We start from the raw sequence: 266,937 nt of genomic DNA, 5'->3' as shown, positions 1-266,937 counted from the left end.
GGAGAGTAAAGTGATAGGAGAGGACAGCTGTAGCTCAGCCATAGCCCAGAGTCTGAGGAGATCAAGCTTTCACTTCACTTGAAAGAAAGAGAAGGAAGGAACCAAGGGCTTAGCAGGGTAAGTCACTTCCCCATCAACTTGTCTTCTTGCTTAGTTTATAGTCAAGTGAAGTGTTTATCCCCCAGGAGAGTGTTAATCACTGATTAAGGAGTCGAATGTGACCATTTGAGCACACCCAAATGGATAAATGTCTCTGCTATCTCCTCTCTTTTTTTTTTCCCCTTTTCATGAAGTCCCCTCAACATCCCCACTCTCTCTTATCCTTCCTCTCTCAAGGTGGGGAAAACAAATTTTTAATTGCTGGTGGGTGACTCAGAAAATAAGAATTCAAATAAGAGCAGACAGATGGGCCCTTGTGTGTTACAGGAGCCTGAGAAAAAAAGACTGATTTAACCTGCAGGAGAAAGGTAAGGGTTTCATGTAGGAACTTTAAATCTGAGCTGGGGCTGCTTGGAACCAGGGTTCTGGGTTGAGGGAGAAATAGTATCATCTCCATCGGAGATTGACCCTACTTAGAGACTAGAGAGTGGTCGAATCTAACTCACTGGAAATGAACGTTTTCTAGAGGCTGATGTGATGATCCTGCTTGGGTCTGGGATGGGATGAGTGAAGATTCTGTGAGAGCTCAGTGACAGCTCTCAGAGACTCGGTTTCTACCTTTTCTGTCTCCTTGCGTGTTCTTGTCCTAGTCCTCCCTTTATCAAGCTTCAGGGAGCCCAGGACTGTTAGCAAGAATGTTGTCAGGGAACATGAATTTGGATCTCAGGCACAGACATGAGGACAGTGATCAATAGATAAATGGATGTAAACGCATAGACCTGGTTCCGCATCTCCATTCCTTACTCTTAACCCCCTGCCAAGAAATCACTTCTGTCTTCTCTGCATTGTGCATATGCTCCAGACACTAGACTCAACAGTGTGTCTCCCACTGCTTATTAGGCTGGGACTGACCCCATGAGACAAACCCCTAGGAAGTCCATGTGTTAACCTGTCCTGTGGGGAGAGAAGAGACAGATATATGGGGCTGATAGTAATTTCCTTATTATTCCTAGCCTTAATTGGCTTCCATTTCTAGAGGAGAGCTCAAGGTTAGCCATTGGGATGACTTCTAACTTGAATTATAAGGTCTTGCTGTGAGTAACTGAACTAACTAGTCTCCTTCCCCGTATACATCAGAATTCCTGCATTCTTCATGTTACTAGGGGTTTCAGGACAGATGGCATAATGGAAGCAGACAGCCCAGGGTTAACTGTTCTGTAGTCTCTGGACCTGGCCACTCGTCAGTGTAACCAGGAGGATCGAAGGCTGGGAAGGAAGGTAGGTGGTGAACTTACTGTGAACCTGGAAGTTGGAAAGTTTTGATACCAAGGTCAGAACTCTTATCTGCAGTAGTAAGTGGTTTATTAAATATCATGTCCCTGACATAACTACTGATCATCATTTCTCTTCTACTTGTGGTTATTTCAAAGTAGTCCCCCTGTCTTTGCATCAACAAACCCCTTGATTCCTCTGACATTCCTTTTCTGCCTTAAAATGTATCCAGGCCTCCCTACTATTTCTAACTGCCACATTCTCTCTTGCCATGGCTGTATCACTGGCCTAGTTGTTTCTAACTCTCCTTTGGTCCAACCAAGCTAATGTTTGCTATCCTTAAGTCTAACATGATTGTTCCTGCCTCTGCCTTTACAAACAACATTTTCTGTCTCATAAAAAGCTTCATCTCTACCAATCCCTGTTTACCCAATGAAAAATTTATTTCTTCTAGGCAAACTTTGCCTAGCCCCACCTCACTGAAGATGTCTTCACCAAACATAATCTTCAAGTGCTCAGTTTACATAATATCAATTTATACTTGTCTTTTATAAATTTTACAATGTCTTCACAAGTTTGTTTCTTCTCTCTACCATTGGATTGTTAGCTCTCTAGCTAAATGGTTAAATCAGAAACTACCTTCTCGTGATATTCAAAATTTCCTATTATGGGGCTATAAGTGCAATGGACACTGAATAAACATTTGTTGACATCAGAACAGTGCCCTCTCCTGAGAAACTTGAATAAGCTGTGATAGGTCAGCTCTGGCAGGCGTATTCCACAGGTATCCAACCTTCAAAAGGCTGTTCCACATCTAGGCCACAGACTCCAGCTGATATGGCTCCTCGGCGAAGGCGCAGGAAACACTCAGCACCGGTGGTTTCCCCTCCAGTGGCCCTGGCCCCTCCAGTCTCAGGTCCCAGCATTGATGCACTTGGCTTTCTCTCTTTGGAGAGTAATGTCCCTGGCCTATCCCAGGTTATCCTTCAGAAGCTGAAGCTGAAGAGCTATGAGGAATACAAGTGAGAGCTTCACCTCAGAGAGAGGAAGGCTTTGTGTGTTGGGTGAAGGGAGGATAATTAGGAGGTATTAATAAAGTATTTGAAATAATCCCTCAGACCCCCTCCCTCAAGGACTTGCCTGTGTTAGTCTTGAAAGAATTAGAAATGGATGGGGGAGATTTAAGGAAATGCAAAGATTAGAAAGTAGGAGGGAATGTGAAGGATTGTGAAGGATGAGAGTTTCGGGGGCAGGGATTCTGCAACATTGTTTCTGCAGGGCAGTGTTGAATGGGGGAACACCTGGGTCAGGCTTTGGGATCCGTAGTCTCAGTGATATGTTCCAGCGCCTGGAAGACACCTTCCAATTCTGTGCCCAGTGCAGAGTGCTTCCTGACCAACTCCCTGACTCTAAGAGCCTGAGACGCTGTAAGAGGTAAGATCACTGCAAGGGAGGTGCCCTGGGAAAGAATCCTGTTTGTTCTATGTGCAGACTCCTGTGGCCCTTTCTTCACCAGGTGCAGAAATGTCTATTACTGTAGTCCTGAATGCCAGAGAGTGGACTGGCCAGTACACAAGAAGGTCTGTTGGGAACTTCAGCTCGTGGCTATAGACCGGCTATTGGAGTGGCTAGTGGTCACAGGTGGGAAGGGGGAATTTGGGGTAGGGGACCCAGAAGGGGTCGTGGGAGAAGCTATTGCAGGTTATAGGGTGGGGTGCGGAGTAGGAGCCAAGATCCTGGTGGTAGAGGAGGATAGGGATGATGGGGCTCAGGGGGAAAGAAGCTCACATGCCTAGACAGAACACATTTGGAAAATTGTCTTCTCCATTACCAGACACAAGAACTTTTCTATCCTTTGTCTCATTCTGGTTTTCCTTTTGTCCCCCCCAGGTGACTTTTCCCTGCCTTCAGGGCCTTGGCCATGGCCACCAGGGGCTGTTCGGGACTGGGATACCTGGTTTTCAATGTGGGGAACACAGCTGGATACCATGTTGGAATCTGTACTGGGTAGCCATGCAATGTCTACCTTGTGGGACAATGTGGGGCGGCCACGGCCAGACCCAGATAGTCTACGGGGTTCCCTGCGCCGACTTCTGACAGATACCTTTTCTCAGCCCCTGACATTGGGATTAGGGCTACGGACATTGGTGGGGAATACAGGGAAGCCAGGGGGGATCACAGTGCATGTAGTGGGTGCCTCCCATGTAGAGACTTTCTTTACTAGCCACGGAGCCTATGAGGAGCTTAAACATATGTTTCCTGAATACGGTGGCCTCCACGTAGTCATGGTTGGTGTGGACTTGCCTGTGGAGTCCCTCCCACAGCTCACCTCAGTCTTACCCTCAACTCGTGCTATGATTCAGCTCAGCAGCTACAGGGGCCTCTATCATGACTTCTGGGAAGAACAGATAGAGACGGGCCAGGCAGTCTGGCCAGACCTTGTAGCAGGGTTTCATCCAGGTAAGGCTTTGGGACCCCTATGTGGGCTGGGATCTCCAGAGGAAATATTAGTGTTCTGTTCTCTCTTAAGGAAGCCACCATCCTGTAGCCTCTTCCCTCCTATCTTTGGAACTCAGTTACTTGGTCTGGTCCATCAGTAACACTATTGACCTTGGCTGATCCCTAGCCGTTTCTGCTACAATTGGACCTAGACTGACCCTGAAAAGAACCTTAAGAGATGAAAGTGAGGATGTTGGAGTAGCTAAGATGTTTCACCCCCTCCCATCTTGCCTTCCCTTGCTTCCTGTTAGGTTTCCATGCCAGCCAAGACTTGATGGCTGGCTGGTTGCCCACCCTACTGCTACTTCGTGATAATGAGATCCCCACAATCTTCACGGTGTATAGGTGAGATCTTTTGCCCAAACCTCCCCACTTGAATCCCTCCTACATACCCCACGCCTCATTTCATATAGATAAGCTCCTCCTGCCCGTTCTCCCCATCTTCATCGTCTAGGGGCTTCTGCTATCCCCAGGGAGCTTGACTCTGTTCTGTATTTGGAGGGATGAAGTAAGACACAGGCTATCTATAGAGGGAAGAGCAGAGTCCCTATTCTGGATCTGCCTAGTCAGTGGTTTGGGGCAGTGGTGGGATTCAAATAAATTAACAATCAGTTCTCCACGGAACTGAGTCAAGGAGGTGCTGCTGCTGACATGGAGGGTGCAGGCCCTGCCCCCACTAACAACCAGTTCCCTGAACTCAACCTAAAATTAGGTACCAGTTCTGCCCAACCAGTGTGAACCGGCTGAATCCCACCACTGGTTTGGGGGCACTGGTCCTGAACAATAATTTCTCTACCATCTTCAGTCAACAGGAGCTGACAGCCTCTCTGCAGATCCTCGTGGAACTGGAGACTCGAATCATTGCTTATGGAGAGAACCCTTTCGCTTCCCTTAAGCCTGAGCAAGCCTATACCAACCCCAACAAGCAGCCTGTGTACTGCAGTGCCTACTACATTATGTTTCGGGGGACTTCCCACAGACTGGATGGAGAGGAAGCAGTGGGGGAAATGGATAATAGAATTTAAACAGCCGGTCTGTGGTCTGTCTGGACAGTTGGGGACACTTCACAAACATCACCTTATTTGAGTCTCACAACCACTCTTGGAGGGGCTTTTATTATCCCCATTTTACACTTGAAGAAACTGAGGCAGACAGCAGTTAAGTGATTGGCCCAAGGTCACACAGCTAATCAGTTTTCTGAGGGCAGATCTGAACTTGGGTCTTAACTCCAGGTTGAACTCTGTATCCACTGTGCCAGCTAGTGGTCCCTGGATCAGTGCCCTTTGAGAGTTGTCCTAGGTATCACATTTTCTGCTGCTGTTGGGATCCTTCCTGAGGATTGTCCTCACACTTTTGTCCTGGGAAGTGCCTCTCTACTCTGGTGTTAGTGCTCCAGGTCTTTGGGGTATCATGAGGTTTCTAAATTTCTTCAGCCTGGTTGCTTGCTTTTGGATCAGATTTGTGATTTTATTGGCATAGGGATCTCCCGAAGAAGAAACTCCTGCCACATAGTTTTGCAAGCCAGTCTTAGATAACTGCCTGAAGCATTGCCAGTTAAGGTCCTTGCTCAGATTCACACAGCCAGCCAGTATGTGTGTTGGGTGGGGGATTTGAGCCCAGTTCTTTCTGATCCCAAAGCTATCCCTGTCCATGACATACTGCTCCTCACCTTCTCTTAAGCTGGAAAAAAAAAATACTTCAAATAGGACCTCAGGACTGGGTTTCTCTGCTTTGCCAGATGAATGATTAACAGTGCCTTTTCAAGCCTGTCCCTCAACTTGGCCTCTCTTGTCTCCGCTCTTCTTGTCTTTCTTGAGTTCAGGATGTACCTAGGCCTGCCTTCCTGCAGCCTTAGCAGGGCTTGATCACCCTCTCCCCACTCCCTCCCGATATATACATTTCAAGTCCTTTGTGACCAGATTGGGTGAATGTAATGCTACTACTTACCTAATAAAATATCAGTTGAGCTACGGTGGTATGCTCAGAATGCAGTGAAACGTGCGGAGATGAACAAAACACGATCCCAGCCCTTGGAGAAGCTCACAATTTTTAAGATGCAAATATTGTGATACTGTGATACATGCAAATAAAATGAAACCACTTTGGGGGGAAGGGGTTTTATGGAGCAGGTAACATTTAAATTGGGCCTTGAAGGATGGGTAGAATTTGGTAAGGCATAGAGAATGGTGAGGGTGTCCCAAGTGGAGAGAATGATACGAGCAAAGTTATGGAAGTGGGACAGGCTAGGCCATGGTTGTGGAACAGGGAATAATCATAGACCATGGGGCAATCAGAGTTGGAAGATATCTTAGAGACCATTTAGACCATGGTTTCTTAACCTTTTTTGTTTCATAGATTCCTTTGGCAGTTTGGTAAAGCCTATGGATGCCTCATAATAATTTTTAAAAATTGAAAAAGATACTAAATTTTGGTTAGAAGTTAGTGAAAATAAGGCTATCTTTTTTTTTTTCCTCATCCAAGTTCATAGATTCTCTGAAATCTATTCATGGACTCTTTGGGGCAGGGTTAGGGGCATCTGTGAACGTCAAGTTAAGAACCCCTGATGTAGATCTTTCATTTTATAGATGAGGGAACTGAGACCCCCATTAAATAAAGCATTTATTAAGACTCACTAGTACCTGGCACTTGTATAAGCATTGGGAATACAAATTCAAGCAAAAAGACAATCCTTGCCTTCGAGGAACTTACATTCATTCTAATGGGGGAAAAATACATAAAGGGAAGCTGAAAGGGGGAGAAGGGCTACTTTCAGGGGGCAAGGTGGAAAAATTATTGAAGAACTGAGCCTGTTTAGAGGTGAGTATAGCTGGCATGGGTATGCCAAATGAACTCTCTCAAATGCAGGTTCCTTGGAAGAACCTAACCAATTGCAGAAAGAAGCCAGAGGGTTGAAAGTGGAAAAGCACTCCAGAGTCAGGAGAGTTTAGAGGTCATTGGAGTCCAGGGTCCTGGAGATTGGAGTGTACACTCCAGTGGAGGAGGAGAAGAAAGGGATACTGGCCGTGTGTTGAATTCAGCTGATGCCCAAAAGGCATTTGGAACTGTGAGACTGGAGCTCCAGAGAGGGTCTGGGAATGGAGATAGAAATTTAAGAGTATACTGAATAGAGGTGATAGATGAAGCTTGGTAGAGAGATGATGTTAGAAAAAGAGAGACAGAGAGAAATGATAGAACATTTATTAAGTGGTTAACATGTGCTATGGCACTGTGTTAAGCATTGGGGATAAAATTACAAGCAAGACAGACTCTGCCAATGAGGACCTTGCATTCTTATCAGGGAGGACAACACAGGAAAGCAGCGAAGGTATGGCATGTTAATGGCCTGGAAATGCTGTGGTGGCCTGGATCTGGGCAAGAGAAAGGCCCAAGCTGACAATGGTCAGTCGGGTGGTTTCAGGGGTAAGGTCCACAATTCTGTGTAATGGTAATCAGAGTGGGGCTTTTTTTTTTTTTTTTTACTGTTTTCTCTTTTAGAATGCTGAGGTAATCAAGTACCTTTGATGAGTCTTGCCTTTCAAATGTAATGGCAAGCAAAGTAGGACTTTTTGCTGTTTTTTGTTTGAGTGTTTCTAAGCCATGAGGTAATCAAGTGCCCCAGGGCCCTGGTTATATAAGATCTGAGGTTAGTGTTTTGTTTTGGGGGCACACTCATTGGAAGAGTGTTGGCGATTTGGCCAAAGGAGACTCTGGGTAGCCATTGGACCCCCAGCTTTGAAAACCCAGATGTTGGTGCCTCGCTCTCATAACTATGTATGTTTTGTGATTTGGTCAGACAGATAAAAGCCTGTCCGTTGATCTGTTTGTATTTGCTCTGAAGTTCAGGGTGCTGACTTTTTCCCCTGAACTAAGTGAATGATAAATGTATGTTTAATTAAAGTGAGATTGTTAACCCCTTAAAATTGCTTTCCTTAGAAAGGCAGATCAAAGGATCTGCGCTAGCAGCCTTCCTGTGTGCTCTTGTTGTCGGTCTTGTGTTGGTCTTTCACCTCCACAGCAGTTGCTAGCAATATTGTTGTTACATTCTGCTGGGAAGAGGAGTTGGAGATGATGATCTGAGTGCAAATGGCAAAGTTGAGAATTATAAAAATGGGGCTAGAGACAACACAATTTAGAGAATAGTGGCCAGTGCACTAGCAGCAACTGCTGTTTGCCTGATTCATCCATTTCATATTGATACAGATTTAGAGCTGGAGGGAACCGCAGCCCAGCCTCCTCATTTGAGATGAGGGAGATACAGGCCTAGGGAGCAATAATGGGATTCAAACCTAGGTCCTCCAACTCCACCTACTTTCCACCCTGCAAATTAAACATTTCTCAGTGGCTGTGTACATTTCCCAGCCCTTAAGTAGCTTTTACCCTCATAGAAGCCATAAAACTTGCCCATGAAAATATAAAAAATACAGTAAACGTTTGTAAGTTAAAAGCAGAGTGCAGGGAGATGACTTAGATAAGCAGAATATCCTCTGCCTGGGATGGGAAGGGAGAATATCTCAAGCATGGGAAATGGCCTGAGCAAAGTTGTTTATAAGAATGGGTGACTGAAAACCTAGTTTCAGTTACCTTTACCAAATGCAAATATTCAGACAGGGCTAATTTGGCCCTTATCTAGCATTTTTTCCCCCTCTAAAGCTGGAAGGGACTTCAGATGCCTTCTAGTCAAATTCTGTCATTTTACACATGAGGAAATTGAGGCCCCAAAAGGTGGTGACATATCCAAGGTCACACATGTATTTAAGTGGCAGATAGGATTCCGTCCCACACCTAAAAGTCTGGTTGTGTGTGTGTGTGTGTGTGTGTGTGTGTGTGTGTGTGCGCGCGCGCGCGCGTGCGTGCGTGTGTAAGCCTCTTGAATGATCTAGTGTAGGTGCAACAACAGAAACAAGGTTGGGGGTGCCGAAACGCATTAGGCGCCCTAATGTGACCCATCTAAAGGCTTAGGGGATGGGGATTCAGCGTTCCGAGGGCGGCGGCCCTGGCTGGCCAGCCTGGAAGCTGCGCCTCGAGCCTCAGACCCCAGACCGCAGAGGCGGAGGGGGTACAGGAGGATTGTTGGGGGTCCTGGAGGGCGCAGGAGGTGTGGAGCGTAGCTGGGGCCCGAGGACAGGAGCAGGTGGGACATTCCTAGGGACAGGGACGCGGGAGGGGATAGGGCTCTGCGGCCACCGCCCCCCGCCCCCGGGCCAAGGCGGGAGAGGGGGGCCGCACCCCAAGCTCCGTCTCCCGGGCCAGGCCCCGCCCCGCCCCCTCTCCCGGCCCCGCCCCCGGCTCCATCTTGCGGGCCGGGCCGGCTAGGGCAGTGGTGCGGCTGGGCTACTCGGAGGGCAGGTGAGGAGCCGCGGCCGCCCCTTCCCCTCGCCGGCCCGGCGCGGACCCGGCCTGGGTCGCTCCCCTCGGGCGTGGGGGGGAATGGGGGCGGAGGTGTGCGCAGAGGCAGCGGTGGGGATGCGGGGAGGTGGGAGCGGGACCCTATCCCCTCCCTTCCTGTTTTCTTCCCTCCTGCCCCCTCCCAAGCCCCCCTCTGTTCTTTCCCCTCCTGCCCCCTCTTCCGCATCCTCCCTCTCCCCTCTCCCCAGTCCTTTCCTGGAGCCTGCCCACGGTCCAGCCCCCGGCCCTGGAAGGGGGTGGTGGACCCAGCCGCCGCAGGCGGGCGGGGTCCGGAATCTGCTGCGTCACTCCCTCTTCCCTAGTTCCAGTTGGTGTTTGGCTCCCCCCCCCTCCTGATAAGGAGCACCCCCCAGGGCTGCCCAAGCGAATGCCCTCTCGAGCCTCCCCCTCCTTCTGCCTAGATCGGGAGTCGCGGTGGCCAAAAGAACTCTCCGTCTGCAGCTTGTGATGGATGGGTTGTTCCTCTGCCAGCTTATCCAAGGCAGTCCTTAGCACCCCCTCCCTTCCCCCCACCGCTGACCAGCGTCTCTGAAATTAGCCAAGGCTGGTCCCGCAGTGGGAAACTGCCCCAGGCTTTCTGAAAGCTTGGGGAGAACCTGGCAGAGCTTGTCCTCTATCGACCTAGCTGGGGTCACCTCCACACTCCAGGGGATTTGAGTGGAGGTCCCCAAACCTACCTTTCTTAAAAACGTATCAAATCTATCCGTGTGGGCAGTAGAGACGATACCATCCTCAAGGATTATTATAAACCACCCTACCCCATCCCATCCCCCCCCCCCCCCCCCCGCCTTTCCAGAGGGAACTCCCCAACTTCCACATTGTGCGCACTGTTTAGTTGGGCTGGAGATGTATTTGGAAGACAAAGGAAAACCTAGTAGAATGGAATCCCACTTATGTGGACTCTATCCTGTTCAGGTAGTAACAGGGGTAGGTTCTGTTCGGAAGAACAGATTTTTCCAGGGAAGCAGCAAATCTGAGCACCACTAGGCTGCTGAGACAAAATTCTCGTTTTGTAAATCCTGCAAACTAAATGGGTGACTTCGAGGGGAATTCCAGATGTTTTTGGTTCTTTGAGCAGCAGCAGGAAATAATGACGGCTTTGCACCCCTAGGGGACAAATCCCGTTATAGGGTGTTAGTGTCCCCCGGAAAGAGCTGGAGGTGAGCATGAAGTCTGAATTGTTTATAATTGCTGGTAAGGGCCTCGCTGACAGGTATCAAATTAGTATCTAATCTGTACTAATTTGATAATGGCTGTTAATGACTTACACCCACCGCTAATGTTTTTCCTTCTCAAAGAAAGACTAATGCTGAGAATTTCAGGTAGGTTAGTAAAGGAGATACTTGGAGGGCCGGCAGGCCTTTGGCTCCCCAAATCATATGAACAGTATACTTTGTCTATTCTTCGAGGTAGCCATAGTTCCACTTGATTGCTTTATCCAAGCATCTGGACTCATTAATTTTAATGTTTCTTCTTAACTGAGTTTTGGAAAACAGCCTCTATGGGGAGAGGGGTTTTAGGTTGTCTTGTTTCACCCTTTCTGTTGAACATGGATTCATTTGTTTGATAAATTTGCGACAGCTGCCTCATTACTGGGCATCATGCCACATAGGGGAAGCTCTATGAGAAATCCACTCCCTTGTGCGACTGACTCATGGGGTGGAGATGATTTGGGGGAACGGGCATTTTCCCCTCTCTTTTGTGAAAGTGGGCGTTGCCCACTGTGTTGTTGGCCTGCTTGATCTAAGTGAAGTCTAATAACTCCTTGGGGCCTCCCTGGAGCCTAGTTCAGTGATTCCCTTAGTCACTCAGAAGGAGTTTATGTTTGCTCAAACCACTTGAGAAGTATACATGGCAACTTCTGGGCTATCGTCTCAAATCTACTTTCTCAAAAGTGCACAAAATTTTTTTTTAAAGATTGCCAGGTGTCTGTGCATTTTTCTACTGCTTTAAAATTATTAAAAGGGCAATACATGTAGATCCTTTAAAGCAGAAGGGGAGGGGGCTCTTGACCTTTTTTGTGTCATAAATCTCTTTGGCAGTGTCTAGTGAAGCCCATGGACCCCTTCTAAGAATAATATTTTAAAATTCATAAAATAAACCATATAGGATTACAAAGGAAACTGATTACATTGAAATACAATATCAAAGTATTTTTAGAAACAGGTTCATGAACCCCAGACTAAGAGCTTACCCTGCTTTAAAGCTAGAGATAACCTTGTAAATAAAGAGCAGAGAGTAAAGGTCCTCATAGTGGAAAAGAAGTCCTGGGGCCTGAAAATTGTATTCTTCAACGTTCCAGTCGATCAGTGTGTGTTCTCCCTTCAGCAAGGCAGATAGCAGTCCATTCAGCAAGTACTAATTGAGCTCCTCTTCTGTGTTTAGCATTGTGAAGAATACAAGGTGTATAAAGAGGTGCCTGCCTTCAAGGAGTTTACCTTCTGCTAGGGTTAACAAGATTAATGCAGACATACACAAATAATTAGCCAAAAATATGACAAATGATGAGCCAGAGTAAGTGGTACAGAAGCTAAGTGGACAAGAATAGCTGGGGAAGACTAGACAGGGGATGTGGGATTTGAATGGGCCTTCCTTAAAAAGATATATAGGATTTGAACAGCAGAGAAGAAAGGGAACCGTTGTAGTTGGATGATAACAGCATGAAGATGGTTTCAGGAACAGCAATAAGCATTCTATGTTCCCAGAATCACTCAAGCAGAGGGTTCGTGTTGGTCATTTAGGGAGCAATAAAATTGTTTAGGCCAGGCCGAGCCAATTCTGGAGGGACTTGAATGCCTGGGGGGAGAGGAGTGTGCATTTGAGCCCTTAGGCTATTAATAGGGTTCAAGGCTTTCAAGCTGGAGAGTGACATGATGAAAACACTGTCTTAAGATGATTAATCTAGTGGCCAAGGCCAAGATGAATTGGAAAGATGAAAACGTAGACCCAGGCCGATAAGTTTTCTGTTGCCATCTGTACCTGAGGTGATGAGGGCCTGCATTTAGTGAAGTAGCAATGGGAATGGAAAGGATGGAAGGAATAGCAATGTTTTTGAAGGAAGAATGGATGACCAGGTGCCTGTAATAGGGAATAAAGGAGTGAGATGGATCAAAGATGACTAAAACTTAGATTACTAGTCATTTCATTGATGGAATTGGGAATTTGTGAGAGCTTAAAGGGGAGGAATAGTCATGAATGGAATTCTTTGGACTAGTATGAACTAATAACTTGGGCCTTTTGCCTCTCCAATTTTTTCATTTGTTCATTAAGCAGTCATCTTTTAAACCACCTAATATTGCCAGATGTGCTAGGTGGAGGGAGGGGGAGACATACAAATACAAAAAGGAAATATTGCCAGCCTTCAAGGAAAATCAAGTTTTCTCTGTGGTGAATGAATGAAAGAAAGGCATTTATTAAGTGATTACTACCTTCCAGACACCAAAGATACAAATAGGAAAGTGAAAAAACCCTTTCCCTCAAGGGATTTATATCCTAGTGAAAGAGACAACACCTATGAGGAAACGAGGGTAGGAGCAGAGTGTTTTGTTGGGAGGAGGTGAGGGTATGGCGAGTGGAGCCACAGGGCCATCTCCTGACACTCCTTTTCCAGAAGCAATGGTAACTTTTCTTTGGCATGAAGGATCACATAGTGGTAATTCACACGTCAATCTAAGACTGGCTATCCCTGCCTCCACCAACCAGAAAATTTCCTTCAGTCATCATTTGGGATGTGAGAAGGAAATTCTCAAAGTCATTCTAGTATTACTCTCAATCAAGGATAATTAGGGAAGCAAATCTACTGTCAAAATAAATATTCTCTGATATTTGCAAAGTGAAATAGTGCACAAATAATTTCAGAGATGAAAAGTAGCAAGTGGAATTGATAAAGGGCAAGTACTGACTTCCAGGAGTCCTGGGTTTGAGTTCTTCCTCTGATACATCTTGGCTGTGTGATCCTGGGCAAATCACTTAATCTTTAGACCCTTTTTCTTTTTTAGCTAGGTAGAGTCCATTCTCTGCGCACGCGCTCTCTCTCTCTCTCTCTCTCTCTCTCTCTCTCTCTCTCTCTCCCTTCCTTTCAGTCTATCTGCTGGTGTTCTGCCCAAAGGAATGCAGATTTGGATCTCTGAAACCTTTTTTTTCCTGGCTTTCATTGATTAGTCAACAGTAGGTCCCAGGCCAACCCCACTTGGTCATTGTTTGCACCCTGATTGGCTCAGAGTGAAAGCAAATAGCAATTTCTCTGTTTTGGCCAGATTTTTTTTGGACTAAGTAAGAGGCCATTCTCTGTTTCATTTCTTCGCCTTAGTCACTGAATGAGCATCACCCCAGTCAAACTGAGGCCTGGGAAAGACCCTAGCTTACAAAGGCCAAGGTCTCCCACTGCATCTGAGCCATCTCGAATAGTCCTGATCTGTATCTTGACGCTGGACCCAGATGGCTCCAGAGGAGAAAGTGAGGCTGGTGACTTTGCACAGCCCTCCCCCACTTAAATCTAATTCACTTTCGTGTCATGGCATCATCTGACATCACTGTCCTCTTTGAGAATGAAGGACAGACAACAAGAATAACCTCTGCAAAGTAGTTGCTGATCTGCATTGGCAGAGGGAATTTCCTCCCCACAGAGGAACTCCCATTTCCCACTTGTGAGATCACAGGTCTAGACAAAAAAAAAAAATTTATTTTGTTGTTTTGGATTTCTGCTCTCATACCCCTCCATTAATATAAACAATGGAGAATGGGGCTATAGAATAAGTTATCTGCATGCCTAATTTTCATGTTGGAAACTGAGGTTCAGATGTTCCCCCAAAGTTACGCAGCTTAACTTGAATGCCTAGAGTTTTGAAAGAAAAATGTGTTACTTAAAAAGCAAACAACCCCCCCCCCCACCCCCTCACCTTCCCACCCCCAGCCCAGCCTAAGCCATATGTGTTTCTAGAGACCTTACCTTTCATGAGAAACCACTGAGAAAAGTTCTTCTTCTACAGAATGTCTTACCCAGGATACCCCCCGACAGGCTACCCAGCATTCCCTGGATATCCTGTAAGTATCACTACCAGAGCGTGGGGAGGGAGTGATGGGGAAGAGGGGCAAATAGATGAAATTTTAGAAACCTTTTGTGTAAACCCTGCCACATCATTTCTTCCACTTAATTTCTTTTTCATTAATGAACATGAGAGGAACTTGACCACAAATCCCTTCATGTCATGGGGAATCAAAGGGGTCCCTCCCTGGTGGTTCCATCCTAGTTGAGGGTTTGTGATCCCTTTTAGAAACATGCTTGTTGGTTCCCACTTTGTGGGATGTTGTTAAGAGCTGTGCTTGTATTCCTGAGGGGATGGATAGGATTGGTCTTCTAGTCTTGTGCATTTTAACTTCATACCAGTGGTAGACTTGCCAACCACCAGGAGGAAGAAGAGAAGCCACAATCGAGTTATGATTCAGCAACCTGTTGGAAAACATATTTGTAACCCTGAATGTATCAGAGTAGAGATGACAATCACAATTGTGTCCATGGTTGACAACGCTGTGGCAACTATTCTCGCCAAATCGTAGAATCTTAGAGCTGAAAGGGACCTTAGAAATTGACTAGTTCACCTTCCTCAGTTTGCACAGCTTAGGAAAGTGTAATGATTTATCTAAGGTCCCAGAGCGAGAAGTAGAACCTCAGGCCTCTTGACTTCTACTGCAGTGTTCTTTCCTTTCTTTTTTTAAAAAAAATTTATTATTTAATTTTAAAAACTAGTACAGTTTTCTCCTTCACACTCCCCTTATCCACAAAATAGGAAAGAAGGAAGGAAGGGAAGGACAGAAGGAGGCTCCTTCCTCAGTGCCTAGTCAAGAAAGTCCTAGAATTCTTTCTTTATTACATGGTAGAGGGAATCCTAATATTGTATCCTCAAATTTTGGGGGCAGGAAAACTATTTTTTTTTCCAGGACTGTACTCGAAGGAAAGAAAGAAACAAGCATTTATTAAATGTTTATTATGTGCAAATCTCCATGCTAAGCACTGGGGATACAAATACAAGCAAAAAAGAAAGATGGCCCCTTGCCCTCAAGAAACTTACATTCTAATGGAGGAAGAAAACACGCAAAAGGAAGCTGAAAAATAGGATAGAGAGAGAAGGAGAGGAGGAGGAAGGGGGGAGCAGGGGAAGGTACCTGGTAAGAGGGCATGGTGTGGAAGTTCAGAAAATCAGGAACAGAGCTAGGAAGAAGATGAAGAAAGGCTGGCATGGGCCCTTCCACAAAATGGAGGTTCTAGGACAGGGGTGGGAACCTGTGGCCTTGAGGCCACATATGGCCTTCTAGGTCCCTGTGCAGCCTTTTGACTGCGGCCAAGTTTTACAGAACAAATTCTTTTATTCAGGGGGTTCTGTGAAGTTTGGATTCAGTCAAAGGGCTGCACTTGAGGACCTAGAGGGCCACATGTGGCCTCGAGGCCGCAGGTTCCTCACCCCTGTTCTAGGAGGAACTCAGCAGTGGAAGAAGAGGGGCGGGACATTCCAGGGTACAGAGGTGATAGGCTGTTCCAGAGTGAGGAGGACCTTGAGGAGTCACGGAGAGAAATTCTAGGATGAGCCATCAGTAGAGGGAATATGATATTGAAATCCAGAAAGTCAGACACAATGCTGGGAAAAGAATGCCCTAAACCCTAGCAGAGAACCCTGACTCTTGTACCTCTGATGGAAAAACTGAGGCCCAGGTGAAATGAATTCCTTGCTGGTCCCAAGCTGATTGTGTTTGAATTAGTCTTGATGGATCAGAATCCAAGGAGCATGGCTCTAGGAGGTTTCTGTCGTTCATTAAGTTGCAGATTTTTACAATATTTCTCTTACTCTTAAAAGATACTGGCTTTATTTAAGCACAGATTCACTTGGTGATTTTCTGATTCTCAGCCTGCAGGTCAGGAGTCATCCTTTCCGCCTCCTGCCGGTCAGTATCCTTATCCTACTGGCTTTCCACCAATGGGAGGAGGAGCATATCCTCCAGCACCAACTGGTGGTTTCCCAGGCACTGGAGGCTACCCACCCCCTGGAGGCTACCCTGCCCCAGGAGGGTATCCTGGTGCCCCACCACCAGGAGGGGCCCCATCCTATCCTGGAGGTAAGTTATAATTCTTGGCAGTGGTGATTTGTGTTGAGAATACTAGATTCCTAACTTTCCCTACTCCCTTTTTTCTTGTTTGTGGTCACGTGATCACTTTAGTTCAGTCACTGAGGATATAAAGTAGAAAAACAACACAGTCCCTTCCTTCCAGTTTACTACAGCCTGATGAGAAAATAATGGCATTTGGTGAATTATTAGTTCATGAGGTAAAATGCAATAGGGGCAGAAGAGAGAGCCAACGTGCTCTAAAAAAAAAACCAGAAGGAGAGCTTATGTTTTAGCTCAAGGGATCAAGAAAGGCTCCATGGACAGTTAGCACCTGAGCAGGACCCTGGGGAGAGTAAATATGTGCTCCAGGTGGGATAGGTATTTCTGCAGTCAGAATTGGGAGCTGATTAAGCATTTTCGTGAACAAAATTGTCTTAATTTTCATGGTAGAAAAGATTTCTTTTCTTTCTTTCCTCATAATTTTAATGGGTCTTAAAAAACTTCAATTTCTAGTAAAACAGACCTGATCTTTAGAATAAAATCCATAGGTAGAAGCTTCAGGACACTTTTGTCTAAAGCAGGGGTTCCTAAATCCTATTTGAGTGTCATATATACTCCCTTTGGTAGTCTCTGAGCCCTATGGACCCCTCCTCAGAATCATATTCTTAAATGCATAAAATAAAGGACAGAGGATTACAAAGAAAACCAATTATATTGAAATATAATATCAAAAAAAATTTTAATCCCCAGAACTCAGTTAATCAACAAAGCATTTATTAAGTACCTGTTATGTGCCAGGCACTGTACTAAGCATTGGAGATACCAAGAAAACCAAAAACAGACCCTGCCTTTAAGGAGCTCATAGTCTAATGGGGGAGAAAGTTAAGAATCCCTGTTTTGAAGGTTTAGAGTCAATTAGCAAGGAAAGTGTTTAAAACAAACATGTAAATATAGATATACACATATATATGCATGTGTCTCTGTATATGGTACTGGATTTAAACATGAAGCTTGACTGTGGTAATTAAATTGATGAATTAGCATGTTTAAGCACATTTGACTGATAGAGTGAATCTTGATTATGTATAGTCCTTGCTTAGAATGCACTATGGTCATTTATTTTTCAGTTTCCTCTGAAATTATGACATTTATTGTAATAATTATGAAACTCATCTCTCTGCAGCTTCTCCAGGCCAAGGATTTGGAATGCCACCAGGTGGAGCTGGTTTTTCTGGCTACCCACAACCACCAACCCAGGCCTATGGTGGTGGTCCAGGCCAGATCCAGATCCCAGGTGGGTATCTACTGTAACCAAACAAAAAGCTATACCATATTATTTTGAATTGTAGCCTAAATAAGTGTTTTTAACTTGAAAAAAGAAAAATGTCAGGTTTAGAATATCTTCAGTAAAACAAATGGCCCTTTGAAACTTTGTTTTAGCATAGTATGTAGGAAGATAAACGATCCTAAAATTTAAATTTTGGATTTTTAACAAATGAGAGGCAAATCCATTTTCTATTAAAAAACAAGCAAAACATTTCCAAATTTGGAAACAGAAAGTCTCTCAACTTTAATACAAACTGCCCAATTGCCTTTTCCTTCTATACCCATTCCCCTCCATCCTTTGGCCAAAAGAAAATTGTAACCTAGAGCGTTCCTCAGATAAAATCAGAATTTCCTCAGGAGTTTGGAGAAAAGTATTAACTCTTGAGGACATAGCTATGAAATGGAGCATTGAGAAACAAATGCACATGGTTCAGTGACACATGGGAAAAGGGTTTCAATTGGCATATTCTAAAACAAACAAATGAACAAAAGCCAACCTTACTCTGATGTGTAATTGTAATGCTAATCTTTACCAATATACAATATACGTAATGACCAGTGTACTTTTTTTTTCAAGATTATCTAATCCAGGGGTTCTTTTTTTTAATTCAGTATTCCATTTTTTTTCCAATTACATGTAAAAACAGATCAAAGAGTGACCCATTTTTAAAGAGCTGTTACATGTTTTTTTTTTTTTTAAATTTGTAGGTGGGTTCCCTGGAGGACAGATTCCTTCCCAGTATCCTAGTGGCCAAGCTCCTGCTCCTTACCCTAATCAGGTATTTTGGGACCCGCCTTTTTCAGCAAAAGGGTATCTGGGTAATACCAAAGGAAAATGATATTGTTCTGCTGCCATTGGCAGTTTTACGATATGGAAGAAATGAGGTGTCTGTATATCCTTGATTGTGAACATATTCATGCAGGCCAGATCACACCTTGCCTAGACCAACTAGATAAGGCAAACAACGTTGAGAGGACAGGATACATTTATTATTATACCTCATGTCAGGTAATGAAGAGAGCAAGCATTGTGTAGTGGATAGAGAGCCAGCCTTAGAGCCAGGAAGAACTGGGTTCAAGTCCTACCTTTGATGTATACTGGCTGTGTGACCTTAGTCAGATTCCTTAACGTCTCTGAGCCTTAGACACCTCTCTGTAAGTTGGCAAGAAGGCACAAACTTGTATTGGGAGAGGGAGATTCCTTATTTGGGAATTCTCTATAGCAGTGAAATCATAGGCTCAGTGCCATTCTCTGTCATGGCTAATAATTCCCAAAAATAGGATAGATCTCTACTGAAAGATTCTGTTTGAGACTTAATGCTCTTAGGTGAGACAGCATGGCATAATAGAAAGAGCACTGGGCTTGGCTTTGAATTCCAATCCCACCACATATTCACTGTGTGACCATGGGCATGATATTTAACCTCTTGGGGCCTCAATCTCTTCATCTGTCATTTGGGGGTAGTAATTCACTATCCACCCAGAGCTATAACTAGGACAGTTTCTCTTGGAGGGGGAGGGCAGAGAAATATCTAAGGTGTGACCACGCTTTTGTATGATTAAGACAGGTTGGAGGCAGAAGTCATGGGAGTTGAGGCATTTGAGGAACTGGGAGGCCAGATGGGGAAAAAAACAAACTGTGAGCCAGGTCCTGAACATATCGGGCAGGGAGAAGGGTTGTTGGAGGTATGTAGAGGACAGCAACAAGAATCTGGTCAGGAAGTGATTGTGAAAGGGTGGGACGTAAGTTCCTGAGTGATGGTGACAGAGGTAGATTGTGCCAGTGGGGAGAAAGGGTCACTCCTCCTGTCCCACAGGCCAGAGCATGTGAGAGAAGAAGCAGCCAGTCACAAAGAAGGTAGAAGGGGAGGGAAGAAGCATTTATCGACAGCCTCCTGTGTGCCAGACACTGTGCCAAGCGCTTTACAAATAGCATCTCATTTGAGCCCAAAACAACCCTGAGAGATAGGTGCTGCTATTGTCCACTTTATGGTTGAGGAAATGGAAGCAAACAGAGGTTAAGTGACATGCCCAGAGTCATGCAGCAACTAAGTGGTCAAGGCTGGATTGGAGCTTGGGTCTTCCTGACTCCAGGCCAAGCCTCACAGCAACCTCTCTAGTATCTGAAGGAGAAAGTGAGGCTTCAGTGAGCATCAGAAGACAAAAGGAACTGGGAAGGAAGAAATTTTGAACCGATCTGAGGATCCCAGACTCAGAGCTGGGAGGGATTGTCTGTGCATTGTTTAGTCCAAGCCAGTTCTCATTTTACAAATCAGAAAACAGACTCAGAGAGATGAAAAGACTTTCCCAGTGTAACACAGACAGTCAGTAATGGCCAAGTTGCAGATACAGATTCTCTGACCCCACATTCAGGGAAGTCCTCTAAGAAGGCCCTCAGAACACCAGTGAATACAGGAAGAGGAGAGCCACTTTGGGGAGAATCAGCATGGAGTTTACTGGGGGAAGGGGGAGGCACTCTGCCCCACTCCCTAGCTAATCATTCAGTGGCTTCCAGGGCCTGTTGACTCATCTGAGGCAGAACTGGGGAGGGGATGAGTACAGTCTGCCATCTGCTCCATTGGGAGGGTGTTCTCCATTGGGAGAGGGTTGTAATGGCCACAGAACCTGGAGTGCAGGGGTGATATGGCAGCCCCCAGGCTGGATGAGATAGCCAGCTTATCAGCCTGCTAGACCTAGCAGGGGGTGGAGGGTGGGAACTGTACCCTGCAGGATGTCAGCGTATGGGGCACAGCTCTGGTCCCCCTGTGGTAGTTGTGCCCTGTACCTACCTCACAGGAGTTGTGAGCCAGGTACTTGCCAATCTTAAAGTGCTACAGAATTTAAATGTTTACTCATTAATAATAGAACCTTGAAATTTGGACAGCTGGGCTGTTTGTGGAAATTTAGAGTCTTCTGGGACTATTCCCGGAAGGATAATTGTGTGCTTCCATTCTGCCTTATAAACTTCATCTGTTTTTTCAGATCAATACCGAGTTCTTTCCTTCCTGTCCTGTTTTCTCTCCTATTTCTTTGGATTGTAGCAGTGAAGTGAGTAAGGCTTTTTCTATGCACTAAAGGCTTCTTGAAGTGTTATACTCCAGCATTATTCTTCTTTCCTACGTACCTTTATGCTTTCCTTTCTATCTCTGCAAAAGATCATTGGTTTCTCTTTCATTTCAAAAGGTAATTTGCATGACTATATCAATGATTTAATAGATGCAAAATAAAATTAGTATATCTTTTGACTACACTTAGCTTATCGATGGCATATTGTCAATAAGTTGATGGTGGTAAATGGAGAAGAGTTGCTAATACAAAAACTGATGAATTGGATGACAGAATTTGAATCGACAGAGACCTCTACAGCCTGAAACAGCAGGCCAAATCTAATTCAATAGAGGCAAGTGTATAGTCCTACCCTTGGCTTTAGAATGTGTAGGACAGGGGAGACGTGGCTAGACAACAGATCAGTCTGTGGGAGAGACACTGGGGTTTTATTAAATGATAAACTCAATTGAGTTGTGTGTCATGGCAACCAAAACCAAACCAAAGGAACAACCTGAAGCAAATCTCATTACTTCAAAAGAGCTGTAATTTTATCAGAACAGGTACTCTCTACCAACCCCACTGGCAGCCTTTCCCCATCTGAATAGATGAGTTTCATGAGTTGCGGTTGGCCCCAAATTGACCTGCCCTCTCATGGAGGAGCCTTTCCAAACATGGCTACACTAGATCAGATTCATGTTGGAAGTCTTTTCTGCTTGGTAGACACAGGCAGATACAAAATCTAAACAACCCCTAAAGGAGCTTATACATAGGTACGAGTGCTCGCGTGCGCGCACGTGTGTGTGTGTGTGTGTGTGTGTGTGTGTGTGTGTGTGTGTGTAAACAACTATATGCAAATGAGATACATAGAGGATAAATTGGAAGTATTCTCAGAGGGAAGCCACCAGCATTGAGGAAGACTAGGAAAGGCTTCTTGCAGAAGGTAGGACTTTAGCTGGTACTTGAAGGAAGTCAGGAGGCAGAAATGAGAAAGGAGAACATTGTAGACATTGGGAACAACCTGTGAAAATGCTTGGAGTTGAGAGATGTAGTGTCCTGTGTTAGGAAAAGCAAGGACACCAGTGTCGCTGTGTTGCAGAGTAAGAGTGTGTGTTTGTAGGGGGCAATATAAGGTTATCAGAAGACTGAAAAGTAAGGAAGAGGCCAGGTTATGAAGGTCTTTAAGAGGCAAACAGAGGATTTTGTATTCGATCCTGGGAGCTGCTGAAATTTACTGAATAAGATGGGGTGACATGATCAGAACTGTGCTTAAGGAATAGCTGAGTAGAGGATGGACTGAAGTAGGGAGAGACTTAAGGCAGGGAAATCAGTCATTTAATAAACATTTATTAAGTACCTGCTACATGCCAGGCCATGTGCTAAGAACTGAGGATACAAGGAAAGACCCAAGACAAAGTCAGTCCTTGGTCTCAAGGAAGTCACAGCCTAATGAGGGAGATGACATGATACAAAGCAAGCTCTATACGGGGTAAATTGGAAATAATCAATGGAGGGAAAGCACCAGGCTCAGGAAGGGGTTTCTGCAGAAGGTGGGATTTTAACTGGAACTTGAAAGAATCCAGGGAAAGATGAAGAATGAGAGCATTCCAGACATTTGGGACAGCCAGTGAAAATGTCCAGATTCAGGAAGTGGAGGATTTAGTTTGAGGAACAGCAAGGAGGCCGGTGTCACTGGATTACAAAACATGTGAAAGGAGAGTGTGTGTGGCTGAAAAGGTAGGGGTGTAGATGAAGTTAATGAAGGGCTTTGAATACCAAACTGGGTGTTTTCTACTTGATCTGGAGGTGAGGAGTCACTGGAGTTTGTCGAATAGTAGGGGGAGTGACAGTGACATAGATCTGTGTTTTGGGGAGATCACTGTGTCCAGTTGGTAGAAATTGTAGGGACCCAGATTTTGGTGCAATGTAAAGAGCTTCCTGATGATTATAGGCTCACAAGATTTGAAACTGGAAGGTTCCTGAAGGTCACATAATTTTTTAGCTGAGGATACTGAGACTCCAAGAGGTGAAATAGTAACTTGCTCAGGATCCATCAAGTGTTAAATTCCAAAGCTGGAATTTGAATCCAGATCTTATGGCTCCAGATTCGTGGCTTTTTCTACTGTGGGCTGCCTTGTGAAGTAATGAGCATCCCATTACTGAAAATTTTGAGACCTAGAGCTTGGTTGTGACTATCATTCGAATGGAGGGTTGGATTAGATGATGTCTCAGCCTCTTTCCATCTCCAGCATTCTGAGAGTCTATTTTATATATCACTCCAGTGTAGACAGAGCATGGGGCTTCTAATAGTAAAGGTATAGCATAGCATATTGCTGCAGACATCTAGGTGATAAAGTAAATAGAGTGCCAGGCCCAGAGTCAGGAAGACTCGTCTTCCTGAGTGCAAATCTGGCCTCTGACACTTAATAGGTGTATGACCCTGGGCGAATCATTTAACTTTGCCTCCATTTCCTTATCTGTAAAATGGGCTGGTGAAGGAAAGAGCAAACCACTCCAGTATCTTCACCAAATCCCCAAAATGGATTACGAAGAGTTGGACGTGACTGAAACTACACAACAATGACAAAAAGCATAGAATAATCTGAGCGAAGGAAGAGAGGTGAGAATGATAGTTTCTCTTGCAGTATCACGAGAGAATCTGTGGATATTTGAGAGGAAGGTAAAGCTTGCTGTACACATAGCAGTCCTCTCCCTTGTTCTGCATCATATAATCTGACCGAGTCACTCCCCTGCTCAGGAACCTTCAGTGACTCCTAATTGCCTCTAGGACAATGACTTTTTTAACCTACTTTGTTTTGGGGACCCGTGAGGCCAAGTGTGGTAAAGCACTTCTCAGAATAATGTTTTTAAATGCACTAAGATAAAATACATAGAATTACCAAGGAAACACACATGTCTGTGCGTATATGTGTTTGAGTGTGTGTGTATATATGGATGCAGTTATCAAAACATTTTAAAAAATAAGTTCATGAATCCTAGGTTAAGAACTCCTGCTCTAGGGTCAAGTGAAAACTCCTTTATTTGGCTTTTAAAGCCCTGCATGATCTGGGCCCAGATGACCATTCCAGCCTTATTATATACACCGCTCCCCTTCCTATACTCTATACAATGCAGCCAAACTGATCTTCTGGCTGTTTCTTACATGCAGTGCTCCATCTCCCACCTCCACTCCTTTACACTGGTTTTCTTCCATGCCTAGAATGTTCTCCCTTCTAACCTCCACTTAACTAGAATCCCTTGTTTCCTTCCAGACTTTTTTCAAGTGCCACTTTCTCCATGGAGGCTTTGCTGATCCTCTCTTCCCTGTTCCAGTTATGAGTGCTTCCTCACTCCAAATTACTTTGTGTCTGTTTTGTATGTATTTAAATATGTCTATGTCTCCCTCAAGAGATATAAGAGGACTGTTTGACTTTTCACTTTGTATCTCCAGAACCTGGCACATAGTAGGCTCTTAATAAATTATGTTTTAGATGAGCAAACTCTTTATGCTTTCAATCTGGTGGCCAGCCCTCTGGGGATGGGAGGATAACAGTCCTTCCTTCAACACTTCTGACGTCTGTGATTTTGTCAGTTTGTATAGGCCCTCTACTGATAGACCTCGCAAGTCCAGATTTACTGTGGCCAAAAAAAAATCCATTACATTGCCTCCCTGCACTTGGCACTTGATGAGGCTGGCCCTGGGACAGTCTTCAATGAGCTTGTACCCTAGGCCTTTCCACCTTAGTGAAGAGTGTGAGCTGTCAGAGCTTACTCTCTCTGGGCCTGGTGCAGAACCCAGAGTTCAACCATGTCATGGTGAGGACTTTAGTAGTATGTTGTTATTTTCATCTGAGCCTGTAATTTAATGAGTGTGAAGAGTTCCTGGTGAGGGGAGATGTGCAGATCAGCATATGGTCTTAGAGAGCTGCCTGGTTATGCTGAAAAGCTGTAACTTGCCCCAAGATCACACAACCAATAAGTGTTAGAGTTAGGACTTGAATTCAGCTCTTCCAACTGAGGCCCCCAATATGTGCACCACTCCCAGCTGCCTCTCATATATTCTATTGCTTACCATTACAGTATCAATTTACAGGTAAGTATCCCGGATTAATTCTAGGATATCAAGCTTACCTATGACACATCTCTATTTGCCGATAATTACTTCTTCAGAAGGGTCTTTCCTGCTTTATTCACAGGGTTGAATCAAATATGATAACATGTAAAGGATGTTTTCCAATTCTGAAGTGCTAGCTGTTGGTACTATTATCCATTGGTACTATAAGAGCAAAGTGTTAGGAGGCTGATTTTGTACATCAGTGCTTGATCTGGAATGGTTTCTGTTCAGTCTTTTAACCATTCTACTTTCAATGGTGTTTCATACTCTGCTTCCTTTCCTGGTTTGGTAATAATGGACGAGAAGGCTATTAGAAGTTCCTATAAGAAGAGTGTCAGGAATTTTGGACAATAGTTATTTTTTCTTTAATAATTTCCCAAATTTGGCCTCCCTTCTACTTGTCCTCATTAATCTCCACCCCTCTTGGTGGTGACATAAGTGCTTCTTTATAATCCTGTTGATATTTTTAGGCCCTAAAAATGTAAATAATCCTATGCTATCTTTTTTTTTTGAGGGAGGAAGGCAGGGCAGTTGCAGTTAAGTGACTTGCCCAAGGTCACACAGCTAGTAAGGGTGTCAAGTGTCTGAGGCCGGACTGGAACTCAGGTCCTCCTGACTCCAGGGCTGGTGCTGTATTCACTGTGCCACCTTGCTGCCCCCTATGCTGTCCTTACATCCTTACCCCCGTGAAACAGTGACTTTGATATCTTAAGAGGAGCACCAGACAGACTTGGGAAGAGAAGCTAGATTAGAACAAACATCCACAGAAAAGGTCCATGCTGGAAGAGATTTCCAGTGTAGGGTCCAAATGTGAGAGAGGGCCTCCTTATAGAAGGTGAGGTGCTTCAGATGTTCCTGTCTACAGCTGTTATTATGACTGTTGCCCCAAGCTCCAACACATTTCCAAACCTCCCAAGTGAGATCTGTAATCACACAAAAGCATCTACACCAGAAAAAGCCTTTTGTCCTGACTGACATACAATTGATAGCCCATAGAGCTGATATGTGGGTATATTAAATTTGGAGATTTACTGGTATTACTGACTCAGAGAGGTTTTATTCCTGCTGTAAGAGAGGACAACAAACTGGGTCCAAAGTTGAATGAAAGGAAGAGAGTTGAATTTGCCTTTAGTAACTGCATGGTGATTTTAATGCCCCCGTGCTTCTCCCTAAAACAAAGGTTCATCTTTTTAATGTCAATATTATTCTGATGATGGTGAATGGCTGTGAATCTTTCACAGTTGGTGAGAAATTAATCTAATGGGGTACACAAAGAACAACCCAGAGGCATGCAGTGGGGGTGAATAGCCTGCAACATATTGCTGATGAGAAATTTCACAAAAGTGATGTAGAGGATGTAATCAGAGAGAGGCATGACCGGAAAGGGAAGTGGGCCAATGATGAGGAGGGGTGAGGAGTAAGCAGGGCACGGCCTCTGGGGCTGGATGTTTTCTATGCTATGCCAAGACCTAGAGAGAGGTGCCCCAGGGTATCAGAAGGACCCTGTGGAATAGATTGATGAGAAGAGGGAACATGTATTAAAGGCATACCCACATCACACTTTTAAACTTCAAATCTATAAAACCATTCAAGTCTTGAATTAATTCATAATTTTTCAAAGACTGCCTGTTCAGCTTCTTCCTTGCATTGTTATTCTTATTTTGAGCTTTTCTCATAATTGAAATATTGGGTTCAGTAGTCAGAGTCCCATACAAAGAACTGAACATTACATTAACAAAGTTATAACGTTTCTCATCTGAAGGCTGACATACGCTTGTTACGTTGTGTTTCCTCTTGCCCTTTCCTTAACAGGTTAGGAGATTTTTATTTTATTATTCTTTTTTTTATGTTGAGAGATTTATGCTCTACTGCACTGAAATCTATTTTTTAAACTGTGTCCTGGAAGTGTCTCGTTTTGCCCTAGCCAGTAGCAAGAAATCCCTCTTTTCTGCCCCTGCCGTTTCTACCAACATGGAATCCAAGGCACAGGGAGACCAAATAATTTATACAGGCAAGTGGGACAACCTTGAACAGAAAAGCAAGCCCTGCATAATAGAGATTCAGTTTCATTTGCCATCTTTTTCTTCTGTTCTACTCTGCATATAGAAATGCTTGTTTTATTTGGTGTTCTTCAAGTTCAGAATACAAAATAATTAAAAAGTTAAATGGTTTACCTAGCTACGATCAAAACCTCATCACCCCATACCCAGAATCTGCAGGGCATCTCTATGGAAGAGTAGAACCCACTAGGAAGAGGCGAATTTTGTTTCCTGAATGTTTCTAATGCCAGCATCTAGAATCACTAAAAATAATGGACCCAGAACTCCAGAGCTAATCCCCTGACCCTGAATCCTAAATCATAACTACTGTTAAAGTTGAATCGTTCTTTACCCTTCCTCCCACCTCCTTACCTGTTAGTGGTGATAGGGAAGTCTGACAGTATAGACTCCTGAGTAACCTGGTAAAGTGATTGAGCTTCCTTGCCCAATTTGATATTTGTACTTCTCCTTCTCAGCCAGCAGCCATGATTCAAGGTACTCAGGGGACAATCCGACCTGCTGCTAACTTCGATGCTGTAAAGGATGCGGAAGTTCTCCGAAAGGCCATGAAAGGGTTTGGTAAAGAACAAATGGGATTTTTTTTTGTCTTCAATAAATTAAAGCAATAATAATAATAGTTAACATTTACATGATGCTTACTACGTGCCAGGCACCGTGCTAAGCCATTAGTAATTATTATGTCATTTGATTTGCACAAATATCCTGGGAGGTTTACAGATGAAGAAACTGAGGCAGACAGAAATGAAATGATTTGCTTAGTGTCACACAGCTAGTATAGTGTCGGAGGTCAGATTTGAACTCAGGTCTTCCTAACTCCAGGCCTGGTGCTTTATCCACTGTGCCATCTAGCTGCCCCAAATTGACCTAAAGCTATTTAAGGTAGGATAAGAATAGCTTTCAGAAGCCCATTGTTGGTGCGTAGGCCTTAGTTCGGTCTGACTCGTGGGCACTTTGCAAGCACACTACGATATGAACGAGTGCTGAGAAGTATGCAGGAGAGACTCCTCCTTGACATCTTTGTGTGCCATTCTTCCAGGGACTGATGAGCAAGCAATTGTGGATGTTGTTGCCAATCGCTCCAATGATCAAAGACAAAAAATTAAGGCTGCTTTTAAGACCATGTATGGAAAGGTATGTGTTTATTTTTTCTCCTTTTTTTTTTTTTTTTTTGCTTTTTGGCAGGGCAATTGGGGTTAAGTGACTTGCCCAAGGTCACACAGCTAGTACATGTGTCAAGTGTCTGAGGCCGCATTTGAACTCGGGTCCGATGTGTTTATTTTTTAAATTCAATGAGGAAATAGACACAGTATCCCAACAGGCATGTGAGGAAAAATGTTTTATTAGTCTGCAGAAAACAGTGCTATGGTGATCTGAGATTTTAAAGGGAATATATTTATTTTTCTTGGGATCTGTGGCCTTGAAATGGATGCATATTGCAATCCATCCACATCTTCAATATAATTCACGTTTGACCATAAATCCTCTATTGAGGATCCATCAAATATACTGGAGACCTTCTCCTAATTCTCTTAATATTTTGCAGATACTAGTGCAGTGCTCAGACCACCTGACTCTTCCCTTCATACATGACGGGCCCATCCCCTTTTCTGGTCAAACATCTACTTGATGGTGCCATATATGACCTGTTGCATGCACGTCATCATTGGTAATCTGCTGCAGCCTTCCTCAAGTCAGGTCAACAAGTATTTATCATGTGCTTACTATGTGCCATGCACTGTGCTACAAAAACCCACCATACACTTTCCATCATTCCCTGGGTCACTTGTAATTTTTATTCTCTTGAGATAGTGTGGTCCATGATTTTAAAAACTCTTAATATCTATCAACAGAAAAGAAAGTCGAAGCAAACATAAAGTAAAGAATCAAATCTGACATAAATCTCCTTAGCATTTAACAAAGGAAAACCAAGCAAACAGCCAACCAACAAATGGAAAGTGTTTGTGTCGGCTTCCCTTCCAAGTCAAACTGAAGTCCTGTCACCGTTTGTCTTTTAAAGTTTTAAAGAATATATTTCTAGTCAATGTCTGTGCTGCTCTGGTTTTACTCATCTCACATTTAGGGACAGGGAGAAGGACTAGACCTCTGATTTTTATTGATCTGAGGATTTCTTGGATGAGGAAATCTACTCTACCAATGCAGAGGGGCATGATTTCTGCAACTTAGAGTCCGTGAAAGTGTGCCAGGGCACGGAGAGTTAAAGTGCCTTGTCTAGAGTTATGTAGCCAGTACGTGGCAGAACAGGCAATGAACCCAAGACCTGCTGGCTCTGAGACCAGCTCTCTAGTCATAGGACACTGTACCTCTCAGTCTCACTCTGTATTCTTTTCTTGTCTTTGTCTTTTCTTGTCTTCCTAGCCACGATTCAGTCTTCATTTCTTATAAAGTTCTTGTAGACCTTGAATATGCTCTTTTCTCTAGGCCTTTTAAGAGATGCGAAAACTATTATCATATTTTTGGCCCCGGTTGTTGTTATAACAAAGTATTACCACAGCCTCCTAACTCATCTCCCTACCCACTTGAAAACAACCTAGTAAGGTTTCCTGGTCAGCAGATACCACTGGTTTCTTATTATCGGGGAGCTGTTTTCCTCTTTGTCCTACGGAAAGGTTTCTATCTGCTATTTCCTGGATCTGAAAGGGAGAATAAGGGATAATCCATGCCTCTGAAAACCCCTGATTTCCTATTGCCTGCCTATCCTATCGAATCTCGATTTGTCAGTTGGGAATTCAGGGTCTGAATTCAGGTTGGCTATTTCCCCCTAAGCATAGACACACTGATCAAGTTGGATTGTCTTACTTTACATCATGTAACCTCTTTTGTTCTAAGGCTGAGAGCTGAGACCTGATTTTTCTGTCAGTCCTCCCAAAACCCAACCCCATTTCTCTTCCTGGGAACTTCCACAGCGCCTGTATGTAGCCTGTACCATGGTATCTCAAATAGTCTTAGAGTGCAGATGCAAGTCAGTGTTCTTACCCTGAAACCAACTGACTTCCTGACTTAATAAGAACATTCATGTAGCATTTTAGGTTTTTAAAAACGTTTTCCTCACAGCAACCATACAATATAGGCAGTGCAGGTATTACCATCCCCATTTTACTGATGAGAAAACAGACATTTAGTGACTAGCTTTATTTGTCAGTACTATATCATCTCCCAGCCATGCAGGCTTGAAATCGTACTCATCACGGACTTTTCCTGGGTCACTGAGTCTATGGTTTTCTTTCCTCATAATAACTCTTACATCTGTCTCTTCTTTTCCATCCCCACTGCAATCATAGTATTCCCTCACGCCTAAAGCATCACAATGGTTGCTATAACTGGTCTCCTGACCTCCCATCTCTTCCCACTCTCCCCCAGCCCTCCTATCCCCACCAGTCCCCCTAACCCTGCATTCAACTTTTTCCTAAAACCTTCAGTGGTTTCCATAGACTATTACTGGGGACCTTCCTCACAATCTGTGTCTCTCCCTTTGTAACTGGGCTTCGCTTTACTTCTCTAAATCTCTTCTAGTAACACTGGCCTGGTCATTCTTCCTCAGCACAACCCACTTTTTACTCATGGTGTTTCCCCCTTTTGGAATGCTTTCTGCTTTCTTCTTGACTGATGAATTCCTGTTCACCTTTCAGTGCCCACCTTGAGTCTCACTCCATAAAGGCTGTTTTGACTAATCCTCACTGGTCTTTGGTAATATTTTATTTACTGGATGACTCTTTGGAGACCTTGCACTTCCTCGTATTATCTATCTTTTAATATTTTCATGTTCCCCCACCCAACCTAGATTTTAAGTGTCTTGATGTCAAGAGTCATGTCTTAAGCTTAGTTGTATCCACAGAAGTGAGTAGTGTCTTCCACATGGCAGGTGCTCATATATTTGTTTTTTGACTGAATTGTTCTCCAGTTGTTGTGTGTATCAGTCTCTTATGCCTGTATGTGTCTTATCGCTGCATGTTCTATTTTAGAAAGTAGGTGTATTTTTTAATAATCTTCCATCTTGTTGGATCAGCTACTTAATAAATACTTATTGATCGACTGAATGAAATATTTATCTGTGAAATGAATTACATTTGTGTTTATACATAATTGGGTCTTAAATTCAGGTTTTCATACATTCCATTATTAAATAATTCCCATAAAAACTGATTACATTTTTTAAACCTTGGATTTGTAATTAAATAGGATTTAATCAAAGATCTCAAGTCCGAGCTATCTGGAAATATGGAAGAACTGATCCTCGCCTTGTTCATGCCACCTACATATTATGATGCTTGGAGTTTACGGAATGCAATGAAGGTACTGTGTAACATCCTGAAAATTTCATTTTAATTCAGGTATCAAACTTGACTCTATCTTTGTAAATTTAGAAACAAGTGTTAGTCAACACTTTCTTACCTTTAGAGAACTTTTTGGATTGAACAATGAGATATAATTTTTTTTTTGGTATTTTGGGTCCCCCACCACCAATAGTTTCCCTTTCTCATTTTTGTAAAGGGAGCAGGAACTCAAGAAAGAGTATTGATTGAGATTCTGTGCACGAGAACAAATCAGGAAATTCGAGATATTGTCAATTGTTACCGATCAGAATTTGGACGAGATATTGAAAAAGACATTCGATCAGATACCTCAGGACACTTTGAACGATTGCTCGTATCCATGTGTCAGGTGAGTAGAAGACTTCAAAGATACATTGGTGGGTGTCTGTGGGAGAAGGCCTTTGTTTCAGACAGTCTCTGACTCTTTAAGCACCCTTGGCTGACCGGTGTCCTTCATTCTTTTCAGTACCCGGGGAGTAGATCTTCCTTAGCAGTTCAGTGCCCTTAACAGTGAGACCCTAGCATTTACCTTTTTCATTCAGGCATAGCCACCAGCTAACTATGTTTATTCAGATATGGCTGCACCTGGAAGTCAGAAATGATTAGCCCATCTTAAATTGTGAAGCACTGCCCAAATGAAAATTGTTTAGGATAGAATGAGAATGTATTTTTTGAAGCCATGTAATGGAATTGGGACTTAGACCTCAGTGCAAATGTCAGCCTAATGCAAACTCAAATAATATAATATTGCATTAAGAGACAAGGATTAGGTGGATGAAGCTAAAGAGTTAGGGAAGTAGGGGATTCACCAATCTAATAGCAAAATACAAAACCTCAGAGCTAGCAGAGACCTTTGTGGTCTTTTAATCCAGCCCTTCATTCATTTTCTTGTCCCGATTCCAGGGATGTGTTGGCCAGATACTTGAGGCTATAACTTAATTTTTGTGGTGCTGACTGACCATCACTCAGGGTTGATTGAACAGCACAAGAAGGCCTGGCTGGATTTCAGTAACCTCATTTCTTCCTCAAAGACCCAACTCTTTAATGCCAGTATTCTTCCAGGGATGAGTTTATGGCTGTGAGTTATTGGAGTCTTCAAAGAACTGAAATTGAGAACCATTCAGAGGGCAGGGGAAAGATGCATGGTGGGCATGAGCAAAATGCAAAACAGTGCAAATAAGGAATTATGGAAAAGGGAAAAAGACAGGGGCTGGTTATGTGGAGAAAATAAGGCTGATGGATACAGTCCATGTGCTCCACTAGTATTTTCTGTCTTTTCTTTTTCCTTTCTTTTTTTTGGCGGGGGGTGGGGAGTGCATTTTATAAACATTTCATTTGAGACTTCAGAAACTGCAAGAGGCGGGTATTACAGGTATTATCTTATTTTATAAATGAAGAAGCTGAGGTTCAGAGAGGTTAACTGACTTTTTTGAGGGTCGCATAGCTAGTAACAGTTAGAGGTTGAATTCATACCCATCCACCAGCATTTTCTTGTTCTCAAGAAAACTCATGTAAGGCTTCCAGCACATTGGATAGACCTCAAGTGAGAAATTAACGGGAGGATATGACTAACAATCACACAAGATGGACAGGCATAGGTGGGTTGTAATCATGTCTGTTGGAAGGCATTATATAAATGAGATAACATCTATTGGAGTGTCAAATTTGATTCAGTTACCATTTTGTTCTAATGCCCTTATGGTGTCATGGAGTTATACAAGAACTACAACCCAAGAATTATACCTCTAATACAATTTCTTTAGAAATGAAAGTTATGTTGGAGAACTCAATGAATTAGCTTTTAATATTTTTTTCTTAAATCCAGAATTTACTGTATTTTAGTACCCTGTGCTGACTAGATACATTCATGTTAGCCAACTTCAACTGGGCCCCCATTGCAGCAAGGCAATCCTTTTATTCCTCCCTAATTGATTCATTATTTCATTTCCCCTCAAAAGTTTATCCAAACCTTCTTTTCCCTCAAGCTTCCTACATCTGCCCTCCCTTCTCCCTCTCTGCTGAAGACCTTGCCTCTTACTATACTGAGAAAATTGAAGCCACTTGACATAAACCCACCTTCTCCCCTGCTCGTCTCCCCTTGACAACATCCACTATTCTTTCTTTCTTTCCTCCAGTCTCTGACACAGAGGTGGCTTTTCTCCTTACCAAGGCTAACTATTTCACATGTGCCCTTGATTCTGTCTTCTTCCCCATCTTCTCGAGAAGATTGCAACCTCAATTATCCCATCCTTCTAGTCTTTGATAGACCTCTCTCTCTGTCTCTTTTTGGTTCCTTCTCTGCAGCCTTTAAGCATTCTTATGATTCCTCTGTCCTGAAAAAAACCTTACTAGACCCTGCCATCCCCTCAAGCATCACCCTTTACCTTGCCTCTTTTTCTCACCCAAACTCCTTGCTTCCCTTCTGCTCACCCTCTACCCTTTGCATTTTGTCTTCCATCCTTATCACTCATTGGAAACTCTTCAGTATGATTAATCATTTCTTAGTTTGCCAAATCTGATGGTCTTTTCTCCAACCTTATCCTTCTTTACTAATCTGCTTCATCTGATACTATTAGCCACTTTTGCTCCTGGATAACTCTTGCCTCTCTGGGTTTTTTTGACACTGTTCTTACCTGGTTTACCCCCTACGTGTCTGACTGCTCCTTTTCAGTCTTTTCTCCTTGTTCATGATCCACCTCACGTTGTCTAACTGGCTTTTCCCCAAAGCTCTCTTCTAGGCTCCCTGGTCTTTTCTCTCTACACCCTTGTTGACCTCATCAAATCCCATGGATTTAGTTGTCATCTCTGTGTGGCTGACTCTCAGATCTACACACCTGGTCCTAAACTATCCCCAGGGTTTAATCCCATATCACCAGTTGCCTTTTGGACATTTCAAGCTAGATGTCTCGTAGGCATCTCGAGCTCAATACTGTCCAAAGCAAAACTCAATCTTTCCTCCCCCAAATTTTCCTATTTTTGTGAAAGGCATCACTGTCGAGATGGGCATAACTTGTGCATCCCATAAATCCCCTCAAGCCTCAATGGGGGCCGGTTCAGGCAAACTCAGATTCCTCCCTCCCAAGCCTTGATGGGGGCTGATCAAGGCGCACAGCATCCCAGCTTGTGCATTCAACCACCAAGGTTCCCCAACTCACTGACCACTGACCACCTGTTTTATAGGGCATCAAAGAAGACATACTGCCAGAACTAGCCTCACAAGTTTACATCACTTTGTCCCTACAGTTTCAGCACACATGTTTATATTATTTATCCTCATACAATGCTGCACAAGTGTGGTGGAGATGTTTTGAACCGTGAACTTGGGAACTCATATCTAATACCTGGGAAACAGAGATTATAGTTATGGCCATGGATCCTGGGAAACTGAACTCTAAGAAATAATAACAAAAATCCACTTTACACACACTAAAATCCACCTTTCTTACAACCTGTCACATAGTAGCAGCTTAATAAATATTGATGGATTGTCCTCTTTAAAAATACAATCTTTGTGTCTCTTGTCTTTCTTTTTCCTTGCCAGGGTAATCGCGATGAAAATCAGAATGTGAATCATCAAATGGCTCAGGAAGATGCTCAGCGTCTTTATCAAGCCGGTGAAGGGAAACTGGGGACAGATGAGTCCTCCTTTAACATGATTCTTGCCACAAGAAGCTTCCCTCAGCTAAGAGCTACCATGGAGGCCTACTCCAGAGTATGAGTCTTTTTTTTCTTTTAAGACTTGGGTTATGTTCGAAATGTGAAAATATTTTAATCACTCTAACTCTTATTTGCAGATTGCTAATCGAGATTTGTTAAGCAGCATTGGCCGAGAGTTTTCTGGAAATGTAGAAAATGGTTTGAAGACAATCTGTAAGAATTTGTGTTTTTGCTTTTTGGTTTTTGTTTCTTTGAGAATCAGGCTTATACCTCTTTGTTGTTCTCATCAGTAGATGGGAATTTATCAGGAGAGCTTTTTTGGAAAGTCCCTGGGCAGAGGTCATGGCCAGCCTTGTGTTTTGTATACAGCTCCTGGTGAATTGTTGTTGACACTTGATCTCGAAGTCACTGGCTGTATTTGGCCTTGATGGTGGACTTTCACTCTGACTCATAGAGGTAGTTTCTGAGGGCTGCAATTTTTAGTGTAAAAGAAGTTCTTGCTCCTGGGGGGGGACTACAAGTTCCTAACATAGAAACCTTCATTAAGCCAAGGCCACTTACTAAATCCACAGGCTTTTTGGGGGGCCTTTTTGCTTTGAAAAATAGCTTTAGTCAGAAAACAGTTTCTGATGTTCAGGGCCTCTCTGCAAGACAGGAATAGAATTTTTCTGCTCAATAGAACGGAATTGAGGGAGGTAATATTACTAAATATAGCCTCAGTACTTGGAAAAGAGATAGCTTTATAAATATCTCTACGTGGCCATAGCTAATGCTCTGCACAGGTGACGTATTCCTTCCGCCAGAATGGAAATAGGAGGTAAGTTGTCCTGTCTTCTGAGCAACATCCTCCCTTTTTGGAAATACTCTCTCTGTTAGCCTCAAGGTGGTCCTTCTACAATAGTTGCTGCTGCTGACAAGTATTCTTTTCTAGGAAGAGCTCTAATATTCAGGCTATGTTGACTTGTCTGTTTTGCTTTATAAAACTGTGGGGTACATTGCCTTCATTCCCTTCTCTTCCTAGTGTATTCCAATTTCAGTTTCTAGAATTACCATTGCCTCATCTGGTAACACTGCAGACACCTGTTTAGGAAAGAAAATTGGTCTTGTCCCTATCTAATCCAAAGAAGGCTTTACTGGATTCACAGTTAGGTCCGTGGTTTGCCAGTCTGCAAGACCACACACAGACACTTTCCTGGCAAGGAGAGAGCTCAGAGTCCGTCCTGATTCTGAGCCCAGGGCTTGGCTCTCTGAAATTGCTGAGGAGAAAGCCTCAGGTGGGAGTGTAAGATGTGGCTCCCTGAGTTCTGAGGAGTGACCACAAACACAGGAGATTATGTGTCTGGAAGGTTTATTCCAAGAGTTGATAGCCCTTTCTCTCTCACTTGAACATGTTGGAAAACCAATTTTTTAAAAAGCTGGGAGACCAATCCAGATTTCTTAATGTTCAGTTTACTATTCTCCCTTTTAGACCCCAGGGTGTACCTTATACCTCTAACTCTCAGTCATAGAAGGCAGTGTTTTTTTAATATCTCAGTAGCTTTTAGAACCAGTGTTTCTGTTGCTTTTGAGTAAGGTGTTAACTTGCAGTGGCTACAGATTTCCTGCTTTGATTGAGATATAGAATTGGAGTTTCCTTCCAGAACAGTGAGGAACTGGGATATATTTGCCAAAGGGAACTTTCATGGAAGGAGGAGAACTGTGAAATATATGCAGAATGGGGTGGTGAATATTGAGTAAAAGAAGAGAGGACATTTCCACAGGCCTTCAGATCCCATGTTATGATAGAGGAAGTAGCTGGGGTAGGAGTAGGGGAGAAGGACCGAAGATTTCAGGTCAGCCCTCCAGGTTAGACTCGTGTGCATAGCCATGGGAGATCTCTCTAACTCTTTGTATTGTTGTTGCCTGACAGTGCAGTGTGCCTTGAACCGTCCTGCCTTTTTTGCTGAGAGGCTCTACTACTCCATGAAAGGGGCTGGCACAGATGACTCCACCCTCGTGAGGATCATCGTCACCCGAAGTGAAGTAAGCCTTTCCCTTTCCACCTAGACTTAGTTATGTCATACCCGAGTTTGTTGGATTCCTCATTTGGTGCTCTTCAGTTGAAAGTTGCCAGTTGAGATTCTTACAGAGCCAGGTCACGGAGAGTTACCAAATAAAACATTGGGAAAATCTCTGTGACTGTTAGCTGGTCACTGGTCAAGGATGTCAGTTCACCTTCCCTGTCCTGAGAGAGTTTTAATCTGTTATGCAGGGAGACGGAGCACTGTGATTCATACATAGAGGATACCACTGTGGGAAAAATACTTAGGGATAGTCATACTTTTGAGAGGCTATGGGAGTAGGGGTGTGCATTGATTTGTGGGAAAGTGGAGCAGGGCCATCTCCAGTTGTCCTGATCTATATATCTCACCACTGGACCCAGATGGCTCTGGAGGAGAAAGTGTGGCTGGTGACTTTGCATAAGCCCTCCCTTACTTAAATCCAATTCACTTTAGTGTCATGGCATCACCTTCCTGATGTCTTGGTCCTCTTTGAGAATCAAGGACAAACAACAACAACAAGGAGAGGTGGGAGATACTGGTGCACCACCTGTTATTTTGCTAATGTAAAGACTTGTGCAAAAGGTCTGCTTCAGCCAAGCCTTTCTAAATCCAAGGGCTTTTAAAGGAAAAATGGAATAACTTTTTTTGAGGTGCTCTTCACAATACCTGTAATCAGTGTTCTTCTAAGTCACACCTTCATTGTTTAGTACTAGCCCGAGAAAGAGAACAAGTGTAAAAATGTCTGAGCTTTTTTTTTAAATCCGCTTCAGCTGAAATTAGAGCCCTTTCCTTGGTCAAGAGGATGAACAACTTTTATTTATAACAGTTTTGTCCTCACATCAGATCTTTCAATCTTTTGTGCAGATTGATCTTGTGCAAGTGAAACAGGTGTTTGCACAGATGTATCAGAAGGCACTGGGGACCATGATCTCCAGTGACACCAGTGGAGACTATCGCCGTCTGCTCCTGGCCATCGTGGGTCAGTAGGAGGTTTTTTTTTTTTTTTTAAGAAACTGAACTATTCCAGTCTCATTCTCTTGAAGACAACTATCCTGCATGCAGCAAAATCAACTGTAGCCTAACCAAATGTGCTTTTTATTAAGGACACTGTCAGGGTTAATGTGCTTAGTTTGCACATGCTATTCTTGCCTTAATTCTAATGTTATTTGTATTCTTTACAAAATCAGTGTCAAGCCATGATGTGACAATGATGTAATACTAATGTATTGTATGGGGGAAACCTAACTTTCACCATTGCTGTCTTATTCAAATGAAGATTATGGAACAAATAAAGATTATTACAGTCTAGCCCTGCATAATCATACCTAACTATAAAAGCATCGCTGAAAGTTAATGTAGTCTTTAAAGCCCCTTTGGACTGCTGCCATCAGTTAAAAGGTTAAAGTTGGGACAACTTTATAACTGCTTTTTAAAAAATGCAAATATTTTTAAACATCAGAATAGTAATTTGCATCTTACTTTGTGTAAAATGGCAGTTTGTTTACAAGGAGCTCACTTTCCACCTACAGAATAAATGTCACCTACTAATTCTTTTCAGAACCAAAATTCTAGCGCACAATTAATTATATGGCAAACCTTAAAATCCCTCACAGTTTAATCATAACCTGGGAAAGCGAAGAAGTGTGAAATGAGGCAGAATGCAGCCTGTTGAGGAGGCATGTTCCCTGGGAAGCAGCAGGATCCGTTCAGAGCAGAGCTGCTGCCTTTGTATCTTTGGAGTTGACTGAGTGCCCATCTTCTGTGGGTGGCCAGTCCAGGAGCTTGAGGGAGGACGTAAATGATGTAAATGAAGAACACGGTTCCAGTGTTTCAGTGGGCAATGCAAAAATAAAGCAATGGCTAGGCAGAGAGGAGGCCCCTCCACCCCCGGAAAAAATGAGTGGGGTGCCAATAGGGAACGGAAATGCATGCTGTAGAAAGCAGCTTTTGACCCGGGTTTTGGGGACCTGAAGGGGATGGGGATGCAGGAGGAGCGAGACGGGGTGTTGCAGGCGGAGGACGGTGCACTTGTGCAGGCTGGGCCATCGAGGCAGGAGCAGGCAGCTGTGTGCGCTGTAGCAAGGGCATCGGGTAAGTCTGAAGTGTCAGAGTTCAGAAAGGGGTTTGTGTGGAGGCGGCCGCTAGGCGGCGCCCGCGGGCCTGGAGTCTGGGAGACCTGGCTTCAAACCCTACTGACGTCACCTTACTAGGTGACCTTGTCACATTCCTTAACTTCTGTGGGACTCAGTTTTCTCATCTGTAAAATGAGGCTGGAGTCGATGGCCTAAATCTAGGGTTTCCACCTCCAGCACTTTGGGGGCCACGCGAAAGGGGATAATTTAAATGGTTCAGCATCGCCCCAGGAGTCCGTCTGAGGGGGTCAGTGGGGCTCGAGGTTGTGCCTCGCCCGCCCGGGCAGTTCAGTCAGTAGCCAGAATCCTCCGCAGGGCCGCGCTAGTTCACATACACGCATGCGCGGAAAGAATTACCGCCCACTTGGGACCCCGTCTAGCTTCGCGAGAACAGCGAAGTCTCGCGAGAGCTGCCGCTGGTTGCTATGACAGCAAAGAACGCTAAGGTTTTAGTTACTCCAGGTAAGAGCGGTTCCTTTTCTACCTTTTGTTCACGTTCCCCCTCTGTTGGCCTTCCACCCACTATTCCTGACACGCAGAATGCCCGCGTGATGTCACGAGAGTCACCTCGTCGCCATCGCTTCCCCTTCTTCCCCTCCAGACCCGCCCCTTCCCCGCGCGGCTCCCGAGCCAGGCTGCCGGTCCGGGGCGCTGAGCCGTGGGATGGCCAGGGGTGCCGGGGCCTTCCACCGCCCCCTTCCTCCGCCCAGTGTTCAGAGGTGAACGAGGGAGAGCCCGCGGGGCAGGGCTCTGGGCCTGGGGTCACACAGGCCCGAGTTCAGACTCGGCTTCAGGGAACCCTGGGCGAGTCACTGAACCCCTCTGTGCCTCCGCTTCTTCGCCTGTAAAATGGGAGTAATAGCCCCTCCTCCCAGAACTGTGGGGGTCAAATGAGATAGTAATTGTAAAGCGCTTAGTACAGCGTCTGGCCCCTAGTAAGTTAGCCATCATCGTCATCATCATTATCAATACGAGGTGGTGGAGTGAAGGCTCGATTCAAATTCTGAGAAGCCGAGGGGACAGAGAAGCATAGGTTCTGTAATAGGGAACAGCGAGTAGGCCACTTTGGAGTATAGGGGTACGTGGAAAGAAATCGTGGGAGGAAATGCTAGAAAGTGCGTTGTGGCTGAATGTGACTGACACATTGAGGAATTTGGATTTAGCAGGCAATGAAGAACAAACAGAGTTGTGCTTTTATTTTGGCATTGGTGAACAGGACAGGGTGAATAGGGAAAGTCAGGTCGACCACTTGCAAGGATCTAGTGGAGAGGCCACCAGGTTCCAAACTAAAGTAGTTGCCTGTGGAAGGCAAAAGAAAAGGAGTTGACAGTGATTGAGATCTTGAGCCCGGATAAAAGCAGCAGATACCATGAACAGAAGCAGATCAACCAGTTCTGTGTGATTCTGCCCAAGTTGGCATTCGTTCTTTCATTCACCAAACATTTATTAAGCACATGCTTTGTGCAGAGCCAGTGTACTAGGTCCAGTCAGGGGATAAGATTCGAGCACTTGTAACTCCAAAACACAGTATTACATCATAAATGCATTCAAGAACTACAGAAGAAAGTACTATTTGAGGTCCAAAGTAGAAGGCGATTGGGAAAGGCTGTCGGGAATAAGTGGCATTTGATTTAAGCTTTAAAAACGAGTGGGAATGCAGCAGTTAAAAGAGGAGGGATGACATTCTAGGCATAGGGAATGATATGAGCAGGGCCACAGAGCACAGAGTAGCTCTGTTTGGCTGGAGCTTTGGAAGGAGTAGTATGAGATAAGGCTGGATAGGTCAGATAGTGTCAAACTGTGAAAAGTCTTGAATGCCAGGCAAAGGAACTTGAATTTTACTTGGTAAGCAATGGCCACTGAAGATTTTTTAACAAAGAAGTAGTTTGACCAAATCTATGCATAAGGAAGATGAGGCAGGCAGAGATACAAAGAATGATTTGGAGGAGGGAAGAGAATAGAGGTGGGAGGACCTGTTAGGAGTTTATTACCATAGTCCAGGTAATGACAGCTTGTACTAGAGTTGGTGGCAAAGAGAGTAGAGAGGAAAGGACAGATCAGAGAGATAGTACAGAGATGCATTTAACAGGAACTACTAATTGATTTGAAATGAGAAGTGATGTAATAAAGAGATTCAAAGATAATACTTAGGTTTTATAAAGGAAAAATAAGATCACCAGGTGCAGGCTAGATTACCTTGTACAGTCCCCACTCCAACATTTTTGCTTTGGTAAAAATGAATATCAATATTTAAGTGGAAAAATCATGAAAGAGTAGCTAAAGATTGTATGTGAAAGCAGAAGGATAGTTTTTCTATTTGTCTTGTTGGGGGTGAGGGTTTTATAAGCTAATTCTACATATAAGCCCCTTAAGTCTTTGTTAACACAAGCTGGTAGAGTCATTTCCTTTTCCATTGTTTCATTTCCTGAGCACTACCAGTCTGCCAGAAAAAGTAGGATAGGAGTAAAGGATTGTAAAACAAGCATGAGTAGATATAATTCCAAGTATCCTTGAGACAACACTGACATAAGAACCGGTTAATATGTAACATGAGTCCCTTCATAGCTTTCCTGTATGAGGAGACACATTTATTCCTTCTCTTTGTAGGAACAACAAAAACACTGTGTTCAGGTTAATCAGAGTAACTCTGCCCAGCTCTCACTATGGACACCTCAGCTGCAGCTGGCAAGCCAGTACAGATCACTGTGATGGATGGATATGACTTGGTAAAGTTACTTTTGATAATTTCATGTTTCTCATCTGAGCAACTCATACATTCCCATGGCTGATAAATCCCATCAGAAGACAGAGCTACTGGAACCCTTCAGCTCAGTCTCTTATCCTCCCTGCCAACCACTTCTACTTGTAGAACATTCAGAGGAGGGTCACTGGGATAGCAAAAGGGAGCAAGTTCATGCCATATGAATGAATGAAAAAGCACTAAGTACAGGCATACCTTAAAGATATTGTAGATTCAGTCCAGACCACTGCAATAAAGCAAATATCACAATAAAGTGAGTCACAGATTTTTTTTGTTTCCCATCATATATAAAAGTTATGCTTATACTGTAGTTTATTAAGTGTATAATAATATTACATCTTAAAAATGTATATACCTTAATTAAAAATACTTTATTGCTAAAAATTGCTAACCATCATTTGACTCTTCATTGAGTCATAACCTTTTTGCTGGAGGGTCTTGCCTCTTTGTTGATGGCTGCTGACTTGATCCATCAGGGTGGGGGTTGCTGAAGGTTGACGTAGGCTCAGCAGTTTCTTGAAATAAGACAGTGATGAGGTTTGCTGCATAACATTGACTCTGCCTTTCACTTGAACATTTAAGAGACCATTGTAGGGTCATTAGTTGGCCTAATTTCAATATTGTGTCTCAGGGCATAGGGAGGTGAAAGGAGAGGGAGAGAGAAAGGGGAATGGCCACCTGGTAAAGCAGTCAGAGCACACACACACAGCACTTACTGATTAAGTTCGTGGATATATGGGTGGGGTTCATATCTCCCCAAAACAATCCCTGTAGTGGGACTAATCACTGATAGTGAATCACCGATCACCATAATAGATGTAATAATGATGAAAATGTTTGAAATATCGAGAGAATTACCAAAATGTGACAGAGACACAACACAAGCACATGCTGTTAGAGCAATGGCACGAGTAGACTTGCTTGTGGCCACAAACCTTCAATTTGTAAAAAGTGCAATATCTTTGAAGTTCAATAAAAGGAGGTATGCCTTTACTTACTTTGGAAAAAGCCCCATGTTTTGAGGATTTATTCAGTGAAAAAAAGAGAACAAGCATTTGTTAAGTACCTACTATGTGCCAGGCACTGTTAATGCTTTATGACTATTATCTCATCTGATCCTAACAACAACCCTGGGAGGTGAGTGCTACCATTATCTCCATTTTACAATTGAGAAAACTGAGGCAAGCAGAGGTTGAGTGACTTGTCTGGGGTCACACAGCTCTTGGGTGCTTGAGTCTGGATTTGAACTCAGGTCTTCCTGACTCTGGACCTAGTGCTCCATCCACTGTGCAATTAGCCACCTTTTACTAGTGTAAGTAATAGCTGTCCTTATGTATTTGAAAAGTTATCTTGTGGGAGACAGACTTGTCCCGCTTAACCCCAGTCAGTAGAGCAAGGGGCAGTAGGTGGAACTTGCAAAGAAGCAAATTTAGGCTGCAGGTAAAGAAAAACTTCCTATCAATTAGAACTATCCATGAATGGCATAGGCAGCCTCAAGAAGGAGGTGGCTCCCCATCAATGAAGATCTTCTAGCACAGGCTAAATGCCCATTGTCAAGGCTGTCGAGAATGGTTATTCTTTTTCAGGAGTGGGTTGGGTTAAATGGATGCTGAAGTCCTTGCCAAGCCTAAAGTTTTGTGGTTCGGTTACTCACGTCTCCCTGTTCTGTGCCTTGGCTGCTTGATCAGTCGAGTAAAAAGAGGATGTTCATTTCAGAGGAGAAAATGAGCAGGAAAGTCAGAGCTATCTTCAAGCATCTGGAAGATTGCCATGTGGGAGAGGGAATGGACCAGTTTGAGTGGACCTCAGAGGACAGACAGCCTAGGAACAGTGGCTGGGCAGAGGAGGCCACGTTAAGCTTCTAATAAAGAATCAGCTTCTCACAATGAGAGCTCTCCCAAAGTGGAAGGTGCTGCCTTGGGAGGGGGTGAATTCCACTTTGCTGGAGAGACCTCTACTTGTCAGGCATGTTGTAGAGGGTGGCCTCTGAGATGCCTACCCTCTTGGAGTCTGCCAGCACGTAGGAAGCACTTAGAAAGTGCTCTTCTCCACTCCATTCCATTCCACTGGTAAAATTAGGATGTTGGAGTACATGACCTCTAATGTCCCTGCTAGTGCTAAAATTTATAATCCTATCAATTTCTAGTTCCTTTGGATAATAGTTTATATTACCTAATTATTCCCCTAAAAAGGAGCATCATTTCCTCATTTATCACCATGTGTTTGCTTACCTGTAATGATTCCAAAGCTTTCAGAAGAGCATTGGATTTGCAGTCAGAGGAACTGGGTTCAAATCCTAGCTCTGCTATTTACTACCTATGTGACCTTGGTTAAGTCACTTTACCTCCAAGGCCTCAGTTTTTCATCTCTAAATGAGGGTACTAAACCCTTAGATTAGCACTAATGTTTCTTTCACCTCTCCATCCATGATCCTTTGAATTATAGCTTGAGGTAATAGAAGTGCCACAATCATATTTTTGGTGACTTTTTCTTATGTAAATAGTATGTGTTTATCGTGTCTGTATGAATGCTGAACACACATACTCATGTGGAGCTGGCAGAAAAAGGGAAGATGAGGTAGTGAATTGCCATGTGCTATTTGAGTGTAATTGTAAAATAACAAGTTTATGTTTCTATCCAATAGAAAGGTACTAAAGGAGATACTCCAGTTACTTTTGTTCGTGCAGAATTTAATAATGTGGTCTTGGGAGACTCTTCAAAAATCACCGTTTCTCCTGAAGGAACAGCAAAATACAACTTTACCAGCAGTTTTGACTTCACTTCTGAAGGAACCAATACTTTAGATGACCTTGCCCACAAGCCTGTGTTCTGTAAGTCTTTATGGTTCTAAATAGTTTCCTTATGTCTAAATATAAAGACAGCTTGGACCATATATACCAGTAATAATATTTTATCTCAGATCTGGGCCATGGTGTTTCCAAAGGAGGCTACAGTTGCCATCTCTCAGCCACCTATAGGGTTGCAAGCACTGGAAATCAAGTCATGTTGGGGGACTGCTGGTTTCCCCTACTTGCTTAAAACTCCAAGGGTTCTTGGTAGCCATTCAAAAGTTTATGCTTGTGTGCTCTCCAGCAATGTAGAGTAAGTTTCTTTTCCACTTATGCAAATACAGAGCATCATGGCTCAGCATTCTCTCATCGAATCAGGAGCCGTATTACACACATACAATCACAAGACTGTGCTGGGCCCTGCCCACCAAGTGTGTGTGGATACTACACTTACTTATTATGACTATGTTACTTTTGACTGTGATGGGGATCTGAAGGTATACATAACTGGGAAAGCCAGACATCCTTCCCTGTTGATCTATAAACAGTTTGTACACATTTGAGCTATGTCTGTTTCTGACAGAAGTTAGAGCATTCCACTGATTACTAATCTCAAGGACGCTTTGACATCTGATTGATTTTTGTAGCACTCAAGTACAGAACTTCACATATGTGCATATACCCCCTCACTCCACCCAATATTATCCATTGTTCCTTTACCATTATAATAATAACCTATGTTTTTTTCCTTCCCGCCAAAATAACTTCTAGCTTCTGGGCTTATTGCCCCAAACTCAGGATATGGTTTTCCCTCCATTGCTTCTTTCAATCCAATCTAGTCTCAGAATCACAATACAGACTCTCAGAAAATAGAAAGGACCTCAGAGATGGATAGGATGCCAGAGCCTAACTAGGCCAACCTCTCTCATTGAACAAGACTTTCATCAGCATACCCAGCAAGTGGTCATAGAGCTCTTGCTGGAAGACCTCCAGTGAAGTGAAGTCCTTTACCTTCCAGGACAGCTCATTCCACTTTTAGAATTGTTAAGAAGATTTTCCTTAATCCTAAATTTGCTTCTTTATGACTTGCACTCTGTGTTGCCAGAGACTGACTCTTTGTTGATAATTTTATAATTATTTTATTACGGAACTATTTTCTACTACCCCTCTAAATCTTTACTTCTGGATCATTTCAGATCTTTTACACACTTGGTTTATAATCAAACTGTTGGACTCAGTCTATGCCCTACTTCCATTCTGGGGGATGGCCAAAATCACTGGGTGTTTTCAAATACAGCTCCCACAAATATACCCTTCCATACGCTTTATCAAGTCTATATCTCTTTTTCAATAAAAACAAGGTTCAAATGAAAGTTAAAAAAATTTAAAAGCAATGCTAATGGCAAATTTGCTCCAACTGATAGCCAATGCAATGCAACTATTGTTGAGTCAGCCCATGTGGAATCTTTGCCACCACCATCGTCAGGCAGTATAGGCACCTGACAAAGATGAACAATGCTCTCACTCTCTGTGCTATCTTTGAACATGAAATCTATAAACTCAAAGTTTAAAAATACTTGGGTGAAAGTTAAAAGTCCTCTGTTATCTTTCTCAATATAATCATTTGTTATGTTCAATATACTCTTCTGACTCCCCTAAAAAAAACCCCAACAATCCTGTGTCTTTGAAAATCTAAATAAAACTCAGGAGTGGTATAGCTTGTTTTGTGAAAAGTGTGGGAAGAGTACAGTATGACAATTTGTATTCGTAAAAAGTGGCACACCATCACTGCATAAAGTTCAGAAATCTCTGCTCTGAGAAGACTGCTCTAGTGAAAGGTGAATAAGGGCTAACTCCTGGAGAGGCCTCATATTGTTCAGTAGGAGCAAATAGTCAGTGATACTAGGTTCTCTCATTCATTTCTAAGATAGCTTTCCTTTGTCTTAGACACTTCTGTTATTTTCTTACTGCCCTTCTGTTACTTCATGGTAGACCCGGAACCTTGTTCATATTTAATGTTTTTCTATCCTAGTGACTGTGTTTGAAGTTTTACCAAAGGAAAAGAAACAGAAAGAGGAGAAGACTGTTATTCTGGGTCAAGCTGTTGTGGACCTTCTTCCTTTACTAGAAGGTCAAGTATAAGATGTATCAAAGCTACATACAATAAAATGAATTCATTTTAAATTTATGAAAAAGCAAAATTCAAACATGACACATTTCTGCCCATAAATATGTTAACTTGATACTTCCTTTTCTGGGTTTAATAGGTCTTCTTTTTTTTCACAGGAGAATGCACATTTGAAATAATGACCCCTTTGCATCCTATTGCTGGCTCACCCTTAGAGAATCTTCGACCAGGAGCTAAAGTAAGCGGGTATTTTAAAAAATAATATTTTATTTTTTCCCAATTACATGTAAAAACATTTTTAACATTCATTTTTCTAAAAATTTGAAATCCAAATTCTTTCCCTCCTTCCCTCCCCAACTAAGGTAAGCAACTTGATATAGGTTATACATGTGCAGTCATGCAAAACATAATTCCATATTAGTCATGCTGTGAAAGAAGAAACAGACCAAAGCAAACCAAACCAAAAACAAACCACAAAATAGTAAAAATAATATCCTTTCATCTGCGCTCAGACTCCATTGGTCCTTTCTCTGGAGGTGGATAGCATTCTTTATCATGAGTCCTTTGCTGAGAATAGCTAAGCCATTCAAAGCTGATTATTGTACAATACTGCTGTTACTACGTACAGTGTTCTGGTTCTTCTCAATTCACTTTGCATCAGTTTGTGTAAGTCTTTCTAGGTTTTTTTGAAATCTTCCTGCTCATCATTTCTTAGAACACAATAGTAGTAAGTGGGGTTTTAATACTTTTAAGTTTACTTGTTGCTAGTTACTAGTCGCCTAGACTAGGAGGCAATGCCACACACTACCATGTCTCCCCTGTTTCCTCTGAGCACCCACCAAGATCTCCTCAATGAGTTCCCAAACCTACAGTTTCTTTACCTTTAATCTTTCCTCCTATTTTTTGGTTTCAAGAAGGTGGGTGAGGGAGAGAAGACAGATCAATCCTTCACAGCCGTTTTATTGTACCTTGTTATTCAAAAGTCTGTTTACAGAGTTTTTTTGTTTTTGTTTTTTGCTGTGCTACCATTTTATAGTTACCCTACTGTGTTTCAATAAATTATATTAATGGCCATTAAAACATAAGTGATCAAAGAATTATGAATGAGAACAGTTGTGAATGTGGAGAGATGCCGTGTGTCAAGATTTTATCTTATTCTGGTTCCCCTGACCACCACAGTCCCCTTCTAGTCAGTAGAGTAAACAAGTTTATAAGTAGCCAGTATAAAATAATAATAGCAGGAAGTAAGATTGCAAAGGGGAACCTAGAGGTCAACCATCCCAAAGATCAGGGGAGCATAATTTGTGAATTATATCATATATTAGCATAAAAATCAAATCCTGCTAACCATACCAGATATTAAACTGTACTATAAAGTAGCAGCCATCAAACCTACCTGGTACTGGCTAAGAAACAGAATCGTGGATCAGTGGAATAGGATAGGTACACAAGATGGAGAAGTCAATGACTATAGCAATCTACTCTTTGATAAACCCAAAGAATCCAGCTTCTGGGCTAAGAATTCACTATTTCACAAAAACTGCTGGGAAAATTGGAAAATATTAGGGCAGAAACTGTGCATAGACCAATATCTTACACCATATACCAAAATAAGGTCAAAATGGGTTCATGATTTAGGAATAAAGGCTGATACTATAAGCAATTTGGGAAAGCAAGGAATAGTTTACCTATCAGATTTATGGAAAAGAAAAGAATTCATGACACCACAAGAGATAGAGAGCATTACAAAATGCAAAATGGATAATTCTGATTGTGTTAAATTGAAACGTTTTGTATAAAAAAAGCCAAAGCAACAAAGATTAGGAGGGAAGCAGAAAATTGGGAGAAAATCTTAACAACCAGTGTCTCTGATAAAGGCCTCATCTCTAAAATATACAGGGAACTGAGCCAAATTTATAGGAATACAAGTCATTCCCCGATTGAGAAATGGTCAAAGGATATGAACAGGCAGTTTTCAGAGGAAGAAATTAAAGATGTCTATAGGCATATGAAAAAATGCTCCAGATCACTACTGATTAGAGAAATGCAAATCAAAACAACTCTTAGGTACCACATCTCTCCTGTCAGATTGGCTAAAATGATGAAATGGGAAAATGATAAATGCTGGAGAGGATGTGGGAAAATTGGAATATTGTTACATTGTTGGTGGAGTTGTGGACTTATCCAGCCATTCTGGAGAGCAGTTTGGAACTATGCCCAAAGTGCTATAAAAATGTTCATAACCTTTGACCCAGCAATACCACTTCTAGGGTTGTATCCCAAAGAGATCACACAAGTGGGAAAAGGACCCATGTGTACAAAAATATTCATAGCGGCTCTTTTTGTAGTAGCAAAGAATTGGAAATCAAGGGGATGCCCATCAACTGGGGAATGGCTGAACATGTTGTGGCCTATGAAGGTAATGGAATACTATTGTGCTATAAGAAATGGGGATGATACGGACTTCATAACAACCTGGAAAAACCTACACAATATAATGCTGAGTGAGCGAAGCAGAGCCAGGAGAACATTATATACAACCACAGATATATGGATTCTGTGACAATCAAGCCTGATAGACTTTGCTCTTCTCAGCAACACAAAGTGCAAAGACAACTCCAAAGGACTCACGATGGAGAATGCTGTCTACATCCAGAGAAAGAACTATGATTGAATCACATTTGAGATGTGTGATTGAGGCACACTTCATTCTTGCCTTTTATTTTCCCTTTTTTTTTTTCTCTTTTGTTTTTGTTTTTGGGTTTTTTTTATGGTTCTATTTCCTCTTTCTCATGATTCATTCCATTGGTCATAATTCTTCACAACTTGACTAGTATGTTATACATAGAAGATATATCGGATTCCATGCCATCTTGGGAAGGGAGGTGTGGAGGGGGGGTAAAGAAAACCTGGAACTCAAAATTATGTAGAACTGAGTGTTGTAAACTAAAAATAAAAACTCTCAAAAAAAAGAAAAAGAAAGAAAAAAAATAAATAGGGATGTTTGGCACATAGTAAAAAAAAAAAATCACATCCTGGTAATATGTGCTGAATCTGGGGAAGGCCTCTAGGCCTTGGTGCTGTGGGCTTTTCGTCCTACGATAAATAAATCTCAGACAAGTTCCAGACCAGCAGAACACCAAATGTTATCAGCCTCTGAGATGATGTGGACTTGTTCACTTGGAAGTTTTACTGATGACTTTGAGATGCCATGGCTATGTTACTGAGCTAACTCTGAGGCGGCACAGATAAGACTTAGTCTGCTTCCCACCTGAACTATAAAAATGAGGCCCCAGATCCTGCCCCCAAGCTCTCCTCCATCTCCATCAGTTCCATGTTGCTAAGAGCTCCCAACTCTAATCTATGGTTGTGGGAGTGCCTCTGTGCCTCTCCCTCTACCATTTCTCTGCCCCATCACCACCTGCCTCCTCTTCATGCCCATGCCCTCTGCCACTATACCCCCTGCTCTTTCATCGCTTATCTCTGTACTTTCTGTGCTATTCTCCCCTGTACCATTTGGGCCTCATTAGTGTCATTGAAGCCTCCCTCCCCACTGTCACCATGGTCTTACCTGGTGAGTACCCAAAGTACACTCAGTGTTGGTACACCAGTTCCCGTTTCATAATTACATAAATTAATTAACAATTCATCTTAAAAATGAGAAGGGGTTTGAGGAATAGAGATGAGGCTTTCTCTTTTTTGAGTGATTTTTAGCACGTCCAATGTCATACTTCTGGTTCTACATAGTCAAATTTTTAATCTGACAATTTAATCTGTCTACATGATCTTTGATCATTCCTTCAAAAGCCATTTATTAAGCATCTGCTGTATTCAAAACAGTGTTAGGTTCTGGGATGATACAGAGACCCTTTAAACTCATTCCTTATCTTGATTGAACTTGCTTTCTAACTGGATAGGGTGTGTTGGGGAATTCTCTTGACTAAGAGAAATGGGACCTCTTAGGAACCGTGTCCAGTGACTGCAGATCAAAGAGAAGCAAAGAAATGTATTACTATGGTAAGGAAGACAGTCCTTGCTGCTAGCAGCTTCCTAGCATACAGATTTAGTTTCTGTATAATTTCTTAGACCCATAGAGAATACACATCCAATCAGCATTCTGTGGTAACTTAGGATAAATCAATAAAACATTTCATAAGTGAGGGAGGGAAAGAGAAAGGGAGTATCAGCAAAAAAGAAAAAGGAGGCTTCCTGGGGGAATATTTGTCCTGTAGCTGTCACATTTATTATCTGAATGAGAAAATATTCCTTGTTCAAGGGCAAAAAGAAGTGACCAAATGCTTTTTGTTTTATTATTAAAGAAATCCTTTTTAATAAAATGGAAAGACTGTGATTATTTTTAGACAAGATGGCAGTTGTCTCCTATCCAAGGGCAACAAACAGTTGTTCCAACATTGGAATAGACCATCTGTTTTACTGTGCATTTGCCTAGTTTGTTATATTTTATTTTTCCTTCAGTAGTGATTGGGGACTTTATATTATTAGGCCATTTCAGGGTTGGGGGAGTTAATCCCTTGAAATGTTGCAAAATGATTATGGTTCCTATTCCCGCCACCCCACCAAGTGTAATATACATGATTTCCTTAGGTTTGCAGGTAAAACACATATATTAAAACATGCTATCCAAGTTCCTTCCATTTTATTGGGCATCTTGTTGATTGTATAGATCAGGGCTGTCCAGCTCTAGGTTTTCATTGAAACAATAAACAATATATTTTGTTTTGCCATTTTAGTGAGAGCTCTGTGGTAGCTCAGCTTCACTTACTAAAGCACTTACGTAAATTTCTATGCTCAAAGGTGGGCCTCATAAATTGCACTGGGAGCCGCATGAGGCTGGTGGCCTGCATTTTGGACAGCCCTGGTATAGATATTTAGTATTGAAGCAGCAATGCCGATTATACCAAAGATAATCTAAATCCTCAGAGAAGTGTAGTAACTCAGCTCCATCCTTCTGATTGACCTGCCCAATGGAGGATTTTCCTACCTATCTTTAGAGTATGTATGATTCGTGCCCTGCAAATCTGAAAGGGAAAAATCTTGTTAAATTTGATTGTTGGATAGATACTCTCTAGAATGTCTGCATTTACCATTTGCTGTTTTTAAAGCTGTTTGTTTTCAGCATATTAGTTTGGTAGCTAACTTTTTTTTTAAAATAATAGCTACAAAGTAACAAATCTCATGGTATAGTGCAAAGACCAAGGCACCAGAGGGCAAAGTAAGTGGGTTTTTGTCCTGTCTCTGCCGCTAACCTGCTCTATGACTATGTCCTTCATTGTCCTCATTGTAATGTAATGTAAATATTTATCTTCCTCTCTCATAAGGTAGTTGTGAGAATCCAGTGAGATAATGACCATGAAAACTATACAAATCTAAAGCATTATTATGATTCCTTCCATTTTTCCTTCTTTTTCTGCAGTGTTGTCTTGAGGTAACAGTATCTGTCTCAGAGGCATTACTGACTACAGCCCAGATCTTGGGTGGGAACCTTTTAAAAGTGACTTTAGAGGCTGCCTACTCTGTGCCAGAAAATTTTGTGACTACAGGACCTCAGCAAAATTACATGGTTGGCTTGCAAGTTCCATCAGTTGGAGAGGTAAGTAAATGGCACTATATTTCATTTAGATACAAATGTCTTCATTTGTATTGTGTTTCTGTGCATAGTTATTACTTTATAAGCCCAGGAAGAAATGCCTTTTTCTAATAAAGGGCCTTGGCTCTAGGTTCAAGTTCACCGGGGTTATGACTTGGGGAAGCCTGACCCTAAACAGAGGGATCAGGCTCCTTTTCAATCTCTGGATGGTTATTTCCCTGGAACCCTGGGAAAATCTCTTAAAGCTTAGGCTTTAAAGAACTTAGGTTCTCCCCAGAAAGGATTAACACAGTCCTTTTAGAAAGGTCCATGCACAAAGTTTATCTGGTAAAGGAGAGTATAAATTTCCTTCACTACAAAAGACATATTCACTCATCAGCCACACTTGAAACATGAAACATAACTCCTCACTCCGTCATACTCTCTTTAGAAGTCAGTACATAAGATATTAAAACATGAAATTCTTTGTGGGTCTGTTGACCAGGTATTTTATTTTCCCTTCAGATTTGCATTGTCAAAGCCTCTCACTAACTTCTGGCCCTCCTGGCCATCCAAAGCATGGCTTAAGCAATTTCTCTTCGTGCTGGACCTCATCTGCTTTTAGAGGGTGGTGCAGGAATCATCTTTTACTAGGCCATTCAGAACCAGATCTCTCAAACTCATTAGGTGACTGCCAAGACTAGAGAGACCCATTTTGGGATGACGGTTCAAACACCTGTAATCAGAGAAAGAAACACAAAGCAGAAGAATCTGACAGGGCTTTTATGGTCAGTCTCAGGCTCTTCTAGACAATCACATGTACTTGTTGTGTGCTCCCTGATACCATCACTGCCAGAGGGGAGGGGATGGGAAAAGAGAGAAGGGGAAGTCTGAGGGAGAGCTCAAAGAATCCCAACACATTCCATAGATGGAAGGGGAGAGAGGGCAAGACTTTTTTGGAAGTTTGTCCATTGTGTATGTCAAAAGAAAATAAGTTTTAAATTTTTCCCCCTCCCTTCATTCTCCCTTCACAAGATGGCATGCAATCCGGAATAGGCTTTACATATACATTCCTATTAAACATATTTTCACATTAGTCATGTTGTATAGAAGAATTAGAATGAATGGGAGGAACCATGAGAAAGAATAAAACAAAACAAAAAGAGAGCAAATAGATGCTTCTATCTGTATTCAGACTCCATATTTCTTTCTCTGGATGTGGATGGCATTTTCCATCATCCAACTCTTTTAAAGTTGTTTTAGGTCCTTGCATTGCTGAAAAGAGCTAGGTCTATCAAAGTCAGTCATGGCACAATGTGGCTGTTACTGTGTACAATGTTCTCTTGGTTCTGCTCACTTCACTCAGCATCAGTTCGTATAAGTCTTTCCAGGTTTTTCTGAAGTCCTCCTGATCATCATTTCTTATAGCACAATAATATTCCATTGCATACATATACCACAACTTGTTCAGCCATTCCCCAATTGATGGGCATCCCCTCAATTTCCGGTTCTTGGCCACCACAAAAAGAGCTGCTATAAATACTTTTGCATATGTGGGTTATTTTCCCATTTGTATGATATCTTTGGGATATAGACCTAGAAATGGGTCAAAGGGTATGCACATTTTTATAACCCTTTAGGCATAGTTCCAAATTGCTCTCCAGAATGGTTGGATCAGTTCACAACTCCACCAACAATGCATTAGTGTGCCAATTTTCCTACATCTTCTGCAGCATTTATCATTTTCCTGTCTTGTCATGTTAGCCAATCTTATAGGTGTGATGTGGTACCTAAGAGTTGTTTTGATTTACATTTCTCTAATCAATACTGATTTAGAGCATTTTTTCATATGACTATAGATAGTTTTAATTTCTTCCTTTGAAAACTGCCTGTTCAAATCCTTTGACCATTTCTCAATTGGGGAATAACTTGTATTCTTATAAATTTGATTCAATTCTCTACATATTTTAGAAATGAGGCCTTTATCAGAGATAAGAAGGATTTTAAAAAGCAAATTAGAGAAGTAGAAGAAAAAAAGGGAAAAGAAATGAGAGTAATACAAGAGAATCCTAAAAAAAAAGAGTCAGTAGCATGGGAAAAGATATACAGAAATTTACTGAAAAATAAATAGAATTGGCCAAATGGAAAAGGAAGTTCAAAAGCTCACTGAAAAAAATAATTCCTTAAAAATTAGAATTGAACAAGTGGAAAGTAATGACTCTATGAGACATCAAGATGTGATAAAAACAAAATCTAAAGAGTAAAAGAAATGGAAGAAAATGTGAAATTTCTCTTTGGAAAAGCAACTGACCTAGAAAATAGATCCAGGAGAGATAATATAAGAATTATTGGACTACCTGAAAGCCATGATAAAAAAAAGCCTGGTCAACATCTTTCAAGAAATTATGAGAGAAAACTGCCCTGACATATTAAAAGCAGAGGGCAAAATAGAAATTGAAAGAATCCACCAATAACCACTTTAAAGAGATCCCAAACTGAAAACTCCTAGAAACATCATAGCCAAATTCTAGAGCTCACAGATCAAAGAGAAAGTTTTTCAAGCAGCCAAAAAAAACCCAATTCAAATATCGTGGAGCTACAGGCAGGTTTACACAGGATTTGGCAGCTTCCACACTAAAGAACTGGAAGACTTGGAAGATGATATACTAGAAGGGAAAAGAATTAGAATTACAACCAAGAATCACCTACCCAGCAAAACCGAATATAATCTTTCAAGGGGAAAAATGGATATTTAACAAAATAAAGGACTTTCAAGCATTCCTAGTTAAAAGACCAGAGCTGAATAAAAAAAATTTGACCTCCAAATGCAAGACTTGAGGGAAACATAAAAATGTAAAAAAGAAACAAGAAAGAAAATATAAGAAATTCAATAAGGTTAAACTGTTTATTTTTCGATATGGCAAGATAATATTTGTAACTCTTGTTTGTGTGTGATTTTGTTATTTATTTAATATTTTAGTTTTCAACTCTGATTTCCACGAGATTTTGAGTTACAAATTTTTCCCCGTTTCTCCCCTCCCCCCACCCTAAGATGTCATAAATTCTTATTGCCCCTTTCCCCAGTCTGCTTTTCCTTCTATCACCCCACTCTCCCCCTTATCCCCTTTCCCCTTGCTTTCTTATAGGGCAAGATAGATTTTCATACCCCATTGCCTGTATATCTTGTTTCCCAGTTGCATATAAAAGCAACTTCTTTTAAAACATTTGTTTTTAGAACTTTGAGTTCCAAATTCTCTCCCTTCCTCCCTCCCCACCCACCCTCCTTGAGAGGGCAAGCAATTCAACACAGGCCACACATGTATCATTATGCAAAACACTTCCATAATAGTCATGTTGTGAAAGACTAACTATATTTCCCTCCATCCTATCCTGTCCCTCTTTATTGACTTTTCTCCCTTGACCCTGTCCCTTTTCATAAGTGTTTGCTTTTGACTACCTGCTCCCCAATCTGCCCTCTCTTCTATCATCTCCCCCTCTTATCCCCTTTCCCCTTATTTTCCTGTATGGTAAGATACCCAATTGATTGTGTATGTTATTCCCTCCTTAAGCCATATCTGATGAGATGAAGATTTACTCATTCCCTTTCACCTACCCACTCTTCCCTTCCATTACAACAGCTTTTTCATGCCACTTTAATATGAGATAATTTACCCCATTCTATCTCTGCCTTTCTCCTTCTCCCAATATATTTCTCTCTCACCCCTTAATTTTATTTTTTAGATATCATCCTTTTATATTCAACTCACCCTGCGCCCTCTGTCTATATATACGTATATTCCCTTCAACTACTCTAATACTGAAAAAGGTCTCATGAGTTACAAATATCATCTTTCCATGTAGGAATGTAAACAAAACAGTTCAACTTTAGTAAGTGCCTTATGATTTCTCTTTCTTGTTTACCTTTTCATGCTTCTCTTGATTCCTGTATTTGAAAGTCAAATTTTCCATTCAACTCTGTTCTTTTCATCGAGAATGCTTGAAAGTCCTCTATTTTATTGAAAATCCATATTTTGGCCTGGAACATTATACTCAGTTTTGCTGGGTAGGTGATTCTTGGTTTTAGTCCTAGTTCCTTTGACCTCTGGAATGTCCTATTCCAAGCCCTTCAATCCATTAATGCAGAAGCTGCTAGGTTTTGTGTTATCTTGATTGTGTTTCCACAATACTTGAATTTTTTCTTTCTGGCTGCTTTCAATATTTTCTCCTTTACCTGGGAACTCTGGAACTTGGTGACAATATTCCTAGGAGTTTTCTTTTGGGGATCTTTTTCAGGAGCCGATTGGTGGATTCATTCAATTTCTATTTTACCCTCTGGTTCTGGAATATCAGGGCAGTTTTCCTTGATAATTTCTTGAAAGATGATGTCTAGGCTCTTTTTTTGATCATGGCTTTCAGGTAGTCCAAAAATTTTAAAATTATCTCTCCTGGATCTATCCTGCCCCCCTTTATTGACTTTTCTCCCTTGACCCTGTTCCTTTTCATAAGTGTTTGCCTTTGACTATCCCCCTCTTATCCCTTCTCCCCTACTTTCCTGTAGGTTAAGGTACCCAATAGGTTTTTCCAATGAGATATTTCACATTGTCTTCCATTTTTTCATTCTTTTGGTTCTGTTTTTTTTTTTTTTTTGCAGGGGGGAAGGCAGGGCAATTGGGGTTAAGTGACTTGCCCAAGGTCACACAGCTAGTAAGTGTGTCAGGTGTCTGAGTCCGGATTTGAACTTAGGTCCTCCTGACTCCAGGGCTAGTGCTCTACTCATTGCACCACCTAGCTGCCCCTCTTTTGGTTCTGTTTTATAATTTCTTGATTTCTCATAAAGTCACTAGCTTCCACTTGCTACATTCTAATTTTCAAGGCAGTATTTTCTTCAGTGGTCTTTTGGACCTCCTTTTCCATTTGGCTAATTCTGCCTTTCAAGGAATTCTTCTGCTCATTGGCTTTTGGGAGCTCTTTTGCCATTTGGGTTAGTCAATTTTTTAAAGTGTTCTTTTCTTCAGTATTTTTTTGGGTCTCCTTTAGCAAGTCATTGACTTGTTTTTCATGATTTTCTTGCATCACTCTCATTTCTCTTCCCAATTTTTCCTCTACTTCTCTTAATTTGCTTTTACAAATCCTTTTTGAGCTCTTCCATAGCCTGAGACTAATTCATATTTTTCTTGGAGGCTTTTGATGTAGGCTCTTTGACTTTGTTGACTTCTTCTGGCTGTATGTTTTGATCTTCTTTGTCACCAAAAAAATATTCTATAGTCTGAGTCCTTTTACAGTGCTTGCTCATTTTCCCAGTCAATTACTTGACTTTGGAGCTTTTTGTCAGGTTATGACTGCTTTCAGAGCGTAGAGTGCTTTGTTCCAAGCTTCAGGGGTTTTGCCTTGCTGTTTTCAGAGCTACTTCTATTCTGAGGTGGTATGATGCTCCTCTCCTGACCTGTGCTCTGGTCTGCGAGTAAGGCAGTTCTTTCTGCCATGTAACCACCAGGAGGACTCTCTCTCCACAGCCACCACAAAGCTCTGCCACACCAGTGCTTCTCCCTCCCCCACGAACTGCCAATCAGGACCACTACTCAGATCCAAGCAGGGCAAAGCAAGAGAACCCTGCCTCAGTGCCAACAAAGGGATCTCTGCACTCCCACTCTGATCAGCTGCTTGATTCCTCCCGTGTGGGCCAGGGGCTCTGGAAGCAGCTGCTGCTGCAACTGCTACTGCCACTGCTGCCACTGCTGCTGCTGCCACTGCTGCTGCAACTGCAGCTACCTCTGTTTTCCCACTGACCTGCTCCATTATCTTTGGCATTTGTGGGTTGAGAAATCTGGTAACTGCCCCAGTTCAGTGATTCTGGGCCCTGAGGCCTGCTCCACCTGGTCTACTCCCAGTATGGTGTGACCATCCAGGCTGTCTTGGGTTGGAGACTTGTTTCCCTCTGTTATTTTGTGGGTTCTATAGCTCTAGAATTTCTTTAGAGTCATTTTCACAGGTGTTTGGAGGGATTTGGGGGAGAGCTTAAGTGAGTCCCTGTTTTCAAGTCGCCATCTTAATATTTGTAACTCTTAACAACTTTATTACTATAAGAGCAATTAAAAGGAGTATATTTAGACAGAGGGTGTCGATATAAAGTGACTTTGATGGATGATACCCATCCCCCTACCAAAAAAAACCCCAAGAAAGACGAAGGGGTGGGAGATTGGATGGAGGTAAATTATCCCACATGAAAGAGGCATGAAAAAGCTATTATAATGGAGAGGAAGAGGGCGGGTCGGGGAGGGTAGAAGGCAAAGCTTAAATCTTACTCTCATCAAAATCATCTCAAAGAGGGAACAACGTATATAAAATTGGATATAGAAATCTATCTTACCCTGTAAGGAAGTAAAAGGGGATGGGGATAATAAAAAGGGGAGGAGAGATTGATAAAAGGGATGATACATTGGGGAAGGTGGTGATCAGAAGTAAAACTTATGAAGAGGGAAAGTATGGGCAGGGTAAGAGAGAAAGGGTAAGAGAGAATAGAGGGAAATGGTTACTTATCATAATTAGAAATTTGAATGGTATGAACTCAGCCATAGAAGGGAAACAGATAGCAGAATGTACTTAAAGCCAGAATCCTACAATATGTTGTTCACAAGAAACACATTTGAAGCAGAGAGATATGCAGAGGGTGAAGGTAAGGGGCTAGAGCAGAATCTATTATGCTTCAGCTGAAACAAAGAAAGCAGGGGTAGCAATCATGATCTCAGACAAAGCAAAAGCAAAAATATATCTAATTAAAAGAGATAAAGAAGGAAACTATATCTTGCTGAAAGGTACCATAGATAATGAAGTAATGTCAATACTAAACATGTATGCACCAAATGGTAAAGAATTTAAATTTTTGAAGGAGAAGTTGAATGAGTTATGGGAGGAAATAGATAATAAAACTAGACTAGTGGAGGACTTCAACTTTCCCCTCTCAGAACTAGATAAATCTAACCAAAAAATAAACAAGAAAGAAGTTAAGGAAGTGAATAAAATTCTGGAAAAAGTTAGGTATCATCATAGGTCTCTGGAGAAGATTGAATGGGAATATAAAAAAAATATACCTTTTTCTCAGCATTACATGGCACCTACACAAAAATTGACCATGTGTTAAGACACAAAAACCTAACAACTGAGTGCAGAAAAGCAGAAATAGTAAACGCATCCTTTTCAGATCATAATGCAATAAAAAATACATTCAATGATGGACAGTGAAAAGAGAGATGAAAAATTAATTGGAAATTAAATAACCTAATCCTAAAAAACAAGTGGGTCAAAGAACAAATCATAGAAACAATTGATAATTTCATTAAAGAAAATGACAATGAGATAACATACCAAAATTTATGGGATGCAGCCAAAGCAGTACTTAGGAGGAAATTTATATCTCTAGTTGCTTACATCAATAAAGTAGAGAAGAAGCAGATCAATGAATTGGGCATGCAACTAAAAAAAAAAACACTGAAAAAGAAATTTAAAATTCCCAATTAAACACCAAATTGGAAATCCTGAAGATCAAAGAAGAAATTACTAAGATTGAAAGTAAGAAAACCATTGGACTAATAAATAAAACTAGAAGCTGGTTTTATGAAAAAAAAAACCAATAAAATAAATAAACCATTGGTTAATTTGATTTAAAAAAGGAAGAAAACCAAATTACTAGTATCAAAAATGAAAGTGGTGAATTCATCACCAATGAATAGGAAATTAAGACAATTGTTAGGAGCTATTTTGCCCAATTATATCCCAATAAATATGACAATCTAAATGAGATGGATGAATACTTATAAAAATATAAATTAATGTATATGTATAAATATACAGTTAATATGTAAAAATATAAACCCAGATTAACAGAAGAAGAAATAAAATACTTAAATAACCCCATCTTAGAAAAAGAAATTAAACAAGCTATCAATGAACTTACTAAGAAAAAAATCCTCAGGACCAGATGGATTCCCAAGTGAATTCTACCAAATATTTAAAGAATAATTAATCCTAATACTATATGAACTATTTGGAAAAACAGATGAAGAAGGAGTCCTACCAAATTCCTTTTACAACAGAAATATGGTGCTGATACCCAAACCAGGAAGAACCAAAACAGAGAAAGAAAACTATAGACCAATTTCCCTAATGAATATTGATGCAAAAATTTTAAATAAAATACTAGGAAAGAGATTACAGCAATATATCACTATGACCAGGTGGGATTTGTACCAGGAATGCAGGGCTGGTTCAATATTAGGAAAACTGTTAGCATAATTGACCAAATCAGTAACAAAACCAACAGAAATCATGTGACTATCTCAAGATACAGAAAAAGCACCCATTCCTATTAAAAATACTAGAGGGCATAGGAGTAAATGGAGCTTTTAAATGGAAAGTAATATTTATCTAAAACCATTAGCAAGCATTATCTGTAGTGGGGATAAGCCATACACATTCCCAATACAATCAGACCTGAAGCAAGGATGCCCATTATCAACTCTGTTATTTGATATTGTACTAGAAATGTTAGCTATAGCAATAAAAGAAGAAAAAGAAATTAAATTAGAATAGTTAATGAGGAAACAAAAATATCACATTGCAGATGATATGATGTTATGCTGAGAAATCATAGAGAATCAAGTAAAAAACAACTTGAAATTATTAACAACTTTAGCAAAGTTGTAGGATTCAAAATAAACCCTCAATAAATCATCAGCATTTCGAAATGTTACCAACAAAATCCAGTAGCAAGAGATAGAAAGAGAAATTCCATTTAAAATAATTGTGGACAATATAAAATACTTGGGTGTCTACCTTCCAAGACAAACCCAGGAACTACATGAACACAACTATAAAACATTTTTCACACAAAGTCAGGTCTAAACAATTGGGAAAGTATTAATTGCTCATGGGTAGGACAAGCCAATATAATAAAAATGACAATTCTATCTAAATTAATCTATTTATTCAGTGTCATACCAATCAAACTATCAAAAATTATTTTATAGAGCTAGGAAAAATAGTAACATAATTCATCCAGAAGAACAAAAGTTCAAAGATATCAAGGGAATCAATAAAAAAATGTGAAAGACAGTGGTCTAGCCATACCAGATCTCAAACTGTATTATAAAGTGGTAATTATCAAAACAATCTGGTACTAGCTAAGAAAGAGAGTGGTGGATCAGTGGAATAGATTAGGTACAAATTATAGTAAAAGACCATAGTAATTTGGTATCCAAGCTTGTGGAACAAAAACTCATTATTTGACAAAAACTGCTGGGAAAACTGGAAAACAGTATGGCAGAAAGTAGGTATAGACCAGCATCTCACACCATATGCCAAAGTAAGGTCAAAATGGGTACATGATTTACACATAAAGGGTGATACCATCAGCAAATTAAGAGAGCGTGGAATAGTTTATCTGTCAGATTTATGGATAAAGGAAGAATTTAGGACCAAAGAACCTATAGAGAGCATTACAAAATGTAAAATAGATAATTTTGATTATATAAAATTAAAATTTTTTTGCACAAACAAAACCAATGCAACCAAAATTATAAGGAAAGCAGAAAAGGGGGAGGGGGGAAATTTTGCAACAAATATCTCTGATAAAGGCCTCATTTCTCAAATATATGGAGAACTCGTCAAATTTATAAAAATACAAGTCATCCCCAATTGACAAATGGTTAAAGTATATGAGTAGGCAGTTTTCAGAGAAAGAAATCAAAGAGATCTATAGCCATATAAAAAAATGCTCTAAATCACTATTGATTAGAGAAATGCAAATTAAAACAACTCTGAGGTACCACCTCACACCTATCAGAGAGGCTACTATGACAAAAAAGGAAAATATTAGATGGTGGAGGCGATATGGGAAAACTGGGACACTAATTCACTGTTGGTGGAGTTGTAAACTGATCAGCCATTCTGGAGAGCAATTTGGAACTATGCCCAAAGGGCTATAAAACTGCACGCTCTCTGATCCAGCAACACCACTGCTAGGTCTATATCCCAAAGATATCCAAAAAAGGGGAAAAGGATCTATTTGTACAAAAATATAGCAGCTCTTTTTGTGGTGGCTAAGAATTGGAAACCAAAGGGATGCTCGTCAGTTGGAGAATGGCTAAAAAGCTGTGGTATATGATTGTAATGGAATATTATTGTGCTGTAAGAAATGGCAAGCAGGATGATTTCAGAAAAACTTGGAAAGACTTATGTGAACTGATGAATAGTGAAGTGAACAGAACCAGGAGAACATTGCACAAGGTAACAGCAATATTGTTCAGTGAAGAATTGTGCATGACTTAGCAATTCTCAGCAATACAATGATCCAAGACAATCCCAAAGGACTAATGATGAAGCATACTATCCACCTCCAGAGAAAGAACTGATATTGATTGAATACAGTCTGAAGAATGCTATTTTTTACTTCCTTTCTTTCATTTTTTCTTTTGAGTCTTCTTATACAAAATGACTAATATGGAAATGTCTAATATAATTGCACATGTATAACCTATGTCTGATTGCTTACCATCTCAAGGAGGGGGGAGGGTAGGGAGGGACAGATAGAATTTGGAACTCAAAACTTTAAATAAAAATGTTAAAAAATAAAAAAAACACTTTAAATAAAACAAGTAAAAGAATCTTCCTAGGATTCCTCAGAGATTGTGGTGTTTCAAGATTCATGTATGTGCATGCGTGCGTGCGTGCATGTGTGTGTGTATATACACATACATACATAGATACACACTCACACACACCATTACTATGAGAAGAATGTAAAGGTTAACAATTGTAGATAAGTCCTTTTGTCAGACTTGAACTCAAATCTTTTGGCTCCAAATCCACTAAACCATAGTACCTCAAAAAAAAAAAAACCCAATACACATGGAAGGACAGCATGCTGTGAATCACTTGAATGAACAGTGGGTGAAAGGGGTGTATTTCCAGGAACATTCTTTCAGCTTGCACTTGTAGGTAAGGGCCATTGGAGAGTAGCTTCCCCGAATTCGAAGTATTCTGAAGGTCTGTCTTTCTAAAACAATAAGTCATGAGTCCCCTCACCCCATATATAACACAAAGATTATTCAGTTAGCTCAAAGCAGAAGCATTCACTGAAATGGCATAATAAGAAAAGTTGTAAACATCTCCCCTGTAATCCTGGGATACAGAATGAGCAAGTACAGAAATTATGCATGATGAAATCTATACTTGGAGAACATGTACACTTCGGATGTTTCAGGGCCCCTTGTGATGTGCTCTCATGATGACCCAAAATGTCCCTCTTCTTGGCTAGATACATTGCTCCACTGGGATTACTGGGTCTGCTTTCTTCTGGGCACATGGCTATAGACTCCAATGCATCCAGCCTCTGGCTTAAACCCTTGGCTCGGCCACTGCTATGCTCTTTCAGAAAGGAATGGAACCCTTATCCTACGGCCAAAAGGAAGCTTCCCCAGTTCTGTTCCCTTAGAGTATCTGAGCAACAGTGTCCCTGTTCCAGATGCAAACTCTTGATTTTTCTACTCTCTTCTCTCCCATTAAAAAAAATCCCAGTCTCCATTTTATCCAGGTAAAACAAGAGGGTTTAGAAAAAACATTGAAGTAATCTTTTAGGGGCATGGGGGGTAGGAGGAGATGGAAATACATAAGGAGAAGGTATGGTACAGTGGAAAGAAAACTGGATTTGGAGTCAGGATTTGGGTTCACATTTCAGCTCTGGTCTTTACTGTATGACCTTGAAAAAGTCATTTCAACTCTCTAAGCCTTAGTTTTCTCATCTGTAAAATGAGAGGCTTGGATTAGAAGATCCCTAGGGTCACTTTTAACAAAGGAACTAGATTATCCATACTATCACATCTGTCTCTAAATCTCTGTGATCCTCTGTGATTGCATGCCATGGAAAAACAGTATATCAGTATGGAGAAAAGCAAATTTAAATTTAAAATTTAAACTGAATAGTTGAAAGAGAAGGACGTAGATCACATCTGGGAAACTATGTAATACTATGTAATAAATATGTAATAAATCATCACAAGTTATTTTCTGACCAAAACCCCCATCTTTTTAACCTTTATGTTCTTCTGTATCTATATTCTTTGATATTCATGCCTGTTTGCCTTTTTATATAAATTTTACTATCACTTTATCTAGTTGAATTTAATTTCAATTTTAATTGAATCTTTTGTTTTATATCACTTTCATATCCAAGTATATCTTTCTCCCCACCTCTCCACATGAAGCCATTCCTTATAACAAAAAAATCAAAACAAGAAAGAAAAGTAGTATAGCAAAATGAACCAATATATTAATTGAGTTTGACAGTATATGTAGTGTAGTCGCCACATCTGTAAATAGGGGAAGAAGGTGAATTTTCTCCTGTCTTCTGTGAGCCAAGCTTAATCATTGAGTTCAGTTTCATTTTTTAATTCTTTCCATCATCATTTCTTAGTCATCGTGTATGTTGTTTTCTTGGTTTTACTTCGCCCTCTGTCAGTCTTCTCATGCTTCTCTGTGTTCTCTGTATTCATCATTTCTCACAATACCATAACATTCCATTAGAGAAAAATGAAAAGGCAGATAGAAAGAAGTCTAGGTGGGTCAATCACTGAGAGACTGCTTGTCGAATGGCTAGTTAGGATAAGACAAAGCATGGTGTGGGGCCAAAGAGATATAATAGGTTAGGTAAATTTGTACTTACTCGCTAAGGATGGCTCTGCCCTTGGATGGATTTCCAAAACTCAGTGGATTTACTCACCTGTGGCAGCCCTCAGTAAAGCCAGGGTTGAGATGTCTTGACTGATAAAATGAGTCATTACGAATTCATTTAGCCCTATTATGTCTTCAATATCAGGCTCTTTTCAGGTATACATGATACAAAAAATTTCTTCTAATTGATAGCTTTCCTTCCCATCCTAGTTGCATTTTGTCTTTGCAAAAGCTTTTCAGTTTCATGTAATTGAAATGGTCTGGCTTTCCTCCCCCTCTTTTTTGTTATTGTTTCTGTCCCTTATTTAGTTAAGAATTTTCCTTAAATCATAACTGAAACCTTCTGGAGCTGGTTCTCTTCTATTTTTTTTAATGGTGTGACCTTCAGTATTCAAGTTGTGTATCCATTTTGAACTTGTTCTGATGTATAATATATTTTTCAAAATCTGACTTCTGCCAAACTGCTTTCCAGTTTTCCTAGCAGTTCTTATCGAAGAGAGAACTCTTCTCCCACGTAATTTCTGTTTTTAGGTTTATCAATCACACTATTATTGAGTTCAGTTATTTCTTTTTTCTTCTTATCTAGTCTGTTCTACTGATTCCGCTTTTCTCTTTTTTCAACCAGCGCAGATTGGTAATGAGCACTTTATGGTATAATTTAAGGTCTAGAAATGTTGCTATCCCTCAAGTCTTACTTTTTTTTTCATTATTTCCCATGAGATTCTAGACCTTTTGTTCCTCCAAATGAATTTCATTATTATTTTGTCTAGCTCTAGAAAGCATTCTCTTGTTAATTGGAATAGAATTAAAGCAGTCAATTAACTTAAGTAGTATAATAATTTTTTCATTGAAGTATCTCGATCACAAAAATTTAATGTCCCTCTAATTATTTGTTTTTTTCTCCTGTTTACATTTGTTTGTGCCATTAATATGGTTTTCTCTTTACATATATTTAGGTTTTTAATTTCTTCTGTTTTCTGTAACTATGATGGATAACAGTGGAGAAATAAGCACTCTTTGTTTACTCCTGTATTTGTTAGAAAAGCCTCTAGTGTTTCCCTATTTCAAATTAATTTCTTCTTAATAATGTTATTTTTATTAAATATGGGATTTATTTTCTATAGAAAGACTTTCCCATATTCTTCAAAAATGGAACCCTAAAGCTTGGTGGGGAAAAAGAACCTGTACCCCGGCCCAAAAAATGGCCCATTGCCAACATCCTGGCACCAGGAGCTCAATACATTCCTGATTCTTTCATTACTGGTGGTCCTTTCGTTGAGGAAGATGGAGAACTCAACCGTCCAGAGGTGAGAAAGGTTGAATATATAACATCTGTTCAGTTTAAGATGAGCGGAGGGTGACCTGAACTCAGATGTCACTTTAGACATTTGCAAGTTAACTTCGGTGTATATCAGTCAGCTCCCTAAATATTTACATACTTACAGCTGGATCAAAATCACAGATCCATGATCTATCACCAAAACTTAAGATTTTTTTTTAAATGAAGGAGTTGGTAAATATAAAGGACAAATGTCTAAGTGTTTGAGCATAGAGCACAGACATGTCTTTTGCAATTTCTTTTCCCATCATCAATCTGGTGAAAAATCCATGCCGCAGTCACATGCCATATGTATTTTGTGCGGGATCACTTATACTCTGGACGACCCTGGATAGGGAGGTTGTTTCATGTGTGCCATGTGGTATTGGCATCTGTGGACTCAGGCCCCAAATTTTTCATTTTTAGGACAAAGAGTTCAGAAACCAAGCTGAAACTTCAAAGAAAAGAATCGTCTGGGACTTGGAAAGTCGCTGCTACCTTGACCCTCCAGCAGTTGCCAGGTAATGTATCTGGCTAAGAGACTGAGTTGGAGGTGAAGTAAATCTCTCTGCTAATTTGATTTAGCTCTCAGGCGATCATTAAGTGGTTTTGAGTTTTGTTTTGTTTTTTCTTCCTATCTCACAAAGTTCCTGGCCTTTTAGGGCAAGGCTAAATTGAGAGGAACGGGTTTAGTCTCAAAGCTCTGGGAAATGTTTATTGTGTATGTGTGTCTCAATAGATAACTCAAAGTTTTGCAAGACCAAATATCATTGTTTGGGGTATCGTCTTTGTTTCATCATCATTAGATGCAGGATATTCTTTTGGAACTCACTGTTTGTTTGTTGCTGTTTTCTTTTTCTTAATTTAAATTTTTTAATTCTTACTTTAAACACACACAAAGAGCAAATATATAGCAGAATGCAAAAGGGATTTTCTATGAAATCATAAATATCCATTCCATATCACATTTTTAAAGCATATTACAAATTCTACATGTTACTTTCAAAGCTGTTTTTTCTGTTCCTTTTTTTGTCCATTTAAAATTTTTTTCAATGGCCCTTTTTTGATATTGCTATCGTAAACCCTTTCCTGCCACCAATTATTGAGAAAAATAAAGAATTAAAAAAATATAACAATAAGCAAAGTCAAGCAAGATGAATCCACACAGTAACCATGTCCAAAAATGTATGTATGGTTTTTTTGGTACAAGGTACAGAAAGAGACATACATTTTTCGGCTGCTAGGTGGTGCAGTGGACAGAGCCCTAAGCCCGCAGTCAGGGAGACCTGAGTTCAGCTCCAGCCTTAGACACTTACAAGCTGTATGAAAACCTCAGGCAAATTACTTAACTCTGTTTGCCTCAGTGTCCTCAACTAGAACAGGAGGATGATAATAGCACCTACCTCCCAGAACTGTTGTGAGGATCAAACGAGATAACATTCTGTGAAGTGCTTGGCACAGTTCCTGGCTACTATGTAAATGCTAGCTATCATTCATTCATTCTTCATTCATTCATTCATTTCCTTGCATCCATCACCTTGCCATAGGTACCATAAAGAAAAACAACTTTGAAAGAAAGACGTGGTTGGAGCTCAAATCAACCTCGTGCTAAGGGGCAGAAAAAACTTGCTGATGCGATGCTAAATTTTAGTCAGTAATATTTAAAAGACCATGGAGCCCCAGAGAGGCATCAGAAGATTGGAGAAGGGCAAATAGTGTTTCAATTTTCAAAAAAGGGATGAGTATAGAGACTGCAAACTATAAGCCATTGAGCTTGACTTCAGTTCCTGGCAAAATTCCAGAATATCTATTTTTGGTCTGCTTGTACTAATGAGGATTCTTAAGTCCTTCAGAGGTTTTTTTCTTTATGATGTAAATTGTTGAGTAAATTGTTTCCCAAGTCTACTCACTTTGCTCTTCATCAATTCATGTTACCCAGGATTCTCTGAAATTGTCTGTTTGCTCATTTCTTATAGAACAATAATATTCCGTTATCTACATATTTCACAATTTGTTGAGCCATTCTCCACTTTTCTAAGAGGCAACCTAGGGTACTCCCTTAGATTCTAAATCTTTTCTCTTCCCTTCTCTTTCTCTTTTCTTCTGTATTCTTTTTTCTTTTCACTCTTCCCCCATCAGAATCAGAAAGTTGGTGTGGCTTACAGCTATTCCTTCTCAAGCATTATCCTCTTTCCTCTCAACTTTCTCCTCTTCCTTGTAGTATTTCTGTGCCAAACTCTTTGAGTATGTGTGTATTCAGCCCTCCTTTGTCTGTCTTAGATAACACTTGAGGTTCATCTCGTGACTACGTCTCCTCCATCCCTTCCTCCATGTTTGTGGATTTCCTCATGTACCCTGTCCATGAGAAATAGCTAGTTCCTTGCCCTGCTTCCTCCCTCCTTCCTCCCCCCAAGGCCTCTTTTTAAAAAATATAACTCCCTCAATACCTTATAAAGACATTAAAGTTCTCATGGTATATTTGTTTCTCCTCATCCGCCAGTGTGAATACAGATTTAGTGAGAAAGCCATTTCGGAAAGAGAGCCTAGAGAGGAATGAATCATTTACTACCAAGGCTTCCCTTTGACCTCAGTTTTACTAAAACTGGATTTATATATCTGTCTGTTTTTTGGCTTGTAGTTTTCAGAAACGAATTGCAGATTGCCGTTTCTGGCCGGTGGAAATAACAAGAGTTCCTATAGCTCCCGTGTCCAAAGGGAAATCTGGAAAAGGTGATAAGGTGTGTGTTCAAGTTAATAGGCTTACCTAAGAAATGTTTTTATATAAGACATGCCATAATGAGTTCATTATTCATTTAGTCCACTATTCTATCTGTAATTCTTATACCAAAGGACATTTTGAGAGAGAACATTTTTGTCCTTTCTGGCGTCAACTTCAAAAGAATAGGAATTTGCTGCTTTACCCTTGATAACTTAAATATATTTATCATCCATGTATTTGTCTTCCTTTTGAGTCTATTAATATTTTTTGTCTACACTCTTATTGGAGTAACATACTTCGTAAGTTTGCTATTATTACATTAAATATGACTTCTTTTTATTTTCTTAAATTTGCTTCTTTCAAATGCCAATGAGTTTTTTCTAGTTCTGGTGTTCTAGGATTTGATAAATAAGTTTTTGTTCACTTAATCCATAATGTTTATGATTTCATAGACCTGAATTATATCCCCTCTCAACAGCTCATCTTTCAAGAGTAGAAAATCCTAATTTTAAAAATCTGTTTTCAAATGACAGGCACCTACCCATTTCCTTGATCATCCCAAGTGATGTGAGAATTAGAACTTCATTTTCTGTTTATTAAGGCATTTTAAGCTTTGACAGCAAAGATATATTGGGAAAGAAGCAAGGGTTTTATTAATGCATTTGAATACTATAAGGCTTGTTCCTTCATAGCTTTCTCCTCCAAATTTCAACACAGTGTTCGGCATAGTAAAATCCAGTGTGTTTAAGATACCTAATTAGAAATGGGTAGAACTTCTGAGTGAGATATTTTTGTTTTTCTTGACGCTCTAGTGAAACTTGCCTATCTTAACTGTCAGTTGCAGGTTTGATTCTCTTTCCTGTCATTATGGAGCTGTGGGCTTTAGAACTGAGAGGTCCCTTAGAAATCATCTCATCTAAACTTCACTTCAGAGCTGAGGAGACTGAGGCCCAGACACCTCGAATGGCTTCTCAATGTCACACAGCTCGTAAGCAGTAGGGCTCTAATGGGAACCAACATGTGTCCTCTGGTTCTCAGGCCACTGCAGGAAGCTGGCCCTCTCATTAGAAAAGCTTGTTTGGTAGTCTCTTCCACTGTGCCTCATCCAAATACATTTTACCAGTGTTCTAAAAAAACATTCAGTAGCCTCCCCTTGTCTGTATATTTCTTGTTACCTCATGCTCCTAATCTCCCATCACCTATCCATTCATCCATATCATTCATTCTCAGTACAATAGCAGAATGCCTTTATCTTATACACAAAGAAGAGTCTCAGGATGACATTTCTTATATGCTTGTGCCCAATCTTCCTTATTTCAAATTCTAAAAAGGGACCCCTTCGTGTCCCCTTCCTTAGAAATTGCTTAGTTGTTTTTCTCTATTAAAGTAGTATAAAATTAGATGGAAACTCAATTTTTTTTTCAGTAAGAAAGGCTATTTTTTTAAAAAGAAATAAAAGCACTGCATAGTTTCCCAAGTATAATGTAATAGCCTGAAATTCCATATAAATTGAAGGAAGGTTAACCCGAGTTAGTCTGATCCAACAGATATTGTTTGTAGGAAAAGAATCTCTTCCTATTGATGTGAGTATGCTCTCTAAGGATCTCCTCCCTGTGACATCTTCCTTGAAGCTTTCTAATACTCAGTACACCCTCCTGTCCTGTACCTGTCCTGTCTTCACTAGCCTAATTAAAGGCTGTTATCTCTGGCTTATGATGAATGGCCAGCCCACTCTCTTTTCCAGTAATACATGCAGCATGTAAATCATCATAGGCAAAATTCTGCAACCGCCACTTCTTTCTCTGTTGCTGTTTGGGTCACCCTCATTTTTGATTCTCTGGAGATGGTGGTATTCCATGATTCATAGCCAAATACCGTCACCAAGAGAATGTTGGTGTTAAAAAGATAAATAATCTTGAGATTGTTGAAAGAATTACATAATTCCAAATGCAGTCCAACCTATACTTTTCCCTGCCATCTTATTCTAATCTCAGCTAATTGTCCATCTGCAGAGATTATCTGCAGCTAGCTGGTGCAGTGAATAGAATGCCAGGCCTAAAGTCAGGAAGACCTGAATTCAGATCTAGCCTCAGCTGTGTGACGCTGGGCAAGTCATTTAACGCTGTTTGCCTCAGTTTCCTCATCTGTAAAATGAGCTGGAGAAGGGAATAGCTAACCACTCCAGTATCTCTGCCAAGGAAAACCCAAATGGGGTCATGGAGAGCCAGACATGACTGAAATGACTAACAACAAGAGACTGATATGTACTGACAACACTAACTCAATGGATGACTCATCCAGTTATGTGTTGCGTTCTGTACAATAGGCATTCCTCATTCCACTTGGTTTTTTTTGACTGAATGATTTGCCTGATGTCTTTTGAGATGTTACAGAGCTCATTGAGGAAGAACTAAAGTATTTGGTGCTTTGATGCCATCACCAAGGTCAGCTATATGCAGAAGCTCATCTAGAAGGCTTCATCATCCATAGGAAAACCCTCTTCCACTTGGACTCTGTCTAGGACATTGCCATGATCACAGCAAACACCTTAGACGTTAATAAATTAGAACATTCAGAAGTGGGTATTGAGAGCAGTGAAGGGCCTAGAGGTTATGTCATACAAAGGTTGGTTGTAAGAACTGAGATGTTTAATTTGGAGAAAAGAAGACATAATATTGCTTCTCTTCAAGTATTTGATTGGATGTCATGTGGAAGAGGGAATAACAGATTTGTTTTCTTTTAGCTCCAGAAGGCAGAACCAAGCACAATGGGCCTGAGCTACAAAGAGTCAAAGTTCAGTTTGAATTAGAATTAGAATTAGTTCATTAAGAATTAGAACTGCCCACAAATATCCATAAGTGGACTAGGATGCCTTAGGATGTAGTGAGTACCCCCTCACTGGAGATCTTTTAATGGCTCAGTGACCACTTGTCAGGCATGACTGGACAGTTGGGATCATTTCCAACTCCAAAATTCTATGATTCTTTATGCCTTGATTGACAATGATCATTAAAGGTTTATGGAGGATGCCTTTCTCTACAACTCTCAGCTCCAGCCCCAGTTTTCTAGGCCATTCTCCCTTTGGTAATCACCATGGATTGGTGCACCAGGTCCATTTAACCAATTAACTTTAATTAGCTTTTACAAAAGGATATTTACTGCAAAGGTATAGCAAGAATTGAAATTAGGAGGCATTTCCCCCTCAGCACCTGGGGGCATATTCTCCCAATACCAGCTCAGTCCTTGGGGAGTGTGGGCTTAAATTTAAAGCAGTTTACACATAGCATTTACCCCCACCAAGTCAACTTCTAAATATAACAGGCCATCAGATGGATGAGCCTACCTCTCTGCTACTGCTGGGCTAGGTCAAGCAGGGTACTTCAGGGCCTTGGCTACTGCCTTACTCGTGTTTGACCTCCTGCAAATCCCAGCTTCCAGATCGGGGGAGAGTTACAGTCTTCCATCCTCTTTTCCCACTGAGAGCTCACAGCAGTCCTTGCTACCTCTTTTGAACATGGCCAAAAGTCAAAGGAATAAGAGTAATTTTGTTTGATAGATAGATTGGTTAGTACCTTTTGAATGTGACCCAATTCCAGCTCAACAACCAATCCATAATCTCCTCATGTTGTGGGTTAGCAGACTGAAATCAGTTACAGAGTGTGTATGTATTTTCTGAATCTGGGGACAGGACCCTGCCATTAGACATCACCACACATTTCGCAAAGCAGCCTTTTGAGCACTTCCACATAGCCTGACTGGCAGCAGGGAGAGCACACTACATGTGTCCTGATGATGGCGCTCCATTGACTGGGCTCCTTTTACACCCTCCACTTTGGGATGGCTGTAAGTGTTGGGAATTTTTTCCAACATTTGGACTAAATTTATCGCTTTGCAGCTTCTACCTGTGACTATTGGTTTTGCTCTCTGGGGCTGAACAGAAAAATCTTACTGCTTCTGCCATATAATATCTCCTTAAATACTTGAAAATGGCTGTCAGGTATTGGAAAGTCTATCTGCATGACAGATGGATGAACTATAAGCAATGAATGGGGAGAAGTTACAAAAAGGCAAATTCCTTCAATGCCTTGATAGCTTCTGAACCAAAAGATATTCAATGACATTGATTCATATGACTAATAGTTTCTCTCAATTTATTCCTTCAGAGTGATGATGATGGACAGGTTTTCTTTCATGGTGTGGCATATGTTAACGTGGTCCCTTTGTTGTACCCTGGTGTAAAGAGAATTCGGGGAGCTTTCCGTGTTTATCCCTACTTAGATGGTCAAGTATATGAGAAGGTAAGAAATAACTATATGATCTTTATCTTTTGTATTATTATTCATGAGGAAAGTACTTTGTAAACCTTAAAATGCTAAAGAAACATGAGTTATTATTAGATCAAAATTCTTAACTGTACTAGATACGATTCTCTGTTGAGAATCTGCAGAAAGATATAAATAAAAATAGCACAAGATGAGAGGTCACGGATGATTTGTGGTCAGCAAGGATGAACACCTTGATATATGGGAGCTGAGGTTATGACATGAAAAATTCAGGAATGTATATATGTGTATATATGTATATGTATTACTTTATCATGGAAAAATCATGTGATGCAGTGCAATTCAACAAGCATTTATTAAATGGTTGCTCTATGCCAGGTGCCACGTGAGGCCCTGGGGATACGACAAAAAGCCCAACTACCCCTGCCCTTGAGGACCTTTCATTCTACCAAGGGGAAACAGTATGTATACGACATACAGACAAGTAGCCCTCAGGCTGGAGAATTGGGCTATGTGTGAGGTAGTGAGAAAATAAGATGTGAAATTTCACAGGGAATATATATGTACAAATATATATCTATGTCTATTCATATCTATACTTAGAAATGTTTAAAAATCAAGAAATAGGAAAATAGGGAAGTGGAAAATTCTGCTGAGGCTGTGAGTCTGATTGCTCAGCCTCTGGGAAAGTTTACCCTGAAGCTTTTTGTTCTTTCTTCTGGTTCTGGTTTAAAGATTTGCTCAGTAAGGATAGGGTCACTGTGACCTGCTTTCCTTTACTGTAAAAGAATGGAGAGGGTCTCCCCCCGCCCATTCTATTCTCCTTCTTCAGATTTATAGATGTCACCTCAGTTGTAATCATTAACTAAGAGAATGGGAATTGGAGTTTCTGTGCCTTGATTTCCTGGTTCTTTGTCTAGTTTTTGGTGCTCAGATTGTAAGCCTGTCTCCCAGCCAATGGTGAGATGGGTCAGAGGTGGGTGGGAATTCTCTTGCGTTAGGTATAATTATTGGTGCTTTGCTTCTTGTACTGGGCCTCCCTTGCTAGATCTGTTCTGGTAGAGGATGCCCTAGTCTCATGAGAATTGAATAAAATTTTATTTCTGTTCCCACCCTGAGATGGCTCCTTATTAAAAATTAACTTTTTTTAGTTGGTGAGGGTTTTTCATCCCACACAGGCTGTTATGAAGATCTCGATCTATTTTTAAAGCCAATTCATCTTACATCTAAATTATCTTTATTTGGGTAGTGTTGCATTGGTCAGCTGAGTGGCCTCCAGGGGGTTCACCTCAAGACAATTAGGAGAAGGTGAAGGAAGTTAAAGCCTGGTTGTATTTCCCTCCTTAGACAAGTTAAACATGTAAATGTTGTAAGCACTGCATCAGTAGAATACATTTTTTTGATTCTATTTTCTATTGGTTTTTATTTAATAATAGAATAGAGATTCCAGAAAGTACAATAGAGGGGTAGCCAGAAGTGACCCAGAGATCCCTGAGGTTTGGGGCTGACAGGGATGTGTATGAAGGAACAGAGAATAGTGCCTTGCATATAAAAGATGCTTAATAAATGTGGAGAGAGAGAGAGCCAGAAGGGAGAAACAAAAGAGGATCACCTTTTAGTAATAGCAGATGTGCATAGTAAAGGTGGGAATGTGCCTCAGTTTCTTCGTCTGGCCTTTTTTGTTTGTTTAACCCTAACTTTCTTCGCATGTGACCTGTGGCAGAGAATACACCATTTGTGCTTGGGGAGATCTTTACTTGTCGCTCTGTTTGCTATTCTGTTTGATTAAATACCTTTTCTTTTTTAAGTAATGTGACCTTGGGCTGGCTGGTAAAAGTAAATTCAGTCCAGGCTATGGTTTTGAGTGGATACTGACCCACAGAGTGCCTTGAACCTGTAGTCCTTTTTCTAGAGACCCAAGGTGGCTGCATGTGGAGTCAGAGGAACTGACTTCAAGGCTCTGCTGGTGTAACTGTGGGCACGTCACTTAGCAGTCCAGGAAGCAGATTCCTCATCTGTGGAATTAGGAGCCTCCGAGGTTCTGTGATCCTGTGGTTCTGTGAACTAGGAAAACAACACGTGTAATAACTCTAGTAATACAAATAAAAATAACACAAAAGGGCAACCTAGCTCGGAATAAATGTAAAGACCAATGTTGATTCTCATGTTCAGATGTCTAGAGATGCTGAAATGTGTCAGACAAGGCCAATTACAATCCTGTGTTGGTTTTGCTTGACTATTTTTCTCTGTAGTACAAAGGAGGGTTATAGGAGAAGGAAATATAAGGATATGATTACTATATAAAAAACCTAAAAGCATTTTTAAAGAGGAAAATAGCTATTGTTCCAGACTAGCTGAGATCCTTACGGAAACAGGGGAACTGTTTAGTAATCAAGGTCATAGTTAGCTGTTTGATTCCCTAATATTGTAATTAACTAAAGGACTGAACCATGTAAAAAAATGACATACGAGTTTGTCTTTAGTTTGTTTCATTTTCCCTCTGATTCATTCTTTTTTTCAGACCAAGTGTTTGTTCAGCCTTTTCCGTGATGTTGGTCACCAAAACAAAGTGGGAAATGTTACAGGGGTCAATTCCCCACTGGCTAAACCAATCCTCACCAAGACCGCGAAGGAGGAAAAGCCACCCAAAGAGAAAGACACTGTAAGGAAGGTGTGGAGCTTAGAATGTATGCTGCATGGAAGGCCGAGTGTCTGGAGATGGTATTTGAGACTAGAGTGTCTTCTCCTCACAAGTATTCAATAAGCTTTCTTGAACTGATAGGATCACTCATGAGGTTGTGGAGAGGAGGCTGGCCTTGGGGTCAGGAGGGCCTTGGCCCAAGTCTGACCTCTGACACAGACCAGCTGTGAGTTGCTGAGTTCAAGTCTTTGCTGCTCTGCCGTGCTGGTGTAACTCCCAGACCTCAAGGGCTTGAGTGACTCTAACATTGTAAATTATAGACAGGTCACTGCTGATGTGTATATGCACCCGTGGAGTGAGTTTTCCCCTTTGGGATTCCCCAATACCTATTGAATCACAGGTCTAGACCCAAAACAAATTGACCACCACCACAGCAGCAATGAGGAAGTCGTAGTTTGTAGAATTGTCTGTATTGTTGTACTTGCTAATCCAGGGACACATGAAACTTTGTTGAGTTTTGTGCGCTTTCTTTCTTCTTTCTTTTTTTTTACAGACATCTAGTATAAAATCTCAGAGCTCAGACAACCCCCTGGAAAGTGAAGCTCCTCTGTACCAGAATCCAGAAGGACAGGTAATGGTGACTCAAAGGCGAGGTCAGACACATGCAGAAGGCCCAAGAGTCCCAAGCGTAGGTCCGGTGGAGTGGGAGTCCAACTAGTGCCTTGCCTTCTGAGTTTTGCATAAAAACCTATAAAGCTGAAAGGGCTATCCAGACAGCCCAGGAGTCCATAGGGGCCCATAGAAAGAAAGAGTGCATTTTGAGTGCAGGATGCTAGAGATACCGCAAGGCCCAACTTTTAAGTGTAAGCCACTATTGTATAGGAATCAATTTTTGAGGAAGAATCATTAAGCCTAAACAGAATTTTCTTTTAAATGTCTTTCTATTAATTTCTTACATTTTAGTTTCATTTTCATTTGAAATATATTTTGTACTTTGCATAATGAAATCCCAGGTGTTTTAAAAAAATTTTAATATAATATGGAATAAACTATTTTTCTTAAATCAGAAAAATGTTTAATCCTTCATTTCTTCCCAACAAAACAGAAAATTTAGAAATCAAATCAAATTAGAAGATATGTATAGCATATTTACTATATTCAGGGTGCTGTGGGAGATGCAAAGAAATATGTTTCATGGTTCTTCCCTTCAGCAACTTCAGTCTAGTAAGGGAGATAAGGAATAATACACGATATTCCAAGACAGACAGTGATAGTGAATGGCAGTGATGATAAGTGCTGTCATTTCAGAGAAAAATTAGCTTCCTGTGGGCTAGAGTGTCTGGGGAGTTTCATAAAGATGGAAGGACTTAATTTGGACCTTGTGGTTTGGGCAGGATTAAGACAGGAATAAAAGAAGGAAAGCAGCCTGGTCAGTGGAAGGAGCCCTGGATCTGGAGGGATGGTCCCTGGGTGGGGAATAGAGCCCGTGGCTCTGCCACTGTCTTACCTGTGTGACATTGGGCAAGTGATCACCTCTCTAGGCTTCATCGTCCTGTAAGTGAGTAGAGGGCTTGAAGTAGAGGGCCCTCCCAGGGCCCTTCCAGCTCCACAGCTATTATCCCGTGTTAGAGAGGTTGAGGACCATTTATTCTACCTCCCCCTTTTGTTTCTCTCCAGCTTGACCTGATGCTGAGCACTCAATAGGTGCTTAATATACTTGTTAACTTAAAAAAAACCTGAAACTTATACTTAAGCTCTTGACTACTGCCAAAAATTTTGTTAATAGAATGATTTAGAGAAAAGCAAAAAATGTCTTCACAGCAATACTTGGAAGCCGGAACATACCTCCTTCTGGAGATTGAACTGGAGAAAGCCTTAGTACCAAAGCGATTGCCAGAAGAGCTTGCCTCCCGGTATGTAAAAAGATTGACTTTATCTGTGTTGTGGAAATAGTGTAGCGCTATTTACAAGAAATCAGCCTTGACACTGGGGCCTCTGAATCTTATGTGCTAAGCAATAAAAGGAGAGATGGGAATGATGAATTCTCCTTTTGATTATGCTTTTGTCATTTTCCTATATAATAAAAAACAATGCTTAATTTACCAGATGATCTCTGTGTAGGTATGTCAGTCAGTAAATATTCATTAAGCACCTACTATGTGCCAGGCACTGTGCTAAGCTGTGGGGATGCAAAGAAAGCCAAAAGACAGTCCTCGCTCTCAGGAGGTTGCAGTCTAATGGAGGAGACAACTATATACAGACAAATTATAGACAGGATAAATTGGAGATAATAAGCATTAGAATTAAGAGAGACTGGGAAAGGCTTCTTGTAGGAGTTCTTGTAGGAGGTGGAATGTTAACAGCAACTTGACAAAAGCCAGGGAGGCCAGGAGATGGAGATGAGGTTGGGGAATTCCAGGGATGGTAGACATCCAGTGAATATTATCCAGTTGGCAGATCGAGTGTCTTGTATGAGAAGCCCCAAAGAGGCCATTGTCATTGGATCCCAGAGTCCATGGGGGAGGCGTAAGAGGGAAGAGGGGTGGTGTAAGGGGGAAGAAAGCTGAAAAAGCGTAGGGGTAGGGTGGGGTTGGAGTACCAGACTACAAGGGGCTTCGAATGCCAAACAGAAGATTTTTTATTTCATCCTAGAAATCATACGGAACCACTGGGGTTTACTGAGATGGGGAGGGGTTGACATGATCAGACCTAAGCTTTAGGAAGATCAATTGAATAGCTGAGTAGAGGCTAAACTAGAATGGGAGGAGGCATGTGAAAGAGACCGATCAACAGGTTATTGCAATAATCCAGGCACAAGGTGATGAAGGCTGCACCAGAGCAGCAAGATGGCTAAATAGAAAATCCTAATTCAGATCTTAATGTCATCAGTGAGTATACATGTCTGAATGGACATAGATAATGAATATATGCAGATAATAAAATATATTCTTATTAAAACAGTTGAGTTGACAACACAGTAAGCAACAGTATTCATAGTGTAAGTATAGACTCGCCGATTACGTTAAGATGAATTAGGATTTTCCAATTAAGGATCAATCACCAGCTCTCCTTTTTTTTTAAAAAAATGGTATTTTATTTTTTTCTAATTACATGTAAAGATAGTTTTCAATATTCACTTTTATAAGATTTTGAGTTCCAAACTTTTTTCTCCCTCTCTCCTTTCCCCCCTCCCTAAGACGTCAAGCAATCTGATATAGACTATACATGTACAATCATATTAAACATCGTTCCACATTAGCCATGTTGTGAAAGAAGAATCAGAACAAAAAGGAAAAGCCACGAGAAAGAAAAAAACAAACAACAAAAAAGAAAGTAGTCTGCTCTGATGTGCATTCGGACCCCGTGGTTCTTTCTCTGCATGAATCACTAGCCCTTCTTAAGCCCACTTGCCTCCCAGACAGGGTCTGTGGCTATAATTTGAGAACTAGAAAGCTAATTGTACAGATCGTCGTCTGAACTCTAAAACTTTCTCTAATTTTTTATTCATTACTTTAATTTCTCTTAGACCTTAATTATTATTTTAAGCTGTTACAAGACTTATGTTCTTAGTACTTTCTAAAAATCAGAAGTTGTTCCAGAAGACTGAAAATGATAAAAATAGCCTTAAACTTCCCTTGCAAATAACCATTTGTTCCCTTTGTGTCTTGTGAGTAATACAAACTTGCTTCTTTTATATTTTTTTTGCTACTTAGAATGGATAGCAAAGTGGTAAATTGTGTATGAACATATTTTTTCCACTTTATTTGGCCTTGATGGATGTCTTTTGTCTTAACTGTTTAGTTAATGTTTCAACATTTCACTGACACTTAGGGTTTAGATATTTGATATTTGAACAGACACGGTCAAGTCAAACTTGGGCCTTGTTGGGGTGTTGCAGTGCAGTGCAAAGAGAGCCCTGGATTTTGAGTCAGAAGCATCAAATTCATGTCCTGGTTCCACTACTTGTTTCCTCATCTTTGAAACTGGGAAAACGGCATTTGTATCAATATGTCACAGAGCTAATAGAGGGCTCAAATGAGGTTTTCTTGGGAGGCTCTTGGAGAGTAAACGGAAGCTCTGTCTTAATGCTTATGGCTTAAGCCGTCTGAGCTCTGTGGGGAGTATATTGTGCCAGAGAAGTGAGCCGGCCAGCACTACTCAGTCATTGAGGCTTCTAGGACAGGCCTCATAGATGGACTCTGAAGACGCTTTGGAGGTTTGTCACCAGAACAGCACTCACATATTGGTTAAGTTTTTCAGCCATGACAGTTCAAAAAACCATCTATTAAGGGAGGAATCTGCATTAGTGGAGGGTATACAAATAATGATAAAATCGTAAGTCCTTAAGGTAGCGAGAGGCAGTGTCATAGTGGATCGAAAGCTGGACTTGAGGTCCAGAGGACCTGCAATCAAGCCCTGCCGAGGCCCTCACATGGGCAGATAATTTAACTTCTTGGAACCACAGTCTCTCGTCTGTACAGTGGGAATAATCATGCCTTGTAGTACCTACAGCTAAGATAATGTACAGTGCAGACTCAGTCTCCAAAGTGCATATATGTGCTAATTGTCACCAGACTCTATCCGACTCTGAAGCAGTGGGCCTAGGATCTTATTATTGGCATTATCCCAGTGAAAAATGAGCAGCTAGAGAACTTTCCTGGGAGACGTTATTACTTGCAGTAATTTACCCCTTTATGCTACAGGAGAGAAGATGAAAAGTCTAGTTCCCCTAGTTCACGTCCCTGCTTTTATACGAACCCTGCTATCACATCATAGAAGGAGAGAGTGAGGGGCTGGAGCCCACAGAATGACAATAACCTGCATGTATCCAGCTCTTCAGGACTGGCATTGCTTCATTTGCTCCTTAGAGCAGCCTTATGGAGGAGCTTTGGAGGTCTTGTTATCTCCCTTTGAAGTGGCGGAAGCTCAGCAGCGCTCACTCTGTGGAAAGCACCATTCATGGCTCACTCATGGCCAGTGCCCAAGCCAAAGCTTTCCTGACCCTTGAATTCTTTCCACTGTCCCAGACTGAGGACTGGTGTGCGCCCGGTAGCTTAACCCCTGGCTCCTGACTTTTCTCAGGAGCTCCCAGCCCCACTCTGCGACATCTTGGACTCACTGAGGATGAGATAGCCCTTCCCCCCTCATTCCTGCTCTCGATTTTGATCCATCTCGGCTGCTTCAAGAACTGGCCTCATCAGCCTCTCCTTTCTCTCTTTTTCCTTCAATATCTTCATCCACGTTGATTTCTTCCTCATTTCCTGTGAACGTGCTCCTCCTGTCCTTAAAAAACCTTCCTTCACCTTGCACCAGCCTTGCAGTCAGGGAAATCTGCGTTTGAATCCTGCCTCAGACACTTGCTGGCTTTGTGACCCTGGGCAAGCCTCTGTGTCTTCATCATTAAAATGAGGGCACCAGCGGTACCTACATCACAAGTTGTTGAAGACCAAATGAGATAAAATATGTAAAGCATTTTGTAAACCTTAAAGTTTTATATACTTGTTTGCTATTATCTCCTCAAGCTATCATCCTCTTTTTTCCCATTCCCTGATAATTTGTTGTTCAGTCATTTTTCAGTCATGTCCAACTCTTTGTGGCCCCATTTGGAGTTTTCTCGGCAAAGACCCAGAAGGGGTTTGCCATTTCCTTTTCCAGCTCATTTTACAGATGAGGAAACTGAGGCAAACAGGGTCAAGTGACTTGCCCAGGATCACACAGCTACCAAGTGTCTGAGGTTGGATTTGAACTCAAGAAGATGAGTCTTCCTGACCTCAGGACCAGAGTTCTATCTACTGAGCCACCTGGCTACCCATTCACTGATAAACTATTAAATATAGCATACATTCCTCCAGGCATTGCCAGTTCCTTAGCTTCATTTTCCTCCTATCACCCATTCTGTCTTCACCCCTTGCAGTCTGGCTTCTGACCCTCCCACTCTACTGAAATTGCTTTCTCTAAGGTTCACGGGGAACGTTCAGTTGACAAAACTGACGACCTTTTTTCTTTCCTTACTTTTCTTGGCCTTTCTGCAGCATGCATCACCCCTTCCCATCTGTATTGTTTCCTCCCTGAGATGCTGTGACCCTGCTTTCTCCTAATTCTCCATCTACCCATCTGATTCCTCCTCCCTGGGCTCCCTCCCAGGCACTCTTTTGTTTCTGTGTTAAGGCTTCTTAACCTAGGGTCTGTCAGCCATGTTTTTTAGTGAATGGAGAGTCCAAAATGTAGATATGCAGCCCAGGTGTCTCCTTTGCACTTGAGTCCCTCACCTCCAACTGTCTGTCAGACATTTCTGTTTCTAGATCTCTCTGGCACCTCATAGTCATCGTGTTCAAAACTGAATCCTCATTTCTCCATCTTCTCCATCACACTGGCCCATCCTCCCAGTTCTTGCCATCTTCCCAGTGATCCAGCCTGGAAACCCAAGAATTGTCTTTGGTGTTTTTTCTACCACATCCTTATAGCCAGACAGTTAGTCAGTCAGGTTGATTTTACCTCTACAACATCTCTTGAATCTGTCCTCTTTTCTATGTTGCCTTCTTCTCACATTCTCGCTGAAGATCTGAATGGCCCTCATCACCTCTGCCTGGACTACTGCACAAAAACCACCTAATGTGTTGCCTTGTCTCCTCTCTCTCCAATGGTCCTTCACGCAGCTGCCAAAATAATGCTAGAGCTTAGGTCTGACCTCAGCCTGCGGTGGCTCCCTATTGTCTGTGGGATAAAAGTATAAAATTCCTTAGCCTTCCCTCGGCTTGCCATTCCAACCAAACTGCATTGCTGGGTGCTCCTGATGGGACAGGCTTTCTCTCTACCTCTGTGGGTTAGTGCAGGCCAGCATCTATTTCTGGAATGGCCTCCATCCCACCCTTAACTTGGCTTTCCAGAATCTGTCCTTTATGCCATCTCCTCCACAAAGCCTTCCTGGTGCCCAGCCCAAAGCCTTCTCATTCTTCTTGAATTTTCCCAGAGTACCACACCTGGGTTTCTCCTTTGCTGCCATTACACGCCACTTCCTTGCACATATGTTGTATTCCCCTTAGAACATAACTCTTCAAGGGCCAGGGTTGTCCTTAATTTTGTGTCCATTTATCCCACACCAGGTACTACATGTTACCTTGGCCATAGGAGATGTTTAATCAGTATTCGTTGGATTGAAATGAATTAAGAGCAGAGAGGAACACTGACGAAGGATCTACTGACTCATGACTCGGTGCTTTTAAGTGGACCTTTAAGATTTGAGGGTGGTTTGGACTTGTCATCAGAATTTATGATACTTGATAAAGGGAACATCAGCAATACCACATCCTACATACGATGGGAAAAAGATTCTCCTGCTGTGTTATGCTGAGTGTTCAGGAGTAACTTATCAATCCAGACATCAGCTTCCAGGTAGCTGGACAGCACAGTGGATAGTGTGCTAAACCTGGAGTCAGAAAGACCCTGAGTTCAAATCTTTCCCCAGACACTTCCTAGACGTGTGACCTTGGGCAAGTCAATAAATCAATCAGCCTCAGTTTCCTCATATGTAAAGTTAGGATAGTAATGGCACCTACCTCCTGGGATTGTTGCGTGGATGACAATGAGATATCTTAAAGCGCCTGGCAAACCTTTAAGTACCTTGTAAATGCTAGCTATCATTAATGTTATTGTCGCTGTTGTTATAATTCTTCTTCTTCCAGAGAGCCATTTTGCTTTCACTTGAAACTACGAGCTCCCTAGCACAACAAAGAAATTTGTCAAATAAAAAGCCAGGCAGCCTATCTGGGAGAATGCTAGACAAGCCCATTAAATCGCTTTCCTGCCTGGCTTGCAACAATACCTTACTTGGAGACGTTCCATGTGGGCTCATGCTTGTTAGTATCCGAGTTAGAGTAGAAACCATTTCTCCCACTGGGGCAGGAAGAGTAGAACTATACTAGGAATTCAGTGTGATAAGCCCCCAGGATTTAATTATAGACAGAATATGACTCTCTTTTCATCTCCTATCAGGGTCAAGGAAATGATTCCTCCACGACCCGCCCTAGTCCGCCGAACAGGAGGAGCTCAGAAGGCAAGTACCAGAAATGAAATGAGACCACTACAGCTATCCCTTCCAAATGGGGGTGCTTTAGGGGGTGAGGGTTAGGGGTACAGCACCCCCACAATCTGGAAAATCCGCATAAATGTTTTTTGGCCCTCTCTTCATACCAGAGAAGAAGTTTGAATTTTTTCTTTTTCTTTATGAGTTGTTCACAGTACCTTATTGTAAGTTTTGGGTTGATATTATACAATAGTATACATGTATTTTGTGCATTTCTGAATTTCTAAACTTTTTCTGTGTCGTCTGCTGTCCTTCATGTATTATGTGTGGCTTCCGCAAAACTCCCCCCAAATTCCCATTTAATTTATTTTTTATTAGTTAATTTATTTATTTTTCATTTTCAACATTCACTTCTATAAGTTTTAAATTTTCTCCCCCTCCCTCCTCAAGACAGCCTACAACCTGATATGGCTCTACATATACATTCCTATTAAACATATTTTCACATTAGTCATGACGTATAGAAGAATTATAACAAATGGGAGAAACCATGAGAAAGAAAAAGCCAAAACAAAACAAAAAAAGAAAATAGTCTGCTTCATTCTGCATTCAAACTCCATAGTTCTTTCTCTGGATATGGACAGCATTTTCCATCATGAGACCTTTGGAATTGTTTTAGGTCCTTGCATTGCTGAGAAGGGCTTAGTCTATCAAAATCAGTCATTATACACTGTGGCTGTTACTGTGTACAGTGGTTCTGCTGTTCTGCTGGTTCTGCTCACTTCACTCAGCATCAGTTCATATAAGTCTTTCCAGGTTTTTCTGAACCAATTTAATGCTGATCAGCAATATATCAAAACCGTAGTTGGGAAGGTTGCAATGTGGAAGGGATAACTGTAGTGTTAGGCTGTTAAGCATATGTGAATGTAATACTCCTGACCCAACATTAGGAGAACAGGTACTTTTGAATTATTTTAAGTATTGGTTATTGAGAGAGAATTATCTTCTTATCTTTGGTCCCCTTTGAGGCCATTGATACATCAGTATGAGGGTGTAATCTGTATCTGTAAAGAAAATTTGTTTTCTGTGCTTTCAAATGCAAGACTTCATTTGTTTTATTTGCAGCCAGGTAAAATCAACAAAGCTAACTGACCCACAAAATTGCATTTATCCAGTGACCTGGGTCTTTTGTATCATAAAATTTTACCACTATTTTTTGTGGATTAAATATGTGAGATTGATGGGAGAAACTTGGTGACCATTTTGCCCTCTAGGCATCCCAACTGGTACTGCCTTGTTTGGATATGAACATCTGTGTGATAGCAAGACTTCCCCAGGGCCATCCAGGTCACTAAAGGCTTCAAGAAAATGTGCTAACGTGGATGTAGAGTGAATATGTGTATCAGTTTTGTCTTAGAAGAGATAGTCTTTGTGCCATGAGAAGCTACGAATGCTGAAAATGGCATGAAGGCTTTGGGCACACCCTGCCTTTTCTATGAGCTATGAAGGCTTAAAATGGCACTAAGACTTTTGGGACACCCTGTCTTGTGGGTCTTTTGGGGTTGGGGGAAAGTAAGGCCCACATCAACCTTTAGGTTAAACAAAATGCTTAGTTTACTTTGCATATATAATAAAAGTAGAATGACAAATTTGATTTTTGTTTTAGAAAAAATTCACCATTAAGTTGCCATGAAAAATGGGTTGATATTGTGGCCTAATAACACATTATTACAAGATATGGTGATAACAACAAAAACATCCTATTGCCCTTATACTGTCCCCTGTTGTCAAATCCCAGAGTTGTCACCAATAGCGAAATTCCAGACCTTGTTTGAATGGTCAGGTATTCACATGGGATTACTCTTCAATCCAAACTGCATCATTCTCCAAGTTACTGGTATAGTTGCCATCCAATTGGGAAGAAAATTAGTTGCATTTGGAGTGTTATATGGTTCTTTGAAGCCATCTAATTAACTCAGTCCAAATTTTGACTTCAGAGCCAGGATTCTTGACCTCTTCAAAGTCTCCAGGCTAGATTCCATAACAATTATATTGTTAAAGGGGAAATTTGTGAGTACTTAGCAAGGGAAGCCATGATCACTAAAAGTCAGCATGGTTTGATCAAAAATAGGTTATGCCAGACTAACATTATTTCCTTTTTTTTTTGACAGGGTTATTAGTAGGTTGGTAGATCAAGGAAGGCCTTAGATAGAGTATATCTGTATTTCAGCAAGGCATTTGTTTATCCTTGTGAACAAATTGGAGAGACATGACTGAGATTTTACTATGGTTTGGGTAGATCTAGAAATGATTAAACCACTGAACTCGACGAGTGGTGATTATTGAAGGAACATTTAAATGGGATGAGGTCTTTACTGGCATGCTGTGGTGCTGTATTCCTGACCCTGTTCTGTTCAGTGTTTTTGTTAGTGATGTGCATGAAGTCATAGAGAATACGCTTTTCAATTCTGTGGATAGCTAAAAGCTAGGAGGGTTAAATTAGATGATAGAATAGGGAACCAAAAAGATCTCAAAAAGCTAGAACCATTCAGTTCAATCCAACCCAGATATACAAAGCATTTGCTAGACATTGAAAATATAAAGACAAATAGGAAACATTTTATTGCAACTATATTTCATGTACACAAACAAATACGAATAGACAAATTTGAAAAAGAAGAAAGCATTAACATCTGAGGACAACAGGGCAGTCTTGACAGTGAAAGTAGTACACTAGCTGAGCCTTGAAGGAAACTAAGGATTTTAGGAGGTATCGTTTGGAAGAGATTGTCGTATTACAGGCATGGGGAGGTAGATTGTGCAAATACACAGAACTGGGAGATGGAGTGTCAAGTCTGAGAAACACTAGTAGTCTAGTTCAGCTGGAATGTAGAATGTATAAGGGGGGGTACATATTATGGAATATGAATCTGGAAAGCTAGATTAAAGCCAAATGGTAGTGGGCCTTGAATATTAAGTATAAAATAGATATTTTGTCCAAGAGGCAATAGTGGGCCATTGAAGTTTTTCAGACTGGAGAGTGATGTGGCTGTCATGAACCTTTATTTTATAAATTTTATGGAGACTGTATTGGGAAAGGATCAATCTAATAAGGTCAATTTTCTTTTATTTTTTAATAGAATTTTTTTTCAATCAATGAAAGTCTTCTAGCTCTGACCTCTCTCCCCTTAATCCCATTGAGAAATTTTTAAAAAAATGTTTTACATTTACAAACATGTATAGTCAAGCAAAAGAAATGGCCACATTGACCATGTCCAAAAAAAATAACTCAGTCTGCATTCTGAGTCCATCATCTCTCTATCCAGAGGTGGGCAGCATATTTCATCATGAGTCCTCTGGATTTATGATTGATCATTGCATTTATCAGCATTCCTAAGTCTAAGGTTGTTAACTTTACAGTATTGTTATTGTTGTACAAATTATTCTCCTGGTTCTATCTTCTTCACTCTGTTTATACAAGTCTGCCCAGGTTTCTCTGAAACCATCCACTTCATCATTTCTTACAGCACAATAGTATTCTATCATATTCATATAACACAAATTGTTTAGCCATTCCTAATTAATGGGTACCCCCTTAATTTACAATTTCTTTGTTATTTCATAAAGAACTGCTATAAATATTTTTTGTAGTTATAAGACCTTTTCCTCTTTTTTGACCTCTTTTTTCCACATTTCAATTTATATATTTTAGTCTTCAACATTCCCTTCCATGAGATTTTGAGTTCCAGATTTTCTCCCCGTCTCTCCCCTTCCCCAACCCCATGACAGCATGCATTCTGATTACCCCTTCCCCCAATCTGCCCTCCCTTCTATCCCCTTCTCCTTCTGTTTTCCTGTAGGGTAAACTAGATTTCTATACCCCACTGCCTGTGTATCTTATTTCCCAGTTGCATGTAAAAACAATTTTTAACATTCATTTTTCAAAACTTTGAGTTCCAAATTCTCTCCCTTCCTCCCTTCCCACCCACTTTCATTGAGATGGCAAGCAATTTGATATAGTTTATACACGTGTAGTCATGCAAACTACTTCCATAATAGAAATGCTGTGAAAGACTAACTATATTTCTCTCCATCCTGTCCTGCCCCCCACCATTTATTCTATTCTGTCCTTTGACCCTGTCCCTCCTCAAAAGGGTTTGCTTCTGATTATCACCTCCCTCAATCTGCCCTCCCCATTCCCTTCCTCCCTGCTTTCCTGTAGGGTAAGACAGATTTGCATATTCAATTGAGTGTGTATTTTATTCCCTCCTTAAGCCAAATCTGATGAGAGTAAGGTTCACTCATTTCTTCTCACCTCTCCACTCTTCTCCTCCACTCTAAAAGCTTTTTCTTCTTTTGTGTGAGATAATTTACCTCATTCTACCTCTCCCTTTTTCCTTCTCCCAGCATATTCTTCTCTCACCCCTTAATTTTATTTTTTAAATATCATCCCTCCATATTCAACCTACCCTGTGCCCTCTATCTATATATATATATTTCCTCCAACTACCCTAATAATGAGAAAGGTCCCATGAGTTACAAATATCATCTTTCCATATAGAAATGTAAACAGTTCAACTTTAATAAGTCTGTTATGATTTCTTGTTCCTGTTTACATTTTCATGCTTCTTTTGAGAGTTTTATTTGAAAGTCAATTTTTCTATTTAGCTCTGGCTTCTCAAGATTGCATTAAATTCTTCTATGTCATTGAATGTCAATTGTCCCCCCTTGTTGACTACATTCAATTTTGCTGGGTAGGTGATTCTTGGTTTTAATCCTAGCTTCTTTGACCTTTGGAACATCGTATTCTAAGCCTTCTGATCCTTTAATGTAGAAGCTGCTAAATCTTGTGTTATCCTGATTGTGTTTCTACAATACCTGAATTGTTTCTTTCTGTCTGCTTGCAGTATTTTAACATTGACCTGGGAACTCTGGAATTTGGCTATAATATTCCTGAGAGTTTTCCTTTTGGGATCTCTTTCAGGAGGTGATTGGTAGATTCTTTCAATTTCTATTTTACCCTCTGGTTCTAGAATATCAGGGCAGTTTTCCTAGATAATTTCTTGAAAGATGATGTCTAGCCTCTTTTTTTGATCATGGCTTTCACATAGTCCAATAATTTTTAAATTATCTCTCCTGGATCTATTTTCCAGGTCAGTTGTTTTTCCAACGAGATATTTCACATTGTCTTCTATTTTTTCATTCTTTTGGTTTGTTTTAAAATTTCTTAATTTCTCATAGAGTGATTAGCTTCCATTTGCTCCATTCTAATTTTTAAGGAATTATTTTCTTCAGTGAGCTTTTGGACCTCTTTTTCCATTTGGCCAATTCTGCTTTTTAAGTCATTCTTCTCCTCATTGGCTTTTTGGACCTGTTTTGCCATTTAGTCTAGTCAATTTTTAAGGTGTTATTTTCTTCAGTATTTTGGGGGGTCTTTTAAGCAAGTTGTTGACTCTTTTTCATGATTTTCTTGCATCACTCTCCTTTTTCTTCCCAATTTTTCCTCTGCTTCTCTTACTTGATTTTCAAAATCCTTTTTGAGCTCTTCCATGGCCTGAGACCAATTTATATTTTTCTTAGAGGCTTTGGATGTAGGAACTTTGATTTTGTTGTCTTCTTCTGAGTATATGTTTCGATCTTCCTTGTCACCAAAGTAAGATACTATAGTCTGATTTTTTTCCCTCTGTCCATTTTCCCAATTACTTGACTTTTTAACTCTTTGTTAAGATAGGGTTCTGCGTCCAGTGTAGAGGGCATACTGTCCCAAGGACAGGGGTTTTGTGCAACTGTTTTCAGAAATAATTCTAGGGACCCATAAGTTTTTAGTTCTTCCATGGTGGTATGATCCAAGGAGAGGCGTTTACTCCTCTCCTGGCTTCTGCTCTGGTCAGTGAGTGAACACAAATACTCTTTTCTGCCCTGGAACTGTGAGGAGGGTTCCCTCTCCACTGCTTCCACAAGCTCTGCTATGCCAGTGCTCCTCCTTGCTCCAGAACCACCACCCAGGACTGTGACCCAGATCCAAGTATGGGCAAAGCAACAGAATTCTGCCTCAGTGCTAGGAAAGAGACTCCGGTAATCTCCTTCTGTTCCCCTTACTGTCTGTAGGCCGAGAGCCCTGGAAGCAGCCGCCACTGCTGCCACCCTGGGGCTGCTCTGGGGCCAGAGCTGGTCTATGCTCCTCTCTCACCCAGGTCTGCCAGACCTTTCCCACTGAACTTATAAATTGTCTTTGGCGTTTGTGGGTTGAGAAGTCTAGAAATCTCCTCAGCTGCCAGTGATTTAGTCTCCTGAGGCCTGCTCTGGGTTTGTTGGGGCCTGGTCTGTGCTGGCATGGCCTGACTGGACTGTGCTCCTCTCTTGTAGCCTTGTGCAACAGACCTTTTCCAGTCAACCATCCAGGTTGTCTTGGGCTGGAAATTTGTTTCGCTCTGTCTTTTTGTGGGTTCTGCTGCTCTAGAATTTGTTTAGAGTCATTTTTTATTTGGAGAGGTTTGGAGGAGAGCCGAAGCAAGTCCCTGCTTTTACTCTGCCATCTTGGCTCCACCCCCTTTCTTTGACCTCTTTGGGGTATAGACCTAATGGTATTGCTGGGTCAAATATGAATAGTTTAATATGTTTTTCGGTATAGTTCCAAATTGCTTTCTAGAATGGCTGGACCAGATCATAAACATATATGGTCATACAAAATGAATTCTCACATAAGCCATGTCAGGAAGAAAGGCAGGAAGGAAGAAAAGAGAAGAAAGAAGAAAATATGCTTCAGTCTATACTCTGAGTCCATTGGCTCTGTCTGGAGGTGGAAAGCATGCTTCATCTGAGGATTGTTTGGAATTCCTTTGCAATTGTGGTTGGTCATTGTGTTGATCATGTACTTAGTCTTTCAAGGTTGATTATTTTTTCAATATTTATATTATTGTACAAACTCTTCTCCTCTTTCAGCTCACTTCACTTTGTAAAAGTTCATATAGTTCTTCTCAGGTTTTTCTGAAACCATCTCCAACCTCATTTCTTACCACACAAAAATATTCCATTATAATAATACATCAGTATAATCATTCCCCAGTTGATGGGCATCTCCTCAGTTTCTAATTCTTTGCTCCTATAAAAAGAGGTGCTATAGATACTTTTGTACATATGGGGCCTTTTCCTGTTTCTTTCATCCCTTTGGAGTATAGACCTAGAGGTATTATTGCTGGGTCAAAGAGTATGCACAGTTAAGGATAGCCTTTTGGGCATGATTCCAAATTACTTTACAGAATATTTGGACTAGTTTAAAGCTTCACTCATAGTGCATCAGTGTACCTGTTCTCCTTCAGTCCCTCCAGCATTTGTCATTTTTAAAAATTTTTATTTTTTTAGCATTTGTCATTTTTTGTTGACTTTTCCAGTTTGATAAGTGTGAGGTGGTTCTGCAGAGTTGTATTTCTCTAATTATTTGTGATTAATATGGCTATTGATAACTTGGATTTCTTCCTCTGAAAGTTTCCTATTCATATCCTTTGACTATTTATCAATTGAGGAATAGCTCTTATTCTTGTATATTTGACTCAGGTCCATAAATATCTTAGAAAGTGAGCCTTCACCAGGGAGATCTGCTGACAAGGGTTTTCCAAGATGAAATTTAATAGGAGAAAATGTAAAGCCCTAGAGTTGGGCTTAGAAACTCAGTTTTCCTATATACAGGAAAAGGGAGATATGGTTCTACTATAGTTGAAGATTTTAGTCATCAAGAAAGCATTTGGTGGAAATACCAATAAATATAGCATAGCACAAGAAAGGAAGATTGGAAGGAAGAAAGGAAGGATCATCTTTGGTCATATCAATGCATATTGTCCAAAATGAGAGAGATGATAGTTTTGCTGGAATATCGTGATTAGTTTGCTACATGTTTGTAAAGATATTGATTGACAAGATGGAATTCACTCAAATTGCTTAACATAAGGAAAAATTTCCTAAAAATTAAAACTGTCTAAAAGGTTAAATGGGCTGACTTCAGAGCTATTTTCTCTGCTTGCCAAGGTAGTTGAAAAGGATATGTTTGAGTTGGATTAGAAGATCTCCGTGTTCCCTTCTGACTCTGAGATGCTCTATGATTCTGATTTCTCATTTTACTAGGCAGTGGATGACTACCACGCTCAGATCAAGAACATTGCCACAGCCATCTTAGAAGAATACCACAAGATGTTTGGTAAAGAGCTGTCTACAGGAAAAGATCTGGATAACCAAACCTTGGAGGATCAGAAGTGCCAGCTCAATTATGAGCTCAATTGCTCTGGAAAATATTTTGCTTTCAAAGAACAACTTAAGGTAAAACATTCATTCAAAAACCAAGTCTATTGAGGGCTTACTAGGTACCTCCCAGAACAGTGTTTTCCCTGCTCTAATTAATATACTACCCTCTTTACCTTCTCTTTCTTCAAAGACCTTACTCAAAGGAGAACTGGATGCATGTACAAAATCCTAGAATTGAGTAGTATTCATTCTTATTATGAATAGCTAAAAATTAATGTTTCACTTCTGCTCTCAGGACAGAGCATCCACTGGTCCATCTGTAAGTCAGGAAACTCATTGTTGGATTGGACAGCAGGAGCCTTTACATTTTTGCTCATTCTGTTGCCTAATTTGCTCTGTCCCATGCTGAATAGCTTCTTCCCATTTCCCATGTAAATTTTATCCCATTTTAACAACTTGTAAACTAAGAATAGTCCTCCAAATCTGAGGAAGTTGTCACTGAAAATCTCATGGAAACTGAAATCAGAGAACAGAGAGAAAGCTCTCTCCATCGCTGGCCTCAGCCATAGTCTTGGGCATGATTATAAGAACAGCTGCCTACATTTATATATCACTATTTAATTTTTCTAAGCAGCTTTATATAATTTGATTACACCGACCCTGAGAAATTGGTAAGATGAGTATCATGATCCCCTTTTGAGAGGTGGGAACAGTTTAGCAGAAGAAAGAAAATGTCAGCTAGTTAGTGTCAGAGCTGGAGCTAAAACCCAATCTCCTACCTACCAGATCAGAATTCTTCCTACCGGACCAATTTGGCGCTATCCAACTAGGTGTGTATACACACACACACACACACACACACACACATACACACACACACATATATATATACACACATATATGTGTATATACACACACACACACACACACACATATATATACACATATATATATATATATATATATATATCGCCATGTTTCTAGAAGTTTAAAATTGAGAGTAAGGATGAATAGTCAGGCCATTTGAACATAATCCTGATTTACCAGTCTGCCCTGACCAAAACAAATATCTATATTGTTCAATATAGGCTTTCCCTGGGGCTTTCTGCTAGGCTGATTTAGTTCAACTCATTAAAGATTTAATGAGCTGTTTTTTGTTTTTCGTTTGCTTTTATAACATTGTAATAAGTTTCTTGGGGAGTAGAGAAAGTAGAAGACATGATTCCTATCTTTAGGGAGTTTCTAATCTAATTTAATTACAGAGAGAGTGCTGATTTTTCCCAATCTTTAGTATAATTGAATGTATAAACACTGGGTCCTTGGTTCCTCTTCATGCCAAGCCTGATAATAGCATCTCTGGCCTCAGGATACTGACAAAGTATCATTGATACTGATTTCTCAATTTATCCCTACAGCATCGCTTCATACAAGAAAGACTACTCTTCATTTCTCTGTAGTCTATATTCATCTCTGCACCAGATATAAGTGCCCTTTTGGGAATCTGGTTACATTGAACAAATCTTTAATAGTGTTGTAAAGAGCAATTTTATTAAATTATGACTAAGCTCTTTAGGTCAGATTCAGTTGACTTTCCAGACTTTGTTATTGGCAAAGAGGAAAGTGGTAATATATCAAAAGACGAAGAGACTGGGAAAGACAGTCCTTACAATCAGTTGGTTGACAGAACAGAAAGATATGGTAGGAAATCACCTGGTAGAGCTCACTGGTCATAAGTATTTACACTTGGCATATTCAGCCAAGCAGAGGAAAAGGTATGTTGGAGAAGGAGCTGCTGAGGAAAGTTTTACAATGGCAGAAAATACACTGAACTGCTGCAGCAATTCTGTGACTTTACTGCTCTTCCCACAACAAATATATGGAAGGGCCCCCATCACACTTAAAATCCTATTCCCATTCTTCATCCTGACATGGGGCAACTCTGGGTTCTTGAAAGCTTTGTCACCAGAGCATCAACTTTACCATGTTCTAATGAAGCTAGGAAGGCTTCAAATACACGTCCAGTGAAGGATAATCTACCTATTGTCTGAGGACCAGCCTAGCAAAGTTCAGAGGGTCTTGTCTCCAGGTTGGCTGTAGGGGAACAATTTTTTTTTTGATCATAGCAACTTCCAAAGACCAGCTATTATGTAGATGGTAATAGAGACTAAGGGAAAAATCATTTCACCTCTGAAGTGTCAGCAAGAAGGTGTTTGGTGCAAGGTCTGGACAGAAAATGGAGACCAGGCTTATACCTGGTATGTAGGAAAGTGTTGTCAGATGGACATTCTGTGTTCCTGCAGCATGCAGTGGTCAAGATTGTGAGAGAGAAGTACCTGAAGACGACGGCCTTTGAGAATCAGGAGGAGCTGCAGGCATTTATCAGTGAGCTGTATGTATTCTTGGTGGATCAGATGCATGTCACCTTGAACCAGGTACTTAACCCAGTTTTTCCTGACTTATACCCACAGAAGGTAATGGCGTCAACCTTGCCTTCCTCTATAGCAGTGGTTTCAAAGTCAAATGGAACACGCAGGCTGCATACTGACTTTGGAAACCACATTGTATTTTATTTATTTTGTTAAATATTTCCCAATTCTGTTTAAATCTGGTCCAGCCACATTCAGGTATGTTGTGGGCCACATGTGGATGGCAGGCCCAGTGTTCGACACCTGTGTTCCCTGGGATCCTGTTCTTCCTCACCTGAGAACGTTCTGTTCTCTGTCCAAACACTACTTCTCGTTATTGTTTTCAGCTCCTTCCTTTTTAACCAGATGAACACACAAATATGCTCAGCATGCACTGTTTCTCAACAAATGTGACCGTGATAGTGTTTCTTCCATATGGTGGTAATTTCTTTTTTGTTCATCTCTAAACTCCTAGAAAAACTTTTGTTAAGTGCATTGCCTCATTCCAGTATTCTCATGGACCCCCCCGCCCCACCAATGGTGGCAGGACTGTCAGGAATGCTGGATTAGAAGAGGAGAAGGAACAAAAGACTTGGGTTAGAGACTTGGGATTCTTCTTTGTCGAGATGACAGTTCCTAGCCAGGAGACTAATTAGATAGGAGCAAACAAAATTGGCTTCCCACTGATAGCCAGATTGATTGTCATGTTCTGATTATTTATAATTCTGTTCTTTGTTAGTTTATTTTCTCTTAGCCTCTTTCTGTTGGTCATTGGTAAAATCTTTTTTGAAGAATTTATCCTCTGGGGGCAGCTAGGTGGTACAGTGAGTAGAGTACTGGCCCTGGAGTCAGGAGGACCTGAGTTCAAATCTGCCCTCAGACGCTTGAGACACTTGGGCAAGTTACTTAATCCCAATTGCCCTTCCTTCCCTCCTCTAAAAAAAAAAAAAAAGAAAAAGAAAAAGAAAGAAAAACTTACCCACTGTCTCAGGTGTTTAAAGAGAAAAGGGAACAACCACATTGAATTTAAAGGTAGACTGGTGGTGCCAGCCTTTGAAAACTATAGAAATGTAAACACTTAACCAGTTTGGGAGAAAGGGTCACAGTGGCAGTTAGCTGCATTTTCAGGGATGAAGACCCAGGTAATAGCTGGCCCACGCACACTCTGGTTGATTATACATTCCTTGTAACACCAGAGATTGCTTGAAAGAAATGCCTAGCTCCACTTATTTTTTCTGGATGGCAATGTTCATCTCTTTGGTTGAGAGATAGGATCAGCATGAATTTATCCAATAACCCTCTCCTGGCTCTCATCCCCATCCATCAGGAAATGATCCCTTTTTCTTTTCAGATTTTAATTTAATGTGTCCAAGTCATATGAGTAATACATAATGAAGTTGACTATCCAAATATGGCTTGACTGTATATAGTGCTTTACTCACTGCCATAGACCTTACACAGGTCACTTAATGTCTTTGAGTCTTTTGTTAAATAAGAGGGTTGGATTAGATAACCACTAAGATTCCTTTTAGCTCCAAAGCTGTGATCCTAGGCAAAGGAATAAAGGCAAATATATTAGAACAAAGACCATATGTGTTACATGCCTGTGGCTCCCAAATCCTGGCAGCCCCAAACCAGTCCATAGGCACCCATGAATTTAAGAGCACCCAGGATCCAGTTCAGTTGCTCAGTCTTTTGGTTTATACCACTTGCACTCAGAGCCCTGAAGCCTCTCCCATCTGGGAGCCAGGGCCCCTATTTCTTTTCCAGATGCATTTCTTCACTTGCTGTTTTGTCATTGGCTGTGATCTCCAGTCCTGTTCATTGACAAGGCTGTATGGGACTCCAATTGATCCTTGCTACCTGTTTGTCACTAATAGAGTGGTTGAGTGGAGTCACAGGCGAGACCCAGGCACAGAGAGGGACTTCTGTGTCTGCTATTCCTCTCTCTAGCTCTTGAACCCTATTCCTCAAATGTCCGCCCAGCCACGCTCTACATAATTTCTGCTGTAGCTCTTCAGATCTTTTCATATATGGGTGGGCTCTATTCAAGCCCTGTATGGCTGCTGACTTGTCAGGTGGGACATAGCTACTGACCTCCACTTTATCTCCAATAGTAGAAAAAAAAGGAAGCCCCAGGTGATGTTTCAAGAGCTGGTCCTTGTTCTGTCAGCAGCCCTATTTCTTCACATTACTTATTACTAAAATGGAAAGATACTTCTTTCCTTGACCGTACCTTTCAAAACAAGAGGTCATCATTTATTCCTGAACACCTTTTCCCACTTGAATTTCTAAGCTATAGTTATCCGTTGAGTGATTTCTAAACTTATTTCCAACCTTCAGTGGAGATTAAACACCCAAAATCTTGTCTTGTTTCCCTATGCTTTTTCCAATAGATGGGAACTCTGGGCAATATCTTTCATTATCAAGGGTTCACCTGCCATCTCTGTGCAAATTTCAAACGTGATAAATAAACCTCTGAAGTTTTCCTTCTTGGTTCAATCATTCATTATTAATTTGTCTAAAAGAAAACTGGCAAGAAGCGTTGGGATCATCTCAGAATTTATGTTCTTAGTTTCACGCTGTTTATCTGCCTTCAGTAGCACTTAGCCCCTTAAAGCTTCTATACACCAAACTCGCTCCATTTTGCCAGTCTCACATCTTTGTTTTTGAATAGAGCATGCCAGTTGAGACTCAGACTGAGGCGGCCGTGATTACTTCCACAACTTCTGAACAGCTCCGACTCTTTGCATATGAAGCCCAAGTCAACGAAGACTTTCCCTTGGCAACTGTGTACTATGAGGAGGTAAGAGAGTTTCTCCTTTTCCCTCGTCATTATGAGATGGGCTACATTTGGTGGATATTTAGTCATCAGCCTATTGTAGACTGACCTAGAGAGCAGAAATTGTGTGTCCTTTCGGGGGTTCTTTTTGGTTCTCTAATAAATGCTAGATGATGTGACCCTTCATGGAGACAGGTCATTGGGCTGGGCTTCAGAGATGCTGTCAAGAGTCAATGTCTCTGGTTCCATACAAAATGTCTCCTTTAGCCCAGGGTTTCCAACAAATGTGCTTCACTCACGTCATCCTTGTTTTCAAACTATTCAACTCTCTTAACCTGTTACAAAATGGTTACTATGACTAATAGTCTTGTTATTTCTTGACTCTTTCTAATTTTTTAAAGAAATGTTCCTCTGATATATGTACTTTAATAAATATTGTAAGGAAGTGGTATCCTTTGAAGTTGTACAAAAATTTGGTAGAAATTGGTGGGTGTACTTGGTTATTTATTCTTTTAACTCAAATCAGTTAAGTGTCAAATATGTGATAGTGGCTGGGGGAGACACAAAGTTTATGGAAGACAATAGCTTCTTCCCTTGTGGAGATTACTTTCTAGTACTAGCTGTGTGACCCTGGGCAAGTCACTGAACCCTATTTGCCTCAGTTTCTTTATCTGTAAAATGAGCTGGAGAAGGAAATGGCAAACTGTTGCAGTATTTTTGCCAAGAAACCCTAAATGGGGTCACAAACATTTGGATGTGACTGAAGACGTCTAAACAAAGGGCGATATGAGACAAACTGAGAGAACTATATATAACACACAATGTAAAATGACAGATGCTTTAAAGAACTTCAAAACAAAATGCTAGAGGAGGTCCAAAGGGCATTTAGGTCATTGACCACTAGAAGGGAATCTAGAAAGGCCTGAACAGCCCAGAGGAGGCCAGGTTGGTGAGCTCTGCAGTTCTCTACATAAAAGAGAGCTATGAGTCACATCAAGTTAACACTTTCTTTCTTAGGTTTTTTTTGAGGGGGAAGGCAGGTTTTGTTGAGGTTATATGACTTGCCCAGGGTCATACAGCTAATAAGTGTGTCAAGTGTCTGAGGTCACATTTGAACTCAGGGCCTCCTGACTCCAGGGCCAGTGCTCTACTCACGGTGCCACCTAGCTGCCCCCCAAATTAACACTTTCCAAACACCCTTTTAATGGTAACGGGGCATTGAAAGAATGTATAAGGCCTTTATTCAAGTAGAGAAGAGAATTTTCCCAGCTGAGGATTATCAGTCAAGCAGTTTCATGTGGTACAGATGTTCCTGAATGGATCAATCTCATTGAAGGCTGTGGTCCAGATGTATATTTACTTGTCAGGTTCATCACAGACATTAGAAACACTGCTCAGAGACTATGATTTGGGTTTATATGTGTTGCAGTTTTTAAAAAATTATTTGATTTAATATATTGGCATCTTTAATATTATTTCTTTTGCCATATTATTAAGTAAATGGTTGTGTATAGAATCTAAAGGTGTCATTATTGTGAGTAGTTAGTTGTGTAAATATCACTCACTGGCAAGTCACTTGTGCAGGTGGTGAGCACTTGGAGGGGGAGGTGGGGCTCAGGAGCTAGAGTAGTGACTAGTAGAAGCGTATTTTCCCTCAGCAGAGTTCCCCCAGGATCATGGCAGAGTTTGGGAACTTAGACCTGCTAGGTACGGGTGAGAGCAGGTTGTAGGAGGGTATGAATCAAAGCCAGAGAGCAGTGATGTATATATATATGGATGGATATATGGATGGATGGATGGATGCACATAGGCACGTACGAGAGGTCAGTCTTAGAGGACGTTGTGGAAGTTTGTATACTCTTCTTTGCCTCTAGATCCTGTCTGCAGTACTATGCACATTTCTGGGGTTAAAGTAGCACCAGGGATATAGCCTGGTACAGGGCAAAGAACACTGGTTCTGGAGTCAGAGGACCTAAGTTCAAATCCTGCCTTGGATGCTTACTCCCGTATGACCTTGAACATTTTACATTTATAGGCTTTGGTTTTTTCATTTGTAAGACAGAACAGCTGAATAAGGGCCTGTGAAGCTCCATCCCTCATGAGGTTGTTCTGTGAGACTGTACTCCATCCCAGGAGACAGGGTGGAGGGGGATCCTCTGAGTGCCCTCTATAGGGAGCGTATGTGCAGCAGGACTGACCACCCTCGTGGGGCAGCCACCTTACCCCTGGCATCTGCGTCATTCACCAGCTTCTACAAGCCATTTCAGCTTCCTCAATGCTTTTCAGGGTTCTCATGACTTCAACCCATGATCATTCATAGCATGCTTAGATTGTATCTGAATTCTTATGGGATTTCAGTATCTTCCTAGGTAGCCAGGTAGTGCGGTGGTTAGAGGGCTAGACTTGGAGTCAGGGAGACCTGAGTTCAAATCCAGCCCCAGACACTTATCAGCTGTGTGACCCTGGGCAAGTCACTTACCTCTATCTGTCTCAGCTTCCTCAACTGTAAACACAACAACAAAGCTCCTGAAAATAGCACCTTCCTCCAGGGTTGTTGTGAGGATCAAATGAGATAATTGTAAAATGCTTAGCACAGTGCCTTAATAAAGGCATTTAATTAATGGCTATTCTAAGATTACCCATTTGCATGTAGATTAAATGGACTCAACCATAGGGAAAACAAAATTAACAATACTGGTTTAAAACTTCCAAGTGGCAGATTCGCCATGATTCCTAGTGAGGACTGGAATCTCAAGTCTTCCCCCCATTCTTTTTTTGACACCTGTTTCCCAGGTGCATCCAAGAAGTGTGTTGGTAAGCGATCACCCCCAAGCATTTTTGTCTCAGAGGTAAAGGATGCAGGCCAGTCTGGGTCTTGGCTTGCCACATTGACCCTCTACTTCTTCTGCGGACTTGTGATAAGCATTAGTGGAAACATTCATTGGCTTTGCAATGACCTTCTAGTCGGGAGCCAGATACTGGCTTCCTGGATGCCATGTAGGCCTGTCATCTCTAGGTCTTTGCATCTTCTTCCTTCACTTGCATGGCTCCAGAGGATTTCAGAGATTTCTTTCTGATGTCTTCCAGAGTATGGTCTGTAAAGCACAATGTTCTCTTTGTTTTAAAATCACCTGCTGGACATTATATGGGGATCAAATTTGATAGATGTAGCTCTTCTCAGCAATATGATGATCTAAGACAATTCCAAGGGACTCATGATGAATGCAGATCAAAGCCACTATTTTCTCTTTTTTTTCTATCTCATGGTTCTTCCCTTTTGCTTTGATTCTTCTTTCACAACATAACTAATGTGGAAATATGTTTAATATGATTGTACATGTATAATCTATATCAAATTGCATGCCTTCTTGGGGAGGGGGCAGGAATTTAGAATTCAAAATCTTACAAGGGTGAACACTGAAAACTAAAAATAAATAAATACTTTTTTTTTAAAAAAGCACGTTCTTTTTTATCTTTTTAAAAAATTGTACATATTTGTTTTTAGTTTTCAACATTCACTTCTATAAGATTTTGAGTTCTAAATTTTCTCCCCCTCCCTCTGCTCCTCCCTACCCAAGATGGCATGTAATCTGATATAGGCTATACAGGCATAATCATATTAAACATATTTCCACTTTAGTCATGTTGTAAAGAAGAATCAGAACAAAAGGGAAAAACCACAAGAAAGAAGAAAAACGAGAAAAAAAAGAGAAAACAGTCTGCTTCGATCTGCATTCAGACTCCGTAGTTCTTTCTCTGGATATAGATGGCATTTTCCATCACGGGTCTTTTGGAATTGCCTTAGATCATTGTATTGCTGAGAAGAGCTAAGTCCAACAATGTCAGCCCTTGCATAATATTGCTGTTGCTGTGTACAATGTTCTCCTGGTTCTACTTACTTCATTCAGCATCAGTTCATGTAAGTCTTACCAGGTTTTCCTGAAATTGGCCTGCTCATCATTTCTTATGGAACAATAGTATTCCATTACATTCGTATACCACAACTTGTTCAGCCATTCCCCAATTGATGGGTACCCCCCTCAATTTCCAATTCTTGGTCACTACAAAAAGAACTGCTATTAATATTTTTGCACATATGGGTTCTTTTCCCATTTTTGTGATCTCTTTGGGATACAGACCTAGAAGTGGTATTACTTGGTCAAAGGGCTTGTGCAGTTTCATAGCCCTTTGGGCATAGTTCCAAATTGCTCTCCGGAATGGTTGGATCAGTTCACAACTCCACCAACAATGCATTAGTGTGCCAATTTTCCCACATCTTCTATCATTTTCCTGTTTTGTCATGTTAGCCAATCTGATAGGTGTGGTGTGGTACCCCAGAGTTGTTTTAACTTGCATTTCTCTAATCAATAGTGCTTTAGAGCATTTTTTCATTCGACTATAGATAGTTTTAATTTCATCTGAAAACTGCCTGTCTATATTCTTTGACTGTTTATCAACTGGGAAATGACTTGATAAATTTGACTCAGTTCTTTATATATTTTAGAAATGAGGCCTTTTTCAGAGACACTGGCTATAAAAATTGTTTCCCAGCTTTCTGCTTCACTTCTAATCTTGGTTGCATTGGCTTTGTTTGTGCAAGAACTTTTTAAATTAATGTAATCATAATTATCCATTTTGCATTTCATAATGCTCTCTATCTCTCGTTTGGTCATAAACTCTTTCCTTCTCCATAGATCTGACAGGTAAACTATTCCTTGCTCTCCTAATTTGCTTATGGTATCACCCTTTATATCTAAATTGTGTACCCATTTTGACTTTTATCTTGGTACAGGGTGTAAGATATTAGTTTTTGCCAGACTGTTTCCCAGTTTTCCCGGCAGTTTTTGTCAGATAGTGAGTTCTTATCCCAGAAGCAGGGGTCTTTGGGTTTATCAAACGGTAGATTACTATAATCATTGACTACTGTGTCTTGTGTACCTAACTTATTCCACTGATCCACCACTCTACTTCTAAGCCAGTATCAAGTAGTTGTGATGATTGCTGCTTTATAATACAGTTTTAGATCTGGAACAGCTAGGCTACCTTCCTTTGCATTTCTTTTTATTAATTTCTCATAATTCCCTTGATATTCTGGACCTTTTGTTCTTCCAGATGAATTTTATTATTTTTCTAGCTCTATAAAATAATTTAAAATTTTTTTAAAAAGTATAAATAAAATAATTTTTTAAAAAATAGGTCATGCCAGACTAAGCAGTTACAGAATGTCTGTGTAGGAGCAGAGTCTGTCCAGAAGTAGTGGAATCTGTCCAACCTTCTCACCGCCCCCCCTTCCGCACCATGACAAAGGCTTAAATGATATGCTTGTCAAATCTGCAGATGGCACAAAGGTGGGAGGAATAACTAATATATTAGATAACAGAACAAGGTTCCAAAAAGATATTTACAGCCTATTGGAGTAGGCCAAATTGAATAAGAAAATTTAGGGTTAGGCCTGGACTTGTGGTTTTACTAATAGAACTTCACAAAGAGGAAACTCCCTCCACAAGGTTCAGCACCTTCTTTGCAACTATCTTAGAGAGTTGCCTAGAGCACTGAAAGGATAAATGACTGATCTAGGGTCACACAGCCAGTATGAGTCACAGGCAGGACTTCAACCCAGGTTTTCCTGGCTCTGGTGCCAATTATCTATTTAGCACAACTATGTTTGGAAGGTTTTTGTTTTTGTTTTAAATAAACTTCCCGAGTACCAGATGGGGTATGCTCATTGCTGTTGTAATATTTTTTTTTGAGGGGGGGGAGGCAGGGCAATTGGAGTTGAGTGACTTGCCCAAGGGCACACAGCTAGTAAGTGTGTGAATGTCTGAGGCCACATTTGAACTCAGGTCCTTCCGACTCCAGGGCCGGTGCTCTACTCACCGCACCACCTAGCTGCCCCTCTCTCATTATTATATATTTATTATTATTGGATATGTTTGCCTATAGAGCTTCATCAAGAATAGTTTATCTGAAAAAGATTTGGGGGTTCTAGAAAATGCCAGCTCAGTGTCCCTAAAGGACATGAAACTCATGTAATTTTAGTCTTCATTAACAGAGCTATGGTGTCCGGATTGAATGAGGTGACAGTCCTGCTGTTCTCTGCCCAGGTCTAACAACATCTGAACTATTGTCTTCAGTTCTGAATGCCCCAGTTTTAAAAAGGACATTCAGAAGCTGGAGAGTTTCTAGCAGAGGGCTAGTTGCATCAGGATGATGCCATAGCCCATTCCCCAACTTAGCCTTTGAACTTATTGTTTGGGGTTCTCAAAATAGCACCTGCCCTTAGGATCCTGAGGGGAGACTCCTAGCGTGGCACTCACAAGCCCCTTCCAGGGTACAGTGACCTACATTAGCTTTTAGAAAATAGATGGACTGAGAAAATGTGGCAAAAAAATGGGTATGAAACATGTTCCCAAACTCTACATACTTCTCCTGATCATGCAAGGTCCCTTGGTAGAATAGCGAGACACACAGGTTGAGAACCTCTATGGAACGGGATACCTCCTGATTCCTGATTACTGCTACCAGCTCTGGTGAGCAGTGGAGCCTCAGAGGTGACCTCAGGAGCCCTGGACTCACTAGTCACTGCCAGGACATTTCAACCTCAAAATAATTTTTCCATCCCTTTCTCACTACTTACACAGCTACCCGCCTGTGTTCATGCCCTAATCCTCCTTCACCTCGACTGCTGCAATGACCTCCGTGTTAGTCTGTCTGCCTGCCTCATTCCTCCCCACCCAAATCCATCTTCCACCTGGACGCTAACATGACTTTAACTGAAGCTTAGGTCTAAATGTGTCAATCCTCTACTAGACAAGTGCCGCTAGTTCCCTATTGCTTTCAGAATAAATCAAAGGCACCTTGATTTAACTTTTAAAGTTTTCCACAACTTAGCCTGAATCCAATTCTCCAGCTTCATTGTACATTACTCTCCTTCCCATAATCATGGCCCAGCCAAATTGTCCATCTCTCTACTCCTCATACGTGGCACCTCATTTTAAGTTTCTGCCCCTTTGCCCTGGCTGTCCTCCTGGGCTAGGATGACTTTGCTTCTCCCCTCTACCTCACAAAAACCTTTACTTTGTTCAACACTCAGCTCAAGCATCTTCTATATAAAGCCTCTCCTGATTCCCACAACTACTGTCATCCTTCCTCCCTGATTATCTTGTTTTTAACTACCTTACATTTACTATGCACATATACATACATACGTGTGTGTGATCTCCCTCGATTGTACATAATATTTTTGAGATTAAGGATTCTTTCTTTTTTTTTTGTCTTTTTATTTCCAGTGTCTAGTACTGTGCTGGGAAAAAGTAGACATTTAAGAAATGCTTTATTGTTTGATTGATTGGTAAAGAGGAAGTCCAAATTAAAGAAAGCAACACAAGCTTTAATATGGCGGAGGAACTTTGTTCAGATTGGTTTTTTGTTAAGTTTGAGTTAATAGCATAAATAATAAGACTAAGGATGATGTATATTATCTGCTGATCAAAAAATTAAAGAAAAGGCAAAACAATTGTAACGTTAAAGATAAGTTGACTAAACTTGCCAATAAAATGATAATCACAGAATGAATTAAAATATGCAATTTGGCAAAGTTTGGTTGACATAAAATATATTTAATCCAGAAAGATTTACATAGGCTCAAAATATAAGGGTAAAAAAAATTACTATGCGACCACTAAATCATGAAAAACTGGAATGGCTTTTATACAAAATAAAGTACAATTCAAACCAGAAAGTATTAAATGATATAAACAAGGACATGTGATGCTGAAAGGTTCTATATAGAATGAAAGTGTGTCATTTAAAAATGTGTGTACTTAATAATTCTGCAGTATCATTTATAACAGAAAACCTTAAGAATTGCAAAAAGGTATAGCAAAAATTTAATAATACCTCACTATCAGAATGTTAAATTCAATAGAAAGAAATTATAGAGTTGAATGGAGCATTAAATAGACTAATTGCAATGGATATATGTAGAGAATTTAAAGGAAAGAGGAGAGAACATTGATCACCTCCTGGGTCTTAAAAAGATGCAGGAAAATATAGAAAATCAGTTATCTTATACAATATAATTATAAGTCATAATGCAATGAATTAGTGGTAAGAAATGAGACAACGAATGGAAGTTGTAGGCCCAAGGAGAATCTAAATTGTAGTGGGATTATAATCTACATAAAATTGATTATCCTTATGGATGAAATTTCAGTTTCTTGAGGCATTTGGATATTTGAGGCAAATATGGAGATCTGTTGATCAATTTCTGTTCATCATTTCATGTGAGAAAACTAATGAGAGTTAGTGGATAAATGCCAGAATACACTCAGTAGGTTCTGTGGTTAAATGAGCAACCTAGACTTAAGCTGGGACTGTGATCTCTTAATACAATTCAACAAATATTTTTTAAAATGTTTACTGTGTGTCTAGCACTCTCATGTTCTTTTGTTGGGTTTGAAATTGGCATAAAAACATATGATGTGGTGTTTCACAAAAAACAGTAGAAGCATTAATGCTCCTAATGTTTCTTGTTTGTAGAGACTGGTTCGTGATAACCAGAACCTGGAACACTGGCTGGATTATGGCTCGTTCTGCCTTCTGACCAACGATATTCTCAAAGCACAAGAATGTTTTCGTAAAGCTCTTTCGCTGAATCAGACAAACATAGAGAGGTATGGAAGGAAGAAAGGATTGTGGAACTGAGTGTTGTAAACCAAAAATAAAAAATAAATTTAAAAAAAAGGAAGAAAGAGAAGGAGTGTGCAGGAACTGATGTGGAGATGCGGGCTTCTTGTGGCTCATTGTTAAGCAGCTGTTGTGATCATGGGGCTGATGCTAATGATATTTGTCCTCAGTTTGCTACTGTGTGGTCTTCTGGCTATCATGATGGAGCACTATGAAGAAGCAGAAATTTTTTTTGAAGATGCCACTTGCTTGGAACCAACCAGTGTTGTGGCATGGACTTTACTCGGTATGGCAGTCCTCCAATCTGTGTCTGTCTTTTGTGTTTTCTTTCTTTGTAGATTGCCTTTTCCCCCCTCTTTATTAATTTTACTCCTTTATTTTGAACTGTATTGAGAATGAGACTTAATATTAAAATTTGAACTTGTTAGAATGTTAAAATTGGAAATTGAAAAGTCATTCAGCTTGATATCTTTTCAGGCTTGTTCTATGAAATTCAGAATAATGATATCCGAATGGAAATGGCATTCCATGAAGCCACCAAACAGCTTAATGCTAGACTAGCCAAGGAAAAGAGTATTGCTGAGACTGTCGATGTTGGAGGGAAGCTGGAGTCCAGTTTAACAGCTTTAGGAGTTGTGAGATCTTCTTCACCAACTAAAGGAGATATACCACCAGGTAAGTTCATGCTAAAATGTTCTAAGAGCTAGAGATAATAGGTGGATGTTGGGAGGAGTGGCCTTATAAATAGGCAGAGTAGTGATGTGATTTCAGGGGTATTAGAAAGGACCCTTGCCCAAATCTACCCAATTTGTCAACCACTGTGTCTGAAATTTTCACCTTCTAATTCATCAATGAGGATTATTAATGTTTTTATTTATGTTTTATTTGTCTTCAGGTCTCCTTTTAAAATGTAGATGCCCTTGATGTAGAAAAACACATTATTAGAATTAGTTTTGTTAGAGCAATATCATGTGAGAATGGGATATAGGTACTTTAGGGAGGGGTAGGAACACTGGGAGGATGCAGAGGGGGTACTAAAAGATGGGAAGAGAGAGCATCAAAGATAAATTTTGCAAATATAACAATTCTTGTTAGGGGCCCCTTGGTTAGAAGCTAGTACAATTTAATAAGGAAGTAGGAAGAATAGGGAATGTAACCAGTAATGTTGAGTTTGGATAAGATTGTACTCGGTCTCTTTCTACATGCTTTCTACATCTTTAAGAGGGCTTTTGTTGCTGTCCAGCAAAATTTAATTCATCTTTGTCACTCTTTAAACTTAACGTTTTAAACCTTTACTCTCCTCAGAGTCATAATAACACTCCTGCCTTAATCATTCTTCAAAGCTTTCTATATCCCCTGAGATGACTTACCCTTTAGAATTTTAGTCCATCAGATGCTACCTCTGACCCTTTTAAAATCTGTTCTTGTACCCGAATAGAATTTCATAAAATTTAGATATGATAGACTTCTGGACAATATTGAAAGGAAATAGGAGTACATCTATTTCTCAACTGGGAATGACACAGTTACAAAAATTGACCTTATATTAGGGCATAAAACCCTCACAGACAAATGCAGAAAAAGAGAAATATCAAATGCGTCTTTTACCAACCAAAATACAATAAAAATTACACTCGATAAAGGGCCTTTGAAACAAATATAAAAAATTAACTTGATACCAAATAATTCTAAAGAATGGATGAATCAAAGAGCTAATAATAACAATAATAATTAGCATGTATATAGTATTTACTACATGCCAAGCACTATGCTAAGTGTTTTACATATATCTCATTTTATTAAATTATGAAAACAATAAATAAAGAAAACAATAAGACAGCATACCAAAATTTGTGGGATGCAACCAAAGTAGTACTTAGGGGAAAATGTATATTTCTAAACTCTTTCATCAGTAAAAGAGAGAAAGACTAGATCAACAAATTGGGCATGCAACTAAAAAAAAAACCTAGAAAAACATCAAATTAAAACTCTTCAAAAATAGAAGTCCTGAAAATCAAAGGAGAAATTGACAAAATCGAAAGTAAAAAAACCTGCTGAATTAATAACTAAAATTAGGAACTTTAAAAAACCCCCCAAAATAAATATGTTGTTAGATGATTTGACTTAAAAAGATTACCAGTATCACAAATGAAAAAGGTAAATTCACAACCAATGAAGAAGAAATAAAACTGTGTGCCAATAAAATTGGCAATCTAAATACGATGGACAACTATTTACAAAAATATAATTGCTTAGATGAATAGAACAAGACATAGAATACTTAAATATTTCTTAGAAAAGAAATTGAACATAGCCATAAATGAACTCCCAAAGGGAAAAACCAGGACTAGATGGAATTACAAATGAATTCTACCAAACATTTAATGAACAGTTAATTCCAAAGCTACAAAAAGTGTTTTAAAAAATAGGTAAAGAAGAGATCTTGCCAGTCTTTCTATGAAACAAATATGGTCTCAATACTGAAACCAGGAAGAGTCAAAAGAGAGAAAGAAAGTGATAGACTAATTTCCCTAATGAATATTGATGCAAAAATTTTAAATAAAATATCTACAAGGAAATTATAGAAATATATCACAAAGATCATACACTATGAACAGATTGGATTTATATCAGGAATGTAAAAATCGTAATTGTTTCAAAAGATGCAAAAAAACTTTTGACAAAATACAAAACCATTTCTGTTTCAAACAAACAACACTAGAAAGCACAGGAACAAATGGAGCTGTTCTTAAAATGGTAATTGGTATCTATCTAAAACCAAGAGCCAGCATTATCTGTAAGGGGTATAAGCTAGGAGCCTTTCCAATAAGATTAGAGGTGAAGCAAGGATTTCCCTTATCACCATCACATTCAATATTGTATTAGAAATGTTAACTATAGCAATAAGGCAATAAAAAGAAATTGAAGGAATAATTATAGGCAGAGGGGAAACAAAACTATCACTTAATACCAATGATATGATATTTTACTTAGAGAACCCTAGAGAGTCAACTAAAAAATCAATTAAAACAATGAACAACCAGGGGCAGCTAGGTGGCACAGTGAGTAGAGCACTGGCCCTGGAGTCAGGAGGACCTGAGTTCAAATCCAGCCTCAGACACTTGACACATGTACTAGCTGTGCGACTTTGGGCAAGTCACTTAACCCCAATTGCCCTGCCAAAAAGCAAAAAAAAAACCAATGAACAACCTCAGCAAAGTTTCAGGATATAAAACAAACCCTCACAAATTATCTGCATTTCTGTATGTTACAAACAAAAGTCAGCAGGAAGAGATAGAGAAATGCCATTTAAAATAACTATGGACAGTATAAAATACTTGGGACTCTACCTGCCAACATACAGGAACTATGTGGACACAATACAAAACATTCTTCACACAAATACACATCTAAATAACTGGAAAAATATTAATTGCTCATGGGTAAGTCAAGTCAGAGGAATAAAAATGAAATATTGTCTGAATTAATTTATTTATTCAGTGCCATACTAATCAAACAACCAAAGAATTACTTTATTATAAGAATTAGAAAAAGAGTTAGAAAAAATAATAAAATTCATTTGGAGTAACAAAAGGTCATGGGAATCAATGGGGAAAAGAAAGGAGGAAGAGGGAAGAGGGCCTAGTAGCACCATATTCCAAACTATGTTCCAAAGCTGTAAACATCAAAATAATTTGGTACTAGGTAAAATATAGAAAGGTTGATCAGTGGAACAGATTACGTATACAATATGGAGAAGTAAATGATCACAGTAACCTTGTGTTTGATAAGCCCCAAAATTCTAGCTAGCACTATTCAGCAAAAACTACTGGGAAAACTGGAAAGTAGTCTAGCAGAAACTAAGTAGAGATCACTATCTCACACCATATATCAAGATTAAGGGGAAGAGTTCATGACTAAACAAGGGATAGTTCATAGGAGATAAAATGGATAATTTTGATTACATAAAATTAAAAAGTTTTTACACAAAACCAACGCAGCTAAAATTAGAAGAAAAGTAGGAAATTGGGGGAGGGGGGAATCTGCAGCAAGTTTCTCTGATAAAGGTCTCATTTCTAAGATATAGAGAACTGAAGCAAATTTGCAAGAATTAGAGTCATTCCCCAATTGATAAATAATCAAAGGATATGAATAGGCAATTTTCAGAGGAAGAAATCCAAACTGTCAATAATCATATGAAAACAGAATGCTCTGAATCATAAATAATTAGAGAAATACAAATCAAACCAGCTCTGCAGTTCTACTTCATACCCATCAGACTGGCTAAATTGACAAAAAGAAAAATGGCAAATGCTGGAGATATACTGACAGAGCTATGTCCAACTATTCTGGAAAGCAATTTGGAACCATGCTCCAAAGGCTATCCTTAACTGTGCATATCCTTTGACCAAGTGATATCATTCCTAAGTCTGTATCCCAAAGAGATCAAAGAAATAGGAAAAGGACTCATTGGTACAAAAGTATCTATAATAGCTCTTTTTATGGTGGCAAAGTATTAGAAACTGAGGGCATGCCCATCCGCTGGGAAATAGCTGAACAAGTTAAAGTAAATGAATTGCTGTAAAAAATGATAAAGGTGATGGTTTCAGAAAAACCTGGGAACACTTATATGAACAGATATAAATGAAGTGAGCAGAATCAGGAAAACAATTTATATAATAGTAGCAGTACTGAAAAGATAAACCAGCTTTTGAAAGACTTATTAACTCTGATCGACATAACGATTTACCACAGTTACAAAGGATTAATGATGAAACATTTTCTCTACCTCCGGAGAGTTGATCTTTGTCTTTTCCTTCCTTCATTTGTTCACTCATTCATTTGTTCCTCCCTCCCTTCTTTTCCTTCCTATTTTCCTTCCTCCCTCTTTTTCCTTTCTTTCTTTCCTTCCTTCCTTCCAATATGACCAATTTGAGACTTTGTTTTACGTGACTATACATATTTCTAACAGGTTTTGGTTTTCTTGTCTTCTTAATGGGTGGGGGAGGGGGCAGGGAAAGAATTTGGACCTGAAAATACATTTGAATTTTTAAAAATAAAATCTATTCTCCCCAAATCCAAGTTGCTTTGTCAGACAATTACTACCTTTCTCCACCTTCTCTGTCACAAAATCTAAGACACAGTTAGTCACTTCTCCCAAAGTTCCCATCATGTCACCCCTGTGACTCTTTCTTCCTTGTTAGGGAGAATCATATCTATAATTGAATTTTATCTTGGTTTCTTCACTTTTAGAGCAGTAAATTACCATTAAGGGAAATCAAGGATTTATTATCAACTGCTTTGATTTTGGCAGAAAGAGAGCTCTCCAGCACTGATAACTGTTACAGCATCCCTCTGTGTCAAGCTTATGATCTATCTCCTAAACCAAGGGAGGGGAACCTGTGGCCTTCTAGGTCCTCAAGTGCGGCCTTTTGACTGAATCCAAATTTTACAGAACAAATCCAAATCCAAAAGAAAAATGGCAAATGCTGGAGGGGATGTGGAAAAATAGATACATTAATGCACTATTGGCCCAGAACAAATGGATTTGTTCTGTAAAATTTGGATTCAGTCAAAAGGCTGCACTTAAGGACCTAGAAGGCCACATATGGCCTTAAGGCTGCAGGTTCCCCACCTCTGTCCTAACTCATTGATTTTCTTTTTATGCCCTAATGGTATGCCCTAATGAGGTATATACCTCAAAGACAGCGTTTCTGTTACAGGAAGCACTCTCCTGCTTCCTTCTTCTGGCTGGAACGTGGACTTAAGAGTTGGAAGGAAACTTAGGGTTCGTTGAGTCCAAGCCCCTTATTTAACATGTAATGGAAGTCTGACCAATAGGAATCCAGGCCTTCAAGGAGGCACACTCAGCCTCAGTTCCACAGCCAATTAACAAGCTTTATATTATCACAGACAGGTGAAGTCATTTGCCCAGAGTCACATAACTTTTGTCTGAGGTTATGTTTGGCTCTTAATAAATGCATTTTCTTTTTTTTTAAGGTATGTACATTTTTTTATTTAATATTTTTAGTTTTCAGCATTGATTTTCACAAGAGTTTGAATTACAAATTTTCTCCCCATTTCTACCCTCCTCCCCACTCCAAGATGGCATATATTTTGACTGCCCCGTTCCCTAGTCAGCCATCCCTTCTGTCACCCCACTCCCCCCCATCCACTTTTCCCTTACTTTCTTTCAGGGTAAGATAGATTTCTGCGCCCTATTGCCTGTGTATCCTATTTCCTAGTTGCATGCCAAAACTTTTTTTTGAACATCTGCTTTTAAAACTACCCTCCCTAAGAAGGCAAGCAATTCAACATAGGCCACATGTGTATCATTATGTAAAACTCTTCCACAATACTCATGTTGTGAAAGACTAACTATATTTTGCTTCTTTCTATCCTGTCCCCCTTTGTTCAATTTTCTCCCTTGACCCTGTCCCTTTTTGAAATTGTTTGCTTTTGATTACCTCCTCCCCCTATCTGCCCTCCCTTCTACCGTCCCTGCTTTTTTATCTCCTTCCTCCTTCTTTCTTGTGGGGTAAGATACCCAATTGAGTGTGTATGGTATTCCCTCCTCAGGTCAAATCCGATGAGAGCAAGATTCACTCATTCCCCCTCACCTGCCTTGTCTTCTCTTCCTACAGAACTGCTTTTTCTTGCCACTTTTATGCAAGATAATTTACCCCATTCTATCTCTCCCTTTCTCCCTCTCTCAATATATTCCTCTCATCCCTTAATTTGATTTTATTTTTTATCATCCCTTCATATTCAATTCACCCTGTGCCCTCTGTCTATATATATGTATGTATATTCCCTTCAGCTACCCTAATACTGAGGTCTCATGAATTATACACATCATCTTTCCATGTAGGAATGTAAACAAAACAGTTCAACTTTAGTAAGTCCCTTAAGATTTCTCTTTCTTGTTTACCTTTTCATGCTTCTCTTGATTCTTGTGTTTGAAAGTCAAATTTTCTATTCAGCTCTGGTCTTTTCACTGAGAAAGCTTGAAAGTCCTCCATTTTATTGAAAGTCCATATTTTGCCTTGGAGCATTATACTCAGTTTTGCTGGGTAGATGATTCTTGGTTTTAATCCTAGCTCCATTGACCTCTGGAATATCATATTCTAAGCCCTTCAATCCCTCAACGTAGAAGCTGCTAGATCTTGTGTTATCCTGATTGTGTTTCCACAATATTCAAATTGTTTCTTTCTGGCTGCTTGCAGTATTTTCTCCTTGATCTGGGAGCTCTGGAATTTGGTGACAATGTTCCTAGGAGTTTTCTTTTTGGGAACTTTTTCAGGAGGTGATCAGTGGATTCTTTCAATTTCTACTTTGCCCTCTGGCTCTAGAATATTAGGACAGTTCTTATTGATAATTTCTTGAAAGATGATGTCTAGGCTCTTTTTTTGATCATGCCTTTCAGGTAGTCCAATAATTTTTAAATTATCTCTCCTGGATCTATTTTCCAGGTCAGTGGTTTTTCCAAGGAGACATTTCATATTGTCTTCCACTTTTTCATTCCTTTGGTTCTGTTTTATAATATCTTGATTTCTCATAAAGTCACTAGCTTCCACTTGGTCCAATCTAATTTTTGAGGTAGTATTTTCTTCAGTGGTCTTTTGGACCTCCTTTTCCATTTGGCTAATTCTGCCTTTCAAGCCATTCTTTTCCTCATTGGCTTTTTGGAGCTCTCTTGCCATTTGAGTTAGTCTATTTTTTAAGGTGTTATTTTCTTCAGTGTTTTTTTGGGTCTCCTTTAGCAAGCCATTGACTTGTTTTTCATGGTTTTCCTGCATCACTCTCATTTCTCTTCCCAATTTTTCCTCTACTTCTCTAACTTGCTTTTCCAAATCCTTTTTGAGCTCTTCATGGCCTGAGACCAGTTCATGTTTTTCTTGGAGGCTTTTGATGTAGGCTCTTTGACTTTGTTGACTTCTTCTGGCTGTATGTTTTGCTCTTCTTTGTCACCAAAGAAAGATTCCAAAGTCTGAGTCTGAATCTGCATCTGTTTTCACTGCCTGGCCATGTTCCCAGCCAACTACTTGACCCTTGAGTTTTTCGTGGGGGTACGACTGCTTGTAGAGTAGAGAGAACTTTGTCCCAAGCTTTAGGGTCCAAGCGCTGTTGTTTTCAGAGCTTTTTCTACATAGCAAGCTCTGTCACAGTAGCGTTCCTCCTCCCCTAAGAACTGCCAACCCAGACTGCAACTCAGATCTGAGCCGGCTCTGCACTCCAGCTCTGATCTGCCACTTAATTCCTCCCACCAGGTGAGCCTGGGGCTGGAAGCAACTGCAGCTGTAGTTCTGTAGCTGCACCACCTCTGCTGCTCCCGGGGTGGTGGCCGAACCATGAACTCCTTTCACTCTGTCCTCACAGTTTTTTCCCACTAACCTTCTCTATTGTCTTTGGCATTTGTGGGTTGAGAAGTCTGGTAACTGCCACAGCTCACTGATTCAGGGTGCTAGGGCCTGTTCTACCCGGCTACTGGTCTGGTTGGTCCGGGCACAGCCCATGCTGGGCTCTGCTCCGCTGCTCCCAGCTCCGTGCGATAGACCTTACCCAGTGACCATCCAGGCTGTCCTGGGCTGGAGCCCTGCTTCCCTCTGCTATTTCGTGGGTTCTGCGGTTCTAGAATTTGTTCAGAGCCATTTTTATAGGTGTTTGGAGGGTCCTGGAGGAGAGCTTTAGGCTAGTCCCTGCTTTCTAGCCACCACCTTGGCTCCACCCCCTCATGCATTTTCTTAATATACAATGCTATTCTACCATTTTATATTCATTCTATTCCTTTTGAATAAGATCTCCTTCCAAATCCAGATCCTATTCAGGGATCTCATTGCAATTCTCATTAGTAACTATGAGGTCAAATTTGCCTCTTCCATTAATATCTCTAGTTTATCCTGTTTATTACCCATATTCTTGTGCATTTGCATATAGACATCTCAGTTAACTGGTTTAATTACTGATTTCCTTCTTGGTTTTTATCTACTGTGAAATTCTTCCACATTTTCTACATTGTACCTACTCTACAGTATCTAGCTTGGAATACAGACCCTTTTTTTTCCATCTCATTTCTTTTCTTTTTCATCTAATAGCTTTTTGATTAGATTTGCAAGATTTGGGCAAATAAATTCTTACTGGCCCTTGTTAAGTGTATTCCATCTCCAAACAAGGTTTGGCCTTCCCATATTTTAAGCTATAAACCACAAATCCAAATCCCATTCACAGAATTCTTAATCCCATTAAGGTGCTGTCTTTGTAAATTGCTTCCCAACAAATATAAACAGAACACACTCATATATATAAACTGAACTGCCAGAGAAGTGGCCTCTTTGTGAACAGAAATCAGATGTGTAGTAATTTGTATATTTTGAAAATTATTCATTATTTCCTGTAGCGATTAGCTACATACAATTTATGAAGGATTTTTCACTGAAATTTTGTTTTGTTGGGGTTGAAAGATACCATATCCATGCTAGATGAGTTTATTGAAGAGCCATCCAAACCCCAGTCTGAGTCTGTTGATCAACAAACGCCGTCACTTCCACCCCAGAACCTGAGTTCCATCCAGAGATCCTCCAAGTCATTTTCTGTTTCTAAGGAGGCACCAAAGAAAGGTAAGCAGAAAGAAAGACTTGGTGAGGAAATGAATAGCTAGACAAGAGATGAACATTTCGGCCATCCTGAGAGAGGTAACCGTGGCTTAATTGAAGTTGATAGTATCATCTCTCAGCCACTGGGCATCTGTTGAAAGTAGAGTACATTGTGAAAATTCAGCTTTGTGGTAAAACTCTTCAGCCAATAAGGCTTATTGTTGGAATAAAGCTCACAGAGTTGGAAAGAGACTAGCAGATGGCAGCCTTTCCAGGCCACACATAAAGGATGTACTCCAGCAACACATTTTCTGTCAAGCATTTGCTTCATGTGAAAATGGAGAATAATATTTTATATCTGTCCTGCTACCACCATATACCCTGTCTATGTATATAGACACACATGCACATAAACGTGTGTATGTATATTTGTGTGTATGTATGTATGCACACATTTGTATATATGTGTGTATGTATATGTGCATATATGTATATGTATAGATGTGTGTATGGGCATGTGTATATATGTGCATGTTTGTGTATGTGTATGTGTATATATGCTGCCTCTTGTATATACATATTTTTTGTATGTGTGTGTATGTGTGTATGTGTATATAGGCATGTATATATGTTTGTGTATGTGTGTGTACATTTTATATATATATATACATATATATGCTGCCCTATATATATGTATGTGTGTATTTATATGTGTGTATATACACACGTGTTTGTGTATATATTGTGTATGTGTATGTGTGTATATATATGCTTCCTCTCGTGCGTGTGTGTGTGTGTGTATGTGTGGCGGCATGGTATGGCTGGAGATCTGGCCTTGAAGTCAGGAAGACCTGGGTTCAAGTCCTGCCTCAGACACATCCTGTGTGACCCTGGGCAAATCAAGGCCCAAGACAGCTCTCTAAGCTTGTACAGAGCAGAGGGCGTGCCAGTCAGCCTTGGTAGAAAGTTTCTTCTTGGGAGCCCTGATTGGGATGGAATCAAGGACCAGAACACATCCCTTTAGGACAGGGGCCTCTGGAGCTCCTTCCTTCCCCCACTTCTCCCCACCCCAGGCACCCTCTCCAGGGAGAGCCAGTTGTTAAACTTCAGTGTCAGCAATAGGCATGTATTACAAACCGCAGCCTGCTTTATTGTTTTCTTGTTTGTTGAGACTCAAGGAATTAAGAAAATATTAATAATGCAAATTAAACATAAAAGTGTTTTGTGTGTCTGTTTTTTCCTAATGATTAGACACTTATCAGCATACCTCTGATAAAAGATGTCCAAAAGTCTTAGTTAAAGCTTAAAAGAGCACTGAGACTTGTGAGATGCCACCATACTCACGTACATGCACACACGCATATATACACTTTGTTTATAATTTCTCCTGTCAAGTACTTCAAGAAAGACTGCTTTGGCTTTTTTCCTGGTCTTTGTGTTTGATCCTTAGCCCTGTGGTAACGTAGGCCACTAATGGATCCCTGGGGGTTGCCTAGTGAATTAGAAAACCACAGATTAGCATTATGTTGTATTGCATTTTTATTTATCTTGTTAAAAATTTCCAATGACTTTTTAATCAGTTTGGCTACACTGGTACATTTGACACTTCTGCTACAGGGGTTCTCAAATGTTTTATCATGTGGATCACTAAGTCACACCCTGTATATCATCAATCATGATTATTTTCTATCACTATAACAAAAAAAAAATCAGGTTTATCTTAACTGCTACTACGGCTATGTTTTAAAGATACTAATTTTTGTTATATTTTCCATAGTAGACTCGAATCTATTCTTCAACAGTTGCTCTCACTCTTTGTGACTTGAAGTTTTGACTGGCCAGGATTTAGCACCTTGAGATTCAATATTTAAATGAGTCTTCTGCCTTTCAGGTCTCAGTTTCTCTGGTCCCCTCTATCAAGGACAGTCTCCCAGCTTTATTCTCACTTCTCTGCTTCTTGGGCCTCTCCTCTCCTTTTCCTTTCTCCTCTCATATGGTTTTTTCAGCTTCAAAAGGTCAGATTTCATCATCGGCTCTGGTTTCCTCAGCCTTTCATGGAGTTTCCCAAAGACCCAGCACTATCTTCATGGAGACCACGCGCTTCTTGATGAAGGTCAATGCTGTTCAGGTAAGCAGAGAATAACCCCAAAAGGTGTTCAGTGAGTTACTTATTTCATTCATATGGTACCTTTTAAAGTTCATCCTAGAGTGATCCAGTGGTAGACGTAAGAGCAGAAGCATCAAGGTGTTTCTTATAAATAGCGTTATTCTTCAGATCTGGCTGTGAAGGCGCACTAGACACAGCTAATCTGTTCCGTGGAGAGTCGAAGAGTAACACTGTGAGATTGCTGGTGTCTTTGTATAATGTGAGCTCTAACACAAAGAGCTGCATTTGCAGAGCTTGCCTTGTTTCAGGAAGATGGATGGAGGAAAATGGGGACAAAGCAGTTCTTCCCCAGTGAAAAGACCATGCCAATTTAATGTAGTATTTGTTATCGGAAATGATCACTTAAATATCCAAGGTTATGGGTCTGGAGCTTGGAAAAGTAAAGCTCTGAACCATCTTGAGGCTTCTTGCCATTGTGTCTGCCCTTCCTAGGGTAATGAAGTAGAATGCTTTCTGCTCTTAGAGAAAGATCTGGTCTTCAAGACAGCTCTCTGGGACAGACAGCTGCCTGCCACAGTCATCCTGGTGTCATGCTGGGGATCAGAGTTTGTCTCCACGATAGGTTAGTCACTTGGGAAGCTTGCTTCTAGTTTGTAGGATTGTAGGTCTAGAACTAGAAAGACTCCCCTTACAGATGAGAAAATGGAGGCCCAGACAAGTTAAGTGATATGCCCAAAGTCACACAGGGAGTCAATGGCAGAGTTGAAATTTGAACTCAGGTCCTGTGACTCCAAGGTCAGTGCTCTTCGCACGGCACTAAACTTCCTTTCAGGTCGTGGATAACATCTGTAATGTGGATGTTTTAGGCACGGTGAGGACAGCCATGTTCTTCTTTCTCTTGGTATTCTCAGAGGGAGACAAACTTCTGGGCCAGATGAACTAGGGGGCTGACCCTGTATAGCCTTGCCAATGCCCCTAATACTCTGTCTGTTCCTGCTTTTTTTTCAGTATGTCCACAGAGTGCTCGCACATGAACTGCTGTACCCCCAAGGAGGCCCTGGCTGTGAATATTACTTGGTCCTGGCACAGACACACCTTCTCAAGAAGGATTTTGCCAAGGCAGAAGAATACCTCAATGCAGCCAGCCAGATGGATTACCTGGTATTTATCTTTGCTAGGTCCTCTCATTTTGGAAGGAAGATAGGTGTAGCAGTGCTCACTGATGGGGGTCAAAGGGAAGAGCCCTGGTGGGTGTTTCTCAGTTTCTGGGTGAAAGTGAGAGGGAAGCTCCCATCGGTGTCCTCATGTGCCATGCGCTGAACAGGACAGAGGAGTCCCTCCCTGTTGGATGGGTCGCTTGGCCTGTGACTTGAATGATAACATTAACCCCATTCCAAGGGCTCCCATTTGCTAGCTTGCTCAGTGACTGTTGTTCTTCCTTTCTAGAACCCTAACGTCTGGGGTTTGAAGGGACACCTCTTCTACCTGAGTGGAAATCATGCTGAAGCCAAGGAATGCTATGAGCGAACTGTTAGTTTTGTAGTGGATGCTGCTGAAATGCACTTCATCTATCTGCGACTGGGATCCATTTATCTTGAAGAAGGAGAGGTGAGGAATGCCAATAGAGAAATCAGGACTGGCTCGGTTTCTTCCTGTTGTGGTGGCTGTAAGAAAATTATAGTGCCTTGTATTCTAATTTGTGAAATAACCACATCTTTTTGTGGTTATGAGGCAAATAAAGTTGTGAGAAGAAAACTGTTCCCTTTTGGACAGTATGGTATCATTGGTAGAGAGCCAGCCTTGAAGCGGGAACACCTGGGTTCAAGTCTCAACTCTGATACCTTCTGGGCGTGTGACCTTGGGCCAGTCACTGGATCTTTCAGTGCTCCAGGCAGATCTCTAGAACGAGAAGCTGCCAGGACGTTTCTCCATCTGGGAGTTCTCTGTACCTGGTGTGAATCATAGGTCCAGCCCCCATCCAGAGCTCTTATTTGTTGTCACAGGGCATGGTATCTTCACTGAACTTCTCCTCAAGACAGCACTGCTCTAAGGAAGTGATTCTCAGGGTTGTTGGCTCTCCTGTTGCCTGAATATCCGTTACAGCCACATGTCTCCTATTTAAGATGAAAGAGGACAAAATCTGTTGAATTAGACCCAAAGTCGACATGTTGGGGTAAAATGCACTGGAGAGGACTTGGGAGGCTTATTGTTGTGAATGGGCACATCTAAGGAACCTGAATAGTGTGTGTCTGTACCAGATGTAGTTTATGTTCTCACCCTCCAGAAAGCTTCAGACATACCTCCTGAGAAAGCATTGTTCTAGACAGAGCAGTGACCTCCAGGAAGTCTTTCAGTAACCCTCTCCTCTTTCAAGGCATTTTGTGGGAAGAGGGGGTACTCCTGACTTGAAGGCATGATTCAGGTACTTATCTGTGTCCCCCAAAACTGTTGGTAGATAAGGATGGCATTGCTCTCACAGAAATCTCTGGCTTCTCTGGAATTTCTGCCTGGACAAAGTTGGGGTTTTTTTTTTGAATATGTTTCATCTGGTTTTCTTACCAGTCCCTTTGTGATAGTTAGCATACTTACAGAAGATGTGGATGAAATCCAATCACTCATTTACCTCACACTGTTTTGGAGAGCCGTTATATCACAGACCATCATGGTGCCTGCTTGCTGTATGAAGTCCATGATTTCCCATTGATGGAAGCTTAGAAATAACTCTCTTTCTACAGAACGAAAAGGCAAAGAACACCTACATGTTGGCTTGTAAAAAATTCCCTTCGTGCCTCACCTGGCTGGGAGTGGGAATTGCCTGCTACCGGGTAAGAGAATTAAGGTCTGCGGGTGGTTAAAAGTCTGCTTTCCTTCTTCAGGAGTCACCTAGGTACCTGAGTTGTTGTGACCACACCATATGAACTTCAGAGCAGCGCTCCCCATAGTGAAAAGCTCTTCTTCACACTTGTTGAGGGAACCAGAGCTTAATAAGCAGAGCAGAATCAGCTTTTAAGCTCAGGTCCAATGGTTATGTCAACATACTTTCATGCACTATTGTTTCATTAAGGAATTACTTTAAGAACTGCCTTGGAACTCCCTAATCTAGTGATAGTTAGCTGTGGCTTATTCATATTCCAGAGGGACTGCTACAGAAGGCTGTTAGGTACATCTCCTTCCTTCTAGCCAAGGCTGGGGTTCTAGCTAGCAAGCCTTTGGTCCATTTTGGCCTTAGAGTCCCTTTACTTTCTAATTAGAAAACACTGTGAAAGGGGAAAGGAAAAAGAAGAAGGTTCCACTGAGGAGGAAGGTCTTGTTTGTTCCCTGGAATGGCTTTTGGAGGGTTTTAGAAAGGGCTCACAGTGCTGTAAGAAAGCAGCTCTTATCTCTAAGGTCCTGTCTGCTCTGGGGCCTCGGGCTATGCTTTTAATGTAGCCCCTAAATACCTATTCCACTGACACATGCAGGCCCTCAGAAAAGCTGCCCCAGGTATGGGCATTGATGGTCAGTATCTGCTCTAAAGTGTAGCTTATGAATCCCCATTGATGTATGTATTGACGTATGATACCAGCCAGCCAGAGGACACATCAGTACAAAATAAAAGACATTTATCAGACAGAATAGCAAATAAAGTGGCAAAAGGGTCCTCTAGTGCACACATGGGATACGCTTTCCGATAAGTGATCATACCACCATTGAGGAAAGGCACACATGCTGAGAACATGTGTGACAGGGAACCTAGGTGAAGGGGAACTGCCAGGAAACCATGTGGCCAAAAACGAAGAATAGAGGGCACAAACGTAGGGAGCATGTGAGAGGGAGGGAACAAGCATTAAGTGACTTGCCCAGGGTGCCACATCTAGTAAGTGTCTGAGGCTGGATTTGAACTCTGGGTCCAGCACTCTATTCACTGGCCACTTAGCTGCCTCTGTAGAAAGCTGGATTCTCAAATATTCTCAATGCTCACAACAACCCTGGAAAACAGGTGCTATTAACATCTCCATTTTACAGTTGAAGAAACAGAGGCAGACAGAGGTGAAATGATGTACCCAAGATCAGATGGCTAGATTTGAACTTTGGTCTTCCTGAGTCCTGGCCCAGTGCCCTATCCACTGGGCCACCTAACTGTGGTCAGGGTCAGGGAAACTTGCACCCCCCAACACTGAACAGCTGCTGGTGTCTTCTGGTAATGGTAGCATACCTGCTGGGCAGTGATACTTCTTCTGGACATCTGTGCTAATTTACATAGCTGCTCACAGCTACCATCAACTGGGCTCTTTGCTCCTTCTGGTCTATTAATATGTAGTGTTTAGGAAGCCTCTCCCTGATAAGGGGATGCTTTTAGTGCACAGCCTTGTGCTGGGAAATTACCTAATAAGGAAGTCAAAAGGCTGTGGTTAAATCTATTCCTTCGTTGCTCCCTGTTCCTGCTCAAAAAATTCTATGAGATCTATACCTCCATTCCCACAATATACTTTTGTTGGCATGCACATCAAGGTGGGGCATTCTTTCCTTTATTATGTGGATCTGCCAGCAACAGAAATGCACATCCTCTTTGGTTGACCTCCGCCCAGCACAGCTGGGCAGCTTCTTTGTACCAACAAAGGTATACCTCGCTTAAACTGCTCCTGCCATACATCATAACCAACCCAATCATAAGATTAGCCAAACCCTACTGTAATGTTATGTAATTGGTTACCCATTTATAACCTTGTTCCTATGAAACTGACAGCCCTGGACAGTGCATTGTCCTTTTGTGGAATCAGTGACATCAGTCATGCTCTACCAGCATTGTTAACAGGCGTTCACCATGTGTGTGATTTTCAAAGTGCAGTGGAACTGGGCGGGGGGGGTCCCCAAACCCTTCCAGGTAGTCTGTGACGTATTGCCATTTGCTTATTAAATACTTCTCCCTTTTCCAACTATCTATGTGTGTGAGACCAAATTTTCTTCATATGTTCCATCCAAAACAACATTACAACAGATTGACTGGGCAGAAGCAGATATGAGAATCCAGATGTCTAGCTAGGTAGCCCAAGGGACAGAGTGCTAGACCTGGAATCAGGAAGACTCAAGTTCAAATCCAATCAATCCTTACTAGCTGTGTGATCTTGGGCAAGTCACTTTATCTCTGTTTGCCTTAGGTTCCTCAACTGTGAAATGTACCTCCCTCCCAGGGTTGTTGTGAGGATCAAATGAGAGAACATTTGCAAGATGCTTAGCCCGATGCCTAGCATGTAGTAGACGCTATAGAAATGCTAGCTATTATTATCATGGTCTTCTGTTAAGTTAGATGTTAGATAAATTTACACAAATATGTTGAATAATGCCATTCTTCATTATTTTATTAAATTAATATACTACATATTACTTAATAAATTGACCCATATTAATAAATATTTTATTATCAGTTTCAGTTTCTAATATGGTAACTATCAATAGATAGGACGCAGTAATAAAAGCTGCTTGAAGTCCTCAATAATTTTTAAGAGTGTAAAGGGGTCCTGGGACCAAAAGGTTTGAAAACCTCTGCCCTCAAGCAGGGGAATGACAGTCCCTGTCCCTGTCCTTCTGCCTACATTTTTTAAGGGAAAATGAAAACTTTCTGGCCTATTCTAAGAGCATGTTGCTAGAATAGGACTTTCAGATTCACATCATTAAGAGGAAACTTAGAATTGAACTTGACAAGCACAGTAGCTGGAGGGGAATTATGAAATTGTGCTTATGTGTCTTTGAGGGTCTTAGATATTAAGAGGACCATAAGCATTTGCTGGTTTTTACTATATTGACTCTTAGCTCATATGTTGCCTTTCCTTTGTTAAGCTGGAGGAGCTCACAGAGGCTGAAGATGCTCTTTCTGAAGCTAATGCCATGAACAACTACAATGCTGAAGTGTGGGCCTATCTGACTCTGGTCTGTCTGAAAGTGAGTCTCCAGCTCCCCACAGACAAAGCCCCTTCCAGGGTAGAGAAAGAAGAATGGCAGGATTATTATTTAAAATACTATGTTTTTGCTGGTCAGCAAAGGTGTTCACTAGAGAGAAACGACTAACTTTACGTTCTGAGAATTACCGTGTTCTAAAGTGCTTGCAAATGAGAGATTCCCCTGAGCTCAGGTTGTGAGGAAGTTCAGACAATGGAGGGGCTGGGCCTGAGGGGTCATGCTTTTAAAGGCTGACCAAATCAGATCCCATTTGGTTCTGTGTAAGGAATGATGGCCCTTTCTGTGTCTTTCTATCCTGACAATCTGGTAGGAATTCCTAGTCCTCGACATAATGCATACATGGAATTAGAGCCTACTGGCCTCACTCCATTAGGTTCCTGATCAGGGACATCAGTGGGCCGCATGATGCTAGAATTCCAGGGAGTCTGGGATTTCTAAAAAAAAGAAATAAATGAATAACTGGAATTTTCTCTTTGTGAGTAAAATTCTTGAAAATCAATAACCTTGGAATTACCTTGGAAAGCATCAGGACACCTGAGTTCTAGGGCTAGTTCTGCCACTAAATGGCCATATCACTTGACTCCTTTTCACTCTGGGTTTCAGATTCCCTGCCTACAAAGAAGAGGGAGAGGATTAGCTGATGTTTAAGGGCTTTTCCAGCATCAGTGTTTTTTAATTATATCATTGGTCTAGCAGTTAGATAATTTTCAAAGTGTCTTCATAAACATTACCTTATTTGATCTTCACAACAACCCAGATTTGCTTACAGGTGTCCTCAGCATAAGTTGCCCCTACTATCCCCATTTGTCAGTAACAGTTATCCCTTCAACACCGAGACTTTCCCCATCGTGGTTTCGATATATCTTGGGTCGATATGAAAAATTAAATGGGAATTTGGGGGGAGTTTTGTGGAAGCCACTGATGATGCATAAAAGCTAGCAGATGACAGAAAATGTTTAGTAACTCAGAAATGCATAAAATATATGTATAGTATTGTATTACATCAACATATTTTATCTTTTAATAGCATAATAATTCTCCGGTACAAAAGGAGGGCCAAAAAGTTTTACACAGATTTTCCAGATCGAAGGAATGCCTCGCCCCGAACCCCTAAAATGTGGAAGGGAATCTCATTAAGCCCTTCATGGAACAATACCTTCATTGTGATATTGTAGAGCTAATTGGTACTTTGTGTATATTTTCATGGAACCAACTAAAGACATAGGACCCAGGAGGTTGGGGACATCAATCAACTGGTACTTTCTGTGTCTTATGGCTAGCAAATGACCTCTTGCTCCCCTAATCCTAATGCCTGTGATTCAGAAATGACCTCTGGGGAAGTCAAAGTCCCTTTTATTTGTACTCCTGTTCCCCACTTTCCTCCTGTTCTGCAGTTCCTACCCGCTTCCTGGGCCACCACCCTTCACTTTCCCTCAACCCTTGTGACACCTTCTCCTTATCCTGGGTCTCTGGGTCTTCTCATACTCTCTCTCTCTTGCATTCATGAGAGTTTAGCTCTCTCCATAGGACACCACATCCAAGACTGACCTTCCAGTGTGGGTTGTTCATTCTCTCATGCCTTCTGACCAATGGGACCAGCAGGAGGTGTTGGCACAGTCCTTGGTCCCTTTGATGCCACCTCTCTGTGACCGCTCCTCCTTCGACCTTCACTCTGTCTTACCCAGTACAGTTGCACATTGCTGTAATCTACCAGACTTACGTCCTATTCAAGGTGTTCATTATCTGGCTCACAGGTTTTTTCTCCACTCCAAACACTGCCTTCAAACCACTAGGGTCCCCATTGTTACGAACAATGAATCCTGTCAAGTGTTTACACGTATTTGGATTTGCACTATTCGAAGTTTCAGTTATATAATATATGGTCCTTGGTTTCAGCCCACTGGAAATATACAGTGTGAATCTGAAGGATGCCACCACTTAATAGGATTCATGAGTCACACTAATTGGGACCTAGCTGTACTTGAGTATTTAAATCTGTTTATTTATGTCTCCTCCAACAGCAGCCTTGCCTCTCAGACAATCAACCTGCTCAGTTCTTGTGATGTGCATTTTCATTCTACCTTAGTCACCTACAGGGATGGAGCAGATCTTAGATCTCGCCATTATTCCTATCTGATGATGTCTTCATGATCTCAAACTCAAAAATTTCCTCCTTTGATCAGATCCTTCTCTCCTTCCATCTCTCTTTCCACTTCTAATCTTGTGCTACTGAATGGGGCTCGAAGAATTTGTTCCGCCAGGCTGATCAGATACACTACACTCTCAATCGAGGCCTCCCTGCTATACCCTGCCTTTTTAAAACCACTTTATTCTTCCCTGATGAACTCTGCATCATGCTTCCTGCCATGACTGTTCTAGCCCCCCTAGTACTCTGTTCTCCTCCATTGTAGCAGATGGCCTCATTTCCTACTTGACTGAGAAAGCGTGGACTCTGTTGTTCCAACTGCCTATCTCAGTACTCCTCTCTGAGGATGAGACGTTGATCCCTGTAGTTGTACCCTCCTCCCATCTCCTCCTTGTCTTGAGATTGCCCCTTTGCTTACTCCCTCTCTATTTCATCATCAATCTCTCCTTATCTGTTAGCTCCTTCCCTGGTGCCTACAAACATGCCAAGGACTCTTCCAGTGCATTAGATTTTCCTCACTCATATGAAATCATGAATCTTTCAAAATATTAAAGTAGCTGTGTTTATTATACATAATCATCACTTGCTGCTGTTTTGTTTTCAGGCTGGGAGGCAACTAGAAGCAGAACAGTCCTACAAATACACATTAAAGGTTTGGCTCTGATTCTCCTATTGGTCTGGCTGCATTACCATAAGAAGGGCTGGTTTAATTCAGGAGGAAACTGCTGCTGTTCTATCGTGTTTTACCTGAGAATTATCACTGTGAGATTTGCTCATATTTCCTTTTTTCATGGAGCTGCTGGTTCTATAATCAGAGTTCCTTTACTAAGTGATTGTGAGCATTGATACCTGGGATAGTGTAATGAGCACTGCATTGAGAAGTGGTGTGGGTTCCACCTCCATCTCAGCCACAAACTAGCTGTGGGATTTTGGAAGGATCACTTAATCACTCTGAACCTTAGTTTACTCATCTGCTAACGAAGGAGTTGGGCTAAATTTAAGACCCTTCCTCGCTCTAAGAGTCTATGGTTGTCAAACTGGGACACTTCTCATGGGCCAAGAGATGTGGTTTATTGCTTCTTTGAGATCTTTGAATGGTGTGCCCATGAGGTACTTAGAAGAAAGCACGAAGTTATGACAGCATCTAATCCTAATGAGTAACGGAGGCAGGGTGGTTTGGTGGGGAGGGCTTGAGTGGTTTGAGATGTGCTAGTAAAACCTTACCAACTTCATCAGAGTGTGTCCTATCCATTTAAATGCAGCTGAAGCTGAAGGATGAGGCTTTGCTCAAGGAGATCCACATGGTACAAGAGATGGTTGGCTTTGGGGATCCTTCCTTCTGATGACGTCTTCCAGATGGAGCTTCTTTTGTCTGACTCTACAAGAAAGAAACATCCCTGAGCCTCTGAATCCTAAAGGGGTCAGACTAGTCCTGGGGCTGAAGAACAAGACAATCTGCCCCAACAATTGTTTCATTTGGTTTTTCAGTTGTTGTTTTTTGTTTTGTTCTTTCCTTTTGTTGTTGTTTGTTTAATGTTTCTTTTTGTTTCTTTATTACTGTTACTCAATAAGGCTAATAAAAGATAAGCAAGAAAATACGAAGTTCACCCAAGTCATCGATGAGTACATAGAGAAGGTAGTAGGGAGGATGAGGTAAGAGCAGGCACGACCAGGATTTCTGGGGGGGGAATGAGAGCACAATACCAGGAGGCAGAACTGGTTTCTGATCCATGTCCTGCTATTTACTAGCAAAATAGGTGCCCATCTAGGAAAATTCTTTCATCACTCTGAACCTCAGTGTCCTCATCTGCAAAATGAGTGGATTAGACTCAAAAATGACTCTAAGATCTTCCAGGTCTAAGATGTTATGATTGTATGGAATCCCCCTAAGACTGAGGAGTGGGAAAGCAAAGTAATGCCACTAGCCAGGTTTACTAATGGGAAGGTATGACCTAAAGACATAATTTTCTAGTGGATATGGTCCTTGCTTTGGAGGAAGAGGAAGTGGTTAATATAGGCAAATTCCACACAGATCTCTACCTGAGGAAGAGCAGAGAAGCACTAGATTTTTATCTAACCCAATGGGGTCCATGTGTTTTAACAATCCAGCCAGCAGCTGTTGTGGGGGTGAAAGACCAACAGGAGCCCAACAACAAGCATGCTGCCAAAGCCCAGGTTCTTTTGATCTGCTTTACTAAGGAAAGCAACGTTAAGGGGTTAACAAGCTTACTTTAATTCAGTATACGGATATCACTCACTTAGTTCAGGGGAAAAAGGCAGCACCCTGAACTTCAGAGCAAATACAAACAAATTACAAACAGACCAAATACAATTCATAATTACCAAGAAAACCAAGTCCAGACATCCGGGCAAGCTGGAGGGCTCTTAACTACAGAGCTGCCCGGAGTCTCCACATCAGCACGCCACTAAGAGTCACAGCCCCCAGCAAATGGCTCTGTCTTTTCTTTTTTTATACCGTTTCAGACATCATTAAACGTCATCTGAGCGACCAGAACTTAGGCTCCTATGATTGGCTCTGGAGTTAGCACCTTCTCTTAGGGCCCTGGGAGCTTCACACCCACATAGGCTTAGCACCTAGTAATTAGGGGTTTGGGGTAAACTTAGGAGCAAAGATCTAATCAGGCCTCCCTTAGTTAGCCCCACCTGGGGCCCCACCTTAGTTACCAATTCACACCCACATAGGTTTAGCACCTAATAGGGGTTTGGGCCTGGGGCTTAGCACCTAGTAAGACTCAAAGACACTTAATCATTTTAAAACAGTAAGAAAGTCCCAACTTAATTGATATTACACCACGTGGAGTCCCCCACTACATATGTCACCCTAGGCCCTCAGAGCTAATCAGATACATGGCCCATTGCCTACCTGAGTCATAGCACAGCAAAAAAGGAAAGTGTCAAGTAGACATGTAACTAATACTCTACACCAGAGGCATCAAACATGCAGCCCAAATATATATGTGTGCCTATGTATGAATGTATGTGTGTGTGCATGCCACTCTCCAATAGATAAATGGTCAAAGGACATGAATAAACTGTTCAAAAGAACTGCTAAGTGTTCACTACCACCTCAAAAAATGTCCCGAATCAAAGCAACCCTGAGGTTTCACCTCACACCTTGCAAATTGGCAAAAATTATAACAAAAAAAGGCAACAGTCAATATTAGAGGGGTTGTGGAAAGATAGGCACACTAATAATATTGTTGGTGTAGCTGTGAAATGGTATAACCATTCAGGAAAGCAAATTGGAATGAGGCAAATAAAGAGAATAAATTTCCATACCCTTTGAACCAGAAACTCCATAACTGGGCTTATACCCTAGGGGAGCCATTATCTATAAGTAAAAATCTCCATATACTCCAAAATATTTATAGCAGCATTTTTTGTGATCACCAAGAATTTGAAGGAAAATAGGTGCCCATCTACTGGGGAATGGCTAGACAAATTATGATACATGAATGTAATGGAATATTGCTGAGCTGTAAGAAAGGATGCATGCGATGAATACAGAGAAGAACGGAGAGATGTATATGAATTGATGCAGAATAAAGCAGAGTCAAGAAAACAACATACACAAGGACCATGACATTGTAAATGGGAAGAATGGCATGCCAAAAACTCCAAAGTAAATGTAACAAAATTATAAAGACCAAACAAGACTCGGAAAGAAGAGATACAAAATAATATTCCCAACCTGTCTCTCCATAGAGGTGGCAGGTCTACAGGTGTTACATGCTGCACAAAGTTTTGGACTTTTTCAATGTATCAATCAGTTGTGCCCCCTGCCCCCCCAAAAATACAAATAACAAAATACATTTGTCATGTGGGAGGAGGCTCTTAGGAGGAGGGCTGATACTATGGTGATGTAAGAAATGGAAAAAATCAATAAAAACTTACATAAAGACCTTCACTATCTGGTTCCTGCCCACCTTTAAATTTTATAAAAATTTCCTTTGATTAAATCTGTTATGACCACTGTTTCTCCACGCTTGGTGAGCAAATTAAGCAAAAAGTGAGAAGAGGCTTTTCTACTCACCAAGGCCAGCCTGTCTACATAGGCCTTTGATCTCCTTGCCCATCCCTTCTTCAGCAGATTTCTCTACAATCTCTCCTCTGCTGCCAGCGGCTGTGGCTTTGAAATGGCCAGAGATGGCTGAATGCCACGGAAAGTGAAAAGAAAAAGAAAAACCCAAAACACGGGCCAGGCGGAAGAGTAAAGAACAGCTCCATTTATTAAATTGAGGGACAGGGCTCATATACCCTTTTAGGCAAGCAGAATCAACAATTCCCAGTGTGAGGCATTTGCATAATGCATGACTTACTTCCTTGTGCCTTTGTTCCCCTTTTGCCCTAAACAATATTGTGTTAATAGCCCACAGGTGGTATTTAGCATGTGTGTGTCATGGGGATTTTTGAGAGAGCATGTGTGTACCGAGAAGGCTTGAAGAGCCTTCATCCTGAGTAGCACATGTATGTGGAGGGAGGAATGGAGAGCCCACGTGCCGAGTTATCAGCCCAAGGGCAAGAACAGGCCTCTGGCCTGTATCTTATCCCAGAATGGACTTTCTTAGAGCTGGCCCCTCTACACTCCTCTATAATCTTCAAGCATTTTCCCAATACCCACAAACATGCCCAAGTCTTCTCGACCCTTAGAAAGCCATTACTAGACCCATCTAGCCTCCTATATCAGTACTCCTCTTTACAGCCAAATTCCTCCTCTCTCGCTTGGTAATCTCATCAGCTCTCAGAGATTCGATTTTTCTATCTGTGCAGCTTCCAGGAGAGGCTCTCAAGCTCCAGACTCACATCAGCAATGGCCGAATGGACATTTTGAACAGGATTATCTTCGAGGCATCTCAGAACCAGAACACATCTTCCTCCCAAATCTTCCCCTCTCCTGAACTTTCCTCTGTCTGTCCAGAACATCACCATCCTCATAGTACTCCGGAACATAACCTCTTAACTTCTTACTCTCATTCTGCTATCCAATCAGGTGCTAAATCTTACCACTTCTATTTTCACAATGTGTCACATACATATCCCCTTCTGTCCACTCACATAGATAGCCCTCACCCTTGTTCAGGCTTTTTGCCTAGATTATAATAGCCTTCAAACTGGTCTCCTTGGCTTATCCCGCATTCCCACCCCCCCATGCTAATCCATCTTCCACAAAGCTACTGAGGTGATTTTCCTAAAACATAGGCCTCACTATATGACTCCTGAACTACTGAATAAATTCTAGTGGCTTCTTATTACCTCCAGGTTCAAACATAAAGTCCTTTGGCATTTAAAAGTTCTTCACAGTTCTGCCTTTCCCATTTCTGACCTTTTATTCCCCGCCCCCATTATTGAGATTCTCTGTTTCCTCACCCCAACCTCTTACATTCTCTGGTTTCCTTCAAACCATGGCTTTTGTCCCACTTTCTGTAGGCCTTAGCCAGTTCTCCTAGCTGCTAGACCCTTCCCCTCTAAAGGTACCTTCCACCTATTGTAGGTCTGTGTACCCGCTTATTTAAATGTTGTATTCTCCACTAAAATGTAAGCTCCTTGGGGCCAGGCAATGTCTTTTCCTTTCTTTGTATCCCCATCCCTTGGCAGTATATGGCACTGTATCGGGGGTTAATTAATGCTTGTTGATTGATCACATGCCTTATCACTACTTCCTCTTTTATCACTTGCTACTCAAGTCCCTTCAATATGGTTTCTACTCTTCTACTCTTAAAAACTCTTCTTTTAATTGCCAAATCTAAAGACCTTTGCTCAATCCTTACCCTCCTTAGGTTCTCTGCAATATTTCCCCTCTCCTCTTGGATCCTCTCTCCTCTGTGGGTTTTGTCACATCATTCCTTTCTTGCCTGTCTGGCCTCAGCCTCCCTAGCTAGATCATCTGTACCACACTCCCTAACCCAAGGTTCCATCCTGGGATCTCTCATTTTCTCTCTATACTTTCACTTGGTGATCTCAGCAGCTCCCATGGTTCAGTGATCATGACTAGAGAAGATGACTCCCGGATCCACATTAGCTATAGACTCTCTCCTAAGCTGCACCAAATGTCTATTGGTCATTTCAAACTGGATGTTCCCTGCACATCTGAAACTCAGCATGTCTAAAACAGAACTTATTACCTTTGCTCAAAAAAACACTCCACGGTACCATCATCATCCCAGTCACTCACGTTCCAAAGAAATCTTGATACTATCCTTGGTTCACGTGTCTCTCCACCCCACATATCCCATCATTCTCAAAATCTTGACATTTCTAGCTCCCAAAATCTATAGGTCCACATCTCTATTCCTGGCCACTCATCACCTCTCACCTGGTCTGTTACAAAAACCCTTTATCAGTCTCCTTGCCTCCAGGCTTTCCCCTCTCCAAGCTGCTGAAGTGATTTTCTTAAAGCTCAGATCTTACCCTATCACTTGTCTGCTGAATAAACTCCAATGTTCTTCCCCCTTCCTGCCTTTAGGGGAAAATATAAATATTTCTGTTCCCAGCACTTGGCACAGCACCTGCCCAGAGCAATTGCTTTATAAATGCTTTCTGTAGCTATAGCAGTAGCACATTTTTCTAAACTTGTATCCTATTCTCCTTCTGCATCTTGTGGACCCAGGTTCTCCTGGTTATAGTCTATTCAGGACACTGCATCTCTCCTCAACATGCCTTTGCACAGGCTGTGCCCCATGCCTGGAGTGCACTCCCTTCTCACGGCTGGACTCCTGCACGAAGCCTTTTCCTTGTTTTCTCTGGTACAGATTTTGTACATAATTACAATATATCCATGTTCTTCTCCTTTTCCTCCCACCCCCAGAAAGCAAACTGTAGTAGCTTAATTTCTGCCTACTTATCCCCCAGGGATTGGAAAGACATTTGGCTCGCAAGCAGTAGGCGAAATATATGTGCTTGTTCATCCAAAGGGATGAGTGACTTAAAAGGGGCGGGACTACGGAAGACGGCACTTCCGGGGTTCTCGATGCGCAGACGCAGAGAATTCCTCGCTTCCGGTGGCGGGGACGGGAAGCTGGCTGAGGCGGTGTGAGCCCGGCCCCTAGCAGCCGCTTCGGACGTCCCGAGCCCCAACAGGCCTCCTTATAGATCCCGGGCGTCTCGTCTCCGTGTAGCCCACCATGGTCCAGCTAAGTGAGTGACTGCTGGGTGAGGCGAGGCACCGTGGCCTCCTTTACCTCGGAGGAGGACGAGGGACGGGCGTAGGAAAGGTAGGGCGTGGGGAGGAGGGACCCGGCAGATGCAGCGAATCAGAGAGGTTACTGTGCGCAGGCGCAGTGGGACAAGCCCTTGGCTAAGGACTGGTCCTTAAAAGAGGCTGAGGCTTAAGGGGGCGGGGCGCTGGGCGTGCTGGGCGGGGATTGGGCAATGCGAGGCTTAGTTACGGCCCCTGACATTGACCCTGACACCGCCCCTGACACTGCCCCTGACCCTGCCCCTGACCCTGCCCCTTACCCTGCCCCTTACCCTGCGCCTTACCCTGCGCCTGTCTTCTTGGTTTCAGTCACTGTTATAGGTGAACCCTGACAGTTTCATATTCTCTGCTTGTTCTTGGCAGTCCACCGGGGGTGACTTACACCATAAGTGGTTTCAGGGTTTAGAGCAGGTAGAGAGCCCACACTTATTTAGCACCTACTGTATACCGAGCATCCTGACTTTAGCGGCTTTGGTCCCGGGGGCTTGGTTCTTGAAGGGCCAGGTAGGATGTGGATGGGCAGAGAGAGGGAAGACGCTTGGGACTGGGGCGCCGTGGGGACAGAGGGGTCGCCAACCCTGCCCAGTGCCTTTGTGAGCAGCTTCTTACCCTGACCAGATGTATTCCCGCAGCCTCCCTGCTCTGTAAAACTTACCGAGGTGGCCACGTGGCCATCCGCCTGGCACTCAGTGGCTGCACCAACAGGCCCTTCTACCGAATTGTGGCCGCCTACAACAAGCGTTCCCGAGATGGCCGCTTCTTGGAGCAACTGGGCTGCTATGACCCCCTGCCCAACAGGAATGGGGAGAAGCTCGTGGGCCTCAACTTGGAGAGAATCCGGCACTGGTTAGGCTCCGGGGCCCATCTCACCAAGCCCGTGGAGAAGCTTCTAGGTAATGCAGCCGGGTCAGAGCACCCGATACCATCTGGGTCTTGTTTACTGTTAGTAGTCATGGAAAACATCTGTGGGGCAGTCCTATGAACTTGCCCCCTTCCCCAGCTCAAGAATGGGAAACTTTAATCCTGACTCTAATTTAGGATTTTCAACTTGAAGAAGCCCTCTTATGCTGGCTTTTATAGATACTCCAGTTTTCCACTAGTGATGAGAGTGTTGAAAAGCCCAAGTTTTGAACTGTTTTCAACTGGGAGGAGTATCCCTAGTTTGAGGGGCAGGACCAAGTAATATCTAACCTCCTCCTACAATTTATTTTCCTTTTTTGAGGATGTGGATGACTGAGTGGAAAACTAAACACTTTATAATGGAGGGTGGTAGATTGAGAGGTCTCTGGACAGTCATGGGGCCCAGGTCTTAGCTGTTTCAGGGCTGACTTCCCTGTGGCCACTATGTTAGGACTTATAATGTCAAGACTCAGTGCCATTAGATAGATGCCCTAAAGAAACAATGGCTTTGTGTTTACAAGTGGACATTCTGCTGCTTTTAGGTCTTTCTGGATTTTTCCCTCTGCATCCCATGACTGTCACAAATGCGGAGAGGCTTCGACGGAAAAGAGCTCTTGAAGCCAGTTTAGCTTCTCAGGCAGTAAACACAGAGACTGGACCCAGCTGAGTGGTATGAGAGGGCTCTGCAAGTGCAGTCAAGAAGCAGTTCTTAAGGGCTTATTCATCCCAGACACTCTGCTAAGTGCTTCAAGGAATATGGTACATCTTAGTCGAAGAACTCTTTCTGTTTTGTTCTAAGGTGAATAAATGGAATTTTCAGAGCTTTGTGTGTTCTTCTGGAGCAGGGGTGGATTGGGGTAGTCATGCTTTGTAGCTGTGGGTCTAGTGTTAGGTTTGTGGAGGTTAGAGCTGGGCCTCCACGCTGGTTGCCTTTCCTAGCTTTGATATCTGGAGGAGACTGGATTTTGGCCTTGGACAGACTGGGTTAGGGTATTATCGGAGCACTGAGTCTGAAGGGTTGGAAGGGACGTCCAGAAGAGCTGGGGCAAAAATAGGATGTAATGGGAAATCTGTAGATTGAAACTGAATGGTAAGGGGCTTTAAACACCCTGCAAAGGGGTTTACATTTCATTCCAGTGGCTGTAGAGAGTCACTGAAGCTCCTTGAGGAGGGGAGGGATATAGACAGACATAATTTAGCAATCTCCATTTGAGGCTATCCAGAGGATGGGGGAAAGACTGGAAGCTGGGATTGAACAGTCCAGGATGTGGACAGCTGGCATAGATCTCAAGGTTTCCTTGTCACCTGAAAACCTGAAAAATCTTCTATCTAAAAATACTGAATATGGCAATAGAGCTGTGCAGCAAAGGAAAGCCTTCCTTGAGATTGACATCTATCCATTACCAAACTAGTCCAAATGCCTAGTATGATCCTCCAGGCCATGTTTCTACATCTTGATTTTATGAGACTTAAGCAAATGCCTTGCTGAAATCCAGAACATTTTAATAACCCTGATGCATATCAGTCTAGCAACCCTATCTAAAAGAGAAAATGAGTTTAATTTGGTGCCTTGTTCTAAAGGAAACAGGCTTCTAGTGATTACCATTTTCTCAGGTGCTCACAAACCACCAAATGAGTGACTCTAGAGGAAAATAACATCAAAACTTGAGGCACTACACATTATAGCATTTTTCTTTTTGAAAATCAGCACTTTTGCTTATGTCATAGATGACTGACAGTACTGCAGTGGCCTCATTAACAAATTCTTAGTGTGCCTTGGGATATAATTTGTCCCAGCCAAAATTCTTAAACTCATGTAGAATAACTACATGTTCCCTTGCAGTCTTCCCATCTATGCTGGGCTTCAGGGCCCACCTAATCCTGTTTTACTGTTAGTTTCCAGTATGAAGATCATTCTTGACAAAGAAGATGGAAGCAAATAGGAGTCAACTCTTTTTTTCCCTTCTATTATCTCAGGCCGCATGCTGGCCTATCCTTGTTCATCTTGCTATAACTACCCCGCCCCCCTCCCCCCCAATTTTGTTGTTAGTATTTGCCACACCTCATTCTCTGCTTGAACCTGGCTGACGGTTTTTCCTAAATGTCCATGTCACTCTTGGGTATTTGTTCTCATTTACATGTCTCTCATATCTTTTGTACATGTCTTTTTCAAATCTGAATTCATTAGAGAGTTCATTCTGTAATCACGTTGGTCTCTAACATGCCTGCTTTATCTTGAACAGCTGGAATAATTTATTCTGTTAGAATTTTGTTTTTGAGTGCATTCCCTCATTCCAAACCTTGTCCCTTTTAGCCTCTTGGACCATGAGTTAGTGCCTATCATTTTATTTTTAAAAATCTATTTTCCTAAAGCCTTTGAGACACTTCTGATTATGCCCAGGGTTCTCTTTCTTGGCTATTGTGAACTTACCACCATCATCATCAAGTATTTATCAAGCACCCACTACTTGCTAGGCATCGTGCTAAGCGCTTGGGATACAAAGAAAGGCTTTTGCCCTCAAGGAGTTCAGTCTGATGGGAGAGAGAGGATGCAAACATTTGAACACATAAGATATATACAGTATAATGGGAGGAAATCTAAGAAGAAAGGCACTAGGAGAGGGAGACCTGGAGAAGCCTCTTGCAGAAGGGATTCGAGTAGAGTCTTGCAGGAAGGCAGCAGGCAGAGCTGAGTAGGGGGAGCGTGAGTAGGGAGGTCGTGGGACCTGTCATGAGGATAACATTGTCAGGATGACAGGGGAGATGGTGCTAACCATACCCCTCACTTGTGCATCAATTCCTAGATCCTCTGGTGGAAGTAGAAAGGATACAACCTTTCACCTAGATCCACATCTGAACTTGACCAAAATGCAGCAACAACTGCTCCAGCATCACCAAGAGGTGGTGCAACCATGAAAGATTCAGGCTGAACTCTAAAAGAGGGAAGCCATATTATGAATGAACATTTATTAGCACGAGGAAAAAAAGGCTGCAAGACATAGACAGTGGGAATTAATAACCCTTGCAGTATCTACCCATGCATTGGTGGCTGGCCTGGATTGCCGTGAGAGGTTCTGGGACAAGTGGAGGAACACAAGCTGGAGTATTTCCTCATCCATTAAGGGTATTTACTGCTTTGTGGGATACTGATGCTCATATGTACTTTTTGTTCTGTTCTCAAGGGAGGCAGATGCATGTTTTGAATTGCTGTGCAGATTGTTTTAATTATAATTGTGATTTTGGTTACAGATCATCCCAGATGGCTGAAAGGACTGCCAGCAGCAAGAGGGTGGCACACAGTGAGATTAAGTATGTCAGTTTAGGATAATTGGCTCAATTTTGTTTGAAGCCTCCATTTTGTGATTTTCTTCTGTGAGATGTTTTGCTATTAGGTTGCATTCCTTTAAGTTGTTTTCATTAGTAGTCTGTTCTTTCTGGGGGTTCATATGTTATTAGTTATTTATGGAATACACGTTACCAAACATATTATGTTGAGAAAATATTGTAAACAACTTTAGTAACAGCTTGTGTTAATTAACCTACCAATAAAACTGTGTGGTTAACAAATTAGGTAAGAGGCCACCAGTCAGAATTTCAGAGTAACCAGTGGATATCTCTAGTTACAACCATAAAAGCTGGCCAGAGGTCCTTCATCAGCCTTCTTCTGAGTCATAGGTAGAAGTCCTGAAGTACTGTATGCTTGAGACTTAAGCACCCCAATCTTTTCACTGAGCAGGGTTGATTGACAGAGACTTAAGAGATGATGACCTGAGACATGGCCTCTGGCTGGGCATTGGGAAAACTTTGATATGAGCACCGTAGGAAATGATTTTTATTTTTTGTATCATTTAATAGTTCTGTTCTGTATCACTGCCCCATTTTGTCAAGCCACACTTCTCTGTTCTTGAGTTAAGCTCAGGAATGCAGTTTTCATCCAGAGTGAATTCAAAGGTGTGGTTGAAAGGAAAAGTTATTATTCATGCAAATAGTTCCTAGAACATCTGGTGGTTGTGTGTGAGCCCCAACTAGCTTAACCTGGTGCTAACCCCCCAAAAGATATGTCACCTGTCTTTCCTGTTCTTCGGCAGTAAGGAAAGATTTGATCTCCAAAGACATAGGCTGGTGGTACTGATCCCGCAACAAAAAAATTACTAGAGGCAGAAGAGTCCCGTAAGATAATCCTCTGTTGTCAGAAAGGGGTGTGATTTGCCACACCTGAATGCCAGCCCATTTAGGGCAGCAAATGGTATGTCCTGTTTGAGGAACGGCAAGAAGAGACAGTGTAACTGGGAGGCCTTCCTCACCCCCTCTCAAATCCAGTGCCTTCCCCCTGTTAATTATCTTCTGTTTATCCTACATAATTTGCTCCCCCATCAGATTGTGAGCCCCGGGAGGGCAGGGATCGTCTTTTGTCTCGTGGGAAACATCGGTGAAGGACCTTGAATGCCAGGATGGAGTTTGAACTTTTTTCATTGGGTCGTAAGATGCCATTAAATATCCTGTGGCTGGGGGGGTACCACGGTCCTAAGAGCGTGGTTCTGGACGTGTTGAGCTTGAGGTCCTGGCGGCGCTTCCGGACAGTCCAACAGAGTCCGGAGCAAAGGAGGGAAGTGAGAGCTTTGGACCCGGGCACCGTGGTCAGAGGTGACCTTCGGAGAATGTCCTAGTGGGAGAGAAAACACCAGGAAAAGGGGCAAGGGGCAAATTCTGGGAGATGAAACAACGGAAGAAAATAAAGGTGACGCGGAACCCTCCTTGATCAAGCCAACTCAAGTCTTTTTCCAGGCCTGCCCTCCCGTCAGAGCGCAACTTCAATCATGCAAACATTACGGACTGAACACGGAGTTCCCTGGGCTGGGGGTAGGGGGTGTCAGATGAACGCGGTTCCAAGAAGGCTGCAGGGAACCCGGCCCGCCTGTTTCCCCCACCGTCGAAGGTCGCGGCGGGCGGGGGGGGGGGCAGTGGGTTGTGAATAAGTAATGACGTCGGGTAATGGGCCGCCCCGTCTCCGTCTTCGGGGCCCCGTGGTGGGGGTAGAAAGGAAAGGCACGTCCGTCCCAAACTAATGCCGGCGGCACTTCTGGTAGCAGAGGACGAGCCGAGACTGAGTGGACGCCGGCCCACGGGGAGAACGTCACAACGGACGGTGGGGCAAAGACGCGGGAGACCCCCTACGGCCCTATAAAGATGGGAGGAAGCGGAGGCGGAAGAGACACAGCTCTCCCCCGCGGACGCATTTACGACAGTTCGCTGCTCTTGGCGGCCGCCGTAGCGTGTCCGCTGCGCTGCGGCTGCGCAGGAGGCCTGGCCCCGCCCCGAGCTACGTCACATCCCGCTCCGCCCCCTCGCGCCGGCAGCGGGTCCTTTTCGCGCGGGAAAAGAAAGCTAGCAGAGTCAAGCAGGCGCGAGCTTGTGGACCCCCGCCCGGGCCACGGCGGCCATGGGGCTTCTGGAGCGCTGCAAGGAGGAGTTCGGCACCGCCGACCTGTACGAGGTGCTGGGCGTGCGGCGGGAGGCCTCGGACGGCGAGATCCGGCGCGGCTACCACAAGGTGTCACTGAGGGTGCACCCGGACCGCGTGGGCGAGGCCGGCCAGGAAGAGGCCACCCGGCAGTTCCAGGTGCGCGGGGAGCGCCCCACTCCGGGACCCCTCCCGCTGCCCCGCGGCCCCAGCGTGAACGCGGCAGTGCCCGCTACCTGGTGGGTGGTGGGCCTCACTGGAGCCCCTCCCCCGTCCAGCCTCCCCTAGGTTTTCCCCCTAGGGTCGTCCCGGCCTTGGCCCCTCCAGGTACTCCCAGGGCGTGGGCTTCCCCCGCCTTGGGCTCCGGGGGCGGTGGCAGGGGAGGGGCGTCGCGCTGCCCCCTCACCACCACCCCTGTTGTCCCCTCCCGGGGCCGGGGCCGTAGGAGACAGGGGAGGGGGTCATTGCCGCCCACTATTCCCCCCAGATCCTGGGCCAGGTCTACGCGGTCCTGAGCGAGCCGGAGAAGCGCGCGGTGTACGATGAGCAGGGCGCCGTGGACGAGGAGGCGGACGGGCTGAGCCAGGACCGGGACTGGGCGGCCTACTGGAGGCTGCTCTTTAAAAAGGTACCGGCCACCCCGGGCTATTGTCCCGCCCTCGCCCCCCGGAGCCCCGACGGTCACTGATGGAGCGCGGTCACTGTTCGGGGGACCCTCCGCCGGGCTTATCCCACTCCCGGCCGGGACGGGGTCGTCTCTGGATGGGAGTTCAAGTGTCCCCTTTTTCGGACGTCTTGTGGAAACTCCATTTTTTTAGCCCACTAATTGTCCGGCGTCCAAAGTCCAAGCCTGCAGCTTAGGAGCATCCTCTGCACGCTTCCTTGGTCAAGCGCCGAGACGCCTAGACTCCCAGCTGTTGTGCTTGGCGGAGTAATGAGTATAGTTTGTGTCTATCAGACGGTACTCTTAAACATCTAAACTTTTTCTAATTTTAACCAAAAAAGCAGCTTAGCAGGTTGGAGCAGCCCTTTGTTTTTTTTAGATAACTTTGGAGGACATTAAGACGTTTGAGGAGAAGTACATCGGTTCTGAAGAAGAGCTGACCGACATTAAACAAGCCTATATGGACTTCAAGGGCGATATGGATCAGATCATGGAGTCTATATTATGTGCAGAGTACACCGCGGAACCCAGAATTCGGAACATCATACAGCAAGCCATTGATTCCGGAGAACTTCCACCCTATAAAGCTTTCCTCAAGGAGTCAAAGCAAAAGATGAATGCGAGGAAAAGAAGGGTATGTGTGGACTTTCGATGCGAGGGAAAAGGGAAACTCGAGTTTTTATTTATTGGGATAAGTACTTAACCTGCCTGTGATCTTAGTATCATTACTTAGATACTTCATGTTGTGTTTTACACTGTTTGTATAGTTGTTTGAGAAGTTTAAATAGTGAAGGAGAAAAGATAGACAGAAACATCCCCCCCCACCCCCCGAATTAATTTGTGGTTGTAAATATTTGTCTTGCATTCACTTAACTGAAATGATTTGGTAAAAGAAGATAATTTTGAAAAGATGGAAGATGTTAACTTGAATTTGCTTTTTTTTCTCAAACTACTTTTTGTAAAAGTTCTGCCTTGGGTAGTCACCACTTGCTGTATATGGTAAATTGATACTTCAGAGGAGGCACCTAGCCATCCTACTCTAACCTCACCTCACACTTTTGAGATTTCTTTTCTGGAATATTATCTGGCAAATGGACTTTATCTAGGTCTCCTAAGGGTTTCTCTGTTCCGCTGCTTTCTGCCTCTCCTTTCCAGTCTGACCTAATGCAGTAAACTTGACTAGAACTTCCCAAGTACCCTGCTTTCACTCTGACACAACCCATGAATATGAGAAATGTTCTTAATCAAAGAGAGGCAGTGTAGACAGTGTGGATAGGATGCTGGCCTCAGTTGGGAAGACATGGCTTCAGATCCCACCTCTGACATATCATGTGAGCCTAGTCATGTAATGTCAGTGCTGTAGGAAACTTACTGTAAGAGACCCTTCCTTTCAAAGAAGATGCTGATCTGCAGTAGTGGACAGGTTTTCTTTATCCAGGAGTTCCTTGTGCCCTTGAATTCCCATCAGCCCCTGTCTTTTTAGCCGAATCCTTTTATATGCTCTTAATATATGGCCTTGAAAAAAAAGGGTAGACTTGGAAGTGGGGGTGCTAAATAGGATGAACTGCCGACTCTGAGTTTAGAGTGAGTGTTAATGCAGAATTTGTTGGTCCTTTGCTTTTGTGGTAGATGTAAAGCAGAAGGCATTTTATTTGACTTGAATGTCACCTGAGTTTTGTGTTTCAGGCTCAAGAAGAAGCCAAAGAAGCAGAAAAGTCCAGAAAGGAGCTGGGTCTTGGGGATGAACCAGGTGACCTAAAAGCACTTATTCAGGTGAGTTCTGGGGCTGCCGAGGGCAGGGAGGATCCCTCCCCCTCAGGTCCATTTCTTATCTGTTGCTCTTGTTCTGAAATGTGTGTTTTAACTCTTCCAACAGAGCAGACAAAAGAATCGGGAAAAAGAAATGGACAGTTTTCTGGCTCAGATGGAAGCAAAGTATTGCAACTCTTCCAAAAAAGGAAAAAAAATAATTGACAAGAAAGGAAAAAAATGAAAGTCATGGTTTTGTTTCTTCATTGGGCCTTCCGTTTAATTGGTACTTACCCACCTACCTGGATAAAATTAGTAAAACCTTTATTATTCAGGAAAATGGGTTCTCTCTGGCCTGGACTCTCCAGATCGGTGACAGTCTCATGAGTAGTTTATTTAGCCATCACCGCAGCCCACTTTCATTTGTTATACGCTCCAAGTGTTTACTGGCAGTCTGTTGTTTCTATGAAATTTCCCTCCTGGAAGAATTTCATTTTTAGAGGATCTATATTTCCACAAGTCTTACACAAAAGGAGTTCTAAACAGCTCACCTGACGGGTAACAATGCCGCTAACCGCCAAACTACTCACTGGTGAAGAAATGCTTTGTTCTAAATATTCCCTTGCCATGTTGGTTTTCATTTATTTATAGTGAACAAGATTTGTTTCATATTTTGCACTATTTGGTGCTGGCAAATATTTCAAGAATTTTTGTAAAAAAAAAATTGGCTAAAATAAACTAGCAAAATATTTCTCTGCTACTTCTTGAGGTCTTTTAAAAACTAGCTCTCAAGGTTGTTTCCAAAAGTGATACTGGAGTGGGAGGGCTTGGTGATAGAGCCAAAAGATCTCACCGAGAGTTGAACTTGATAAGTAACTTGGACTAGTTGAAACAAGAAAACTAAGGCCTAGCCAGCATATTCATATTCACAACTCTTCTTTCAATCAGGCTTCCTCAGATACTTAGCAATTTTGCCGAGGAAATTGAATACTATGTATTTTTCCCTCAAATGTCAAGACCAAGACTTCCGTTGAAGTTTGTCACTATGGATCCTAAATCAGGGAAGTGGAGAACGCATTGTCAGTTACTCCCAGTTTCTGATCACAAACATTCTTGGTTTAGAAAATAGACTCTTTAATCGCATTCAATTAAAAAAATAGAATTTCATGCAGTTTGGATTCCTCCACCTTACACTTGAGACAACAGTAACACTGGCCATTTGTTATGAATTCAATGATAGTAAAGTAACCTTTATAGTTTCATGAATTCATTTTCCTCAGGAGATGATGTTATATAATCAGATTTAATTACCATTAAAATTAAGTGTCATGTAAACTAAATAGTTCTTGAAGATAAGCTACATCTATACCATTGTTGTGGCTAATTTTAAATTTTAAAATGCCATCAGAAAAACTCCCAAGCTGTTACCAAAGCAATCTGTTTGAGACTTAACATTTGAAAATCCCTAGTAGTTGAGAAAGCCACATAGGAATGTTCCAAAAAAGGAAATAAATGTTTCCCTCCTAGTGTTGCTGGAGAAAATTTGGCAAAATGGGAGAAAGAGTATTAGGGAAACCTGACCAATGAAGCAGAATTAGCAAGGATATAGGAAATAACAGTGTCTATGACAACTTCACCTGAAATAGAGCTTGATCAATATCACTTTAAAAAGATAAGATCTGGCAAATTGGTATATTCCAATACAGGTAAAATAAGTTATTTCTCTACTGATTCATCATGTTTTCCAGGTGGTCTTTATTACTGTCAGTTTTATCCCCAGTAAGTATCTCTCTTCCTTGAGGATCAGTCTGCCTAATTTTGGATTTCACTCTAGGAAGGATTTTCATTTGAGTGGCAGTTCAGCCTTCTGACAACACTGCCCCTGTAATGATTTCATTTGAAATTAAGAAAATCAAATTATCTTTAGGAGTTTAAATACAAGCAGAAGTGTTCTGGGGAACATGACTGCTTAATGCTATAGCAGTAAAGTAACTGCTGCTTTTCATGCACCTGCAGTTACTTCTTGAATCCTGCAGTAATTGATAATCCTGCTTTACAGACAACATAAGCAATGATTGGGGGAGGTACATCTTAGGTAAGTAAGAGCCTTTTGTCCAGTAGAATGGCTGAATTTGCTCTGAGGGAAGACAAGTGGTCCACACAATCTTTGGCATACACTGCTGTTTTTTTCCCAGTAGGAGATACAAAAATAACTCTTCATAAAGATGGTTTCAAGTTTTTCTTGTAAACAAGTTCTGCATCACGAAGCTGACTGAACACTGATTCACAAACATCTCAGATGAGCTCACAACCACCTGACCTTTGGTTTGAGTTTTGGTTTGTCCTATGGTCCCTGTCTGGTTCTAGTGACTGGTCCACCTCGACTTTGAGATCTTGCAGGTCCATGTAACTGGACACCTGTCAGACAAAGATGACTGCATTAAGTAATATTGTTAGTGGGTCTTTTAAAGTTGTAGTGCAAAACAAATTAAGCAGGGTATTTTTGATTGCCTACTGAGTACTAAGAAAGCACAAATGATACATGAATCTTACAGTCTAGTAGGAAGGGAGCTAAGACACTTGTTACCTTAGGCTGGGACATCAGAGAAAGTATTTGATGAGAGGTGGGGAGAATTACATTAAGAAATGTGAGAAACTTGTTTCCTTAGAGGGGGAGGGGAAAATAGGGTGGGGCCTTGAATTCAGTCAAAGGAAGGAGATCAGTAGATGACAAACAGCTGTGAGAAGTTTTTGATCAAGAAAGTGACAAGAGCTACCAAAGCTGTGTCTCTAGCTATGAATGGGAAGTGACAGTACAGTAAACCCTGGGAACTGCTGGATTTGGAGTTAAACCTGCTTTGAAATCCTGACTGCCATATACCATGTGAAATGGGGTGCAGGGGAAATAGGCAGAATGCCTACAGGATGTCTTTTAATTCTTTTTGAATTCTCAATCTGCCATCCTAGGATTTTAAAACATATCTGGCAACAGTGTGGGTCTGGATTAGAAAGGGGAAGAGAAGAGAGGAATGGAGAACAATTAGGTAAGAATTAAATGTTACAGATTGATAGAATTTTTCCACACAGAGTTCTTTATATCAATGAAATCACAGGTGAAAGCAAAAACAATAAAAAGATTTGGAAAAAAAAAACTCATGAGTTGTTTAAATCAAATCACATTAAAAACTTTAATAAATTAATTTTGGTCAGACTTTTATAGGATGAAATATATATATTTCAGTAATATTCTAATTGTTTGCATTGGTCTTCACTAAAATTTACCATAGATTTCTACCCCAGTAGGTGTTATGGAGATACAGGTGATTCCAAAGAAATTTATTTGTGTACCTGTAACATCTTAGTAATTAATGTAGTAATTTGTAATCATTTCCAGCTCATTTGAGCTGGAAAAATAACGTTATTTCATTTAGCCTCCAGAACAACCAAGAACATGCATTGATATATAGTACAAATGACAATAACAGACTTTCAATACATGTTGAGTTTAACTGATCATCACAAACAATATTTTTTAAACTGGCTGCTTCTGCTGAACCTCACCTATTGAATGATGGGTAATTGTCCTAACGAGGACAAGGAGAACAGAGATCATCATCTGTTCTCCTTGTCCTCGTTAGGACAATTACCCAGATGGTGGTTGTGAAAAGAACCCATGTAGGAGGAGCTAGACAGCCCTAAACTGATTCCTGTCACTCGTATGTTAATGGAATCTGTAAAAAGTAATTTTTTTTAAAATTTGAAGTTTTAATGTGGCAGCATATTTTGACAAGACAAAACTAGTTTTAGGTTTACTGCATAACTGTCCTGCCAATCATACTAATCAAAATAAATTTATGCCACTCTCTAGATAGTGATGGTGAAAGGACTGCTTTGGTGGTTTTCACTAGCTTTAACAGTTTTTAACTGAAAAAGAAAGTGTTGCAGTCCTTGTTAAATTCTATTTGAGTTTTGTAATAACAGACCTTTTACAATATGGTAACTATATATTAACTTATGTTAAATTCACTCCACAAACCAAAGTTTATATCATGTTTGTTACCCTGAAGCAAAAAACAAGCTTACCTGTACCTGCAGACCCTCTTCCAGCCCGGGACTGATTAGGATAATCAATAACAGTGCAAGAACGTCGACACTGTGTATCTGCCTTGAAGGAAAGAGTGAAAAGTAACTGAGTCTAACATCATTAAACTTTTCTCCCCACATGATAAAGATTTAATATTTTAATATATTTGGGAAGGAACATGGCTTTGAATTAGCAGAATGAGCTTCATACAGACTTTCAAAGCATATATATAAAGAATACCAGAGGCCACACTCCTATTCATAATATCTGAATCTCAAATCATTCTTACCCTAATATACATATATGTGTGTTTCTGTAATAAAAAACATATATCTATACAAAATATATAAATATGTACACATATATTTGCACTTTTTGACCTATATATGTGATTTAGTTTTTTAACTCTTCCAAGAATATTAAGTACCTGCTCATTGTCCAGTGAAATAATGAATGGGATTAGTCTGTATCAACATTATAAACCTATTTTGCTACCTAAAACCTGACTCCACACAGTTCCATCCTTTTAATCTTAATGACTTTATGAAGTTTGTTATATTGACAAGACATAACTGGTTCATAATAGGAGTCATTTCTGAATCAGGTGTTTGTTTCCAGTCAGACCATGAACTGGCTAGAGCAAAGATAAAAATCAGCATCAAGCTAGAATAAAGAATAAAAATAAGATGAAGACAACGTGTAATAGAGGCAGTGTGGTTGTGGGACAGTCACAACCTTTCAGGGCTCCAGGCAACTTTCTAGAACTAAACTGCAGAGAAGATGTTACTTGCACCGGTGGAGGGAGTTTCTTACACTAATAAAATCAAAGGTCCAGTCCCTATTCTCTGTTATCAAGGGGGAATGGATAAAAGAACAGACACTGACCCATATTATTAACCATTTCTATAGAAATTCAATTCAGGTGATCATTACATATACTACTGTGGGCAAGAATCCCTTAGAAGAAATAGAGTAGCCCTCATAGTCAACAAAAGGGTGAGAAAAGCAGTACTGGGGTATAATCTCAAAAATGACAATGATATCGTTCAACTCCAAGACAAACCTTTCGACATCACAGTAATACAACTCTACACTCTAACCACTGGTGCCAAAGAGGCCAAAGTTGCTTAATTCTATGAAAACCTACAAAATCTAGAGATAAACACAACAAAAGAAAACAGGAAATTGGAATGCTTAAGCAGAAAAGCAAAAGATAATTGGAGTAACAGGCAAGTTTGGCCTTTGGAGTATAAAATGAAGTAGAGCAGAGAGAGACTAATGGAATTTTGTCAAGATAACTCACTGGTCATGGCAAACACTCTTTCAACAACCCAAAAGGTGACTCTTACACATGGACATCACCAGATGGTCAATACCAAAATCAAAATGGTTATATACTTTGCAACCAAAAGTGGAGAAAAATCTATAATTGGTAAAAATATGATATGGAGCAGTATCAGTAATTAAGGTGGGACTTTTCTTTTACTGTTTTCTCTTTTAGCACTTACTTAATCAAGTGCCCTTTGGGGTCTGGCCTTTGTTTCTTTGATTGGATCAGGAGTCTTTGATGACTTCCTTGCCTCAAGGGAAAGCCTGGTTTACATGGGTTTGAATGACATGTTTGTGATGCTTTTAGGTCATGTGGGTTTAAGTTGCACATTGTGATGCCCTTTGACCCTGAACAAGATATATAAACCCAGAGGTTGGTGCTTTTCCTTTGGGGTTCTCACTCCCTGGAGGAGTGGCGCATAACCCTGGGCAAGCTGTTGTAACTGCCTCTCTGGCTTTGCTAACCCAGATGTTGGTTTGTATTTGCTCTGAAGCTGGTTTTCCCTCCTGACCTAAGTGAATGACATTTGTAGGTTTAATTAAAGTGAGATTGTTAACTCCTTGAAGTTGCTTTCCTTAGTATAGCAGATCAAAGAACCTGTGTTAGCAGCATTTCTGTACGCTGGTTGTTGTTGGTTTTATACAGCCACAGTAGCTGCTAGCCAAATTGTTATTACAGGAGCTGACTGAGTCTCAGATCGTGAGCTTCTTATTGCAAAATTTAGACTTAACTTGAAGTAGAGAAAACCATTGGACCATACATAGGTATGACTTAAATAACATTCCTTATTACACATGAAGAGGAGGTGATTAATGGATTAGATCTAGTAGATAGAATGCCTGAAAAACTATAGACAGAGGTTTACAATATCACATGAGGCAGTGACAACAAACATTCCAAAGGAAAAGAAGCAAGAGAGCAGAATGGCTGTCTGATGAGGCTTTACAAACAGCTGAGGAAATAAGGAAGGACAGAGGGAAAAATATACCCAACTGAATGCAGAATTTCAGAGTACAGTGAGGAGAGAGGCAAGAAGGTTTTCCTAAATGAGCAAACAAAGAAATAGAAGAAAACAACGGAATGGGACAGATAAGAGATCTCCTCAAGAAAATTAAAGATATCAAGGGAATGTTTTGTGCAAAAATAGGCATAATAAAAGACAAATAGAAGCAGGTCAAGAAGCAACAGAACTGAATGTGGAACAACTGACTGGTTTAAGATTGGAAAAGGAGTATGACAAGGGTGTATGTTGTTCCCATATTTATTTAACTTAAATGCAGAGTACATCATGCACGATGCCAGCCTGGACGAATCAAAAGCTGTAATTAAAGTTGCCAGGAGAAATAATCAACAACCTCAGATATACAGATGATACCACTCTGATGGCAGAAAGTGAAGAAGAATTAAGAAGCCTCTTGATAAGGGTGAAATAGGAGGGTGTAGAAGCTGGCTTGAAACTTAAAATTGAAAAAATGAAGATCTTGGCAACTGGTCTTATCACGTCCTGGCAAATGGAGGGAGAAGAAATGGAAGCAGTGTCAGATTTTATATTCTTGGACTCAAAGATTACTGCAGACAATAATTTGCAGCCATGAAATTAAAGGATGCTTGCTCCTTGGAAGGAAAGCTATGGCAATCTGGACTGCATACTAAAAAGCAGAGGCACCACCTTGCTGACAAAGGTGTGTAAAGTCCTCAGGGTTCTGTTTCTACTTGAGTTTGACACCACTGCCCTAGATGAATTTTGTGACTTTTTTGTAAGAAAGGACAAGGTCCTCTTAAGGTAGCATGTTGGGAGAAATTGTTGTCTAAGACAAGGATCCTGTTACCTCTGTTTTTGGTAAAACAAGGATTTGCATGGGTTGAGTTTCACTCTCAAAATAAACCTTGCTTAATAATCTTTATGCCATATATCAGTCTTAAAGCTAAATTACTGCCACAGATGATACTAAATACACACATAGGGAAGCAGATTTAATAGAGCTTCTAAAATATGTTTCTAGGACTCAGTAGCAATATTTTTCTCCTTAACTATTTTGTTTGTTTTGGGTATATTTTCCCTTGTAGATATTCCTCTTATCAAGATCTCATCCATTCATCTGTCTCATACTGCATTTTTCTGTGTGGAAATAAATAGGTGGGTCAGATCATCGCACAGGTCTGTATCATTATAATCCCAAGTTAGGGAGCAAATAGGCCAAATCCATCATTATCCTGGAACCTTCTGGTGACCCACAGTGACCAATGCTATCACCCTAGGTTGGCCCCTTCTCTAGCTCTTCAAGCTGCTGACAGAAAAGTTGGGGCTGAGCCATTTGCAGTGCTTTAGGTTAGCAGGTTATCCCTGTGGGACTCCATTTGGGCTTGAAACCTATTGACTAGGAACACTTTTCACCATTATTTTTTGTTTAGTTAATGCCAAGATTCCAAATATACTAATACAAAACCAAAGCTCTTCAGTCATCATAACTACTTGGTACTGGCTAAGAAACAGAGTCATGGATCAGTGGAATAGGTTAGGTACACAAGACACAGTAGTTAACAACTACAGCAATCTACTCTTTGATACACCCAAAGAATCCAGCTTCTCGGTTAAGAATTCACTACTTCACACAAACTGCTGGGAAAATTGGAAACAGTATGGCAGAAACAGGGCATAGACCAATATCTTACACCATATACCAAAATAAAGTCAAAATGGGTTCATGATTTAGGAATAAAGGTTGATACTATAAGCAATTTGTGAGTGCAAGGAATAGTTTACCTATCAGATTTATGGAAAAGAAAAGAATTCATGACCCAACAAGATAGGGAGCATTACAAAATGCAAAATGGATAAGTTTGATTATGCTAAACTGAAAAGTTTGTGTACAAACAAAGCCAATGCAACAAAGATTAGGAGGGAAGCAGAAAGTTTGGAGAAAATCTTTACAACCAGTGTCTCTGATAAAGGACTCATATCTAAAATATACAGGGAACTGAGCCAAACTTATAGGAATACAAGTGATCCCCCAATTGAGAAATGGTCAAAAAGACATAAACAGGCAGTTTTCAGAGGAAGATATTAAAGATATCTATAGGCATATGAAAAAATGCTCTAAATCACTATTGATTAGAGAAATGCAAATCAAAGCAACTCTTAGGTGGCACATCTCTCCTGTCAGATTGGCTAATGTGACAAAACAGGAAAATCATAAATGCTAGAGAGGATGTGGGAAAATTGGAACATTGTTACATTGTTGGTAGAGCTGTGAACTGATCCAGCCATTCTGGAGAGCAATTTGGAACTCTGCCCAAAGGGCTATAAAAATGTGCTATATCCTTTGATCCATCAATACCACTTCTAGGGTTGTATACCAAAGAGATCACACAAATGGGAAATGGACCTGTATGTACAAAAATATCTATAGCAGCTCTTTTTGCAGTGGCAAGGAATTGGAAATCAAGGGGATGCCTATCAACTGGGGAATAGCTAAACACATTGTGATGAATGTAATGGAATACTATTGTGCTGTAAGAAGTGAAAAGCAGATGGTCTTCATAACAACCTGGAAAGACTCATATGAACCGATGCTGAGTGAGGGGAGCAGAACCAGGAGATCATTATACATGATTACAGATATACTGTAAGGACTAACTTTGATAGACTTGGCTCCTCTCATCAATGCAAGGTTCAAAGACAGCTCCAAAAGACTCATGACGGAAAAAGCTATGCACATCCAGAGAAAGAATTATGGAGTCTGAATGCAGATTGAGGCAAACTATTTGCTCTCTTTCTCTTTTTTCCTTGTTTTTTGGTTTTGTTTGTTCATTGGACTATTATGTAAATAAGTTCAATGTGAAGGTATATGTAGAACCTACGTTGGATTACATGCCATCTTGAGGGGGAGGGGGGAAAAGAGAGGGAGAGAAAATTTAGAACCCAAAAACTTGTGGAACCAAGTGTTGTAAACTAAAAATAAAAAATAAATGTATTAAGAAACAAAACAAAACAAAAACCCAAAGCTTTTAAAGCCGTCTCATTTCACTCAGTTCCTCATCAGAATCCTAGCCTCTGTTGTTCTGGCAGTCCCCTAAAAGTATGTTTAGAGGGTTTCTGTGGCTCACTCATATCCAAGGCTGGCTGTGTGCACAAACCACGGGTTTACTTTTCTCTTGTTTATTCTCAGAGACCTAAATCAAAGCTTTAAAATGCTTTATAGTATAAGGTATTAAATAGCATAGCATAGTAGAAAGACCACAAGAACAGGGATGAGGCCTCTGGTCCTGGTCCCATATCCAATACCAGCTGGGTAAACCCAGGCAAATCTGTTTTATCATTTATGAAATGATGGGACTGGACTAGGTGACCTCTAAGTATCTTCTAACTATAAGGTGCAATCTATCAATAAGATTCTTTAATAAACGCCATACATGCACTTGCCTCTGCTAACTCAGCATATGTCATTGGCAATGTTAACACTGTGAGCAGTGTCCTAAGCAATACTGTCTCTGTCTGCTCTCTGTGAAGTTACATGCTAAGCTTGTAACTAGTATTTCTGCCCATCTTGTTCCCCAATGACAAAGACCAAAGAGCATATTTGCACTCTACCAAAAATGACTGGGTGGTGTTGGGTCTGGAAAAAAAGTCAGGTAAAAGGAGCCTCTCCTGGGGCTGCTGGTTAGGCTCATCCACCACTGCACTGCGAGCTCTGCTAGAATCACTGCGAGATTTCTGAGAAGGCAAAAGATCAGAAGGCCAGTTACTGTTTGTGTGTGTGAGTGAGCTCCCACAAGCCCTACCCCAGCCTGAGAGTTCTCACTAACGATACAAGCTTTGTGCTTTCAGCAAGTGTGACTCAAGGACAAGATCTTCCCAGAAGAAACCATTCCCACCCACCCCAGGCAGAGGCTCACACTGACACACACAGACACATAAGCCCATACCGTCTGCCGCTGTGATCCCACGCTGCTCAAGTGCTCCACATCAGCTGTGCCAATTGGGGGAAGCAGGTTATTTCGACTCAGCGGCATCGGTGAAGGAGAAGACAAGGAGTCAGCTGCTGTTGGGCTGCCATTCCCCAAACCAAAAGAAAAAAGCAAAAACAATTCATTCAAATACAAATGAAACGTTTGGGCTTAACATCTATATGGGGCTTCAAGCCACCCAAACATTATTTCACTTGGGAAAACATCTGGGCAGTGCTTCCCAGGGTTTTCTTTGAAAAAAACCTTGGCTTTTTCTCATACACAGTCTGGGAAGAGAATTCTGTCTTACATTTGGAACATCTCAGAACTAGGGCTTCATTTACAAAATCTCAATGATTTCTTTTCAGTACTGGTTCTGGGTACAGCTTGGGATCATGTATTTTACAAACAGTACCGGAAGTAATCTGTCTAGCCTATGAAATACCTTTTCTTAACATAGGTGTAGATTAACTACCTATCACCGATACCTAAGACTGCAAGTATAACCAACTGATGCTATCATGTGCCAAAAGACAATTCTCATTTTTAAAATGTTTCTTAAAAGGTGAAAAAGCGCAAAGTTAGTGCATAAACTATATGAGTTAAGGATGGTTGATGAGCAAAGATTTATTTGAATTTATTTAGCAACACACTTAGATTAACATGGGTATTGGAAAACTATCAATTCTGATTCCACAGTCACCATTTCTATATAAACATCCAATACAACAGAATCCTACTCTCCAAGATTGCCACTGGTATCATGCACCATCCCCCCCCCTCCCCATTTTCCCCCTCTTCTAGTCAGTATTCTCCTGTGGTAAGCATAATGGATGGTTAAAAAGAGAGAAGTGGTGAAAAAAAACAAGAAATGATCCCTTTGGGTTACTATTAGTAGTAACTTGAAAACAGTCTACAAAAGTAGGCAAAGACAAAAACACATGCATGTGCCTTCCTGAAACCTGACGTGGCCAGCCGTTGTGGAGATCTCTGTTCTAACCCTGTGAAATATCTAATAAAGGGAAATATATATTATATATGTATATATATGTACATATATACATATACACAAATGTATATATTATATACTCATATATAAAAAGGGAATATATATATATATATATATATATATATATATATATATATATATATATAAAAGGAATATTTTTGCTAGAATGAAAAGTTGCTTATTTGATTTTAAAAATAACAGCATTGGGGCAGCTAGGTGGCGCAGTGAGTAGAGCACCGGCCCTGGAGTCAGGAGGACCTGAGTTCAAATCTGGCCTCAGACACTTGACACATGTACTAGCTGTGTGACCTTGGGCAAGTCACTTAACCCAAACTGCCCTGCCAAAAAAGCAAAAAAAAAAAAAATAACAGCATCATCACGAATAGAATTAATCACTCTTTGGGGGATGTAAAGAGAATTCTTTTTCTTTCCAGAAGAAAAATCAAGCTTTGCCTTCATCTTGGACTAAATGTCTACTTTCTTGGTTAATTCCATAGCTATATTTGAGTCAAAAGTTTTCTTATACATGGAAATGCATGAGATCTAGAACCTATTTTGCATTAAAATCTTTTCCCCTATTGTTCATCCTGTACTGTGTTCAAGTTAACCTATCAGAACCAAATTGTGACTATGTGGTTCCAATTTTTCCCATTTTGAGTTATTCTACCTAAAATTAATTTTTCTTTAGTTCTGTCAGAGCTCTCTAATTTTACAGTGTATGATTCTGAAACCTACAGTCGGGTTCCTCTGATGATTTCATCCATGGGTCTTGGTGTCCCTGAGCGTGAATGGCTTGTGCCAATTGGATGAAGGGTACGTGGTGGCGGGTTGCGCCTCCTGGCAGACTGGACCGTATATGATAAAGATGACGAACTGAGCTCCAGTGTGCGATTTGGCCAATTTCGGTTAGAAAGGATGGTACTGGATCCAGGTCTCATAAGTAGCTTGTCATCTAAATCTCTGGCAGCCAAATGAAAAATCTAGAATTTAAAACATGACTCAACAACAAATTCAAAATGTAAATGGAAACATCTCACAGGATAAAAACCTAGGTTTGTACAACATGATCAAAGAAAAAAAAATTAAACTTTATAATAAACAATCTAATCCCAAGGAATAATCTGCTTATCCAGGTCAGATAAATTAACCCTTCCTTAAGAAAATGGTGTAATTTTAGGTACAAGCAGAAGTAACAGGTAAAAGTAAGCTGTATACTTGTCATCAGAGCCAACCCTACTAGGCTCTACATGCATTGTGATGAGGGTCATCAAAAAATTCACCTACCTAAAAATGTCTCCCCACTGGCCTGCTACCACACCTGTAATTTACTCTAATGGAATCACGCCCTTAAAAAGTTCTAGTCTGAATGCCTCTGACTGCCTCAATGTGGAAGGTCTATGTCATACTGCTAGTGTCTTACAGCAGGGAGCCTGCAGTGCACGCCATCTGTGTTTCGAGAATGCCAACTAGGACCTTCTATTAGGATGGAGTGTTTGGTAATCCACAGATTTCTTGAAAAAGTGAGTCCTCTGATAAATGAAATGGCTCACCGATACTTTTACAGACTTAAGATGCAGAGTGAAGGAGTTTTACATTATAAACTGGTTGATACAAAAGAAATTGTCTAGTCTTGTGGATAATGAAGTAGCTCGGTCACCACATCATCAGCAAGTGAGTCGGCCAAGCTCCTCCGGCCTCAGTTTGCTCATGCACAAAAGATAATCTTTGTTCTACCTAGATGATGTTCTTAGTTCTTTGTTTTGAGGGATGGTGATACATAAACATGTAGGGCACTACTGACTGCTACCTCTCAGTCCTCGTCTGCCTTTATCATGGGCTATGCCTCCTAATGCCTTAAGGTTCTATTCTTCCTCTAGAATCTTTCCCGTGGATATCACATCTAAAACTACAGCTCCAATGACTATTTCCATGTTGATGACCCCCAATCTCTGACCTTTCCCCTGAGCTGTAAAGCCCCAAGTGTCCCGGAATATTTTCATCTGGAGGTCCCATCATCTGAAACTCAACATTTCTAAAACAGAACTTACCAGCTTCCTCTCATAACTACTTTTCCTTTCCAACTCCATTGTTTCTGCTAATTTTCCATTCATTGAGGCTTGAAATTTCAGTAATCTTTAATACTTTCCTGACGTTCTATACAATTAGTCACCAAATCCTACTGATTTTTCATTTGAAATGTCTCTCAAACTCATCCCTTCCTTTCTGCTCCCGATACCACAGCCACAGGCCAGCCCCTTAGCATCCCTTGCCTTAACTATTCTAATAGGCTTCCAAGTAGCCTTTTTTCCTGAGCATGGTAGAGGTAAGAAGGGCTGGACTTAAAGTCTAAGGACCTGAGTTTAAATTCTGTCTCTGTTATTTACTACATTTGCGACTTTGGATCAGTCCTATAACCTATCTGCACTTCAGTCTCCTGTGAAATGAGGGAGTTGGAGCTGACGCCCTTTGGTCCCTTCTAATTCTACATGTTTTGACTCAGTACCTCCCTCCTCCAATTGAGCACACACATAGCTACTCAGTAAGTTTTCCTGAAACACTGCTTTCAACATATCATTTGCTTTGCTCAAAATCCTTAAAGGGTTCCCCAGTGCCTAAAGGGTAAAATTTAAACAATTTAAGCTGACATTTAAGGAAATCCATATTTGGCCCCAAATTACCTTTCAAATCTTATCTATCACAATACAGGATTTTCATACTGTATCTGGCCATTGTTCTAGACGTTTTACAATGGTGACTGCAAAAAGCATTAAAGTTCTGAGTTATCTCCCATTTACTCCCCTTAACAAACTTTCTACTCTGGCCTAACGGGTCTAATAACTGTCCTCCAAACATGCCTACAAGTATTCCACTTTTATGCCTTTATCTACACCACCCAACTCCTACCCACCCCCAGAATGACATTACTCTTTTCTCTCCATCCTTTCAGACCCACCCCAGTACCCACTGACTCCATGAGAGTCTCCATGATCACTCCAGTCCCCAATATTCTCTTCTCTTCCCTTTCCAGTACCACTAATTGTCTGTACCACTTAGTTACATAGCACTTTAATCATTCCACATCAACATTCATTAACTGTCTGCTATGTAGAGGTCACTGTGCTTGGAGCTAGGGAGGATATGTTTAAATGAAATATGGCCCACTGCTTACAGTCTAGTAGGAAGAGGGAATGGATAAACAACAACTATGATACAAACAGTAAATCTTATGCATTGTGATGTTAGGAGTACTTCCTTGTAGGCAAAGATGGGTGCTTCTTTATATCCCTTAAGTGCCTAGCACAGTGTCTTTCACACCATATGTGTTAAATAAAAATGTCAATTTACTTAATTCCCCATGTTTCAATAATCTACAAAGTCTAGAGCTTACAGTTTAATAAAAAAAGGATGAAAAAAACCCTTTCTTACAGGAGTTTGTCCATCAGAGAGAGATTTCTTGGCTGCAAGGGCATCCCATGAACCAACAAACCATTCATATTTGGCTGGTGACTGCCACTGGATGTTTGACAGAGACTCATCTACAAGTCAAAACAAAATAACAAATTAACCCCCACCTGCTTGTATCATTCTTTATTTGACCCTAAGAACACTTGTTTGGTTTTCTGATCTTTTCAAATATTCATTTCACAGTAAAAACAGAGAGCTTTTAAATGGGGGCCAGTCTCCCAATCTGCTCCTTGGCAACTTGCTGAGGTCTGCAGTATATTGCCCCCAGCCTCAAACCTAGATGGGGGTCTAAGGTAAGTTAGGAAGGTTTGTTTCTAAGTCATTGTGTCTGGTCCAGGCAAAGGACATTCTATCAAGGACAAAAGCCATTTTCATAGGTAAGAAGAGAATAAACTTTGTCTAATCATTCTTTAAGCATAATAAATCAGAACCTGGGGGGGCAGAGTCAAGATGGCAGCTGGAAAGCAGGAACTTTCTTAAGTTCTCCCCCAAATCCCTCCAGACACCTGTAAAAAATGGCTCTGAACAAATTCTAGAGCTGCCAAACCCACAAAATAGCAGAGGGAAACAGGTCTCCAGCCCGGGACAGCCTGGATGGTCACTGGGAAGGGTCTATCATGTAGTGCTAGCAGTGGAGCGCAGTCCAGAGTGGGCCACGTCAGGACAGATCAGACCAGGAGTCAGCCAGGGTAACACGCCTTAGGGCCATAAATCATTGAGCTGTGGCAGTTACCAGACTTCTCAACCCACAAATGCCAAAGAGCAGGTTAGTGGGAAACTGCGGGATCGAGTTTAGAGTCGTTTGGCCCCATCCCTGGGGGTGGCGGAGGTGGCACGGCAGTGGTGGTGGCAGCAGCAGGAGGCTCCTGAGGCTGCTTCCAGAGCTCCAGTGTCAGCTGCTTCCCAAGTCCCTGGCTCACAATGTGGGAGGAATCTAGCAGCGGATCAGAGTGGGAGTGCAAGCAGCACTTTGTAGGCACAGAGGCAGTTTCTCTTGCTGTGCCCTGCTTGGATCTGTACTGCAGTCCTGGTTGGCGGTTCTTTGGGGAGGAGGAGAGCTGCTGTGACAGATCCTGGAGTGACGGTGGAGTAGAAGTAGCTCTGAAAACAGCAGTGCTTGGACCCTAAAGCTTGGGACAAAGTGCTCTCTACTCTACAAGCAGTCATACCCTGACAGAAAAGCTCAAGGGTCAAGTAGTTGGCTGGGAACGTGAACAGGCAGCGAAAGCTAACTCAGACTCAAACTCAGACTCAAACTCAAACTCCAGATTCCTTTTTTGGTGACAAAGAAGACCAAAACAAACAGCCAGCAGAAGTCAACAAGGTCAAAGAGCCTACATCAAAAGCCTCCAAGAAAAATATGAATTGGTCTCAGGCCATGGAAGAGCTCAAAAAAGGATTTGGAAAAGCAAGTAAGAGAAGTAGAGGAAAAACAGGGAAGAAAAATGAGAGTGATGGAAGAAAACCATGAAAATGAGTCAATAACTTGCTAAAGCAGACCCAAAAAAATACTGAAGAAATTAACACCTTAAAGAATAGACTAACCCAAATGTCAAAAGAGCTCCAAAGCCAATGAGGAGAAGAATGCCTTGAAAGACAGAATTAGCCAAATGGAAAAAGAGGTCCAAAAGACCACTGAAGAAAATACTACCTTAAAAATTAGACTGGAGCAAATAGAAACTAGTGACTTTATGAGAAATCAAGATATTCTAAAACAGAACCAAAGGAATGAAAAAATGGAAGACAATGTGAAATATCTCATTGGAAAAACAACTGACCTGGAGAAAAGATCCAGGAGAGATAATTTAAAAATTATTTGACTACCTGAAAGCCATGATCAAAAAAAGAGCCTAGACATCATCTTTCAAGAAATTATCAAGGAAAACTGCCCTGATATTCTAGAGCCAGAAGGTAAAATAGAAATTGAAAGAATCCACTGATCACCTCTTAAAAAGATCCCAAAAAGAAAACTCCTAGGAATATTGTCACCAAATTCCAGAGTTTCCAGGTGAAGGAGAAAATACTGCAAGCAGCCAGAAAGAACCAATTTGAATACTGTGGAAACACAATCAGGATAACACAAGATCTAGCAGCTTCTACATTAAGGGATTGAAGGGCTTGGAATATGATATTCCAGAGGTCAAAGGAGCTAGGATTAAAACCAAGAATCACCTACCCAGCAAAACTGAGTATCATGCTCCAAGGCAGAATATGGACTTTCAATAAAATAGAGGACATTCAAGTTTTGTCAATGAAAAGACAAGAGCCGAGTAGAAAATTTTACTTTCAAATACAAGAATGAAGAGAAGAATGAAAAGGTAAACAAGAAAGAGAATTCATAAGGGACTTACTAAAGTTGAACTGTTTTGTTTACATTCCTACATAAAAATATGATGTGTATAATTCATGAGACCTTTCTCAGTATTAGGGTAGTTGAAGGGAATATACATATATAGACATAGGGTACAGGGTGAGTAGAATATGAAGGGATGGTATCTAAAAAATAAAATAAAATTAAGGGGTGAGAAAGGAATATATTGAGAGTGGGAGAAAGGGAGAGATAGAACGGGGTAAATTATTTCACATAAAAGTGGCAAGAAAAAGCAGTTCTGTTGGAAGGGAAAAGGGGGCAGGTGAGAGGGAATGAGTGAATCTTGCTCTCTTGAGGAGGGAATAATACACACACTCAATTGGGGAATCTTACTCCACAGGAAAGTAAGGAGAAGAGATAAAAAAGGGGGGGATGATAGAAGGGAGGGCAGATAGGGGGAAGACGTAATCAAAAGCAAACACTTTTGAAAAGGCACAAGGTCAAGGGAGAAAATTGAATAAAGGGGCGACAGGATAGGATGGAGGGAAATATAGTCTTTCGCAACATGAGTATTGTGGAAGTGTTTTACACAATGATACACGTGTGACCTATGTTGAATTGTTTGCCTTTCTAGGCAGGGTGGGTGGGAAGGGAAGAGGGGAGAGAATTTGGAACTCAAATTTTTAAAAGCATATGCTCAAAAAAAAAAGTTGTTTTTGCCTGCAGCTGGGAAAGAAGATATATAGGGAATGGGGCATAGAAATCTATCCTGCCCTACAAGAAAGTAAGGGGAAAGGGGATGGGGGGGTGAGGAGTGGGGTGACAGAAGGGAGGGCTGATTGGGAACAAGGCAATCAGAATATATGCCATCTTGGAATGGTGGGAAGGGTAGAAATGGGGAAAAAATTTGTAACTCAAAATCTTGTGGAAATTAGTGTTGAAAACTAAAATATTAAATAAAAATGATAAAATTCAAATAAATAAATAAATAAAACAGAACCTAGGCAAACATACAAAGAAAAAGTTCAATAAAATAAAAAGCAACTATGACAAATGAGGTAAACTTGCTAATTTACTCCTGCTGCTCTGTCTTTATATTCACAATCACTGCATAATTCATTACTTTGCTCCTAGTATTCCACCAACTCAATAAATTTAACTGCATTTTTATTTACAACATAGCTCTCGAGAAGCAGGGGGAATGGATTGTTTTTTTAATTTAAGCTGATACTTTCCAGAAGCCCTTCTTGATTGATCTCAGGCTAGTCCATCACTGGCCCCTGGCTCTTGCTCAGTCTCTTCCCAGTGTGAAGGCCAACCCCTTCCTATGTCAACTGCCACAGAATCTTTTATTTATTTATTTTTAGGAGCATCTCATGTGAAAAATTTATACTTTCAGTCTGCCCTTTTACAGATCTAACCTATGTAAATTTTTTAGATTAAAGAAACATTAAAGTCTGTGTTATCATAGCACAAATTATGAATTGGATGTTTTATTTCCAACACATACACCACCAGATTTTGTCTAGTGAATTAGGACTAAGTCTCAATTAAGAAACTGGAATGACCTCTTTTCTGAGTCAATAGACATCTTCTTGAAACTTGAGCTCATGAATGAGAATAAATATGTGACCAACCACAAATAGACGGCCATCTTTTTTCCCTACTGTAGATTTCTCTGAGCTAACTTTTCCCTCTTTTTGACTTGCCTATTATGTCTCAACTGTGAGCTCTGTAACTGTGAGGTCATTGTAAGGAAGGCAGAAAGGATAAAAGAAGAAAAAAGGGGGAGCAGGAAAAAAGGAATAAGTAAATATAAAGAAAAACCCAAGATAGTTCTCAAGACTACTGTTCTCATTATTTTAGGACCATGTTGTGTGAAATGAGAGGAAAACAACACATCCTTCATAAAATTTAGATTAATGTAACAGATATTATCCTCAAGAATACAGATCTTGGTTTTTTCTTCAAAAGGCTTGGCTGAGAGTTATGAATCTTATTATTTAGCCAAACTAAAATTATGAAAAGTGTTCATCTGATTATTATAAAATATTTTCCATCATGAATTTACTGAATGTAGTAGAGATTATTTCACATTTCTAGACCAAGATGGGAATGACAAAGAGGTTGTCCCATGAGAAAATCTTACTTAATATCATCAGTAGAGAGCCCTCGCTACCCAAGAAGCTGGCTTCATAAGCTTACCGGATTGGACGTAATGGAAAGCATCTTAGACTGTGGCACTCGAGGTAACACCAGCGGCTGAGGTTCACACGGCATACAAGGGCTTTCAGAATCAGATCTTGTTGTCAAAGCATTGCTCTCATCATCTACTCAAAGGAATAAAGGCAAAACCTTGCTCATTCAAGAGTCACAGCAACATGACTTTTCAAAGTGGTTCAAGTGTCATTTTCTCAAAGAACTTTTCAGAGAATTATCTTTTCTCAGGCTAGGTCTCTAAAGTTGGAGAGAAAACGTTAGCAGATATGGTTTTGCCCTAAGTAGCAAATAAACCCTTTAAATGATTTCTCTCCAAAGGTATGTTGGTTAAGTAGGATACATGAAACCAAGCTTGAGTTTTACATGAAATTTTCTTTCTCGGTAAAAGACAAAAAAATCACTTTCATCTCTGCAATTAAAAGACTCATAGGGAAATATTTAAGGAACAGGGGTTTCTACTGTATATTTTGGCCCACCTTAAAAATTCCTAACCATGAGTTCCTGACCTTGTGAAATATTTGTATACTTTTTTCATATAAGATTACCAGTGTCATTTTACAGAATGAGAGTGTGCTAGCCTTCATATAAAAAGACGGCATATCTAAACACTGTCATCACACCACTGACCTGCCAATGTGGGGCATCGCTCCTTTCAGATGCCCATGATCAATGACATGTATTTGCAGTACAACGTAAGCTCTTGGAGGGTAGAGCTTATCAGAATGCCTTGTACATAGGCATTTCATAAATACTTGATGGACTCAATTGTAGAACAGCTGCCTGGCACGGCTATCTGACACCCACGGAAATCAGGGGTGTCAATGTTTCAAATATTTACTGATCTCTATCTATTGGCCTTATCATCTTAGTAGTCTAAATATATTGATTTATATCTGTGATAGCAGGATCAAAAAAAGCAATTTTTAAGGCTGATGATTTCTCTCTTAGAGGTTCAATTGTCCCCAGTTACTAAAACCTTAAGAAAAAAGTCAAGTGCAAGTCTTCTGGTATAGCTGGATCTAACTTTTTGGAACATTTCAATTGCTCTCATTAAACAACTAAGACAAAAAGAAATGTTCTTCTGGCTCTACTTCAATCTTAAAATGTTAGTGTTTCCTATTTTGAAGACCTGAGGTCTCATAGTGATAGACAACACTGGAATAATCCTGTCCTATCCTCTCTATCCTTCCTTTTACTATCAAAATTCTCAAATGAATAATCTCTCCTTCCACACCACCCTACTCCTCAATTCCAGGTAATGCAGCTTCTAACCCTACAAAACCTCCTGAAACTGAGGGTCACCAGTGACTACCTGTATGCCAAACAGAATGATCTTTCTTCATTGCTGGACTCACAGAACTTCAGAGCTAAGCGGAATTTTAATGACCAGCAATCCTGAGGTCTGCTGTCACATCCTTTGTGTTTATTTTGTACAGATCCCTCTGTGCGCATGTGGTTCCTTGCCTCCCCCCCCCCCCCCCACTAGAACACAAGCTTCCTCAGAGCAAGAACAGCTTTGTGTGTGCATCCTTAGCACCTAAACCAAGCATCTGGTGCAGAGGACAGGGACTAGGATGGGACTTAGTATTACAAAAAGTTCCGACCTAGAGACTCCTGAGAGGGTCTTTGAGAAGCAATGGTGTGGAAAGCCCTCAGATGAGGAAACTCACCTTCTTTGGAACTGAGAACTCTAAAGGGCTGATTGAAGCACTGGGGTGAAGCAACTTGCCCATGGCCACACAGCCAGGAAGGGTTGGAGGTGGGACTTAAACCCAGGCCTTTCCAGCCTCAAGGCTGACACTCTGTACACTATACCCACTGCCACAGAGTGGGCAGTTAATAAATGCTCACTGAACTGAATTTATGGCTCACAGAAAAAAAAGCAGCAAGAGAATACCTGATACCTATAAATCAGGAAGCGTGAGATAAAGTTGGTTGCTTTTCAAAAACTGTGCCAGAAGATGTCATCAAAAGATGAAGCTAACATAAGGACCATTACAACAGGGGTGAAACTGAGATACGTTGTAAAGCCCCAAACTACAAATGACACATACAGAGAGACAGAGGGAAGGTCAAATAAGATCTTGTGAACTAGAACACCTTTCTGTTAACATCAGCCTGATATGGCACAGCCCAGCATTAAGGCTGGCATTACTTCTCCTTATGCACATGAAGAACAGAAAGAGATTTGACTCAATATGAAAACTATCCGCCAGGCTCCAAACAAGCTCTTCCAGCCCTTGAGTAGCAGAAGGGGCCATGGCCCCATGGCCTCTCCTTTTGAGGCTGAGACTGGGGAGATGAGGCTTTTTCTGATGTTTCCACAGAGATCCCTACCTGAAGCTGATCCCTCCCAGTGCCTCCGAATCAGCTCCTCCATGCAGTCCAGCATCTTGCTCCACACGTTGTCAAACACATAGGCAAGAACATCCTCCTTCATGCAATGAAATGGAGCAATGGGAGGATACCCTAATTTTTTCCTCTCACAAGACAGGCCTAATTTTCTTCCATGTAACCTATCTTCCCTAAGACAGAAGGAAAGAAAGGGAAGGCAGTGAAGACACTTGGTTCTTGTCATTTGTGGAACATTAAGCATTGCTGGCTGGATTGGGGAATGTAGTTAGTCTTACCACAATCCCGCTTTTTATAAGTTACATGTGTGAAGCTGCCTTTTGAACAAAAACAGCTCTGCACAAAATGAAGATACTGCATTTTCGTAACAAATTTCTTCTGTTTCCCCTGCAAGTACTGTGTGAAATACCCTCTAATATTTTTAAATTTATGAGTTGATGGGTGATCATGCTAGGTGAACAATGAGAAGGCTAAACATGCTTGAACAGTATTTAGTATTGTTATAAATTACAACTTATGACAATGTTAATCTGATATTTATTTAATGGTATGGGTGATTCTTACAATGTATGATAATTAAAATTTTAACAAAACCTTTTAAAATCCTATTTGCTGGGTGCTGGAGAGACAAAGATAAAAAGGAGACAGTTCTGACCTCCAGGAGCCTACATTCTACTTAGGGGAAGGGGACACATAAAGAGATGGATAGAGATAATACAAGAGATAGATAATACAAGATCGGGAGCAACAGGGATAAAGGAGAGACAGATCGTAATGAAGCACGAACAGCAAACAATTCCAATAAATGAACACAATCAATATAACTTTTACTACATCAAACCAAGGAAAGAATGTCTAAGGCCAGCTATGGGAAGAGTAATGAACTGGGAAAGGGAGGAAAATGCTCTGAGGCCCTTCTAAAGCTCCTTCAGATCTACACGCCAGGCAGCTAGGTGGCACGCTGGAAAGAGTATTGGGTCTCAAGTCAAGAAGACGTGAGTTCAGATCCAGCCTCAGACACTTACTGGCTGTGTGACCCTGGGCAATTCACTTAACCCTGTTTGCCTCAGTTTCCTCATCTGTAAAATGAGCTGGAGAAGGAAATGACAAACCACCCCACTTTCTTTGACAAGAAAACCCTAGATAAGGTCACAAAGAGTCAGACCCAATTGAAAAAAACTGAACAACTACTAGCTCTTCCTTAATTTCCAACATGGAATGTCAATAGCCAAGGTGTTCAAGGAAGACACACATATACCTTCCTGGGTGCTAGAAACCTCTACTAGGAGGTAGAATACTGATGTTTTTGGATACACCTGGTTTATATGGAAAAATCTCTCTCAGTGACAGTGAGAACTGACATATTTTCATTGTGTTTCAGATCCAATGGACCTCCTGGGTCTCAAGCAACATACACAAAGCTGTCAGAAGGGGAAGAATTACAGCAATAACTGGTGAGTAGAAGAAAAATTGAGGCTTAGTATGATTTAAGGAAAGCCCATCCTTCAGTTCAACAAAGAAATAAAATATCCCCTATGCATTCTAAATCCCATCAATTAGAAATCCAGTTGCTATTAAGAGGCAAAAACCTGGAGAATTATAAGAAAGAGTGGGGGGAACACCTTAGTTATGACTCATCTCTTAGTAAAAACAAGCTTAATCAGTTTGCTTTCCTAATATCCAGTGAAATAAACTGAGAGTAAAGGAAAGCCTGCCTGTGGTGGATCAGTAGGGAACGTTGGTTAGCCAGTCTGGACATAAGGGTACTGAATTTCTGGCAGGAATGAAGGAGAGAGGGTATCAGGAGAATGACAGGGCCTCAAAGGGAGAGATAAGGCATCAAAGTGAAAACTTTGCTTGCAAAAAGGAAATTTTAGGTCTGCTACATGGAAAAACTTCCTGTTATTAGAGATAGCCCAAAATGAAATGTGTTGCCCAGGAAGGTCGTGAGTTCCTTTTCACTGGAGGTCTTTAAACAAAAGTTTGAAGATCCAGAATACTCAGGTAGGATAGAGACAGGATTCTTGTTCAGGCCTGGGCTCAACTAGATGGCCTTGAGGGTTGCTTCCAAGTCTGAGATCAGGAGCTCTAGGTGGGTGTGCAAATGTGTAGAGAATATACAAGTAAATATAGTTCAGGATGGGTAATGAGTACTGGTCCAATAGAGAAAATATCAATACTAGTTTTGGAGGCTAAAGAAATAATGGCAAATAAAAAAACTCATGAAATTAAGGTAAATCTAATTCACACATGACAAATTACATATAAACCACAGTATCTTGTTGAAAAGAAAGAGGTAAATAGCTTAAAAGTCTAACTACCCACTTGTCTGTAGTGTCGAACGCTAGATACTCTTCTATTATTCCTTCTGAGACAATCACTCCCTCTTCTTCATCTTCTCTTTCCACGGAACATAAGCTTGGAGACTTGGAGAGAGAAGCATCTTTATGGACATAAGAAAGGGAAAATGGCAACTTCTTACCTCTTATACCAAACCTGTGCAAGAAGGGAAAGGCAAAGATAAATCACTGTGCACTCTTCAACAAACAAGTCAAACACAAAAAGACTGTAAATGAAACCATAAATTTTCATTATTTAGTTTGTTTTAAAATGTGTTAATCTTTACCAAGTGGTAATAAAGCAATTATTTCATTGCTCCTTCTAAATTTTTTTCTAGGTTTTGTTGCTGTTACTATAGTTATTTACAAAATTCTGAGTTTATGTGTACATTGTTGTCATCCTTCTACTTTGCATCAACATGAAGTAAATCTTCCCGTATTTCTTTTTATTCTTCATACTTGTCATTTCTTATGGCACAAAAATATTCCATTGCATTCAAATGTGTCTTCAGCCATTCTCCAACTGTTGGGTACAAGTTGTTTTTAGCTTTTTGTAAAATTTTGTTGGGAATATTTTTGTACAAACATTTTTCTCTTGTCAATAACATCCTTATAACCGAGTCCTAAAATGGAATCACTGCGGCAAGGAAGGATGAACAGTTTGTAGCTGTTACTGCATAAATTATATGTTACTTTCCAAAGAGATTACATCAATCTTAGCTCTACTAGTCGGTTTAGGGTAGTCGTTTTTCTAAGTCATATTAGCATTGATTTATCATTAACCATCTTTGCTAATTTGATGGATATGAGGCAGCATCTGAGTAGTTTTAATTATATTTCTCTTATTAGACCAGTTGATTTTTTTTTAAAATGTGGTTATTACCTGTATTTCTTCTTTTAATCTATGTCTATTCACATACTTTGACTATATACCTCTTGGGGAATGGCTCTTTCATAAAACCAGTTGTTTTATTTATTCAATTTTTTTTGTTTTACTTTCAATTTTACTAATCTCTCTTCTTATTTTTTCAGGATTTCTATTTTCGTGTTTAATCGGGAATTTAAATTTTTTTTCTTTTTTTTTAGTTTCATGACCAATTCACTGATCTGCTCTTTCTCTCTTTTTATTGATATAAACATTTAAAGATATAAAGTTTTCCCTAAATACTGCTTTAGCTTCATCCCAGAAATTTTAGTACATCGTCATATCGTCAATGAAATTATTGTTTCTGTGGTTTGTTGTTTGAAGGGGTCAGATAGGTAGCAGGAAAACCGGGAGGCAGTAGTGCTCCCAAAATCTAAACAGAACAGCGTATCAAGGAGAAGAGAGTTATTCCCCATGTCAAAGGCTGCAGAGAGGTTAAGAAGGATGAGGATTGAGAAAAAGCCATTGGATTTGGCTTTTAAGAAATTATTGTTAATTTTGAAGAGAGTTGTTTTGGTGGAATGATGAGGACAGAAGCTAGATTATAAGGGGTTAAGAAGAGAGTTGAGAGGAGAAAAAGTGGAGATACCTATTATAGATGGCATTCTCAAGGAGTTTTGCCACAAAGGGCATAAGAGATACAGGATGATAGTGGAGATGGAGGGATCAAGTAAGTTTTTTCAGGAGAGGGGTGACATGGGCATGTTTGTAGACAGTAGGGAAGGAATGAGTAGACAGGGAGAAACCAAAGATAAGTGAGTGGGGATGACAAAGGGGTAATCTGCTGCAGGAGACGGGATGGAATGAAATCACTTGTGGATGGGCAGGGGTTTGTTTTGGCAAGGAGAAGGGCTGCCTCATAATGTGAGACAAGGATGAAAGAGGAGATAGTGTCAGAAGGCATCTGAATGACAGATGAGGAAAAGAAAGAAGAGGGCCCTCGCCAAGAATGGCGTCAACCTTTTTCAGTAAAATATGAAGCAAGGTTCTCAGCTAAGGACGGGAGGAGGAGCGATAGGAGATTTGAGAAGGGATAAGATGGTTGGAATATCCACTATGGTGAGTGCTAACTGAAACAGTGAATCAATTAAGGAGGTGTAAAAAGACTGCCACTACTAGTAGAAGCAAGGGCCTAGTTAATAGTATGCAACATAAATTTGTAGTGGATCCAGTCAGGATTACTATGTGATTTTCTCCATTTTCCTTCAGCAACATGCATGTAGGAGTGAAGGCACTGGATGATGGAGGCAATACAAGGCTTGGTTGGGCACAACTGGTGGTATGACAAAGGATCCAAGAAGACAGTGTAGATTTGATCTTGTTCACCAAGTGTCGAGATGGGGAAAAAAGGAGAACATAACTAGTGCAGGGATGATGGTCTGGGACAGAACTGAGGGGCCAAGATACTGGAGATAATGGAATGGACAAAGGGCAGGGTTTTATATGGGAAGGTTGAGAGAGATGCTAATAGATTGTGAGCAGATAAGGAAATTTCAGAGCTCATGAAGTGGTGCATTTGTGGGAGATGGTATGACCATCTTTGTGTGTAGATAAGGTGGGGTGGAAGAGTAGGTTATGAGAAATGAGTAAACTGAGGAACTGTGGGGTTAGGGTTCTTGAGGGACTATCAACATGTATGATGAAAGAGTTTGAGGGCAGAAGATAGAGAGGAGAGAATGACTGAACTCACTGGGGAAGAAAGGATAGTGTCCTGGAGGTCCATCCATAAACCAAGATTTTAATTGGTTGGTAGATATGGATTACATGGATCTCAGCTCCCCTACCTCAACCAGTTAGTCAAGGGAATGAAAGAAGTCCACACTATATGAACTGAGAATGCTGAGCTTGTGGAACACGTGATAGGGATGGGGGTAGTGTAAAGAGGCGTAAACATGATAATCATCTTCAAGTTCCCAAAGGGCTAACAATGTGGAAAACAAATCCATATTTATTCCTTTAATTTCTTTTTCTTGCCTTGTGATAGCTACTATTTCTAAAACTGTCCAATATTATATTGAGAATCTATTATCTACATATCCATTATTTTTAATTGCTATTATATTCTACCTTTAACTTACCATTTCTGGGGTGTTACTAGGCATTTGAATTCTTTCTAGTATTTAACACTATAAACAGTATTGCTATGACCAGTTATATAAATTATTTTCTCCCTTTTTAGATTATTTCCTTAAGATATAGTCCCCAAAATGGAATCACTGTGTTTTAGCTAAACTTTTAATCTCCCTGGCACAGCACTCTCCACATACAAGTCATTAAGCAAAAGTTTGCTGGTTAATCCCTGGCTTAAAGTGATATGAACATACAGCTCAACACGGGGCCGAGTCCTAGCTAGTGATCATCAAAAGCATCTGGCGAACATCCCAGTGCAATCCAGTACATTCTCTTCTTCATGTTCACTTCTGTATCTCATTCACTGTCCATCTACATTGCCTCATATACATAGGTCTTGAGGGACTAACTCAATGTCATAAGTAGGGCATTCTTTACTCACTTGTGTTTCTTAAGTAGAGACGGCTAGGCTAAAATTTTTGGAGGGGCTGCTGATCTCACTTAAGAAGTCCTGCAAAGAGTTTGATTTCAATCACGCCATCCCCCAACAGGAGCATCTGAGGACTTCACTGTCTCTATGGAAGCCTCCTTCTATTTAACTCTTACAGGACCTCCTCTATAACACTGATGAATACTCCAATTCTGACTCCTAAATTAGTAATACATAGGGGTTTGCTGTGACAGCTAAGCTTCAGTTTACAGACAATTTACATAATATTCAGTTCACTATGCAGCAGCCATTGGCAGTAAAACCTGAAGAGTAAATTTGCTATTTTTAATACAGCAGGTTTTACATTAAAAACACAAACCCACATCCTGGAGGGCATCTGGGAAATTGTGCTGTACTTTCAATGCCTACCAGCTACTCCCTTATCCCCTGGAACAAGAACTATCTGTTCATACTGTTTTTTGCCTGACTTGGTTACTGAAGGATCATCAGGGATCTCTACAGTGGCAACTGCCATTTAAAGCTCTTTGCAACCGGCCCTTTTCCACCTGCCTGGTCTTTTTACACATTGCTTCCCTCCATGCACTCCATACTCCAGCCGCGTGGAGCCGTTGCTCCATCTTTGGGAGTGCTTTTTGGCACAGGCTGTCCCCCATGCCCAGAATGCTCTCCTTAACCTCCTCCTCTTCAAACCTCACTTCTTTTTGCGTAACACCTTTCCCAGTTCCCCGCTGTCAGTATTTTGTCTTCTAAGGTTACCTTGTAGCTGCTTATATATAATTACGCACACATACACTCCCCTATTTTATGTACATACTGTCTCCCCCTTAGAATGTAAGCTTGCGGGGAAGGGCTAATTCCTTCTTCTTTGTATCCCCACTGCTCAGTACAGTGTTTGGCTCCTTGTGGTGTGGTTATTGACTGATCAAGTAATTCTACACTATCTTTACCTATCAATAGGAAATAACTTGTTGAAAGAAGTCATTAAGGCTACATTTTGCTTCCAAGTCAAATGCTTTTTTGTAAAAGATAAACACAAACAATGATAATTTTTATTTCCTATATCCTTTCAGTCAACTGTGGGACTATGAAGACAATCTACTATGGCAGTGATCTGCAAAATCCTTTCTCAAATAGGATTAGACACCTTTGATAAATGTAAACCATTTTCAGGAAGACTTTATCGAGTGGAGAGTGGTTTCTGATGCCTTCCTTTTTTGATAATAATAGTGTCAATAATCTTTTCCTTCTTTTAGAATCTTTTAAAGATATTCTGAAGTATTGATTCCAGAGTGCCTTCACAATTGTGCCAAGTCCAACATGGGTTTCTTCCAAATGTAAATGTTCAGGTACTGCTACTCCTTCCAACTTTATCTCAAGTTCTACTTCCCCATAAAGTCAGCTCAGGTATTGAGATTCTCCACTCTCCATGCAGCCTCTCACTTAATGGCCTCATCAGCCCTCATTGGTTTAATGATCTTTATGCGGATGAATAAAAATCTAGGTGTCTAGCCAGAGTATATCTGACTGCCTACTGAATATTTCAAACTGTCTGTCCTGTCGGCATTTCAAACTCAACATTTCTAAAACTGAACTCATTCCCACACCCTAAGCTTCTCTATTTTTTTCCTAGATTCACACCCTTGGTGCTCTCTTTGTGACCTCCTCTTCCCCTAGAACTCATGTCCAATCAGTGGACAAATCTTGTGATTTCTATAGACATCTCTCATAACCATCTGCTTCTCTCTCACATGACTGCTACTGTAATTCCCATTCTCATTGCATCACACATGGACTATCACAATAACCTAATTGGTCTCCCTGATTTCCCTCTCACTCCGCAAAAGTCATTCTCCACATAGCAGCCAAAGTATTTTTCCTAAAGCGCAGATCTGGCCAAGTTACTTCCTGGCTCAATAAACTCCAATGGTTCTTTATTGCCTTTAGGATTAAATATAAACTTGTCTAGGGTCACCTAGGTGGTGCCAATGTGCACAGAACACAAGGCCTGAAGTCATCTTCCTGAGTTCAAATCTGACCTGTGACAGCTATTAGACCCTGAGCAAGTCACTTAACCCTGTTTGCCTCAGTTTCCTCATCTGTAAAATGAGCTGCAGAAGGAAATGGCAAATCATTCCAGTATCTTTGCCAAGAAAACCTCAAATGGGGTGACGAAGAGTTGGAGACCACTGAAAATGACTGAACAACAAAAAACAAAACTTGGCTTCCTAAGCCCTTCACAACTTGTCCCCAACATACTTTTCCAACCTTGTTACTCTTTCTTGAATTCTGCAGTCCAGTCAAACTGTTCTCTGCACAGAATACTCCATCTCCCCCACCGTTGTGTGTCAGCACTAGCTGTTTTCTATTCCTAGAACGCACTTCCTCCTTGGCTCTGCCTCAGAATGTTTCCTTCAAAATTCTGCTCAAGAACCACCTTCTACATGAAGCCTTTCCCACTTCCCTCAGCTGCCAGCGCAAGCCTAGTCCCTCAACTAGCTTGTATTCATTTCTCTCGTATTTACACCATGAGAATGTAAGCTTCTTGAGGGAGGGGATCTTTCTATTCCATCTTTATATCCCCAGTACTTAGCATGATTCCTGACACACAGTAGGTACTTAGTTAGTGCTTACTGACTAGGGAGGTTTTGAGAAGGCCAAACTCTATACAATAAGAGAACTGGACCAAATGATCTCTAAGAGCTTTTCCAATTCCACAAACCTGTGATCCTGTGAATGCAGTGGTTCCAGTGGCACTGACGATGGAAACAGATGCTAAGGCCATGCTGGGAAATCTTTCCCTTTTCATGCAAATGTCATCCTCCTTCCAGGTATACTTATAATGCTCTCAGCATTATCTGGCTTAGCTGGGTCTCACACAAAGATTTTTTTTTTAAGCAAGTTGATTTTTATCTCCAATGTTTTAAATTGTTGTGTGGACACTAGTTGTAATCTTATATCACCCTTCCATGTAATACTTTGCCTATGACTTTATATTCTTAATTGGTGCTGGGTTTGGAGTTCATAGGTTCTTCTTGGCAAGGAGATTCAGCGCTTGCTGGAAAAGCTTCTGACCTCTTACGCTGGGGGCGATTTTTTTCAATCAGTTAAACTTCTCTTAAGAAAAAATAGTGATAATGAGAGTCAGTGTTTTAGCTCTCCTCTATTTCCATTTTTCAGTCAAGAGCTTGTTAAGTAGATTGAATTAGAACCATGCAAGAAGTGCATTCTCATCTTTATCATTTAATTGGCTGTCAATTTTAACTTTTCCTCTGTTTGTTAACCTGATTACACAGAGATGGCTGATTTTAAGATGATTCCCATACTGGCTAATTGTCATTTCCTGTCTAAATATAGTCATTCCTTTCCTGTGCTGTTGTGGGATCCTCCCTAAGTTCAGAACTTTTGGACGCTTCTTGAAGAAAATACTAATGCAGTACACATATCACACTTCTGAGTAGCCTAGAAGCACTTAACCTTTATCATTTCTTTGTCCTAAGACATTTTCTAATATATTCTTTGCTATCCTCACCTTCATCTGTTTTTACATTGAAGTGACACCTTTCTGAAGAGACTACTGGAGGATTTGAAAGGAAACTTATTAGCTGGAAGGGCAGCTGATCGCTATGATTTGTGTAGCCAGGTTCCAAGAAAAGCCACTGGTAAATTTTGCACTCATCCCTGTGGGCCCAGTCAGACTCTTCCAAAATAGGGGCCTGTGAAAGGAAGGTATGTAACAGATCCACCGAGAAAAAGAATCTATTGCTGCCTTGCTAAATAAACCAAGTCTGATAAGCATTTAAAAAACAAACCTTTCACAACCTGATTCCAACCTACCCTTGCAGACTTAGCAGACATCCTTCACCTTCAGTCTGCTCAAACTGACCTTGCTGTTCCTCAACACGTTCCACCTCATCTTAGAATCTCCAGCTTACATCAAAGCTCAGCTCCAACGCCACCTCCCATGAGGACTTTCCTGCCTATCTGAACTTCACTCCCTAAAGTACTTCAATAGTATATGTTGTTGTACATTGAGAGATATTTACAAAACGCTTTGCAAGCTCTAAAATGCTACAGGAACTGTAGCTATTATATTTACATGTACACATTGTCTCCCTCGATACAATGTATGCTCCTTGAAGAAAAGGATGGTTTAATTTTTGTATTTGCATTCCCAGCGCTGACCCCAGCGCAAGGCACATTTGATGCACTTAAAAAATGCCTGTTGACTGACTGACTGCTAGTGAAGAGGCATGTTGCTAAATAGGGAAGGAGACAAAATCAGTTTTTGAAAATCTTCAGTGATTATACATTCCTGCTTAACTGGTTTATTTGCAGTTTCCTGTGTACAAGGTCCATCTCAGGCCTTTTCTGTGAGCAATGCTAGCCCTCCTCTTCTGTACTTCTTGGAATTCCTAGTCCCCTTTAAGGATCAGTTAAAGCACCACTTCCTACGAAGAGTCCTGCCTGATTCCTCCCCATTTCTGTCCCACCAATTACTTCATGTTTAGTCACCTGGATATAGCCAAGTAAATACATATTATTCACATGCATACATTTCCCCAAGTGGGATGTAACTCCTTGAGGGGGAGGGGGGCTTATTTTCAGCATCTAGCGTAGTGCCTGGCACATGAAATGCTTGGTGAATTGGAATGATTAGAACGCAGTAAAGTGTAAGGGACAAAAGATGGACAGTGTGAGCACTGCTCTCCAGGGGACAATAAAAGACTCTGAAGCAGTCCTCCAGTGCACTGAGTGGGTCATCCCTGGAGCATTTATAAAAGGCTACAGAAAAGAATCACACAGAATAAGAAGGCATATGAGAAGGTTCTATAGAAAGAACAGAACATCACATCGATGAGATCCATCAAAATACTGAAACAAATTAAACACTTTCTTAAAAAACTACATCAATTTATGGTGTTGCTAAAAGTTAGCATGTCCTTGTTCCCTCATATCCCCGAGAATGATGGATTTTATGATTTTTGTTTACTTCTGCAAGTCTGACTGGTGTACCTTAAATTTTCAATAATCATTCCTTTCATTACTGAGCGAGTACCTTTATTCACCTTTTTAAAAATGTTTTATTATAAACCTAACATGCAACAAATATTAGTAAGTAATTAAACCAAATGTGGACTAAATCCCAAATCCCTAAAACTCAACTATGTACATGTTCAAAAATGTTATCACAACCCATATACCTAAAGTCCTACAGGAGTGACGCTGGATCCTTGAAGGCTATAGGTGTGGAATATAATCTCTGGTAGGCCTTACAAAAGCCTGGTGACGGCCTGTATATCTGTCATCTGAGGACCAGTGTGGCCAAGACTGGTGAGGCTCATCACTATATCGGCTGCAGGATGATGAACTTTTTAGCCACAATAACTTTGAAAGATCATCTACTAACTTATCAGAGGGAGTGGTATTTGCATAGGCAAAGGAAATGCTCACAGAGGAAATTACTGATCTGACACAGTAAGTGTTAACTTTGCTTTGCCTCACTTCTTACTGGCCCATCCTTCTATATTCAATGGTCTTTATATCTGTTGTTTTTGCAGCACCATAATATCCCAACATTAAAAAACAAAGACATGGAAAATAATTGCACAGGACAGCAAGGTACTGATGAGAATTGGGATCTTGCAGTGGCAGAAGAAATATCCACATCTATGATACAATGGATCTGTCAAAATAAATTTATTCAACCATTCCCCATCTGCTGGACATAGTTTTTTTCAGTTTTTCATAATTACGTATATAGCAGCTATGAATATTTTGTGCAAATATGGCCTTTTTTCTGGCTAATGATAGCTTTAGGATACATTATGTACAATGGAATTAGTGAATCAAAGGATATGATTAGATTTATACATTACTATGTTGCTCCATTTGCCCATTCTACAGTTCCAATGACAATGTGAAAAATTTCCTGTTTTCTCAACAATGCCAACACCAAATGGTATCATTTTTTGCTGTTTTTGTCCATTCCATCACCTGAGATACTAAGAAGTTAAGTGATTTGCCCCAGGATCAGATAGAATGTCAGATATGGCTCTTGAAGCCAGAGCTTCCTGGCTTGATTCCTGTGCCACAGTCTGCTCTAAGACTGCAGGCTGCAAAGCAGGTGCTGACTGGCTCCCTACCCAGAGGAAATCATGGAGCCTTGTGCAACAAGAAACCTTTCTTGACTGTCTCTTTGCCTAGGCATCCTCTGCCATCACATTCATAGCTACCAAATGGAGTTCTTCATTTCCTTATGCAGGAATATTTACAATACTTAATAGACTGAGGCTATTTTTGACCAGTGGGTACTTCTGGTCAACAAGTGATAGACTTCAGCCAGAAAGTTTCTTGGAGTTAAGTTTCTTTAATGCTTTCTTTGAAAGAGTCCCCAAAACCCTAATTTAACATACTACTGTTATATAAGCACCAATCTCTACATAACAAAAATGGTTTTTTTTATAGATGATGCCAGCTTACCAACACAATATTTCAGAGAACAAAATTCTAGTACAACTAAACGGTTTAGATAATGTGCCATGAAGTTCACTGTAATGAGACTCAGAGACTTAACCTTTGCTACTTAGTAACAGATGACAGGGAGAAGTATCTTCCTGCTTCAGCATAAGTAAAAAGCTCTACTACTTACACAGAAGACTCTCTTTCTTGGTTCAATGTCATTTCATGTGAGGCTGAAGTAACTGATGGAGACCTAGGATACAATCCATAACCTTCACAAGGAGGGACTATCTGCTTTCCCAGAATCCTTCAAATTAAAGAAATAGAGTAATTCACCCAAGTGCACATAACAGTAATACCACCACAAGCATTTTTGTTAATGTACTCTTCTGTTTTTAAGATAAAATGTCTATCAGATTCTGCTCCTTCCCTTTGATACCTGAGGTGAGGAAAGGTAGACATCCACTGTTGGCATTCTTCTTGCAGACCCTTCGTATGGATGCTTGACCTTTGTTCATACAAAAACTCATCGATGACTGTGAACATCGACTGCACTTTTTCGGTGGCATTTCGGTCAAGTTCCTAAAAATAAATATCCAGAAAAAACATTTCCAGATAGGTTTGAGATCCGCTAAAGTCATAAAAATCTTTTAAAATCATTTAAGTATTTGTTCAATATGAAAAACTACCAAGTTTCCATAGGCCATAAGTTAAATTTTTGGAAGGTTTCAGCATATACATAAATTACTCAAATGACTTATACTGTTATAAAGATAATTTATGCTGATGTCCTTCTTAATTCCACTGAGTGAAGAATTATAGCAGGACATGACAAAAAACCAAGACTTATTCACATTTCAAATTTTAGCCTTCAAATGGAAGTAAGCATGAGGGAGAAATATTAATTCTACCTCTCCTCTACTACATGTATAGAAAACTTTTGTTGCTGCTCAGACGTTTCCAGCAATGTTCAATTCTTTGTGACCCCATTTGGGGTTTTCTTGGCAAAGATACTGGAGTGATTTGCCATTTCCTTCTACAGGTCATTTGAGAGCTAAGGAAACAGAGGCAAAGAGGGTAAAGTGACTTGCCAAGGGTCACACAGCTGATAAGTGTCTGAGGCCAGATCTCAACTCAGGAAGAGTCTCATATTATCTTTCTCAACAAGATGGAATGATAGGGGCTAGATGATGTTATAGTTACCTAGATCTAGACCTCAAATAAAGTCACTAATAGGTTACTATCTCCAGTAGAGTGAACCAGGGATCTCACCTTGGTCCTGACATTTTTATCAATGGCTTGGATAAAGGTATGAAGATGGCATGCTTATAAAATTTACAGATAACACAAAGCTGGTCATATAAATAACATGTTGGATGAGATTCAGGATCCAAAAGTACCTAGATGGGCCAAACAACAGGCCAAATCTAATATCACATTTGAAAAGGCTAAATATTGATAGTTAACTACACTTGGGTTAAAAAAAATCAACAATACAAGGATAAGATGGAGAAAGTAGGGTTAGATAGCAATTTGTCTGACAAAGGTCTAGAGGTTTAGTGTTCCCCTTACGCAATGAGATTTTAAAAAGAGAAAACAAGAAAAAAAGAAACAGGAAAGAAAAAAAAAGAAAAAAGAAAAAAAAAGAAAGAAAAGTAGTCAAAAAAGTTTACATGATTGTAGGCTGCATTATGAGAGGTATAGTGTTCAAAATGAGAGAGGATCCCACTGCTTTTTTGACCCGGTCAGCTTACATTTTGAGTATTGTATTCGGTTCTGGGCATAACATTTAACATGCTGGAACACATTCAGAAGCAGGCAACCAAGATGGTGAGGGGACTAGAGAGCACACTATAATAGAAGCCGTTGAAGGAACCAGGGATAGTTGAACTGAAGAGAAGATTTAGGGCAGAATATTCATTAACTATCCTCAAGTACTTCAAGGGCTACAGGTAGAAAACAGGTTAGACTTATTCTGCTTGGTCCCAGGGAGAAGGATTAGGCGTAATGATTCAATATAATCTAATTCTGCCTCTCCAAAGGGTAGGCTTTGTAAAAAATGGCCCTATCTAAAAGTGGAATGGTCTGCCTTAGAAGCTGAATCCTTTTCTTCTCTGAAAGTCTTCATGTAGAATTTGAATGGCCAGCTGGTAAAGGTGTGATAGACGAAATTCCTGATCAGGTATAGACTGGACTATATAAGTCCCTTCCAAATCAAATATTCTGTCCAAATGGGAGGGTTTAACTTTCTGTCATTCATCTATTCTTCAGCCAGGAGAAGAACGAACCCATCAGACTGAATGTGCCTTGATGAACAGAAGAAAACTGAACAAGACAATAACAGCAACTGGAAGAAGAATCCATAGTCATAGACTTTCTACTAATTTGTAGGCCACAATGGGTGTACTATGGGGAGTACCATGTGGGCACTATACCTTGGGATGGACACTGATAAGCAAGAGAACATCCAGAGGAAGGTTAAAAAAAAGCAGTGAAGGGCCTTGAATACATATAATTTGAAGACTATCGAAGGACTTGAGGGTTTTTAAATAGGACCAGGAAAAGAGACAATGCAGGGGCATGTGACAGCTGTCTTTAAGAATCTGAAGGGCTGTCCTGTGAAAGAGAAGCTAGACTTGTTCTACTTGACCCCAAAGGGCAGAAATATGAGCAACAGGTAGAGGTTTTGAATACAGACTGGATGTAAGGAAAAACTGCCCAGCCATCAGAAACCAACATGAAATAGGAGGCTGTGAGTTCCCCTTCACCAGAGGTCTTTCAGAAAAGGCTGGATGACCACTTATGGAGTATATTGTGGTGGGGATTCTTTAAGGGTATGGCTTGGCCAAGAAGGACACTAAGGTTCCTTCCAACTTTGAAATTCTATAATTCTGTAACGGGGCCCCAACTGCTTAGCTTTGTGTTAAAATTGTATCTTTTTCTGCTCTCCTTGACCACCCTGTCCCCCTTCTAGTCTGTATATTAAGTTTATAAGGAGCCTGTACAACAAGACTGCAAACTGTCCCAATGACCAAAGGAACATAAATTACAAATTGTATCGTACAGCAACCAAAATTCACATCTGAATAACATGTGCTGAGTCAGGAGAAGCCATCTAGGCGCTGCTTGAGATCTCAAACTCCTATTCCCCACCCCACCCCCCACAAGGACTCTTCTATCTCCATCGGGACCATGCTGCCTAATGCTCCCACCTCAGCTCCATGCTTACATGAGTTATAGTCTGTCTCTCCTCCTCCCCATCCTTTCCCCCATGCTGCCTGCTTCTCTGTCCCCACACCATCTGCCTCTGTACCCCTTTCACTGCTTGTCTCTGTACTCTCTGTGCCTTATTAAAGTATGACTGCAGCCCCACTTCCCGCCTTCCTGCTGCCATCGTGGGCTTTCCCAGTAAGGGCCCAAAGAACTGGGAGTGCCTGCTCCTATTTCATAAATTATCAATTCAGCTTGCATCTGTGATTCAGCTTCCATATCTGTAAAAGGGTAACAGTAGATGAAAACTAAGGGTGCTATGTACTAAGTAGTATTACAAAATACTACTTTGTATTTTAATGTAGCAGTATAGGAAGAAATGTGGGATGAAGGCTGGTAAATTCTGACTTTCAGCTTTAGGTCCTACCCTCCAAATTATTCTACCAGACCGATTATATGTAACTCACACCATATCCCCAGGAGAAGTCTGAGCTGCCTTCAGTAGAGATCCCTGTACCCGTGTAGCTCGGAAAGGCAGACCTGGAATTGCCAGTGTCAGTTGATGTAAAAGGTGACTCTTGTGTGATGTCAGATTCACTAAATCCACAATGTGAAGAGAAAAGGGGAAAAAAAAGGAAGAATTCTCAGACATTTTTATACTTTTGCAAACAGACTATTTAGAAATTTGTATTCAAATGTGCTCACAGAGATATAATAGGGAATTTCTAAAATGTACAATTTGCATAGTTATAGGGCACTTCAGGGTGCCATGGCAACCAGCACTCAATATAACTATAATGTAACAATAATGCATATATAAGTGCAACTCAAATTAATATAAATAATGTTATTAGTATTTTAATTTTCAAATATTATAACTCTGCTGAAGCTCATCAACTCTCTAAATATTCTCCCATTTTTTTAAACATCTGGCATAAAACAATTTCATCATGAGCAAATGAGAGCCTGAGGGAATAATACAACAATTTAAAATACAGCAAAATACATTCTAAATAATGAACAATATTTCAGAAAAACAATTTAGTGGCCTCTCTCAGATCACAATCTCCTGGGTAATATTACTTAAACTATATTAAGATTTGCAATGTGCACACTGCTTACACTGACCAAGAACCAAGTTACCAGTGAAGTCTGATGGCACTAAAAATAGAAGTAAATGAAAAAAAAAAAACCTTAGGTTTAGAACCAAGGCTTATTGAAAATATCACTAGAGATACCATTACGAGATCTATACCTTAAAGAGATCAAAGAAAAAGAAAAAGGACGAGGACCCATATGTACAAAAAATACTTATGGCAGTTTTTTTTTTGTGATGATAAAAAATTGAAAGCGGAGAATGTGCCCATCAATTGGGGAATAGTAGGACAAGTTAGAGTCTATGAATATGATAGAATACTATTGTGCTATAAGAAACGATGAAAGGGGCAGTTTCAGAGAAATCTGGGAAGATTTCTATGAACTGAAGCGGTAAGTGAGCAGAACCAGGAGATCGATTTATACAGCAACAGTATTACAGAAAAAAACATCTTTAAAAGGCTTAGCAACCCTAGTACATGCAATGACCAATTATGATTCCAGAGGAACCAAGATGAAATGTGCTACCCTATTCTGGACGGAGAGGTGATGGATTCAGAATGAGAATGAGACTTTTGTGGAGACATAGCCAAGGCACGAATTTGTTTTTGTTTAATTATACGTGTTTATAAAAGGAATTTTGTTTTTCTTGCTTTCTCAGTGGAGTAGATGGGGGTGAGGAAAGAGGCCAATTTTCATTGATTGAAAAAAAACCCAAAATTTAATTTAAAAAAATAAGTCACTGAAAAAAAAGAACTGAAGTTGAGGCCGAAAGACCCAAGTTCACGTCTTAGTTTCATCTGTAAGATGGGTATAATATTATTTTCAGTACCTACTTCAAAGCTAATGTAAAGATCAAATGACAGTAATTGAAGGAATTAGAACAGGCAATGAGGAAACAAAACTATCGCTCTTTGCAGATGACAGGATGGTATACTTAAAGCATCCCAGAGAATCAACTAAAAAACTAGATGAAATAATTACCAAGTCCAGGAAAGTTGTAGGATATAAAATAAACTCACATAAATCATCAGTATTTACCAACAAAGTCCAGCAGCAAGAGATAGAAAAATTCTATTTAAAGTAAATGCAGACAATATAAAATATTTGGATGTCTACTTGCCAAGACAAATTCAGGAAGACTTCACACAAATAAAGCCAGATCTATATAACTGGTGAAATATTAATTGTTCATGGGTAGGTCAAGTCAATATAATAAAAATAACAATTCTACATATGTTAATTTACTTATTCAGTGCCCTACCAATCAAATTACCAAGAAATTATTTTATAGAGCTAGAAAAAAATCATAACAAAATTCATCTAGAAGGACAAAACGTTAAAACTACCAGGGGAATCAATGAACAATAATGTGAAGGAAGGTGGCTTAGCAGTGCCAGATTTTAAACTGTATTACGAAGCAGTGATCATCAAAACAATCTGGCACTGGCTAAGAAATAGAGTAGTGGATCAGTGGAATAGACTAAATACACAATAAATGCTAAATTAACATAGTAGTCTAGTATTTGACAAACCTATAAAAGCTAAGATTTTGGGACAAGAACTCACTACTTGACAAACATTGCTGAGAAAACTGGAAAGAAGTTTGGCAGAAACTAAGCACAGACCAACATCTCAAACAGTAAACCAAAATAAACTCAAAATGGGTACATGATTTAGACATAAATGTTGATATCATTAGCAAATTAGAGGAACAAGGGATATTTTACTCATCAAATTTGTGGACAAGAAAAGAATTTATGATCAAATAAGAGATAGAGAGGATTACAGGATGTAAAATGGGTAATTTTGATTACATCAAATTTAAAAGTTTTTACACAAATAGAACCAATGCACCCAAGATTAGAAGGAAAGCAGAAAACTGGGGAGAAAATTCACAAACGTGTTTCTCTGATAAAGACCCTATTTCTCAAATAAATAGAGAACTGAGTAAAATTTATACAAATACAAGTCATCCCCTAATTGATAAATGGTCAAAGGATATGAACAGGCAGTTTTCAGACAAAGAAAACAGAGATCTATAGTCATATGAAGAAATGCTCTGGATCACTATCGATCAGAGAAACAATTCTGAGGTACCACCTCATACTTATCAGATTAGCTAATATGACAAAAAAGGAAAATGATAAATGCTAGAGAAGATGTGGGAAAACTGGGATGTTAATGTACTGTTGGAGCAGGGAACCAATCCAACCATTCTGGAGAGTATTTGGAACTATGTCCAAGGACTATAAAACTGTGTACACCCTCTGATCCAGCAATACCATTAGTAGGTCTGTATTCCAAAGAGAGTTTAAAAAAAAAAAGGAAAAGAAAAAGGACCTATATGTACTAAAGTATTTACAGCAGCTCTTTTTATGGTGGCAAAGAATTGGAAATTGAGGGGATGTCTATCAATTGGGGAATGGCTGAACAACAAATTGTGGTATGTGATTATGATGGAATACTATTGTGCTATAAGAAATGATGAGCAGGATGGTTTCAGAAAAACCTGGGAAGACTTATATGAACTGATGCAAAGTGAAATGAGCATAACCAATAGAAAATTGTACAAAGTAACAGAAATATTGTACGATGATCAACTTTGAATGACTTAATTATTCTCAGCAACACAGTGAACCAAGACAATTTCCAAAGACTTATGATGAAAAATGATGTCCACCTCTAGAGAAAGAAATGGGTCTGAATGAAAATTAAAGCATACTTTTTCAATTTTATTATTTTTTTGTCTGTATGCATTTTCTTTTGCAACATGGCTAACTTGGAAATGTTTTACATGACTACACATGTATAATCTATATCAAACTGCTTGCCTTCTCAATGAAGGGGGGAGGAAGGGAGAGAGGGAGAGAATATGGAACTCGAAAGTTTAAAAAATGAACGTTAAAAAATTTTGTATACAGGTAATTGAGAAAATAAAATAAAAACTAAATGTAAAAAACTGGAAAAGTCACACCTTTACATATACAGACTTTAAAAAAGTGAACACAAATTACAATAAACAATATAATATAGTAATAAACAATACAATAAAATGTTTTTGTAAAAAAAGATTAAATGAGATATCATAATGCATTTTTACAAAGTACTCTGCAACTATACAGCTATGCAAACTGTATATGTGTAATTTATTATGTTGCTAACTTCCAAACAAAGCTGCCATCTGTAAAAGCTCTTAAAAAAATGGCACAAGGCGTAGCAGTTTTACCTCTGGTAGCTTGAGTCTTTTTCATGGCTGTCATTAGTGGGGGAAATTTCATCCAACTGCTCTGGAAGGGGATGATGATCGAGAGCATTTTTGGCAATTCCTTTCCTACAAAGGGTAAAACAATGTTATATTAGCTGTTTAAAAAATAAGACATTTCTCGAGAATTTGATTATTTAATCATCCAATTTACACATGAACGAACTTTGGAGTAAATTATTCTTGTGACTCCATCTATAAAGGACCCACTCAAAATACCCCAGATGATCAGAATCTTGGCATTTTAATATTGGAGGCCATCTAGCATGTTTTGAAGGATTACGGTGTCTGCTATAAAATGGCATGGAGAATAAATGAAGAGGCTAAATTCTGTATCTGAATGTCTGACGGTACTCATTTAGTCTCCAATGGTAGAGAAAAGCAAGAAAATTACCCCCCTAAATCAGACAAAAGCGCGTAGATGGTGCTTATGAAGTACTCGTCTCTTGCGTATAAAGATCAAGCTACAAACCCACAGTAAACAGCGAATTTGCTATTTTTTTTTCAGCAGTGAGGAGTGAGTTTGCATCTAAACTCTTCTCAACAAGTACCTCTTATGACAACATCTTGAACTGAAAAACTGCTAGCCACATTTTAGGCACTGAATTCTTGGCTCTGAAATAGAGACTCTGCTTTTGCTAGTTTCATACTAACTGGCACTCCATGATTCATGACTGTACAGCATCACCAGGAAGAGCCTGGTATTGGAAAGGTGTTTTGTGTGTGTGTGTCAGGGAGCAGCTTAGAAATATGGAAACTACTGCAGAATTGACCAAATGTAATGCAATCCTAACTTATTCTAGTCACTGGACCTACATAAGTGTCCATATGCAGTGTCTGTGCATTTCATAATCTAGTGTGTGTGTGTAAAATCATTTCCTTAAGAGTTTCCTGTATGGCTTGATAGACCTTTTTCTTCCCAGTGGCTGTGGATCTCAGTAAGTCACGCTGGACATCACCAGTATAATGTGAAACACAAACAAGACCACCATTGAGGGCCTTCTTTATAGGGAATCCCCTCTCTATAGTTCTGTGGACTCTGTACAGTACCTTTTTCATGACAGTGCAAAACACCTTTGCTTACTGATTAGAGGATCAATGAACAAATGTATCTTTTTAGTTACATCTATTAAGGAATATTATAGGATCTTAACACATGTAAGGTAGATCTTGTTGAAGTATTAGCAAGGCTCTGCCTTGTTCTAGGCAAGTCAAATGATTCTTTTTCTCTCCAGACTATGAAGATGTGATCCAGAAACACAACGGATCTAAGTAAGTTAGAGCATATTGTTATTAATAACTTTCTTGAAAAAAGTGGTGTAGACATCAAAGAAATGTGTTTTTGTAAAAGGAGGTAGGTCTATCAAGTAGTGAAAAAAGGTTAACAGAAGTACAGCCCTGAGTTCTGTACTGACAGCCATGAAACATTAAAACCAAAAAACCTGGCTGCCCACATGCCAGAATGTACTTCTACCATAGACTGCCTCTCTTTCTTTAAGATTGCATCATCTTCTGCATGAAACCTTTCTTGATTCCTCTCAACTGCTAGTATCTTTGCATTTACCCATTTTCTATTTATGCTCTGTATATTTATCTAGGTGCTTAGTGTCTACCCCCATTATTCTTGCAAGTAGGGATTAGACGATGCCTGGCACCTATCAGGCCCTTAATGAATGCCGGCTGATCGATCAAAGTGGGCATTAACTTCATTTTATAGGAATTGAACTCAAAACTTGTGTCTCAATAAATGCAGCATGCAACTAAGCTGGCTGATCTCACCAACCACCCCGACACCGCTCTACAATTATCGTGATAACCGCTTGGTTTTGGTTCATTTTCGAGCAGTTCCCAAGAACTGATGCTTCCTTTGGCCACGAGGTGAATTCCAGTCTATTGGCTATGAGTGTCGTCACCTTTCTCCGAGGCACACCTCACTCACATGGCCAGGTAGAAAGGGTCTTAGAGAAGTAGACGGAGGGCTGCCCCTCAAAAGACAAACACACAGATGGCCAAGGGGCCCCGGGAGCCAGGGCAGCTGCACCTCGGGGACCCCAGCAGGGAAGCGCGGCTGCAGGCCCCCGGAAAGCACGCTCTCCTCCCCGCCCCCCACACCTGGAGGAGGACGGGCCGCGGGTGGCGGGTCCCGCTCCCTCTCCGGGCTGGCGGCGGCGTGAAGGCACTCACAGCTCCAGGTTCTGCGGCGCCGACTTCCGGGTGTATCTGGAGATCATCTTCCTCCTCCTCAGCCGCCACCACAGAGGGGAGCCCGGGGTGGGAGCTTCCGGGCTTGGCCCTCCTGCCGGCGCCGGCTCCGCCCCGACCCCCCGCCAATCTCCGGCCCCCGTCCCTCCCCGTCGCCTTGACTACCGACCGCAGCCTACGCCCTCCTCCTTCGCCAGCCCCTCCTTTCCCCGGCAGCACCGGAAGTGACGGCGCGCGTCGCGCGTCAGTGACGTTAGCGGCGACCCCGTTCCTCCTCTCCTCTCCGCTGCTAGCACCTCCCTGGCGGGCCCCGGGGGGCGGCGTGGGGCTGGCGGGCCCCGGACACCTTGCCTGCCGGCAGCTGCCTGACCCGGGTGCGTGCGTACGTGCGGCGGGTGGGCGGGCGGCGCGAAACGGTAGCCGGGCTGCGGGGCAAACGGCCTCGCCTGGGCCGGTCCGAGTGCGGGGCCCAGCCCCTCCTGAAGGGCTGGAGCCGGCGTGGCGGGGAGGCCCGGGGCCGGAGGACCGCAGTACTAACCAGCCTTTCCGTAGCGCTTTGTCCCCCACCCGGCCGGTCCGCTGCCCCTCCGTGGGCCCCCGGCCTCGTAGCTGCCCCCGCTTCTCTCCCCATTTTGCCGTTGAGGACTTCGGAGCGGGACGCGCGCCTCCTCCAGCACCGCCCCCTCGGGAGGCTCGGGGAGGCCGGGGGTCTCTGACGTCAGCCCGTGACGGGGCCCCCGCCCGGAAGAGCCTCCCTTCCCCCAATAATCCATCCGAAAAATCATCCAGATCTTTGTAAACTCTTGTTTTATGTCCGTACCACTGCAAAGTGGTGAGGAGCTTCCTGAGTTTACAGTGAAGTAATACTTCCTTTTATTTGGCGTAGTCTTGCCTCCTTCAACCTCAAGGGTTGGCTCCTCTGGCTTCTCAAGCCTTGACTTAAAGGGGAAAAAAGAGTCTACTGTCACGTAGACAATTTCGGGCAAATTTTTTTTTAAATAGGCATTTTTGGGTCAGAGAATTGTAAACAGAGGCCTTCTCTGGTGTGTGATACAATAATAGATAGCATTTGCAAAGGGCTTTACGAATATCTCACTTTATCTCCACAACCATTTTACCCAGGCAGAAGCTGAATCACATAGCTGTTAAGTTATTTACTCACGATCATACAGCTAGTAACACTGCCTGAGGGTAGGATTTGAATTCAGATCCAGCATTCTGTCATATGCTGGTGGAGGAAGAGTGAGCAAACTCAGAGAAATTAAGGTAACCTAAAATTAAAATCCAGGTCCTCAAATAACAAATGTATTACAGTTTTCATTTTCACTTTCCTTCTCTCAGTGTCATTCATCCAGTACTTAATATGTGCAAGACCCTGAAAGGCTGCAAAAATGAAAAAATATATGAATCCTTTCTCTAAAGGTTCTGTAAGCACGTGAAGGAACCACATCCTGTAACATTTGTTACTTGTATTTGTCTTGCGTTTTTATGGCAGTTAAGACATATTCAGATATTGTACAAAGAGGCCAAGAATACATAGAGGAGATACAAGGTGAAATGAGAATTCAAAAACAGGAAGAATTTCTGGATGAGAGTATCAGAGGAGGTTTCATGAAGAATGTGACATTTGAGCTGCACTTTGAAAGCATATCATGAGGATTTTAGGAAATGGAGATTCAGGCATATGTCACACAGTTACAAAGTAGCTTGTGTGATTCCTTTTATTCCAACTTTGCAATACAGTTTTCCAAGAACAAGAATGGAGGGGAACATGAAGCTGTCGGTGGCAGAAGATGCAGTGGAGTATCATCTGTTTTTGTTACCAGAAGAACCTAGAGAACCAGAAAAACGCAAGGAGGTCCTTCAGAAGTATATTGCAGCAATAACGACCCAGTATGCACCTCTGCTGGTTTCCTATATCTGGCAAAATCAGCCTTTTAATCTCAGATACAAACCTGCTAAAGGTAAAGATCTATTTCTCATTTTGATGCGTTTGATTCTTACACATCATTCTCATAAGAGGGATTTTCTGGGTTTTCATTATACTTCTTTTTATTTCTGTCTGGTTGCTCCTTTTCATTCCTACTTTGTGGATCATCATCTTTGTCCCTCCCTGTAGTGGAGCATACCCCAAGGCTTTGCCATTAGCTTTCTTCTCTCTACAAATTCTCTTTCAGTTATATCAGTCATTCTTGTGGGTTCATTGATCATTTCTACTGTTAACTGAAGCAAACTGGTCTCTAACTTTTTGATGTCCAGAGCCAAACCGAGTGAGCTAGAGAAAGGGAGAGTCAGGAATCAAACAGAAGTTTAATTTCAAAGTGAGGGAAACAGCTTGTAAGCAAGGACACATGTACCCCCTAGTGGAGGAACCCAAGGTGGTTTGGGGAGATCTTGATACTTATAACAGCGGCTACAAAGTGAGCTGTAGTCCTGACAATGAAGGGTGACAGCAGCAATGAGGCAAGTTTGATTCATAGCAGGACTTCATGACCAGAAGTGGGTGCTTCACCAAGCTCTGAGAACACCTGGTGCTGGTCAGAGCAATATAACAATTATGTGATTTTGCCGGAGGGTATAATCATCCTGAGGGTGAGCACAAAGGATTGTTGTTATGTCAAGCTTGAGGCACAGACTGTTTGCTGGGCCTTCGGTCTGGAAAAAACAGAGTGTCTCCTAATATCTTGCCACCGTACAGATGAATCCCAGATCTCTATGACCAACCCTAGTTTCTCTCCTGAGCTCCAGTTACCAACCTATTAGACATTTCCCACTATATTTTTGTCTAATTCAACATGTCAAAAACAGAACTCATAACCTTCCCCCTAAACCCTTCTTTCCTAACTTCTCTCTATCCTTCTAGTCACCCAGGTTCACACCTTTCAGGTCATCCTAAATAATCTTTACTTTCACTCCTTTGCCCCCATAGCCAATCAGTTGGTAAATATTATTTATTGTACCTCCTCGTTTCTCATGTCCAGTCCCTTCTCTGCATCCACTCCCCAGCTACTGTTGTTCAAGGGTTCTTTGCTTTTCATGCAGACTATTTCAGTAGCTTCCTCTTTGGTCACCCTACATCCAGTCTTATCCCCCTCAAGTTTATCATCCACACACTTGCCAGTGGGATAAAGCACAGGTCTGATGGTGTCTCTCCCCTGCTCAGGAAGCTCTTGGGGCTCCCTCTTGCCTCTGGGAGAAAATATAAATTCTTCTGCCTAACATTTGGAAAAACCCTTCACAGATTTGGCTCAGTCTTTCAGGAGGATTATAAATTTCTCTCCCTCACTTACTGCACTCTAGCCATACCACCTGACTTACTGTTGTTTGTAAATGACATATCTCCCACCTCTGTACCTTTGCCCAGGTTTTACTCCATGCCTAGAATGCTTTCTCTTCTCACCTCTGTCTCTTGAACTTCTAACTCTCTTTATGGCTCAACTGAAAAACCTCTCCTTACGGGAGACCTTTCTTGATTTCCCCACTTGTCAGTGATAATGCCCCAAATTGATTTGTATCTACTAGTGTATTATTAACAATTTAATTTGTCCATATATATTGTTCCCACTCTCTCTCCCCTATAGAATAGAAGTTCTTTAAGGTCAGAAACTTTTCATTTGTTTGTCAGCCCTGAACACAGTGTTCAGGACATAGAAAGTCCTTCATAAGTACTTGTCGATTGATAGATTTGGTGTCATCAGGTAGGATGTGTTTCACCTAGCTCAACTTTTCACATAACCAGAGTTTACCATTTTGTTCCCTCAGTATTTTATTTTGGAATGAAAATACTTCTACAGTGGATTACAGACTTCTTTGCCTTAGTCAGTAAGAATATGCCAAACATCCATCTACCTTGGGCATCTTGCCATCTGACCTTTCACCTGCATGCCATTCTTTATCCTTCACCCTTTGGCTCTGCAGACCATCCTGTCAATGCTGTCTTACTGTCATTGCTTTTGAATAATTGCCCTATGGTTTCACTCATTCTTCTTGTGAGTCCCCAGACCAAAACTGCCTTTTGTATCGTCTTCCTGTATTGAACTGTAAGCTCCTTGAGGGTAGGGACTGTCTCACTTCTGATTGGTATTCTCAGTTTAGAAGAGTGCCAGGCATATGTCACACAGGCACTTACTATGCTTTCATTCATTCACTCATTCAGCTCATCAATGTACCTGGACTATGGTGATGCCCTTAGAGACCTAGAGGGGTTGGACCCATAAGGGCCATGGCTGTAATGACATAACATTGGCGTTCTCCTCTTCTGCTGTTCTTCACTTCTTTCTGCTTTTAGTGCTTCTAACCTGCGGCATTATTTTACACAGCACTGGGTGAAAGCCTGGAGTTAGCTTGGATTCTTTGGTGACAGATGTTGGCTACTCAGGTCTGTTCTTTACTTCTAGGTCAGCGTTTGAGACCCGTGAAGCTGCAGAAGTCAGACATGCCTAAGTGGTCCATTGTACTGTGATATTTGATATTACTGCAAAGCAAGATTGATTAAAATGACTCCCTGACAGATAGCAGGCATTCATTTCAGTTTGGCTTTTCATTTTCTATTTTGATGCTTCTTATGTTTATATTTGATTTTGTAGAAATATTTATTATATGTATATATGTACATGCATATATATACATACATATGGACACACATATGTACATCCATATGTAAAATTAACTGGAGCATTTCCTATCCTGTGTTTGCAGTGATGAATTGGTTTAACTGTTTAAAAAAAACTCTTGGTTTTCTCTTGTTTTCAGGCAGCATTCCTGCTCACATCGTTGGCATAACTAAATTTGGGGATAACATTGAGGATGAGTGGTTTATTGTTTACCTAATAAAGCAGATTACGAAGAAGTTTCCTGAGTTAGTAGCAAGGTACTACAATTACTTCTAGAAAAACTAAAAATCTTATTATTGTAATTGAGAGAATGACTTTATATTATATTTGTTCAGTCCCTTCCAAAATAGATTTTAAAATTATATTGAGAAGGTGTTTTGAATTACTTTCTATAGTTTAAAGGGTTTTTTTTGGTGGAAGATTAAAGTGTATTCTAGTTAAATCCTATTTCCCCCAAAGCCCAAACAAAACCAGAAGTATTTCTCATGAGCTTCTTTAACTGGTTCTTGGCCATGCTTTTTTTTTCCTTTAAGAAATAATATAGCAAAATCAATGTGAAGTAAATCTACTGGATAACCCATGCAGAAAGCAAAATAGATAAATACTAAAGCTCAAAAATGCTCAATTCTGGTTCATATTGTCTTTTAAAAAACAAATTATGACAGTTGTTCCAAATATTTCCAGTAGGAGGGGAGCTTAGCATTTGATTTTTGTTTAGTCCTTTTGATTTTTGAAGTCAGCTCTGCAATTCAGATCCTTTCCAGTCAACCTTCCCCCCACCAAAAAAAAAAATCCCAAATAATAAATAGAATATCTTCCAAATGAACCTTTTTCTGTTTCTTTTAAAGCACCAATAAAATATTTTTGCTAAGCAAAGGATATTGGTTTTTCTTCATTCAGGATAATGAGTTTCATTAAAACTGATATGTCCAGTGATGGAAAAAATTAAAAGTAAAAATCCAGCTTTAAATATTAACCATCAATGTTTTATATGATTTATAAAATATTGAGAAGAAAATGTATTGGTGGTGCAAAAAACATTTTCATTTACTAAAATACTATATGTGAAATGCAAACGCTAAAAGTGCTATATCGATTTTGCCTGTTTAGTGTTATTTTTGCCACAAAAGTGAATTTGATATTCATTTTTTAAATATAATTCATTTTCATGAACAAAACTGACACTTCTTTTGAAATAGGATTGAAGACAACGATGGTGAATTCTTGCTAATAGAAGCTGCTGAATTTCTCCCTAAATGGTTGGATCCTGATAATAGCACCAACAGAGTAAGTCCACCTCACGCTGGAAATGGACAGGGAAGAGATTGTGGTTTCTTTGGGGGAATTGGGAGAAGGTATTTACAGGGTATCAGCGTAAAGGGTCTTCTGTTCTTTGTATCAATTCCCATGTCATTTTACCAGGTGTTTTTTCACTGTGGAGAGCTGTGCATTATTCCAGCACCCCGGAAAGCTGGGGAAATATCCTGGTTACCTGCTGCACCTCCCACAATCAGTCAGGCATTGTCGATCATCACCAGGCACCCTGAAAAAATTGTCGCCTCAGAATCTATCCAGGCAGCAGTAAACAGGAGAATCAAAGGGTAAGAAAACAGACTTTTTCAGGTTACAAAAATGTTGTCGTTAGAGCAGCCTGAACCATAATTAATAATGGGATTTCGTTTCACTAGTTTTCTTTTGGACTCCTGCCTTCTCTTGACCAGCGTTAGAATAACAGTGTCTTTAAGATAAAGGAAATAATGCCACATCATTTAAGTTTTTAAAAATATTATTACAAAGTTGACAACCACAAAAAATACTAATAAAAATAAGCAAACCACATGTGGAATCCATTTCCAAGTAAAACCCTTAAAATTTACGTTGTTTATCATTTGATTAGAAGAGGTAGCATAGTAAAGTGGATAAAGTGCCAACCTTGGAGGCTGTGTGACCCTGGGCAAGTCACTTACTCTCTCAGGCAACTGTAACGATGTAAATATAGGCAAGTAAATGTTTCTACTCTGGAGGTGCCTAATACTGAGGAAACAACAGATCTTGGCTTAAAAGAAAAAAAGTAGAACATGTGTTTTGATAAAATTAAAACAAAAAAGTATTCAAATATGTCCATATAATTATTATCCTTTTTTTGTATACATAGCTGTAATCAATGGATATGCTATTGTCAGTCTCTTAATCTTAGTTTATATCACTTCATATAAGTCTTTCTACAATTCCTTGTATGTTCACATCTATCGTTTTTCATGGGGCCGTAACATTCCATTAGATTAATGCACCATCATTTATTCAGTCATTCTGTATTAGTAAATCCCATTTCACAGAGAAAGAAAGTGAGGCCAAAAGAGGTTAAGTTACCTACCTGCCCAGTACCGCACGTCTGGTAAAAGTCAAGAGTTGAGATTTCAGCCCAGGTCTTTACCTGACTCCACATTCTGTGTCCTTTTCACACCGCAGTTACCGTATTTCACCACATAACGGTAGCATTTTGGTGGGGTTTTCCTCCCAGTCCAAAAATTGGTTTATAACCTATTGTCACATGGTATAATTCTGTTCGTCAATGCTGCTTAAAAGTTAAACAGAGCAGCAGTGTATTTGCCAGTGGCATATGGATATGCATTTCAGCACAGGCACATTGTTAATATTCAATTTTAATGTATATTCATGAGTATTCCATGCATCCTAATCTTGCACCAAAGGTAGCTTAGTAATAAGTGATGTTTAAGTAATACCAGCACAAATTAAAAAGAGAGAAATTCATATAATAGTCACACCCCATCTTTTTTGCAAAAAATTTGGCATAAAATCCGTAACAATGTAGTGAAATATGATACATTAGTGAGTGGAGATGAGGAATACCATGATCTCACTCTATCTGCAGCTTGCCCTCTGAGTAATTAGTTCTCTTTATAGCTTAGGCTCCAGGTTCCTTGTATGACTGTATTTTGGAGGTTTGGAAAAGTCTCCAATGATTTTCTTGATTTTTAAATATTTTAATGTTCTTTGTCATCTCTGCTTTCTCACTTCCAGTTTTAAAGTCTTATAAGTATAGACTCAACTCTCTAAGTTTCTTTTTTTTTTTATTAGTTGAGAAACTAATGGGGCTTCTATTTTGTCATTGTCTTTTATTCAATGCTATTGATTTTAATTATTTTTTTCACCTATATAATAATTTTCAGTTTCCGTGCAGACCGATACCATTACATTGTAGTTTCATTACACATATATAGTATTGAATTTTGAATTCAATTTTGAATCAAATTATGACCCGAGATTTAATTGAATCCTAAATTTGTGACTCAGCATGTCATGGGTCACAAAAGAATAAGCATACATTTAGAAAAGCATTTGTGGATTGTTTCTTTAAAAGTGGGGACCCTTTTGCCCTTGGGGGAAATACAAGAATATTAGACTTTATATTTGGAAAACTGTGCTCTTAGTTTGACAGAGAAAAGAATTCGGTCAGTGTTTACTGAGTATTATGTGCATTGTACTATTTAAGTAACAGCAGTCATTAAGTTTTTTGTCTTGATTTCAGTATATTTTTTCTAATTTTGTCTCAGAGCAAAAAGCATTATATTTTTGTTGCTTCCGAGTGCCTTTAAACAAACAAACATATAAGCAATAAATGGTTTAAGGTCCCTCATTCTTCTCTCTTTCTATTCCTTTGCTTTTGCTCCTCTTTCCTCCTGGTCCTTCAGAGTCCATATTATATGGATGTACATAGATATAGATCTGGCTCTTTTCCTTCTTAAGATCATCAGAATCCTGAACTGAACCATGATATGGGTCTTAACAATGTTGCTGACCATCATAGGTACCCAGAAAAAATCCAAACATCTTTTCATCGAGCTCACTGCTTCCTCCCAGCTGCTGCTGTGGCAATTTTGAAGCAACGTCCTCAGCTGATAGCCGCAGCTGTCCAGGCCTTTTACTTACGGGATCCTATTGACCTTCGAGCCTGCCGAACTTTCAAAATGTTCTTGCCAGAAACACGTATAATGGCTTCGGTAAGATACTGCTCTGTCTTTTATTTTCTCTCCTTTGGTGGACTGGAATTCTCTCATTAAATTTTTGTAAGGAATAGTTGATTTACTCTTATTTGTCTTTCTCTCCCAAAATAAAGAAGCAACTCATTTTCAAGGGCACTGTGTAATTGTCAGCATAAATTATTCTCATCTCTTCTGTAGAATATAGGATTATTTTTCACCCTGCCTCAAAGCTGTCATTTAATAAGACTGATGCTAAGAACCACATCAGAGAACTGAAAACAAGGCAGGGGAGTAGATGGCCCTTTTATGTGTTTTACCCCAAATTGTGTATGAAAGTCTTATTTTAACCCTACAAAACAGTGTACTGACTTTTTCCCCCCAGGAAACTGTGATTAATATCCATTTGTTTTTTTTTTTCTTTTATTCATGCAGCTCACGTTCACAAAGTGTTTGTACGCGCAGTTGGTACAACAGAGGTTTGTGCCAGACCGCCGAAGCGGGTATAGCCTGCCTCCCCAGTCCCACCCCCAGTACCGAGCACATGAACTGGGCATGAAACTGGTAATGTTTATGGGAGATATTTTTAATTTTCTTTCTTTAAGTACAGGATAACTCCTAAAATCAAATGGTTCTCTATAATATGTCTGAAATCATGCCTAATTTATTAGTAATTTTTCTTCATTCAGGATCCTTTTTTCAGGTCTCTGCCAAAGAGACTCAGAATTTTTTTGATCAGAAATACATTGTTTTTGTTATTTTCCTTCTCTTGGTGCCCTTTTCTAGTGTTCAGGTGTGCATGCACTCAGAGGCAAGTCTGCCTTTCCTACTCCAAATGAGCACAGTAATTAAACTTCCTTTGTCTTAAATTATGTTTTTATTCCCACGGGGTTTTTGAACTTATATTTCTAGTTGGGTTGAAATTCATAAACCTGTCTTGAATGTGTTATCCAATCAATTGCAGGAAGTGCTCTTTAGACATGAAGATTTCTTTGAGTTTTTGCCTTCTCTTTGTAGTTCATAGGATAATAGGACTAACAGCTGAAAGAGACTGTAGGCAGAATCTAGTTCACTCTGCTCATTTTAGAGACCCAAAGAGGTGGAGGGCTGCTTGCCTAAGGTTACACAGTTGGAGTGTTAGAGAACCTGCATTGGAATCCAGAACCTCATTCTACAGTTAGGGCTCTTCATGTACCATGCCTTCTTCCAGTTTTAGTAACCCGTAAACATCAAGAAGCGTGGTATTAAATCTAGATTTTCACAGAGTTTCACAAATCTCCAGCTGTCCTAGCCACCTGTCCCTTGAGCCTGTGCAGATATAACAACAGCAGTCACTTTTTTCACCTTTCTATTCCTATGTCCGTGATTCAGGCTCATGGCTTTGAGATTTTGTGCGCTAAAGCGAGTCCACTTCCTGACTTCAAGAAGTCTCTCATGAAGAACAGCTCTCTCTGGAATGGCTTTCTTGACAGTCTGAAACAGAATGACTTTTTTGAGGTAAGGACAATAATATATTCTTTACATACATGTCTCAAGAAGAAATAAAGCAACTGTTTAAAATCCTTCCACTTAGGCGACATGTGACATTTCTGGTGGGATGTCTGAGTGGCAGACAAGCCTAAGAGTTTTATGCCATGTGATGTCTGTGACTAATCTTCTGATCAACACGAATGATGTGCATTTTTCAGGGAGAGATAGAAGGCTCTGCTAAGTACCTGCAGAAACTATGCGTGGCAGAGAACTACTTTCAGCAATCTATGGATGGGCCAGCAAAGTAAGAATGTCACTTTCTGTCTACCATTGATGTTTTTTTTTTTCTCAAGAAAGACAAGTAGTCAATTAAAAAACAGTTTTTAAACTCTTATGGGTCAGGCGCTGTGCAAGGTGCTTGAGATGCAAGTACAAAAAGTGAAATATGGGTCATTTTATCAGATCCAGGGGGATTAGAATAGGAGGAGGCGGTGTGTATACTTAGCTACCTGGGATGTAAAATGGGGATTTTTGGAAGAAAAAGAGAAATCATAAATCATGGCTATCCCAGACATAAATAAAGCTCATGATAGTGAAAAAAAATAGGTGGACTATTTAGGACAGAAGTCTCAAACCCACAACCCCTTGGAGTAGCATGAATCAGATTAAAATGTAATTGGGAAATGTTTAACAAAATAAATAAAAATACATGTTAACACAGATCGTGTTAACTTCTGGTTTTCTAAGTCTGTATGCTACCATCAGGGATCTGTATTTCCCAGATGGAGCTGCTGGCTGAACTGTCCACTGTGGAAATGACCTCTGGCAGATGTGGGCTGTATCCGTGTTCGCCCCCCACAGAACACCATGGATCTGCCGGGCTCACTTCCCCACAAGCCATATGCTCTGCCTAATTTCCCCATTTGTAAAGGATACCACCAGTTTTCCAGACACCTAGGTTCAAAACTTTGGAGTCATCCTTCATCTTTGATTCCTCCTTACATTGCCTCCACATTCAATCAGTTACCAAGGCCTGTCATTTCTGCCTTGCTGGTGGTTCTCAACTATCCTTTCTTTTCCTGTTGCTCTTACCTAAGTTTGTCTCCTCTGTAGTACTTCTTCAGACTCTTGAATCCCTTCTTCACTGGTCTCCTCATCTTCGGTCACTCCTCTTCCAGTCCTTCCCATTTAATGACTCAAAGAATAATCTTCTTAAGACGCGAAAAAATTGATCATGTACCTTCTAAACTGAGAAATGCTTAGTGACTCCTGCTGGTCTTCCTAATGTAACATTACTGTCTCTTTTCTGTGTACCCTCTATCCCAGCCATGCTGAGCTTCTTCGGTTCCCAAACACACCCTCCACTTTCCTACCTTCACACTTCTTTTCCTCGTGTTTTATTCATCTAAAATTCCCTTCCCCACCCCATCACAGATACAGAGCTGGTCACCCAGCAGCCATCCAGACTGTATCCCTCCCAAGAGCTGAAGTGAATCCTCAAGGCCCACAGGTAGCTGAGCGTGGACTAGCCGAGGTCCTTTCAACTCCAGCCATACTCTTCCGTGGCTGTTCTTAGCCCAGCTGAAATGCCACCTACTAATCCACATAAGCTTTGCTGGTTTTTTCAGTGTATTTGTTCTCTCACTCTTCTGTACCCCGTGCCAGTTTTTGTGTCCCTCTTAGTTTTTTGTGTTCTTATCTTCCTCTTTTAAATTTTAAGCTACTTGAGAGCAGGGTTTGTGCTGTACTCATCTTTATCTCTCTACATTGCTACTTATTGAACACGTAAGGTAGGTAGTCAATCAGTATTTCTTGAGTAAATGACCTACTAGGTAGATTTCTTTCCTTTCATTAGGAATAGATTAGACAGAATTCCAACGATTTTTATTATCAGCCACATCACCTGTGTGGTTGTGAATGATAATGATATTTTCTAACATTTCCCACCTCGCATCTGTATGTATTTTCTCATTAGGGATGGTGAGAATACTGGACTAGAAAGCAGGAGACCTGGGTTCTAGGCCTGGTTCTTCCACTAAATGACCTTAGGCAAGTTAATACCCTTTTTGGGGCCGTGGTTTTCTTATCTGCTAAAATGAGGTTGTTGAACTAGATCAGGCCTGCACAGCATAAGGTGGCCCGAGGGCGACTTGAGACCCGCCACAGAGGCCTGAAGGCAGTGTGTTGTGCAGGCTTGAACAAGATGATCTCATGTTCTTATTAGGTCTAAAATTCCATGATTGTGTGATTAGCTGATTTCTAGGTCTCAGGTTTCAATAATTGCGCATTATTTTATTTTCTTATTGTAGCTTTCTTGACATAAGCCCAGGGGAGGAAATCTTAACTTTATTACAAACGATGCCTTCTGATCTGGAGGAGCTTAAGAAAGAAGATGCTAATCTCCCCTTAGAGGATGGTAAGTGGCTATATTTGAGTGGAAGAGATGGGAGAGATTGCAGCATGTAGCAGCATCTCAGAATATATTGCTGCTTGTCATGTGATGAATGTGATGTGACTATGATTTCTTGATTCACATGGACATTTTTTAAACTTCTTTCTGGTTAACTATCTTTGAATGCTTTTTGGGGGGGAGGTGTTCATGTTATTTTTGAAACTCATAGAAATTGATTAGAAAGAGATATTCAGCTGTAAAATACTCTCATTTGCCCTGCACTCTTAGTGTTCCAGGACTGATCTTGAGCAAGTTCTGGAAGTGTTCTTACGGTGGTGCTTTCTTCTCTATTAGATGATCACTGGCTGTATCTTTCACCGGATCAGCTGGACCAGATTCTGCAGGAAACAACTGGTAAAGATGAACCAGGGCTCATTCCCACTCCCAAAGGGGAGGAGGAGCAGAACTATGACCTAACCAAAGTCACAGAGAGTGTGAAGGCCTTTATGTCCAAAGTCTCCACTCACAAGGGAGCAGAACTGCCTAGGTGGGTAATTGACTCATATCTGCTAGTGTGGGTGTGTCCCATCTCTCCCCACCCCCCCAGTCCTCACAACAGACACTCAGACAGGCAGGTGGGCAGGGGGTCCAGAAGTGTTTGTCATAACCACTAGAGTTGAAGTCATAGCCTGACCCTTACATTTCCTTAGCACAATAAGATTTACAGGACACTTTCTCACTACAGCACTGTGATGTGTTTAATTCCCGTGGTTATTAGGGAGAAAGTTTGTATTTGCCGTAGGAGGACCTCACCTCCAATCCCAGCTCTTTTCTTCACTACCTCTACAGTGCTGGACAAGAGAGGAAATGTAGCGCAACGTGCCTGGGATTTAAAGTCAGAGGACCTTGGTTTGAGTTCTAGCTTTGCCATGGAACCATGGCCGGGTATCAGTTTCCCCATCTGCAGAATAAGGGCATGGGGTGGATGAGAGTATTAATAACATATATTTATATAGAGCTTTAAGGTTCATGAAACAGTGCCCGGCTGAAAAGGTGAAAGGATTTGCCTCACTAGCAGGTGTCTGAGGCACTTTTGAGCTCAGGGATCTTTACCCCCAGTCCATGCCTTCCTAAGCATTTGGGTTGACGGGCATCTGTTAAAAGCAGACCCAGCAGGACAGCAGGAGCGATACATAACAACAGAAAGCTGGATGTCTGCTGAAGAGTTGACCAAGTGCTACCTCAGAGTGCAATAGCATCTGTTCATAATGATGGGCAACCATGGTGGTCCGTTGTTACCGTGAAGAGGTGAAATGTTCAGGATTCTCTGCTTCGGAAGATGGGCTAGTACAGACTACACTTTATCAAACTTTGGTACCTTTTTAAAATTTTGGTGCCTGAAAAGGAAGGCTTCATTTATCCAGAAAATTCAGGATCATAAAATAGAATGTGTCCTTTCTCAGGAACTCCCCCTCTCCCTCTGTTACCTGTCAGGAAGCTAAGTGTTGGGAATGAAATGGTCATCTCATCCAAAGCATTCTTCTAAAGTGCCACTGCTTCTGCTATGTTTTCTTCAGTTATTACCTCCCAGAGTAGTACCTCAGTATGAAAAGGGCTGTGTCCCAGAAGAGGGTTTGTTATAGCTTTTTTCTTTAAACTCTTAGGGAGCCATCTGAGGCACCTATCACCTTTGATGCAGATTCTTTCCTCAATTACTTTGACAAGATTTTGGGTGAGTCACAGTATACTTTTTCCCGATATTTTCTAAAGGATTGTGAGTCTAATAGGGAGAGGGTTAGACTTGGGATATGTGAAATCTAGGTTCTCATCCTGATTTTGAATTACTGCATGCTGTGGGTCTGCCCTCCTAAAGAGTTTAGTGGGGAATGTGTCTGTTGGGTTTTTAAGGCTCTGTTCTCATCTCAGTTTGCCTCTGCTGACTAGCACTGACCTTTCAGACATTAACCTAGCATTACTTGGTATGTTTTCCTCAACCACTTGAAGACCCCCATTACCTAACTCTGTTGACTTGTGTGTCAGCATTTTCATTTCATCAAGGGTATAATTGTGAAATACCCAAGCTCAGCAAGTGTTGCTCTAGTCTCTTGGCAGCATCTAGCCAATTTTGAGTAACTCAGCTCTGGACTTGTTTCTCTCCTTGTTCTTTCTCTTGCCTTCCATAGGGCCAGATTCTGGAGAGTCAGACTCTGATGACTTAGATGGTGATGATCTGGATGAGGACTCTGAATGCCTAGACAGCGATGATGAGGTAGACCTTGGAACCCAGGGCCCTGAGGGAAAGGCCTCTACAAAAGAAACTCTAGAGAGTATCAAATCGTTAATGGCGCAGATGGATCAGGAACTAGCACATACTAGCATCGGGAAAAGCTTCACCACCTGGAAACAGATGGTAGTTACACTTTCTTCTCTCTCTCTCTTTTCTGAGTCACTCAGGAGTAAGAGTGCAATTTCTGGGGCGTGGAACCTTAAATTCTCTCTTTTTACAAGTCATTGGCTTCAGCTGGATTTCCTGTTTTATAAAGGGAAAGCTCCAGAAGAAGGCCTAGGATTGTTCTCATTTCTTGTAACGGATATTCAGTTCTGAGTGTTGCCCAGCAAAGTCAACAGAACCAGAACTGCATCCATGCTGACTGTGACAACTCTTTAAAAGAGAGGGGGAAAGCCAGAAGAAGTGACAGACAGAGGTAGACCAACAGGGTGCTAGCATTCAGGGGTCTACAAGATGGATTTGAAGCAAGTTAATGGTACCTTGAGTTTTAGGGTTCTCTTGAGCTCCCTCAACAGAGTGAGGAAATCTGGTTAGTTTGTAGTAGAAGAACTTCTTGCAGATATAATTTCAACATTTGGAACCAAATGTGACCATTTTGATACTAGCTTCCCTGGGAGTTAGGTCTTCCTACCACCAAGGATGGGTTGCTTCTTTTCCTCTCTCCTTTTTGCTCTCAGGTTTCAGTTTTCTTGGCTTTTTAACGATTCAGGTAAACTTCAGTCAAACTGTGTATTATAACCTTGTCTGTAAAATCTCATGGCTTTTCCCTCCTCTTGGTCTTGATTAACTCTAGGACAACTTGACAAAGGAACCGTCTCAGACCCTTGGCAGTGATTCCGATAATGATGAAGCTTCGGCAGATGGTCCTGTTCTGGAACCTGTGGATGTGGATCTGAACTTGGTCTCAAATATCTTGGAATCCTATCATTCCCAAGCTGGACTGGCAGGCCCCGCTTCTAACCTTCTACAGAGTATGGGTGTGCAGCTCCCTGATGACGTAGATCACCGACATCCTAGCATGTAACTGAAGGAGTAACGGGGCAGCCAATAAAGAGTCCATCTGATGCACACCGGCTGCCCTGATCACTCCCTTAATAAATGTCATTTAAACAACTCTCATGGTGGCTACCATAATCTCCAGGAGGTATTTTGGGATTTCTGCATGATTTTCCTACTCAGCCCAAGGATAAAAGATACCTTCTGTCTTTGTGGAGATAGCTCCCTCCAAAGGCACTCTCTTTTGCCCCTTGGTGTCTATGATACCTGCACATACTTCAGCCATTCGTGACTTGGCTTTGCCTCCTTCACTCAGGTATGCTCAAGTCAGTAAGCATTTGTTAAGTACCTACCACACACCAGGCCCTGTGCTTAACACTGAGGATTCACAGAAAGGCAAAAGACAGTCACAAATCTTGAGGAAAATCTTGTTGCCTAGTATGTGGTTCTGTTTTCCTCTTTCTCCCAGGCTATGTGCTTAAGCCAACAGTCCACCACCATGTATATAAGACCTCAGCCATGTATGGCTGTGGGGTCCTCATCATGGCCAGGCAGAGGTAGTGAAAAAGCATTGTACTGTAGGTCAGGAAGTCCTGGCTTCCACTCGTGACCACTGGGTGGCCTCAATTTCCTCTTCTGTAAAATGAAGGGGGTTGCACTGGTAGGGTTCTAAGGTTCCTTCCCATGCCACATCTGTGATCCTAAGTGCTTCCTTGTAGATATGGAAAATTAGAGTTCCCATTCTCATGGTCCAGTGACTACCACGACCTGGCAGTGTTGCCTCAGCTTCCTGTTGGAGTCCGCAGGGCAGCCGTCTTATCTCTGTCTTTACCTAGAGACCACTCAGTTCCCTGGTTTCATTCTGTCTTTTCAAAACATTCAAAGGATTGCTCTCCCCAAAAACTTCAGAGGGAAGTTACCTTGCATTTCCTGCAAAATGAGTAATTCTCCTGTGTTGATTGTAATTGTGTTTAACATTGAATTTCTCAGTTACCTCTTCCCTTTGCTTGCTACTCTCGCCCTAACGTCCAGTCAGGTGAATCTCTAGTTTTGCCCCATGCCAATCAAGTTTGTTTTTTTCTCAGAACCTTTGCTTGTGTTGTGCCCCTTGTCTGGAGTGTTCCAATCTGGCTCTGTGTTGGGGGGTGGGAAAGAAGAAAGCCCATCTGTGGGAAACCTGGAGAGACCTTGTTTGTCCCTAATCTGGAAAAGAATGTCCATTTTAGTAATGAGTGACCAGAATTCAGCTTAAAAGGCGAATAGTCCAGAGCCAAAGATATTGAGGGCTCCAAGGCCACCAAAGGAAAACCCAGCAGGCCCTGTAAATGGCACAAAAGAGCTATTTCCTAGATGAGATGTAAAGATGATGACATCTTTGTGGAATGTGGCCATCTTCCCCTAGGCTAGGCAGCTGTCAGGGACCTCTTTACAAAACAACTGCTTGATGAGTGATGCCAGGATCTTTGATAAGCTAGGGATCTGTTAGGGCAGAACTGAGTTTCTCCCTCTCAACATTGAACTCTCAGTTCAAGCTTCATGATGCTCTGTAAGAGTTCTTGGTTGGTGTTTAGGGAATGAGGGGGCCTGGAGAGTGTTCCTTTGTTGGATTTGACACTAAGGGCATACCCTAATTCCTGTGCAGTGAAGAGAACCTTCTTATGAATATGGGCAAATGACTAGATTTAATATGGAAGGCTCTGGGGCATTAGGCCAGCAAAAGGAATCTTGAGTCAGGTAAGTTATTAGAACAGACTTGAGAAGCATTGAAACTCCAGAATTTGAGGTGCAGTTTTTCCTTTTATTTTGCCTTACTATGTTCTTGGTGTAGAAATTCTTGTCTTACGTATCTGGAGACCTGATTTTAATTCTGGACTACTTCCTGGCCATGTGATTTTGGTCAGGTGACAACTTTTCTCAGCCTCATCTTCCTTATCTGTTAAATGGAGCTAATGACAGTACCTACCTCATTGGATTATTGTAAGGATCAGAGAGTAAACCTTGGCAAATTTTAGTTTTTAAAATGTGAATTTTTTTCATTTTATATTTTTATGTTTTTTATTAATAATTTATTATTGATTTATTATTTGTTAATTATTAATCAATTTAATTTATTAATAATTAATTTAATTAATAAGCTTGTGTTTTCTCTTCCTTACACTCTCCCTTATTCACTGAAAAAAAAAATAACCCTTGTAATTAATTTGTATAGTCGAACAAAACAAATTCCTATATTGGCCATATTGAAAAAAATGTCTCATTCTGCATATATAAGACTGCCTTTCTTATAGGGCACGTAGCAAGCTTCCTTCTATTATGGAGCAGGTAGCAAGCTTCACTATCTGGCCTCTAGAATTATGATTGACTATGGAGTTGATTATAGTTCTTAAGTCTTTGAAAGTTCATTTTTTTCTTATTGATCAACACAGATTTTATTTTCAAATTTTGTTTTCTTTTTCTTCTAGTTAAATGTGAAGACAATTTGTAACATTTGTTTTTAAAAAATTTTTGAGTTCCAAGTTTTCTTTCTCCCTCCCTGAGACAGTGAACACTTTGATATAGATTATACATGTTCTATCATGCAAAACATATTACCATATCAGTCCTGTTGTGAAAGAAAACACAGACCCAAAGGGAAAAAAAAGGCAGAAAGTGAAAAATAGTGTGCTTTAATCTGCATTCAGGCTCCATCAGTTCTTCATCTAGAGGTGGGTAGCATTTTTCATCATGAATCCTTTGGAATTGCCTTGATCATTGTATTGCTAAAAATAGCTAAAGTCATTCACATTTGATCATCATACAGTGTTGCTGTTAGTGTGTGCAGTGTTTTCCTGTTTCTGCTCACTTCACTTTGCATCGATCAGTTCATATATGTCAAGGTTTTTCTGAAATCAGCCTGCTCATCATTTTTTGTAACACAGTAATATTCCATTACAATCATATACCACAACTTGTTCAGCCAATCTCCACCTGATGGGCATTCTCTCAATTTCCACTTGTTTGCCACCACAAAAACTGCTGCTATAAATGTTTTTGTACAAATTGTCCCTTTTTAAAAAAATCTCTTTGGGATTTAGATGTAGTAGTGGTATTGCTGGATCAAAGGATATACACAGTTTTGTAGCCCTTTGGGCATAGTTCCAAATTGAAAGCTGTTAATTCTTTACACCATTAGTATGTTCTGGTTCTGTTCACTTCATTCTGCATCAATTCATAAAGGTTTTCCCAGGTTTCTCTGAAACTCTCCCCTTCGTAGTTTCTTAAAGCACAGTATTCTATTCATGTTACCACAGTTTAGCTATTCTCCAACTGTTAGGTACCCCCTTGGTTTCCAGTTCTTTGCCACCACAAAAAGCTGCTATAAATATTTTTGTCCATATAAGCCCCTTTTCCTCTTTGATCTCTGGAGTATATTTGCCCAGTGCTATTACTGTATTTAAAGGGGCATGCACAGGTTAGTAACTTTCTGAGCATAGTTCCAAAATGCTGGACCAATTCAGACTGTTAAGTTGTACTAAGAATCAGCCCAAAGTGACAGTCCCAGTTTTTTCTTCTGCCTCAATAAAGTGTTCTGGCTCGTTAAGTCTTGGCTATCAACATTAGTAAAGTGCTTAGCCCAGTGCCTGGCACATAGTGGGCACTATATAAATGCCAGCTATTGTTATCACTGTTACATGTGGCCCCAGTGTTCATAGTTTCACCTTTGAATCCTACAGACAGAAATTTTTTGTTTTTACTTAGCTTCATATTACTGCTGTTTGCTCCTCCTCTTTCTTCCAGTCTCTATAGTGTACCCCCAGTCAGTCTCAGCCCCTCTCTGGCCAGCATCTTTGGAGAAGTAACCTGTCCTAGAGTGCCTCTAGATTTGAATCCAAGACTGACATGTGACCCCGGGCAAGTCAGCCTCACTCAGCTTCAGCTTCCTGTAAAATGGAGACATTAATAGCCCCTACTCCCCTTTATGTGTGTCTTTGCTAGATGTACATTCTGTGTAGCTAAAGGACTATATTTTTAATTTGCATTTGCATCCCCAACGCTTGGTCCTGGCATGTGTTGAGTCATTTCATTCGTGTCCGACTCTGTGCCTTCAGTTAGGGTTTTCCTTCCCCAGTTTATTTTACAGATGAGGACACTGAGGCCAGCAGGGTTAAGCGACTTGTCCAGGGTAACACAGCTAGTAAGTGTCTGAGGCCAGATTTGAACTCAGATGATGAGTGTACCTGACTCCAGGCCTGGTGCTCTGTGGCACCACCTAGCTGCCATGTAGTAAATGCTTAATAAATGCTGTTGCTACCTATATTTCCAACTACCTCTAAATGTCTAATCTCTACATTGTTTTTTCTAGGGTTCTGTCTCACTTTGGGACTAGGTATTGGAGCGGGCATCATGAAACTAGCTGGAATCATTTTGGTTTTTCCCAGTGGCCATCTCTGAGATAGGGATATTGGGATTTGCCAAATGATGCCTGCAGAGGATTTTTAAATCCTTAGAAGAAAATAACTTGACAAAGCATTCCAAGTCACATCTACACGTCACTTCCCCAGTGACACAATTAGCTGTCATTTTAGGCTTCAGATCAGACCGAGGGCATCCCATGAGGAATTCTAGTCAGCTCTGTGTTTGGGTGGATGTGGTTTGTGACTTGGGTAATTAATTGCAGTGGCTCTGTGCTTGGGGATCCAGTTCAAAACATAAAATAACTGTTTTTGACGAGGGAGGCATAGTGAAAACAGCACAGAATTCAGTCAGGTTCCAGTGTCCGCTCTGAGACTTTGAAGAGCTGTGCAACCTCAGACACTTTGCTTATTCCACCTAGACCTTAGTTTCCTCATTTGTAAAATGGAAGGGTCAAGCCTAGATCTCAGATGATCCTCTTCTGTTCTATGATTTTGACATAACCAGTTGAGTGTAGTTATGTTTTAAAAAGCTTTCTGTCCTAGAGTAGAGTAATCTTACAGTAATTTGTCTATGAATGAATTTTTAAAAAATCATTAAGTGCTTACTGTGAATCAGGTATGCTCAGTGCTGGGAATACTAATAGCATGAGGTCTCCGTGAGTTCCTGTTGTAAAGTGGCAAGCCCACATGTACAGAAGGGCTTATAGCAAGGTCTAGAGGTCCTGAGGCTACATTTGTAGGCTACTTGGTAATGTCTTGGGATCCAATGTGGGTAGTAACTAGGTAGTAGCATGGCCCAGTGGTCTTATAGGAAGGATCATAGTTGGTGACTCCCTACTCATCCATGCAATGTGAGTGGCCATGTCCATCTGACAAACTTGGGGCAGGGATAATGGGGAAATGGAGGGACCTGGTTGGCCTTCATCATCGGGTATGGGAGAATGAGCCAAAGGATTTGGAATGGAGTGGGGATTCTAGGTTCTTTTCTGCAGAGGAGTTGGGGTGAGGTACAGCATCCAACTAGGAGAGAGAACAGAGAAAAGAGCAGTGTTAGGAAGGCTTGATATCGCCTCCATATCAACTTAGATCCCAGGAAAAGTTGTACGTAAGAGGCTTATGACTTCTTAGAAACTACTGCCAGTGACCCTACTTCTGTGATAAATTGCCAAAAATTTCTTCGCTGTGGCCCTGATGGTACTGTTCCTGCTTGTCATTACAATCATACCTTAGCAGAAGAATCTGTGATTGTATCAGAGGTGTTATCTGTGCCGTGGCCCTGATGTTCCTGGTGCTGCTCTAACTGATTGTATCAGTAAACCCACTGTGTATACAAAGGGTTGGCATTACCCACTACACAGGTTAAATTTTGAGACTTGAGATTTGGTCCTTCTGAAAGGGGAAGGAAAAGGTTAGGATTGCTGGATTTTGTTCTCTTGCACATTTTTTTTTTCTTTTCCTATTATGGTGACTCACTCATAGGGCTGCTAAAGATTTTAACGATATTTGAAATATATATGTGTGTATATATATACATATATATACACATATGTGTATGTATATATATACATATGTACATATTTGTATTTGTAATATAAAATATAAAAATCTTTATATTCTCTATGTAATTATTTTAAAAAAGAAAAGGAAAAGGAAGCTTCTCAGGGCACTTGCTCCTGCTGTGCTCTTTGGATAATATCTGGGCTAGGCAAAAATCTCAAAGTGAAGGTAGGTCCCACTTTTCCTTTCACTGCTCTTAAGTATTTACTTGATTTGAGCAAATCATTCAGCCTCTCTCTTAGTTCCTTCTTCTATAATAGGAGCAGAAGGGAGTGAACTTAGATGACCTTGAAAATCTCTCCCAGGTCTTAATATATGAGCCTACAAACATCAACCCAAGTCCATACGCTTCATGCCTCCAGTGAGGGGGCTCCATGTTGGAACTCCCTGCCCTGCTGGTTTTTCTTCCCCTTTCCTTCTCTATCAAGTGTTGGTTCCTCATCTCGTGGAGGTACACATGGTTCCCCAGAGGGGGCTCTATTAAGGTGCAAGCCCCTTTCTAGCTGAGTCCATGTGTAACAACTTTCCCCATTTTTCTGTCCATACCAAACCTCTTTGTAGACTTCCTAAGGCAAAATTCAAGAGTATAACTCAAGTGTGTGGCCTAGTTGTGAACCAAGGCATTTCCAGAGTGAGGCTGTCATCATTAGTGGGGCCTCAGGAAAGAAGGAATTCATACACTGGCCAGGAAACATTGTCCAGGAGACACATGAGGGAGAAGGGCCTTCTCCAACTTGCTTCACGCGTGGATGCACCCATCATGTTGGAAAAACAAAACAAGTTATTAATAATCACTTGAAAAAGTGTTGAAGCTGTCCAGAGTTGAGAGAAATACAAATTAAAACAACTTTGAGATACCACTCTACACCCATCAGTTTAACAAAAAGTTAAGAACAAGAAAGTTCTCTGAGGTCCTTTCTACATGGATTGTCAGGCTTTTCTATTTGTGTTCCCAGCACTTAGCACAGTTCCAGGCATAGAGTAAGTGCTTAATAAACACTTTTTATTCGTCCATTTAAATATGTAAAATCTGGTCTTGGCCTAACTATGAGGGAAAGCGGTCTGGCTTTCTAAGTGGTAGCTCTAAAAAGTGAGTTATAAGATTAATCATATCCTTCGATCCAGTTTTTCATCACCTGGACTAGCCTAGGATGCTATTAATTCAAATCAATCCAGAAAAAAACATTGAATAAAGGCAGCCTCTGTTAAGTGTCATTGCATTAGGAGGTGGGAATACAAAAACAACCCCTGCCCTTCAGGAGCTTAACTTGTGGAGGCAGGGAGGAGAAATGACTTATTCAGTTAATTAAATACAAAATGCTTTAAAAAATTACAAGACAATGGGCAGAAACAACTAAAAAACCAGGAAAGGCTTCTTGTCGAAGGTGAAGCTTGAGCTGAACCTTAAAAAGGAACGAATGCTCTCCAGAGGCAGATGTGAAGAGGGAGCGCATTCCAGGCAACTTCGGTGGGAGAGTATTCAGATTGGTATCTGTCTTTCCTTCCTCAGATTTAACAGTGTGATAATGTGCTGAGGGTATGCTAGTAAATGTTTAACAACCAGCTGGGGGTGGGGGGAGAATTGTACACGTGACACTTTTAACTTTAATCTGCGTCATTAACGTTGTCTCCATAACTTAAGTCTAGACATTTACAAAACCATAAATCAATCCTGTTTTATAGAGTTTTCTCATTTTCTAGATGTAAAGACTCACATTGGAAATTTAACAATCATCTCTCACCAGGTGGTTTTAGCTGGCTTCAGCACTTCTCTGAAATAAGTCACTGAATTAGTTAAAAATCAAGGAAGTTTGATATCTAAATCGGCCACCAGGTGGTGACTATTCTTGAGACACCAATCTGGTAGTGATTTCCCCTGTGGGATAGTTTTAGGCATCAGTATCCCCTGTAGAGTGAACTCAGTCTGAAAATAGCCAGGCTTTTCCCACACTACCTCTTAGGGTGGTTAAGGGATGATATGGAATGTGGCTCAAAATGTCAAGGTTGTGAAATTGATAATTCTAGAGCTATACCATATCCAGGCTTTCTGCCCTTTCTGCCCACAACCCTCCATAATCACAGATGTTAGTCAATATTCTGTGGCCTCCTTGTTTATTGAACATAGTGAAAAATGAAAGAAAAAAGTTAAGCACTTCTCATTGGAGCCATCCACCTCCAACCATTTTCCAAAGCTCTCACCTAGGCTCTTACCCAGTTCCTCACATTTGTCTAGGAAACTTCATGAGACAAGAGATCATGGAAAGGGAAGGTATCCTGGCTTTTTAGCCAAACCTAGAGCATTTTGCATGAAATTCTCCTAATATTGGAGAGAATGCTGATGCAATACTATGCATGAGGGGAAGAGTTGGTGTAACAGCTTTAGAGAGAGACTTTTTTTTCTTTGAGAGAGTGCCTATGTAGTTCTAGACACTCTCTGGAACCAGCTTCAGACTTGTAGGGATAGAGCGAAAGACTTTGGAAGGGGCAGACATGTAGGGGAAGCAGCCTTCTTGATGTGTCCCTCGTTTCCAGCAGCCCTTTCTAGAGACTTGGGGAGTTTCCCCTTGGGTGAGATCCCATCTCTCTCCTATCTAAAGAGCTCATTGACTCTTATGTATTTTCTGGTGTATTCTAATGGATAGAACTCTGATTTCTTTTTGCTTAGATAAATGGGTAAGATCAAGATATCAGGTCATAATTATCTAAGCCCTCTCAGGAGCCACATTCAGACAACTAAGGTGGACATAACTTACATGAACACACATACTTTTTACAGAAATAAGAAAGATGTTTATAATAAGCGGGACCTTATCTTTATAGCAAGGAGAGAGAACGGTCCTCCCCCGCCTCTTTCACTGACCAACAAGATTCTCTAATAGCTGCCAGCTTCAGAATCCAAGGTCTTCCCTTTAACCCTCCTCCTTGCATTCTCATTCCTTTCTCCATTCCAAGATCTTGGTTGCTTCCCACAGTCTAGTAGTCCCTAATACTACAGTTGTAAGAAAATGGGGTTTGGGGCTACTGTAAGAACAGTGGCTACCATAAGCCCCAGTCCTGGCTGCTCCTGTCTGTCTCATGGAAATGCAGCAAGTCCATATGGAACAGCAGCCTCCAATTGCCTCAGTTCCCCAAATTATGAGCAGGAAGTCTGAATCTCAAGGGCAATGGAAGAAAGAGGGTTATAGACTTGAATGACTATTTACAGATCTTATACAGTTTGCTATACTATTGCCTGGTTTCCTACCTGCTCTAATAGCATACATACTCCCTGAGATTCCTAGTGAGGAGTCCAGATATACCCCTGTCTTGCTCTACAAGCCAGCATCACCAGAGGTCAATAAGAATTTACAGGTAAGAAGTCATGGCACAGGTACAGGTACAGGTTATTGGGATGGAGGGCAGCCTGGGCAAAGTCAAGAAAGGCGATGTTTATAGGGAACAGCAAATATTTATTTGCTTATTTAGTTGGCAGGAACATAGGGTATATGGCGGGACGCAATGTGTAAACTACTTGGAAATATCGGCTAGAGCCAGACTGTGAAGAACTCTTCATTGTGCAAGAGAAGATTTTGTATTTTGTGCTTGAGACCATAGGGAGTCAGTGAAGTTTATTGAGCTGGGTACTGACACGGCTTAAAGAATATCACTTCAGCAGCTGTGTGGAGAAAGGAGCTGAGAGGGGAAACTGGAGAAAGGGAGGTTAATTAGAAGGCTACTACAGGAGTCGAAATGAGAGGTGTTGAGCTCAATTAAGGTTGGTGCAGAGAGGTCCTCATTGAGAAGGTGGGGGAGGTGGCTTGAGAGAAGAAAAGGTTTGGAATAGATTTTATGGTCAATGTGAGAGTCAGTCAAGGAAGAGAAAAAAGATCGTGAGAGGCCAGTGGAGATGAGTCAGCTTAAATATGAAGTTGATTTAGTCACCACAGTTGTGTGATTTCCTCCAGGGGCATACAGCAGCATGTAAGTAGGAGAGGAGAAGATAATGACAAGACCAATCCAAGGTTAGGGTTTGGAAAGAGCTGAGCAGCAGTAGATTAAGGGCGCAGGGGATTCAAGAGTCTAGAATGAGGTAAAGTTGAATTGTCAGTGTTCTGAAAGGAAAAAAGTGAGGTCAGAGGCAGGAGTGATGGCTTGAGAAGGCTGGAGGTTGTGGGGGGATGGAGAATGGGTTTAAGAGAGAAGAGGCACAGAGAGCGATGGACTGATAAGAGGTAATTTAGGGTAGATAGTGGGATTTTAGAGAAATGGATTATGGATGTGAAATATTTGTAGGTATCGATGAGATTAAAGGCATGGCCATTCCCAGTGAGGAGAGGAGGCAGAGTGAAGGTAAAGGTCATGGGAGTTGAGGAGGCTAATGGATTGGAAAGCTAGGGCATTTGAGGAGACAAATAAGATAATAATCATAGCTAGCATTTATGTAGCAATTTAAATATTTACATATATTACCCCATTTGATCCTTAAAACCCTGGGAGATACATTATTATCCCCATTTTACAGATGAGGGAACTGAGGCCGAGGGAGGTTAGGTGACTTGCCCAGGATCACACTGCTAACAGATGTTTGAGGCAGGATTTGAATTCAGGTCTTCCTAACTCCAAGTCCAAAGTACACTGATCTGTTGCATCACCTACTTGTTTATATAGCATATAAAACATTTTTGAAATGACCTTTGGTCAAAGATATTCATAAGTGGTATATTTGTAATAGTGGAAAACTGGAAACAATCTGGCATTTAGGATCCTCCACAGTGTTGAGGTTAGACACCAACAGACCTGTCTAGCTTTATTCCTCATCTCATATACTCTCTGCTCCATCCAAACCACTGGCTGTTCCTTGGTCGTCATCTCCTTGGGTTCTGCCTCCATGGATTCACACAGGCTATCTATCCTCTATGCCTGAAATGGATTCTTCCTCATCTAAGTTTTCAAAGCTCAGCTCATCACTTCTTCCATGAAATCTTCTCTGATTTCCACAGTTTAAAGTACTTTCCCTCTTCTAATTTTTCCTAGAGCAGTTTATCATACTTCACCCCATCATAATCTACCTCATTGCATTTTTTGTGTACAAGCTCTCCCTAGATTGTAATCAGTTTGAGGGCAGGAAGAGAGTTTTTTATTCATCTTTGTTGTCTAGCTCAGTGCCTTGCTCAGAGAAAAATAGGAACCACCATCATTTCACAGCATCTTGATGGACTAACAATGTAGAAATCTTCCAACCACCTGGTGGCACAATATTAGAAAGGCTCCAGTCCCTATGTAAAAGCATGGTAAAGCATATGAACTCAGCCAGTTTGGTAACAACTGCTCGATGTCTTTGGAAAAGAGACCCTCCAATTTTCTTTAAAATGACTTTCACAAATAGAAAATATTGTCTTTCCCCCTTATCTCCTGCCCTTTGATAGGGAATGATTCTTATAATAAATCCTGCCAGCTGTATTCCAAATACTTCCTTTTTCTCCCTTGACTGACCCCTCACTTTCTCTGTTTTTTCCTCTCCTATGAAATGCTTGACTTTTCTATCCTAGGGTTCCTTAGAATGCTGCTGATTGACTGTATACTCTAAATGGCTTACAAAAGCTTACAAACAACACATCTGCACCCCACGAATCTGAATCTACTATCAGGGAGAAGATGCATTAGCTTGCTAATAATTCCTTTTGCTTTCAGGTTAACATCCTGGCTTTGACCCATAGTCATCTGACTCGAGCTGATGGGTATGCCTCTCCCAAGAGGTTGAGAGAATTCCCCAACACTGGGTGTTTAAAAAAAGTCTTGTTGAACTGAATCACTTCACTCCCTGCACTTCACCCTCATCCAGATATCTAGTCCTCAGTGCTTCCCTGGCCTCCCAGTCCAACACCCTTATTCTGACTTTTTCCCCCTACCTTCACAGTCTTAACACAATATGGTGTTATCTATTTCTACAGTACATTGGCCTCCACCCTTGTATTCTTTTGCCCCTTTATCCTTCTACTCTTATTGTCTTGCCAATGTGCAGCCCTGGATTTCTTCCTTATTTTCCTCTTTAAAGAATTGTGAAAAGAAAATACTGAGAATTACAGTTCTGTAGTCTAGAGGCAAGAGATGCTTGTGAGCCAAATCAAGGTACATCTGCCACTATAGCATAAGTGCTAACAACCTGGTCCCATTCAATCTTGTTTTTTTCTGGGTATAGGACAGCTATTTATTTCCTTTACCACACACACACACACCCCTAATATATAAAAGATTCATAAGCAGTGATGTGATGGTAAATGTTTAACAATAGGCTCTCTGGGGAGAAAATGTCCCCATGACACATTCAATCTGCATTATTAACATTTTATTCATCACTTTCTTAAGTCTAGACAATCAACATAACAATAAACTAAGCCCCAATTTGTAGCTTTTGCTGATTACTACAGTGTAAATGCTCACACTGAAAATTTAACAACCAGCTCTCTCAAGTTAAAGTTTGATTTGGTTCCAGAAGACTTATTCTTAAGTAGGCATTAGCAAACACTTAAAACATAAAACAATAACCTACCATACCTATTACAGTCTTTTGGGGGTGGGGTGTAAAAGACAACCTCGTGGGGTTAGTCCATTGGTATTTCTTTTGGTCAGTATGGGTTGTAGGCTGATATTTCACATTCACATTCACTCTACAACTCATCTGGCCAAGCACCTCATGAAACTAGATCTTTTGGTTGGCCAGTCCTGGCTTTTTAGTCCCTTCATATTTAAGGTGATCCTGTCTGATGTCATCTTTTCCTTGAAGAAGTACCTCCCACTGAGCATCCAATACCAATTCTGGAATCCAGGAACTCTCAAACTCACATGGTCTCTCAAGATCCTTATTTGGTAACTTGTCTTAGGGACAAAATGTGGTTTCAGATCCTCCTCAGAAGCATCAGGTGAACATCTGCTTATCGATAGGTAAATATATTCATCATAGTGTGACACGAATATGTAAACAAAGTATTTGAAGATGATCACTCTGCAAATAAGGTATTAGAGAATAAAACTTTGTTTTTGGATAAAACTCGTTTTAAAATTATTATTAGTATTGGTCTAAACTGAATGTAAAACCTAGTTAGAAATTGTATAAGAATCCAGGATGGCCACAGATAGATCACAGGATTGCCATATTGATGGGCCAGCGTTGTGATGCTGTCCTTTTAGGAACTAGACGCAAGTTGAGACAAGCAGTTTTGGTTCCTTCTGAGACCACTGCTGATGGAAACCAGCTCCCAGACCAAGATTACAACTGGCCCTTTCTACTGGCTAGGATCAGGTTATCTGCCAATGTAAGGATGGGGTCAAAAGCCACCTACTGGCTTCCTGGCTTCCTTTAAGTCCCAACTAAAATCTCATCTTTTACAGGAAGCCTTTCCCAATCCTTCTCAACTCTAGGGCCTTTCCTCTGTTAATTCTTTTCCATTTATTCTGTATATAGCTTGTTTGTATTTGTTTGCATGTTATCTTCCCCATTAGATTGTGAATTCCTTGAGAGCAGGGACTATCCTTTGTCTCTTTTTGTATTTTCAGGGCCTAGCATAGTTTCTGGCACATAGTAGTAATAAATGTTGATTGATTGATTGATTGGAAGACAGTCCCTTCCCTCAAGGAGCTTACATTCTAAAGATTATATATAATAATGTATAATACATATATATATTATATTACATGTAATATAATGTTATATGCATTCTATATAACATATAAAAGGAAGTTGAAAGGAAGGGGGAGAGATGTGTACCTGGTGTAGGGGCATGGTAGAGAACGTGGCAGTAGGACATCATACCTGACACTTCAAGAGTACCCCTTGAATGCTGAGGGGGTTGAAGAGCTGTAGCTAGCCAAGCTCTGGGGACCTGACTGATCTGTGAGTGTGGGAGTGGGGATAAAGACCCCTTGGAGCAAATACAAGTGAGGCTTAACCATTTGTTTGAATGTTGACCTCTTGCCTTGTGGTTTATACTCATGATGGATATTCAAGAAATCTGAACCTAGATTCAGGGAAAGAAACAGCAGAAGAGCTGGTCAGAGTCTTGACGTCCAGTCTCAAGCTTGTTTAGGCAATCCCATGTTCACACTGCAATGTGCTTGTAGATACTATTGCTGCTGCAAGGGAAGGGTAAAGAAATCTTCTCCTTTGCCTTGCTGGAAGTCCACAGGAGAAGCCAGCAGAATCCCAAGGCAGAGCACTCCAAAGAGTCCCATTTGCTCTGATTGTCGTCACCTGGAAGGGGCAGAGACTTCGGCTAAGAAAAGATTGAACTCCACAAAGGAATACTGAGCACCGTGGCCGCTGGAGAGGAGTTACCTTTGACCCAGTCATCCATCATAATTGGAACTAATTTGGAGGCATTGATAGTCAAACTTCTTAAGATTTCAGCCTCAATAGGATGGGTTAGGAATCTCATTTGTTCCAATCAAACCATTTTGCCGTAGAAAATATCCAATGTGAACTCGAATAATAGGACCACTTAATGGGTCATTATTTACACTAATCCAGACCTACTGTTTCTTTAGATCCCATTTACCCTCAGCACACCCACCCATCAGCCGGCAATGAGCTAGGTGATGGAAATATAAAAATGAAAGAGACCCCTCCCTCAAGGGGTTTACATTCTACTGAGAGAGAGACAGCATGGACACATACCTATATATGAAATAAACACACGGTAATTTGGAGAGGGGCAGGTATTAGCAGCCAAGGAGATCAGGATAAGTCTCATGCAGAATGTGGCATTTGAGCTGACGTTTGAAGTGAGCTAGGGATTCTGATCCCTAGCTCCCTGAAGTGATGAGACAGGTATTTTGGGCAGTGGAAAGCCAAAGGGACAGGAGATGGAATGTTGGGTGTTTGAGGAACAGTGAGATGGCCATTTTAGCTGGACCGAAGAATGAGTACCCCTCCATATATAGTCCCCAAATTGGGACGACCCACTACAACAGTACCCTTTACTTCCATTCCCTTCTGTCTCTACCCATGCATCCCTCACCTTCCTGGCCTTTCTTTTTCTTTCTGGGCAGTTTTGGACTTCTAAGCCAAGGCTTCCTCCCACTCACTGGTAGAAAAACAAAGTTCAGTTTTGCAGCTTTTCCTATTTAGCCATCTCTGTTTGCTTTTTGATTAATATGTTCTTTTCGAAGGAGAAGTGATGGGAGCACAGTGGCTTCTGGGTAAGCTGGAGAAGTGTACATAACAAGGATTTGCTTCCAGTCTCCTCTCGATCAGTATCCTAAGGCTGTGTGTATGTGTGTGTGTGTGTGTGTGTGTGTGTGTGTGTGTGTGTGTGTGTGTACACATACGGTCGTAAACACCCAAAGGGATATCTAAAAGTTTGGGAGAGGGTCACACATATGGACTTTGAACTGTTTTCTTCAAACTTCAGGGTATGAAGAAATCTCAGAACCTCTCTTTCCATATTATTTTTCCTCTTCTCCCTGTTGGGTCAACCCAGGTAAGAAGAGGCTGCCAATTTGTTGGAGGACAATTAAGTTCTCTCCCCTTATTATCACTCATCCAGGGAATGATAGTCTCTTTAATGAGAATAAATATGACTGCTCTTTGATGGGGTTCTCCAATTCCCAGATCCCAGTGGGCACCAGAATGAGACCTCTGTTGACCTTCCCACTGAATTTCATGTTGTTTATTCTTGTCTCAAGACATGCCTCTGGTGAGGCTGCTTTATGGATCCTGAATTTCACAATAATTAAAAGAAAGTTATCTTGACTAGTCTATAAATACCATCAACATGGTACCAACAGGGGCATCAGCAAACCAAGCCTTAGGGTTGCTGGTCCAAAGAAAAGAGACAGGCTCCAGGGTTGGCAGCCATGGGCACACTCCCATCTGGTCCATGGTTTCGCAGTGAGTTAATTGTATCTACTTCCTACACTGGGTATCCCAGGATTTCCCTCAAGAGAACTGGTCTACCTGCAATGAACCCACCTACACAGAGGAAGAAAAATGAGCCAAAATTCCTTTAGCAAAAGAAAAGATCTTGAGGCCAGATGAGATTTAGGTAGAAGAGAATCCCAGGCAGAATCCTCTGCTAGAGACACTTTCTTGATAATGAGAATGTAAAGTTACAGGATAATTAAAGAACAATTAGGGTCAGGGCACTGATGGGCAACACCAAAAGGTTTGGAATATCTTGAATATTTCAGGTTTTGAAGGTAGCCAGGTGACCGATGGGCTGTCTATTCAGTGTCCAAAGATCAGCCTCATTAAATTCCAGAGGCTCATTCTCAGGCTCCCTGCAGGGTGATGGTGTGTATGTGTGTGTCTTTTTTTGGCACTCCAATTTTTAAAGATCATCCATAAAGTCATAGAAAGGCTGCAACTTGTGTTTATGGAGGGCATCTCCAGACTTATGAAGTCATGGGTTCTTGAAATATTGAAGACTTGTATCCTGAATTCTCCTTCTTACTTTCTATAATAAATGGGCAGATATCCATGAAAGCTAACGGATGAGACCGAATATTCCATGCATAATTTGCCTGTCACTGGATACTGTAGGCCCAAATGGAACATGTTCCAGGATTCCAATGTAAGTTCTTCTAAGAAGATTCCAGTGAATACTTTGTAACATTACTTTTTTTGGTCCAAATCTATGATTTTACTGCCGTGTAGAACTCCTAGCGTAAAAAGTCTATTTAATGAGGCAAACCGTTTTTTGTGTTATGGAACCCTCTGGCAATCTGATGAAGCCCAGGGATCCCTTTTCAGAATAATGTTTTTAAAGGCATAAAATAAAATACATAGGATTGAACAAAACCAATTACACTGAAATACAGTTGTCAAAATATGTATTTGAAAAAAAATTTATGGGCCCCCAGTTAGGAACTGCTCTCTTAGGAGTTGCTTGGGGCATTGAAAAGTTAAATGACTTGAACAGAGTCACATAGGGAGTAACACAAGTTTCTTTGACTTCAAGGTCAGTGGTTTATCCACATTATCATCCCACCTTTCAATCTATTCATAAGCATGTTGATAAGTAATGGCCTGCCAGTATAAATGATGAGTTGACTTCACCAGGCAGGCATGCATCAAAGGTACACCAATTGCCCCTCTCTGTAGGTGCCCTAGACATGTACACTTTTCCCATTGGTGGTGGTGTGTCTATTTCTGGGACAGCATGAGACAGGCTTAGGGTGGAAGTGTTTTATTACTACTTATACGTCATTTCACTAAATGCTTCTATTTAAAAAAAAAAGCAAGAAGTAATGGCTTGGGATAGAACTGATATGTTGTCAAGGAAAAGGGGCCCAAGTGGTAGATTCCAGACTAGAATTTCAGGCATTAAAACAGGCACCTACTCTGAGCCCCCAAATAATAGTATATCATGTCTACTTCAAAGTGCCAGGTCCCTGGAAAATGATAGACTTGGTTCACTGAGTTCTAACACCTCATTAACTGTCTTCACATTGGTGGCCTACATTCCCACCCTTCTTCACTAAATTTGACTATCGTAGGCCTGAAACTAGCCTGTCATTTTTTCTCCTCTGGTTCCAGGTTGCCACCTTTACCCAACAACTAATTGGGGCTTTGTAGGAAGCCAAGTCACTGACTTAGGGGAGCCCCCATTCTGCCTCTTTGGGTGTTTGTGTTAGTTTTGTCTTTGCCTGCTTTGCTCCTCCCACTTCAACAAGGCTGGGGCCCAGCCTGGCTCTCATGGAATGTGATCTACACTTAACTGCTTAAGAGTCCAATTTTGCCATTTCTTTGCTCTCTGATGATGCGGCATTTACCAGTGACTCTGAGTAGATGAGGCATATGTGGCTTTTGGGGGTATTACAAATTTCTAGTTCTAGAAATATTTGCATTGTTCTGTGGTTCTAGGTCTAGGAGGCTGTTTCTGTGTTGTAATTTACCACACAGAAAATTGAGTTCTGTATACTTTACATGTCACTACAGTCTTTGGCAAAGCAGTTTGGTTGCCAAGGACCAGTAACTCAGTCAAATGATGCCATGTGAAGACAGTGAGAGCTTTTCCCCCTCCCCAAGTGTATCAGTTAGAGACAGTTGTCAATACGTCTCATCTCTATGAGAACGTACGTAGGGAATTGGGCAGAGCATTCTGGGCTGGCTGCATCCAACTGCTACCTCTCAGGAAATGAGTGAGGTATTAAATATAACAGCAGAGATTTCTCTGATGCCGACGATCCATGAAACTGTCCCCTGGTTCTAGTGACTCACATAGGAGTAGTTTGTACATTTAAAAATATTCAGATGAAAATGCTGCTAACCTTCCCTCAAATAACCTCAAGATTATTTTAGTCTTCAGGGCAAAAACTTGGAATCCTAGCTCTAGTGGTCCCAACAGGCCTTTAATCATCAAGGGGAAAATTAGAGAAACCTATAAGACAGAATCTATAGCCAACCATCTTCAACCTTTCCACTGGTTTCGTTTTTTATGTGATATTTATTTTTAAAAATTCATTGTTATTTTATTTTCACAGAGATCTGCTTTATTCCCCCACCCCAATTTGTGAAAGCAAGAAAAATAAAACCTTTTAACAAACAAGTCAAGCAAAACAGATTCTTAAATTGGCCATCCAGAAAACAATGTCTCTTATTCTTCCCTCTAATTCCTTCACCTCTCCATCAGGAGGTGGGAAGTGTGTTTCATCAGCCCTCTCCTAAATCTTTCAAAGTTATTTGTCTTTACAATATTGTTGTCCTTGTATGATTAATCATTCTGGTTCTGCTCTCTTCACTCAGCATCAGTTCATGCAAATCTTCCTGGGTTTCTCTGAAAGCATCCCCTTCTATCATTTCTTTCAGCACAATAGTATTCCATCACCTCCTTATACCATAATTTGTTCAACCATTCTCCAATAGATGGACACCCCCTCAGTTTCCAATCTTTGACATCACAAAAAAAATGCTGTAAATATTTCTGTATGTATGGGTCCTTTTCCTCTTTCTTTGATCTCTGGGGTACAAACCCAGCAGTGATATCACTAGGTCAAAGGGCATACACAGTCTAACATGTCCTAAGGTGATATCTAAACAGTTCCCTCTTCACCCTTGGATCATCTTTGGTAGGCACTGGGAAATGCTTCTCTCCTGTTATTTAATCATTCATTCACCATTTAGGAAGCACTGTTCATTCTAGGTGCAGGCACAAATGCTCAAGTTTTGGTAACACTTTTAAGGATTTGCAAAATTCCTTCCTCACAAGAGCTCTATGAGGTAGGAAATACAGGTATCAATATGCCCACTTTGCAGACAAGGGGACAGATTCTCTGAGGAGCTACGGAATTTGCCCACAGTCACAAAACTGGTAAATTTGGGCGCTCAGAACCAGACTCCAAATCTAACATCTTGTTCACTAAATTGTGTGGCCTCTCATTCTCCTCCTAATTGAGGTGTCTCACGAGAGGCTCATCTCCTGTCATATCACTGGCCTAATAATAATAAAAGTGTTCTATGTAAATGTCAGTCATAAAGTTTTCAAAATATTTAATATATGTTACTTTATCCGATGCTCACAACCCTATGAAGTAGGTTCTACTGGTATTGTTATCCCCATTCTACAGATGGGAAAATCGGGCCCCATGACTTGGTGATGGTTAGTAAGAGTCAGAGGTGGGATTCCTACGCAGGTCTGTCCTGACCCCAAGCCCAGCTCTCTTTCCACTACACTGCGCTGCCCTGTATGTGATGAGGCTAGTTTGGAGTTCACTTTTTGCCACTGTCACATCATCTCCATCAATCTCTTCTCCTCCATGAGTTCTCCAAGGATGTAGACGAGACACGTAGGCAGTTTGATTTGGGTTAAGCAAGATTTGAAGAGGAGCTCTGCTTTTGAACCCACTCCCGAATCAACTGATGAGCAACGGCCATCTTGGGAGGCACCCAGAAGGGGGTGGCACCATCTTGCTCACGGGCAGGTGGTCCTTTCCTCCTGAGAGCCGTGGCCACCTCTTCCAGGCTGAACCAGCCTGCTGCCTCCAGCTCTTGTGAGTTCACGTGGATCTGAAAGGCACAAGAGAGGAATAAGAAATAAAGATGGATGCCATAAAATTTTTTTTGTGGTAGGAATATGTTTGGGCTCTGTTTGCTTGGGTTGTTCCCCAGGCCTGAAATGCGTGTCAGCGTCTTCCTCCAACTCTTAGAATTACTAGTTTTTTTTAAGACTCAGCTCAAGGGCTACTTTCTACATATGCCTTTCTTGATAGTGGAAACCCCTGCCCCCCAAAAAAACCCCTTACTTTGTATATATTTACATTAATTATCTGTGCATGGGTTGTTCCTCCTATTTCCCCTCCACCAATAGAACGTAAGGTCCTTGAACACAGGAACCAGTTTCATTTTCATTCACATGGTACATGGCGCATAGTAGGCCCTTATTGAATTAATGAATTTTGTTAGTGTAGGGAACACATGGTCCCACCACTATGCAGCTCCATGCCCATCTGTGACTTAGTAGATAAAGTCCCATGGAATTACACGAGAGGCAAAGTTTAAATAAAACAAAGTTTAAATGATTTGTCCAGGGGTCACCCAGCTGATAATCATTCAATCCATCAAGATGTATCAGAGGTAGGATTCAAACCCAGGTCATTCTGACTGCTACCCTTTGCTGCGGCTGGATTGGAGAACGTCAGCTCTTAGATGTTGCCTCTAGCATGGTAAGAAAGGTGAGAAAATGGTTTTCAAACAGGACTTATGGAGAACAGTATCCTGAGCCTGCCGTCTAGTGGGGATAGATTCAAAATCCTGCTTGGGAGCAGGAGAGCCCCAGAGGTCAGGGAACACACGAATGAAGGGCATAAAAAATGAGTTCTAACGGCTGGCATGCTTGGCGCTTTAAGGTTCGGAAAGTACTTATACATTTGATCTTCACCAACGACCCTGGGAAGTAGGTGCCACTGTCCTCCCCATTTCACAGATAAGGAAACTGAGGCAGAACGGGGTTAAGTGACTTGTTTAGTATCCCACAGCTAGTTAAACGTCAGATGCTAGATTTAAGTGGAAGTCTTTCTTACTCCAGGTTCGGGCTCGGTCCACTGTATAGTGGGATAGTATAGTAGTAGAACACGTGAAGAAGCTCATTAACCTACATGGCACCCAGGGAAGGCTGGCACAGATCATTCTAGAAACTGAAGCCAAAATATCAGGGTAACTTTGGTAAGCAGAGATAGGATGACTTCATTTGAGCTGGGCCAGAAAAGATGGCTAGGCATGTCAACAGGTGGAGGTATCCAAGGGAGAGGTCTGTTAGGGACTCTGAAGCAGGGGTTCCTATACTAGGTGGCAGTGACTGGACTAGATGACCTCCGAGGTCTTCTCTGATTCTAAGAGTCCATGAAACTGGGACAAAAACCTCAAACCAAGTCAACAATGGAAGCCCCATGTCTTGACTTGGCCAATAAGGTCAGATCTGGTACCAAGAAAAGCATCGTGGTTAGGGTGTGTGTATGAGGAGGAAACCAGGCAGCTAAAAGACTGTCTTTTTTAAAATTTATTTTTAGTTTTCAACATTCACTTTCATAAGACTTTGAGTTCTGAATTTTTTCCCACCCCCCAGGACAGTGTGCAACCTGATATAGGCTTTACATGTACAATCATATTAAACACATTTCCAGTTCAGTCTAAATGACTGTCTTTTAGGGAGACCTCTATTTGAATGCCCTCACTTACATTAGCAGTGTGACCCTGGACAAGTCACTTAACTTTCTCACCCCTGAGGTATATCATCTGTGAAACAGGGCTAAGAGTAGCACCTACCTCACAAGGTTGTTGTGACGGATAGAGGAGATAATGGGCAAATCTCGAAGTGCTGTATAGATGATAGCGGCTATTATTTCAAAATCAAAATTCCAAACCCAGTGACTCTCCTAATATTTTTTTTCCTCCAATAAACTGTAAGCTCTGTAAGGGATCACATATTCTATCTCATCATGCACATTGAAGGCACCCAGTAAAAACTTGTCGAGTGACTGATATGAATGAATCGGTTTTCTGACCCGGAAGTACCACACCAAGAGAAGCCTGGCGAGGACTCACCTCCGTCTGCCCTGGTCCCACAGTAGCATGACACCCGATCATGAGGGAGCTGTTAGGGAAGGGCCAGTGCTGGGATGCTGAATAGCTCAGGCTCTCCACCTCCAGCCCCACCTCTTCAGCTACCTCCCGCCGGACGGCCTCCTCCAGCGTCTCACCTAGAAGCACTCAGGTTAGTTTGGGACAGCCCTGCAGTGGGGAGGGTGAGAGACAGAGGATTCAGCATCCGGATTCCAACTGTAATCCAGGAGTCATAGCTTGGATGGAGTTGGGGCACTGAATCACAGTGCTGGGAGCCGGTGCCTTAGTACCACTGAAGATCTGGAGGGTTGGGGTTGTGTGACAAGGGGCGAGAGGGTCAGAATGATTATATTTTGGTTAATACAAAGAATACAGGCTGAGAAGCGGCCGGGCCTCTTGTCCATCAAGGGCCTAGTATATGATAGGGACATACTAGGTGCTTCTTGACTGATCAGCACATGTCAGAGAGGACTGTGCCTGAAGGTTCAAGTATTTGGGTGACAAGACACCAAAAAACTTGACCAGAGAGATGCAATCCCATTCACTTCAGGACTACTGTGTGACCAAGGCTCCTTACCCACATCACAGAATCCCGCCAGGGCACTGTACATGCCCTTAGGAAAGGAGCTCTGCCGGGCCAGCAGGCATCGGGTCCCATCAGATACCAGGGTGATCACCACTGGGGACATCTAGGGAAGAGCATAGCAGGGAGGGGTCAAGGGCAGCACCACTGTCATGGCGTGGTGGTATGGACAAGAGGGAAGCATTATGTGTGACTCCTGAGCCACACCGGTTCCCTCTACCAATGCTCACCTGAGGGTAATAGATCATCTTACTAGAGGGGCATATGCGTTTGCTGCCAGCCACATTCTTCTGGGTTGGTTGCCCACTTTTGCCACAGAACTGATGGCAGTCATGCCAATGGAGGAGGGCCTGAGCCTGAGCAAACACAAAAGCAGATATGATCTCTTGGGAGGGGATCCATCTCCATTACTTAGCCCTGTCTCTCCAGCAACTCCAAGAAGTATGTAAGTCCCTGCCAAATGATTCTTGCCCACTTTTACCTCCAGAAAATGAGAGGATCACAGAGGTAGAGTTGGAAGGCCATCTTGTCCAACCACCTTATTTTTGGGGGGGAGGGGGGAGTTGTGGTTGCTTTTTTTTTTTTAATCAGTAAGGAAACTAGGCATCAGAGAGAGTAAGAGATTCACCTACGGCCACTCAAGTGATAAGTATCAGAGTCAGGATATGAATCCAGGTCCTCTGACTTCAAATTCAGCATTTTTTCCACTGAAACATGAAAGAAGAGACCTGATAATGTTCCTCTGACAGTTCAGCCTGAATAAAAAGTCAATTTTTTTCCATCTAAAAATATTCTGTTCAAATCCAGCCTCAGACACTTGACACACTTACTAGCTGTGTGACCTTGGGCAAGTCCCAATTGCCCTGCCTACCCCCCTCCAAAAAAAAATATTCTGAAGTCACCAGGTGAGGCTGGTTCTGATTCAAAAGTCTTTAGCTGCTAATTTCAGTCCTGAGCTCTATTATTCTGTGTTCAGACTTTCCATGGGAATGTAGAAGGCAATGCTCAGGCCCTCTGATGAATAATATATTGAGGATCCTTGACTTCCTTAGTGTGGGAGCTACTTTCACATACACCGCCCCCCCAACTCATTTATTACTTAGCAGCCACCACGTAGAGAGCTGCCTGTGGTTTATAGAGCTGAAATGACTTGTCTAAGATCACTCAGCTGGTCAGTGTCAGGGGTAAGATTCAAATCTTCCAGGCTTCTGATCCAGTACTCCCTCCCCTACGTCTGGCTGTCTCAATAACATCCATCCACTTCATGAGTCCAGAACCAAACCCTTGGGGAGTGGTCATTCCAAAAATAATGTACTCTTTGGTTTTAGGGTGTTTTCTTAGCACATACGAGATCCAGAAGGCTTGTTTATCTGAAAGGTCATGTGTAGATGTACATGTTTCTATACCTATATCTTATCTATACCTATATCTATGTCTCATCGATATGTAGATATGTATACATAAATGTATATGTGTACACACCTGTGTGTATGTGTGTGTGTGTATATACAGGCGTATTCACATACACAGGTGTGCATATGTACACATATGATGTATATACACTTATGCTTATACATGTGTGCATGTGTGTGAAATGCCCAGCGAATTTCTGGCTCTCTCTTTATAGGAGTATATATGCACACACATATTTATGGACATACACACACATATATGTGCACAGTGTGATGCACATCTATATTCAGATGTATATATAGATAAGTGGGCAGGAATCATTCGAGGTGGGGGTATTCGCAGAGAGTTGACATTTTTCTTTGAGCTGCTGGAGGGACTTGGCTGGGTAATGTGGCAGATGGATTCCCTCCCAAACACACATGTATGTGTATGTGCATAGATATATGCATGTGTATATACATGCATACATGTATATATGCACATACCTTGTTATTGATGATAGGAAGGAAGGAAGGAAGGAAGGAAGAAAGGAAGGAAGGAAGGAAGGAAGGAAGGAAGGAAGGAAGGAAGGAAGGAAGGAAGGAAGGAAGGAAGGAAGGAAGGAAGAAAGGAAGAAAGGAAGGAAGGAAGGAAGGAAGGAAGGAAGAAAGGAAGAAAGGAAGGAAGAAACGAAGAAGCAAAGAAAGAAGCAAAGAAAGAAAGTCCTTGGGCTCCTCCTTGTCTTCGCACAAGCCCTGTTCTGTGCAGTAGGGCAGGCCTGTCCCGCTGATTTGGGCACTTTTCTGAGATAGATGAATGCTTGCTGCCCTACCATGCACACCATCTGTGAACCCTTGCTTCTGGCACTCTGGGATGTAATCAGATCTAGGGCTTTGAAAAATGACTACAGCGTCACCTCTTTTAGTTACCTGGGAAATGCACTTAAAAGTAGTTTCCTAAATAGGATTTAGGGGCTGCTGAGTGGCGCAGTAGATAGAGCGCTGGGCCTGGAGTCAGGAAGACTCAGCTTCCTGAGTTTTAAATATTGCCTCAGATGCTTCCTAGCTCCGTTACCTTGGGCAAGTCACTTAACTCTGTTTGCCTCAGTTTCCTGATCTGTAAAATGGAGTGGGCAAACCACTGCAGCATCTTTGCCAAGAAAATGGAGTCACGAGGAGTCAGACACGACTGAAAAAAAAAAAAAGACTGAACAGCATTAATAAAAAACGAGATCTAGTGAAAAGAGAAAAAAAATCTGCAGTCAGGAGTGCCATTTGCAATTGACAAAGGCAGGAGAGGTGTGTAAGCCTGTTCCGTGTGCTGCGCCTGGGTCGGTCCTCCTGCGCTGCACCAGATACTCAGGGAGGTTCACAGATTCTAGCCTCGTGGTTCTTTCTGTCCTCTGGTGAAAATTAGGTTTCTGATTTTCTGGTGCAAGTCTGTTTAGACAGTTTTGTTGTCCAAACCAGATATGTCTGCTGGAAAGTCCAGCCCAGCTCAGCCTGCCTTTCTTCTCCAGGGGACAGAAGGAGCCATCTCCATGTGGCTCAGACTCTCCTTTTGAAAAGGTCTGTGGGAAGGCTGGTCCTCAACCTGCAGGGTAAGAGATCAAACAAACACTGCCTGGCTGCCTCGTACGTGTGCCCACACACCTCTGCGTGGGCACACACACCACTCTCCCCAAACAAAATGTGCCCCAGAAAAGGGAGAATGCGAGCATCTACCGTGAAGATCAAGGGAATATCTTTCTCCTTCATCTGGAATAGAGCCTTTCTTAGCTCGATAAAGGAACCCTGGAGCTCAGTTTCCATTTCAGATTTCTGCAAGGAACCTAGAAGAAAAATAAGAGACAAAGGAATGGAATACTTAGAAAATATAAGGGCCCCTGACTCTGTTCTAACAGAACATTTCAAAACTGGAAATTGATCTGGAATTATGGAAGAACAGATAACTACCTGCTCATATCTTTTGACTCCACTATCCCACCATAAGTAATGGGCACATGCTCAAGTATGTGGCCCTGAGAAAGTTAATGACAGCAGAAAGGTTATGTAATAATAAACATTTACATCATGATTTAAGGCGGCTTGCAAAGCACTTTACAAATATTATCTGTTTATCCTCACAATGACCCTAAGAGGGAGGTGCTCTCATTATCCTTATTTTACAGATGAGGAAACCGAAGCAAAGAACGGTTAAGTGACTTGCCCAGGGTCACACAGCTAGTGAAAAGTCTCAGGTCAAATTTGAACTCAGGTCTTCCTAACTCCAGGGCCAGCATTCTATCCACTGTGCCACCAGGTTGCCAGTGAATTTATGTAATAACTTACACGTAATAAGAATTTATGTAATGAATTGATATAGGGAATATAGGTACATATCTAAATATCTATATATAAAATAATGAGTATATGTGTAAGGGCCCTGCACACAGGAGGTGCTAAATAAACTGGATCCAAAATATGGTAGCAACTCTTTGTAGTACCAAAAAATGGAAAACAAAGCAGTGCCCATCAATTCAAACATTTATTAAGCACCTACTGGAACAGAGATACAATGGCAAAAACATTTTAATGGAGAGATTTACCTTGCATAGAGATATAGAGTCAATACAGAGTAGATACAACACAAAGTAATTTTGGGAGACTGGGCGCATTAACCCCTGGGAGAGTGGGATGTCAAGAAAGGTCTTGTGTAGGAAGTGGCATTTGTACTGTGTCCTGAAGGGAGCTAGGGATTTTAAGAAACAGAGGTGAGGAAGAAAAACATTCCAGACATAGTGGATTGGGCACGCCATGGACAGGGGAATGGCTGAACAAATTATGGCATGTAAACATAATGGACTATTGTTGTACTATTAGGAACAACGAATATGAACAATGCAGAGAAACATGGACAGAGTTGTATGAACGGATGCATAGAAAGCAGACCCTCCCAAAACAATATACGATGATAGAGACGATGACAACCAGATCTAGACTGAGTGGTACCATGATCAACATTGGTTCAAGATGCCTGATGCCGAATGTAGTGCCCTCCTCTTAGGAGAAGATGGTGGATGGCAGTCAGTCAGCCAATTAGTCAGTAAGCATTTATTAAGTGCTTTCTGTGTGCCAGGGACCGTGATAAGCGTTGCATGTGGGATATGGCACAATCATCAGTCCTTGTATCAGATGTTTTTTCTTATCTATTTTTGTTGTTGTTGTCACAGGGGATGGTACATGCGTGGGGAGGGCAATGGGGAAGTGACAACAAAATGCCTCACTTAACCATTAAAAAACAGAGGAAAGACAGAGAAAACATCCTGTTCTGTGGTCAATGGACATACAAAGTATTGTGAGCCTGGAAAGAGAAAAGATTGGACAGAACGGGATTTCCTCCAAGCCTCCAGAGGAGTGAGGGTGGACTGTTGGACAGTGGAAAAAATGCTAAACTTGGCACCAAAGGTCCAAGGTTCAAATCCTGACTCTGACACTTACTATCTGTGTGGCCTTAGGTGCACTGACCTCAGGTTAAGCATCTGGGAAATGAAAGGAGTAGGTTAGATGTCCTCGGAGTTTCCTTCCAACTTTAGATCTATGACTCTATGAAAGACTCTCCACACGGGGAACGGGCGGCTCAGGAATGGGTTAGGTTCCCCCTCACAGTGGATCTCCAAGCAAAGGCCAGCCCCAGCTCCCTTTACTGGGGATGCTGTTGAGGGGATTCAGAAGTTCAGGTGGGACTGGACGGTCTCCAAGGCTTCTTCCAACTGTGGGATTCTGCTAGGCGGGCAATGCCCGGTAGGAGCCCTTTGCCTATGTTCCAGGACAGCAAGGACCAATGAGTGACCCTCACCTGAGGAAGAGGGGTTTCCCAGACCGAGATCCAGGGCGAACCATGCTTCACGCTGGTCTGAGCAGCCAATCAGGACTGAGTGTTCTATCTCCAGCGTGTCCTGTCCAAACTTGCTCAAGATCCTTTCCAACTCTAGGCAAACAGGAAGAAAGAGGAGGAGAGGAGAATTCGAATAACAATTAAGCCATCCTAACTGCAGGAGGCTAGCAGGAATTCAGGTCTCAGACCAGCAAACAGTCGTAATCAGGGTGACTGGTTCTGAATCCTGCCTGTCGCCAGCTAGGTCTTTGGATGGGTCATTTTCTCTTTCACCCTCCACTTTCTCGTCTATGAAATGGGCACAGTTGCATGGAGTAACCTCTAGGTTCCCTCCTCACTAACATTCCATGAATCCATGAAAGTAATTTTGAGTCTGCTATGGAATCATGTAATTCTAGTGTTTCATTTACTGCTGAAAAGGTTGTGGTAGAAAGGGACGCTATGGAGGGGCTCTGGTTCAGGGATGGATGGGATTTGACAATCTGAGGCGCCTTCTAAGTTTAAGAGTCTATAACCCGACTCTACTTTCTTACCTTGGGAAAAAAAAAAAGCTGTCTTTGGCTAACTATTGGGCTTTTCCAAGGGATTTTTAATAAGGGGGAAGGGAATAAAGCCTACTATGTGCCAGGCACTATGCTAAATGTTTCATAAATACTATTTCATCTGATCCTTACAACAACCCTGGGTGCTAATATTATCCCCATTTTACAGGTGAGGAAAATGAGGCAGACAGCCCAGGGTCACAGAGCTAGTAGGTGCCTGAGGTAGGATTTGAATTCAGTCCCTTTGGACCTCTATTCACTGTACCACTAGCTGCCTTGGTTGCAAAAGATAATATCACTTTTATTTTTTGGAGGGGGGAAGGCAGGGCAATTGTGATTAAATGACTTGCCCAAGGTCACACAGCTAGTAAGTATGTCAAGTATCTGAGGCTGGATTTGAACTCAGGTCCTCCTAACTCCAGGGCCAGTGCTCTACTCACTGCACCACCTAGCTGCCCCGATAATATCACTTTCAATATCCCAGTCATATACCTACAGTGGAGTAAGGGCAGCACCAGCTTGCATCTCTATTGGCCTAGATTAACGGTTCTCAAACTTTTTAGTCTCGGGACCCCTTTATACTCTTAAAAATTATTTTTTAATAGTGTTTTATTTTTTCCAATTATACGTAAAGACAATCTTTACCATTCATTTTTACAAAATTTTGAGTTCCAAATTTTTCTCCCTCCCTCCTCTTCCCTCTTCCTAAAATGGTAATCAATTTGATATAGGTTAAATATGTGCAATCATGTAAAACATATTTCCATATTAGTCATGTGGTAAAAGAACTCTTAAAAATTATTAAGCCCCTACCCAGAGAGCTTTTGTTTCTGTGGGTTTTATCTATCAATATTTACTATATTAGATGTCAAAACATCTTAGTGTTATTCCCAAAATAGGTCTCAGGGACACCCCCCGACCACACTCTGAGAACTAGGCACCTTAGAAATAAGGTCTTTTGGAGAAGTACAAAGAGAGCAGGATTTGGAAACAGAGCACCTGGGCTGGAACCCTGAGTCTGGCATTTACTAGCTGTGTGACCATGGGCCACTCACTCACCTTCTCCATCTCTCAATTGAGCGGGTTGTATTAGCTGTTATCTAAAGTTCCTCCAGCTCTAAATCTTGCTATCCCAGGAATCACAAAATACCACCTCTTGCAGTCACGTAAATGGAGTGGCTCCCCTGAGGCCCTGTCCAGCACAAGCCCAGTACCGCGTGCAGGGAGATGACCCTTCGGTGCTTGGGGACTCACCCTTCCCTGCTCAGTGCCAGGTCTCAGCACAGAGTCTGGTGCCTTTCTACTAATCTCTCCTATTCTCCCCTGTTAAAAACAGCACTATCCCCCACTCCCCAATATCTGGGACCCCACTATTTCAACGTATACACTGGTAGGTGTCAGATACTCATATATATCCATATTACATGAGCTTGAAAATTTCAGTCTGAATAGGAGGATTCCCAGCCCTGGCTTTGTAAGATCTCATGGTTTCTCCCTACATATGAGCATCATGTATACATACGAGCATCATGTATACATACACACACACACACACACACACACACAAATGTAACCTTCCTACCTATGTCTGGGCACTTGCTGCTCTGCCCTTTTGCTTACATCACCCAGAAGGCTTTGAGGCTAACTGTCATGGGGGTCCTGGAGGTTTTCTCCTCAGGGACCTGATGGAAATGCATAGACATCCCTGGGTATGAGTTCTGGGAGTGAAGGTTCAGGGAAAGAGAATAAATCCCTTTCATACAAACCCATTCATGCAGCACATTTTCCCTCTCAAAAAATAAGACTCATATCATTTCACATTTAAGAAAAATGCAAGTCAACACTCACTTATCTAGGAGAAGGAAGAGAAATGGGAGATGAGTGGATGGGAATCACTAGTTTACCTCATCATTGTTAATTAACATTGACCGATGACCCCATTAGGTACGTAAAACAGAACCATTAATAAATCAACAGGCATTTATTAAGTGCCTACTGTGTGTGCCAGGCGTTGTGCTGGTCCTGAGAATATGAAGACAAAAAATGAAACAGTTCCTGCCTTCAAGGAGTTCATATTATTTTGGAGAAAACAACATTGCACAATCATCAGGGGTGGCATGAACCTTCACAAGTCCATAATTTAGAGGTCTCTCTGGTTTAGTTTTTTTCAGAAATCCACAAAGGTTCAGCAACAGCTGGAGTTCCCCCTAATGACAGTGTTCAGACTTGTGGCCAGTTTGGGTCCCATTAGGCTTACCTGAAGCCCTAAATGGAGGGGCCAGGTAACTTTTCCCAGACATCTGTAGCAGAGGAGCCAGGCCATGGAAAAGGTAAAACACTCCCGAACTCCGGGCCTTCCGACATACCTCATCATCTTCTTTAAGTTCAAACAGGTACCTGTCATTGGGACAGAGATGCGTCATTACGGGACCTACCCCAGCTCTCTGCAGAGTCCCTAGTCATGATGGCGATTCTTATGGCCATCAAATAGGTAACTATCTATGCAGGTCACATAGAAAGGCACATCCCTAAGGCAGTTTCAGGGCGCCTCAGGGAGCTAGAGGAGAGAAAGAAAACACATGGTTTGTGGCAGCAGTTGTAAGGCAGATTTCGAAGCAGAGAGGTGAGGGTCAGTACAGTGCTACTCACTCTGGAGACGTGCCGACCAGAAGCAAATACCATGTGTTCAGGAGCAGCCGACCTCGGGCAGATGATAAATAAATCTTCATCCGCTCGGAGAAAACAGAGCCAGGGAGGAACTTAGGAGGGAACACAGGGCAAACACCCTTTGTGGCGGGCTCATTTTGGGGTTTCTACCTTGTTAAGTGCTAAAGATTGAATGTAAGATTGAATCCCTTATTTGGTGTACTTATTTGTTTATTTGTCTTTGCTTCATGGGCTGCCGTGGCCAAAGAGTTCTTCCAGTGGCCATTCTACTGATGATGAGTCTCTCTGTGCTGAGCTAGACTGGCTTGTCCCTGTGAAGCAGCTGGAACCCCACTGGAACACCCTCCAACCCACAGAATCTGCCATGGCATATACTCTACTGGCCCAGCCTTTCCAATAAATTTAATGAGTTTTAGTAAGTATTACTATGTGCAAGATATTGGACTAAGTGCCAAAGATACAATGATGAAAGAAAGAGAGAAAGAGGGAAGTGGGGAGAAGGAGGGAAAGAGAGAAAGAGGGAAGGAAAAGAAGGAAGGAAAGGAGGGAGAGAGAGGGAGGAAGGAAGAGTGGAAGGAAAGGAAGAAGGAAGGAAGGAAAATAAGGAAGAAAGGAAGGAAGGAAGGAAGGAAGGAAGGAGGGAGGGAGGCAGGGAAGCAACAACCCCAGACCTCAAGAAGCTTTTATTGGACAGGAGGATACAATATGTTCACAAGAAATAAAAAGTAATTTTAAGAGGCAGAAAGTGCTCCTAGTCAGGGCACTCAGGGAAGGTGGCACCTGAGCTGCCTTTGAAGGAAGCAAGGGATCTAAGAGGCAGAAGTGAAAGTCATGGGATCACAGGTCCAAATCTGGAAGAAACCTCAGAGGTCATCTAGCCCAACCTCCTTATTTTGCAGATAGGGAAGCGGAGACCCAGGGACATTTAGTGAGTGTCGGATTTGGAGTCTAGAAGACCCGAATGTGAATTCTGCCTCAGGCATTTACTGGCCGTGTTGACCCTGGGCAAATCATTTAACTTTTCCAAGCCTCAGTTTCCCTATTTTACAGATGAGGAAAGAAACTGAGACCCAGAGAGGTTAGGTGACTTGCCCAAAGTCACACAGGTAAGTAGCAGGGACAGCTCCTGTGACTACAAATTCGGTTCTGCAGCACAAACTGGAAAACTCGGGGGCACCTGCACGCCCACCACGAGACCCCAGTAGAAACAGCCAATCTGGTAACTGCTTTTTGTGGATGGTTCTACAGGAAGGCCAGGACCTGTGGTTTCATGGCATGGGAAGATCCAGGTACGGAAACTCCACTTGCCAAAGCAAATAAAGAACTTGTCTATAGCCTTTTTTGTCTTAAGTGTCTAGGGCGCTTATACCTGTGGTCACTCTGTTAGTATATGTCAGAAGCAAGACTCGAAATAAAATCTTGACTGCAAGGTTTGTCCTCTACCCCATGCTGCTTCTCAAGTTTATGACAGGAAGTGGACCTGCTAGATATGGCTAGGTGGCACAATGGATAAAGCATTCAGCCTGGAGCCAGAAAGACCTGAGTTCAAATCCAGCCTCAGACACTTACTGAGCAAGTCACTTGAACTCTGTTCACCTTAGTTTTCTCATCTGTAAAATGGGGATGATAATAGCACCTCCCTCCCAGGACTGTTGAGTGCCAGGCATGGAGTGGGCACTATATAAAATGTTTTGTTGTTCAGCCATTTCAGTCGTGTTTGACTCTCAACCTGTTTGGGGTCTTCTTAGCAAAGATACTGGAGTAATTTGCCATTTCCTTCTCTGGCTTGTTTTACAGATATGGAAACTGAGGCAAACAGGGTCAGGTGACTTGCCCAGGGTCGTACAGCTAATACATGTCTGCAGCTTTATTGGAGCTCAGGAAAATGAGTCTCCCTGGTCCCCAGCCCAGTACTCTCTCCATTGCACCACCTAGACGCTAGCTGTCATTATTATTATTTAACTTCTTTTTCCTCTGTTTCCTTACCTGTAAAATGAGAATATAGCACCTCCCTCCCAGGGTAGTTGTGAGGACCGAATGAGATAACAATTATAAAGCAGACCTGGCACACAGTAAGTGCTGGATACATATTAGTTAATTAGTATCCTCACAACAGTGAGAATACCTATGCAGAATGGCATCTTCTCTGGGACTTAGAGTCTTAGAAAGCTGCCTGGTTGTATGACAGTGTCACAGGTGGGACTTGAACCCAGGTCTTCATGGTTTGGCGGCCAGTTCTCCGTCCACATTTTAAATTTTTTTAAAGTTAAAAAATTTAAAAATTCATCAGCACATTTGAAAAAGGGAACAACCGGGTCCCTCATGAGATTATCAATTCCTTGCCTTTTATTTCAGGGCTTTTGAGAGGGAAAGGTACCTGTGATAGGCCCACCAAAAAGGCTCGTGTTTTTAATAGCCCATAGGAAAAAGTCAGCATCTTAAAACTGGTTTCACTGAGGGAGTGCTGGCTCAGGGTGCAGAATGGTACATATTTTTTGGACATGGCCAATGTGGGGATTTTTTCTTTTTGGTTGACTGCATACTGGTTACAGAAGTTTTGTTTTTCTTTTTTCTTTTTCTAATTATGAGTGGGTAGGGGTGGAGATAGGAAGGAAAGAAAGTAACTTTTTGTTCATTGAAACAAATAAAAATTAAATTTAGAAAAAAGGAAAAATGAGAGTCCAAGCAAGTTGACCAGGATCTTCTCTCCTCTCTTTCAAATGGATCGCTCCCTCTGTCACTTCAAAGACTATGTGAAACAGATAGGACTTCAGTAATGCTTTCTTTCTCCTTCCTGGGCCTCGGAGGTAGCCATTTCAGTCTATACTAAGCCCTGCTCAGACTCAGAGCTCAAAGTCAGACCCAGAACTCACTGACCTTGGGAAACATTTCCCTGCCAAAAATTCCACTCAAATGGACAATCAGCCCACAGGTGTGCAATGAAAAGGCCAGGCCACTTTTGGAACACAAGGAGGTAGCACTGGCCCAGTATCAAGTTCCAGCCCAGGAGTCTGTTTGGGACCCTTTAAGAGAAGAAGGGTTACTACAATGAGCTCTTTATAGGAGACAAAAGACCACACTAGAATTTCAGTCCCCCAGTGTTCCAAAGCCTCCTGGGGACCAGGTGCTGCCCTCTGAGCCAAGCGTCCGGTGGTATGTGAAAGGAGAAGACTCGTCCCACTCAGGGCTTTCCAAATATAATTAGTGACTAGGAGGCTGATGGCCTGGAACAAATATTAGCTCCCTTTCAAAGGAAGGGTGAAAGTGGTGTAATCCTGCTTTGCCCTAGTGACCCTTACAATAACACAAAACAAGCAGGCTGACCCCTCATGAGAAGGGGGAGTCTGGAGGGTGGTTCCAGAGGTTCTCAGCATCCCTTTAAGAGCAGCACCTTCAGCTTACAAAGTTTTTATGAAGAACACCACCATTCCAGCTTACTGTGGCAGGAGGAATTTCTTTTTTGGTCAATTTAGCAATTCTACAAATATTTATCAAATGACTATTCAGGGAAAGATACAGGGCTCAGCATAGCACAAGGCACCATGAGGAAACTAGTGGGCAGAAGGCTGGCCTTGGAGTCAGGAAGAGCAGAGTTCAAATCCTGCCCTGGACTAACTGTATAATCCTGGCTAAGTCATTTAATCTCAGGTGCCTCACCTGTAAAATGAAGGGGATGATAGCGCCTGCCTCACAGGCTTGCTCATAAGGAGCAAATGAGATAAAATGTGTAAGGCACTTAAAAATCTTAACATGCTATATAAATGTCAGCTATTATTACATAGTTATCACTAAGATGTAGTCACCACTTTCAGGGAGTTTATAGGCTACTGTAGCCACATGTGGCCTTGAGGCTGCAGGTTTCCCATCCCTGGTAGTTACCCCTTCCCCCATATCCAATTGTGGTTCAGACGTTTTCAGTCGTGTTTGATTCCATGTGACCCCATTTGGGGTTTTCTTGGCAAAGCTATTGCAGTGGTTTGCCACTTCCTTCTCCAGCTCATTTTACAAATGAGGAAACTGAAGCAAACAGGGTGAAGTGACTTGTCTGGGGTCACACAGCTAATAAGTGAGGCTGGATTTGCACTCAGGTCTCTCTGACTCCAGGGCCGGTGCTCTGCATGCTCCCTTACTTATTCCCACTTCTATTTTCCCCATTATTTTCCCTCATACACTCTTTCTTCTCCATACACAACATTCCACATGTGTGGGATAATTCCCCTCCTCCCCTCCACCTCTTAGAATCCCTCCCTGTTCTTTAAGGTGCTGCTCCCTCTTCTACATAAAGTCACTCTAATCTTCACAGTTGTTAGGGGGCTCCTTGCTACTCCCCCTTCCCTAAATAAATATCTCTGCGTTCACTTTGGATGTTTTTTATTTCATCATCTGTATGCAGATGTCTTCCCCCAGGAAGACAAAAAGAAGGTCCTTGAAGGAAGGGATGAGTCCATCCATCTTTGTCTTTGGATCTCCAGGGCCGTAGCAAAGGGCTTCGAACAAAGGAGTTTAATTGAAGGAATAAGTGGACGCAAAAAATCAGCCCCTACAGCAGACAATAATAAACTATCACTTTAAAAGCACAGATAATTAATTAAATTTAATTAAATTAAAAATAAATAAACCACAGGACACAGTTGCCATTGAGGTCTAAATGGTTCCCCAGCCTCCTCATTTTGCTTCAGGATTCAGTGCCCCAGTGGTCACCTCTTCAGGGAAGCCTTCCCTGATTCCTCCTAATCTCCTTGCACTTACAGCCAGCCCGTCGCCACCCCCAAAAGAATGTAAGCCACTCGAGGATGGTTATTTTTGCCAAATTCTGTTCTGCTCATTTCTTTGCCTCTCAAAGTGCCTACGGGTAGGAGCTTGGAAATAAACCTTTGCGGAACTGACTCAATCCCAGGCCCAGGTCCGATCCCTACACACTGGGCAGTGTGGTTATGGAGATGAAATGCAGCAATCTTTGTTCTCAAAAGCCACAGATTTAGGGACAGAAGGGATGGTCTCCAGTCTAAAACCTCCCTTTTCACAGATGAAGAAATAGACGGCCAGAGAAATGAGATGATTCTCCTCCAGTCACACAGGGAGTAAATGACAGCTGTTGAAGCCGGGTTCTCTCTCTGCAAATCCCAAGCTCTCCCCGCTGTACTGTGATTGGAGGGAGGAGCAGGAGATAAAACACACACATAAATAAACGAACATGACTTATGGTTATTAGCAAACTCACTTAGCACTTTGCTCTGGGCTGAGCAGGGACTGTTTTCTCCTTGGTCTTATGCCAATGGAAATACACCACTGAGGCCCCAAACAGGAGAGAAGCAAAGCCGGGGACCCAGATGTGCTTACCGCATCTTGGTGACGTAGGTGGAGACCTGCCGGCTCGCCTGGGGTGCTTTCCAGGAAGCTGCTCGCCAGAACAGAGACAGAGACATCACCAAGTCCTTTGAGGCGCTGCGTGCAACAGAAAGAAATGAACCTTCAGGAGTGGGGCTGGACAAGGGACCAGGGTCCCTTTGAACCATGTGGACAAGACCCAGTGCATCCCATAAAGATGGGAGTTTGTCTTGGGCATACTTCATAGAGCTTGGCTACTCTGAAACTCAATTTGTATATCCCACTATAAGATTCTTTACACCAAGCTAATAATCAAATTCCTCTGTACTTTTTGTTGGTAGAAATCACATTCTTAAGTTCAGCTAAATATTTATTAAGCACCTACTGTGTACAAGATTTCTTGCTGTGTGGGATATTTGACCCTCACCAAATAATACTAATAAGGAGCCATCTTGAGGTGGGAACTGAAATTGAATTTTATTCAATTCTCACGAGAATAGGGCGTCCTCTGCCAGTACAGAACAGAATCAGCAAGGGAGGCAGAGTACAAAGGGCAAAGCACCAATAATTATACCTAAGGCAAGAGAATTCCCACCCACCTCTGACCCTTCTCACCATTGGCTGGGAGGCAGGATTACAACCTGAGCACGAAAAACTAGACAACCAGGAAATCAAGGCGCAGAAACTCCAATTCCCATTCTCTTAGTTAATGATTACAACTGAGGTGACATCCATAGATCTGAAGAAGGAGAACAGAATGGGGGGAGAGACCCTCTCCATTCTTTTACAGTAAAGGAAAGTAGGTGAGAGTGACCCCATTCTTACTGAGCAAATCTTTAAACCAGAATCAGAAGAAAGGACAAAAAATTTCAGGGTAAACTTTCCCAGAGGCTGAGCAATCAGACTCTCACGGCCTCAGAATTTTCTACTTCCCTATTTCTTGATTTTTAAACATTTCTTAGTATAGATATAGATACATATTTATACATATCTTCCCTGTGAAGTCTTCACATTTTATTTACCTCACACATTGCTCAGTGATGGGATATTTTGCAAGGAGGGAGATGGAGATTGCTTTGGATCTTTGATTTCTTTTTTTGTGGGGAACTCCTGTTGTGGAAATTTCCCCTGCAGATTCAGATCAATATCTCTATAACTTAATAATTTTAAAGAGTTGCCCGGGGCACTGAGAAGTGATTTGCCCATGGTTGAGTACCTAGTATGTGTCAGAAGTAGGATCTGAACCCAGGTCTCATGGACTCCAAGACTAGCCTTTCAGCTAGAGGACTCTGCCATATTGCCTCTCAGAAGCTTGTATACAGAAAGAAAAAACGAAACAATCCTTGCCTTCAAGGGGCTTGCAGCTTAATTAGGAGAGGGACCCAAGAGACACAGTAAAATAGAATGTCTCTGTTTTTCCACCTGAAGGATCAGCGCATACCCTTTGCCTATTGTACAAAATACAAACTCCTCAGTCTTGTGTCATGAGTTGGGCCTAGCTCAGACCAGTCTCTGGTTTGAGATTGGGATGAAATGAGACAACCATAGTCCATCTAATAATTAACAAAAGGAGATTTACTTAGCCATTGCAGGGGAGGGATATGCAACACAGGTGGATATTGAATGAAGAACCTGTGCTGATTCAGGAGGGTACAGCTCCCCTGCACCCGAGTTGTCCATGGTGGTCCACAGGTCAGGTGCTGGAAAAGAACTCAGGTTCTTCCTGAACTTTTTGTATGGAGACAGTGGGGAATCAGAGTTGAGGGCCTGAGTCTTTAGTCCCCTGGGCCAGAACAATCTTGAGGACTGTCTCAATACCTTTCAAGGATGAGAACTAACCCAGCCCATTTAGTACAGGACTCTGGTAGATATTTCTCCCACCACATCTGTCATTCAAGGCTCTTTACCATCTAGCCTCAAAATATCTTTCCAGCCTTAATACTATGCACTGAACCCATGTTCCATCCAAATTAAACTGCTTGCTCTTCCCCTCCATCTCACCCTTCCCTCTTTCTACATTGGTGCATTTGTGCAGACCAGTTCCCACGCCTACATTCCTTCTCATTTCCCCTGCTGAAGGCTTCTTCCTTCAAGGTACAGCTTCGGTGCCATCTCTCCCACAAAGTCTTTATCAATCTTTCTAGCTGCTTTAGGAAAAGAGTTGCAAAAATAACGGATAATGTATAGTCTGGATTTTTTCTTTGCCCCATCTCTGTGGTTTTCATTTGTATCCACGTCTTATGTCCCATTTTCCTACCTCTCCATCCTCCCCATTACATCCTAAGAGCCTTGAGGGAGGGGGCTATTTTGTTGTATATCTTTGTAACCTCAGCTCATAGCGCAGAGTAGCCTCGCACATAGTAGGTGCTCAATTACTTCTCATCGAATTGAACTGAAAGTTAACACTCCCTGAAGGCCGCATCAGTGAATTGTGCTCCTGGATATTGTGGAGCTATGTAGCTCTGTTTTAGAGCTGGTGCCTTCAGGATTGAGGTAATACCCAATGGAGTTTAAGCAAATGAAATGGTGGGGACAGGTGAGAAAGAAGCCTGGACAGTCTTCCAAGGGAAAGAACCTAAGATGCCCAAACGTACCAAATCTCCAAAAAATCACCCCAGGCTCCTCTTAGAGGGAAGTAGGAAGGGCTGCATAAATTCAGAAATATAAAACCCAAAGGTGCCTCTATGTTACTCAGAAAGGACCATTAAGACAATATGCAGGATTTCAAAAAAGCTGTTCATCTCCACAAAGGTCCCATCCTATGGATCTCTAAGCACTTCTGCAGTTTGGGAACTCTTTCTATATAGAAAGGGGGCTTCCATTCTTTGGGGTCTGGGTCTGTCTATCATATTTACCAGTTTACCACAGAAAAAGTCAGAAGTCTCCCTGAAGTAGCGACATGTAAAAACAACAGAGCTTTATGTAAGAGCTGACATTCTCAAATGAACCCCTGAAGCATGTTGGAATGCTAGTCCTAATCAATGACGAGATTTGAGGCTGCTACTTCAGGACACCCTCAGAGGTCACAGCCAGGGCAGCTAGGTGGATAGAGTGCCAGGCTGGGAATTAAGAAGACTCAGTTCAGATGTGATCTTAGACACTTCCTGCCTGTGTGACCCCAGGCAAGTCACTTAATCTGTCTCATTTTCCTCATCTATGAAATAGAGATAGTAATAGCACCTGCCGCTCCCTCTAGCATTGTCGTGATGATAAAATGAGATAATATTTCTCAAGAGTCTTGTGAACCCTAAAGTGGTATATAAATGCTAGCTAACAAAAACAGGGCTTGGAAATGGCAAAGGTGAGATTTGAACTTAGGTCTCTGACGTCAAGTCCCACACTCTTTCCACTAAAGTCACTGATACTTTTAGCAAACAGGCCTGGAAGTGGCCTGAGAGGTCAGCTAGCCCAGCCCCTTCCATTTTATAGATCAGGAAACTCAAGCCCAGAAAAGCTCATTTACTTGTCCAAAATCAGACACTTTTCACTCTCTCATGATACCTCCCCATAAAGGCACAAACTGTTATGGATACATAGCTCTGTAAGGCACGGTCCCTGCCCTCAAGGACTTTACCAGCTAGTAGATAGCTAGCATCCATATGGCACTGATTATGGGTCAGGCATAGTACTAAATGATTTACAAATATCTCATTTAATCCTCATAATCACCCTGGGAGGGAGGTGCTGTTATTATCCTCATTTCACAGGTGAGGAAACTGAGGCAAAAAGAAGTTAAACAGGATGAAGCTATGTGAGTGCTGCAAATTGAAACATTATGGGAAGATCCATCAAGAAAGAGGTACAGCCTCTATCTAGAAAGCCGCCTCCCCACCCCCACCCCCACCCCCCACCCCCCGCCCCTGTCATTTATATTTATATAATGTCTCAGCAGCAGCTGTGGTCTAAATTTCAGCCTTCCAAACAAACTCTGCACATAGTACTTTCTCCAATCCACTGCTCCCCAGGAATACCTTCATCTGCTCCTTGGGGAGCAGTGAGGCTCCTCTAGGGGAACCCTGAGCACTACAGGGGCTTTTTGGGGGGTGGTCATCTGTGGGGTGACACCGTGGGATTTTTCTAGTTTATGGCCTGGTGATGTCTAGTTCCTAGTACCAAGTAAACATCAGCCACTCATGGCTTAGTTACAGGTTGCTGACTCATGGGTTCATTATAGAATTGTTGGGTGAGGGAAGGCAGCCAAGCATTTAATGTGGCTTTGAAATTAAAAGACACAGAAAATCAAGGCTTAGACCAGAGTCTTTCTATAGAAAACTAGAGAGCCTATTAGGACCTTTGTGAAACTGTTAGGTCTCACATAAAAGGGAGCTGAAAAGGGACAGAGAGGAGAGGAGAGGAAGAAGAGGAGGAGGAGCCCTCATGGGGCGGGGGGACATCCAGGAGAGGAATGAAGACATGGCTGGCTGGGGCCTCCTCCTTAAAATGAAGATTCTGGGAGGACCCAGCCCATCAGAAGGAGAGGCCACAGAGGAGAGGTTAGAAAGAGAACATTGAATTCTCCTTCTAAACAGTACTTGTATATTTTTGGTATGAAATGAAACACTTGCCTCAAAATGTTTTATTGATCATTTAGAGGATATCCACAAAATTATAGTTTTTTAAAATACCACCTACTATGACTACTACTACTACTACTACCACCAGCCCTACTATATACCAGACACTGTGCTAAGCACTTTATAGTTATTATCTCATTCGATCTTCACCACAACCCTGAGTAAGTGCTATGATTATCCCCATTTTACAGGTATGGACAATAAAAGCTGTAACTAGGGGAGGCAATTAGCGCTTTGCTCCAAGGCACTGAAATTTAAAGGGTGCAGAGAGCCCTTGTCCTCCATTAGCACACACAATGAACTGAGCTTAGCATCTAGTTTGCAGGAATGACTGGAAAAAATAGGAAACTAGGATGGTGGTCTGGAGTCCCTTCCCCCAACCATTTAAAGTCTTAAGAAGTGAATTTGAGGGGTTCTTTCATGCTGTTTGCCCCCAGCGTATGTTTTGTGGCATTTGCCCCATGTAAAAAGTGATGGCAGAATGTTGCTGTAATAGGGGCAGCCTGGTATAAGAGGAAGAATGTTAGACTTAGAGTAGGGGGAGGTCCGGATTCGATTCCTGCTTCTCACACTCGCTAGCTGTGCAGCCTTGGGCAAGACACTTGGCATCTGAGCCTCAGTTTCCTCACATGTGAAATGGGGATAACAGTAACTATGGTGCACAGTTCACAGGGTTATGAGGATCAAATAAGGAGCTGAGTAAACCATTCTGGTTATTTCACCCCAGGCTGTACTACTTAGTCTCTGGACTAAGAGACTCATGCTGTAGAAATGCCTTTTTCTTTTTTGGAGGCAATCAGAGTTACACAGCTAGTTTCTGAGGTTGCATTTGAACTGAGGTCCATCTCACTCCAGGGCTGGTGCTCTATCCACTGCACCACCTAACTGACCCCACAGATATTTCTTTACCCTAGAAGTTCACTTCCTCCTGGACTTCTCATACTGGGAGTGCTCGCTACCCCTATGGCCTCTCCTGATTGGCTGGGTCCTCCCAGAATCTCCATTTTAAGGAGGAGGCCCAGGCCAGCCACGTCTTCATTCCCCTCTTGGATGCCCTCCTGACCATGTGCTCCTCCTGCCCCCATAAGGGCACCTTCTCCTCCTCCCCTTTCCCTCCCTCCATACAACTTATATGTTATCTTTCCCCATTAGACTGAAGCTCTTTGAGGGGGCAGCTCTCTCTTTCTTTCTACTGGTGTATATATTCCCAGCACTTTGCACAGTGCCTGGCACATCATTAGCCTTTAATAAATATTTGTTGACCTTAAAGTGCTGTGTAAATGTCAATTATTTTTATTGTTTTGTTGTTATTTGTATGATTTCCTACAGTAAAATGATATGCTAAAATATGGTATGAAATCAGTTATGAATAGTAAACAGAACCCCTCTGCAAAAAGTCATTTAGATGGACTCTGGACCATGAGCAGGACAGTTCACGTCCCCGGTGAGTTAATTCAATTAAAAAAAAAAATTTGTTAAGTGCCTACTGTGTGCAAGGCACTGTGCTCAGTGATGGAAATACAAAGACAAAACGAAAAATGGTCCCTGACCCGAAGGAGTTCTTATCTTGCTTTGTAGAAGGGTTTGGTGCGGAGGAAGAGAACACTGTGCCTCTCAGCTGTCACTTACTACCTATGCAACTCTAGGCAAGTGACTTCACCTCCATGGGACTCAGTTTCCTCATTTGTAAAATAAAGGAGTTGGGCTAGATGACCGGGACAGCTCCTCCACCATTAAGTCCATGATCCTCTGAAAAGCCCTGGGGGTTCCCCAACGATAGACCTGGAATCTGGAAGACCTGAGTTCAAATCCAGTCTCCCAAGACACTTCACTAGCTGTGTGACTCTGGCTAAGTCACTTAACCTCTGTTTGCCTCAGTTTTCACAACTGCAAAATGGAGATAGCAGAGATACTTATTTTGAGGCTCAGATGAGATAATTTTTGTAAAGTGCTGAGCATACATAGTAGATGCTTTAAAAATACTTGTTTCCTTCCTTCTGTTGTATTCCTAATTTTTTTTGTGTGTACACACACACACACACACACAGACACACACACACATTTGATGATTTATCTTTGTTAATGGTTTTTTAGTTTGTAATAAAACCAGATGATGACAAAACTGCACATTGTTTTAGCGGTCCCCTTTGCAGCATGCAGATGTGGCTCTTGGTTTTATATTCCTGAATTTGGGCACTGTTCTGTGATGATGCCGTAAAAGCCACGGTTTGGCCACAGCAGGATGCTCGGCATTTTAACATGGGAGACCACTTGCTCCTTCTCCCTTTGGAGGAGGTGCTAGTGGTGATCTCCCCGTCCCCTCAGCTTTCCTGGCTTCAGAAGCAAGTGTTCACAGACCCAAGTTTCACTGGTCTGGTAAACAGGCTGGGGCACTCACTGCCACCTGCTCAAACACCACCTTAGGAACACAACGGTTGTTTTTGTTTGAACTGATGGTCAAATCATTAACAGCGTTTTACGCCTGACCCTGCACTGAGGTTGAAGGTTCGCTTATCACGAAAATACTTCAGACAGAAAAAAACCAAACCCTCCTTAGTACTACATTATTTCACTGCAGCTGATAGGTCAACAGAAGTCCCAATTCTGTTTTCTTTTCAGTGCAAATGTTTGACATATTATATCAAAGGGAGGCAGAGGCGAGGAAGAATGAGTGCTGGACTAAGAATCAAAAGGCTGTTTTTGGCTCTACCATTATCTTGCTTTGTCATAGCAATAGTGAGCATTTATCTGGTGCCTTAAAAGTTTGCAAATTTACCTAAGTGATCCTCACAACCCTGGGAGGTGGGTGCTATTATTCTGCCATTTGACAGATGAGGAAACTGAGGCAGACAGCAGTTAAGTACCTTGCCGAGGGTGACTCATCATTCCAGTAAGTGTCTGAGGCTGGATTTGAACTCAGGTCTTTCTGAACAACCTTAAACAAATCACTTAATTTCTCTGAGCTTTTCGTCTTCCTTTACAAAATAGGGATACTACTTTTCTAAGTATTATGGCTCACTTAAACCCAATTCATATGGGTCAAGACATCACGGCGTGACATCATTGGTCCTCTTTGAAAACAGAGGACAAGGAACAACTACAACAATGTACAAATACCCATCCTGCCTTGCTCACAGGATCGTTGTGAGAAGATCCACCAAGATAATGGATGGGGAAGCTCTCTGCATTAAAAAAAAAAACCAAAAAGCGAAAGGTACCGTCATCTTGAAAGGCAGACACCCCATCAATCTCTTTCCCAAATTACTCCACAGCACAGAGTTCCCAAATACCACCAAGTCCAATCCTGAAAAATGTCAACGGCAGGATGTCAAGAAAAGCCAGCATGAGGTCATGGACAGAGGGCAGGATCATGAAGAGCTGAGTTCAAATCCTCCCTCTGACATATACTAGCTAAATGACCAAAGTCGTTTAGCCTGTTAGGGCTTCAGGCTAAAGGCTGTAAGTTACAAACCACTAATCTTCATCCGTGGAAGGAGTTTCCTATATGAGGAGTTAGTTCCCTACAGTAAAGTAGTCACAGGTGTGGACTAGGGAAGGGCTGGAATTATAGCTATGTAAAGGTCTGAACTTGACTGCCAAGTTCAAGGCTGAACTGACTTACCAAATCTTACAGTGGTAAGACCTTAGAGAGAAGCCTCATTTTACACACGTGAAACTGAAGCCCAGGGCAGTGACGAATTATCACATCATATTATATTAATTAATCATGTCAGATTATATAACATGATAGGATAGGATAGGATATGCTATGTTATATTAGATGACATATTTCACAGCATATCTTGTTATATTTCACAGCACATCCTATCCTATCATCAGCATTAATGAATGCTTTAAGGTTTTCAAAGTGTCTTCCTTTACAACAAGCTGGGGGTATGATGGAAATAGAAAAGGGAGTCAGCTAATACCTAGGTTTAAATCCTGTTTCTAACCAAATGAGATAACAAGTCAAGGAGCATTTACAATGCACCTCTTCTGTGCTTGGCCCTGTGGTAAGTGTCGGGGATACAAAGAATGGCCAAAACAAAGCAGCTTACATATGTAAAATGCTTTGCAAAGTTTAAAAAAATGCTTTATTAATGCTAGTAGTTATTATCATTACTGTTATCATAATTATCTGTTACTACAGATAGGTATAATAGTAACACCCACCTCGCAGGCTGCTGTCAGTCAGTCAATAAACACTTATTAAATGCCTACTATGTGCCAGGCACTGTACAAAGAAAGGCAAGGTCTCAAGGAGCTCACAGTCAAATGGAGGAGTTAACAAGCTGTTTGTACGATAAACTGGAGCTAATCATCAGAGAGACGGCAGTAAAATTAAGGGACATGGGTAAGGCTTCCTGTAGAAGGTGGGGTTTGAGCTGGAGCTTGAAGGAAGCCGAGGAAGACGTCAGCTGTTATTCCCGGGTCACCCATATTATCACTATCGTCGGTTTACAGATGAGGAAGCTGAGGCCCCAAGAGAAGTTAAGTGACGTCCTCGAGGTCGAGGAGTTAGTATCAGGACTGGGTTGGTCTTGAACTGGGGTCTTTCCATTCTGAGCACCATGAATCAAATCCTTTGAATGTGAGTCCTGAGGATGTGGCATAAAACCACGAATCCCAACTTCCTATTTTGGTCTCCTGACCCACTGTCCCTCTTCATGTCCACACTGCAGGCAAACTGAGTGGACTGCTTGTTGTTGTGTATGTCCACTTTCCCAGTGCCCATTACCACTCTCACGTCCATCTGCCACAAATCCTTCCCTCTCTCCCTTCAAAATTCTGCTCAGGCAAAGCCTTTTCTGATCCCCCCAGCTGTTAATGCTCTGGCCCTCAAAACTCCTTCTAAGGACTTAATTGGGTACACATGTCATTGTCCTGGGACCAGGTGAGCTTCCTGAGGGCAGAGGACCCTTCCCCTTTATCTCTGTAACCCCAGCCCTTAGCCCAGTGCCTGGCACGCAGTGACAGATGCTGAATGGAGCACAAATAAGGTCACTGTATTTTTCATGGCCCAGATAAAATGTTCCCGGGCCAGGAGGTTTTTCTTAACTGTGACTTTCTTCCAACAAAACAGCATTCCTATAATTCATCCCTGAACTCTTGGAGCCTAAGTAGAGAGCGGCTACTGTGGAAAATGAAAGCCATGTCCCAGGGCCTCATTATATGTGGATGAACAGAACTTCACTCCTTACACTAAAAATGCTCAGCTGGGAGGCCTATTTTTCTTTTCAACCACTGGGCCTCTGCTTCCTCATCTATAAAAATCAGCAGGGCAGACTAGATGTTTTATCAAGGTTCGTTTTTTTTTTCCAGATCTGACATTCTATGATTCTATGAAATTTCTTACAGGGCAAGTGCTAAAAACACCCTGAAATACCACTAGTAAAAAGAGCTGACATGACTTTACAGTTTACAAAGCACTGTATGTACACACACACACACACACACACACAAAATCAATTCAGTTGTTTTTCAGTTGTGTCTGATTCTTTGTGACCTCATTTGGGGTTTCCTTGGCAGAGATGCTGAAATGCCATTTCCTTCTCCAGCTCATTTGACAGATGAGGAAACTGAGGCAAAGTGCCTTGCCCAGGGTTGAAGGAAGCCAAAGAATAATACCCATATATAGGGTCACATAGAAGCAAATATTTGAGGCCAGATTTGACTCCAGGCTCGGTACTCTCCCCCCGCCCCCAACACACACACAGAGGCAGCTAAGTGGTGTAATGGATAGAGTGCCAGGTTTGGAGCCAGGAAAACTATCTATCTATGTAATCTCGTAATAATACCTAGAATTTATATAGCTCTTTACATTTTGCAGAGTGATTTACAAATATTATTTGATCTTCACAATCACCCTAGTATGTAGGGGCTATTATTATCACCATTTAACAGATAAACTGAAGCAGGAAGCAGTTAATGACTTACCCAGGGCCACACAGCCAGTGTCTGACTCCAGGTCTGGTACATTATCCAATGAACCACCTAGCTGCCCTGATAACAGTCCTTTGAGGTTGGCAGTGCAGATATCATATCCATTTTTACAGGTAAGGGTGAGACACAGTGGAGTATGATAAAGAGTGGATTCCTGGGTATCTGAAAGGCCTGGGCTAAAGTCCCATCTCTGGTTCATTTACCACATGGGCAAAGAGTTTAACTCCTGGTTGGAATCTCACGAAAGCCGTAAGTTACAGGCAGGCTTGCCCAACTGCGTCAATGAAAAAAATCTGCACACATTGGAAGTATCCCTACACAGACAAAATTATAAATCTAGACCCCCGCCTCCTGCTACCTTCCTCCCCACCAAAAACAGATGAGGAAACAATTATAGAGAAAATTAATTACTACCCTAAGCGAGAAAGTGACAGACCTTAAAACAAAAAGTTGACATACATTAATTAGTTCATAATTCCCAGAGATAACTATTGGGCCAGCCACGTGATGCAGTGGATAGAGTGCCAGGCCTGGAGTCAGGAAAATCTGAGTTCAAATCCAGCCTCAGACACACACTAGCTGTGTGTGACCCTGGGCAAGTCACTTAATCCTGTTTGCCTCAATTCCTCATCTGTAAAATAAGCTGAGGAAGAAAATGGCTAACCCACTCCAGTATCTTTTCTGAGAAAACCCCAAATGGAGTCATGAAGATTTTTGACATGACTGAACAGCAACAACAAAAAAAGAGATACTGACATCCAAATTCTCTTGTTCTAGGAAAATGCAAATTAACAAAAACTGATGAAAAAAATTAAAACAATTAGGAGAGGCAGCATGGTGTACCAGAAATAGTATTGGCTCTGATGTCAAAGAACCTGGATCTGCTTACTATAAATTTAACCTTTCTGGGCCTTAAACTTCCCCATTGGTAAAAATGAGAGAGTCAGCCTAGCTGGCCTCTAGGGTCGCTTCCAGCTCTATGTCCTGTGAGTCAAGTTCATGATCGAAAGTACCCTTTGGGGTCATTCGGGGCGGGCAAAAGAGGCTAAAACAGTGAAATGTGACCAAGGACGTTTCCAATTATCAACTCAGCAGCAAATACTATCGCCTTGCTGCAAAACCAACCCCGGCAGGCCTGGAGACCTGCACGTGCCTCAGTTTACCTGTAGTCACTGTCCTCTTAATTCTGCTGGTAGGACACCCCAGCCTCAGGAATCCGCAGGCAGTTGGAAACCCCCGGGGGCCCACGCACTGGAGGAAAGGCTAGGAAGTTATTTTTCCTTGCAACTGACTGCATGTGTGTCTATTACAGCTACACTTCCCAGAATCCTCTCCTCCTGAACTTCTGTCGAGCGGTGTCCTCTGGGAAATGTAGTTCAGTCAACGCATCCCTTCCTCGTGGCTCCTTTTGCCATGTAAAGATGTTGCTGATTGCAAGGGGACAATTAGCAGAGAAATTGTAGCAAGTGGAGATAGGAGGCGGGTCTGGGGTAGGCAAGTAATTCAGAAGGGGCGGGGAAAACAGGCAGATCGTCCCTCATGTCAACTTTGTATCAAGATGGGAAAGTAATCCAAGAAGCAATTAAATCTTTTGGGTGAGGGGTAGTTACTGTAGTCGCTCACAATGCTTGGGATCTAATAGTTTCCTGTTTTAATTAATTACACCTGCTATACTCAGGTTTATTTTTTTTTTAAGAAGTCATCGAGGTGGGAAAGATATAGTGCTGGACCTGGAGTGAGGAATTACTGCTGGCTGTTCGTCTCTTGGCAAATCGCCTTTCAAAGACTCAGTTTTCTCACATGTAAAAAGGGGCTAGTCATAGCATCTCACAAGGCTGTTGTAAGGATCAAAGGAGATAATATATGTTACAGAGCTTTTCCCTTGTTCACGCCGATGCTTGTTAATTATCACTTACATCAATAGATTGTTCAGAAAACATTAAGTGCCTACTATGAATGTAGCAATTCTTATTTGCGAGAAATTTACGGTCTTGTGGTGGAAACACTAAGGGCATATGCATTTCTGTTGAAGCTTAAACTTGCACTAAGACTTTTGGGACACTCTGTATAAGTATATAACAGAATAAATATCAAATAATTAATAACAAGTAGTTAACTACAAGGTAGCTTGATTCCCATATTCATAATCCAGCCTCAATTGAGGCTCACCTCCCTGAGCTCTAGTCCCTTATCTCCTACCAATCCATCAAATTGAACATATCCAATTCTCAACTCATTATCTTAGTCCCTAAACCTGCTCCTTCCCTAACTTCTTTGTTTCTATTTGCGGTACCACATTTTATAATGGCACTCAAGACCTCGGAGCCATCTTTGACTGTTCTTTCTCCCCATTGCCCTCTGTCCTTGCAGAGGCTACCACCGTAGTATGTCTTGTATTTGTCCCCTCTCTATTTATTCAGCCACCACTGTAATTCAGGCTCTAATCAGCTCGCATTTAATATTTTAATTGCCTCCTATTTTCTTTACTTGTATCCAGTCTCTCCTCCCTATCCACCTTTGGTGTAGCTGGTTAAATAATCTTTCTAATGCATATATCTCAGATTGTGTCCTTCTCTTGTTCAGTATTGTAAACGCAGGCTAAGCATTTAAGGCATTCCAGAATATGACCCCAATCTATCTTCCCTGCCTTTTCTTGTTCTCCTTTTCTTTCTGTTCTTTATGTTTCAGCAAAACTGAACTCACGTTATGCAATCTTCCCTGTTTGTCCAATGCGTGCAGTGTGTGTGTGTGTGTGTGTGTGTGTGTGTGCGCCCGCGCGTGGTGCGTGCGTGTGATCCCCTAAACCTACTTCTATTCCCTTTGGACCAATATTATCCTCTTCAAGGCCCAGCTCAGATGCCACCACAGCTTTCCCTGAATTCCCCAGCTAAAAGTGATCTCTCCCTTCTTTTTTCTTCAAGTTTCCTATCTGGATTTCTGCTTTGCTTTTATCACCTTGTATCATTCTTATATAAATGTACACAAATTGGATTACATTCCTATCTGTAGCTCCTTGAGGGTAGGAACTGCGTTATTTTTCATCTTTTCTGCCTTGGGATTTAACACAGTGTTTCACATATATTCTAATATATTAAATATCTCTGATTTTGTCAGTATGGGGGACTCCCAGCATGTGGGGACTCCAATGCAGATAGAGTTAAGACCTAGGGAATTGCCTGAAGCCCAATATCACACAGCTAGGAAGTGTAAGAGTGGAATTTGGATGCTTGTCTTCCTGACTCAGATCCCACCACTCTCTATTTCACTCTGCTGTGTGTAGGGCCTATTCTAACCCCTAGTGATTGTCTGCTGATCCCTTTCATAGAAATACGTCACCCTAATATATTATGTACTAAACAAAAAACCCTAGGTGAATGTTAACCTGTTTACCATACTGAAATGGCTTAGGAGAGTTGTTATCAGAAATTCAGGTCTTGAACAAATTTGATGGTACCTTTGTGTGCATGTTTTGTTTTGTTAATATTGTATTCTCAAGCTTTTAAAACCTTTACCTAATGAGCTACAGGTGTACCTGTGGGCTCTGGGAAATTTAAAGATAAATATTTCACAGAGTCCAGTCCAGTTCATGAGGACAGGCCCAATAAATTTGCAAAGTCAACCATGAGGTGAATTATACACTCTCTACCCATTCTTTTTGTCCCTCCTCCACTCTATCAACTAATTATAATGTTTAAAGATCCCAAAGTATAAATCTAAGAACAGAAGAAATAACAGAAAACACCTTTCAGAATGGTAGAAAAGGGAGCCAGAGAGTCTTAAGAATCTTAGTTTTAAACTGTCCAAAACTAATGAGTTTAGCCACTGTTATTCTGAATGTAAGATCTTTGTCCGACAATGGAAGAGCTGGACATACTGGTCACATGTGTAGCGTCACTAAAAATGAAACCAAAACATGTAAAATTGTTGCTGTAAAGGGAAGGAGCCAAGAGCTGAAGAAGTTGGCAGGGTTTGTTTCATTGAGTACCCAAAGACAACAAGAAACATAATTTTATGAGCTATTAGGTCATCTGACTTTGAAGTATTCATGATGAGGGTAAGCAAAAAGACCTCTATGAAGATAACTGTAGCTTAGATACCAAAACCTGTTGTAGAAGATAAAAAGTAGAGAAATTTTATGAAGAACTTTACAAGATTCTCCCAAGTCTGAGAATTTTAGAGTGATACAGTAGAAAAAGTCCTCAACTTGGACCTGAGTCTGAATCTTGGTATTGCCTCTTATTACTTGTGAGATACAGGGCAAGCCAAGGACTCCAAAACTCAGTTTTCTTATTGGTAAAATAAATCTGTAAAATTGAGGATGATAGTAACAAGCTCATAGGGTTGTTAAGAATCAAGTGTGTTATTTGTATACATGCCCTATTCTCACCAAGGGGATCCAGTTCTGGGTCCATGCAGATTGGATTTGGGCCTTGGGAGAGCTTGGCCATGAAGGGAGGAGTCAAGCTTTTTCTTGTACCCTCTAGCTCATTATGTACACCCTCCCATGAAAATCTCTTAAATAAAATCTAAGATATAGCTAATGTCCAAAGTCTCTCCAAAAGGTCACTTTCAGAAAGGTGCTCAATGTACAAAGTAGATAAATTTAGAAAGCTATTTCCTCCACTTCAAAAGAAATGCTTAAAAACAAAAAATTCATATGTATGCATTGACAAATACTTAAAACACAAAGCAATGACCCATAACTCCTATTATACTCTCCCTGGAGGTCAATACTTACGTAAGCCCTGTTCCAAAGCCTATTGGCATGGGGATCTCTCCCATGGTGGAGATGAAGGTCCTATCTTGCGTGAGGGGCCTGATGAATTGGTGAAAGATAAGAGCTTCAGTTCTCAGCCAGTTCCCCTTTGGGGACTCATCATTCACGTGCTCCTGGCAGAAGCTGGAAAGCTTCAAGAGAGAGAAGATGGAAGAGGCCAAACCTACTTCAGGTTGCTGAAGGAAAAGAAGGAAGATATAAAGGAATCAGGCAATCCCCATCATGTGCCCCTATTCCTGGCTTGTTACTCTAGAGACTTTGAGGATTTTCCCTTTGGGTGAGATCCAGGAATTTCTCTCTTGCTTGAGTTGAGTGCCTTGGGAGAGTGCTTTCACTCTGGTACATATACATATACATATACATATACATATACATATACATATACATATACATATACATACACATACACATACACATACACATACACATACATGTATACATACTCACATATGCATACATATACACATACATACCCACTCACATATATTACACATGTACATATATATACACATAAACATATACACACATACACATACATATACACACACATATATATGTCTGGTATATATTTTCCCATGCGTACCTTCTCTGGTTTTTTTTTCTGCAATGATTTGGATAAATGGGATTCTTTGGTATTCTCTATGGTGTTTATTGGGAAAGTGGTCAGGCATTGGCTAGGGAGCTTGGGGGTACTTCTTCCCCCCAAATGACAAAGCAATCAAAAGTTAGCTCAAACTCAATGATATTCCCTAGATAAACACTATTTAAGGAAGCAGATATATTTCTAGCCCTCCTGTACTCCATTCTCTGTGGAGAGCAGAGCAATGGCCTCTGGACCCAACTCCTGCTTCCTCTCCTGGTGGTAACGAAAGTCTTCCTTGAAGAAGGGTGGGGGTATAAGAGTCTAGAGATGTCTATCTGCCTCCTTTTGAACTACACAGACACGCACACACACACACAGACACATATAGACAGTGTGCTCACTACACACAGAGCCTCTACACTTATGTGGGACCAATTCCTCCACTCATATCACTGCACATAAAACATCAAAACATAAAGTATTGGCGGGGGGTGGGGGGGGGGAGGCTACTGACCAGAGATTTCACTTTCAACTTGGAGCTTCCCTGTCCAAGCCGCCCACTCAAGCTCCATATCTTCTAGCAGGCCAGAGTGTGGTTCTTGCTTTCTGCCTTTTCATCTGTAGAATCATTCTGCTAGTGATCTTTTTTGCCCTCTGCCAAGAAGTTGCATGGAGATCACCTCCTGCTACGTGACCAGCACCCAAACCCAGGAGCTCCTTGACTTTAGAAGGCTGCTGCCACAGCTGGAGACTTCCATCTCTCAGGAGAGATGTTTGCTGACCTCTGGTCATTAAAGGAAACACAAAGCAGCAGAGGCAGCTATGGCCTTGAGATCCGGTCTCAGGCTCACTAGGCAAGCATGTGAACTTGCTGCAAGGTATGAGTGAAGGCCTTTTCTGCTTGGAGAGATCCTGCCCACCCTTCTTGGTTGTCTAAGAGAAACCTAGAAGAGTTCCAATATTGATGGAAAGAAAGAGCTCAAGAAGGTGGTGTCATTCCTTTTAAAGACTGCTTCTAGGCTCAGTGACCAATCCCCTTTTGCATTTGCTCCCCGTGCCTGCTGTCATGGGGACCAAAGGATTAGTAAGGTATTGCTACATCATCCCAAAGTACAAGCTCAGTGCTTGGAGCTGAGTATGTCTCTTGGAAGTAGCCAAGGGCCTTGAGCTATCCCTTGCAGGCCCCAGTAGAGTAGATCATTGGGCTCAATTGATTACCTGTTACATATGTAAACTATCTTGTGAACCATAAAGTATTATGTAAATGCTGGTTATTATTCAGGCAGCTAGGTGGTGCAGTAGATAGAGCACAAGGCTTGGAGTCAGGAAGACTCATATTCATGAGTTCAAATGTGGCCTCAGATATTTACTAGCTGTGTGACCCTGGGCAAGTTGATTAACCCTGTTTGCCTCAGTTTCCTCATCTGTAAAATGACCCAGAGAAGGAAATGGCAAACCACTTCAGTATCTTTGCCAAGAAAACCCTAGATGGGGTCACAAAGAGTCGGACGTGTCTGAAACAACTGAACAACGACAACAGTTACTGTTCAAACTTCCTAGGATGTAACAGTTGCCTTCAGAGCCTTAATCAGATGAGGAGACATTGAAAACGACCACAACATCTCCAAAGAGATGCTGATTCTGAAAAGTGGAAAAGGAAGAACAGTAAAGACATTCGACCGATTATCGTTACTTCCTACAAGGGCTTAGTGAATGGAGAGTTACCACAACTAGAAAGCTAAAAGAGCCCAGAAATTGTCTTGGGCTGAGAATGCTTGAGCATCTTGTCAAGCAGAGTCATGGTGCCCAAAGGGAACATCAGCTGAAAGTACAAACTCACTTGTTAAACATCACGGAGGAGGGTATTGGAAGATATAAGCCTCAACAAACATTGAGAAGCAACAGAAAGAATGAGAAACCTGCAGAAAGATTGTAATGAACCCCGTATTTGAAATAGAAAAATAACTAAGAGAATAACAAATAGATGAAAAATGGAACAGTGTTACTGGTCTTACTACCAATGACAATGGAACTGTTGAACCACAGTTGAATTCTACCACCTAAGTACCTAAAGTGCTACCTGAGTTAAGTGCAAATGACATTTAAGAAGAGGAAGTTAGGAAGAGTAATTGGATTAGATTAAGTACAAACAGAAGAAATATAGGATGGAGCCGGTATAATTTTGCAGGTATTCAGGGATCAACTTTCAGCATACCTCAAAGAAGGAAAGGGAAAACGCTGAACATTTGGAGAAGCAAACTGAACAGTATGAGTGTACAGAAGAAATCAATCAACCAAAAAGATATTGGAAAGTATTGCCCCACAGGCCTACCTCTTTACCTCTATGAAATTTTATGAAAATGTCCTACATATACATAGAGGGTATTCTTGATGAAAATATGTGAAGAGAAAAAGATAATATTCTGCAGCAGACAGGATAGGTGGGGTTGTGGTTACAATGCTAAGTCAGAGTCAGGAAGTCACAATGCAGAGTCAGGAAGACTTGAGTTCAGATCTGACCTCTGACTTTTACTATCTGTGTGGCCCTGAGCCAGTGACTTAATCCCTGTCTGTCTGCCTCAATTTCCTCATCTATAAAATGGGGATAATAATAGCACCTACCTCCCAGGGCTGTTGTGAGGATCAAATAAGATGACAATTTTAAAGTGTTTAGCACAGTTCCCGGTATATAGTTATATGAATATATATATATATATGCATATATATATAGCTATATAAATGTTAGCTATTATTACTATTCACATGAGATCCCATGTCACAAACAAAAGATTGGCCTAGCAACCCGTATGAGAAGAACCAAATAGATGAAGAACACATATGGTCCAGACTATTTCATCCAGATGTAATTTTCATTCCATCTGAGTGAAATAGTCCAAAATGCCCACTGAACCATTCCATTAGTACATATATCTTGGACAGGTACAGCTAATGGACAATGAGCTGGGCCCACGAATTAATATTAAGAAGAGAGTGGCTAGGATTAGTGTACAGCATTTTTAGTGATCCCAATTGCTCTGAAATGTTCTTTTTTTTTTTTTTAAAACTTAACTAATACTTTTCTAGTGATGTTATATTCCTCTGAATCATTGCATACCATGATCTTGAAAGCAGCAAAATTGTGAGTGACTTTTGAGGTTTTTATGTCCCACATGGTATTGATCATTAAAGAATTATTAAATAAAGTCATCTCTATGGTTACATCTAGCAAAGGGTGAAAGATATACAGTGGATGATAATTTATATGAGACAGAGTAGTGCTAGATTCTTCATCGGAAAACCAGGTTCAAATCCCACAACTCTACCAGTTTTTGACTTGCATAAACTTGGACAATTCACTTAACTTCTCTGATCTTGAGTTTCCTTATTGATACAATGAGTGGGCTGGGCTAAAGCACGGGTTCTTAACCTGGGGTCCATAGACTTCCAACAGGTCTATGGATAGATCTGTGGAGGTGGGGGGGTTGACTGTAAACTTGGGTGGGAAAAACTACATATTTATTTCAATACAATTGATTTGCTTTGTAATCTTATAAGTTCTATTTTAAGTATTTCAAAATATTGTGCTGAGAAAAAGTCCATAGGCTTTACTAGATTGCCAAAGGAGTCTATGACATTAAAAAAATGTTGAGAGTCTTTGATGGTCTTTGGATCTAAACCTACGATCAACAATGGCTTGTTGGCAGGAGGGGGCAAAAGAAATATCATCAAAGAAAAGCATGATGGGAAAAGGAGGTGGGCATCTGGTAGTGTTGTGTCTAGGTGGTTGGACTTAGAGTCAGAAAGACCTGAATTCAAACCCTGCCTCTGAAACTTATTAGCTATGTGACCCTGGGCAAGTCCCTTAGCTTTTTGTGCCTCAGTAACCTCATCTATAAAAGAAAAGAGTTGGACTCAGTGACCTCTAAGGGCCTTGCCAGCTCTAAATTTATGAACTTATGTTCATAGAGTAAGAGCAGAGAAAGACACATGGGCAACTTAAGTGTTTCACTACTACCTACAACATATTAAAAACAAAATAAAACCAACCTCAGGGCAGACCTCCAAAGCATGGGAGTGGGTCTTCTGCAAAAGGTTTATGGGAAAATTTGGATGAGGATCCCAGAGAATGAGGTGTGAATGAGGTGCAATTTGCACTGCAGGAAGGTGTATTCACACCAAGGAGAGGGGAAGTGTTCATACTGAAGGTGGGAGTGTTCAAACTGTTGAAATCTAAGACCCAAACCAATGTTGTAGTGTAAATGGGGCTTTGTCCTTCAGGGGACTCAAAATGAGCTCCAGGCTGCAGAATCCCAGCCCAGCCTTCAAATGATAGGATGCAAGAGGAATGATATGCTTAAAAATAGCAAATAGCAGAGAAAGGAAAGAGAATAACCTTTATAGACCTTTAATCCCACTGGCTTCTGGTCCTATTATTTCTGTCACAGTATGACTAGTGACTGTACTGTATATGGAAGTACAGGGCATAAAACTAGAACATGTAGAGAGATGTTACAAGCAAAAATTCGTTTGTTTAACTGTTAAAGTACTTTGTTGCTGTGACACTATAAATAATAAAACATTAGCACCCTTCACAAATAAGCCTTAAATACAGAGCTCCAGGTGACCCATACAGAAAGCTATGATCATAAAATGTTAAAGCTAGAAACCTTAGAATTAAGCTAGCCTAGACTTCCTTCCTCTCTCCCTCCCTCTTTTTCCTTCCTTCCTCTCTCTTTCCTTTATTCCTTTCTTCCTCCCTCCCTCCCTCTCTCTTTTCCTTCTTTTTCTCTTTCTTTCTTTCCCTCCTTCCCTTCCTTCCTCTGTCCTTCCCTTCCTTCCTTCCCTCCCTCCCCCTCCTCCTCTTCCTCCTCCTTTTCCTCTTCTTCTACTTCTCTCTATTCCTTCCTTCCTCCCTCCCTCCCTTTCTTTCTTTCTTTCTTTCTTTCTTTCTTTCTTTCTTTCTTTCTTTCTTTCTTTCTTTCTTTCTTTCTTTCTTTCTTTCTTTCTTTCTTTCTTTCTTTCTTCCTTCCTTCCTTCCCCCCCCCCCTCTCTTTCTTTCTTTCTCCTTATCTCACCTAGTCTGGAAGTGCAGTGGCCATTCACAGGCCTGCTCTCACTGCTCACTAGCATGGAACCTTTGACCTACTCCATTTCTAACATGGGCCAGTTAGCCCCCTCCTTAGCCATGCATGTCCCCATGCTGTTGAGGGGGATGGCCTACTCTACTGGTGCCAGACTTCATACAGTCACCCAATTGGCTTTAACCCTACTGCAGTTTAGAACTTCTGAACTCAGGCCATCCACCAGCCCCAGCTTCCTTAGCAGCAGAGATCAGAAACATATACCACTACTACCAGCATGTTGCTCTTTCCATTTATATTATTGTATTCTTTGTGTACATTATTTTCCTGTTCCTGCTTATTTCACTTTGCATCAGTATATACAAGTCTTGCCATGGAATTCCAATTCTATCAGAGTCCAAAGGCTATGGCTAGAAGACAAAGATCAAATATGTCACAAAGGAAAACTGAAAATTTAGGATATAACAAAGTCATGAATGGCTTATATACATTAGAGTATTGTTGGTATAATATAATTAACTTTGAATTGTTCAAGAGGTTATTATTCATGGCTGGTAGACTATTTTCTTCACTTTCCCTCTTTTAACCCTTTTTAATGTCTCTCTTCTGGCTATTTAAAAATAGGACTCAGTATCTTCATCAGACCAGGAGTAGGAAGAAAAATCAAAACAATGAATCAATTTTGCTACTTGTTAACAATTTTGGTTTAAAAATGTTTTAAGGAGTCATATAGACATACTTAACTTTTAATTATCTGCAAATGGATTAAATTTTCTATTGCTCACCTAAGGACTTCATTCTTGCTAAAATTCCTATAAATAATAGGCATAGAAGGATCATTTTTATATGATAAAGGTATTTCTTTAAAACCAAAAGCTACCATTATTTATAACAGGAAAACATTAGAAAAGTTTCCAGTGAATACAGGAATAAAGCAAGGATGTCGTCCCCTTTCGCTATTGTTATTTAACTTAGTTCTACAAATGCTGGTGATAGCCACAAGGAAAAAGAAAGAAATTAAGGGCATAAATATAGGTAAAGAAGAGACAAAATTATCCCTATTTGGTGATGACATTGAAAACCCCCGACAATCAGCAAGGAAACCAAAAGAAATAATAGCTTCAATAGAGTAGCAGGATACAAAATAAATCCACAAAAGTCCGTAGCATTTCTATGTAGAAATAACAAAACGTAGGAGGAAATGATAGAAAGGGAAGTCTCATTCAGTATAACTAGGGAATGCATAAAATTCTTGGGGGTCAATCTGCTAAGGCACATGTAAGACATGTAAATATAATAATAAAAATTTCCTTAAAGAAACAAAGAATAACAATAATCAGAGTAACATTCATTGCTTATGATTGGGCTAAGTCAAAAGAATGAAATGACAATGCTGCCTAAGTTACTTTATATCTTTAGTGCTAAATTACCAAGGAGATACTTTGTTGTTTGTTGCTGTTCAGTTGCTTTTCAGTTGTGTCTGACTCTTTGTGCTTGCATTTGGGGTTTTTTTTGGCAAAGATATTAGAATGGTTTGCCATTTCCTTCTTTAGCTCATTTTACAAACGAGAAAACTAAGGCAAACAGGGTTAAGTGATTTGCCCAGGGTCACATGATTAGTAAGTGCCTGAGATCAAATTTGAACTCAGAAAAACGAGTCTTCCAGTCTCCAGAGCTGGCATTCTACCCACTGTGCCATCTAGCTGCCCTAGATACTTTGTAGAGCTAGACAAATAATGACAAAATTAATGGTCTAATGTCTCAAGGGAAGTAACGAAAGAAGTAGGAGTGAAGGGGTAATAGCATTTCCATACCTGAAATTCTACAATTAAACCGTAATCATCAAAATCATTTGGTATTGGTTAAAAAATAAAAATGTAGATCAGAGGAGCAGATAGGACAAGGAAGAATCAGTAAAAATACAACTTTTTTTTCTTCTTCTTTTTTACTGTTTCAAAAGTTTGAAAGAAACATCAGTCAAATTTCTTTGTCTCAAATAATATTTTATCTTCCCCAATTATAGGTTAAAACAATTTTTAACATTCATTTAAAAAATCTGAGTTCAAAATTCTCTTGCTCTCCTTCCCCCTCCCTGAAATAATGAGCAGTTTGTTATAGGTTCTACATGTGCAAGCATACAAAACATATTTACATGTTAGCCATGTTGTTAAAGAAAACACAGACCAAAAAAAAAAAAAACCTACCACAAAAATATAAAGTGAGAAATAGCATGCTTCAGTCTGCATTCAACTCCATCAGTTCTTTCTCTGGAGGTAGGTAGCATTTTTCATTATACGTCCTTTGAAATTGTCTTGGATCATTGCATTGCTAAGAATAGCTAAGTCGTTCACCTGATCATCATATAATATTGCTGCCACTGTGTACAATATTCTCCTGTTTCTGCTCCCTTTACTTGCATCAGTTCACAGAAGTCTTTCTAGGTTTTTCTGAAATCATCCTGATCATCATTTCTTATGCCATTACAATCAGATACACAACTTTTTCAGCTATTCCCCAATTGATGGACATCCCCTCAACTTCCAATTCTTTGTCACCACAAAGAGCTGCTATAAATAGGTCCCTCTCTCCATCCATCTTTTTTCTTTTTTTAATCTCTTTGGAATACAGACATAGTAGTAGTATTGCTGGATCAAAGAGTATACACAATTTTATAGCCCTTTGGATATAGGTTTACGAGAAATAAATCATTTGGACCCCTACTCTATTCTACTCAATATTGATCAGTTTGCTATGGTTCCATAGGGGTAGTGATTATAAGTTCTGTATATTAAGCCCCAGAGCTGTGAGCTGCAGATTTAAAGTTCACTTGTTTAATCATAGGAAGCTAACTAGAGGCCTTCCACCCTTGTTTTCCTTGTCATGGTGACCAAGCCCAGGGTCACGGAAAGTCCTCTACCTTGTTTTTGTACCTCTGGACCTTTCTCTCTTGTCTAACATGAGCAAGTGACCATCTTATGGCCACTTATTCAGTGGAGATGCCCCATGTTTTGAGCAACCTGTGGCCCCCCTCCTCCAACTGATATGTCATGTTTGGCCCTTAAGAGCACAGTTTATTAACCAATGATATCCCATATTTTGCCATGCCTCTTTTGCATATTTAGGTATTGAACCCCATAAAAAAGGTACTGGAAGAAGGGGGCATCTCAGATCATGAGGAAGACCTGAGGTCTACTTCATTAGAGGGGACCATAATAAAGTGCCATTGGCTCGGAGCTCTGCCTCAGTCTCTTTTATTGTAGGTTGGACAATTTTAATACCCACAGTTCCAAATTGATCTCCAGAGTGTTTGGATCAGTTCATAAGTCCAACAGCAGTGCATTAGTATCCCAATTTTCCCACAACCCCTTCAACATTTATCATTTTCCTTTTCTGTCATATTAACCAATCTGAGAAATATGAGTTTTTTTAATTTGCGTTTCTCTAATCAGTAGTGATTTAGAGCATTTTTTTCATGACTATTGATAGCTTTGATTTCTTCATCTGAAATCTAACTGTTCATATCTTTTGACCATGTATCAATTGGGGAAAAATAGAACTTAATAACAATTGAGCTCAATATTCTACAAACCTCAGAATATAAATTACTTCAAGAAAAACTCCCTATATGACAAGAACTTGGGGGGAAACTGGAAAGCAGTTTGTCAGAAGATAGATTTAAACAATTTGTACCAGATACTACAACATACATGATCTAAAGTTTAGGCCACATCATTTAAAGAAAGAAGAGAATCTGATGAAGTACCTTTCATAGTCTCGAAAGGTATAGACTGATCAACCAAATATGATGTATAGGAGAATGCAAAAGATAAAACAGATAATTTTGATGACATGAAATTTGCATAAATAAAATAGCTCCATCTAGGATAAAAAAGGAAGCTGTTGCCTTAGATGTCTCTGATAAGGTCTGCTATCCAAGTCATATATGACGCTTATGCAAATATATGAAGCCAACAACCATTCCCCAATGGATAAGTGGTCAAAAGATATAACCAGACAGTTCTTGAAAGAAGAATTTTAAACCATTAACATTAAACATTAACATCATTAACATCAACCATTTGAAAGATTGATCCAAATGATTAAAAATAAGAGTGCAAATCAAAACAACCCTAAGGTTTTACCTCACAACCAGCAGTTTGGCAAAGATGACAAAATATGGGGATAGTCAGTGTGGGAAGCATTGTGGAACAGAGGCCTATTGAATATACTATTACTAGAGCTATGAACTGATTTAACCATTCCTGACAGAAATTTGGAATTATGTTTAAAAAAGAAATAGAAACTAAAACGTCCATAACTTTGTCCCAGAGATACTTCTGCTAGGCTTATACGCTAAGGAGGTTAAAGACAGAAAGAAAAGTCCTCCATGTATGAAAATAGAGCCCATTGTTTGGGGAATGGCAAAACCAACTGTGGATATGGGAACAGAATGAAATATTATTGTACCATAAAAAAGGAATGTGACATTAAAAGAAACATGGGAAGGCTTTTACATAGGGTAAAATAAACTAAACCAGGAAAACAATATACCCCATGATTCCAACAATGTAAAAGAAAAGAATAAAAAAAAACCTGGCACTGTCTAATTAAAATGACCAAGTCTAACTCCAGATAAAAGATTAAAAAATATACCCACCCCATTCATTTATAGAAGGGGGAGTAAGGATGTGGGACATTGTATATGCTGTCAGACTTGGTTGATGTGTTGACTAGTTTTCCTGAACAATTTTTTTCTCTTTTGTTTTATTCCTTGTTTCATGGAGTATCTCACTGGATAATAGAGAGGTGAGAAATCTAAATGGAAAAGTAATGTAAAAAAAAAAGCTATCAAAAAAGAGAAAAAATTAATGAGGTGGGGAGAATGACCTCTAAGATTTCCTCCAGCTTTAAGTCTATATGCTCTACTCTGGTGGAGTAAACTGACGAGAGGTGACAGACGTCTTCCTGGAAGGTGGGTTGAAGATGGAAAATAATTTAAATTTATTTTTTGATATAGTGGCTGGTATTTTTCAATATATTGATGCTCCTTGTTTTTTTCCATGTTTTTCTAATCTATTTTAATTGTTGTTTTAATTGTTGAATGATTGAAAAAGTATTTATTAAATGCTTACTATGTGCAAAGATCAGCATGAAGCAAAATAGTCCTTGCTCTGAAGGAATTCGTATTCTAATAGGGGAAAACAACATAGTATAGGAGACTTTAGCTTCAAGATTGGATGGAAGGGTCCAGTGCTATATAGGGTACAGCACCAGGGGAGATGGCGCTATATTTTCTTTAATGACCTTTCTCCCTTTTTTTCCCCTAGGGTAATTGATTTCATTATCTGTGACTTTCTTGGTTGCTATATTTATTGACTTTTCTTGTATTTCTGTTGGTGAGGACTGGGTTATAAAGCACATACTCTATTCAGTCCGATTTTCTTTGTAGGAATGCTTCTGTTCTCTGTTTCTCTCTCCTTTATCTATCTATTTATTTATTTTTGCATTGATGATTAGGCTTAGGTTTGTGTAATATGCCATTTTGAGTCTCATCTTGAGCTCCTTTATTCTTCAGAGCACACAGCATTCCTTTCTGTAGTTTCTGATGGGTGCAGAATTATCCTGTGTCATTCAAATGTTCTTTCCTTTATATTTGAAGTTCTTTCTCCTGGTCCCCTGAAGAATCTGTTGTCACTAGAGTCATTAAGTTTAATCACTGTGTGTTTTGGAGCTTTTAGGATAGAGTTTTTATTTTTTTGATTGGCACTTTATTTTCTAGGTACAGAAGTTCTGGGAAGTTTTCTTGTTCTATTTCTTACAATATTGTGTTCAGGTTTTTTGAATTATTGTGTTCTGAGAGACCTATAATCTTTATGTTGTGTAGCATAGGCTTCCCTGTCTTTGAGGTAGATATGTTTTGCTTGTATAGAGATGATGTATTCTTTTAACATTATTGATTTTGCTTCTTTACTTCCAGATTGATCTTCACACAAGTATATTTATCTTCTTATTCAGTTGCTCAGCCCTTCCAGAGCTGGTGGGGGAAGGGGTGTTGGTGACAGTTGAGAGATTAGGGATTGGTTCCTCAAGTTGTTACCTCTTTGTGGATCTTGGTGTCTTAGACTATGGAAGAGAGCTGCAATTGTCTTACCTGTTGCACATTATTATTATTTTGGACAGGTTCGAGAGGTTGTAAGGATCAGAGAAAATGTCTAATCTATCATCTTATTGGTCATATGATATGGAACTTTCTAATGTCATTTTCATTGATAAAATGATAAAATATTACATGTTAATGTAATTTATATGTAATATTTTGTAATTTTGTATGTATGTATGTAATTTCGTAAATTTTGTAATATTTTGTAAAATTTGTAACACTTTGTAAAATGTAAAAATTTCATTGATAAAATATGTTCATTTTTTAAAAACTGAACCAACTGATGGTACCAAGGATGTTGCTGGCAAGAACTTTCTTTTTGGGGTCCTTAGTAGCTCTGGCTCCTGAAGTAGTAGAGGCTGTAGCTCCTGCAGAGTCACTTGCTAGATGGCCTAGATATAAGGGTTGCTTTGTTGAATGATGGCTACAAGGAGTGGTACGGAATCAGGCTACTGATCTGTCGGGAATTTGTACTTCCAAGGTTCTTGAACTTACGTACCAATGATAGCAGTTGGTTGTTGTGTTTTGTTGTTTGTAAGTGATGGAGGTGATAGGAAACTGTTCCACCTCTATAGAGATTGCTTCCTTTAAGGATGGCATCTGGGACCAGGCTGAAATCAGGGTTGGGGGGTCTGAGGGCTGGAGGAAGAGAGCTGCTATTTCTGGGGATCTTGGGCTCACAGTCTTGGGTTATCAATTCCATAGTCTGAGGGGTGATATTGGCAATGGTTTGACCTATCTGGTATGTGATACTTCCTCTCTCTCCCTTAGTTACTTACTTAGTACTTACTAAGTTTGCTTACTGGGGGCCCAACTCTAGTTATACTGATCTATATTTTGCCACTGGACCCAGATGGCTCTGGAGAAGAGAGTGAGGCTGGTGACTTTGCACAGCTCTTCCTCACTTAAATCCAATTTACTTGCAAGTCGTGGCATCACCTTCCTGATATCATGGTCCTCTTCAAGAATGAAGGACAAACAACAATCTGTGAGTAGTAGTAGCTGCCCCACTGGGGACCCAATTGGTCAGTTCCAATTGAGCAACACAGCTCTTTATGCTCTTTACCTTTCTTTCTTTCTTTCTTTCTTTCTTTCTTTCTTTCTTTCTTTCTTTCTTTCTTTCTTTCTTTCTCTTCCTTCCTTCCTTCCTTTCTTTCTTTCTTTTTCTTTCTTTCTTCCTTTCTTCCTTCCTTCCCTTCCCTTTCTTCCTTTCTTTTTCCTTCCTTCCTTCTTACCTAGCCTTCATCACTGAATGTGTATTGCTTAGACAAATTGAGACCAGGGAAAGACCTTAGCTTAAAAAGCCAAGGTCTCCCATTGCATCTGGGGCTGCGTCCAGTTAGCCTGATCTATATTTTGCCACTGTACTCAGATGGCTCTGGAGGAGAGAGTGAGGCTGGTGACTTTGTAGAGCTCTTCCTCACTTAAATCCAATTCACTTGCAAGTCATGGCATCACCTTCCTGACGTCATGGCCCTCTTTGAGAACAAAGGACAAACAACAACAAAGTACTTACTAATATTTGAGGAGGCTAGGTGATTTGACTTTTCCAGTAGGATGAGGCACACAAGTCAATGAGAGTGGAGCTTGGGAGGAATTGGGAATTTCCTCACCATTGTATATGTGGGGAAATCTTGTCAGTGTCCCAGGACAAAATCCTAGCTGCTCAGGTCCTAGTTACAGCTCTGATCCAGATGTCACTTTTGTGCCACAATGAGGCATCAAAAGGATTTTTGGAGAGAATAACAAGTGAGCTTAATTATGGTGATGTCCTCTAGACTAAGGAGGGGGGACACCTGTGGCTTTGAGGCCACATGTGGCCCTCTAGGTCTTCAAACGTGGCCCTTTGTTCTGCAAAGTTTGGATTCAGTCAAACAGCTGCACTTGAGGACCTAGAGGGACACATGTAGCTTCTAGGCTGCAGGTTCCCCACCCCTGCTCTAGACCTTTTAAAGCCATTTTTAAAAAAAGATTTTAGAAGTAATTAGCCTGCTCTGGAACATACATTATATGAA

General features: G+C 41.1%; 8 protein-coding genes across 16 annotated transcripts; 6 read left to right on the top strand and 2 right to left on the bottom strand.

Moving 5' to 3' along the window:
* The first annotated feature begins 2,208 nt into the window (after nucleotides 1-2,208).
* MSS51 (MSS51 mitochondrial translational activator) lies at nucleotides 2,209-4,895 on the top strand. Its single transcript, XM_036737006.1, has 6 exons — nucleotides 2,209-2,393; nucleotides 2,650-2,805; nucleotides 2,888-3,012; nucleotides 3,262-3,831; nucleotides 4,122-4,215; nucleotides 4,676-4,895. Exons 1-6 carry the CDS (start codon nucleotides 2,209-2,211, stop codon nucleotides 4,893-4,895), a joined length of 1,350 nt encoding a protein of 449 aa, XP_036592901.1.
* A 4,250-nt stretch (nucleotides 4,896-9,145) lies between these two features.
* Nucleotides 9,146-38,257, top strand: ANXA7 (annexin A7). 2 transcript variants are annotated; one of them, XM_036735175.1, is made up of 14 exons: nucleotides 9,146-9,216; nucleotides 14,265-14,319; nucleotides 16,176-16,383; nucleotides 17,558-17,668; nucleotides 18,409-18,479; nucleotides 20,683-20,748; nucleotides 27,375-27,477; nucleotides 27,956-28,050; nucleotides 31,117-31,230; nucleotides 31,429-31,599; nucleotides 34,792-34,962; nucleotides 35,045-35,120; nucleotides 36,817-36,929; nucleotides 37,814-38,257. In XM_036735175.1, exons 2-14 carry the CDS (start codon nucleotides 14,266-14,268, stop codon nucleotides 37,934-37,936), a joined length of 1,476 nt encoding a protein of 491 aa, XP_036591070.1. In that variant the 5' UTR covers nucleotides 9,146-9,216; nucleotide 14,265; the 3' UTR covers nucleotides 37,937-38,257. The 2 variants fall into 2 exon arrangements, with proteins under 2 accessions (XP_036591070.1, XP_036591071.1); XM_036735176.1 differs by lacking the exon at nucleotides 20,683-20,748.
* A 3,487-nt stretch (nucleotides 38,258-41,744) lies between these two features.
* CFAP70 (cilia and flagella associated protein 70) lies at nucleotides 41,745-127,415 on the top strand. Its single transcript, XM_036736508.1, has 27 exons — nucleotides 41,745-41,807; nucleotides 44,487-44,673; nucleotides 46,664-46,762; nucleotides 46,918-46,997; nucleotides 52,194-52,370; nucleotides 66,194-66,376; nucleotides 66,814-66,908; nucleotides 69,026-69,125; nucleotides 73,270-73,404; nucleotides 75,911-76,051; nucleotides 76,584-76,661; nucleotides 77,852-77,943; nucleotides 84,023-84,087; nucleotides 92,176-92,363; nucleotides 94,589-94,720; nucleotides 97,371-97,499; nucleotides 106,017-106,150; nucleotides 106,334-106,449; nucleotides 106,641-106,838; nucleotides 115,625-115,780; nucleotides 117,763-117,884; nucleotides 118,872-119,024; nucleotides 119,310-119,471; nucleotides 120,599-120,688; nucleotides 123,681-123,782; nucleotides 126,551-126,598; nucleotides 127,209-127,415. Exons 1-27 carry the CDS (start codon nucleotides 41,745-41,747, stop codon nucleotides 127,287-127,289), a joined length of 3,306 nt encoding a protein of 1,101 aa, XP_036592403.1. The 3' UTR covers nucleotides 127,290-127,415.
* A 5,525-nt stretch (nucleotides 127,416-132,940) lies between these two features.
* MRPS16 (mitochondrial ribosomal protein S16) lies at nucleotides 132,941-134,883 on the top strand. The gene is made up of 3 exons (XM_036736938.1): nucleotides 132,941-133,101; nucleotides 133,795-134,055; nucleotides 134,605-134,883. Exons 1-3 carry the CDS (start codon nucleotides 133,089-133,091, stop codon nucleotides 134,727-134,729), a joined length of 399 nt encoding a protein of 132 aa, XP_036592833.1. The 5' UTR covers nucleotides 132,941-133,088; the 3' UTR covers nucleotides 134,730-134,883.
* A 2,007-nt stretch (nucleotides 134,884-136,890) lies between these two features.
* Nucleotides 136,891-142,683, top strand: DNAJC9 (DnaJ heat shock protein family (Hsp40) member C9). The gene is made up of 5 exons (XM_036736937.1): nucleotides 136,891-139,682; nucleotides 140,011-140,151; nucleotides 140,567-140,821; nucleotides 141,874-141,960; nucleotides 142,064-142,683. Exons 1-5 carry the CDS (start codon nucleotides 139,503-139,505, stop codon nucleotides 142,178-142,180), a joined length of 780 nt encoding a protein of 259 aa, XP_036592832.1. The 5' UTR covers nucleotides 136,891-139,502; the 3' UTR covers nucleotides 142,181-142,683.
* Nucleotides 142,684-143,667: 984 nt separating this feature from the next.
* FAM149B1 (family with sequence similarity 149 member B1) lies at nucleotides 143,668-185,899 on the bottom strand. 5 transcript variants are annotated; one of them, XM_036734743.1, is made up of 14 exons: nucleotides 185,653-185,899; nucleotides 183,433-183,537; nucleotides 179,576-179,705; nucleotides 176,338-176,480; nucleotides 176,089-176,205; nucleotides 165,980-166,150; nucleotides 163,640-163,827; nucleotides 161,288-161,412; nucleotides 156,733-156,842; nucleotides 154,042-154,266; nucleotides 152,277-152,400; nucleotides 151,942-152,064; nucleotides 146,020-146,101; nucleotides 143,668-144,354 (listed from the first exon to the last, which is right to left on the bottom strand). In XM_036734743.1, exons 1-14 carry the CDS (start codon nucleotides 185,697-185,699, stop codon nucleotides 144,281-144,283), a joined length of 1,764 nt encoding a protein of 587 aa, XP_036590638.1. In that variant the 5' UTR covers nucleotides 185,700-185,899; the 3' UTR covers nucleotides 143,668-144,280. The 5 variants fall into 5 exon arrangements, with proteins under 5 accessions (XP_036590638.1, XP_036590637.1, XP_036590641.1 ...); XM_036734742.1 differs by having other exon boundaries at nucleotides 146,020-146,097; nucleotides 185,653-185,827; XM_036734746.1 differs by having other exon boundaries at nucleotides 185,581-185,821.
* Nucleotides 185,885-201,555, top strand: ECD (ecdysoneless cell cycle regulator). The gene is made up of 14 exons (XM_036734741.1): nucleotides 185,885-186,044; nucleotides 187,414-187,634; nucleotides 190,423-190,540; nucleotides 191,483-191,570; nucleotides 191,706-191,884; nucleotides 194,113-194,305; nucleotides 194,720-194,848; nucleotides 195,656-195,781; nucleotides 195,973-196,058; nucleotides 198,064-198,170; nucleotides 198,501-198,693; nucleotides 199,811-199,878; nucleotides 200,330-200,556; nucleotides 201,230-201,555. Exons 2-14 carry the CDS (start codon nucleotides 187,430-187,432, stop codon nucleotides 201,458-201,460), a joined length of 1,950 nt encoding a protein of 649 aa, XP_036590636.1. The 5' UTR covers nucleotides 185,885-186,044; nucleotides 187,414-187,429; the 3' UTR covers nucleotides 201,461-201,555.
* Nucleotides 201,556-219,771: 18,216 nt separating this feature from the next.
* NUDT13 (nudix hydrolase 13) lies at nucleotides 219,772-249,644 on the bottom strand. 4 transcript variants are annotated; one of them, XM_036737034.1, is made up of 9 exons: nucleotides 249,485-249,644; nucleotides 237,817-237,921; nucleotides 232,067-232,206; nucleotides 229,229-229,360; nucleotides 227,116-227,222; nucleotides 224,230-224,355; nucleotides 223,994-224,105; nucleotides 223,399-223,553; nucleotides 219,772-221,364 (listed from the first exon to the last, which is right to left on the bottom strand). In XM_036737034.1, exons 2-9 carry the CDS (start codon nucleotides 237,900-237,902, stop codon nucleotides 221,164-221,166), a joined length of 1,059 nt encoding a protein of 352 aa, XP_036592929.1. In that variant the 5' UTR covers nucleotides 237,903-237,921; nucleotides 249,485-249,644; the 3' UTR covers nucleotides 219,772-221,163. The 4 variants fall into 4 exon arrangements, 3 of the variants coding, with proteins under 3 accessions (XP_036592929.1, XP_036592930.1, XP_036592931.1); XR_005009004.1 differs by having other exon boundaries at nucleotides 219,797-221,364; nucleotides 223,399-223,584; nucleotides 224,230-226,984; nucleotides 249,485-249,637; XM_036737035.1 differs by lacking the exon at nucleotides 229,229-229,360 and having other exon boundaries at nucleotides 219,853-221,364; nucleotides 249,485-249,621.
* Between the last annotated feature and the right edge of the window lie 17,293 nt (nucleotides 249,645-266,937).

Source organism: Trichosurus vulpecula, chromosome 8, assembly GCF_011100635.1.
Source record: "Trichosurus vulpecula isolate mTriVul1 chromosome 8, mTriVul1.pri, whole genome shotgun sequence".
Lineage (NCBI taxonomy): Eukaryota > Metazoa > Chordata > Mammalia > Diprotodontia > Phalangeridae > Trichosurus > Trichosurus vulpecula.
The sequence above is the reverse complement of the archived record's forward strand: the minus strand, read 5'-3'. Positions and strand labels throughout refer to the sequence as shown.

Bases quoted from the DNA above. Each gene is read 5' to 3' on its own strand.
- MRPS16 (XM_036736938.1), top strand. The intron at 134,056-134,604 runs GTAATGCAGCCG...TGCTGCTTTTAG, and splicing joins GCCCGTGGAGAAGCTTCTAG to GTCTTTCTGGATTTTTCCCT.
- DNAJC9 (XM_036736937.1), top strand. From the start codon at position 139,503: ATGGGGCTTCTGGAGCGCTGCAAGGAGGAGTTCGGCACCGCCGACCTG. The intron at 139,683-140,010 runs GTGCGCGGGGAG...TATTCCCCCCAG, and splicing joins AGGCCACCCGGCAGTTCCAG to ATCCTGGGCCAGGTCTACGC. The intron at 140,822-141,873 runs GTATGTGTGGAC...TTTGTGTTTCAG, and splicing joins TGAATGCGAGGAAAAGAAGG to GCTCAAGAAGAAGCCAAAGA.
- NUDT13 (XM_036737034.1), bottom strand. From the start codon at position 237,902: ATGTCTCTGTCTCTGTTCTGGCGAGCAGCTTCCTGGAAAGCACCCCAG. The intron at 229,361-232,066 runs GTAAGCCTAATG...CTGTTTGCCTAG, and splicing joins CCCTCCATTTAGGGCTTCAG to AGTTGGAAAGGATCTTGAGC. The intron at 227,223-229,228 runs GTGAGGGTCACT...TTTTTCTTCTAG, and splicing joins GGGAAACCCCTCTTCCTCAG to GTTCCTTGCAGAAATCTGAA.
- CFAP70 (XM_036736508.1), top strand. From the start codon at position 41,745: ATGGACACCTCAGCTGCAGCTGGCAAGCCAGTACAGATCACTGTGATG. The intron at 106,839-115,624 runs GTAAGTTCATGC...TGGGGTTGAAAG, and splicing joins TAAAGGAGATATACCACCAG to ATACCATATCCATGCTAGAT. The intron at 119,472-120,598 runs GTGAGGAATGCC...CTCTTTCTACAG, and splicing joins TTTATCTTGAAGAAGGAGAG to AACGAAAAGGCAAAGAACAC.
- MSS51 (XM_036737006.1), top strand. From the start codon at position 2,209: ATGGCTCCTCGGCGAAGGCGCAGGAAACACTCAGCACCGGTGGTTTCC. The intron at 2,806-2,887 runs GTAAGATCACTG...TTTCTTCACCAG, and splicing joins AGCCTGAGACGCTGTAAGAG to GTGCAGAAATGTCTATTACT. The intron at 3,013-3,261 runs GTGGGAAGGGGG...TGTCCCCCCCAG, and splicing joins GGAGTGGCTAGTGGTCACAG to GTGACTTTTCCCTGCCTTCA.
- FAM149B1 (XM_036734742.1), bottom strand. From the start codon at position 185,699: ATGATCTCCAGATACACCCGGAAGTCGGCGCCGCAGAACCTGGAGCT. The intron at 156,843-161,287 runs GTAAGCTTATGA...TTTGACTTGTAG, and splicing joins TTTCCATTACGTCCAATCCG to ATGAGTCTCTGTCAAACATC. The intron at 152,065-152,276 runs GTATGGGCTTAT...TTGCCTTCTCAG, and splicing joins TGGGATCACAGCGGCAGACG to AAATCTCGCAGTGATTCTAG.
- ANXA7 (XM_036735175.1), top strand. From the start codon at position 14,266: ATGTCTTACCCAGGATACCCCCCGACAGGCTACCCAGCATTCCCTGGA. The intron at 16,384-17,557 runs GTAAGTTATAAT...ATCTCTCTGCAG, and splicing joins GGCCCCATCCTATCCTGGAG to CTTCTCCAGGCCAAGGATTT. The intron at 31,600-34,791 runs GTGAGTAGAAGA...TTTCCTTGCCAG, and splicing joins TGCTCGTATCCATGTGTCAG to GGTAATCGCGATGAAAATCA.
- ECD (XM_036734741.1), top strand. From the start codon at position 187,430: ATGGAGGGGAACATGAAGCTGTCGGTGGCAGAAGATGCAGTGGAGTAT. The intron at 191,885-194,112 runs GTAAGAAAACAG...TGACCATCATAG, and splicing joins GTAAACAGGAGAATCAAAGG to GTACCCAGAAAAAATCCAAA. The intron at 198,171-198,500 runs GTAAGTGGCTAT...CTTCTCTATTAG, and splicing joins TAATCTCCCCTTAGAGGATG to ATGATCACTGGCTGTATCTT.